This window comes from Chelonus insularis, unplaced genomic scaffold, assembly GCF_013357705.1.
Source record: "Chelonus insularis isolate UGA/USDA-ARS -01 unplaced genomic scaffold, ASM1335770v1 contig_331_pilon, whole genome shotgun sequence".
NCBI classification, from domain to species: Eukaryota; Metazoa; Arthropoda; class Insecta; order Hymenoptera; family Braconidae; genus Chelonus; species Chelonus insularis.
In genome coordinates this window covers 18478-306835 of record NW_023276500.1, presented here as the reverse complement: position 1 = coordinate 306835, position 288358 = coordinate 18478, and the positions used below count along the sequence as shown (strand labels likewise).

The 288358-nt window shown below is 27.8% G+C and overlaps 3 protein-coding genes across 15 annotated transcripts; 2 read left to right on the top strand and 1 right to left on the bottom strand.

Annotated features, from left to right (window-relative positions):
- The first annotated feature begins 4271 nt into the window (after positions 1 to 4271).
- Positions 4272 to 4970, top strand: LOC118066162 (adenylate kinase isoenzyme 1-like). The gene has a single exon (XM_035081989.1). The coding sequence runs from the start codon at positions 4272 to 4274 to the stop codon at positions 4968 to 4970; it is 699 nt and encodes a 232-aa protein (XP_034937880.1).
- Positions 4971 to 61181: 56211 nt separating this feature from the next.
- On the top strand, positions 61182 to 177853 carry dlg1 (discs large 1). Of its 13 annotated transcripts, none has more exons than XM_035081974.1 (22): positions 61182 to 61743; positions 70543 to 70679; positions 93247 to 93345; positions 96187 to 96357; positions 111855 to 111890; positions 125817 to 125852; positions 135161 to 135436; positions 137873 to 138079; positions 141355 to 141508; positions 142560 to 142692; positions 170429 to 170642; positions 170747 to 170904; positions 171613 to 171862; positions 172472 to 172574; positions 173045 to 173083; positions 173567 to 173608; positions 174107 to 174205; positions 174701 to 174850; positions 175014 to 175186; positions 175370 to 175479; positions 175569 to 175660; positions 175739 to 177853. In XM_035081974.1, exons 1-22 carry the CDS (start codon positions 61371 to 61373, stop codon positions 175846 to 175848), a joined length of 3162 nt encoding a protein of 1053 aa, XP_034937865.1. In that variant the 5' UTR covers positions 61182 to 61370; the 3' UTR covers positions 175849 to 177853. The 13 variants fall into 13 exon arrangements, with proteins under 13 accessions (XP_034937865.1, XP_034937864.1, XP_034937866.1 ...); XM_035081973.1 differs by having other exon boundaries at positions 174089 to 174205; XM_035081975.1 differs by lacking the exon at positions 125817 to 125852 and having other exon boundaries at positions 174089 to 174205.
- A 2500-nt stretch (positions 177854 to 180353) lies between these two features.
- Positions 180354 to 264064, bottom strand: LOC118066163 (protein piccolo). Its single transcript, XM_035081990.1, has 11 exons — positions 264024 to 264064; positions 249051 to 249166; positions 226976 to 227099; positions 189423 to 193251; positions 187848 to 188165; positions 187696 to 187765; positions 184488 to 187009; positions 184281 to 184400; positions 184009 to 184175; positions 183627 to 183841; positions 180354 to 182988 (listed from the first exon to the last, which is right to left on the bottom strand). Exons 4-11 carry the CDS (start codon positions 193230 to 193232, stop codon positions 182564 to 182566), a joined length of 7647 nt encoding a protein of 2548 aa, XP_034937881.1. The 5' UTR covers positions 193233 to 193251; positions 226976 to 227099; positions 249051 to 249166; positions 264024 to 264064; the 3' UTR covers positions 180354 to 182563.
- Between the last annotated feature and the right edge of the window lie 24294 nt (positions 264065 to 288358).

The following is a 288358-nucleotide window of genomic DNA, read 5'->3' as shown; positions in this document are numbered from 1 at the left end:
GTGGTCACGGCTTTTACTAAAATCGATATAAAAATATTTTTTAAAACCACAATGCAGTTTAAATAAAAAAAAATTTTTTAATTTTAATATCAAATGATTTCATAAGAAATATTTAGAAAATTTTATTCATTTATTAAATAATATTTTTTTAATATTTCTTTATCAAAAGCTCATAAAAAATTGAACTTGTATTTCGCGTGCAAACAATTTTGAATTGGAAAAAAAATTCACGTCACAAAAATTCTGTATCATTTGTATTCTTTTCAACAACTACAATTTTACTTCGAAAATTATTTCTCTTCTACAATGATCTTCTTTTTTAATCTCAAAAAAAAAACGTCTTGAAGTTTTCATTCCTGTGGTGTATTTTACAATTGTTAATGACTTCAATTGATTAAATTCACTTTTATAATACTCTTCTTCCAATGGAAAATAAATTCTTAGTATTTCAATCCTTCTTTCTATATAATTTTCAACGATAATTATTTTCAAAAATTCACTTCTATAATTCATTAAAAAAATATAAAATTGGAAAAAATCCATCAATGAAATCTCGATAGCTCACTCTCGATTCAATACTCCATTACTTTCCATGATTAAAAACTGAAACGCAGTCTGTAATTTAAATAATGCGATTAAAGAGCCATTAAAGCTCGCTGTAGGCTATAGTGATACAATTTAAGTTCCGTTTGCGATATCTGTGTCGTGGTTGCACCACAGCACGTTCATAGATTTGCAATTGGTAGTATAAAGACAAATATATGGCTGCATACAAGTCTATGATATTTGAAATGTCGAATTATCTTAATATATCTTGCCATGAAATGTGGCATCCTTTACGAAAATTATTCCAATTATCTTTGACATAAGCTGTATTGAATGATAGATATAATTATAATTAATTTACTTATCAGAATATACTCATTAATAGAACATATAAGTCTTTAATTATAAATTTTATCAACTTGTCTTAATATTGAACTATAAACAATTATCTAAGTGAATATCTTGAGATAATTATTAAACATCGTATATGTTTGGAGAAGATTTAGACGTATTTTCCGGTAACTCTAACGAGTACTCAAGTATATGTTGCGTTCACAAAACTAATTAGTTAATGAGACAACTCCTCTTTTATTATCTACAAAGAAGTTAATGACTGTGAGGCTACACTGTAGGTACTAGTTGGTTACTACCTGTCACCTCTAATTAGATTCTCCATGTCAAAGCATCTCTTCGTGTAGAATCTGCAAGAACGAGCAGAGAGAAATGAAATTCCTTGGGTAGTAAATATTTCAAGACATCGATGTACTATAAAATTTATAAATTAACTCTATAATTACATTTAGTAAACAACCCTACCTTTATAAACTGTATAAATAGTTGGAAGATTTATTTATCAATTGTAAAAAAATCGATTTGTTCCTCAGAGAGAATTTCATGAGTTTATTTATCTACATTTAATTGTAATAAATGTCTTGTTCAAGTTCATATAATGAAGATTATACATTTTAGTATTTTTACAGAGTAACTATTCATCCATATCATGTTTATTCATATGACAAATTCACACACAATTGAATAACACATGAATAATATTTAACTATTGTTTTTATCAAAAATACATTAAAATACTAATTTAAATGACAACATTTATCTCAAATCATGATTAATTTACTATTCAACAATGGACAAGTAAATATATACTGTTTGTAATTGTGAATATAGTCTTGATTTAAACAGTGATACTTTTATGATTCCCAAATGGTGATTATTGATTACCATTAATTTATTTTAAGACAGCAGTTTGACTCTGACCTGGGTCATCAAAGTGGAGTGCCCAGTGGTTTGGTTTAGATTAGAATCTTCTAAACAAAACTTAAGTTATCATTTTAGTCCTTACCAAGTTAGATAGTTAGAGAGACCATTTGCGAAGACAATAATCTAAAAAACACTGAAAAATACATACTTAATGTGATTTAGGTTTCATTTCAATATTTTAGCAAGAACAAAAAGTGGCTTTCAATTTTCATTCGACTCAGGAAAATTTATGTTACCTTTGTTTAACGTGGGAAAAAGAGAAGTCAATCTTTGTTTCTACTAGAATAGTACTGGATTAAGAGTAAATTATGTTAAGAATGTAAGGTATTGATAGAGTGTATCAAATTGGAAAAAAGAGTTTCGTAAGAAGAACAACTCGAGCGGAAAAATATTGAGTCTCCAACTAAGATTGAATCAAGGTGCATCCTGATTTACATGTCAACGCCTTAGAAAATTAAGCATTCCTTCATCAGCTTTCTACTTGGATAGATAATTAATAGGTCATAACAGATGTGAACATAATATTGAATTAATGAATTATGCTTATTAACAATTGATAGAGAAGCTCTGAATTTGATTAAAAATTGCTATATTTCTCGTGTTTAATATCTCCAAATACTGAAAACATTGTGGAGTCTTCTAAAATTCGATGTATTTAAAGTTAAATATTTGCGGTTGGAACATTCGAGTTGTATGCAACCATGGTTTTGAGTAAACTGTAAAAAAAAGTTGTATATTTTAGTGAAATTTGTGTTATACTATTTTGTGTAATAAAAGCTGATCACGTGGAGTGGTTCTGTTAAATTTCATTCATGAATATTTGTTCAAATAAACGTTATATAAATTGACTACAAAATGCAAAAACTCTTAAATGAAAGAAAATTGAAGCATCTTAAGAAATTAAGATAACATTTTTTATTTTTATATAGAGTAATGTTCAATTTAAAATCCGTGATTTATTAATATTGAAAACTTTTTCAAGTCAATTTTCTGCTGGATTAATTTACCAAGTTGAAAGTCTTAGAAGCCCATTTATATTAATGAGACTCTTTGCTCAATTTCATCAGCAGTACTGCTGTTAACTTTTTCATTTGTTAGCAAGTACAAATGTCCTATTCTCTTGTAGTAATTGACACGATTCTTTATACGACAGCTATCGTTTTTTTTTGTTTCTTCTTTATACTACTTAAGTTGATGATTTTTTTGTAAAACTTTAGAAGAAGTATTGAAAAGGTAACATAGCAGTGAATATAAAAAGTATTACTGAACTTTCAGTGAAATCAAATAATATAGATTTCTCTGTCTACGGTTTCTTTAATTTTGTTGTTAACAAAATGAAAAAGAATTCTTTCTATGTCATTTATTGATTCATTAAATTTAAAAACAATTTCCTAGAGACACTATTTATTTATCGAAATTACTGTCAATGTTTTTTTAACAATTACTTAAAATTCTAATTTTCAATTCCAACAGACTTCAGTTACCAATAGGTTAAAAGCTTTTCTGAGATTTTTTTTAATTAAGAGCAAAATAAATTATTTAAACATAAGTTAATATTAAATATGAAAGCATTTCCAATTTTGGTCCATCTTTTGATCTCAAATGTCTGACCATCGGTCTATTTATACTACTCAAATGCTTCTCATGAAAAATAAATTCTATTTAAAAAGAAAAAGCTCCATGAATTAATTATCTTAATTAATTATTCTAACCTATTTGCTGATTTTTTCAGTTTTAATTCATGCTTGTAAAAAATTAGTTAACATTTAAATAATATTAACAACCCCTTTTTTTTAATGATAATATATTTGAATAAAAGCTACCAGCTTTTTATAAGGAAGAACAAGTTTGAAAGAATGTTCTACTTATCACTGTGATAAACAAAACAACTTTGTTGAAAATGATTTAACTTTCCAACAAATGATATATTGATGTTTCAGAAAAATTTAAAGCACTCTATAGAGAAAAACTAAATTTTCTTTGCAAATGTATCTAGCATGAAATATGTACTTTAGTATATTATCGAATACATCGACTTATTTTATTAAAACACGTATACATAAATATAAGTAATTCGTAATTGCTTTCTCGCCGAAAGTACATAAATTTAGAAGTTTAATTAATGATCCAAGTGTGTACCATTTATTTGCGGTTCGGAATTCTCATAAATATGGATACACATTTATACCAAACTTATTATATAACTCACCATTGTAAATCGACTTACACAGAATTGCTGAATCTAATCATCTTATTGGAAAATAACATTCATTCTATTTATAACTCCATTAGCAACATTTTAGACAGTTAGCCATCTACATTTCTAAATAAATCGTAGCGATCTTCACGTTTTTATTATCTGTAATTGTTTTATAGTGACATTGATTATGAGGTTATTCAAAGATTTTTTTATTACATAAACAAGTATATTTTTAATAAAAGAACAAGTCATGGGTTGTTGTTCATCTTCAATAATTTCCTGTGAAAAATTAACGCAGTTCAATGATATCATTGATGATGATGATGATGATGATAATGATGAGGAAATCGACTCAAGAGCACTCACTCATTTGTCAGTACCAATAATTTCATTAATTGGTGGTCCTGGTGTTAATAAAACAATTTTGGGAAAGCGTTTAGCTGATGAATTTGGATTTTCTGAAATTATATCATCAGAATTAGTGCGAATGGAAGTGTCAAACGATACAGAACGTGGTAGACAGTTTAAGAGGATAATGTTGGAGGGTCATAATTTACCTGATCGAATAATCTTCAAGATAATTCAGAGAAAAATGTTATCCTTCGTAAATTCCCGTGGATTTATTATCGTTGGTTATCCACGAACAAAAATTCAAGCGAAACTTTTTAATTCACAAATCAGACAACCAGATTTGATGTTTTATGTTTGGGCTGGTAAACAATTTATTGAAGAAAGAATAAAAGGTCGTGCTATTGCTAATGAACGATTTGATGATACTGTGGATGCTATTAATATACGGGTAAAAACATTTTTTCGTAATATTGATGGTATTTTAAGAGTGAATAAAAATTGCGTTACGGTTATTGATGGACAGAGAGAGATAAATGAAATTTTTCATGCATGTCGTGATGCAGTTAATAGCATGCTAATTAAATATCAAACAAAATAGCAATTAAAATGATTTAAACAATAACAAAGTTTAATCAATAATAAATATATTAGTAATAACGTTTTTGTTACTTTAATTTTTGGAGTTAATTTGATTTATCAGAAAGTTGCGCAGAAGATTGCCGACAGAGAAAAATTTTCTCTAACATAATGATATCAATCTAACGGACAATGTAGGTGGATGGATGAAAGAAAAAAGAAAATCTTTGACGCGGAGCCAGCCGGAAGCTCAATTTGAACTATTGCAATTTATCGAATCTTTCATGGCGACGTTGAGTGGATACAAGTCTGAAAACGAATGTCTTTCAATTCTAATACTAGTCTTGTTGAATGTCAAATAATTGAAATGCCTATCTCTGAGAATTTTTGTGATCAAATCAAGTGTTATTGTCATTCTGATTCACAGTTTTTTTTTATTAAATATCTATAAAAAGATATCAATAAGATTCTTTACTTCAATTTACAACAAAAACATTTTCAAGTAGAAAATATTTCTGATAGATATTCATTTAAATTCAAATAGCTGAAAAATATGATATCAGTAATTTTTTTTTTATTATTTTTGCATTAATTAAAAGTTATTTATTTGAATATTAAATTCTATACTTTAATAAATATTTCACTGGAAAATATTAAATAATGAATCAAGGATTGAATGTACTTTTTTTCTATATTAATTAATAAATAAACTTGTGGTATACTGATGAAGAATCAATGTTATGTTTAAATATTCAATATCAAGAGAAAAAAATAAATTTTGAAACGGTTTTATTAATTTCTTTAATAAATACTGCTACAATTTTCTCATCAATTTAACTTCGTAAACATTTATATTTCTCTTCAATGAATTTGCAGCACGTAAAGTTATTTCCTGAGTTATAGAAGTAATATAGTAATGAAAAAAAAAAGAATACTTGATGTAATTATTATCTTGTTGGGAATGCTGGTGGTGTAGTTAATTGAATTTCTCGTATAACTTTTCATACATTACGTATTTAGAAGTGTTATATAATGATATTACAATATTAAAAGTTTGTAGGATAACTAAATTGTTGAGAATTTCGTGTATATTTAGATGATAACAATAAGGTTTGGATTCTAGAATATTCTAAAATGAAATTAGACGGTTGGATTATTTCGTAGGGTATCAGATAACTTGTAAAACTTGTCCAATCAGCCGTGTGATTGCATACGGTCTTTCGATATAATCCTTAATAGATACTTGCATTTGAGAATTAAATATTTTGCTTGTAGCAATTTATAGGTCACTTGATTTTTCAATATACTCGGGGAAATGAACTTGCATACTTCCTTGGAGAAAAAATGAGAGATGAGAACTATCTTTCGATTGATTTCATGCAGCCTCTTTAATTTCAATGCACAAATATTTTTGCTGTTGTATACTTGTTGATGCACATAATGCAAGATTCATCTCAAGCCATGTTTATAATTCTAAGGAATATACTTGTATGTCTTACTATCTGCTATTTCATCGTTCTATACAAACCGTATCTGATGTTACTATCAACAATGTACGAACTACATTTTAAAAGGCAATATTTTTCAAATTTTCTTCTTCCAGACAAGTATTTTCTTTAAGACTTGCAATATCAACTTGATAAAAATGCAAATAATGTTTAAGATTACCCTTTACTATTTTGTGATTCTGCCATTCTGAATTTTCATGTTGTACATACTTGTGTTAATATCATTTTTGAGATGTTATTATTGTGTTAACAGAAAAAAGATCTTTTTATCCAGAATTTTAAAATTTTTTTCGCTTTTAGATACTTGGATTTTTTTATTTTATTTCATTTTAATGATTGAGAGAAAGTTAATGGAGTAATACTTTGAATTGTTTTCACCCGCATCAAACAACTGAAATAAATTGCCTTGAATAGTTGCCACTTTGCTGAAAAAAATTAGCAGTTCTGTTTTAGAGTGGAGCTTTGTTTTTAGGTAATCACTAGAAACTTGAACAAAAGAGATCATTTTCAATCTATTAAAGAGTAAGTTACTTTAATATATTGAAAAATTAATTCATCATTTAATACAAATAAATATTACATAGTGGTAAATGAGGACTAAAATTATTAATTGTTGGTAAGTTGAATAGTTGATGATGAAAGAGTAAATTATATAATCCCTGGTTACATATTTTTTTTACAATTTATTCAACAGCATACAATGTAAAACTCATGTTCATACATGTTTTATTTAGTGTCCATAAAATATATGGTTTACATTATAATTTTAAATACAACGGGTCTTTCAGATCATTTTTATAATTTGATCATATTCACCACAGTTGATTAATTTTTTTAAAAATCTAACGAATTATTGATTATCTAAAATCGTCTCACTAGGTATAATAAAATTCAAATTCTCTTTAAACAAAATAAATAATAAAGTTGTTCTAACCTTTTGAAAAATTAATTGATTAACTTTAAAGTAAGAATAACTTATTCATATATTATATTACTATATGTCATTCAGTATTAATTATAAATTTTACAATAGTGAATTTTTATCAGGAAATGATTGGCTTTTATTACATATATAAATGTAGATTTAAAATAATACCATGATAGAAATAAGCTTATTTTAAGAGTATTTTTAATCTACCAAGTTCTACAAATGAAACAATCACCATTCAATTTTTATTTATCAATTAAAATCTAACTCACACTGAATCACTCTATTCAGTTAATTAATCTTAATAAACCACACCAGCTAGTAGCATGCTTTGATCATGAACACAATGGATCTAATGTTTCCATTGACGTAATCATTAATCCATTTCAATAAAACTAGCTTTATTATCAGTATCTTGTAGTAAATTCAGTGTTTAAAATATTATTATCTACAAATAGTCTCTCAGAGACGTAAATTCCCATTCAATAGATCTTCGTGAGGTCATTCAGATTAGACGGGGTATATAACAATGTTCGAATCTATCATTGGTCCACAATCGTTTACTATTGTACACATACATGTTCGTATAACAATGAATATAGAGTTCACATCATAGTTATTATCTCTGTCCTATAACTAACCCCCATCAATTTTACACTTTATATTCGTTTATATCTATATCTTGATTCTTGCACATTTATGTATTTCTACATGATCAGATTTTTCCTAGATAATATAGTTGGATCCATAAAATACATAAAAAAATTTTATCCTTATACTTTTATAAATTAATTCTCCAACATAAAGGCACTTTTTATATTTATCCATCAAATTTACTACTTGCTGAGTACACTAGTATTGACACACGTCCTTTAGTTTCTCGCATTATTTGAATTTATTTCATTCTAAAATTATAACAAAAAACTTTTCTTTGAAAACTAAAATACATGTGAAGGTAAAGCTTTGAAATACATTTTACGTCTTTTTAGTCATCTCCAGCAGTTTCCAACATTCACCTTCTTGTGCTGCCTGCATATATATCATTTCATTTCTAGACTTTACTATTCTCACTACTTGCAAGAAGAATAATATTCCTTTATACTTTTTTTTGGTTGTCACTAGATGGTTGAACATTCATCGTTGTTTTATAACATTACGTTTACAAGATATCTCCTTTCTTCATTATTATAATGAATTTTTTAGTCAATAAAAATTATTAAATTATGAATTTATTTGATAATGTAATAATTAAAAAAGAGATATTAAAGTGGTCATATGATTAAATTATAGACATTTTTGTATATTACTTGCTTCAAGTTTTTCAACTAAATATGGGAAATGGTCTATTTCTCAATTACCTCAAGTATCCTAGAAAGATTTTTTAGAGATAAAATTACTGTCATATTGCAGTAAAAGTTAAAAAAAAGTCAAAGAAATGGAAAAATTAGTCAACTTGAAAATAAATTACTCTACAAAAAATATTAATTAGTTGAAGTTAATTAAATTTAATGCTTTTTAAAGTAATGTTTATCTTCAATATGACAGAAATGTTTACGCGAAATACTTTTTAGCTTACTAAAAAATTTAACGTTAGTTTATTTTATTTTTTTAAATTTTCAATTTATGTTTTGATTATCTAAAATTTTTTCTGTTAATAATGATTATTTATTCAAAGCAATCGATTTCAAATAAATTACTGAACGTGTCGAAGGATGTAATCAACTTTTCAATACCCACTAGAAAATTACAAGATCAACAATAATAAAAAAAAAAAACGAACTTTTCATCAAAAACACAAAGTTTCTCGTACGTTTCCTTTTACGTTCGTTAGAGAACTTTCCCTTTTATCCTCTTCTGGTTTAGCACTAGCTAGTTTAGGTTGGGGTATGTATTGCAACTAAATCCGCCTGTGGCTTCAGTGAAAGACATGGATGTGCACATAGGGACCGTGAGAATAGCATAAGTAAATGAGGTAGGATGAGGAGAACTGTAGGTGTCGGTCTAAATTGCTCAAGGAAATTACACTATTTCGATACAATTATCCATTACTTAATCAAACAAATAACATGATACGATGTAACTATGTTGGTCAAAACAAGAATCTAATTAATAAAAAAATTAAAACATAAATCAGAAAGAATAATGTAATTTTCAAATAAATCATTAGATGTAAAAAAATAGGAGAACATGATGAGCATCAAAAGGTTATAGCAATCAAAACTACCTTATATGATTGAATTATTTGAATACGTTGTTGGGAATATGAATGAAATCTTGTGAGTTTTACTAAGATATGAAAGTCACGATCTGCAATTAATGAAAATCAATGCATTATTCAGTATCTTTTGAAAGATACTATTTTCGTGGGTTAGCTACAACCTGAGTAAAATTCTCTTCGGCACTTTACTGTGTCTAGACAGGTCGGTCTACATCTTTACGGACCACTTCATTCCTAAATAACTGCACCTCTACGGCTGTCTACGTGCACTTGGGTTATCCTCAAATGAAACGGCTCAGTAATGCTTCTAGAAGTTTAATGTAGTCATCTTGATTCGAAAGACGGTATTAAATGTATTATTTTTATTTTATGATGACCATTTGCCAAGCTTTTAAGAATCTCTGAATGCATACGATTAAATATATTAATATCTCATGTTTCTAACAGAGAAAGTAGATCAAATTTTTCAAAAACTACGGATAATTTTATTTTAATTTAATTTTTTTTTTTACAATCATTTAGGCACATTACACATTCAAGTGTTTAATAAAAATTTGTAGTGAAATTCTTTTCTTTGTAAAAAATAAGATTGGCAGAAAAAAATAGCTACATGAAGGATAAATTGAAAGTACTATGGTTGTTTTAATAATTATTGTTCATAAATGATAATTATCAGTTTTAAAGCTTCTTTAAAAGACTTTAAAAGTTAGTGTTATAATAAAAATGATTTGAAAGATGAGTTGTAAGAAGTTTTAAATTTGTTTTTAGTTAAATTTTAATGATATTAAAGATTTTTATGAGAGAATTAATTGGGTGTGAATATTACTAGATTTCATAGCTTTATAAACAGTGGTATTAAAATATGATAATTTGGAAAATGAGGATGTATAGTCAAGAGAGTTGCGGGTAGTAGGAGAGATGAGTAAAATGGAATAATAGTAAAAATATAGCAATTAAGCTGATCCTAAAATGGTATGATTGTTAATCAACTGTTGCTATTTGAACTTATTAGTGGCATAAATGAACAAATATTTAAGTATATCAAATTAGCTGAACATTTTTATGCTATCAATCATAATCAAAGAGGAAATTGATCGTGATAGTTTATTCATGTATATAAAATGTCTACCATTACAGAGAGAATTTTTTTTTAAATAAAATAATGAATTATTTTTTTCGTTTTCATTAAAATATTATGCATATTTTAATCTACTCATCAATAAAATAATTAGTATTCATTGTTTCAAAAATATTGATTGTATTTAATGAGTGCATACACAGTTTCTGTAATTAATTATTGTTAATAATACATTCAATATTTTTGCTGTTATTTAACCATAAATTGTATATTTCCATAATATTTTTATATTTTTACACATCACTTAATTTATTGGATGAATTTATCCAATAGATTCATTAGGTTTTATATTACAAAAACTAAACAGCAAAGAATTTACTGGAGACTAATTTTCTCCAACTTTCTAATTTAACCCTACTTAACCCTAATCTACCTGTTGGTCCCATTCTATTATTCTGTATTAATAAATAAATCCTGTGAATAGAATTCTGTAGAATATAAACAGCAATGATAAATTATTATCATTATTAAATGTACTTGTTTTTTTTTTTATTATTGTACCCTACAGCTACAGCAGATATTAATAGTAATTTTATCTTGTATAAAATTGTGACAAAAATTAATTTAACAGTTGGAGATAAAACAATAATTTATAACAAATGATTAAAAAAAATACAATGGAAAAAAATCCATCTATAACATGACAAATTCACATTTCCGTTCTTCTAATAAAAAATCCGAAGGAAGGTCTCGACATTTTCTACGTGATCCGAGTACGGTAGACAGTTTTGGTATTATGTTGCCATATCTTTTCAACTGAAACGAATACTGTAATATAAGCCTATATTGTGCTCTCTAATACATCCTAACTTTTTGGTGGTTGAAAGGTAGACTACCACGAGACTAAAATCTTCAAATAAGAGCTTTAAAGTCTTTCAGATATTTTAAATTTGATTTCGTCATAAGTGGGTACTACATCACAAGATAGACTTATTAAATAAACTTGAAAGACTATGCAAAAATGAGTATATTAAATTGTGAAAATACTGAAACTATTATGTAGTCATAACTAAACTTATATTTGTTCAGAACTCTTTATTAGGAATATTTAAATAAAATGGTCTTAATTTCTTATTGTTATATAGCAGCGGCGGTAGAGAAAAAGTCGTGAAACAAGGTCGAGAGTTGCCTAAGGCCTTCACATAAAGTCGTTTAGTTTGGTTCAAGTGTAAAGGCTTTTAAAGGTGGTATTCAATTATGGTGGAATATTCTGTATCTGAATGAGTTCTTTTTTGCAGTTGAATATATAAATTATTTATTTTTATGGTCAATGGGAAAGCTTCAATTACTAAAGTAATATACCAGCTTTCCAATGCTGGGAACACTGATTTTTTTAACTGAGTTTGGAAAAAAAAATTGTTTAAAGTAATATTGCAATGGTACATATTTATTCACATATTAAAAATAAATATCTTTGACTTTGAATATCAGATCTAAGAAATAAATAAATAATAAATAAAGTGAACTGTTGTTGATTCTAAAAACAATAATGTTATAGAAGCGTTTATGACGGATAAGTCAAATGAACTTTAAGTAAAAAATATCAGATATGATTAGTCTACTGTAAAAGCGTCTAATAATACCACGATGACGTTGGTAGATTATAAGAAACTCCGAGTATATTGGGGTTTATTTAATTATTTTCTACATTACATTCATGGATATATTTCATAAAAGGACATTATATGACTTTTCGAAATAGAAACGGAAAAACAAAAACTATCACTAAATAAATTGCTGAATTATGTTGAAGTCATCTTTTGAACACTTAATAAAAACAATTATGTCAATAGATTAAATTAAAACACTTTTCGTGCTCTTACGAAAACTCTCAGTAATGTTTTATCGTGAAACGAGATTAAATGCCGACGTAGCATGGGGTTACAGGTTATTCAACATTTCGTGCAAGGTACTAAACTTGTAATTGAAGGTCTCTTGACAGTTCAAGTAAGAGAATGAAAATATTTCAAATTTAAATAGGACTTTTCAACTTTTTTAAATTATAATTTTATCGTCTTTACTTATTTTATTATATATTAAAGAGTTTTTAGTGAACGTAGGTTAGTTTCTTCAAGTTTTATTCGTAAGGTATAAAAAATAATTCTGTTTTTCATAAAAAATAATTTATATCGATTCATTCCTTATATATTTTTTTTCATATAAGTCGTGGTCTATTATAGAACCAATTTTCATAAAAAAAAATAAACCATGAATTTTCCACAAATATGTATTTCAAAAATTGGGTGAAAAATTGGAAACGTTGGAAAAAGAATTAATAACTACGTGGTGCTTCCAATAGTGAATGTTAGCTGTAGAATTATAACAGTGAATAGAGTAATATTTTCAGTAAAAATATTTTTGGAATGAAATTAAAAAGAGAGAAAGGTAGTTAACTGAATTAATAATAATTGTAATGTCACTATTGTGAAAGCAATAAATAATATACTCTTTTTAACGAATTAGTGAATATTTACTAATTATCAATGTCTTTTACTGATCCAGTTTAAAAGAATAGATTTGAGTTTATTTAACAATAAAAATTCATTATGAAATTTAACAAATAGAGAAGAAGGTAGGATTATTAAATAGATCACGTTTTGTTTCTACTTAATTACATTTTATTCTGTTAAATTATACCTAATTGTCACTTTTCGAAGTTTCTGTTTGCCAAGAAGTTATTTTTAATATCTTTGCGAGTTAGCTGATGAAAGACACACCGTGCTCACAAAATAAACGGATGGACCATATTAAATACTGAACCATAATCCTAATTTTTCTTCGATTGAAAATATAGTGTTTTGAATTCAATTAATGAATTTCAATTGACTTCGAGTGTCAGTCCTGTTGGGTAAAGTTTTTACAAAAGTTGAATGATTTTTAAATGCTAGAATTGATTATGAAAATATTCAGTTAATATTCGCTGATGAATTCAAGAGAGTAAATTACTATCGTTAATAAATATTTGCACCTAAGGTATTAGTAATTGAATTGTTATTAATATTGAATGACTAGTATTTACAGTGGCTTATCAATCAAATAGGCTCATTTTATAATAAATATCTCCATCTTCATAAATAAGGTTTCAATTTTACTTAAAAATAATTACATTATATTCTATCATTCATTCACAAAAGAAATTCAATAATTCAGTATAATTCTAATTTTCAAAGTTGATCACTAGAAAGTTGGAGCTAAACGAATGAATCTTATCAAAAATTAAACCATTACCCTCATTACGAATTAATGTGAAAATTTGCTTAAAACTTCAGGTCTATGAAAAATTGATCAAGGTATAGATGAATAAATAATATAGACCAAGTATTTTTTAGAGGACAATAACTAAACTTATTCAGAGATACATGAATAAATAATAATAATGAATTAAGATAAAGAATGTTTAGACACAAAAAATGATGACGTATATGAAAAAATTATAAGACAGAAATGTTGAAAGTAGAAGACGCAAAGGTACGTAGGCGGAAAAGGAGAGAATACGAGAATCATAGCGTTTGCGCTGAAGGGTCGTGGACCGTTTGGGGGGTGGCACGCCTGGGGTGATGGTTGCGGCAAGGGGAAGGCATGGAATCAGTAAAGGCAGTCAGTAACTCGTCGCGCGCCACAAAGATTACTACTTTAATTATTTGAATGTTTAACTGCTTCAATTCAATAATAATAATATCTTATTTTTATTCAACCCCAACTCTTCAACTTTACAAGTGTTTAGTGTGTACATCATCATTCTTGTTTATAAACAATTTTGTGATTATCCACTTCAAGTATTTACTGTGAAAAACCGGTGAATTATTTGAAAATCATCTAAAAATGTGACACTCAAGAGCTTCATGTGCATTGTTGCTATTTTTAATTTACAAATGATTTGGAAGTGTGATAATTTTTTTTTTTATTTTATGGAACATGTTTTCCATAATTTTTTTATATGAAAAATAATTTTAACATTTATTTAAAAGTTCATCATGAGGTAAAAAATAGGTTAAATATCAATGGAATTAAATTTTTTACTCTTCGATACGGCTGACCAAATGCATTTTTAACTACTTGATAAATGCTCATGTGGCAGTGATTTGAATTTAGTTTATTTTGGGAGGGAATGAGATAAATATAAATTATTTCACTGATACCTGTCTTCCTAAAGTTTAATGATGAATGCGTCATCCCACGAATCATTAAGCAACCAATTACCAATGATCGATTAGGCCCATTTATTCTGATTAATTACGCGAAATATATGTTCATATGCTGATATCTATTTGAATGGATTATGAGATTCATTGTATCATTTAGAGCTTAGAATACATTCAGATACTTCTGTTTCTTCACTGTGTAGTGATAAAAAAAGTTAATACTTTAAGGAAGTTGAACAAAAAAATAAAAGTCAGAAGAGAAAAAGGAAATGGGTATTGAGATTTTTTTCTCTCTTAAGAAGATGTAAAGTTACATCGATACACTAAAGCGGCCATGAAAACAGATTTGTTCAAATCCCTAGAAGAAAAGATACTTTTTATATGTGATTAGTTTATTTTCCTCAACTTGGGTGCAATTTTTTTACCTTCAACACTACTGACTTTCGTTGCTCGTTGGATAGAAAGTAAATTTATATCTGCACGCTGCGGGAATTAAGGAAACTTTGGTACTTCAATGTAAAATACAAGTAATGCGATTGTACGTTGTAAGTTGTAGCAAATAACACAACGCTTGGTGTTTTCTTTTTCATCTTCTTGAAGGGAAGAGAAAAGAGAGAAGAAGCAAATAATAACCAACTATTCTGCATTTGAAAACTTCACAATGTAATGCTTTGCGGCAGTATGAGAAGGATAGAAATGCGTGCGACTTACACAACAACAACAAAAAAAAATAATATTATGATGGGATAAAAGAAATGAAGAAAAAGTAACAATGTTAACGACCTACACAAATGGCAACACTGCAAGAAAGAACAATCAAGTATTTTTGACATTGAAAATGACATAAATATATTTACACTGCAAATCCAAGTGTGTTATTCTTGTAGACACTTTTAACACGTTAAGCCTCTTCAACGTTAAATGCCGTAAACCGACTATAGACATTTAACGTTAAACACATTTAATGTGTGTTATTTTTGCACATTTGTAGAATCTTGGGATTTGCAGTGTAAATGAACAAAAATATGTTGATAATAAATAATTATTTACAACTTTTGAGTTTATATAAATTATTTTGTTGACAATCAACTTAACTGTTATCTAACTTAGAATAATGTTTTTATCTTAATTATCTAAAAAATTGAAATAGATTTTGAATATAAATAATATGTAATAATTCATATAAATAATTAACAAGTTTTTTAAAAATTATCTAACTACATATCTTTTTCTATAATTAATAATGATGATGACTGTTTTAAATACTGAGAAACAAATGGAGTGACAAAAAAGCTAAATGTATGAAAAAAGAATGAAGTGAATAGTGTAACAGAAACAAAGTTAAACAGGATCGATATATGTTAATCTCTGAAGTGGATTTATCTCGAGAATATTTGTTTCTTTCCTGTCAACGTATAATCAAAATGATTCACGATATTCAATAATACATCAAGAGATACTTGGTATCCACACTACTATTCAGTGTAGATACAAAGGTAGAAATCAAGGAGATATGACAGACGTCGTTAGAGTGTACCGACTGTGCGCATATTCTACACTGTGTGGATAATCCACTATGTTAGTGTAACACGCACGTTTGATTCCATTGGATTTTCTCGCTTTGCATATGAGAGTAAAATCGATCCGGATGCTTGTGTAGTACCTACTGCACAGTAAATTTTTGCGTATAAACTGATTCTAAGTATTTCGAAACTTTATTTAAAAATTTCTTCAACATAAATCGGTTTGAATATATACAGTTATTCAATTGTATTCTTTGTCCTATTTGTACACTATTCGACTTTTTATAATATTTTGCTTTTTTACTGAAAGTAGGGTCTGTATGTACTACTGTGAGTAGCTTGAGAGGCTATTGTGCTCCACAACTCTATCTATGCATATTTTTTAAACGGAAGGACGCGCGTCTTTCATCTAACTTTTTTTTCTTGCAGCACTTTTTTTCTCTCATATTTTTCCTCAGTCGCCATTTTTGTCACAGTTTGAATTTTTATGTACATCTGATGAATACTAGCAATACGTATAAAGTTATAGCATTGATATGCATAAAAATAATCTTTGATTATATATTTTATTCACTCAATTTGCCATCCTCTTGTCAGTATTCCGTCTTCTGAGTCACCGTCTTGATTCAAGAATAAGTCAATCACGAGCTGAGGCGTGATATTTAAAGGACAAATGAAATTTTCAATTGGATTTTAGAAGTGTCTCATTCTATTAAATGATTGAGATTCGATAATACAACGCTAAGATTTACTCATTCATTGTTTAAAGTTTTCAATGCTTTGTTGAAAAAGAAGATGGTGGAAATTACTTTGAATTGTAAAAAATTTGTTATTTTTAAAGAATATGTAAATTTACTTAATGTTTTATGTTGTGTATGACGAAAGCTTGGCTCTTCTACTTTATATATTCATGCTTTTAATCAGAGAACAATTTATTTTTTATTTATGTCAAATTTTTTGTGTTTCCTTGCTAATTAACACAAGTTTCATATCGAAGAAATGAAAAATGAAGTTATTAGTGATTATTCAAAAATATTTTTATGATGACTCAATTTTAGATGGTACAAAATTTGATACAAATTTAAATTAAAATTTTAAATATTGATACTGAGGAAAAAATTGAAAATTTTAATAAAAATTCGTTCATAAAATTCATTAAAAAATTATAGTCAATCATAATTATTTACAAGTCAATCATCGATGTTTGTCATCTATTATTTATTCAAATGTGATTTTGTCCAACAAGATATGAGCAAAACTGAATCAGTCATTTTAATTACTATTTAAAAAAAAATAAAATCTATTAAACCATCATATTTTAAAGAGTCATACTTGGATATTTTTTTAACAAATGCAGGACAAATTGTATCAAAATAACATCAAGTTTGATCAAACCGAGTTCATACAGTCTTTCAATACCCAATATTTTTATTCTATTAGGAATTCATGAATCGTAAACAGAACCCTGGCATTAAAAAAGATATTTCAGAATGAGATTTAAATGTTGGAAGGAATGCATTAGAGATTTTAAAAAAGTAGGTTAATGAACAGATGGCAAGTGTTCTAATTAGCAATTCGATAGAAGTCTAATCTTTATCAGGTCTTGTTTAAACAATTCAAAATGATTCATCGTGGAGGTATCTAATCCCTCGGGCGAGTTTTACTTATGTACTTCGGTCAAGCACCTCCATTGACACATGTACCTAAAATTGACCCCTTTTCTTATCCCATAATCAATAATTGAAATTGGGCTACTAAGAGGACTTTTAATTCCATTCTTTCTAATAGATGGTTTTATATATTAACGCACTATCATCCATCTTAGCATCATTTCTCTTCAATAACAATACTCTTTGGGTCAATGAAAAAAAATATTCTTTTTTGCTGATTTGGCAATTTTTTCATCTCCAATCTCTTTACGAAAATAACATAAATAATGTGTTTTCTATATTGAATCCATTTTTAATATTTTAAGATTTGGATTTAGTAGAAAAAATAATCTGGATCCAATTGGAGGATGCTCTTTGGTGAGGTGTATAATATTGGCAATGGATTTTAAAGCTCTTCAGACGTAAATCCTTGTATAAATGGTGTCGTGAGTCTTGAGTGCCTTGAAGTCTCGTGAGGATTTAAACATACACTAGAAACGAGTTAATGGATAAGCAGTTTGAGCTTAGATACTAAATGATGATAGTCGAATACCAACGAAATTCTCTCGTGGGAGTTTACCCTACAGGTTTAGCTATTTCGTTCGATAGCTAAACTTCTAAAGTTATTTGAGAAAATGACTTTTATTCTTAAAAATCATCTTACCAATTCTAAATTGCCTGGACAGAAATCGAATTGCTTTTCTAGAAATGATCATCATTCGTGGTACAAACCGTAATTTCTTTTGGTCGATATGCGACCACCCATATGTGATATCCATAAAAATAAATGGTAGTATAATATTAAGGAAAATTTGAAAAATTTCCAATCTAACGGTTTCAAATGGTTTTCATTTTGTTTTTTTATTTTAAAAAAAATGAATATGAATACTCGAGAAATCAATTTTTCCATAAGACTATTTATGAAAGACACTGTGGTGGAAAAAAAATGTTAAATCCATTTGCAGATAAAAAAAGGTTCAACATGAAATTATATCTGCGATTTTACCATAAATGGGTATGGTGATAAATTTTTGAAAATTCGAATATAAATTACCTGACGCACATGAGTTAAATGTATATTCTTAAAAATATAAAAGGAAAGGAAGCAAGGTATTTTTTATTTGAAAAGGTTAGTGAGGGATACCTTTAGATGTAGAAAATTGTTCGTAGTTTCAGGCTTATATTTCACTTGGGAAACAGTTGAAATGGCATCTACTTAAGTCCTAGTCGACCCACACAAATAAACCAACGAGGATATTTGGACCTCACCTACGTGACGATAAGATGCCATAGTTTCTTGTTGGCAATAAACCGTCTTTGAATTCCAGACAATAAATTCCAGCAGCTATACCTTTTGTTATAAAATGGATCACTTGAATTACGTCATTTGTCTATAATCATGAACACTCAAAGCAGTTTGTTGTGATTAAATGAACAAAAACACTTAAGATTTTTGAGCTTTTCAGTTTATTGAGTTTTTTTTTTAAAAATCAATTTATCTTTTTTTACACTAATTCTAGAGAATGTATGTGAGCTTTTTCTTTCTGGTGTATTTAACAAAATGCTTTGACACAATTATCAGCAGATAACTTGAAAGCTTTAATTTGGGTTAGATTTTGTTCGTGCTTTAAAATCTTCGAAAAAAGCTTTTGATTTAAATTGAGTAAAAAAAAAACAAATGAGTTCATTTAATTAAAGGGGTTTTTTTATATGCAGTCAGACAAACTGGGAAACATCAGTTTAGAGGATTTCCATTTTTTGTGCTTCTTAGAATCTTTAGAACAATTGATTTATTTTTAATATGAGAAAATAGCTTGTTAGAGTAAAGTTAAAATTTTCCCAGGCTAAAAATATAATTTTTCTAATTAAAAAAGTTTGAGAAACTCTATCAATATTTACAATAACATATTTAAAAAAAAATCGAATTAACTTTTGATCAAAATATTATTAATTTGAAAAAAAATAAAAATACAAAGTCTGCATCAATTAATTAATGAATTTAAGAGTGAGCCTTTGAATTTTTTCTGAACAATCTGTCTGAAAAAGCATGGAAGAAGTTCATTGAAATGGAATCATATCTACAAAATTCCAGATAAATTAAAGCAATTTAAATATCAATACTTGACTCAGATTAGAAAAAAAGCAAAATTTATTTCACCATCGTTAAATTCTATATCCATACCGAAAGAAAAAATTTTTCGCTTGTGATTTGAAAGTATAATTAATTAATTTAATATAATTTACTAACTTTCCTTCTACTTCTGCGTCCCTTGACTTATAAATAATCCGATTAAAGCTGTAACATCGCAATCCCAATTATTGAGACTTATTTTATTTTACACTTCTTCGTACTAGTATTATAATTAACACGAAAGAAACTAAAAATTTAAATCGGGATTTCTCCAAACATTTTTACTTGTTTGATGTGAAAATTGTCAGGAGAAATAAAATGTGAGAATGATACACATTGCATTTAAATAGGTTGACTAGCTTAGTTACTGTATTACTGGTAGAATGCTTGAGATATATTTGATATATTCTACGTATGCAAGCACGTATCATCCACAATCCTTGAAGCGATGAATATAGACATTTTCAAAAGAAGAAAACGTGGTAGATTCAAGAATTCGCAAAGATAATAATTATTTTGGATCTCTTGTATCACAATATTCACAATATACAAAGTAAAGAGTCAAATCACGTACATACATGGGAAATACTCTAATGCTGATGATCAGAAAATGTTGAAACGTGTTCAATTTATTTTTATTTCAAAAATAATCTCCAGAAATATTTTGTTCTCAATCTATAGCTTTTCTTAGCTTTTTTATTTTTTTCATTTTTTGAGATGAGAAAAAAAACTTCAATTTTAAAATTCATCTTTCATAATATCCTGTTTATATGATAAATGAATAAAATGAAAAATATAACGAAGGATAGATGTACTTTTTTTTAATAGTTGATAACGTAATTATTATTCTTTCAATGTTTCCAAGAATTGGATTTCAATTTCAGGCTGTAAAAATATTCAAATTAAATTGTCGAGTAGTCTAACCGATTGATTTTCGTGCACTGAATTATAAAACTTGATTTCAAGAAGTTTCTTATATATTGGACTGTTTATCTCTGGTATTATCAACATCCGTCAATACTTTACAACAAGATAAATAATTATATTAATTTTCAAAATCAAGGACCATAAATGTATCAAGTCATTATTGATTTATATTTCAATTGTTTTTTTTTATTAGCGATAAATGAAAATATGAAATTTTTATTCTTAAAAATAGAATAAGATTATTGGAAAAAGTGCGAAAGCATGCTACTAACAAAAGAAAGTATCGCCTTACTATAGTGTTGACACTATTCAATAATGGGATAAAAAGTTAACAAACTAAATTTTTTTTAAAAGCAATATCATGTTTTGAGTATTTGAACTAATGAAATTATTAATAAGTTTATATAAAAGAGTTTGAATTTTTAACTAATTTAATTTATATAGAAAAAAAATACAATTAGATAGTTAGCTAAAAGCTAAATTTTGTTATTTAAAAAAAAAATAATAATTTAATCAAAATTTATTTCGATGTTTCAAATTTTAGTTTACTTAAGTTGTTAAAATCATCAACTATAAAAGGACAAGATGAAATTTTTAAACAAAACCAATATTTATCGTAACATCTTCGATTCATTAATCATAAACTACAGTGAAAGCAAAGAGAGAATTTGATATTTTTCTTTTTTATACTCAATCAGTAAAACCACTTTTCTATTTTTAATAGTCACTTCAACATGTAAGAGAGCCCAAGAGCCAATTAAATGTTGAGAAAATCTACCATAAAATTTCAAATTTTTTCAAGTCGTCCCCTAAAAAATAAAATAAAATCTCAAATCCCTATATACTCTCACACACATTACTCATATTAAATCTATATAATATTTTATTGCTATTCCAAAGAGTCATTCTCAGTGGCACTATATAGGTATTGTACAGAGCGAATTTAGAAAACAATAAGCAACGTTGGAACGTCGTCTGAGCATCGAAAAATGTCCATAGCAGTCATGTCGTTTATATCGCTCTACGTTCGTAGATAATACATTTTCTTTATTGCATTGGCTGACTCGAATCCAAAATGTTGTTCGAAACCAACTCACAGAAGATGACATTATAAATATCAGAATATCCCGGACAATATAACTTCCGTAATCATATAATTCTCGTAGCTCGTATTAAGCCCTTTTCACTTCCTCTATCTTTCCATTTCTCTTTCTCTCGCATAGACTTTGTGCTGTACTTGGATGTACTAGACAATACATTGCTCTACCGGATATGCCCTGCGATTTTCATGCAACTCATTCGTTTCTTCACTACCACTTTTGCCTAAATCTCTTTTTATACTCTTGTTGTCTCTTTATCATTACTTCTCTGACCATTTATTATCTTTTTTTACACGTCAGTTACGACTCTTTGTCGTCATGTTCCCATAAATAACACAAAAAAATATTACATAGAGATGTTACAGTTACTTCTGAATATTTTATTTTATAGATTTAGGTAAACATTATATTTGATACTGGAACTCTGTCGTTTTCCAATGATTTAGATATACGATATTTGAAATCGTGTTTATCCCTCTATTGCCCAGGGTCAATTTAAAAGCTACACCGATCTCTTTGATCTATGGAGTTGATCGTTTTATTATTAAATTCACATGAGTTTTTAGCATCATTTTTATTGTTCTGTATGTTAGTATTTATAATTTTGCTACGTTAACATGTGTTTTACAAATGTCAATTTAGTAATTATTAATTAACAAATTTTAATGCTTTTCAGAGCATTGATAATCATTTTCGTTCAGTTTTATTTAATTAATAAAATATACGAGATTATTTAATGAGCTTTTGTAAAATATGCACATGAACAATTCAAATAAATGGAATTTTAATTAAATAAAATTATTTTTAGTTTTATTTATGATTATTCTGTTATTTAAGTTTATTTTTATATATTACGATATATTATCTCATTCGATATCAAGATGTTTGAAATTAAATTAAATTGAAAAATGTATTGTTTAAATTCGAAGAGCAGGAATTAATGTGCAGTGAGTTTGGGTTTTATTTTTATATTCATTTTGAAACGATTTACAAAAGAATGCACTTGATAGAATGATGGGGAAGAGAAGAGTGCGAAAATGAATCGAATTGACTGTCAAGACGGTGGTTCTCAGACTGACTTGAGTGAACAGACCAATCGATGAACACTTAAGACCTATAAATGAACAGTAGATCTGAGTACATTTCCTTGCTTTAGAATTTTTTAAATCGCACAATATATGTTATTGATTATATTTTAATATCATTTACACTCCAACATTTCTTAGAATAGAAACCATCCAAGAAAATTAACAGAATACCTTTATATAAATAATTAAAAACAGTTTATCTATCTCGTAAATTTCAACATTTAGGAAGTTTTGATTTATTAATTGATTTTCTACTTATTTACTAGTACTAGAACCCGGTATTTCATCTCAGGAAATTGAATGTTATAAAAATTTAAATTTACTTTTTAATGTTTATGCAAAGAGGGAAAAATTGCCAATTTGTTACATTAAATTGGAAAATATCAAAATAAAATATTAATTTCAGTACAAAATTTTTTTACAGTTCAGTTATTCACAGGTTAAAGTTATAATTACTTCGATAAATGTAATTATAACAAAAATGTAATCAGTAAAAGTAAGTAAATAAAAAGGTAATTTGTGATGAGTCAATTGAACATTGAAGTAAAATTGTTCAAAATTATATAAAAATTTTATCCATTAATCTGCAGTAATTGTCAAATATTTAAAACTATTCAAGCAATAAAGTCTATTACAAACATATGTTGGAAAAATATTTTCATACATACTTTGTACATAACTGGTCAAATTATAGGACTCTACAAAAAATTCCTACTGTCACTGGAATTCAACATTGATTTAGAGGATTTATTATGAATAAATATTTCATCCAATTATATTGATTAAACTAACAAATGAATTTTCAATGTGTGTAATATAGACATTGGCTATTGATAAATTATTGTTCAAATGAAATGATTCGAATTTTAAAATTCGAAACCATACAATTAAACGTGAAATGTGATTATTTTATTTCTAATTGGGCGCGAATCGACGAATCAGACATCACACACAGCATATAGTTGAAAATTTTATTAACATATTACATATGTGCTTTAGTTGCAGTATAACGAGTCAGTGTGCATACATGTGCATAGCAATTTAACCAGGTGGTCAATTTCACAAATGACCCTCGATGTTGTAGAGATAACTCGTGCTATATGTATATGTACTAAATTTGATAAATATAGTCTTGTCAAAATGTCAGTGTTAAAATGGGTAACGAACTGTATGATAAAAAATGCTATCTCTGTTTGAGATTTTGATTCACGCTAGGATTCTCGCAAATTATTACTTACTGTCTAGTGCGTCTTGTACTCATAAATCTTCAATTTCTATGAGTAAATTCAACAGGTAGTAGCTTCGACATTTCAACATTTATTCATTTTGTTCTTGTCTCATAAGTTTCTTTAATCTTAAAATATAAAATTTTTTAAATTCACACATTTCTTTCTTTACTTGTAATTTTTTTATATTTCTTTTTTAAAAATTATTCTGCCCGACAGATAGTGAAGTTTTTTTTGCTGTAGTTATGCTGGAAGCACAGTATAAAAATAATCTACATTTTTGATTGAAAAAAAAAGTATTCTTTGAAAGCAGAGAATTTTGAAAAATTCAATTTTTTTTCTATTCGTTTGAATTTATGATTCTTTCATTCTGTGAATTTTTTTTAACAAAGATCTCAATTACAAGTTAATAAGAAACGGTGTTTTATTATAACATATTAAAACTAATTATCAGAAAAAAAGAATAATGTAACATGAAAATTATCTTTATCTATCGTATAAAAAAATAATTGTAATTATAATACAATACCACATCTTGTTTGCAGGATATGTGTTAAACATGTCCTTTTTTATTGTAATCCACTTGATGGATTTTAGAGTGCTTTTATGAAAAAAATAAACAAATTAAACATACGAAGTGAAAAAGTTGAAGAAAAAGAAGAGAACAATATTTAAAATTCATTTAAATTAAAAAAAAATAATTAAAAAGTAACTTTATCTCTCTTTAATCAATCAAATATTCATCTGGTAGAATGTCAATTAATAATAAATTCAGTTTGTTAACGAACTTGAAGAATAAAGTAGCTACACTAGTGTCAGACATAATATATAACACCCTTGTTAAATTAGACCTTCCAAGTGTCACTTTTATGACATTCAAATAAAAGTAAAAGTTGTTTGGCACAAACTTTGTGTACATAAGAGAAAAAAGTGAAAAAAAGATTCATTACTACAATGATACAATATAATAAAGTAAATATCAAGCAATATTCGCAAAAAAAATACATGAGTGACATCACTTTTTCTTTAGCCTTGATAGTCAATTTCAGTATCTACGTAAAGTTGGTGACACTTTTTCAGTATTAAAATATAGGTTCATAAAAAAGTGTCCTTGAGGTACGACTTCATCGCATCACTTTACGTATTTTTTTTCTGCTCTTGAACTAAATGAATGAACTCACTGACATCGAAGCGGAGAAAATAAAAAAAGAACAGGTAAAAGAACAGAGAAAAAAAGAGAATAAATAAAAAGTTGCATCTGAATGAAAGGAAGAAAAGTGCAGACGTGGTACTCGAGTCAGTGCTATTTAAATTCTCGAATCGTTCTGACTAGACAAAAGTATACTCTATCTCATAGAAGTCATTAATTAGTGTCTGGTGCTTGTACTTGTATACTGTCCAGTAGTTTAGTACCTATAGCACATCCAGTGGACTTCCACAGAAGAGAACAAAGTACATAAAGTGGTAGGATATATTATTAATACAAATTGAAGGTTATACGAAGACTACTGGAGCTTGAAAGGACTAAATAAAATTTTCATATCCGTTCATGTCTAGGGTATTATGTTTTAGTAAAATGAAGGACACCTATGAGTTTACAGCATGGTTGAATCTAATATAGGCGAGCTTTTCCAGGAGGGTCCCTCATGTCGTCCTACTCCCATGATAAATTGTACGAGGCTTGCATAAGCACGCAATATACAGGATGCTTTCGTATTATTCTGTCTGCATATGCAACCATGCAAATGGTGCATACAGCATTGAATGGTTCATAAGTATTTCAGGAGAGAGACAGAGAATAGAGGAATACGGAAATCTGAATCCGTAAAATAGTTCAACCATCAACGAAACACTGCTTTGGGAATTGAAATTCTGTTTGACTTGATAATTATTCTTCGAAGTATCGTCGTTGGTCAACTAGAGATTTAACATATTTTCCTTCTGAATTATAAAGGCTTAGATAAGTTGAAAGACCTTCGTGGCTAACGTTGTGGTAGGACAAAGAAAATGTTGGGTTTGATAACAAAGGCTTTGGTAAAATACATTAAAGAACATTCCAGTCAAATTAAAATCCAAACAATTAAAGATTTCTAAATAGTTTATTGATTTATTTTTTGATATCAATTGCCTCTAATCTTCAAATTTTTCAACTGAGTCATTAATCAGACTGAATTATGATTTTGGTTTTTTTAAAATATATTTATTGTTAATGGGTGCAGTTCATCCTAATAAAAATAATTATCTAGAACTTATCGTAATTATTTGTTTCATAAAAATTTATTCTTTTAGTTTTCTGTCTGAGCGCAGTGTCAGTAAGTAGATAAGTCCCAAAACACTTTCCCCTATGTTGCTCGTTAAAGAGTCTTTAACTTTTGTCAAGCTCTTGCTTTTAATTTATTCTAACTTTCTTCAATAACTATAGAGAGGATTCTAAATGATGCTCTTTCTTCAAACTTTATATGTAAACTATTTATTTAATATTGTCATTTAAACAATGAAGTCTTATTTGCATATTATGCAAATAAATAATAAATTAACAATAAGAAATAAAAGTAAAACAACAACCATCAATTTTATTCTTCGAATAATTAATTAAAATACGAAAGTTAGTATTTATTTTTCAATTAAAATTTTCTGATAGCTTCTTCAGTCTATATTTAATATTCTACATAATTAAAAAAATTTTTTTAAAACTCAAGAACAATACTAAATTAATTATTGATAAATAACTTGATTAAGAGAAAGAGTTTTAATTGATTAATTTTATAACAAGTGCTGGTGAGTCGAAAAACCTTGGTAGAAACTTTTATAACAAATATTTGATAAATGACTATAATAGATTATAAAATAATCAAAAAGTAATAACGGCTTTGAAAGAAGATTTTACATAACGAAGGCAAGTTAGTAATCAAAGGAAGAGCGATGAGCAGATGGAGTTTCAAGAATGCACGTGTTACTGACAGTATATCAATACTTGTGAACAGACTCAAGAAGCTCACAGCACTTTGATATGAATTTTCGTATTGCTTTTCATTCTGTGGTATTGTGCTCAAGACTTGGTTCGATGAACCTCTAATATAACTACATAATAGTAGAAGCACAGATACATGATGGGAGCACTTGAAAATAGTTGATCCAAAAGAGAAAAATTTTCTGGCATTCTGTCAAAATATAAGGAGTTATACCAGCCGCACAGTGTGTACATCAATTCGTGCAACGACCCGATTATCGGACCGACAGAGTACAGTACTTGTTATTTTCTGTTGGAGTTGCGCCAATTTCCTAGTGTTCCTATCGAAGAATAAACCAACAAGATTTGTATACTTGTTAATTTTTTACACTAGAGATTATGCTGTGAACTTTATACTTTTTTTGACAATTATTGCAGATAATAGGGTTTAAAAAGGCTTTTTATCATCAATATATTCTTGCTAAGATTTACTGTAAATAATTAAATTTATATAATTTTTGACAAAGTCCAGAATTACAACATTTTTCTTAAAAAAACATAATTGAGATTGTTAAAAATATAATTACATTTAATTTATTAAAAAAGTGAATAATTTGCTAACTGAAACATAAACATGTTACAGAAAACACATTTTAAAGTATATAAGAAATGATCATAAAGTCTCTATTGGAAAGACTAGAGGAGAAAAGGTCATTAAAGATACATTTTTGTTTGACTTTTTTTTTTAATAAAATATATAAATGGTATTCTATTGCTCTTACATTTGCATTAAGCACACTTGGATTCACAATGTAAGGAAGGAGCATAAGAAAGTTCGCTAACTCATTACTCAGCACTAAAATGAAATAAAAATTTATTTATAATACTACATTTCAAAATAGAAGATAAATTAAAGTGAATCATTCAAATAATATTCTGTTGGTGTTGTTAAAAAAAGAATTATCCTGAATAAATTTAAAACATCAGGAAGAAAAGTCAGTTCGTATATAATAGAAAAGAGAGACATGTCGTACATATGGAGCTTTTTGTTGGTCGGTATTTTTAATAATATAATTATATGTAGTATTTATACGAGAAGCCAACAACGGAAGCTATTTAGTTGAAAAGAGCAGCCAGGATAGAATCTATACACTAGAGTTGAGAGCAAGTACTGCAATCTCTTGGTGAATATTCTAGCATCAAGCTATTGCTAGGATTAATACGGTCTAGTGGCTAGATTAGAAAGTGCCGTGTGCTACTTCCGTAGTCCAGCTGTGTTATTAACAGGATTTACTCAGCCAGGACCTCCTTTAAATTGTAAGTCTTCCGGAGCTATTATGATACGAACATGTATAGCTTACAATAAGTCAAATTTACACGATTACACTAATTTTACGAATCTAAGTACATGTAGCATTATCGAGCTTATTTTGTTGGGCATAACTTGGTAGTTAAGATGCAGCTTTAATAGAACTTTTGAAATTCATTTCTGTCCTTTACGTTATATTCTTACTTTATCCAATGTTAGTATATGAAATGCAATTAATATAATTAATAATTAATTAAATAAGAAGTCAAAGCATAAAATTTACTTATGAAATAGGAACATTTTATTAATTATAATTAGACTATTTGGGAAGAAAATTGAACAACTAAAATGGTCTCATTATAAATTAAAAAAGTGGAATTTTTATATAAATTGTAAAAACCAAGATTAAATGAAATTTAATAAACAAAAAAAAATACAATTTCCAACACTGTTTTGCCACAAATATATAAATTATCATTTGTTTGCAATATTTCAATTTCATGGAGTGTTTTGTTACGATAAAAGAAATCTTTTTATAAATTACAACAACCAGTGGCCGATTAAGCTCTTTTTTCGATTTCTGTATCCATTATTCAACCACTGATTCGTGGTATAAAATTATTTGGCTGCAAAAAAAAAATGGTTAAATAAATTTTTAGTATCATAACATTGATGGTTTCATTGAACAAATTTAAAATTCCTGATTGAACTCTCCCATTGATATTCTATTCTTTTTTTTTATTACAAAACACAATTGTTCATTCAAATAAACTATTGCGTTTTTTTTTTTGTTTCAATATAAAATCGTAAATAAATTTTTCTCTTTTAATATAAATAAAATATTCTCATGTAATATTTAACAAACGTATTGAGATTTTACACGAGTATGGTTAAAGTTAGAATCAAAGTAAACAAATAGTGAAAAAACAAAATTTCGACAATGATTTTTTTCCTCACCGTGAAATACAAAGATCAACAAAAATCCGTGTTGACATGAGCATAGATTTACGTACATTTGCAAATCAAGTAACTCAACTTGATTGGTTGCCCTGGGTCATTCATATATATTCATTGAAGATCCAATTCATTAGGAAACATCAAACGTCTGGTGAAAATAAACTACAAAAAGCTAGAGCTATTACACTGTATGATGTATAGAATTCGCTGTATAAAGTATTTTTTGATGTCAGTATCAAAATTGATCTTTATAAATGTTGGTTCTATATTGCTTGATGGATTTATTAAGCCACAAGAAATGACATACTCCCGTTAATTTTTTCATAGTGAATTTATTAATCACTGAGTGAAAGCCTCAGGATTGATTAAAAAGTGAAGACTACAGTCATAACAATAAAGAAATATGGATTCATAAATTATTATTTTCACAATAAAATCATCATCTACGATCTACTTTATTTGGAAAAAGAATTTTCTCAAAACAAATGAGTTTGTTTGAATTGTTTATTTCCATTCAATAATAAAAAAACTGATATTGATTTAATTAGAAGCAGTTTTTATGATTTTTTCTGTTAATAAATGATTGTTGCATTTTAAACATATCGTATTAAAAAGTTAAAAAAAAATTTTTTTTTTAAATATATTAATACCGTTTTTCATTGTTGAAAATTCTAATTGTTTGTCGAGAATAAAAGTAGAATTAAACTGGAGTGCAGTTAGTGAATTATAAATAAATTAAAATGCTAATCTACTTGATAAAAAAAAAATACAAAAATAAAATTTCTCTCTATTGACAACTAATTTTTATGTGTGACAGGTTTATAAATTTAGTCTATCTGCTAATTGGTTGTTAATATCTTCTTTGATTAATTTTTCAAAAGTTTAATTAAAATTCATATAATTCTCTTTTGATCTTTTGTTATTTCCAATTTCATAAAAATTCATTGTTAAATACTCTTTAATTCAGTCATATATATTTTTAATCTTTATGGAAACAACTCTATTGTGATATTTGTTATTTATAATTTCATACTCAATCTACCGTACATTGCAAACAGACTAAAAGAATGAATAATTTTAAAAATAATTATCAGTTAAAGTTGAGATAAAATGACATTGACAGAGTGTTTTATGGTGATCCACCAGATGGAACACCGACACTATTAATTCTGTAAGATAAATGTTAATCTCTCTTTCCTGTGTTCTTTTTTTATATTTCAAGTAGACATATCATGTACTCTAGCCATCCATATTCGCATTGAGGTCATTGAATGAATCATCTCAGTAGTTATCTATCATCTCGTTTTACTTCGAACCCACATTTTATTTTTGGCGAGTGAGGATGGAAGTTACCTTTGGGACGATATTTCTTCCACTTCAGTCATTTTCGCACACACTCAGCTTTCTTCAAGTTTTCATGCTCGATTATATTTATTGTTGGATCACTAACTGACCGTTTTCTACCATTTATTTATTTTTTTTTTTTTTATTTATGAATAATAGATCTACTGAATATTTTTTATTAGTTATTTATTTTTAGAGAGCATTTATTGAGTGTAAATATTTGAATGATGATTTTGTAAAGAGGCTGATGTATTTTATTCAGTTTGTTTAAACTATTAAGAGTAATCATCTTCAGTGAAGGAATTGTGAAGCTTACATTGTATGAAAAGTTTGGTTCAGAGGAATTTCTTTTAATAGAATCGTTCTTCTGATAACAGTTCTCTTCAATAGCATGCTTCTCATGTTTTGTCGTTGGTAATACACATGATAAATATTGACAGAGTAATTCAGTTCTCTGACAGTTTAAAATTACATAGAAAAAGATGTATTTGCACTTTGTAAAATTTATTTTTGGTACATTAGTTGTCTGTTGATATTTAGTAAATAAATAAACACTCAATTACTACTAAATACAGCTATATTTAAAAAAAAATAAAATATCGATTGAATGATTATTTTACACAATAATAGAAATTTAATAAAGAGCTTTAAAATTCTTTATTTTATTGTTCGTTAGATTCCATTTTGAAAATATTTCTTCAATGGAATTTTTTTTATATTTTCAATATTATTAAATTTCTCAGATATTTGAACACAAGATACTTATTCAAAATTAACTATTCGTTGTTTTAATTATTGAAAAAAAAAATACAAAGTCAATGAATGATACTGAAATAGTTTGATTATTGAATTTCAAGAAAACTTTATTCAATTTAAGATCAAGAATTTATCGAAGCTATTAAATGGCTACTATTGGTTCCAAAGAGCAATTGAAGTGTAATAAAAAAACACACACATACACAATCCTCTCTATCAATAACTTCATTAAGACATTGTGTTTCAAAAAATCACATAACAATCAATAGTTCAATTGAGTCAAAGAATTATTTCTCTGATAATTGGATAAATTCAGTGAACCTGAAAAATGGAAAGATTTTAGAAAACATTGTAAGTTGAAAATAAAAAAATTCTAAACAATAAAAAATGAAATAATTATAAAAATTTCCAGATTCTTTATTTTATTTTATAATTTCATTAATAGAAACTATCAAAATTATAGAAGTTGAAACCACATCGTTGTTCAGCTTACCTTGATTCTCTCGAGGATTCAAAGAAGTCTACGTAGACAAAGTCCGTTTGCTTCAATAAATCGAAATTGAGCCAAAATTTCAGTCTCTCGATTCGGAAATATGTTTAATTAGTTTTCAAATAAAATCCTCTTTCAAAATATCACAAATGGAGTTCTCATGAATATTTTCAACGCTTGAACAATTAAGAAGTTAATTTGTTATTTTACACAAAAATTAAAATAATATATTAATACCTTTATCTTTAACTCTTATAATTACTTCTAACTACTTCGAATCTGATTTAATTAACAAAATTATCCAATCTGCTATTTCACTGCTTTATTTAATAACCGGAGTTGTTGAAAATTTTATTCTCAAATAACTTGATCTTACTGTACGTTTAGTGAAACGTTTACCATATTTAATAGCCTTTGATATTCATCTGAAGTCAGTGTTTTGATTTGATGTAGTGAAATATATTGACTTTGCAGACATTATTGTTCATAATGATCTTTTCGACTTGTAATAGTGAATTAAAGAATGATTTCATTATGCTAAAAAAATTCAATAGGAGATATGGAATCATGTAGAGTCAGTGAGTGAGTAGGAACTGCGCAGAAATTACTTGTAGTTCAATTTTGATTTTTATTATTTACAGATACATAGAGGAGTGATGGAATAATACAGTTGTTTTCATTGATATGTATAACTTGATATTGAAATTTGGAAAAAACATTTGATATGATCAGTGACTCAATCAACAATTTTTACTTTTGAAATCCGATCATGGAACGTAATTATACTCTATAATTAGATAGAACTTTGACTTTGACTATCTTCTTTCTCGTTTATAGATATAATTGAGTGAAATGTCGTCCTATCCGAACAGTCTTCTTGGTAATTCTGCGAAAGACCATTGAGATTTTAATATTCTATTTTAGCTACCAACTGTCGCTCTGGCTTTGACTTGTTCATTTTCTTGTTCTTTTTCAATCTTTTCAAATCTTTTCTCATTTTCTCTTTATCTTAAGTAAGCTCAGAATATTCTCCAGACTATCATAGAAGTATAAATTAAACCCTTATGTAGGTCTAATATTTACCTTACATTTAAGATTTTTTCATTAATATTTCTGGTGAATGCAATTCCTTGGAAATTTTATGCTTTTTAATTATAGATTGAGAAGAATAGATTACATGATAGAAAATATTATATTGCATTGTTTTAGACTGATATCTTTTTCAATTTATTTATTAATACAAATAAAAAAAATAATTAAACGGTAATTAATATTGTATGCTGCATTACTGTTTAACAAGTTATTGTTCAATAACAGTTGTAATGAACCGTTTAGAAAACAAAAGTTTATTGTACACGATTTTAAGAAGCGAAGACTTCAAGGGTTGTTTAATAGAAAAGAGACCTGGGCAAAAGTAGCTCTCATACACTCACGAAAATTCTTGTACCGATAAGTAGCTATAGCTTCAAAGCTCAATTTAATTGTGTCAATAAAGTGGTTGTTCAGCTCTGACATGGAAATGAAGTTTATAACTAATAAACTTATAAAGACAGGTACCTACATTGAAAGATATTTTTAGTTGACATTAAATGGAAAAAGCTTTCATAAAAAAAATAATAAATAAAATATTAATTGATTATTGCTAGTCATTAATTAAAATCTAATGTCATTGAGAGTAAATAAAAATTTTTTGTACCATTTATTAGTGATTGGTTAGTATTCATTGTGTGATTTAATAAAAAATTAAAAATTTTTAAGTAACCAAATTGTGTTTAAATAATTGTTTATTATAAATAATATATAAAAAAGCATATAATCAATTACAATCATACATTTGATGCAATGAATTTCGAAATAATGATAATATTTTTCATAATAATGTATTGTGTAATTGATATTTAATGCACCCAATGCATTTTTAATAATAATTAAATCTATCTATATTGGTATATTTTCAAGTTATATAACAAATTAATTGAAATATCATTCATGAAAAAGAACTTTTGATTAATATTAATTAAATTTATCGAAAAATTAATTTAAACTTTATTAACACAATTAAATCATGATTCAATAAAATAAAAACAATTGTCTATTCAAGTAAATATATTGTTTCAATTGAATCATGAGATTAAACAAGGATATATGAAATTATTATTAGTAAAACTTTCTCAATTTAATTTAACTAATTTCAGATTAAAATGAATTGTAATATGTACTGGACATGAATCTTTTTATTCATAGATGCTCATTACAGTTCTTTTATCTGATTCATCTTTTTTGAAAATGATTAAATAATAAAATTGTGGAATGTTTTTCTGCCTTGAATGTTCTATAATTATTTTGAATCACTAATCCTTTAATTGCTTTTTTTTAAAAAATGGACGGGATATAAAATTTTTTCTATCCTATTTTATGACATTATTATTCTTATTATTTAAAAGTATGTTAAATGTGTGAAAAAAATTATTTAAAACTTCCCTTTAGGAAAGTCTATTCAAATAATCCCTATTGTTGATTCAGTGGCTTGACAGAAACTCAATTAAAAATGATTTGTGGTAAAAATAATTAAATTAAATCTGATGAATTGTTTTGAATATATATTTATCTATTCTGAAATAATTATAAAATTAAATCAATACATTTATAGATTTGTCAATTTATAAAGTAATGTTAACATATATTCATATGTTAAAAGCATCCAAGATGAATATAGCTTCAATAGCTACGTAATTTCATTAAATAAATTTTCATCAATAATTCAGTAATAATATTTCAAAGAGGACTCTTTTAGCTTTTTAATGACCTGTGGCTCATTAATATATGACGTTCTTTTCAGCTAAAGTTAGCAGACTTTAATGTAGAAAATTTATCTTTTTTGGTCCAATTCATAATCATTTTTTTCAGACTAACTGCATCAGTACAAAATGCATTTCTTTCAATAAATATATAACATTACTATCAACATAGTTTAGCGAGACTTAAAAAAATTTCTATCCTTGAAAATGTTTAAAGAATTCTAAAAATAAAATTATGATGAATCACAGGATTCATTAAATTTAAATTCACTTAGATATTATTGAGATAACTTGAAAGGATAAATTGGAATAAAAAATAATATTGATTTCAACTCATCTAATTTTTCTGCATGGATTTCATTTTTTTTTTTTTAATCTCTAAAGAAACATTCTTTTTCATTTCACTTCTTTCTTGACCATAAAAGTAGGGTATTATAACCGTTATGTTATTTTCGTAACTCACAAAACATCTCGTTTAGAAATTTATGAAAATAGTTTGTTGGTTAAACCTATGTGCAATAACACATAAATACCACCAAAGCGCACAAAATGCATATCCTCTTTTTATTGTACTGCTATTGGTCTACCTATAATCTTATTTCAAGATAGAATTACTCAGTAGCCTCATCCTACTCAAGAGCATAAATGTACTTGCTTATATTTTGCTCAGAGTTTCTGTCAAATAGAGCGAAAAAGCTTTGCCGTCGTACTAACGAATAAAAATGCCATCCGAAACATATCTGAAGATTCTCAAGAGAGCACAATTGACGATAGCTGTATGAGTGATCTTACATCTCCAACGTGCATGGATATGTAAACCCTAAATGGTTTCAGCATAACGTCGAATGCATGAACACGAGCTCAAGTTATTGTCTATTGATATGGACGTTGCTTTAATGCATGCAACATTCGATGCAGACACCGAAAATTTGCAAATTTAACAATATGCCTGGTACATTATTTCATATTGGGTAGTGCTTGCTCTTATCCATGTTCCAAGCATCATTTATGCTTAAATGACAGATATAGTTAAAATCTGTACCATTTCGCTCTCAATATTTAATCCTTAAAATTCTTATCATCATACAAAGAAATATTAGTGATAGTTGAAAAGCTGGATTCATTCTGAATAATTGGATTTTTCTGATGAAAGCTTATGTGAAGATTTTTTATTTTTAGTTTTGCAATCGCTTACTCTAGAGTTTTAACAGTTTTTATTCGGAAAAAAATCCAAAAAGAAACAAATTTACAGTTTTTTTTTTGTAGTTGAACAACGCCCTTTAGTGTGAACAAAATTTTACCGAAAAATTTAGAAATAGCTTTTGAAAGCTTAATCTTCTCTCTCAAATATTTCTTTTAGTCAAGATTTTATCATTTTTTCTACTAAAGTTATTAACCATTGAAGATGTTACCCTTTACTTTCAACAACTTCGATAATTCTTAATAAAACATTGGATAACAATGAATTGGATACCATTGGTAGGCTTAAATTGTTTTTTTTAAGTACTTGGATTGAGCTTACAAAAAAATCAATACCATGATTTCTATCACAAATTCAGGCTAAAAATAATTTATTTTATCTAAATAACTCGTTAGTTTTCTATTTAAAAAAAAAACGATTTAAAGCATAAACAAAAAAATGTCTTTCTTGTTTTCTAAAAAAAGAATCAGCATTATTTCTATGTTTTACATATGATCATATATTATATGGTACATACATGTACGTATGAATATTCCTGAACATAGATATTTTATAATGCACCACCGCAAATTTTTCATTCCCGACACGTTTAATCGGGTTTAATCCTCCTTCATTCTTCTTCAAATGGCGTCGAGATGGTAGTCACTACTAATCCGACTTCGAAATTCAACAGAGCTGAATTTTCTATACTGAGAAAAAAAAGTACATAGACGAGAAAAAAAGTAAAAAGGTGTGAATTCACTGCTACAGTAAACGAGCAAAAAAAGAATGTTCTCTAATTACAACAGTTGTGATGGTGGAAAATTAAACCGAAAAAACGGTATTTATTACTAAAAACATTTATTTGCATAATTTTAATGAACGTTCTTTGTCAACAATTGTTAAGTTTATTTAAGGCAAAAATTTAATAATCTAAATGGTCTCATGAGAGATTTATCATGAATAAATAATCAAATTATATGTAATAAAGAGAAAAAATTCAAGTTTTTAGTAATAAAAGCTATTGATCAGCAAATTAAAAAAATAGTTAATATGAATGATTAATAAATATGACTTAAGTAAATGTATTTATTCATTTACATGCTATGTGTTTTATACAGTATCATACAATGAATATGCATATTTCTATTCATTAAATGAACTTAATAGTCTTACTCAATGAAGAGTACTGATGAAAACGTAAAGGATATCTATTGTGATTACAGAGAATTCAAATTTAATGTACTAATATGCAAATATTGTAATTAATTTCTCTAGTGATCCACTTAGAGAGAATAAATTATTTTAACAATATTTTCAACGATATTATCTGCCAGAAAAAATTATTTAACATAAATTTTTATTTTTAAATAACCGAAAAAAAAATGAAATAAATAAAAGAGCAAGGGAGATTATAACATCAGATACTAAAAAACAGTTAAGCAGATTTGTTCAATAAATAATTTTTTATATTTAACGGATATTAAGAATGCAAAAACTTGTAGAAATAATATATAAAATGAGTAAAAAATGACATCAACATCTAAAATATGGAAACATGGATTACCTGAGTTTTTATACGCGTTTAAAGTTAAAGGGAGAAAACTCATGTGTGAAATTAAGAGAAGCGAGAAAATGAAATTTTACTGCATGTCTTGGTAAAACGAGTAAATTCTAGGTTGGTAGGTACATAGTTATGACGTATTTACAAAAGCTTATTGCACTGTAAAGAAAAAATATGTAAGCATAGAAACAATGAAGAAAAAAAGATTTCAGTTACAATAAAAGCTGCAAAATTGGGGACATAAAAAAATTAAAAAAAGAAATTTCCGACATTCCTTCAAGAGAGTAAAGTTCTATGTCGTTAGATTAGTTTGAAAATTGGTTTATCGAGTGAGAGTGTCTTTTACCAAATCCTCAGTCAGGGAAAAGATTAAATTTTTTTCTTAGTTCTTAATAAACTATGAAGGAGCACACAGGACTTGGATTATTAATAAGATAAAATTTCCAAGTTCCTTTTTTTTTACTGTGAAGAGTAAAAAAAAAGAATGATTAATGTTTTTTCACTGAAAATTACATTTGAAACTATGATAGTAATTCAATATTTAGTTATAGAAATAATCATCGACTTTTCTTATTTGATGAAATATTTGCAGAAGATAAACCCATTTGAATCTTGTTAATCGTTTCTATTGAGATTACACTGAATTAATATTGACATCTTGGAATAACTTTCCATTCTTTAAAATTATGTCAGTATCACTCTTGCCCCAAAGTAGGGAGATAGATGAGTATAATTATTTTAATTATAATTAATGAAGATAAAATCCATAGATTTCTATGATAAGTTTGTAAAAGGCTTTGATGTAGAGTAATTTTAATTTGAATAAAAAATTCCATTTATATATTTGCAAAGAGGATAAATTCGTATTACCTTTTTTATTTCGTTACTTATTACGTTGTTGTATATAGCGAAAAATCATTAACGTGCGGTTTTTAATACAAGAGATGTATCTGCGCCCTCGGGTGTTAATTATAAAAAAGAGTATTAATAACAGAAATTGGATCTAATCTACTAGATTAAAGTTAAAGAATATTTAATTTATTTAACTAAAGAATTCATTATTATATGAGATTATTCCGTTATTAACTTTCATAAATATCGTAATAAAGAACAATGTAATGTGATTCAACCGTTTCTATACTTTTATTGGTTATTATTATTTATCCATTTTTTTTCAGATATTTTTAACATCAAAGAGATCAATTATTTGAATGTTTTTAAGTTTTTTAAAGAGTTGAACAATGTTTATCAATGAAATTAATATTAATGTTGATCTATTTACCATTGTCATAAAATAATTTGTTATGAATCATTTATATTTTTAATTTTTCAATTCATCATCATAATTTATAATTTTATTTGTGTTAGCTTTGGATCGAAATAGGATGATTCATATCTTTCTGAAGACTTTAATATCGTTATTTTGTAATTCTTTACTAGTTCCATAAGTTCAACATAATATTACTTCCTTCATATTTTCTTTCTTCAAAATAATAACTAAAGTTAGCTAAGTATTTTTCATCTTAGAATATTAATTTAGAAAATCAATTTGCTTAAACTAATTTGTTTATTTTTTTTTACTGATTCTTAACTCTAGGAAGATATAAACAAAGTTCGAAAAGTATCATTCAAAAGTCTCAATTAACTTCCTTGTCCATAACTTTTCTATATGAATTTTTTTCAAACTTTACATTAAAAATCTTCTTAAATGAAAATAACCTGTTTTCTTTGTCCAAAAGTTTTATTAATTCTTGTTTTAATAAATACATTATAACACCTCAGAGAGAATACTTCAAAATTACGAGCATATATCATTCTATTCTCTTTACCACATGTTATAAATATTTTATGACTTCTTTTCTGTTTCTCAGTAAGCAAACTTTTTTTATTATTTTAATATAACATGCTCCTAAATTCTTTCTCTGTTCATTCTTATCACTATACTTGCATTAAGTAAGATTTATATAATTCCCAACGAAGTTGATGCAGCAAAAAAAAAGAGGATAAATTTGATATTATGAATATGTTGATACGAAGTAGAATATAAATGTAGTACTACACGATTGCCTATCCTATCGGCATTACGATTTCCCGGAGGTAGTATCATAAATATCCCAGTTGAGTCTGTCGTTTGCTACCTATCTGTACATATGCCATACATCGATAATCGATGTACAGCTTTTCAACACTAGTAAAATTACACGATAGTTACAAAATACCCAACCTGATGCATAACATCATCTTTCTGTACGCTCAAATAAATATTCGTTACTGTTGGCAGCATTGCATAAATACATCTAAAAATAGTGTGCTGGATACCACACCAGTTGTAGTATTAATTTTAAATATGACTGTCAATACACTCATCTACACATTGCTATTAGAGAATAAAAATAAATTTGGTAAGGTTATTTTTACTTTTGACGTCATGTTATAAAAGAAAATTCTTTAGTTTTTTAATTAAATTACGTAGGACTATATTTATCTTCAAAAAATATTTGAAATGCTTCTATATTAAAAATAAAATGTAATAAAGACTCTCGGTATTAACATCTTTCCTGATTTTCTCGAAAAAGAAGATTACGCTTCAGACTTGTTTCGTTTATTTATTTCGGCTTTTGAATTTCATTTTGTAGGAAACTAATTTTTTCTCTATATTTTACGGCTTTTTTCAGATGCTTAAATGAAAATTTCAACAAATTAATTTATTAATCAAAATATAAGAGACATTTTAAAATAATAAATGAAAATAATAATTTTGTTATCGCCTTTTATCAATAGATGTTGAATAGTTTAACAAAAGAATGATGAAATAGCACAAAGAAGAAAAGTTCATTTAGTTTCATCACTTCATGTACATAGTCTCGATAAGAAATTATAGACTGTTCGTATGAATTTTTTTTTATATTTCATTCATTGTCCTATTTGATGAGGCAGCCCCATTTTCTTCCATTCATAATGGCTATATAACTACATCAATACCATGCGCTTTTCTTTGAAAATATATATAGATATGAATGCTAGTTGCGGGTCAGACTCTATTACAAAAAAATGCTTTGGACAAATTTCTCTCCAAATTGAGAACGAAAGAAAAATGCAGATAATAGAAACTCGTTAAAGCTAAGCACTCGGCTCATCGTTCAGGCTTCCGTCATTAAAAAATTCTTATCAATACAAATAAAAAAAAAATTAACAAAACTTTTTTAATTATTCTTATTGAAATGGTAAATCAACCTTGAATTTATCAAAGATGACGTGAATATTAAGTTCATAAGGAGCTTCTTGCGGAAGACAGAAGTCTCGAACGAAAAAAAGTTAATTATAAAATACTTCATAAATAATATGAATGAAAAAAATGTAATTTACTGTTTTCCTTATTGAAATTCAGTATAAGTATTATTATTCAATGTAGAAACAACTATAGATCTCTAACAGGACATTGATTCATTCATTGTTTTATTTTATTAGGAGTGGCTGACTAAATTCTGTTTGCACTACTTTCTATATGTATATAAAGGAATTCTTTCATTCCCTTTCCTCTCTTTTGAAGACATTGATCTTTTATATTTACGCTCTTAAAATTATCAACAGGAAAATTTTATGAGTTTACTAAAATTATAAAGTATATTAGAGTAAAATTATAAGTTTAAAAATTAAATCACTAATTAATTAAACAAATTTATTTATTATTATTTTATAATAAGTATCTGACAAACTAAGATTGTTCTACTCAGAAAAATTAGTATTGTATAAATTAGTATAAAAAATATAGTATTTATTCATTAAGCTTGAAACTTTCCACAAAAAGATAAAATTCTTAAAACTAATTAATAAATAGCAAACTTCTGTAATAATCAAATCGGGATGTATAATTTCAAAAATATTTGCATAACTGCAAATAAACAGGAAAATGCTATTAAAGTAGCTGGTAATTGAAAGGAAAGGAATTCAGCTATCTAGAAATAAATGGAAATTATGAGCCAGCGAAGTAATGGGAGTTAAAAATTTTTAAGGGGATTTATTTCAACATTAGTTTTCTTCTGGCGATGACTCCACTCAGCAACTAATCCTCTTGATGTTGAAAGTTCGGGGGATCATTAAAGAGTACCTCTGAACTGGAGATTCCATTAGATCGATATATCAAGAAGGCGAAGAGACGCCAAGCTTTATTTATGATCTCAGCTGATTTATTTTGAGTAAGAATTGCAAGAGAAGAACGATTAAATTATCACTTTGTTCTTATGTATGTAGTTTCATCGTTAGTATTTCTTAAAACTGTATTCATTTTCTCAGGAATTATTCATCAACCTCTTATAATTCTTGTTATTACAATCATTAAAATGTATTTTTACATAAATATTAAATTCATTCTTATAATCCATAAATAATGACATGCAGTTCATTAAAAAGCGTTATTTAATAATAATAAAAATGATAAATAAATATTGGTATCAAAATAATATCTCTAATAAAATGAATAAATTAAAAAAAAAATGTCAAGTGTCATCAGGAATATTTTGTCGGAAATGATATTCTAGACATTTGTATAAACCTATCAATGTTGACATTTTTCGACAATTATTATTCTATTTAATTCATTGCTGTCAATTTTTTTCATTTAAAATTTTTATTCAATGAATTGTGTCTATAAAAAAAAGTGGTATAACTTTACATACGTATTACAGGAATCGATTTGTTGTTCGGTCCGTGGCACTTCAATTTTAACGCTACTTTGTTTTCCGTCAACATGCTAAAAATATCGTTCCCTATTCTGTCGCGTTCGTTTATTATTTTTTTCGCTTGAAATATTTCACATAAAAGTTGAACGTACACTTGGCTCCTCTGTGCAAGTTTTATTTTCAATGGGAATCACTACATATAAAAATGATAATACAATCTAGCTTGCAGATTTAATACAGATACACTTTGACAAAAGAAAAAAGGTACTATTATTGTTATCATTGTTATTATAACTATGATTATTGTTACGATTGACATTACAGTTGCTAATAATATTGAAAATTGAAGTGAAAACAGCTTTATTTAAAAGAGTGACTTTTTGTCCAGTAAATAAGCTATAGGAAAACAAAAACGAATAATGGTAGCTACGTCGTCATCGTGCGTCTTATTACAAATCGTCATCATTTCCAGAAATCATGTGGATTTATTAAAAGATATATTACAAACAGCTACAGCCATACTACCCTGTCTGCTGCAAATATATTCGAAACGATCACCAATCATGTTCAAAAATATCAATATGTATTTGAATTTCGTATTTATATTCAGCATTCTCGTATACATTCGAGACACTTTAGTATTATTAATTCCATATTCTGAGATTTCTGTCGTGAGAGATGATATATGTCAATGTTTTTATATGCAACCTTTGCAGATCTCATTGTAAAATACCAATAAAAAATATTCCTCTGTATACTTTTTTGAATAATAAACTTTTCAAAAACGTGTTCTCAATAAAAATTTTACTGAATAAAAAACAATGCTTTTCTACATCTTAGAGAATTAAATTTTATTAAAATTTGATAAGAATCTTGTCATCATTGTAGAATTCTTGAACTTTCTGAAACAATTGTTCCTTAAGGATTGCCTGGAAGGAACTGTTAAAGTTATTAATTACCAAGATCCAAGTTGCGATCACTTATAATTACATTCATGAGTTTAATTTGACTCACTGAAATATTTATATCAGTCGATATCGACTCAATCTAATTCTGCAGTAACTAATTAGGACAACTCTATTGATAGAAATATCCTCATTTAGCTTCCCAATAGTCAGTAATAGGATTTAGGTCACTAATTTGTATCTTCCCCTCTCCCAATATTGATACATAGTATTCTTTTAATGATAATTTAAAAAAATCCAACTTTAAACGTTGATAACTAAAAATCCGTTTTTAATAACCAATAATAGAAGACCCCTAGAACAAAGCGGTTGCCAGTAGAGCAAAAATAAAAATTATCCAATACAATTGCAACTATAAGGATCTTTAGCTATGCAATTTGCAGCAATTTTAACTCAAAGTCCAGTCGATGTTCATCAGATATATTTTTTTCCGTTTTCCGATAGTCCACAAATGATGATGTAACAGAGGAATAAGGGGCAGTTCCTCATTCACAAGGTATTGCTCCCGGTAGAAAATTGTAAATATCGAGTAGCGAGATCTCATGTGAACGTTCAAGTATCGAACTGGTCGGCTTACTGTACTGCAGTCAACATATCAATCCACCAAGTTCAATGTGATTCATCAAAGTTAAAAGCAATGCCAACCATGAGCTGAAAGTAAAGTAAAAAAGTAGACCAGGACATGTAACGATGGAAATGAAAAATGGTAAAGTAAGAGAAAATGCGAAATTAAAATGGAAAATCGAACTCAATTCGTTAAAAAATGCGAGAATTTAATCCATAAAAATGTATATCCAGTGATAAAATATCACTGAATAATATTTCATTGCTATTAGGGAAATGAAAAAAAAATAATTAATCAAAATGTGCTATAAATCGAATCGGAAAATTTGTAATGTACCGTATCATTCATTGGAGAGCTATCAAAAATTTGTTTTTCAATTAATCAAAAAATTCCATAACAATTAATAGCTCTTGTGTGTTAATTTTTTAGCAACAATTAAATCGAACATCAAGTACATAAATGCAAAGTGTAAACAGTGAAAGAATTTTATTTTAATCGAGAGAATTGATAAAATTCCAAAAAGTTAGGAAATATTAACTAATTTAATAAAAAAAAATTCCAACTTTTATTTTATTATTTTTTTCATCAAATTTATTAGAAGAAGATGAATAAATTACAAAAGTATTTTCATTAAACTAAGCAGATAGTAAAATAAAGAAGAAGTAAAAAGTTGATTACTTAGTTTATTTCGAGTGGATAAGAAGAGGGTTGAATACGTTGGCATTTAGCCTAAGCTATCTGCCATAAAAGCGAAGCTTTCGACTAAACTTTTATTCTCGTTTTATTGATGCCGCTCAGTTTTAGTTACGAACAAAAAAAAAATTCTACCGTTTTTACAGACGAGCTTTTATCATTTTTGAGGATAGTTTTAAATTGTAATCACTGTTATCATACGATGATAATACAGAAATGATAAACATGGTGTGAATATAGATCTTTCATTTTCGACAAGATCTCAAATAATAGATGATCGTTAAGATGTAGATTATATTTGAGTCGCACCAAGTCCTTCTGTCTTACTTTGCCAACAGATATCTTATATTGTACGCTGAAAAATGGTTCTCTTCCGATCAAGATACCGTGTGATTTAAAAAGTTATGTACTTTTATCGTTGGACTAAGCGCTACCGGATATTAACGATTAAGTGATTACCTCGAGCCAAGAAATCTTAAGCCAAATTTATTTTATTCGATATGCGTGTGAAAGTCTCTCAGAATCTTTTGTGAACTCTAAACCATTATTACTCTGTCAGAAAAATTTATAGCTATCATCATAATAATATTTAAAAAAAATTACCCTTCATTTTTTTATTTTTTGACATAATCATTTGCAATTTGAATAAAATTCAGGACTCTTTGATTTCCTTGAAAACTGATCAAAAGTTTTGGCCACTGATTTCATGTATCGGCTTCTTTGCTTGTATATATGTGAATATATAGCCTATTTAATCATTCCAAGTGCTTAGCTTCCTTATCAGATAATTTATTACCTGTGATACCTTGGTGTCTTGGAACTCACATCGGTCCAGCCGGAAGGTGGTTTTGTGAGAGGAAAATTAATTTTTTTCGGTCGAATTGATAACAGAATTGGTGCTTAATGGATTACCCAATACATGTTTTATTGAATCGCTTGAGCTTTAAATGAAAAAGTATCTAAAACATTTCGAACGAAATCGGTCAATAAAATACGACAAATATTTATTTTATTCAATTAAACCGTTGATTTATAAAATATTACAAAATTAAGATAAAAAAGTTTTATACTAATATTTATAACCATGAATAATTTATTCAATATTCGATAGTTAATATTATTTAATTTGATAATCAACAAAAGAAATCCATTCTTCTATTTTTATAATTACTCATCAGAATTTTTTTAAAATTTATTTTAAACGTCTTTACTAAACCAATCATTTCTCAACTTTTATATTATTGAACTCATCAGAAGTCATTTATTGATAACTGTCTACTTATTCGATTTTACTTTGACATTTATGGGAAATTAAGACTTGACAGTAACTGTAACGACTTTGATTTTTTTATAGTATGCGGTTTTATGATATTTTTAAGACAATATAAACATTATTTCTTAAAAAACAGTGAAATATAAAATTTATTGCAAAAGTAACTTAACGCAGCGTACAACTAATGTGCACAGTAAAAACATTACACATCACCGAGAAAAATATATATTCATGTCACAAGACATAAAGTTATGGCAATAAAATTGAAATTTATTGTAGTCGAACAATCGATATAACAGTTGTAACAATTCATTTGAAATTTTATTTGGTTCATATAAAACAAAAAAAAAACGCCCATAATGAATAATCCATTAATTTCTAACAAGAATAATCAATATCTACATTTTTCACAAAAATCAACGCTAATGGAATTACTCATGTTAATACATGCATAGTTTTAAGTTAATTCAATCGAAACAATGTAAAATCACCACACAAAAATATCGCATTTCTGAAATAACATATATATCCATTAGTCCTGAACATGCATTTATATGTCAAATCACTTTTTCGATGCAGTTTGTTTAAATCCTTAATTGAATCTCCCTACAATGTATAGAAAATCAATTTCAGTTATCTTTTTATTACATTCATGGAAACGAGTAAAAATTATATTTTAATTATCACATGATATATGTTTTATAATAATGTGTTGTAAAATTTAACATTCATCATTATATAATGTCTCTGAAACAGAAATGTTGTAATTATCACTGAAGTCATATAGAATTACACAATGGAATCTCGTATGATCATTTAGCTCTTCCAAGAATCAGTGAAGAGGAAATTATTCAATGAAATTGCTACGTAAATCTATGTATAGTACCTTCAAAAAATACTATCAAATATTATAATGAATGATATACAATTCTAAAAAATCATAACAAGTATCTAAAAATATCTCTTATTGATAATTTAAAAATGTTTTGATCTTTAAAAGACAATTAGTTGAATTAATAAAATTGAATGATTATTTTTTTTAGCATAGCTTGTGAATACTTAATAGGCATGTAACAGTTTATCAACATCCTTCATTGTCAAGTGTTGAATTAATAATAACAATGGTGTATCATTTATGCTAAATAAGCCTATTCTTCATTTTAAAGCCAGGATTGAATATTTGTTTATAATTCACGTCGTGTTGATCTCTGTGGATCCTTCCAGAATTATAGAATCTTTATGGACAAATAACCTTTCATGAACTGTTTGATTTATCAGATTACGTCGATTTGAATTGCGAATGAGTGAGTGGTTGTTGACAGTATGATGCTAGTGATATTTTGCTACTGACCTAATGACGAACTCAACAAATGTGTGGTTAAATCACACATGCTGAGCTAAGCTAAGCATTCATCATTAGGTAAACATGTTGTTATTACGTAATTGTTTGATGAATAGCATACCAATAGAGGGATTCTTGGTTTCCTTTTGGCTCATGCCGAAAATATAATATTGTAAAATATTTGTATGTCGCCATCTAATGACTATTAGACTAATGAAAGTTTGTTAAGTTAACGACGATTGCTTGACGATTAGGTTGTTTATAGCAACGAGGGGAGAGTTTGTTTATCTCCAGTTTTTGACTGAGACTTAAGTTGATCGCACGTATACTTTCATTTTAATTGATTGCTGTCATTCTTTAATAAACTTTTCCTTTATTAATTTATTTTCCAAAGTTGTTATTTGGTCTTATTTTACAATATTATTATACATATAATATTCAATACACATTATATCTAATCAATATGATATTCTGATGTAAAATTCTCTAGAACTATGTAATCTACAGAAGATTGAATAAGAAAAAAAAATCTTATAACTTTACTACGGAATTTTTCTTTTCGGCTTATTTTTTCGGTAGCAATGAAGAATTCTAGAATAGTTTGTAGACATTTTTTTGAAATTAACTTCTGCTTGGGTTAAATGTTATTTTCAACTTTACCCAGAGGCCTTATTGCGTTTAACTGTATGCCCTCCGGAAATAAGTTTTTTTTTCTAGGTTACTGCAAATTTATTCTGAATTTAAGTGCTTCGCTCTTTGCTGTCGGCAAGTTAGTTAAGTATCGGTCATTAAGAATTTTATCAGTGTCTGCAATTATGTTATTACTGTTCGGGAATTACTGTAAATACCTATTTCGTTTATGATGTTTTTTCTTCCATATTACTTCTTAATAATGTACATATTTTCCTAAATTGGCTTAACAAGTGGAAATATATACACTGGAATTTCTTTATTAATTTACCGATAAAATTATTTTATGATAATGAGTCGATAATTTATTTATCAGTTACATTATTCTATTTAAATAAATATACCCTCATTAACAATATCATTAGTATCTCTGACTCAGCAATGATGAGATCTGCGAATATTCATTATTATTTATCAGAAATATTTATTTAAAAATATTTTTAAAAATCAATTATCTGTCAGGAATGTAATTCAAATTTTTCAAAAAAATTCGGTATAATTTTTTTATGTTTTAAGTAATGAAAAATTATTTTATAACAATGCATGGTAATGGTTTAGATTGGAAATATCAGCATTAAAAATCGATTTACATGAAACCATTCCGCAGTAATTAAAAAAAAATTTATCTTTTTTATCTGGCTATAAAAAATTTATTCGTACAATGTTTATTCAATTAATGTTTTATTTGTTGAAGTGTCATTTGAATTACTTACACAAAATTGCATTTTATCGATAGACAAAATCGATTGGAAAAAAAAAAAAATGAGAAAAGGCTGTATCTTGGTATGAGTTAACTGATTTTTTGAAATTTAATATAGATAAAGTTACGTGAAGCTCGTGGTCTATCGAGATAGCAGCTGTTATCACGTCATGTGATAATGATGAATTAAACTCGATATATAAGTGAGAAGAGTGAAAACAAAAGAGACAAGCTTCGATTGAATCCTATTCACGTGTCACACTGTGATTACATTCACTGCAGGCTGTATTGTATTAAACTAGAATAAGGTAACTGGAGCAGCCTGGTATAAGCATTTACTTCTCTTTTACGTAAATGTCATAGACATAACGAGTCGTATACTATACACATAGAGAGTACGTCATTTAGTGAACTTTGAATTTATCATTTAAGAAATTTATTAAGTAAACGTTGAATATTATGTGATGAATTTCATCTATCCCTATTTCACTTTGATGAAATGTAAATATAAATTAGCATACATTATACCATACAAAATGATCAAATATAAAATATTAAAACTCATATATTAACATGTGTTGAAAGAAGTAACATGACTGAAAGTGTTGAATGGAGTTGTGTGTTTATTTTAAATTGTTTAAAAACTATTCTTTCATCGACTTCTGGTTCATAGATTAATTAATCTATTTTGGCATAGTTGCATTAAAGCCGCTTGATTAATTTTTTTTTAATACAGTACACCAGAGTTGTAGGTATTTCGATCGGAAAATGTTTTAGCATTTGTTTATCCTAATAAATCCGGGGAAGATAATATTTTGATTGAATTATTCAATAATAATTATAATAATAATGAATTGAAATATCTTTTAATATATTTTGTTGAAAAAGTTAAAATGTTTAATCAAAAAAAATTATAAAACTATTCAAAAAATTTTTAACTGTACGATTATCTAACTTTTTTTGTGCATTCTAATTTGAAACTTCGTTTGTAATAAACAAGATATGTCTTATCATTAGTTTTTATGTCATAGTCATAAAAAAACAGCTTTCTTCTTCATAAAAATAAAGAGAGGATATACATTTCCATGTAAATTTCATTGCATTTGGTTTCTTTCTTGATGACCATCCACTTTCTTATCTTTTTCGTTGATCCATTTTGAGCACTTCTGAGATACACAGTTGCTCCATGACTTAAAGCAAGTTCTATGTACTGAGTGTTGATTAAGAACAGATGAATATCACAATCAAAATGATCTAAGCAGTAATGAAGCATCTGAAGCATTTGCGAATTAGTCAGTTCATTAATAGTATCCCAAATATGCTGTAGTGACGAGATTTGTTAGAGGCAATTAGTTTCACAAACAAAAAAGCTCTATATTTACATGAAACTGAAACTCAAACTTAATTCTACTATATCACCAAAACTAAAAGGGAATGCTTGCAACGGCTAATTACTTCTTACTGCAATGAGTCTGTTAATTTCCTCGAATACTATCGTCTTTTCTCTTGAGATTTATGTTTAAATATTTCATGACATTTTTTTTAATGAGATGTATATTTTCACTTCAGTTAAAATATCTATTTTACATGTTTTTTCTTAATCTAAAATAATATCAACTTTTCTTTTTACAAAAACAACAACCATTTATCTAATCCACCAGTAAATTTTTAAAAATAAAATTTTATTTTTTAAAAAAGTCGAATTATATTTAATTTAAAAAAATGTGCAGTCTTTATTTATGTCTGTTTTGTGTTATGCATTTCTGTAGATTTTCTATTAAACTAAGGAATTTATTAGAAAAAACGATAGCAAGTCGTGACCATCACCATACTTTTGAGAATTTTAAGATAAAAAGAATCCTAGAATTGCTTAGAAGCGCGTAAAATGTTTGGAACGATTATTGAATGTTGAAGGAATTCCTGATGACAAGTTCAAAAGCATTCTACAGAGACATTGAACGAATATTGATTGAATAAAAAATGTTTTCAAGAATCTATTGGGATCCAATATCCTCTAGTTGATCTTAAAATAAATCATCACTATTATTATTACTTTTATTGTTATTGATATTATCATTGGAAGACATTTTCTTGGCTGAAGAACAGCTGATTATCGAAATCGTACCAACAATAAAGTTGATTTTTGCTTCGTATTGGTAATTCAGTTCGCAGATACTTTTCGAATCCATTGCATGGAAAGTTAAGATTTATATGTACTTTTGAAGTTTCAACATAATATGAGAAAATTTTTCATTTCATGATCAATATTTTTTATTAGTTGTCGTTTTTTTTTGTACTTTATTGATGAAATGCTTTATTTAAGAGTTTCTTTCTATCGATGACTCTTGTCTATAAAATATTGCTAAAGTTTTTCTAGTAGATCTTTCTGTTCACAAGGATAAGAAGAGCTTAAGTGTTACAGAAGTAATGTATGTAACATGTCAGATTCAGCGACCCAATACATTTCTAATCGAATTTTATTTCCAAAGCTGTTAAGCATGTAAATGTGAATTTTCTATTCAGTTTGTAACTGAATTATTCTAGACTGCCACAATAGAAAAATATGTTTTCCGACTTGCATCTTCTTATAAAACTGTGTTTTTTGAATAAACAAAAATTTACAAGCAGTCAAAACTGGTACGATTAACTTAATAGTAAAAACAAAGGTGTATAAGTTAGTGTAGCATTACTAGAAATGTTGTACATGTTACAAATGTTATAAAAACTTGACTCGAAAACTTTCCAGCTCATGACTGCACTCTTTCGTGATCTATAAAAATTTTATGCGACTAAATGGTTGGCAATACGACTTGATTGTCGAGTTTTTTTTTAAATATATTACTACTATTCATATCGCTAACTCTCTTACAAGTTTATACTTCAATTTTTGACTATTTTTAGGATTTTTGCAGTGTTAAATTACATTTCCACGTTATTTTTGGGATCAAAAATATTGTAGTTGTTTTTAACACTGCAGCAACTTTAGTTGAGCTTTATTTTTATAAAAAAAAAAAAATTCACTATTTCAATAGAATTGAAGGATTATTTGGACAATGGAAGAATTGTTTCGATATTTAGTACGCTGATATCTTCATGAGAAATACATTTATGGATAATAAGGTCTTTTGAAGCATATTTTTAATTCAAAATTATTTACGAAGTATTTTCTTATCAACTTCAACCAGTCTCTAAATTAAAAAAGATTAAACAAACAGTAAAAAGTAATTATAAAATGACTCACTTTTAATATATTTATTAAATTTTCAAGTAAATTCCTTTGTTTTTAACAAAAACGAATAAAAAATTTCAGAGAACACAAGAATTGAAAAATTAATATTCATCTAGAACATTTACTGAATAAAAACCTTTTTTATATTTTTTTTATTAATTATAATTCTTTTTATTCGAATTTTATTGATCAATATCATTTCAAGCTTTGTAATCGATTGGAAACCAATTAAAGTTGCATGTAATAAAAAATTTTTTATTTGTTTCTCTTCTTTTTTGTTAGGCCTGGTACACATGAATACGTTTAATGTATGGTATAAATTTTTTGTCTACCCTTGAACATACCAATTTTTTAATTCATCCTAACAGCATTCATCAATGGCAAATATGTATTTTTTTTTTTCATACGCTCATATTATTTCCATGAGTAATTTAATTGTCTTGATTTAATCCAATAAAAATAGATAATTAAATGCCTCCAAATAATTTCTGGAAAAAATATCGAATAGAAAACAGCTAAAAAAACGAAGTAATTGATAAAGTTGGATAGGTGACAAAATAGTATTGTCTAACGAATTGTACAATTTCAAGTATTGGTGAAGAGGTGGAATGTCAGTAGTGTGCACTTTTCTCAGCTGGCTAACGAAGGGTCTTTTACGTCAACGGAAATTGTTACTAGAGCTTTTCCTGGGCTGCCAAACTAATGTCATTTAATGTTGAACGACTCTCCTCAAGGTTCTTCTCTAGTAGAAAATATTTTACGGACAACGTGAAATCGATTGCAATTCAATGCATCAATTTTCAATCGCCAACTCAACATTTCTTTTATGTCAATTTAATTCAACATTTTCTTTACTTATAAAATTATATACTATTTTCTCCGAAATATATTGGTCTAAAATAAATGCTAAAAAACTTTCATATTACACACAGAAGACTCACAGGATTCGAATTTATTTGAAGTAGAAAATGAAGTCTGACTGTTTGATTCCTTAGAGAAATCTTGTCAGATTGAATTATTGCTTCTGTGTAGTATCTATATTTTGTAATTTTAATATATCTTTTGCCAAGATCACTTTTTTTATAGTCTAATTTAAAGCAAGTTTTGTAAAGGAGAAAAAGTTTTCGCATTTGAATATCGATATTATGAAAAAAATTTCATAGTTATTCAAGTTTTAGTTAGCCATCCTACCAACTTCTGTGAGGTTTAAGTAAACAAATAATCGTGGATAAATTTATATTCATAACTTATTTGAACTTTCATTATAAAAGTGAAGAATAAAAAGATTATCGAATGGTAACTAGCAATTTTTTGTTTCACCCTTCATCTCTCGGGGGTAAAAATAAGTTCATCCTATAAACTGAATGGCTAGAAGAGTTTGTCCGATCGTTGACGCGAATGCATTCGTTTCTACCCCTTCACGTTTCCAACTACTTTTCCAACTGCTTTCCTACCACAAACTTTTTTCTTTATTTTTTTTCATTTTCTTCACTCACTCGCTGTTTGCTCAAGGAAAAACTTTGTACGGCTTAGCTTCATCTCAAAAGCCAATAGATAGAATCCACTGAGTCTATATATCGAATTTAGCTAGATACGTTGTTAAAACCGCACAAATAATGAAATACTTCAAAACTACTGTGAATAAGAAATGTTTGCGAACGTTGGAGTGTATTTTTCAGTAGACTAATTTTTGTTCTATCATTTTTAAAATAATAAAGTTTTCATGTTAACAAAACAGAAAATTTAAAGTTTGCTTGAGAAAAACATTTTTTTTAATGGTTGATTATGCTGTTTATTCTTCCAACGTGTTATTTATGTCTTTACTTAACCAGTATTCATGTACATTTTTCAATAAGTTTTTATTACACGTTCGTAAAATACTGTGATTAAAGTTACAAATTAATTTACCTTTTACGACAAAAATTCATATAAATCAGAAAACTAAATTAAAAGAACAATGATTTTCAAGTGTTTTTTGTCAATAAAGATCTAAATTGCAATAATTTTTCGAAATTATTCTATATTAATTATAAAAATGAATTTTTGTTGATAAAAATGTTACCATAACTTTATATTATGATTTATTTATAAGTAGAATTTAAAAATCAAGTTTCTACAAGATGATTATTACGACGATTGATTTTATGTCCATTACACTCATTTTCATATCAACCAGAAGGCGAGAATTACTAGTTTCAATGACATTTAAAGTTTCTTTTATAAAGTTACGTGATTTCCTGTTATTCTGAAGAAAAAATTATAAAAGTATTACACAAAAAGAGTTATGAATGTCAATTTCATTAGTTAACTTGACATAAAACATTAAAAATTATCAGGTTTATAAAACATTTAGTATTCATATGATTATTATTAAGTTTTATTTAGACAGAAAATCATTTCCCTACCGTCTACAGATTATTACTATCGCTGCAACAGCTTTTTTCTTTGTTGTAATTACAAACTAAAATTGTAACACCAACAAATTTTTTTCGTTCAGGATACAAAAAAAAATCTGTAATAACTGTTAGTAAATAAACCAAAAATCTGTTGCTGTTATTTATAGATACTTTTTTCCGTGTGCGTTAACGAATATAGAACAAGTTATAATGTTTAAAAATACAATTAGTTATTTTTATTATTAAAAAGTTACAGTATTTTACTGCAAGCAATTTGTAAATTCATTTAAAAAAAAATCGAATGAAAAAAAAATTTTACCTTTTACAGAAACACTTTTCTACTTTTCTACTATTATATTCTGATAAAATAATGCACATAGAATATTCATGAAATAGAAGTAGTATAAAAATAGGATAGCTGAATAATTTTTGCAAGGTTTATTACAATTTTTTAAACTAAAAAATAATCTCATGATATTCAACTTCTACTACATGTATTCCTCCTGTTCTTACAACTTCTAAAGCTGCAAAAATACAGTGAAAAACCAACAGAATAAATTTTCTATCCTGACGTGAGATAGAAAGAGTTTATTTAAAGATCAAATGCTATTGATTGAATTAAATGAAATACGAAAATCAAATCAAGTATAATACAGCTATCAATTGCCACAAAAGTTCACTTTCTGTACTCTCAGTTGTCATCAGGTTAAAACTAAAACATAAAACATCTTTTATGGTACTTATTTCTTGGCATTTTTATCTTTTTGAAACTTCTTCATTTTATTGCACCTAAGTCATGCTTGCACACTTTTAAGAACCTTCACATCAATTCAATTTCATTTTTTCTCTTTCAATTATTTTCTCTACAATTCGAATCCTTTACCAACCATATCAAATTTTCCCTATGCATTCAGATAATAAATAATAAGTAAATTAGACTGAAATTGTCAATAGTAATAGATGAGGGATTTAATATCTGTGATGGTGATTTTTATTACCATGTGCTTCCATAATTCTTAAGGGAAATTGCTCTACCTATCTACAATTGGAGGAGAATTATAATCTCTAGTGTATTAAGCTGTACTTGTCTCATTTCAAAAGCATTTGATGTTGCCAGTGAATTGGACAGAATGTCTCAGGAGATCGGATGTTGAATTGACATAAAGATCATGATAGACTCAGCTATCATTTAATTGAAAAGTAGTTTTATTATGTGATAAAAAGCTTTTCATTTTTTGCTGATGCTCATCAATGTGTATTTCAAATATCTATTTGTTTTATTCTCATTCTGTGAAATCAATGTATTTTCTACACCATAATGAAAGTAATGTTTACTTTTAGAACTTAATATTTACCATACAAACAAAATAACCAGTTTAATACAATCGTATTTTTTTAGACGAAAAAATCATAAAATTTGTTTAATTACAGTTTTGATCAGTTGATTAGATTTCTATATTAATTTAATGAACTTAAACTGTTTTTTATTTATTTTAGTATCAAATATAAAAAATTCTTGACAGAATAACAGCTTTTAATGGGATTGAAATAAATGTTGAATTATTCGACAAAATTATATGATTTTTGTCTCAACATTTATGCTAAAGCTTAGAAATTTCTATTTAATAATCTTCAACGAATTTTAAACAAACCAAAAAGTAAGACTAAAAGTAAAGTTATGAAAAAAAAAATCTGCCTGAAATATTTGAAGTCATTTCCAAGATTTTTCCACATTTTATCATTTTATCTTCCAAACTCCTTCACATTTTATCACGTCATCTTCCAGACTTCTTTACTATGCCTCTATATTTTCTACGTTATCTTTAAGTCATTCTTTTTTTTTTATTAATATTAATGAAAAATTTCTCTTGTTAAATTCCCGATGCATCCATTTGTAACCATTTTAGTCGACACCTGATAGCCTTTGTTCTCAATCTGAATATTGCAATAAGCTGCTAACAATAGGAGAGTTTTGGTGAAAAGAACGATCATTAGTTGAATTCAGAGACATCTACGATAACTGGTATACAAGTTTAGTGTATGAGTTAGAAGCTATATCAAAATGAGATAATGTTCTTGCAAGAATTGGTCTGATTTCAATAAATTATCATCAACAACTATTGTAACAAATTTTAATCTTTCATTTTTTTTACCAATATCCATAAAAAAGAATTTCGATAAAAATAAACAATTAATTCGAATAAGTTAAATTATTGATCGTATGCATGAATCATGGATGAATGTCTATTTAAAACAGGATTAAATTAAAAATACTGCTTTTTCTGTTCATAATAGATGGATAAAAGTAAACTTGAATGAAGTACAACTTGGTATATCATTCCATGTTATTATTATTGATAGAGTATTAATAGAAAACCTGGAAATTCTCCTTGCTGACCCTAATATAGTCACTGATTTCCCAATAACTTTCTGCTCGACTGATTTCCCTATAAATTGATGAATCCTCAGGAGAACTGTCTTGCCCTGGTTTCCTCTATCTAAATAAATATCAACTACTCGATTGTACATCATTGTCTCTTATTAATTACCCATCTCTGTTATATAATTCCTTTGCTCTTCCTTTTTGTTCTTATTATTCTTTTATCGGGCTATGCAAAAATAATTAAATAACATTCATTGATAGAATAAAGACTTGAGAATAAGGAAGAAGAGTAGAATTAAATTCCCAAGCTATCAAGAACATTGATGGTATTTAAAATAAAATATTAAAATTGTTTAATTAAGATTCACTTCTGTAAAATATGCTTTTTATGTAAATTTGTTTTTGAACTAGTAAAGTGATTTTTTAATCCTCAAGAATTAATTACGAGTGTTTTCTTAACTGATAATGAATGCCCTGATAACCTAAATGATAAATTCACGAGAACAAAGTAGATAATATGCTAAAAGCAATTTTAGTTTTGTATTTGAAAGATTTAATTAACTCTAGATATCTTTTCATCATGATACAGCACATGTTTATGCCATGAGAGAATATTTATTCATTTAATTTGAAGGAGTTGATGTATAAAAGACACTACGATTACATGATGTTGAATATTTTAATTAAATAAAGTATTCAATTGTTTATAAACAATAATGAGATAATAATAAAATTATTTATAATTCTCAAAGAATAAAAAAATTCAAAATAAATTTTATTAATGGTTTTGATCGTTACATCAGTCAGGTAAAATGACTAAAAAATTACAAAGGCTACTCAAAAGGGAATATGTAAGCAATGTATTTGATAGGCACATTCGCTTTTAGCCATTGATGTAGCTATTCAAAGGGTTAAATTTGCTGACTGCAAACTACGTCTCTATTTAACGAGGATTATGTCATTGAAGGTCTACGCATAGCTTAGGCTCATATCAAAGCTTGTTTCAATATGATTCCTAAATTTTTCGTCTACCAAAAGCTACTTGATTGACATATTTATGTAGTATTCAAAATATTATGCTGAATGGAAGTCAGAGCTTCATAATGGGGAATGAATGAATCAGTGAATAGTCAAGTGAGCATGTCAGCTTCAGATTCAATGAAGTAATATTTGCAATAGCAGGCTTAATTATTTTGAAAATATTACAAATTATAAAGTATTGACAGATAACAGTTTTTAAAACATTTTATTAAATCTATCAAATGGAATTAAAAAATAGCACAAAGTGTAAATTGGAGTACAATAATTTATGGAACACATTTTTTTTTTTCCAAACAATGAGAGGTCACAAGAGTATAAGAGCTATTAGAAAAGAAACCACCAGAGTACCTACAAAAAAGTCTCTCCAGAAAAAGGCTACATGTAGCCTTTGTATGTTTTTTCTTTGTAACCTTTGTGACAACTTTCTAAGACTTACTTAGATTTGTTTTGTTTCTTTGTAATTTTTTTTCCAGATGCACAATTAATTAATTATACATCAATTAATATATTTTGAAGCATTATTGAACGTATAAAAATATAATTATTTAACATTGAGTTAACTATCTTAGTCATTGGGATAAAATTTAATCTATCTGTTGATGAATAAAACCGTGATAACATTGAATTTGCATCTAAGGATCCAGATTATACTGATCAACTGGCTTCTCAACTATTAAAAATATTTTCCTTTAAGATTACTAATTAAAATTCATCAGAGTAGACTCTTCAATTATATCCATTAGACTCTTTAAAAATTATTTAACAAATTAACTGAAGTGATAATATTATACAACAATGATACTTGTTACTTTTTTCATTGTATCTGATAAAATTAGCAACCAAGTTTTCAACAGTAATATTGCTAAATACTTTCTGTAACTATTCTGTAAAGCATTGCAACTTTTTAGAAAAATAATAACTATGAGCGAACAGGTTCGTTGGGGTGGAAATAATTAATTATAAAAGCCTTTTCTCATAAAATCATTTAAACTTTATCATTCACTTTTAAAAAAGAATCTAACAATATTTCTTTCAATTGTTATTACAGAAAAAACTTCAATACTGCTTGTAAAGTTTTTTATAAAAATTTTAAAAGAATATTCTTCCATTGTCAGTTGAATTCAAGATTGATTTATTATCAGAACACTTTGGGAAGTATTAATTGATTGAGCTTTAGTTTTTTAAAAATACTTTAATTGCTGTGACTATTCAGTAACTGAATATAAAATCATCAAGTACATATTTAATTCATAACCGTAATAAATAACATAAAATTGATCGCAAAACTGGTGATGACACTACCGTATGGTTGCATACATCAATTGTAAGTAATATAAAAACTCTATTGTTTGTCGAATAATTTTTTACATGATCATGGAAGCCCCTTTTTAGCATATTTATGATAGCTATTTACCATTCAGTGATTTAAAAGCTGTTTTATAATATTTTAATGATATCACATCAGCTCGATTAATATTTTATGACGATATATAAAAATATTTTATTCCAAATATCACAAAACTACTGAGGCGAACCAGTAAAAATATCTCAATCATAAAATTTAATACTTTTTCAATTGATTCGAAACTTGCTCTTGTCCTATCACGATGTTTGATTTTTCTAAAGCGCTTTGGTGGACGAAGAAAATATTTTACAACCAGCAGTTGATGGTATCGATTCGTTGAGTAAACCTGCTTCAAGGTAAACTCACGAGACGTGCACACATTGGAGCTTTCATGCACATTTAAGTTTCAATGATAATGTTGAAAAGGAATTTCAATAAAATACTAGTTCTTGTAAAGCTTTTAGAGAATTTGAATATTTTAAAATTTTGAGATAAATATACATTAAATCTGTTGGCTACAGAAATTTTAATTATTGCTGCTGTATCGAAGAGTTGAAAATGGTTGACTTTTATGAATATTTTTTAATATATCCTTTGATAAGGCAAAGAACTATACTTTTGTGTTGTGTATTATTTTCTCAAAGCTTCTTGATCAATATTCGTTACATAGGTCGACAATATTCTCCTTTGGAAACGATATTGTGCTTTACAATAACCGACTTTGATAGATATTTATATGTCGGCATTGTTATTTCATGTTAAACTACAGTTCAATGTACTTAAAAATATGTCATGACTAGTTTTTAAGGTTTTTTTTTTATAATTTAAAAAATTAAAAATAAAAATATTGATTTTTTCTTGTTTCTAAAAATGTTTGAAAACATTAAAATATAATTACTTTTGCAAATAATTGACGTATTGTGGATAAATGAAATTTTTTGAGCTTAAATAAATGATAATATAGAATGTATGGAAGCAGATAAACTTTTAATACGAGTTAAATGAATACAAAGTATGAGAAATATTTTAAAAAGATTTAATTACAATAGAAAAACATTAAAAAGCAGAATTTTTGTTCATAAACATTGCTATTATTACTATCAAACAAAAGTTGGAAAGTTATTTTTAAATGTTTTTTAAAAATAAATTTTTTTTTCCTATAGATATTGGATATCCTTTTTAATCAATAAGAATTTATAGTCATGTCACAGAACATTAAATACCATTGTAGAAGTCTTGGTCGAGGGAAATAATTTCTAATCTTCAAAAATAAATAGATACAGCATAATAATAAAAAGTTATTCTGGGCGTTGGAATATTAATAAAGAAAAAACAAGCTCTAAAGCCTAAAATATGAGATAACTATGGATTATTACTTCTTTTTTTTTGCTAAAAAAGAAAAAATGTTTCCATTGCAAAGCCAGACAATATTCAAAGGAAAGAATAAATTATTACTGACACAAAATATAGTTTTTTGAATGACAAACAATAACTTTTATTATTCAAGTTGTCTTATATAAAACTTTCAAAGAATATTCCAGACAAAAATGTGTCAACATATAGTCTAGATACTCTCAGGAAAATTACAAAAAATTTTTTTATTCAAAAATCTAACTTGATTTGCCTTTATTAAACCACTTTTACATAGCTTTCAACTTTCGTCGTTCTTTTGGTATTTTTTATTTCTGTCAAACCATAAAAGCATTACGATTTCAAGTGAATATCATGATTTTCATTGACATTCAGCTTAAGTGCACGTAAATGGAACTATCGAACTGAAAGTCAAACGACAGCCGAGAGTTGAATGAATTGAAATTTTCTTAAAGAACAATTTATTCACTTTTAATATTAGATATTCTACTTTTTGATATTATGAACAATTTTTATTAGAAGCAATTCGACAACTGCCAAGTAAACTACTGCCAAGATAGAAAAAAAAACATGTGAATAAAAAAAATATAATAAAAAATAAGTAAATAAATAAATGAATCGTTTCAGTGATAAACAAGTAAACAATAATAAATGTTTTATTATTTTTTGAAGTGCATTAAAAGTGGAAGGATGAAATATAGTGAAAGTCAATAATAAAAATAATTGAAAAACAAGTACTGTAGAGGCAGTGATCATAAAGAAAGTATATCATCCAGTGAAATAGAACTGAGTATCCAGGGAGTAGTTTTGGAGATTGATTGGTGATGTATCGCAACGACGCGATTGCCATCGATGACTGGGATTTAACGAGCATGAAGCATCCTTCGAGTGTGTTTATCTTGGAGGTTGCTATGGCACTGTTTGGTATGTTTTGGATGTCACGCGTACGTTCTGAGATACGTCGTTGTTCAAAATATCGACATGATGAAATGTCAAATAATCAACATCAGAGTCATCAACAATCTTATCAACAAGACAATCCATGTCGGAGACTATCTCAAGGTACAAGTTTACTTCATACACCAGATGATGGAATCACTATGTCTTCAGCAAACACTTTGTTTACTTTGGATACTCCTGGAACAACTGCACCCAGTGGTTATTGCGAAGTTCACGGATATATCGCCCCTAAAAAAGGTATAAAGTTTTTGCCTTTATGTATTTTATGCGTTGGAGTTGATCAACCTTGGTTGAGAAATAAAATTTATTTTACCAGAAATTGAAAATTTTCAAACACACTTTTTTCTTAAGTTTTGTTGATAACTTTGTTGAATTTGTTTTTGTTTACCTTTCTGTAGATGTTCTGATTTCACCATGAACGCATTGGGAATTTTATAGATTTCAGGAGTCAGATTTAAAACTTGTCATCCTAGATACTTTTCATGTTTTTCTTAGAAAGTCATAATAATATTATGAATGGATGTGACTTAAATTTTGCAACACGATATCGGGTATAGTGACTAGCAAAAGAGATTTTGATTTGAAATATTTTTTAACTTAACTGGAAATTGATTAGATTCTAAACTTGATATGTTAAACAGTTTAGAATTAAATTTAAGCGGACTTGGTATCAGAAATAAATCACAACTTTTAGTTGGAATCGAAATAAGGTAAAAAAAAGATTCATGTTCGATTGAAACAAGAATTTTCTAATTAAATTAAATAGCAAGATGTTTTGTTCAAGCTATGATAAGAGAAGTTGTTCTAAAGGTTGGAATTTAATATAAATATGGTAAAGCTGAAATAAAGAAATAATTTCCAAAAGGTCTACTAAATTTTCTTTCATTATAGCATATATTTACATATATATATTAAAAAAAAAAATTAATTTATAGAAAATTAATAACCATATTGAAACTATTCATACAATCATTCATAATTGAATTTACTAAATGTACAAAAAACTGATTAATTTTATTATAGCAATTTTCTTTGAAATAACGACTACTTTATGCTATTATCATTTCATCAAATTATTCTGTAAAATCATAAAACGTGGAATTTACATAATGTACTTTATTATTGTTTCAAATTATTTCCATGATTATATAAAATACATCAAAGTAGCTTTCGAAATGAAGAGTATTTGTACTAACAAATAAATAAATTACCTTCTAAATTTGATTTACAAAAGTCAAAGTATTCTGTTCTTCCTCATTATTAAAACAATTAACTTAAATAATAATCTACATTGAAATAATATTTTGATACTGAATGCAGAATAATTCAACAAATTTAAAAAGTCTTTACAGAATACAGTGAATCATAAGTTATGCTTGTTCTGGATAGAATTCAATACAATGATTGGCTATGTTGTTTGTATAAAAAAAATGAAATCCGACAGTTAATCGAGCTTAAAGTATATATAAAGTATATTGTGTTGAAAAATAATACCCGCTGTTTTTTCCAGAAAATCTAGAAAATACCATAAAAGTAAAATTGAAATGATTCATAAAAATTTATGACTTTCCGCAGAAACGTGAAGATCCAACTCACAAAATTGTTCAATGTTAAAAAGGTTAATTTCTTTAGTTTAATAAAGCTGATAACTGTCATATTTTTCACGAAGGTCCATTTGCTATGTCACAACATCAACAAGGATGGATAAAATTAGAGTACAGAGTGTTGAGAATAAATTTAGTAAAAACTTGGAATGTTAATACAGTCGGGAATGAACTTTTTTCTAAACTAAGTTGTAATGAGTACGAGATAAATTTATCTTTTTCGCATTATTAAAGAACTAATTTGTAGAGTCATTTATTAGCAACAAGACCCATTGGAATTCTTAGTAAAGGGATTAAATTATGTAGCAGTTTTATTGTACCTACCTTATGAAAGCAATATTTTTTATAACTTTATAAAGTCATAATAAGAATATTAATAATTACATCTTTTTGTCTAGTGAAATCATCTTTACAGTTTGTGTTGTCTGAAATATAAAACTTCTTCCTCACACCATTTAATATGCCATTAATTAGAGTTAAGTGAAAGTATCTACTCTATTCTATTCTCGAAATTTGAATATTTTAGTTGAAAAAAAAATTAGCAGTAATTGAGCCTCATCCTTACTTAAACTCATGTTAACATAAGCATTATTAAGAATAATTGCCAATTGTCTGCCGAGGAAAATGTCTAAAATATTTAAAGAAATATAAAACTCTGGCACAGTGCCAGATATGCTTTTAGGGTTGGATACTTGCCCTTAGATAATTAATCTTTAATAGAGCAGTAGTTCAATCAAGTTAATCTCCATTGTCTTTTAACAGCACTAATCTTTACTCGTTAAGTCGATAGTTTAGCTTTTGTGTTTTTGTTATCTCAATAAAAACTGTTGATATTTCTGAGTTTCAAAGTACCCAAAAAAGACAGTGCTTGAAAAAATTTTCAATAAGTTTCTAGATCAATTTTATTTAAAATTCAAAATATTTGAAAAATTGATTTTATTTTTAATTAAAATCTCTCTACACTGAGGTTAATATAATCCATTTACTTCTCAAATATTTTTCTAATAAACCGTTGGTGAATTTCATGAGTGTAAACAGCATAGATGTATTACACATGCCGGTATCGACACACTTTATCATACACTTAAAGAAGCATCTCCATATTTCCTCTTCAATAACATACGCTACAGCTGATGTGGTTTAACAAGATGTTGGCTTAACTTCCAAAACTTCAAGTTATTAAGCGAGTAAACAATAAATCTTTAATTAATACATAACGAAGCTTCTCACACAAAATTTAATCATCTATTTGGTTTATCATCACGTCTTTGTAACATCTGCAAATATGGATTACTAAAGTAATTATAAATATAATTCTATCCAATTATTTAGTTCATTCTTTTCTTAAAAACAAAAAACGTATTCTGCTGTTTAAATTTAGAGTGATAACAGAGACATTGAAGTTGTAATAAGTTTTTCAAGAAGCTTCCAAGAACAAAGTCATAATTTCATGTTAAAAGGATTATTTAGAACTGAACGTCTGACCTTGATTACCAACTTTCTCCCAAAACATAACTTGTAAGCTTGGTAATGATGGTTTTCTTCATTAACACAGTATTACAATGTGCATATTTCTAGTCTTACATGTACACAAATAATAAATACAGGTACATAAACACGTATATAGTTGACAAGTAAAATCAACTTTGGCCAACTTCCTTATTATTCCTAAGCAAAACTTGTCTGTTTCATTCCACTCACTTCCTTTCCTTTATAATAACTACACTTACTTTTCTCACTTGACTGTTTTGATTATATTATACACAGTAAATAGACAACGCACGATTGTCAAAGTTATATTTAGTTTGTTACATTTGTTACATGGAAAACAAAACACTATATGTGTTTATCCAATATTTTTGACGAGTTCACTTGACATCTTCTGCATGTGAATAATGTGCATATAATTTTAGTCCAACAATTCGGTGAGTCAAGCTAGGAACTTCAGTTGAAAGAATAACAATTCATTATTTTTTTTTTTCTTTAATTACAGTAAAAGAAAAATCAACAAATTAGATTATTACAGGCAGTCATGATGTTGAAATTAGTAGTATAACGTAAATATAGTCAGCCATGATTTATATTAGATCAAAGGGATGTCAACTTGATTAAAAATGTTGAACTAAAAAATCTTGACGAAGAAATATTATCAAAAGTTAAAGATACGACAATTACAAACGATTTAAATTTTATGTTTATTTGATAAAAAAATTTAATGTCGATACATGTAAATGTTCAATGTAATAAAACGATGAGTTTATTTAAAGAATATTTTTAAAATAAAATTAGTTTTTAATTTAACTTTATTACATGAAAAATATTTGTATCAAGTTGAAGGAAAAAGAAAGTCGCAAGATGGTAAATAGATACAAGTTTTGAGATAACAAAAAAGCAATGAGCTGAAAAATTTAATCATTAAAGAAAGTGAACAAATTTTAAGAAAAGACGTTTAGAAGTTAATATTGTATGCAAAAGCGAGAAAGCCACAAAAATTCACCGCACGCAGTGCTTTTCCGTATTCCAGTCGAAGACCCGGTGGTCACCTATGTGCCCGACCTAGTTGTAAAATAGTCTTTCTATACCCACCACAAGAAGCTAAAAGTAAACCTACAGTATCGTACTTTAAAGCTAAAAGCATGTTCATGTCGACTTGTTCTCGACGTTGTGACATTGCTCACGAGTTTATTACATACCACTAACTGTGGTGACCTGTTTTAGAACAAGAAAAGTCACCTTTGTCACTTACCAAATTTTTCCTTTGTTGTTTTCCTTGATTCCACTAGTTGTTTTATTATTCAAACTTGTGTAGCGTATAAATTTCAAATTACAATTTCTTTTTCTTTCGGTGATGTTTTTTTATTATTCGGAATTTTATTTATCAACATATCAATAAATAATTTTTCCAAAGTCATGAATTCTTAATAAATTTTTTTCACACATTTCCACAAAAGTTTCACAATAGAATCCAATCGATATACAAGTACACAATAAACAGCCTCATTAAAAGTAAATAATACGTTAATTGCAAGCTTTCAATAAATTTTTTTTTATTGATTATATATTCATTATTAAAACTGTAAAAAAAAAATACGATTTTTCGTAACTATTATTGAAAAATTGTGAATATTTTATAAAACAAAAACCAATAAATGAAAAAAAATGGAGGAATTATTCCTCATTGATATTATTTCAGTTAATAATTTCGTAGTAATCAAATCCTTCATTAATTAAAGAAACATTCAATTATTAAATAATCACAGAGCTTTGATCTTTACTAAAAAGAATAATGAATTAAGTGCTACATTATGATATATTTATCGATATTTAAATAATTTATAATTAAAACAAATTCTGACAACCATTCTATCAACTATTTATGAATTACAAAGTCCATGTTAATTTATTAAAACTCAAACATTTGTGAATTGCAAGTTACATTGATAAAAAAGATATTACACTATAAAAACATTATTCATACCCACACGGAAATCCAATGTATCCATAATGTATCTGGGAGATACATGAAATATATCCAAAATATATCCAAGATATATCCAGATACAAAAAAAATGTATGCGGGATATATTTGGGATATTATACTTTTGGTCGATTTTTATATATCCGGAATATATCCCGTTTATATTCCACTAATAAAAAAGACATATTTAAGATACTTACAGAATATAATTTATATATATCTATATAAATTTTCGAAATGAAAAAAAAAACTTTAAAAATTTGAAGAAAAGAAAAACTTGTTTTTATTAATTCAATTTATAAATGAAAACAAATATAAAATAATTTAAACAACAATAACGGCGCACAGAAGGTCTTATTGCTGGCTTCTTTTTGTTATAATAAAAAAAAAATTTGTTGTAATTTGTTTAAATTTTTTTTCAAATCTTCTTTCTTACATCATCTTTGGAGAACATTCGTCCAAAGTCGATCTTTTTATCTATTTTGGAAATTTTTTTTATGTCATCATTTAGGGGATAAAAAACACCGACTCCCCATAGGGAACCTCCCAAAATTTCGTTATTTTTGCTCTATTTCTTACCGTTTTCAAGACATAAACGATTTTAACAGTTGTATGATTTATTTCCTTATAGCAAGGCAAAAAGAATTGGAAGATTATATAAAAAAATTAACGTTGAAACCATCACCAAAATTTATTGTTTCAAACAAAAATGATTCTCATTCAAAACCCAAATCGAAACGAAGATCACGTTCTCGATCAAGATCTCATCATCACTCTAAACATAAAAGAGTTTCATCACCTTACAGTTCCTCAAGAAGCCATAAGAGGCATGAACACTTAAAATCACACTGTTATCAAACAGCCCGCCGTTCTCCACCGTCTCATAGAAATTCTATAGTGAGATAATGACTGACATACTATAGAATTTCTAATTTTTTATTGTAGAGACAGTCAATTAATCAGTGATGCAGTTAATATTTTTCAGTTTTTACATGTGATGTAAAAGAGTAGAAATAAATACTGGACGTTTGTTAATGAGAAACTTTGATGATAAATATGGAGCTCATGATAAATGGTTGGCATCATAACCTCAGTATACATAGACGACTCTCCAGCTATTTATCTTATTCTTGAAAATGTCAGTGGTTCAATTTGCAATTTTTAGTTCTCTTTGTTTATTATTTTCTGCAACAAAAAAAGACAATCTCAACTAATAATGTACATCTCAGTTCAGCAGTGTACAAAAAAAGAATGATAAGAATGGATGAAAAAGTTTTAGATTGATAAAAAAAAAAAGAATAGAAAAAACACAAATGCAAAATAAAATTTTAAAAAAGCTTTCATTAATTCCATTATTTAAATATACTAAAAATTCGTTATCATCAACTGCAGACTACATAACGAGCATACGTCCAATCTCATTCAAAAACGAATATTCGAAACGTACCTCACAGCATCGTCCTGTTTTTGTAGTAAAAATTAATTAAATTATACAACTAATAATGTCCGTTTAAAAGAGATAAAATAACGTGCATTGTTCAGATGAACGTAGATGTATACAAAAGGATTCTTTTTTAGCAGAATCACATAAACATTCAGTTAATTTTATTCCAGTTACTACTCAAAATTTTATTTTGAATACAATTGAGTTATTTGAATATTTGTATTTTTTTAAGAACTTTGGAAATCTAAAATAATATTATAATAGTTTTGACTTTATAATTAATATTTAAAATTAGTAATACATGTCCACTTTGATTTTAATTGATAATATTTTATTTTAATCGCTGAAATTTTTTTCAATTTGAAACATTTTAAATAATATATTGATCGTATAAATCATCAAGATTTGATTTCAACGAGAGAAAAATTAGAAGAGAAAAATCATCTTTTTGTAGAATTTATTTTTTATTTCATTAAGATAAAACGTCAAGAAAAGCTCAAAATAATTATAATATTTCAGCATTAGTATTATTCTTTGCTGTTATAAAAGTCAGAAACTTATTCGATATGACTTTTTAATTCATCGGAGTTATGTATGCGATAAGAATATTAACTGCCATAAACCCACGTTCTGCACAACTTTTCTGGGTAATTTTTAAACTACTACACTGGCACTGGGTTTTACATAGCACGTTGATGGTATATATGTACGTTTACATTCACACACTCATCGTATGAATGATAAAACTGCTAGCATGACCATATATACTTCCTATTCTAGTTTTTAATTCTCCAATGTGGAGACGGAGTTTAAATTTTATGAAGTCGTCAGAATTGATGCCTTTTAAAAGAAAGAACAAAAAGAAATCTGTTTACACCCGTTATTTAACACTTTATGAACTCTTAATTATTTCCTTTACGATGTCCGGTCATTTCATATTTAAAATTGAATATTTGATGCGTTATTTTCTTTTTTTTTATTTATACATTAAAGTAGATAGACTGAGAGTGGACGTTTTATTAACCGCTGCTAAGCAGTGGTAATATTAAGCTTTGCTTCATCCCTATCCTACAGGTATTCCTCTAAAACTCTCTTACTTTAAGCAGCGGACATAGGTGGAACCATAAGGAAATGGAGAAAGTTCTCTAGTGGAAGGTCCACTTCACTCAAATGCTACGAGAGTTCTAGAACACAATTCTTCACTTCATAATGATTGAGCAATAACTATGTTGGTTAGAAAATGTTTCATAGAACTCTTATACACGAAGAAAAATTTCATAGAAAAATTCTCATGCTCGTCACTATAAAACAAGTGCAACTGCCGAGAAATGAAAGTTTTCTAAAACAAATCAGGAAAAACTTTATTGACAAATAGTAATTTTTAATAGAAGCATTTGAATTTATATGAGAGAGCGTAGGACAAATTGTAAAAGAGCATAAGAGAAATTGTAACACAGCATAGGAAAAATTTCATAGCATCCTCGTTTGTAAGAGATTCTCAATATTTTTCTAATGGGATAGAATAAAAATTACTTGAAATCTAATATATTTTATAATGTGGCATTACATGGGAATTTTTCCTCTGCACTTTGGTAATTGGCCGCCACATGTATCAGATATGTGATCGGTCCTATGTAAATAAACACAAAAAAAAGAGCTGGACAACATTCGTGCATTTCTGCTATTTTTCGAGACGTGTTAGGACAGAAACAAATAAAATTTCGTTTAATAATAAAAGAGTAGCTACAAGTATAAACAACAAAAAACAAATTCATTTTATCAATAATTATATAAAAAACATCAATATAACTTTCTTTATATATTTTACATCATTGTTTATCTGACATTAGTAAATTATACAATAAAATATTAACCAAAAATACTTGAATAAACCGAGTTGTATGGAAATAATATTTCCTAAACCTAGTTTGCACAATACGGGATATATATAAGTATTTCATAGAAAATGTTAGTAAATAACTTAGAGTTTGAAACTGTATACACACATCCTTATTATGCACATAAGCTGCTCAAAGTTGCATACGTATGTATTACCATCTACTCAAAAGTTTAATGCAAATAAATTTTATCCTTTAACAGAAAGAGGACATACTTAAAACTCTTGAGAATCACCAACGTAAAAGGAATGTCATATAATTAAAAAAAATTTATTTACAAAAGAGTCATTGAGAGACCTCTTAAATCCCTGGATATTTATTTGGATCTTGAAGGAATGGCATAAACTGCTGTGTTTGCAGAATAGTTTCACTGGGAAAGAAATTACGATTTTCCATGACCCAGAGAGACCTGCAGTAGACACATCTTGGATGATATATGTTTTCCCTGCAATCCACACGTGGCTCACGTTTATGAGGATTACTTTAGTTCCAAAGTCAGTTTAAGCTGTTAAAAAATAATATATCCTCCTATTCATAATGAAAACATTTTTTAACCTTGCTCATAGTGACATTGTTCAAGTCTGATATCAAGAATTTATTTAACTGTTACAGATATCCAGGAGTTTTACGAGCTGACGCTGCTTGATGAATCAAAGTCAGTGCAGCAGAAAACAGTAGAAACAATGCGCATTGCTGATAAATGGGAAGCTAGTGATGGACCAATTACTCCAACATTTACATCAAACGACGTGAGTACAAACCTTTTTTTTTATTTATTTATTAGCAACAGTTACACAACAGCAAATAGATAAATTAAACTGCAGTTGAAGTGTTACGTAATAATATAAAACAGTTTACTGTGGATTTGGATAACTCTCTTAAATGACGTAACATATTTTGATACACCAAACGGCTGAGTCTGGACTAGTAAGAGCATGATACATAATTAGAGAGAATAATAACGTCACAAATGCTCTGATAATATTATCACATATGTGGAATCACTAAATATAGTCAGTTAATAATTTGTGATTCACTCTATTTAACTCATGTTCTCGACTGTACAATTTTCATGATCAATTAATTCACTTTGTCATTGTTAAAAGCAACCTGAAATTCGATCATCAATTAGAATAATTCAAGGATTAGGAAAAAAATAAACTTGTTTTATTTATTTTTGTTGATAAATTGATTTATGTGTATTTGATATATTTTATTTATTATAATTGAGTTTCAAATACTGGAGCTTTTAAAGCTATGTTTAATGATTATTGTCATTGAGTTGATTACTAGAGAATTGAATTGTTACATTTAATATTTTATAAAGTTGGGATATACTTAGAGATATTTTTGAAGATTAAAATTATGAATGAAGAAAGGAACATTCTCTTGATTATACTTAAAATACTCTAGTGTGATTGCAAAGGATGTAGTGATCACAGGAAATGCATCAACATTATTGTTAAAATTTCTTTTGATATTTATTCTCGATATTTATTTATGAAAAATTTGTAAAATTGTAGGTAAAAATAGAAATTATTTTGCAGCAGCAATCAATAATTTTAAAATGAATTTCTTGATTTACTGGCCAGTAAATGAATGATTTTTATCTCGCGTGTGATCATTGCATTGTTGAAAAAGATAAAAAGTATTTTCCAATAACTTTCATGTTATTTACAAAAAGAAAATTATGTATTAACTTTTTAAATTCTATAGATTTTTTGAATGATTAAAATATTTATGATTATGTCAGATAATATTTCATATTTATTTGAAAGTTGAATGCATTAATGAATTTAATGAATAATAGAGTGCACTGCAAGCACATTTATGCCATGCTAGTGTTATTTATTAACTCATTAACGCTCATGGCCATCTCAACGACAGAAGAATTGTTAGAGCTTTGTGGTTACTTTGCGTGTGGGACAAATAAAAATTCTCATGAAAGAAAATTATTTTTTTTATTAAAAAATTTAACTTTTTTAAGTGATGTAATTCAAAGTTAGCTCTTGGGTCATTTTTTAAAATTATTCTTTAAATTTACAAATGTAAAAAAAAATATATTTATGTTCTCTATAATATTTTATTAGAATTCCACAATGCATCAAAAGCTCCAATAAAAATTAATATCACTACTAAATCATGAAATTTATCATTTTTTCTTTACTGCAAGAATTTTGACAAAATTAAAATACATTACTTCAAATTATGAACAGATTCATTTCTCAGTACCATAGGATAAACTTTTGAGTTAACAATGAAATATAAAGCTTGTTTTTTGTTATTGTTAGGGGGACAATTATCAAAGTAAAACTGTATTTGTATTACAAAGTGTAGTGGTTGGCATGGCTATTATGAAACAGAAAAGGAAAACAAGAGTACAAGCTAAAACACGATGCTTTGGCAATGACGCACACTCAAGAGCGGGAGATGGTAATGTCGAGTTAAGAGCTCTTGTACTGCTTCTCGTGGTCAGAAAGATAACGCAGAGCGGCTGTTATGAAATGGCCGTATACATACGGTGCATATGTACTTTCTCTGAAGGGCAAAACCCTCAGAGCAAATACTCACGTTGCAATTCGTACCGTTGCACATCAGAGTAATGCGGGTATGATGTGGTTGTACCGACATTCTAGGCAAGTCTTTGATTAAACGAACGCGCGTTAGTGCTTCCGTTACGTAGGGTGCGGTTGAAATCTAAACCAGTGTGACATGAGCTATTCACTTATCTCACTGTCCTAAATATACATATATCTTTTGGTATTCACTTTTGAAGGAACATACTATGTTTAATATTGCACTATTAAATGGTTAGAAACATTTTCAAGAAGTAATGAAATTCCTCTGGTATTCGTGATATTAATTATTTAAGCACAATCTCTATAAAATTTTACAACTAAATAATCGTATTTAAAGTTCTATACTGGTTTATTGAAGTTTTATGAAGCTCTTGTTGCTTCTAATATTACTTTGATGAGTTGAAAAATAAAGAGACATTAATTATAAACGATTCGGTGATTTTTTTTCTCATCATTCTTCACTCATATTATTCAAAATTAAGGAACAAAGGAGTAAAATTTTTTTGCTTTTTTATTTTTTTTTTTTTAAGGAAAAAATAAATTTTAATGAGCAAGTGCAAAAAAGCTTTGTCTTTCATCTGGATATTTTTTTGGATGAAGTTAGCATTATTAATTTATATATGTTATTAAAATTTTATAAAATTAATTTAATATTGATAATTGCTGGGAAACGTTTTTTGTTTAGTAAAAATTGTATTTTTTAATCTTCATGATACCTTAATAGAGAAATTTATTTGAAAATAAAATATATCAAATAGCCAGTATAATTATTTTCGTGAATGTAATATTGTTGTACTCTGTTATTGTTCTATTGAAGTTAGAAATGAAAAGTCTGTACCGGAATATTATATTCCTTTATTTAAAAACTTTAAATGCCGGTTTCAATCAACATGATTTCATTTCTATTCTAGCATAGTGTATTACATTGAAGATAATATGCATTTCATCTATTATATTTATAATGATATTCAGAATTGTTGTGTAAAATCATATTCTGACAAATTTTGGGTGATTCACAAACAATATCTATATACTCTTTTTCTGTTCAAGTGTTTTTATATACATCAGAAATCATACAAGTATTTCATCAGATTTTGAAAATTTGATCCTCTTTCGTAAACTTTATCTTCCAACAATCATTTCATCTTTTAGGTTAAACTATTTTTTTCTCTGCTAGCTTATTTCGAATGTTCGCTATCAAATAATTTCGAAATTCAAAGAGGTAACATGAGAGAATCCTTGACGAATTTCTGTACGAAATAATACTCAATAACTTTTTTTTAGACCTGAGTTTAAATTATCTCTTGAGTCTCAAGTAAATTTGACAAATCATTTTTTTATTTTTGTGTGTGTTTAATATGGAATTGTAATAAACTAACTAGAGAATTATACATTTCAAGAAGAATTAAATATTACTAGAGAAGAAGACAGGATTATGGTCCAATCAATAATATAGTTCATTCGTTTATTTTGCGAGCACATTGCTTCTTCCATCAGCTAACCTTCAAATATATTGGAAAAAAACTTATTCGTAGTAAACAGAAAATATGAGAAGTGATGATTGGTCATAATTTAATTGTCCGTATAAAAAAAGTTCGTTTCCTAAAGGTTCCTCGACGTTTCCTTCGTGGGACTATGGGGAAACTCTCATAGTTTCTGAGTTATGAGCGTTTAAAGGTTTTTTTATATTTTGCTGCAGCACAACTTAGTTTTCTGCTAATAACTCAAGATCTATGAGGCCTATATAGACAATGAACATATTAATGGATTTGTGAGAACGAGATCTTTTTATTGCACTAGTTAAAATCATAATTGGAACATAATTTATGCTAAAATTAAAGCAAGTTTCCGTTTTACCCCATTTTTAAAGTGAAATAATTGATTATTAAGAGTGAAATGAATTTTTTAAACGTTTTTCATGGATATGTATGTTTAGCTTAGATTCTAAAGTTTCCAAATACCTTCTTACAATCATCGTCCGATCATTTTTCCACGAATGGAGATGCGAAGTCGAAAAGTAGATGATTTTCCGACCCTTACATCGACTTTGGACCTACGTAACACTTATACAAGTAATCTAATAATGATTGTATGAGTAAAATATGATTTAGTAAAAACAAAATGTGATCCATGATCCTAGCTTTTTCACTGATATTACTACCTCTTTACTACATTTATAAAGGAGTTAATTAAAGTCGAAAAGAGAAAATAGTACTAGAGCCATTTAGTAATTATTTATGTAATAAGTACTCTATGGTAGTAATTTCGTAATAACATTTCGGTACATCATAAAAAAGGTTCATTTATAATATGGCTATATTTCATTCCTATTCGGGTATGCGAGTCTATTTGTCTCAAATGATTTAGTATAGGCACATTTTATTCTAGTAAATAAAAACCACACGTCTGAAAACTTCATTTTCGATTATTCTCATTATTATGATAAAACATTACTTGAACAACAAATATATTCTTATCAGGAAAGTAATGAAAATGTAATGTCCTCATATTTTTATTTTATGTATCGTTTATGTGATATTTCTATGACTGAAGATTCATACATCTATCTATAATACTATAAATATGACATTAATACGAGTAAGCATTTCGAAAAGATATATTCTGCAAAAGACTCATGTAATTTAATAGACATATCCATGAATTATTACAGAGAGGAGGACAAAAATAATCCTTCGATTCTCCAGTGAATTGAATTTCTATCCAAATGAATCAAAGATAACCCAGACAATTCTTCGTCCGCTTTATCAGTATTCGCAATAATTTAACACAACGAATCAATTCTTAAGTCAGTTGATAAGAAAGGAATAAATTTGTATAGATAACAGTATGTAATCAGGAATAATCTATTTATCTACAACTAAGATAAGGAAATTACCATTTCATTTCCATTTTAATCATTGAAAGCAAAAAAAAAATTTTATAAATTTATTTTCATTTATTTTATAAACAATTTGGATAAATAATGGTCCAAAAATGATCCATTTTATTTGGTAAAAAATGAGTTTCATATTTTCAAAATCTTATTTAAATGTTAGTAAATATTAATAACACAATCATTCATTGTTGAAAATTGAGAATGACTCATTCCAGGTTTAATTTTGAGTCAATTACTAGATGTACCTTTTATTAGAAAATAATTAAAAATCTGCATCTATTTTTTTCATTAATTATTTAATTTCGTGAAAATAAAAAGTGTTCTATTATGCTTGTCTTATGATTCAACATCCATTTATCTTATCTTATTGTAGTAGAAGTTAAATTAGTTGATTAACTAAACAACTGATTAGTATTAATCTTCAAAGCCCACATCGCTACATAGATAAATCGAGCTTGCATAAAGTTAAACTGGCCGTAGGCTATTCTGGCTTTGTTAAACCACAGAAGTGATGATATTTGTTTAAGATATTTCTAAAATGATGTTTTAAAATTAAAACACGTTATTGAACAATATTTATGACGGATATATATTTTATATCCTTTTTTTTTCATCTATAGAATCTAAAGTGAATTAAATATTCTTAGATCGAGCAGAAAATTTACTTAAATAAAACTAAAAAGAAAAATAACCACAAACTGTTATTAAATTGTGGTCAAGCATTATTGAGGCAAGCCTCGATATTTTCAAGATCCCTTTAAATTTACCTGATCGAAGCTTAATTGCGATTTTAATTGCATTTTAATAAAGTGTCCTATTTATTTTTAGTACTTTATTGACTAAAAAAAAATTTCCTTTTCCAGGAAATATCAAATTCTCTTCAGTTTCCTTCAACAATAATCATTATTATTCAATAAAGATCAGTAATTATATTTGATATTTATTCATTTATAAGTTTCTTAATGAATTCCAATAAAATATTTACCTAGAACCTTCATTAGAGTGAATTCGAAATAATTTTCTATGGCTTATTTGAGTTCTATAATCTCAAAAGACTAGGCGACTGGATGATGACGTCATATTCATCAAGCAAAATCGTGTAATTCACCTGAGGGTATGCGGACCGAGAACTAATATCGCTGTTCTCCCCTCCTATTCTACTTGCGTGTGATTACCTTTATAGCTGAGGGATTCTAGTCTGCTATTACAGAATATCAGCATTTATTCAGACTAAAATCGACGAGTTCATTACACATTATTTATTCTCTTGTATCATTGTCTGAAAAGAAGAAATACTTTGGATATTTCAATCATTATTTTTAAATTGTCCATTCTTACATTGAGTTTGTTTCATCTATTCCCTTTTAATGATTAAAAAAAATTCAAAACCTATTTTCCAATTCAATAGTCTTCTTAATTGTACCTTCAATCTATTTTTCACATCTAGAAGAAAGATCTTATTTTTAGAAATTGAAAAAAAAAATAATATTTAACTACTAGGCTTTCAAAATACAAAAGTTTGCAATAAAAATATTTAATTATAATTATCTTCGTTAATTTTTAATGAACTTTTGCTTCTATCTATGTCTTAGTGTTAATAAATTGTAAATGATTCAGCTGAAAAGAAGAAGCTGATACATTGAAATTGTTCAACTGATATTTCAAGAGAATAGTTTGAATTTTCTAAGAGTAGAGAAGCTAAGGATCAATGTTTGATATCATGGTGGAGATTGGATCGAAATCGACTTAGAAGTTTCTGAAGGGAGCTTTAGTAAACAGATAAACATTGGAACTGAAAGTCCAAGAGATAGTATAATTGATGAAATGCCAAGGCGAATATTAGAGGTATTATAAGGATAACGTCTATCTTCAAACAGTTTTTAATTATTTCCATTTTTCATACAACATAAGAGAATACCTTTGTATGAGAATGAAGATATTCTTTTTGTGAATCATGTTATATTTATGAAAAGTCATTGAATATGTACAAAGAAGGATCTTAATTTTTCAGACTTAAATTCAAGTTTTTTATCGTCCTTAAACTTCTTTCCGACCCACCGCTTTGTGTAAAAAATTAGGCTTCACTAAACAGAAAGAAACTGAGGAAAAAAGTCTTGGGAATTTTCGTTATTTACTGGGTAATTTATTATTGTCAAGTTTTGACACTTCTGATCTCACTTTTATCTTAATCATTAATATAAATTATTTTTAAATTTCAATAATAACATAGAATTACTATAAATTGACTCTCACATCAATTTCAACACAAATTTCATATATATAAAGTATTTGTTAAATTTTTAAATGTTTTCTAATTTATTTGCATTCACCAGTTGGTTACAGAAACATAATAACTCAATATTTGTTGGATAAATCAGTCTCTTCATAGTCGCACATTTAGGTAATTTGAAGTTGACATAGCTTAACATATGCAAAAAGTGGCTAATTCAATCATATTATTATTTACTCAATGGATAGCAAACAAGGTGTTGGTAGCATTTTACAGTGTTTAAACACTTGTAAAAGCCTTAGGTATGTCGTAGGTAAACATAGAAGATTTGTTATGTGGCGATTAATTAGTTAGCTTTACAGCCGTGTGTTTGTCCTGACCCTCGTGCTAAATGCAAGTTGCTAGTGCAATTTATGTCTGGAACCGCGTGCGGAATTGTGCTGTATGACGGAGCCAGACTCTGATCAACAGAGCATGTAAAGCCTGTGGCTATGGTCAATGAACAGCTGTTTGTTTCATTCTTTTATAAATGAATTCTGACAAATAGATGATCCCATTGAATGTTGGTGCTTTAATATGACCTCAAAGTATACCATAAAACTAATAAAACAATTTGTTGATGAAAAATAAATGATTCGTTAAATAATAGTCAGAATTAAGTTGAGCATAACACCATTGACAGATTGATTTCGTGATGTAAATAAAAGGCCAAAAATAAACATAACTACATATGCTAGATAACGCTTCTGAAATTTATATAAATTGAAGATCGTAACGTTCTATTTACTTGAAAATTGCTATGTTCACATCAGGTTCACTCTAGGTTAAAACAATTTGTTAGTCATGACTTGCAATGTATTTTATCTTGTAGTGTCTTGGCTTTTCCTTCAACACTGTTACCACCTAGTGAATATGTTACCGGCCCAGAAGACACAGTTTCATCTGAGTTGATGGATGTAGCAAATATAAAGGGAGCACCTTGTGAATACTTAGAAATACACCAGACTTCAGCATTTCTGAGATAAATATATGGTACGTTGACGTTACCGTCACCTACAAACTCTTGGTAAATACAACAAATGACGTGACTTCTAACTTTAACACGAATCAACGCACTCTTTATTGATCCCATTTCCGATTTTTTCACTACTCTAGTCGACAGAAAAGTGAACATTTCATTTCTCATTTTTTTGTTTGTTTAAGTTTGATGTATTATTGAGTTATCTGAAGTTGATTGAAAGGAAGAATTGTGAGGTCAATTAATCTGCTAGGTTTCCCAAGACTAAATTTCAGTTGTATTTTAAACAACATATAGATAATGAAAATACAGATACACTACAAGTCAAATATATTAATGCTATGTTTAGAGTTTTGGGTTTGATTTCTACCTGCAGATGTCTGACCAGATTTAGAGGTTGGATTTAAAGTCAAAAACGCACGTTTAAACTTCCGTCTGCTGCTTCAGCAGTCCTAAGATCGAGTTCGTGGTCTAATTGTAAGCGGTAAATAAAACATCAAAGAAATAGCAAGTTTAGCGAATGAAATTGGAACTGAGATTTCAACTGGAGAATTCAGAGAGAATTATTTTTATTTTTAGCTGATTAGATATTGACAAATAGTCGACCATAGCAACGTTCAATTCCGATAATAGAGGCTTGTACATTGATGTACATGGATTGTGTGTCTAGTACAATGTTATTCAAACTGTAATTCCTCTCTTAATATTGATACACCAAAATCTCGACCAAATTTCCTTGTTTATGTTGTAGTTTTTAGATGATGTTGTTAACCAACTTGAGTTGGAAATCTTCTTTTTTCAATTAAATATACAAATCGAAACTTCACTAAGAATACTTTAATTTGTAATGTAATTCATAAATTATTTTGATAGAATGTTAATGAAGTACAGATATTTATATGTTCATAACTTTTTCAACAATTTACAGGTATAAAAAACTCATGTATTACTTAATAAATTGTGTCACTACAGTGACTTCATGAACTTTGATAATTTATTTAGAGAAGTTTGAGTCCCTTGGTCCTTTAAAATTGTGACCAACGAATCGTGTTACTTATTTTAAAATTCAATTTATAATTGAATTAAACAACTTCAAAATAATTCCAATAACAAAATTGATCAAGAAATCTTAAATCTTTTATTTTGCTTTAAGTATTCTAGTGTATTTTTTTTCAATATTAAAAATAAACTATGAAAATTTTTTTTAATGTTTATTTCTTTTTTTTTTTAAACGTCTATGATTTGAAACTTTTTTTTTTTTTGAAAATAATGTTTATTTTATGAAAAATTTATTTTTTATAAAAATTATATAAAAAAATTAGTCATTCATTAATGTGCTGACATTCTTTTATCTGGAATATCAATTGAAAAAAAACTGAAATGCAAAAGTTTTTTATTCAAATAAATGAATCTTATTTTATAATAAATATGAAAACGAGATTTCATGTTACAATTTAATCCAACTTAAACTAGATTTTTTATTAGTATTCATGTCAGCACATTGAAGAATCATTTTACTTATTTTTATATCCTGATTAAAATTATGCAGCTAGTTTATTTGTAACATTATTACCGTTTACGAGATAAAAAGCATGATAAGTGAGGATTTTCTATTTAAAATTCATTTAAAGTAATACCAGGTTTAATAGAATTTAAATTAATGTGCATTAAGATATTTTTTTATAGTACTTTCGTACGTGTATACGGCAGTTGTAGACTGTATAAACTATACAGAAATTCAAGATTGTTCTCTATTCGACCAAGTCTAACGCAACTTGACGTTTTTCCAACTTTTCTGTTGAGTCTAACTTTTATATAAAGTAAAAACTAAAGTTAAATTTATGGTCTTGCTATTTCTGATCAGACTTTGAAATTTAGTCAAATCTATCTATTTTGTTTTTTGCCCCTAAGAATAACGAGAAAATACTCATATTTTGTTGTTCCATGAATATTTGATGCTCACATTGAGATCACATTTCTTTCATTCTTAATTCTTTATTCATTCACTTCTTAGAACTTTTATTATTCAATTAAAAAAAAAAAAAAAGCTCATTCAATTTTAGATTTTTCCTCAACCACATAATAAACAAAACTATTTAATATCTCACAAATGCTAGTTTAATATCATTTAAATTCATTTTAATACCACTCAGACAAAATTTTTTGTTTGTCTGCCTAATCATTGATGTATACTACTGCCTTTGAAGATGAGTACAAAATTACCTTCAAGAAGGAAAAAAAATCTGTTATTCAATGAACTATTAAGAATTCCAATAATGAGACACAAATATCTTCTTTAGTCTATATTCTGTAATAATTAGCTTGTCCTGCCTTAGAATAACCAATACAATGAATATCAGATACTCCTTGCTACCAATCACTTTCAATGGTGGTCAAACTCTCAATCTATTTGTTCACTTAATCTACGTCAAACAACGTCGTCTTTTGTCCAATCTCCGTCTTTATCATTAATGTCATCTCACTTACACCTAAATCCAGGCTATAGATCTACTATTACACTAGGTTACGAAATTTCGTAGCTAGTAAATTAGCCTTCTATTACAATCACAACATATACATATATATCTTATACATTTGTCAGTCTATTCACACGTAACCGAAATTGCATACACAACCGGAATTATCTAATTACATAGACACCTTAATAATTGATAAATAGCTATTTATCAATTATTAAATAATCTTCACTTAGTTTACATTCTTTTTTTGGCTAAATCTTTTTGTTTCAAGTAGGAATCAACATTTATTACTATTAATATGTGTATTATTCAGGATCCATATTTATTTTGTAAGGGTTTGATTCGCCAAAATTCTATAATAGAATGTTATAATAGAATTAAGCAATAAAAATGAAAACATTTGAAATCCGATTAAATTTCTAAAAAAATTTCGAGAGATATAAAAAGAACTACCAGTTCTCAACAATTTTCTCGCTCTAATGAATCTAAAAGTGAAGATTCGAGTGATTGCCGATAAGGCAAAGTTTACCGTAAAAACAATTTCCTCCTCTGCTTGATTCGCCATCGGCGACAAGAGGCTGAGGTAAAGCGAGAAGTGAGGAAGTAAACTAGAGTAAGGCAGACGAGTTCCTCTCGTTTCGCACCTTAGTCTCATTTATTTCTCTTCGTACTCGTACTCACGAACTTAATCTACAATTCGATTTATTTCGATTAGGATCTATGCTACCAAGCATGCCGATGTGAACAACTAGACGATATTTTTCTTACTTACGAATTAATTTTCTATTGAATTAAAACTATAAGTATACTTTCTGCTAATTTTACATCCAATTTTATAAATACAATCTTTTACGTAAACTGCTATTAAATTCTGTTGAATCATCCATTTAAAACTCAATTCAATTAGAGGAGTTGGATTAAAATTAACTCAGTTCTCATAAACTTGCATTTATTTTTCATTTCTCGTTAGATACAGTCTAGCTTTTTTTTTTAATAATTTTACTTTTTTTAATCTTTCTTTTAGATTTCATTCTTTCATATTTTCAGTTATTTTTTATGTAAATAATACCGAACAAAAAGCATGCAATTTTTTGGCTCATGTTATATTCTAGAAAATTTGTGAAGCAGTTTATCCATATCAAAGTATTTTTTTTTTGTAACTCTAGATTTGTTTCTAATTATCAAAACACACGAGGATACTTTTTTTATTAAGATTTAATATATAAGTTGTTAAATAATTATTGAAAAAGTCTTTTTCTGCACAAAAAATGTACATCAATTAATTGCAAGCGACTTTTTAATTTTCTAAATAATACTGAAGTACATCAGAGCTTTATTGGTTTGTTAATGAAAGCATTTATTCTTTCGCCATTTCCATGCAGCGGTTTTCCTCTAATTAATATTATTTTTTATTATTTAATTAATGTTTTTTAGCTTTTCTGCAATATTTTTTTTTATTTTAATTCTATTTTGTAATTAAAACTTCTTTAATTTATAGAGGAAATGAAATTATTAATTACTACCTATTAGTTGCATTGAAAAGAAGTGTAGCCACAGACTAAATTTATTAGATTTCTTATATTTTTTTGAAAACGTAAAAGTTAATTCTTTCATAGGATCACATTTTTAATTAACTGCTGGAAAAAATAATATTTTTTTCGATTTAGACATGGTAAATAAATATGAGATGCTTTTTCTTTAACAATCTCTTAAGTTTCAACTCATTAGGATAAGTTTCACGCTCATGTTCAAGCACTTTCAGCATAAAGACACAGCAATGATCTCGAAGATTTTATCCCAGTAGAGTGATATCATCTCAACGATGCCATTCTCAAGTCACTAACATAGTTTTACGTTAACATTAATAGGGACGTTTGAGGAGTTGATATTGTCTACAATTACTAAAATAGTTGGCTCCCTTATCGATCTATCAGTAATTAATAGCATGATGCCCTAGGGGCTTATTTAAGCTCATGTTCAAGCTGCTGTCAGTCTGTTAGATGACCTACCATGAAAGTTCTTACTATGTATTCGCTTAACGTGCTAATTCTGGAAGGGTTGCTATAAGGTCCTTCCAATCCATCTCCTTCGCAAGCCAATGCCATTGACCCATTTCAACAAACAAGATGGCATCCACTATTCATCATCAACACTTGACACCAATGTTACTGACAAATCTACTTACGTTACATCTATATGTATGATATATGATATAAATATATATCCTCTCACTTACACTTGTTTCAAAAAATTGTCACAGACAATTTCAGAAGATTACAGAAGCGAAAATTCCCTTAATCAAGTATTGATTTGGAAAAAAGAAAAAAGTAATCCAATTCACCAAATGTGAATACTCAGACAAAAAGACCCAATAAAACTACAGTTATTTCAATTTATTGGAGAGAAAATCAAGTTATTACTGATATTAGGATTATATCGGGTTTTTCATAAAAGGGTTATTTCAAATATTTGATTTTTGTCAAATATTTTTAGAGAAGAGTCGATTTATTTTGTGATATATTATTGGAAATTTTATTGGGAATATTTGCGTAGGTTCGATGGATTTAAGGATCTTTTCTTTAATGAGGAAAATTCAAGGAAAGATGGCCTCTTCAAAAAAGATTTTAATTCTCTAGTTTAAAACACATCCAATAATCTAGAATACAACGGCGGAGTTACTGAATTATTGATGATATGAAGAATATTATAAAATATGTATAATGAATGTGAAAAAGCTCACAATGGTAAAATATATGGAATAAGGTATTAAAGTAAGTAAGTAAGAGCAGTAATGATGATATCAAGTAGGAATTGATTTTCAAATACTAATATATTTTGATTTATATACAGAGCTAAGCCACTATCGTGATTGTTTATAAGATTTATTAATTTTAATGTGATTTCTGTGATGAAAAAGAGAAGAACGTTTTAGTTTGATTTTTTCCATCTAGATATTTAAAAGCGGATAACATTATTTATAATAAAACGAAAAGTTTGTTTTCGGTTGAAAAATATTCTACTCTAATCACTGAACATCCTATCAGATTGATTGATCCGATATTTTGCAAAGATTTTTATAGCAATCTGTTTAGATAGAAGACTTCTCTATCGACAACTTTAAAAAATTAAAAAATTTCCAATATCACTTGAAATTTACTGATATAATATTTTATACATACTGATTCTAAAGTTTCAACTTTTTAACACAAATCAAAAAACTATTTTTCAACCTAGATTTTTATCAAATCTTAAAAGCATAATTGTGATAAAAAGCTCTAAAATTAATGACTTCAAATAATCCATTACAATCTTCAACTCTACTTCATCATTTGATTTCTATTATTATATTTTATATTAAAAAATAATTGTAAAAAATAGGACGTATGTCAATCGATTTTTTAGAATGAAACTTTTTCTTAATAGCCATACTGTTAATTTTCATCACCAGTCAAATAGCGATCTGTTGAGTTAATTCATCTAGTGTTTCATGTTCGGGGTCATCGAGAATCAATCCTATCAAAATTCTATTCACTGTATGACTGGTTCAATTATTTTTTCACATTCACTTTCTATATACCTACCTTCAAAGTACATTTTACTTCGATTAACGATACTATCGAGTTTTTTTCCATTTAAATTTTCCTCAGTCCCAATCCACTATTAAAATATTTCATCTCTATTGTCGTCAGCATAAAAAAAAATTAATTACAGCGTGATAATACAAACAATAAAACAAGAAAAAAATGTATCCACACATGTGAATGTACAAGAAAGAGTTTTGAAATAATGAGAGTGGACTCTAACAGTGTGATGAATAAATGAGCAAGTGAATTACCATGATATAAGACTGAGGTATATTAAAAAAGAAAAAAAAAAAGGATGAGAAAAATATAAAGCTTCTACGTGCTTGAGAATAACATAATGGAAAGCCTTTTTTTCGCGTATGAACCGCAGACTCACATTACCGTATAGTATTACACAGTGAAGTACAGTGAAGTAGAGTCATATAGGGAAATAGCTTGAATCTACGAGCGGTTTAATCTACTTGGACGTAACTTGAATTCTCGAAGGACCTCAATCCTCTTGGGACAAAATACAGTTTAATATGAAAACTATAAAGTCGAGATGCCAACTCAACCAGCTATTTATTGATGAAAACCACATTAAGATAATTGAAAATAATTTCAGCATAACACTAATTGTACAATGAAATAACATACGTAGATTTTTTTCTAGAGACGCAGATTATTCTCATCGTATAATGATATTAACACTGAAAATTAATTACTACGACAGCTGATTTAACCCCACATCTCTTGTTCCATATTACAGTGAATAAATCCAATTATCTTGCATGACTACTTAACACTGGAATAATGCAATACAAGTATTTGTGAATTAAATGATCGACTATTTAGATATTGATTTGCTATTAGTGACAATGTTATTACTTATCATTTATACGATGTGGTTAAATGTCCTACACTTGAGTTAAATTAATATAATCATTGAGGAGATATGTACAGAACTACTTTGTTTTTAGAGAATTTTAAAGAAAAAAAATGAAGTCTACAGAATAATATTTTACATAGTTTTCATGATGATCGTTATAGGATCATTACTTCAGAAATTATGGATGCTTAAAATCTAAAAGGAATTTTGGTTTTGAAACATCATAACTTGATGAAAAATAGTCCTAGAATAATTTTAAAAAGGGTATTTTAAAGGTGAGAAGATAAACTTACAAATAGCTGATTTGAATTTTTAGAAAAAAAATTTGCTTCAGTGTACAAAAAATCTAAATAGTTTTTTACAAAACTTTAAACAGTATTTTTTATACTTGTCACTTTTTTTATTTGATTATTCATTCAATCATTTATGATGTAAATTGAATTAATAATTCTTCTCAATTATTTTATAAAACAAGTTAAATAATCTATCAATTATCAGGGCAGCAATACAATATGGCCATAGATAGGCCTGATTACGTTTTGTTCTGATAAATTAGTGTCAATAAGTGTATTTTATAGATATGATTAATCAGACTTTCATTACTGAAACCATTCTAAATTTTCGTTAATATTTTCTAATTAACTGAAGAATGTAAATAATTTAAATTTAATAAAAAAATAGTATCTGTTACCTACCAAGTTCCATTATCATATGGAAATTATGAGATAGAGTTAGGCTTTGAAAACATGGTTCATTAAAGCGAGGATAAATATTGGCATCTAATACCGTGCTTGTTAGCAGCTGCTGGTTGATAATGAGCTCGTTATTCTCTCATTTACATATATATTATATCTATATATACGTGTAAAGTATACCTCAGTGGTGCTGTTAAGTAATTGCTACTGCAGCAGAATAACTAATGATTGTATTGAAACAAATGGAGAGTTGAAACTTTTCAGGGGGAAATTTATATGCACAAGTAACTTGTGTCAACTACTAAGAATTCTTTGGAACTTTGATCTTTCCAAGTTATCTCTTGGATTATATTGATTAATTGATTCTACTTGTAGCAATTAATTTTATTACTTTAGAACAATATTGAATAGTAACAATCATATTGAAAACTAATTTATACCAGCTGTTTCTTTACTTTTTTTTTTTTTATCTTATTCACCAAAACTCTTGTTATTTTATAGACAAGTTCGTCTGCTTCATTAAGATAATTATTTTTATAACTTTACATACAATTTTCTTTGGTAAAGTTTTTATTTTAGTTATAAAAAATATTTGTAAACGTCTTTATGATTAATCTTAATGTTAAAAGAAAGAATGTTGGATATTAAAAAAATTTTCAAAGTCTTTATTCACTTTTAAAAATTTTGAAGACCTTGATAAAACCTTTTTTTGTCACGTCTAAAATTCCAACTCTTGAAACCACCTCACGATTTTCCTAACTCTCCGAATTATCTGGTTCAGAGGAAAAACCTCGTTTAAATCCTTCCACGTCGCCATACCTATTCCTCTAGTGACATGATTAACCTTGTGTTTATAAGAAAAAATAAAGTAGTAATCCTTCTTAAAAAACGACTGAAATTTTCCTTGGTATTGAAAAGAGTTATTAAAAAGTCTTTTGAAATATTTTAAAGATTTAAAGAATGAAGAAAAAAATGTAGAGTATGATAAACAGATGCTTATTACATACAGTATTTTCTTTTGTTCGTAGTAGAAAGAATAAAGGAACAAAAATCCCAATGTAAATTTTTCTATATTTAAATTTTATATCGCAGATTACTAACTGTATAGAAATTCTTCGTTATTTGATAGATTTATTTTAACGCTCGAGGCATCTTAAATTGTCAGAAAAATAGAGGCAAACGTCATTCAAAAAAATCATAACTTTTTCTAAACTTTGTTCATAAAATGACATTCAACAGAATACACTTCAGGACTTATTGATTTTTTATACACCTGTTCTACATCAATAGTTATGATTAAATGCCATTCATTCTATTCTACCCAGGTATTTCACTCGCCTTACTTTCTTCTAAAAACACGATAAAAATTTAAATTTCGATTTTCTGAATAATTAGAACTCCACTTACTTACATAATTACATGTATTCTTACTTACACATAAGCTCTTGAGTTTCCCATCAACATCTTAAAATCGAGAACGTGGATTTTTTGTCATCACTGAGAAATTGAATTTTTAATGGAAAAAAAAGAGAAGTAAAGTTGAAATTCTTAGAAAAAGTGCGAAAGCTTTATTTAATTAATTAGTTGAGCTACTTTTCATATAGCTCTCATTACAACTCATTCACAATTGTTTCATAAAAATATAAGAGTCAGTCTCTCTACGTACTTACTTATTAACTGTTGTTAAGTCAAGCATCGTTATCTCCCTTTGTCGCTCACTAGACGCTTTTATGTGGGTACTAATTTTCCAGTACTTTACAAAAATACTTTTTTAATATTTTCACAATATATTCATGAAATAAAATCATAATGCAATAGATAAAAACAAATAGTATTCTATGATCCAGAACTGACAGAATAATTTTCAGCAGTTTGGTTATTTTTCGAGCGTGAACGGAAAATCATTTCAAAAAACATTTTTCAATTATCGATGATGTATACTCTCTGTCTATTGATATCAATCTTTCTGGAATAATTGTTCATCCATTCCAAGTGATTATTATTTTAACTGTGATACGTATTCTACTGTTATTGTCGATTTATTTTTTGAAATTTAAGTAAAGAAATCTTTGATTTATTTACAACAAAAGGAGTTGAGCAGGATCCTAAAAGAGTTTGTTTGATTGGTTTTTTCAAAGATGGTAAAAATAAATATTTAGAGAAGAATGTTTCTTTATAAATTGAGTATCATTCGAGTTTTTATTAACTTTTATTATATCAAGTGATATAATTTTAATGGACCATAATATAATTGCTATGGAGTCGTTGATAACCTGAGCAATTAAAAAGTAACCCTGAATAAAATTAAAATGGAAAGTACAGTCCACTGTACAGACATCATACCCCCACTATTTACATGTATAATTTTATGAAAATGTGTATTTAAGAGATTTGAAAGGATTAGGAAAATTGAGGAAAATATCTCGCCAATTACTTTATGCCAATATTTAATCAAAATTTGATAAACTATCAAATATTTCCATTTATTGGATAGAAAGTTTAAATGAAATCAAAAATACTTTCGGTTTGTTAAGTTTTATTCTTTATTGTTTCAAAAATAAATTTTATCATCGTATTTTTATTTCTGTTCTACAAACAACTAATTTTTTTTACAACTTATAAAATATTTCTTAAAAACTTGGACTATTCTTTAATAAAAAAAATTATTTAGCTCCTTTACAAGGAATAAAATGTTTGTTCTCAAAAGCAATCTATTGAATTTATTTGTATTTTTACTGATATTAAAGTAGTAAATTGAAGGAAAAATTACTTCTCTCTGTGGTGTATTTCAAAACTTTACTTCTCATAAAAATAAAATCCCTCACATTTTCAAAACGTTGATTCAATTGTTGTAAGTGATCCTAAAGTAATAGAATACAAATACTTGAAAATTTGAACGTAAACGATAAAAATCGGTGAAAATCACTCAGTGTTACAACGTGTCCTACATCCGGATTTTCAATAAAATCGTTTTTGAATAAAATTGAATTAAAAGAGGAAAAAAAGCATATGAATGTGAAGCGTTTTAATAGTTGAAAATAACTCATTTCAAACTCAACTATTCTCTTTCAGCAGATCGAATGACCGTTTTGGTCTTCAATAGTTGATGTAAATAGAGTAACAATCGACTCATGTGACAGAATTTCAACACGATAAATCATTAGGAGAAATAATAAAGGTAACTGATGAAAATCCATTTGTCATTTCCACTGAGGAAAGAAGTAAAGTTTCATATATCTGATGCTTGTCGATACGGTGGAACTAAAATACAGGTGATGCCACATTGGTCGTTCGGCAAACTAATCTCGACAATTGCACGACTTTAACACAACTTTGCTCCAGTACCTATTGCAAAGTTAGAGCACAAAAACAGCTATGCGCGAACGTACAAGTAAAAAAATATAAAAGAAAAATACTTTATACTTTGCTCTAGAGAATGCTTGGGTTGTGGAGCTACGTAATATCTTTGTTAGTTTACATTACTTTTTGCCCTCCAATGTTTATCTGTGACCAATGAAATTGCATTACTAAGTAACTGAAAAATTTCACATCAATTACAGTATACATTTTCAATGTCTGTGATATTATAGTGCGACAAGTCTGAAAGTCATGTCTATCGATCTTGCTACATATATTTCTTCATTTGAAAGACAAACAAACATACGTCGCTTCGAATTTACCATTCATCAATAAGACTCAATTGTCATAGACAAATATTTTCTCGGAAACTGAATGTCGGTTGAACTGTTCAAAATAATATCCAGCGTTTTTGGTTGATTGTGTTTTAAAGGGGACAAATAATAATTAGAAATATAAATGGAAACGTAGTTTTAATTATTGTTCGAGTATTAATATCATTTCGAGAAAAGTTTTTGTTGAATAAAATACAGAGTAAGCCCCGATCCATTTTTTTTATTTATTGATTTATTTAAGATAATAATAATTGTTTTTGTGTTTAAAACAAGATTCATAACAAAATCGAATAAACTTGATGAATAGCTGAATAATCTAGTCTATTTTTAAATATTTGTTAATTAATATTTTTCATATTGAAATTTTTGAAAATTTCCCTTAGAGAAGGCATTCTTTTAGAATATTGTTTATCCATGCTATTATGGTAATTTAATGACAATTGAAATTAAATTAGATTTTCTGAAAATGAAATCAATCACAATAGATTGATTATTTTTTTTTACATTTGATAAATATAATTTCAAAAAAATTTAGCTTTTATAATAAATTGTTTATAAGAATCAATTGAATCAATATGTAAAAATTTATTTTTACAAATTATATTAATTTGCTAAATGATTATTAATTATCAAATCGACTCAACTCTGTTTTATATTTTTATGAAGAAATACATGACGGTCGTTTATTATCAAGTCATTTAAACCTATACAAATACTTATAAAGAGCTAAAACCAAAAAATAAACAAAAGTATTTTTTACTTAACGAATGTTTCAAGCTGAGGACTTCTTATGAGCTCTGTAGCATATTTCATCTTCTCGTTTGGTTAAAATTCGTGCTTAGTTGGGCTCATTTTTCACTTCTATTCCACAGTCATGAATTCTCTACAAATTTTCTTAAACTAAAAATAAATTCAAAACTAATCGTGCACGAAACAAAATAGAGTTTCATGGGTGCTCAAATACTCATTTTTGCGGTTGAATCAGTATTCTCAATTGAACAGAAATCACATGAGGGCGAAGAACTGAGAATAAATGCGTGTATTTCCACAATGTGGGAAGAGAAATAGAGAGGTATAGAAAAAAGGGAAAAAAATGAAAAAGGGAAAAGCAACTGCAGATAACAATCCGAAGTGTGCTTGCTTGTTATCGAGAGTGAACCCATTTCTCTTACCCCGTCGTGTTGTCTCTCGTCTTTTCTATTCCTCGGGTTTTTTTCTCTTTACTATCCACCTTCACCACAGTGTTCGACTGCGGTCGAATTTCGCACGCTCGTTTCGATTTTCGTGATGTGCATCCGACATGCTATACACAACATCACCACTCTACTCCACAGCATCTCTATAAAAAAATAAAATAGAAACACAAAAGTCGGAAAAGAAAAAAAAAGTGCAGAGTAAAAACATTTCGTGTACCTATTTCAATTTCTATAATTCTTTCGAATAGTGCGAATACTTAGAGGAAAATGTAGTACAAAAATTTACAGCATCAGCCTTTGAAATAATGGAACAGCTAGGATAATAGGCGAAAGTTGATGACACAGTAGGTAGTACAGTTGAGGGGATGAGTGTGATGCCTACAAAAGGTATATGTTCATACAAAAGTGAATGTTACCAGAAAAAAGAATGTAGAAGCGTCCATGTACCGCTTCTATTCTACATTTCCTGATCGACCGTTGTAAAAACTTTTTCGCCAAATTTATGCTTTCTTTGTTCATTAAACGGTTTGCTGCTGTAACGAAATTTTACGCATTTTTTGACATTTTATTTCTTTATTTCTGTTTCTCGGTCAATTGATCTATTGTTTCTGGTTGAATACTGCTGTTAAAAATTCACATATTACTTTTTAAAAACATATAACCACGAATCTTCAATACATTGAACTTTTACAAAAATCATTTCTACCTGATTTTAAATTAAAAATTTTCCCTGGCCTGGAGGTCAAATAAATCAGGTGATGATTCAACTCATATTATTATTATTTTCATAATTATCTTCAATAAAATAATATGAATGGATAAAATTGTAAAAAAATATTATCTTATTCTCTCTTAAACCAACATTTAAAATTAAAATTGAATAACACTTTACTCTATTTTGAACCCTAAAGATTGACATATCTCTTTTAATATTGACTATTTTTATCTCAACCCACTCACATATTATAATCAGCATAAAATTATCATCAACCTTGCAATTTTACCAACGAAACATTTATTTTTATGTAAACCATTATTAACAATCAAAAACTCCTCTTCCTCAGTACATTCATTGATTCATGATGACCGTAAACATACTCATGCAGATAAATGTAAATTATCAACAATTCTGTGATATACACATCAGGCCAGTGTATCAACTCTTGTCAATAACGATATATTTCAATATCTCTTCAACGCGCAAGAAATATTTGCTGATTAGAATTGATATAATTCATGTGATTTATGAATTTGCATTTCTCATTACAACAGATATTATTGATGAAAATAAATAAAGAATCTCTTTCAGTCCATTCATTATCGTTATTAATAAATCAACAGCCATTATTTTGGGATTCGTGTCAATGTTATCATTGATAACAACAATAATTAACTCACTATGCATGCAAACGCGGCTTTTCTGTGAAAAATAAAATTATAAAGAAAATGGAAATGATATTCGGTCGCGTTATGATAGTTATAATTTATTATTTATCATTAATTACGTTGAAAATGTTTCCCAGACACGATTTTATTTTATTTTTTTATCCCTGATACCACTCACAGTGTCAGCTTTAGGCAGTAAAATAAATTTTGATCAAAATGGTAGTTACTGTGGCCAGTAAACAGTCACTAATGAAAACCTACACAACATAATACTGCATATGAATCATTGAAAGTTTTATTAAAATTTTTTTATTTATCGAAATAATGAAATTAAATGTTCTATGCTGTTAAGAAAATAATCCACCTGGTAAAATTCATCCAGAATATTGCATAAAATGTAGACTTTTAAGGGTTGCTTGAATAACAGTTACTATCTCCAGACAACTCATGTTCCGTTATTTCACTTAAAAATAATACTCAAGTAACTGACGTTTATCTTTATAAATTTTAAACTCAAGAGAGATGAAGTTACATACCTAGGGAATTAACAAAATAAAAAAGTAAACACTCGTTGTCACGTATGATGGACATAAACTCACGAACACACAAACTTATCACCTGATGGACACAAACTTTTATCAACTTTTCACTCTGTTCATTTTCATACTTCATTTTATGAATGGTACTTTCAGGGTGGTCCGACTTCCGCTTTTCCATTGACCCAGACTCTATTGAACATTTACGACTATAGGTCTGCCAGCCCTGATGCTCAAACGCTTGACCAAAACCAGGTTCGTAACTTATCCATTTTTTTCATTATCTCATTCACGTTATCATAATTATTGTTAAGTTTTATTTATTTTTTCTACTGAAAGTTTTAAATCTTTCAAATCTTTTTTTTTTTGCTGTCGATCGATTCGATATTCTCAACTCCCCAAATTTCCAGCATTCTTATCAGCATAGTTTTACATAATTTGCATTCATTCTGTTCATTGTCAACTTCACATTGAAAAAATCGGATATACATTGTATTAAACTAAACATTTATTTTTAAGGAGAATAAGTCTATTTTAATACTTTTGGAGATAATTTAAACAAATGTGAAGATAAATAAATAAATTTTATAAACGATTTTGATAAAGCTCTTGAGCACACATATTAATAGGTAGACATTTTTAACACAAGGAAGATTTATATGCATTTAGAGAAAACAAAAACTTGCTTGCTTATATAAAATCATTCTGTATAAGAAAAGAAACAAATATTGACATCTTATTGTTAATTGATTAAATTTTCAATTTTAACGTAAAAAATTTAAAAATCGATTATTTATTTGTTCTTCTAAAATTAAAAACCATCCGATTATTTCTACTTTAATTACAAGAATTCTAATAATATATATCACTGAATATTATAAATAATTAAAACTCAATGAATCAAATGAATTCGTTAAAAAAAAATAGATATGCTCATTTGTCGTTAACATTGAAACTTTGATGAAACAATCATTGTTTGAAGCTACATAGTACCATTTATTAAATTTCTCTCATTCTTCTTTCAATAATAGAGCAATTTAAATAACAAATTCATCTGTTAGCTCATATTGATTTCCACAGCCGGTTCTATACATTTTCGTGCTTACCGACATACGTGAGGTTTTGTGTAATCCTCCTTCCTCAGCGATAGCAAATAGAGAGGAATATCATCCTCAAGAAGTTTGGTGTAATGCAACCTTTGTCGGTAACTTATCATAGATCGAAGAATTTACCTTTAACTTTTTGATTGATATCTAAATTAAATAACAAATGTATCAAAAACCCTCTTATATTATTGTTGTAGGATTCTTAAAAGCTTTTTATTGAGGGTTTTCTTGTGTGATAGATCATTTTTCTTTTGTATTTTTTCTCTCTAGCCATTGATAAATGGACTATTTTATTACAATTATTCGAATGGGTAGACAATGTAGTCTCTATTGTGAATAATTAGAAAACAATTAATGTCATTTTTACACTTCTAATTTAGGATAATTGAATTAATTGAGCAGTCGTTAAATTTCCAAATAATCACCTACATATGTTATTAACTCCCTAGAGGTTAATGTATTATCTATTGGGCTTTCAATTGAATTGCTATAATTCAAAGACTTTAATATAGTTAACTGAATAGGTTTGGTTAATTACAAGAGGGTATTGTGTTTAATCCAAATTTATTGTGGCCGAATTTTTTGTTTCATGCCTTTTAATCAAGCTATCTTTTGAATAATTTTATGTCTGTTTAAAAAAAAAAAGTAGATTACATGAGATAGCAAAAAATTTTTTTTAACGAAAAAAACTTGATGGCCTCATTTTTTATTAATAAGTAAATGCAAAGAAATATCTAATAGTCTACCAAAGGCTGTAATACCTAGAGTATAAGTTTTTTACTACAAAATAATCATGAATTTCTTTGTAATTATGGTTTTTTTTTAAAGCTTATCATATTTTTTATGATAGGTTTATCACAAGCATCATTCCACAAAGATGTACTTTGAACAAATTATATACCACAAAAGAGTTTCTTATTCAAAGAAAAAAATTCATCTTCACTTAAACTTTCAGCTGACTCAGCAACTCTGACAATAGCCTCTTCCGGGGAAATTCTGTCAGAAATGCGGTCATAAGCTCGAACTACTGCAGTCATTATTCCCGTGTGCATCCTCACAAATCCACGTTCGTTGCCAAAGTGTGAAAATAAATCCATCTTCCATGTTTTAAATCGTGGAATTTTTTTGATAATTATTATTACCATGATTGATTGGGTGTCAATAGTACGTCATTCACGACGTAGGTTTAGTAACTGTGTATATGCAGTACCAATGATTATTCGAAAACGTAGGAGAACTAGACGATTGCCCATTAAATCGTCATCAGTTCATGATGATAGCAATGATGATGATAATAATAGTAATCTCTTATGTGGATGTTGGAGTGTGAGTTGAAGATGATTATTTACCTCAATTTACACAGTCACGTGGTTCTATTTTTACTAAATGATATTAATTTGTAAACATTTATGATGAGTTACCTGTCAATTAACAATTAATTTTCATTTGAAATATACACTAAATTTTTAAGCAAAAAAGAAATGAAGATGTTGACCTATAATTTATTTCTTTTTATAGATCACTTGATTCTTAAACCAAGTACTTCTTTCCAAGTGATTTTAATTATTCTATATTAATATTCGAAACTTTGAATTTCTTAACAGTATCTAGAACAAAATTTTATTCTTTTTTTAACATTCACAGATTCAAATCAAAAGAAAAACTGTTATCTTTTGCGCATATTTTTTGTAATATTAATGATTAATATCAATTATTTTTTATTTATTTAAAGTGTATATACGGGATCAATACTTGCATTCTTCAATGAAAAACAAAACATATGCACTGGATTACGGGATTTAAAGAACTGTTGGAAGAGTATTTTAATAATTAAAAGTAAAATGAAGAAAGTCAAGAGATAAAATTTTTATGCTAGTTATTAATTAATTTCATTAATAGGAAAAAAATGCAAACAATGTTGAGTCTATTATGAAGCAGTTATCCACAGAGATGCATTTAATTAACGGAATAATTATTTTCTTTATTCCAGAAAACAAGATATACCACGATAAACGTAGAAGAACCATTACCACCACCTCCTTCACCACCACAAATCAAAGAAGCCATACAATTAGATGGAATTTCAAGACCAAATTCTGTGGAACGCACTATACATCCTGATGTTTCGCAGTATATTGTTTCAAATCATGATACAATTAAAGTAAGTCATATTAATATCTATATTAATTAGTTTTAATAATTAAAAGTTTAGAGGAAAATATGATGAAAAATTGTATTGAAAGATATTTTTGAGTGTAGCGCATGTGCAGTTTAACTGCTAACTACGCCATCTACACTTAGCTTAAGGTATTAAAGAAAGCTTGCAATGCTGGAATCAATAAAAAGCTGATGACGAAGTTTCCGAGAAATTTTTCCTCGAAAGCTCTGTTGGTGTTAACTGTGAATTCTGCTTTATCGATAGACTACAGATAAAATAAAATCTACTTTTTTATAGACATTTTTCTGAAAGAATTCTAGTTAAACAAATAACTCTTTTCATTTCTTCTGAATTCTCATGAATTTCTTCTCTAAGGGTTTTTTTTTCTCTACCAATTAATTTAGTTCTTCAGGAATTCCATTGCAAGTTTATTTGTTTTTAAAACAACATTTTTCTTCAATTTTTTGTCTATTTAGTTATTAAAATTCGATCGAGTTCATTCGATTGTTGTTAAAATACACTCAGTATATTTTCTTCAAAAAGAAAAAAAAATTTAACAAGTGATTAATCACTTAATAAATTAATAAACAAACGATATAATCAATTGAAAAATATCGTAGCATAAATTTAATCAATTTTTATATCGATAAAAATAATAGAAAAATAATACAATAGTAAATGGATAACTGCGTCATCGGTCGAGCGTCGCGAATGCGTCACGTGCATCAGTCCTATCTGCATCGTCGCACATTGCACTTCCATTTGATCACTCGTCGCCTTTTCCTTTTATTATTATTCGATATAGATATACATAAATCATTAAACAACTTGACCATCTTGCAAACTTATTAAGTATAGTGTTTACACAGTTATATCCATTTGTGTTCCCTTACTAAATATCATCACACAAATTAAATTACATGTTGTTAGTGATTATTATAAAATAATTACTCATTAATAACAACTAAATCTAGTATATTACCGGGAACTGGATAATGATCATGTAGTAGAATTGTATCATTTACTTGAAAAACACAACTGATTTTTACTTCTCCTAAGCCACGTTATGTGAAAAGAGTTCAAGTGGATAAACTCAATGTGTGTTCAGACAGTGTGTAATTTCCAACGCGTAGTATTAGATACATTATTTTAGGATTCTGTTGTTCATAAGGCATTTCAATGTTTGCAAATACAGCGTTATTAATGAATTCCACCATTACACGTTTTTAAATATAAAATTAATTATTCTAAAAATACTCGAAAGTTCAATATATAACAAGAAAATATTGTTCATTTTTTTCAATAAGCCTGAAGCATTTTTAATTAAAATTCGCTTCTAGTATCTTGTTCATCGAATAGTTTTAATATGAAAAAAGTCAATTGAAGAATAAAATAAACAAATCAATATCATGAAGAGAATTTGAGTCTTTCTTTTATTCATATACTGATAGACTTGATTCATCTGAATGACTTTGCAGGAGTCTATTATCTCTTTTGATAATCTCAATTTTTTAGTAAAAAAAAAAATCTCAGAAATTGTAGTCTTTTATAAGTTTTTTGAACGAAGATTGTCGTTTCATATGACTGGTTCTTTTTACATTTATTTTTACATCACTTGTTTTTTTTTTTGTTACTCAAAAGCAAAAGCTCAAACTCGCATTTACTGTTGTGTATCTAACACACAGTAGTTAGGGACTATGAGTTCAGTGAGCATAAAGTGAGTGACATAGGTTCCATCTCGATATTAAGTTGAAATTTCTACTTTTTGAAAGAAACGTGTCTCAGGTCTACTTTTAATATCAAATGGATGATCCGTATTTCAGAATACCTCAGGTTGGTAAATATTTTCCTTGTGATAGAGCATAATATTTTCTTATTAAACTTGAGAATAATCAAACCCCAACGACAAATAACTATCTCTCATTATTTTATTATTATTGATAAAAGCCATTGAACACTACTGTTGTAATAAAGTAATTTTTACTTTATTTCTAAATATTCATATTTTTATTAGAATTTTAATTACTTCTCTTAATAAAGATCTTATTGACTAAATGTACAGGCAAATAAATGAATAGCAGTACGTGAATGGTTTCATGAATATGGTATCGATATCGAGTAGTATGATATTGAGATGGAATTGCTTATGGGCGTTCATTTACTAATAAAGTGCTCACTTGTTGACAGTTTAATCCTAATTATGGTTATAAATCTATTCATCTGGATATCTTTTTGTTTTTTGTTACTGGAAAAAAACGCAATTAAATTTTTTTGAAACAACAGTTTAAATAAATTTTTAATCATTATACTTTTAAATGTTTTATCGTAACAGAAATTTGTCAAACATGACATTATCCATAATATGATGCAAATGCAAAATTAGATATAATAATGTTAAATTATATTATGTTATTTTAATTCTCTTATAAACTTCAGAATACATTCATACATTATTGCGTGTAGGATATAAAACTACTGATAAACATTACGTGACATTGTGCAATATTCCAGTACAATTCTTACATTAAATATTTACATATTTTTTTATAAAGATTTTTTAAAACATATCTATATGTATATAAATATCATTGTTTAAATTTTAGTTATGGCTCCGGTCAATTTTTTTGCCAATTTCATCAGATGTACCCTTTGTTCACAAGTTAAAAAACCTCGAAAACCAAAAAAGAATGTGCATTTTGAAATTCCGGTCGACACATTATCCATTTCAGAGTCAAATAGATCACGCAGGGTGAGTATTTCATTTATCTTATATGTAATAAAATAAATTTTTGATAAAAGTTAATTCAAATATTTAAATATTGAGGTCAACATTGTCATCGTTTTACTTTGATCACTCTACCGTATTATATGTTTTATAAAAAAAAATATTCCTTTGAAATCAAATTAAAATAAATTTTTTATTAGTCTTTGATCATTTTTTTTTACACCTAGAGTTTTAAATTAAGTATCAACAGTTTGGCTTTGGAAGAAAAACAACTTCACCTTACCAAATACCTTGTAAAAAAGTAAACGATCAGAAAAAAAATTTATTAAAAAAAAAGATAAAATGAACCTTTTAAGAAATATTGTGAATAATAAAACATTTTTTTACATTATTCTAACGAATTGCAATTTTTATATGTAATGTTAAAAATTTTGTGTAACATTCATAGTAATTTTTAATAAAATAGAATTATTTTCGGATTCACTAAGGTAACACAAAAGTCATCCTAAAAATTAAAATAAAATAATTTACTAATTTAACACAACAAAAAGAACAAATAAATGCAAAATAAAAACTCGACAAGTGGAACATGAAAAGAGCGTTGGTGGAGAAATGATTCGTGGGGGTGACATCGCTTAGGAAGGGGTAGATCTTGCGCTGTTCACTCAACCTAACAGCATCCCTCTACCGAGACTAAAATCACCAAGTAAAACGGCAGTCACTCGCGTGAATCGCGACCTACGAGATCTTCCATTCATATTATATTTCATCTAAATTATCCGCACTGCGAAATTATTCATACACTCATTCTGCTAATATGCATTACAAGCATCGAATATTACTACTGATTTACAACAACTGCTCAATTAAACCAGCAATAAATCGCAACAAAAAAAATCCATTTTTATAAAAGTGCTTAACAAAAAAACTGAAAACATTTCTTTTTATTCAAACAATTCGATAGAAGTTTTTTATCTGAAATTTTAAAAGAAAATTTATTAAGTTGTTTGGTCAGAGAAAATTCATAAAATTAATGGATCAAATACATAAGCACGTGTCTGTGAATAATGTTGAGTAATAATCAGTTGGTTGTCAGCAGAAAAGTCACGTGGAATGTGGTATCCTTAGTGTATTAGAATAACGATAATACTGTAAACTCTATAAACTCAAACATAATCTCAGGAGAATCCGTGTTATCAAACTGGAGTATCAATGCGACTCACGTGTAGCGCCCGCCTATGTAGGGATGGGTTTCAACGATAAAAAGCTGCGAAGATTGCGAAGATTGCGGCTGTTTGGCCGCGCCAAAGTTTATCTTACAATTCGATGGCCTCAGTTGGTATGCTTCTTTTATAACGAAATATTCATTGTACATTTTATGTCCTACACTCCATCATAAACTGAGTTATCATATAAATACCTATAAATACCCAAGTATCTCTATGGTATTTATTTATGACTAATAAAAAATAAAGTTTCAGAATACACTACTACACTTTGGCAACGACATCTTTATCTATCTGTCCTTCAATTCAAAATTTTATATTTTTTGTAGATTTATTTTTGCTTATTTTATTGAATGTTTTGATTTTTTAATCATAATTATTTTTATTGGATAAATATTTTTCGGACTTTTTTTTTTTATTGAAATATTTTAATTAATATAAATATTTTATTTAACATAGTTTTGTATTAGGTTGGAGAGTAAAGTAGAAAATATACACCATGAGATTTTTAAATTAATTAATGGAATTTTGTATTCAATATGATCAAATATCCGCTTCATATTTTTTTAGATTTAATACATTTTGAATCATTTCAATTTGAGTGAATAACTTTATATTTTTAATACACTCCAATTATCACTTTGTCAGTAAATTAAAATAATTGTTATGTTGAGAACTTTATACGAAAATACAGAAAAAATTCGAAATTTATTTTAAATGAATAAACAATCCTTGACATCGTCGAAATTATTTATGCATATAACTGTTTTGATTAACTCTATTTTGTTGATTAAAAACAATTAAAATTGTTTGAAACATATTTGAATTATTCATTTGAAAAGTATTTAGTAATATTATTTTCACAGAATGTATGATGTTCTCAGGAGATCTCTTCTAACTTAATCTTGTAACTTCCTGAATTCTACTCTATTTCCCGAAACTTAATCTAGCGATATTAAATGAACTTTATCTTTTTTTACAATCATAAATTTATTAATTTCGAGGATAATAATCAGCACAAAATTATTCTATAACATAGTATTATGTGGCATTAATTTGAAAATTATATATTTGATTACATGAAACATCAAGGATATGTTTCAGCAATTATAAACATTCAACGATATCAACTGGGAAAAATAAAATAAAATACACAATAACACCGATAATAGACTTTAACAAGTATTTAAATCATTAGCCATTTTTGTATTAGCCATATTATATATAAACACCATTTAAAAAAAATTTATTAGGTATAATTAAATAGAATTTAATTACCAACTATTTTCTAGTGGAAAAGTTTTCCTAGAGTATTTGATTTTTTTCTACCTTTCTAATAGCTTTCAATTGTCCACTATTACTGTTTGCTGTTTTCAAAGTTTGACCTACTTCTCATCTAATTGATCGCACAAGGTGTCACAAATTTTATAAGCTATTGATTTTTATCTCTCTATGGACCTATGATAGCCCACCACATTGTTGTGTGTTAATTAACGTTGTTTTAATAACTTCTCCAACACACAGGAAGTTTTAATATCAAAAGAATCCAAATCTGTGGTTAGAGTTACTTATAAAAGGCAACTTCAAGTATCCTAAATAAAATTTAAGCTTATATAAATAAAATGCTTTTATGTTGAGAGTATTTAACGGAAAGTACTCCACAAAGAGTGAAGGTTGTATAAATCTAAAGGCATGCGTGGCTCCGACATTGCTTGGTTTAAAAAGAAGAATAGAAGATGGAAAAAGGAAAGGAAAAATAGGGACTATAGAAGCAACGTAAGCGGATGTCTCCCATGAGAAAACTCACGTCGTTATAATGGATCTCATTACTTTTATCGTCTAGGCATACATCTAACCTGACTTAAAATTGCCACCCTCAGGGCTCTCAACTTGTACAAAAATGCTAGATGAAGAATCCCAGACCTGCTCATACAATTTTTCTCAGCTCAAGTAATTTTCCTCTTTTCTTAAAATGTACTCTAATAGTTTCCTAACTTCACTCCCAATTATATATTTTTTTCTTGCAATTTACCATTCGGTAAAAATATTCCAACTTTTAAATAAGTTTTATCTTCCAGGATTATAATTTTATGTACTAAACTTGATGAAGCATCAACTATTTTTTACTTCAAATTATTGGATTTACTCTTTTCTTTTTTATTACTTTTCCACTTGATTCAAGTATCGAATATTCGTATTTCACCATTACTGCTAATTAAAATTTTTTAATAAAACACAATTGAAAAAAATATTCAAATTACTTCAATAAGGATTATTGCTACTTTTAATATCTCTTAAAATGCATTTTGTTGTCAAGAAAATATTTGAATAAATAGATAATTTTTAAATGAATACGAAATAAGAATAAAATGATTGAACGTAGTTATAACAATGATAATAAAATAAAATTATCGGTAATTTATTGTAAGATAAGAATGAGGTAACGTTACCATCTTCTCTAGCATAACACCACATACACTTTACTATCTATGACAAAGCTTGGTATTTTTGTGACAGCTGTAAGTTTTCTATTCATAAAAAAATTTTAGTATTATCATTGCACTTATAGTAACATTTATAGAAAATATAAAATATAAATATATATATTCATATCGTCCTTATTGAACCTAGATAATATAAATATTTGAAATAATTTTTTTACTGTTGAAATAAAAAATATTATATAACATCAGTGACCTTTTTTTTAGTTTACACTCTAAAATTTATCTGTTAAAACGAGAGATAAATGCAAAAAAACAGATATAAATTCTAGTATTACTATGATACATTTTTAATGTAATATTCAGATTGACAGCTTACAAAACATTATTGTTATTTTTTCAATATTACTATGTAACATTTTCAATTTTTTAATAATCACTATTGATTTTGTTCGAACAATGAAAGTTCATTAATTTTTTGTTGACATAAATATGTTATATATTTTTATCATAAATATTTTAATAAACTCTATCTATCGTATTTTAAATATTTTATAACTTTTACAAGACTCTTTCTATCTTAGAAAATAATAAATTTCCTGTTCCATATAGCCCAGTCAAATTTAGTTCATTGAATAGTGGGAATTAGGTCAAGGTAATTATCTTCAGGATATAGACTTTAGATTTGGGAGTATTCATCAAATGATTAATTGTTCCGAAACTCTACTTCAGATCTTTATTTTTCAATTTAAATAATTAATATTCGATGCAAACAATTCACATTTGGAGAAGTAAACAAATTGAAATTTGAATTCAATGATACGGAGGTATTGAAGTTTCTTGAGGACGATTCCGAAAAACCATCTTGTCCTAGTTTCCTGATATTACTTTTTTTACTACTCGACATGGTTCTTGTTTCAGTCGACTTTTCAATCATCTTGTCTGACGATAGTACTAAAACATATGGGCTTTCTTTGAGACACAATTGTAAATAAAAATTGACTTCATTATCTAGAGTATTGATAAAAAGATCCACAAGATTTGTTTGGCTATTATCAACAAAGTAAACTGAACTGTAACATCACGATTATAAAAAAAATATCGATTGAGTATTTGTATTGAAACACAATAGAAAGAACCAATAGGAACCAAAAAGTAATTTAGGAATGTTCTTGAACAGAGTATAAACATTGCAACCTTGGCCATTGAGAATATATTTAGAAGCTTAAAGTTTGATCGATATTTCTTGAAATAAATATCATGCAACAATCTGGCCGACGACATGTTGTAATAATTCATCTATTGTTAAGCTTTTAACATTTATTTTCGGCAATCAATTTTTAAGATTAATATTCGGTCTGGAAAAGGTGATAATATTAATAACTAGGTCATGTTGCAAAATAAATAATGATAGTACAACACTGCAATTACCCCTAAGCTCTCAAGAAAATTTGTCTATATTCTTCTTACTCGACACTAAAAGAATATTTAATTGGCCTTCACAGTACACCGGCTGTGTTGATGAGGTAAATTATCCAAAAAATTTCAACAACACTTCTGTTTCAAGTGACTTATATTTTCCGTGAATACAAACGAGTGTCAAAATGTCACAAGAGTTACAATTTTAGCCTAACAACTTTTGATACAAAAAAAAAAAAAAATGGAAAATGCATTTCAAAGTAATTTTCACCTTTTCCGTGAACATGATAAAAAAAGTGTTAATAATACTCCAATTCACACGTATAATACTGGCAAAATTCCAAGCGTGTTTGAAACAAAATAAAATCGGAAGATTTCACTCGTTTTCCTGGCATTGCAGGATAGGAGTATATTCTGAATTGGCTCAATAGTCTGAAATGCCGACATATCAGCGAATCTGTTAGAAATTTACGGAATGCAGATATGCGGCAATAATCAAAAGTCGTTATGCATTTATTAAATTCAATATATTCATAAATAACATCCCCTCGACAAATGCGATTGAGAACTTACCCACGGAAGTTGTTGGTATCGACAGAAAAATGAGTAATTTTCAGTCTTTGAAGTTACGTCGAGTGAAAAGTAGAGATGTCATGAAGAATCAGAATGTTTATGGGTATTCAAATTACTCAATACTTCGTGAAGCCATGTTATAATTGAATAAACATCTTTTCTTGAGAGAAATTTAATAATTTTTCTTCTTTAAATTCCATTTATAGAGTTTACTCATGCTGATAGGAAATAGAAAATTTTTTTCTAGACTTCTCTCATAGTAGGGTATACCATTTTGAAACTGATATTTCTTTTGATCATCACAGTATCATTTCTCATATCTTCTGAATAATATTTGACATGTCTGTAATATCTTTTATGAACTTGTTTATTCTTCTACATAATTTTTTTCCAATTTTCCACGATTTCGAACATACACTGTAACTTATTGACACAAGTTTTGGAAACATATTTTTTAAACTATTCAACTTCCAGACCTTTTAATGCTTTATCCTTAATCTGATGTTTAAAAGTAATATTGAAACAGTTCATCAATTACTAGCATCATGAATTAATATTTTCTATAGATTTTTGGCTGGAAGCAAGACTGGTCCATTTCTAACCCAACTGTGCCTATCTAAATCAATCATGGCTTGTTGTTGGACTAGAAATGGACCTATTCTGTTTCTTGTTAGAGATTTGAAAGAAATAACCAATCGAGTAGAGTCATAAAATAAAAAGACAATTATTACTCAATTATTCATGAGAATAGTAATTTTAATTTAAACTATAACTTTAGATCCTATAAGGAGGAATAATATTCTGATTCTTACTTGCGATTAATCACTAGATTTAATTAGGTTTCAGAAATTCATCTAGTGGACGTTTCAGTGTCCAGTGGAATTCTAAATTAATTGTAATTGATACGTATAAAGTATTTACATAAAAGCACAGAATCAATTAAATAAATTCCATGAAGATTATTTGAACATATCAATTATAATTACTTTTATGCATTTATATACATACGGAAAAGAGTGCTGCTGCTGATTAAAAGATAATTCATGCAATGATCTGAACGAAAATGAACTTGCGATAGAACATAGCTATAACTATAGACCATGCAGACAAAAATAGATAGATACTTTGTTACTACTACAGATCGTTGGAGTAATACAGTAGATGTAACTTTTGAGACTCTGACAGTCAAGGTTTGTTGATATTACTTTTATAAAATAGATGGTTAGAATTGCCTAGTAGACAAAACTAGTGAGAATTGGGTGGTTATGCATGATTCTTTGGTTGACGTGGATTCTAAAAATCAGCTGATCAACTGTTTTTTATATAGACATGATTTTTGCTGAAATAAAGTTTGGTCTTTTCTGACACCAAAGCTTTTTTCCTATTTACTTTCTATGAATATTGACTTTGCAAAAAATGTCTTCACTTTTTAGTTTAACTTTTATAAAATTTTCTGATTTAATATTTTATCTAAGTGGAGTTAAATGAAATTTTATCAACGAAAATATAAATTAATGGTAATTTTTTATTATTAAAAAGATATACTCTGTTAGAGAGCATATTTTTTGTCCCTCACATATCGTAAATCATGCCACATTATGTGACATTTATAGATTATATGGTAATCTATCATTATCGGATTTCGATCATTCAACTAGGGATATATTTACATTGAACAAATCGCTATTTCTTAAGCTGAGCTATTCATTAACTATTATTTCCCACCATGTGGAATATATATTTCTCTTTCGTTTTCTGAATTCCAAGGTTAACCACTGTAGAGTTAATTTCACTTTTTTTATCAGATGATTTTTATGCTCTTATTCTCTTCATATGCTATGTAGTTAAAAAAAAAAAGATTAAATTCTCTATTTTATAAATATAAAATTATGACAGCAATTATTTGTAATACTACTCCTATTATGCATTATCATTTCGATAATTTTCTATATTATCTTCTCTTTAATAAAAAAAAATTATAGTCAATGTTTAAAAGCACTCGTATATTTGTATGATAGTACACAGAGATATCTCTTCGAGCCATTATTTAACAAGAGTGAAGCAAAAAATACAGAACAAATGTTTTCTTTAATGTAGAAAAAGAAAAATGTTAGCTTAAAAGAAGGTGTAAGTCTATAGAGTAAAGTGCTGAGTGCATGATAAAAATTAGTAGCGATTTCTAGAGTGAGTTACTTCAGATTGAGAGGATAGTAAGAGTCATTTCACTAGAGGGTTCATTTATTCATGAGATTGTCTCTATAAGTTTTACTTTCACAAATCGCTTGTTCGACATCTCGTGATAAGAAAGAAAAAAATATTTCCAATACTTTGATTACATTTTTCTCATTAATATTAATAAGAATATATTTTTCTATTCATTGGTACCAGTGCAGAAAAACTTAAATTTAAACAGTTTAATCTCTTTTTACAGTTCAATGATTGGACAACAATAAACCTGACCAAGTGAAAATAATAATTCATTTTAGTGTCACAAGCATAATATGAAGGAGCTTTTTAGTTATTAAATAGAAATTTTAATAAACAACATTAATTTTAAAATTATAATTTTATTATGATTTAAAAAATGATTAAATACATAAAATAAATATATCGAATTAGGCATTTATTGCAAATTGTTTAACTATAAATATAATTATTTTTGATACAAGCTCCATTCTTATTTGTTATTATTTTAAAGAGTATATCAATTCAAACTCAAAAAAAAAAGAAATTATCATATTTTTAAATAACAATTAAATGGCACTTTGTATTATTGTGCTGTAAAATAACTGCATTTCCGGTAATCCTGCAGTCATATTTATTCTACTTTTTCCTAGTTAATTAGTTCATAATATGCAACTTTATGACATTTAATTTATCAAATGAATATATATTCAGCAAACATTAACTTGTGATACTGCATTTGAATTAAAAAATGAAAATGTTTAGTTGAGGACTAAAAAATTCAAGCTATGAATTTCCTTGAACACACATCTTAAGCTCATCTGAATTAATTTCACTTTTTGAAATGAAAATTCTCGAACTTTTTACATTCAAGTTATTTAATTATTTTTTTAATTAATTTAATTACTTTCTTAGAATTTTTTCATTATTTGTTGATATAATATTAACTAACATGATATAATCAAATTTATCGAGTATAAATCCAACATTGGATATCCAACTCAAACAAGATAGTAAAGTAGTTTTCGTTCTATAAATGTTCATGGTACCTGATAAAAAGTATATTTATTATAGTAATTACAGTATATAAGTTTTATTACGACACCAAAAAAAAGAGAAATATAGAATTTCAACAAACCAACAGTTAACTAAAAATATCAACACTTTCTATGAGTTCAATTTCATCAAGATTTTTTAACTATTTCAATTTTTTTCTTTTGTTACCGAAACTTTTGATCCAAAAATTTAATTTACCGTGTTTTGGAAGTTATTATTTATTTATTTATTTTTTTGTAAACTGGTTAATTTATGTGTCATACAATAAAATTTATTTGACATAAATTCAATTTATACCAATAGGTAAAATAGAAAAAGTAGAGTAACTATATTTTTATAGAGATAGATTTAAAAAGAGTATAGTGGTGGTCTATGTCATAAATCCTTCTACTCGATTCCCTCACACATCTAAGGCAGAAAGGTTGAGCATCACGACAGTGTTTTATCGACCAAATGGTTTCTTTTTAATCGAAAAGATCGACCCTTGGTCTGGACCTTTTGTTAAGTATCATTTAGAAGCTTTTTCAAGTGTCATGAAGAGTAACAAATACCTTTTTAATGAAAAAGACAAATAGTTTTTTATTGTTGCTGTTGTTTTGACATATATTCAATTAAATATGTTATACCAAACATTTGAAGACTATTAATTACGTATAATAATTTGACATAAAATAATAGGAATCTAATGTAACACTAATAATACATAAGAGTAATTTTAACATACTTGTATAATAAATTAAAGTTTCAAGAGGTGTGTCATGACAAACAGGGTAGCAAATTATTGCTGAAAGCTTCACTGCGATGTCTCTCTAAGTATCCTGTGAAAACAAATAGGTAGCTTCTTAATTATAAGAAGATATCTCTTGATAATTAGTATGCGTCGAGAGGAGAGAAGCATAGTTTGCATTTTCTATTCATTTTACGGTTGCATGGGGAATCCACTCTTTAGAAAATTTCGTTTAATTAGGGAAAATGAAATAATAAACTTTATCAATTTCTATTCATAACTGTTACTTTTTTTTTATAGAAATAAAAAGTTGATTACAGCAATGGTATATATTATTATTATTATTTCACATATGTGGGCATCCTTTTTTTGTCTAATTAAAAATATTTATTGGAATTTCTTTCTTAACCAGTGAACAGGAAATCTTTTTTACTTATTGATTGATTCCAATTAAAACAATTTTTGATTGATAAATAATTTACATATTGGAATAATGAATTGTTCGTTCAGAAAGAATATATAACTGGTTACAAAGGCAATTGAATGGTTACATTTTTATAATTTTAAACAAACAAGTTTTTCAAATAATAGATTGGTTTAAGTTCATTGTACTCAGTGGGTGGAGGTGTTTTGTTCATTGGATATACAGTAAGTTCTCCGCAGCGATTTAACAATTTTTTTTTCAACTAAAAAATTTTTTATCGGATTCCCTGTGTGAAAGAGATTATATTAATTTCTATAGAAAGTTTATGCAAGTCTACCAAAAAATATTCAATTTCTAATATTCATGAACGGATGATAAAATTAATTATATTGCAAATTAAAGGTCTTTGAAACACTCATGTATTTATTTTAAACCGTACATGGTACAGTTAGGAAGATATCTCTCGTAGGAGCAAAGGTTTCACACTGAAAAAATGGTTGAGTAAGAATTACCATAAAAGCTTGAGTGAACCAAGGGCGAATAATGAGTTGTGATAAAAACAACCTAAATGCTTTGGTAAAAACTATTTTAGTCTCGATTAGTTTTTGCCATAGCTTATAACTTGTCTTGGTTTTACTCAAAGTGCAACGATACTTTCAACTCAAAAATTTGTCAGTCTGGACCATTTCTAATCTAATATGAGTCAACCTTGATCCAATTTTGGGCTAGAAATGGACCAATCCTTGTTCCTGGAGGGATGTAATGGTATAAGATTTTAAAGTCAAAAATTTTTATCTTTCATTTTAAAAGTTTTTGAGGTTTTTTTTTTTATTATTGTGAACAGTAAAGTAATTTGTTAATATTTTTTTTGAAAGCATTATTGATCAAGAAACTAGAAAGAGTAGGCGAAAGAACTGCTAAATCACAGCAAATATTTAGAGAAATCAATCATCACTCATGATTCAATCGATTTCGATAAAATATAACGATTACAAGAAATAAGTGAAAAGTAATAAACTTTCGAATGAAGTACATTTCAACGTAGTCGGAGTTCGTTTATAATTGTCGCCATAAATCTAACAATGCGGTTTAACATTAATCCACCACGACTGACCAGTATACACTTCCGACGGCACGCGATTGCCTCGATTCCATATATCCAGGTATGGATATCGATAAACCACGCCAACCAGTTCGTTCATATACTCTAGATATTATTTATCCTAATTTGATATATCACCTTCAATATCCGTTCGATCTCTATTTTCGAGCTTTTTTTAAATGTTTATTGTGATTCAAAGTACATGAAAAATTCAAACAATCAATTATTGTTAAAAAGTATCAAAGTGGTAGATTATAAATACGGTTTTTTTTAATTAAAAATTTATTTTTGGTGTAAATAACGCGTTGTTGAGTAAAGTGGAATTTATTTTTGATAAAAAAAGCTTTTATTCATTCTCTCGAGCTTACTCAAACGTTAAATTTATTGATATTATTTCATAAATACAATATTTTCAAGAATTAAAATTAATTTGACCGTTTATTTTTGAAGATATATAAAATTTAGCGAAATAATAATGAAAAATTTAAATTCATCAATTTGAATGGATCATTGAATCATTCGCACTTTAAATCTTTTTCTTTACTAAATAGAGTCTACTAAATTTTCTTTAGATTTAATTATTTAAAAAATTAAATATTTAGATTGAATATTCGGTTTCCAAAAGCAAAAAAAAAAATAATTTAAAATATTTTAAAACTGTGAAATAAGTATTCTGTTAACACCGTGTTCAATTAAAGGATTTACGAGATTTAAACACGGGAGTAGTTTCTTAGAGAGTATTAAGACTTGTTAAAGCTCCTGCAAGTTTTATAAGACGACTCATCAAACTTGAAATTGAAGAATTATAACATAAAAAATCAATTTTACAAATACACTTTGACTCTAAAAATATACATTCAATTTATTCATCTTAGTTTTGTTGAGTAATCGAATTACTTACATACAACGAATACGTTAATTATATCCGTTCAGATGTCTCCTTTTATTGTCCTATGTCTTCATTTATGAAGTAAGGTTCGTTAAGCATAAATTTAATTACCAAAATTTCAGTTCTATCTCGTGTTTATGAATTTTCTGTGATTTAAACAATACTACACTCACAGAAAAATTGAGTAAAAATTCCCTTACGATTCATGAGAAGCATGATACACAAATAGGGTCAAATTAACGTTTTAAAATAGTAAAATTGGCCCTTTTATTTTGTAAAAATTCTTCTCTTGCAAGGTAAATTCTAGTTGGTCTGTGCAGTGTACCATAGTCACTCTAAACTCTATGCATAGTCGTATTAACTCAGTCCTTCTCTCCATTTACGAGTGAAAGAAAGATGTTAAAAAATAATTATATAGAAAAAGAGTTGAATAAAAAATATATATATGCAAATCAATGTAATTTATAAATTTTTGCAACCACTGATGTGAAAAATTGTCATTTCTCATGACATGAATATCTAAAATGAATCTATTTTCGTGTGATAACAGATTGCTTTCGAGCACTTTCGAAAAATACCATCTGATTGGTATGATTTGAAACGAAAATTCACAACGCATTGAAATATCATATTGCTTATTATTTTTTTTGTAATAAATATCATTGATATTCGTATTTGAAATACATATTTATGAAGTTAACACATTTTATCGTTATCTCTTTATTTTTTTCCAGAGCCATGACAGCTGGCAAGGACATGATGGCGATCAGGTAAGCTAAGAGCATTTATATATGTCAATGTAAATGATTTTTATTCCTATATTGCATGAAGCTTCAATTTATGCAAAGTATAATTGTGCTATACATGCTTCTTCAATAACACTTCGATTTCATTTAATCTCTTTTAGCTTTGGGTAACTTATTGTAACATTGCTTTCAATATTCTGAGTTTTAAAGTTAAATAAAGTTTAAAATATTTGTTTAGATGATGAAATGAACGGAATATTTTTACTTATCATCCAGAAAATTCTTCACATAAAATTATTGACTTTTTTTACTTGGTTTGCCATCAATTATATTCTATCTCTTTAATGAAAAGAGTATTGTTCATTTCAAATTAATTTTTTTTTTTAATATTTTTATTATACATACAATTAATATTAAATAACAATAGTCTATGCCAATGGCATAAAATGATAATAATTAATGCTAAAGAACATTTAATTATGTGAACTAATTATTTAACCATTTCTATTTTTTCAAGTGAATAAAAAATAAGTTAAAATAATCAAATAATTATTCAGACCGTAAATGAGTGATCTATATTTTTATTGTTAAAAGGGTAGTAGTGGTTTAAAAATTTATCACAGATTCAAAGGAATTCGGAACGATTTTTAACTGTATTAATAATTATTTTTTAATGCTATAATGATCATTACAAAAAATAAATGAATAATAATTGAAACAAATATTATTACCACAATTGAGATAGAAATTGATTGAAATCCGACTAGACAAGTAATAAATGTTGATATCGTTTTTACACCCTCACAGATATATCTTGAATATTTAGTTGCAAGAAAAGTTCAAAACTATTTACAAGATATTCAATGTTGGATGATTCCTAAATCACAAAGTTTCTTAACCAATTTTGGCGTAAACTGTTGATCCAATCCAACTTAAAACGATTTTGACATATCCGAAAACTAAAATTTAAAATTCAAACAAGATCTGCCTGAGGGATATCACTTGAAATCTTTTCAGACGATAGAATCGTGAAGAGGAGAAACTTTTATCAGTTTTCTTTAGTGATACTCAGAGATCGTTGTATATAGCGAAAAGAACATATGTCTTATAACCAATGTTTCTCTTTTCGATTGCATAAAAATAAAATTTCTCATATTCTCAATATTTCTTTAAACGCATCACCCTCAAGTGACTCTAAACCTTAAGCATCTTTTTATCAGACTATACCACTTTGTTATAACATCTTCAATATTAGATATACCAATAGTTTAGTGCTACACAAAGAATATAACTCGAAATTTTGTATTATTTAAGTCAAAAATTAAAAATAAATTCCAAAAGAAAGAATTACAAATAAAAAAAAAAATAAGAATATTCATCTTTATTATCTTCCTCTTCTAGAGCTTTGAATTTAAGAAGGAAACTTTCTTTACATCTTTTGGTATATTAATCTAATTCATCATTGTCTGGGGGAAATATTCTTCAAGCTTTGCTAACAGTAATGAGTAAATTGGTTCTCTTCAAAAATTAAAAAAACCTGCTAGTTATTTTATTTATTTAAGATTATTTAAATTACCAGGATCATGTGGAATATAAAACTGATGGAGAACACATAAGATTGAAATCAGCATCGAAAACTAGATTAAAATTGTATCGACAACATCATCATCAAATTGGACCACCTGAAAAACGAAAGAGCTGAATACTAAACTACATTCACGAAACAAACAAGTGCAATTAATTTTGGCATATTAATAAAACTTCAGCATTATCAACTTTTGTTATAATGATTTCACGTTTTCTAACCCTATCGGTGTTCCTTCAATCCACTTGCATAAATTGATTTATAGGGTAGACCGTTGACAAGCAAATTTATCAAACGATTGAGTACATGTCGAAACATTGAATGCACATGAAAGAATGAGAGTACTGGTGAAGAGAATACAATTTATTGAAAAACTAGTGTATTCAATATATTGTGTCCCATAAAAAAAAAATTGTTAAAAACTTTCTGGTGAAATTTTACGTACTTCAAAGAAAATAATTTTTCACCAGAAACGAGGTCTTCGTTATTTCAGGAAAAAAATATTCATAGTTCAATTGAAGAATATTTATGTCACATCATGTGAATGTAATTTTTTAACTTTTTTACAACATCAAAGTATTATGAAAACCATTGTATTCAAATATTTTTTAAAAAAATTTCGAGTATACATTAAAAATAGAAAACCAAATAATGAGCAAAATAATGAATCTTCATTTCGTTTCATAAAAATTGAAGTAAAACAGTTAATATCATTTTTATATTTAATCGTATCGTATAAATGACTTAATAACTTTGTTATCTATCCTAGCACATCAGTGTCAATATTATTAACTTCTTTTTATGTCATTACAAATAATTGTTATCGATTCGAAAAAAAAAATTTTTTTCTATTTGCTTCAAAAAGTTGAGGTCACCACATTTATTCAGCAATGACATTTTTTTATGACTAAAATTGAAGTTAAATAATAAAAAGAAAAGATGTTTTATATAAACCTGTTCTCCTTAACATCTAATTATAAAATTCAGCAAAAGTGAGAATACAACAAAAGTGATATGAGAAGAATTGTTTGTTTCTAAGAAGACGAGCACATATAAAGAACTGCATATGAATAGTACACTTATGAATATTCATATTCATCGTACGTAAATCTTTTGTTATTTCATCCTCTTTTCATTCACATTTGTCAGTTTATATCATATTTTTTTTTTACGTTTTACGTAATAAATAAAATTTTTAGGTCATAACTCCAATCTAATCTAAATGAAAACATGAGTAAAATCATAGAAAATTTTATAACATACATCAACATTTTACAAGCACACATAATAAAGATAACATATCCGTATAATCCATTGAAAAGAAAAGAAAAAAAAAACACTTAAAAATACATTAAACCAAAAAAATTTGATGTTCCACAAAACAAAAAAATATTTCAGAAAATATTATTTTGTAACATGGGAAAAAATGCAACTATTCAATCAGAAATAAAATGCCAATTAAATTCAATTTAATATGAGAATTCCAATTAAAAGCAACATAAAAATATGAAACTAAAAACTCATATCAATAGGACATACAGTACTTCTAGAACTCGTTTAGTTTTAATATAAGTCTTTCTCACAGTCATAAGCCAGCCACCTTTTCCCTGACAGGTTAAACGCGTTTCTTGCACCTGACTAATATTTGTAGGTAAGTTAGTATTATTTCGAGATTACCAACATGATCGTAACACTTCGGTAGATGTCGACAATGTTCGCTAAGTTTGCCGTGCGGTCAGGCTAAACGTGCCTGCCGGCTTGTTGGTGACGTCAACGGTGACAGCGTCCAGAGTCGCGACCTGTAAGAAAGTCAGGCAATACCATAGTTGAATTAAACTTTATTCTCTGCCGCATAATTCACCAATTAATAGCACTGAGAATAATTGTTAATCAATTGGCGTGTGTTAATGTCACTGAGTTGAATAAAAACCAAACATTTTGACATTTATAGAAAGATAAGAGTGAAGTTAATGAACCGGCTCGTAGTATTCCGTGGATTTAGACAAATATTTCCAACTGTCTCAAGTGCTCCGTGATTCCAGTTATGGCGTCTTTGGTATTCCAAGTTTCGGAGTAGGGATTAATATGAGTGAACGAGTAAGGAAGAGAATTGTGTGCAACCTGTTTACGCGAGACGCCGTGAACCGTGTCCTCGTATATTTTAGCCGACTAAATATCACACTAAATTCCATAGATTTATCAACAAAAAACTGTCGAAGTAGTCAAAAATAACTACTCAGAAATAACGCAAGACGTTAAGTAGTACGCCTCGGGTATATGGTAGATGCAACAGGCTGTATGGAATGCAATATCTGAATGGTTGACAGTGATTTTCGTCGTTCAAATCCAGTGTCATTGAACGTCCAGCTCAAGGTTTTAATAAGAAAAATCTAACTCAAGCAATTATGCACTGTATTGTGTTCATTAATAAAATAAGAACCCAAGTGAAAAAAATTCAACGTTGATTAATAGTTGAAATAATTAGTAAAAATTAACTGAAATAAATGACTAGAGAATTTTAATTATTATTGAGTGAAATAAAAGATTTTTAAATCAATTTTTAAGTGGCATTTTTATGAGTATTTTTATCAGACTTTTAAATCTAAATAAAGTGAAAAAGTGCATTAGTTAAATTTTTTTATATCTATAACTGTTGATGAAAAGTGATTTTTACGTATACACCTGTGGTATAAATTGATATTAAAGCGATTGATATTGAAGGTTGAACGAAAAAAAAAATATATAAATTGACTACATAGTATTTACCGCCCGCCCTGACCCTCGGTTACGGTGCTTGATTTTCCAGCAGTCCCCTCTTTCAAACTCGTCCTTCCGATTCTCGTTCTCATTCTTTCTCTCTTCCGTTTTTACCTCTTGCTTTTGCTCTTTTATCTCTGTCTCATAATAACGTCGACGTGTAGTGAGAGTAACACCCACCTGCAAACTGATGCACCAGGGACATTAGGACAACGACTACCGAGACGACATGTACATTAAGTGGGAATTTTTTATAATGTATTATGTATATTTTGGGTTACAAAAGTCATCTTATTGAAACTAAGACTCTTTCTCATTCACACTTTTACTTTTATTCATACTCGAATGGTATAATCGTATATACTTGGAATTCCATTGAATCACCATTTTTGATGTGTTAGAAAGTATTCCATCATTTTTGGGGGAAACAAAAATAAACCAACACCTATTTTTATTTCAATATTCAATAGCTTACTAAAAAAGTTGAATTATTTATTCCCACAGTGGCTAAAAAGTGATAGAATATATAAAAGTGGAATATTGTAGTGAAATATTCTTTAAAATGTGCTTCAATGCCGTTTAAATATTACTCTGGATTATAACTTACACTTGGATTATTCTTATTGGAATTGCAAAACTCACAAGAAAAGAAATGGCAACGAAAAAGAAGAAGAAGCAACAAGACGGGTTTCTGAAGAAAGTTTCTAGCCTGTTCAGTCTCGATACGGTGAGTCATCACATCACTTGATATAGTTTCTTTTCAAAACTTTATTACATGAGTTAAAAAATCTAAATTTTCATCGAAAACTCAGAGGTGAATTATTTTTTCAAGTGAGAAGAAATTTATAAAAATACGGCGGAATTCTATTGAAGAATTTTTTCTAGGAATTTTACCAACGAATTTCCTAACACAAAACATGTTATCTCAAGATACCAAAATAAAATATAAATAACTTCTTAAGATCTATTGATACTTATAACAATAATCAACAGTCCAATTTTTTTATCAACAAATAATTATTAATATGCTTATTGTTAATTATATATTATAATAAGACTACACACGAAATTTTTATCTATTTTTTTTTGAATCAAACAAAATATGAATTCAATCATTGTTATTTTATTAATTGATATTCATATAAAACCACATAATTAAATCATTTCAAAAATTTTGTATTGTTGATATTAGTTGTTCTTTATGTTATAAATATTCATTAAAAATATGAATTCATTTCTATAAATAAATGAAATACATAAATAATTGGTAGATCATTTATTCAATAAAAATCTTTGGCATTTTTATTGAATTATTTTCTCAACAAATATGTCACAATTCAGAAATTTTGTCTAACGTTACAAAAATCAATCCTTCAAGCCTGAATCAACCTGCAAAGTAATATCAATTTCATAACATCTAATTGTGAAAAAATGAATATAAAATAAGTCAGGTGTTAGTAACGACATTGATAATAATTAATACTGATTACTCGTTGAAAATATTAATTAACAGAAAGAATAAATTTTTTTTTATTACAATGTCGTTGATTATTTATTGTTATTAATTGGCACATTTTTTATATTAAAACTTTTAAGTGATAAATCAATTTTTTCACTAAGGAAACGATGTTAAAACGAACTATGCTTTTGATGAGAACGCGTGATGCAATGATATGCCACAACCACATGTGTGCTGATATAAAATACGTATAGAATGATTCAAAGGATATACGCAATAAATGCAATTGGATATCTCTACACACGACCTTCGTGCCAATTGTGACTGATATCGCTCACCCAGTGATTGCAATCTTGATACACGCACCAACATCAAACTATTTTTGTGTGCAAATTAATTGTTATTGTGACGTTTTTTTTTGCGTTGTTTAACTTTTCGATGTAATTGAAAAAAATAATAACAAATATTTTTCATTCTCATCATGATAAAACGAGTACTCCTATACTCCTAACACCAATATTGTTATATTAATAATTACAATTGACAATTTGACTAACAGTTATATTCTAAATTTGATTTTCAATTTAATATAACTCAATACGCCAATAATGATTAAGTATTAATCGGCTTATTTTCACGTCAATATATTTATATTTTATTTGATGAGGATTCTAAAAAAGTGCATTTTAACAATAAACAAAAAGTTGCTGCTTAATTTGATTTTGATAATTAAAATTTTCCATTTCATATACGAATAAATTAAATTATTATTTAATAATTTAATTATTAAGTTTTGAGTTCGATTATCAGCTACTAACTAACTGAACTAAAAAAAAAAACTTTTCCTGTTAAAGGAAGTTTTTTTTATTTTAAAAACAAATAAATTTAATATTCCTAGCTAATATTTACTGATATATTATTTTGAATATGTTGATGCATCATGTAAAACCTTCATTTTTAAAAGAAAAATTAAGGAATTTTTTCGATAAATTGAAATGGTTTTATGATTATTAGTATTTGGTCTTAGAAATTTTTTATAAATTGGTTCATTATTTTCTTTCAGCTTTAAATGTGATTTTTAAATAAACCCAGTTTTTTCTAAATGAAAGTATATTATATTTAAAATATACGTCAATGAAATAATTCAGTTTAAGTTGTATTGATAACTGAAGTCAATGCACTTATTTACGTAAATTCTTGAATGTTCATAAACGCAAAGCTGCAGTAGAAAAGGGCATGAAATTATATAGTGGTTAGACATGCATACTTATCATGCATGTCTGACCACTACTGATTTAGAAATAACATTTCAGTGCTCTCAACCTTGTTATAAACAAAATCGACATTTTTTACTATTAAAAATTTGTTATAAATAATTATTCAGATTAATTTTACTTATAAAGAATTCGTTCTTAATTGCATTTGTATGGTTGGTGAAAATTATTAAAAAAGAATAATTAACGTTTTGAAAACAATAGTTGATGAGCTCTAAATTCCATTAATACTCTTGATCCGATGAATAATAGTATTAAAATATAAACTTTAACAATAATATTGAGAAGTAAAGAGATTTACTTTGTTGTAACTTTCTGTTCAAGGCCTTTGTTCTTGTATTAAGTAACTAAATCGCTTTCAAACGCGATAGAAAGATCTGTAGTGAAGTGTTGAAAGTTTATAAAATTGATCAGCAATGTTTTATTATTTAATTATTATTATTATTCAAACACTGAGTAAATAATGAACTAAAAATACATTATTTTAAAAATATTCGATAAATTTTTCTGGAAAATGTGATTATCTGATTTAAATAATTTATTTGAAATTGAGTTAGTTTTTATTAACAGCTTATATTATTAGATTTTATAATCCTCTTCAAAAATCATATAAATTTAATACTCGATGAGTTAATTACAAGCTAATCGCGATAATTAAATAACGTCCTTTTTTGCAATTAGTTTCGATGAGTCAATAAATTACATAAACTCGACTTCAAACATGTTCTATAAATAAATGTCATAAACATGTTTTTATTTGTTTAAAAAATTTTATTTACAAAGAAGCAATAAACTTAAAATAATATTGTTAAATACAGGAAATAGATTTTACCTGTACACATATGTAATGCAATTAAACTTTTCTGCATGTATAAATGTATAACAACTAGTGCATACGTACAAATGATTATGACTTACAACGGTGCAACTAGTTCAATTATCAACTACTTATTATGATTTCGTAATTTATGCGATAAACTAATCGCTTGTGCTAGAGTTAAGGATATAGGTATGTGTACTTTATGTATAGATACATACAAATAAACTACGCGATCAATCTTTAATGCTGGCTAAACTGTCCGTGACGACCTCGTAACCGTTATCATTGATGTAAATACGTTCACGGTTGATCGGAAAGAAATGCGCAAGATCCTATATTTCTATACAAGGACCAAGTTCAAGGTTTTTTACGCTACAAAAAATAATAATAAACATGCCAGATTAGTGTAATTAATTTTTTTTTTCATTTCCTACAAAAGAGTTTTTGTTCTCTTTTGAAAATAATTTTACGTCATTTTTCTTTTGCTTATGTATTGACGATTAAATTAACAATAAATTATCTTAATAGATAACAAGATAAAAGATCTCAAAAAGAGAGAAAATTGTTTTTTTTTCACATATTATCATTTGAATTATTTTACAACAAAGCTTTTGTATTTTTTAAAAAATCAGAAAGAAGAATAAAAATTATTTTCAAAGAGCACTTCATAATGTTTTATTTACTTTTGATGTTAGACGGAAATATGAAATATTTATTAACTAACAAATCACAGAAAAACATTAAAATGGATTGACTAATTTCTTTGTTCGCAGTATTGAAATCTCAGAGCAAGTTATAGAGATTCATTAAAATGCATCTTAAGTCAAGTACGGAATAATAGTTGAATGGAGTATAGGTTTCACGGTTGACTGCAGTCATATATAGCTATCATACTAGACGATTAGAGTATTTCTGTTCCTGACAGGATTGCTGAAAGCAACGATCATGAGAATATAGCTTAGTTGCTTTTTCTGCATTTTCGAATGCCAATTTTATTATATGATTTTTGACATACATTCTTTTCTTTCAATCCAAGTCGACATATTCAAATTTTTGACAATCAATACTGAAATTTCTTTGAATTTAAATGCTTCAAATAACAGAAAAAAATCATGCTGTGTCAGGATATTGCATCATGAGATTAAACGTAGAATATATTATAATATGTCGAAAGATGCAGCAAGTTATAGAGAACTTAACATGCTGACTCTTTAAATCTTAAGAGTCCAGTCCAGTCTGTAATTCTTATTTTTTTTTACAAAAAATTCTTCTTTTGCCGTGAACTTATCAGTCTCATCTAATCGTAAAGATTATCAATTTGATGAATATTCATATTATTTTATTAAAAAAACATATTCATAAGAATTGAACACAATTTTTATATTTAATCAAAGCTAAGCAATTTTTCTTTACATTCTTTGATCCATTTTTCTGATACAATTTCTGTGTCAGTTATTTATGAATTTATTTCCTGTTGAATTATTAATTTCTAGGATTGGTAAAGTTTTTTCAATTATATAGAAGGATATTATAAACCTTATAAAGAAAAATGCATTTTATTTTATATCAAGTTCATTTTTTAATTATTCATTCCTATATTTTACAATAGCATAGTTTGTTTTTTAATTTATAATCATTATTTGTTTTAAACAATACTAGAATGCATTGTTAAAAATATTATTATTTAAGAAATACCCAACTCTTCCATCTTTAAATGTTAAAATTGAAGTATTTCAGTGTACATCCTTCTTCCTGACACATTGAAAACTTTGCAATTGTCCTAATTTTAAAGTTTTGTTGTATTTACAGACTTCCATTAATTAGCTCAACAAATATATACTCTAGCCAAGATGTTTGTGACTTAAAATTACAATGAATTCGAGCAGAAATATTATTTCCGTAGGAAGTTATTATTACTATCATAGAATTTTTAAAAATTAAATCAAATTATTTCTAGAGCTTTTGAATTTTTTGTTCATGCTGACAATGTATTTTCTTCTTCTCTGCTAAATATTTAGAGAAAAATAGTTTTTAGTTAATAGTGTATTTGGTTAAATACAACTTGAAGGTGAAAAATAGAATAATTTATTTCACAACAAGGAAGCTTAAAGAGAAAAGCATCAGCCGCCACATGTTGAGTGACACCAAATGAATGAATTCTCATTTGTATTTGTAAATTTACTTCACTTGTGGTCAATTTCTAAATTCCCTAGTAAATTACTGTGTGTAATTCCATTGTAGTTAGTTCTATTGTATTTATCGAATTGATAGTCAACTTGTTCCGTCACAAGTTCATTTTAGTGTGTATATGCATTACAAGTATCAACGTAAGTGAAAATTTGTCATTGTAATAAACACACTTTGATTGTTTATTCATGTCAATCTGGTTTAGACAACAACTTCTCGGTATTTGCTCAATCATCGGTGTTAAGCAAATTTAATTTATTAAGTGGAGCTTGTTGGAAACTAAACTCTCAAACGTAACTAATAGTTTATTTGGTATAAAATTTGCACATCATGCTTTTCACACAAATCACAATTTTTTATTCAAATCAATTGCATTTTTTATCGTTTTTTCAGTAATAAATTTCCTATAAAAATATATGCTTATCTTTCGTGGGGTACATCAGAGCAGATGTTGAACAGACTGCAGAACTTCACTGACATTTACTGAGATAAATGAAAAATGGTAAAGTTCAATTGAGAGATATTTTTTAGTGAAATAAAAATTTTTTAATCTCAAAGTACTACAATTTTATTCTGACAACTTCACTTTACTGTAAAATACCTGTGCGTTTACTCAAAAATATTAAATTGTGAAACATCTGGAAATCGATATTCCATAAATGTGTAAATTTGAACGAATCATATTGATTAAAAAAGAAAAAGAAAATATTCTGATATTGAATTGCTGTACAATTCGATATATTATATATTACACACCATGTATATACGTGAAAATTATTTTTATACTTCTAAGAAAATGATTACATTGGCATGGTCGTAAAATAACTTTACTCCTAAGCTACTTTTTACCTTCAATTATTCGTTGAAGTTTCTAACACACGATCAGTAGTAGAAATATTACATGAAAAATATTACTTATAGAATATATCTAGAATATCAAATGAGAAAAAACCTCTTCTTTATTGCCAATATCTTCGTAGTAAATATAAGCGAGATAATTGAATTTTCTATTTTCTTGTCAATGCAAATTAAATCGTCACTTTCTCAAGATGATTAGTTGAATTAATTAACGCCTTACTAACCAATCTGTCAGCACTTAACGACAAAGAAAACATTGAGGGTGATTGTGAACTCGAAAATTCATTTAGGAGTAGAATCGAGAGTCTTCCTCGACTAATATTAGTTTAACGACACATAAATCTATTTTTAATTATTAAATTAAATTTTTTTTTCAACTTACTTATTATTAAATTTAATTCAAAGTTTCCGGTTTTTATAACAAGAAAATTGGTCTCCTGAATCTTTTAACTATTAATAATATTACAAATTTATTTAAGCTCAATATAATTTTTTATTGAATTTATCATTTAAATATGTTAACGGTTGAATTTTTTTATAGTACATCAAAGTCAATACTCTTTAAATTTCCAATCATTTTCATCTAACCTGAATAATATTTAACTGGAATGTAATTACTCTGCAATCAAAATATCTATCAATATTCATAGAAAAACTTTTAAAAAAAAATAAACAAAATCATCTCATCAGAAGTTTTTTCAATTACCCTGAACTTATATTCATGACTTAACAAAAAAGAAAATAGACACAATAAAAAATAATTATTCAAAATAACATCAGTTTACACTTGATAACAAATGTATTTTTTAGCAATGAATATAAATGTATTCCTAATATAAGCACAATGTTGGGAAATTTCTTTAAAAATTCTTTCTATTTCGTGCATTGAGTTCCGTACAAATAAACGAACGAAAATTCAACAACAGCCAGTAGCTGGCAGAAGCGATGAAACTATATTTTCACGATGTTGTCGAAAATGCTTGCAAGTGTACAGAAGAAATCGAATTTCTATTCAACTACCTTTGCAATCGGTTGCCGGATGCATTTTCTCTGTCACAATAAAGCTGAAATAATTCTGGTATTTGTAAGAATCATAAAATTATATGAATCGTTTTTATGTATTCAAATTTTAAATTCCTATTATTTAGAATTTTCACCACTAAATTAATTTCTGAGGCATCGATATTTCCAAGTAATGTTGAACATGGATACATAATTCAAAGAATACATTCTTCTATCTTTATCCCATCCATTCAATCCAAGATGGAATTCTTCTTTTCTAATCAAGTTAGGAAGCATTATAAAATTTTCCACATCAATCATAATCAAATTAGATACAGTGAAAGGACTAATTCTGTGAAAGCGTTTAATTGTTTTATAACATCTGTTCACGTTGTTTATTTGTATGATTTCTTTAATGCCATAGGAAATTGTCGAATTCACAATTCTATTTCGTTGAATGCTCAGCAAATGTAATAGAAACCTGACTATGGTTATCTCTATATATCTACTAAAAGCTTAACATCAATCTTCTTTAAATTTTCCCTCCAAACATTAATTAATTTTAAAAAACCAAAAGAAAATACTGTCCACTGATTATTTTCTCAATATGAGTACTTTTGTTGATGGAAAAATTAATGATATCCTAGATTGCAATTTTGTGTTAATTTTTTTTTTAAATAAAATCATTAATTATATTACTCTATAGAGTCATGTTTTAATTTAACAAAATTAATTGTCGATAAACATTGCTGATATTAAAAAAAAATCATGATTTGTAACATTTTAAATCTGTATTATTTTAATTCATGTAGAAATGAATTTTTTACATTATTCAAGGGAAAGAATAAATAGTTTAAAATTATATAGATCACAGTGTCTTTTGGCTGTATGAAAAAATTTGCATAGCATTTAAAAAAATTTTAGCTCTGCTTATCATAATACTTTTACGGTGAAGTGCCACATTGAGTGTCAAGTTGATCACATTACACGCATTCTCATTTACACTATGTGAGAGAGTTACCTGTAACCTAAACTACTACCCATATACTTACTTTATCATGAGCAAAACGGAAACTCTATCATGGGTCATTGGTACGGTGACCCATACGACACTCGACGTGTTAATATTCTAATAGCAGTAGTATAGTTATGCTGATCTAATTTTAAGTTTCTAAATTTATTCTCGATTAGCAGCACCTAAAAACAAACTAAAACAAAACCAGAGTTAAAAATGTTTTTTTTTTTTTTTCTCTTTTAATATGTATCCATTTTTTAATGTCCATCCTTCATTTCTGTACAGTGTTATAAATTTATACATTATTGTTAGAACACACATTACATAATTTTTTATGTTAACTATGAAAACTTGATGTGAATAAATTTATGATGACAAAATATTTACTATTACTACGTGTAATATGACTAGAATATTTTTTAAAAGCAACAAAGCAAAATATATATTGCATATATTTTTTTATGATTATAATTTTTTTTTTATTAAAGTGCTAATGTTTCTGTAAAATATTCAGTTGAAATGCACTTTTCTCTATTTAAAATTGACTGAACTCTAACGTGAAAAAAATAAAGTAAAGAATAATTATATAGCAATTAATTATCTATAAAATTATATGAGCAGAATCACTACAATAATTATATTATTCTTTAACGCTTAAAAGAAATTGTACCTCATAAAGTTATTGAGCGTAACAATATTGTAACAAGAATCATATGAATATTGATTGCAATAATTGCATGAGAAATACATATCCCTTAGAAAATATACTGCATGACTATACACATTACAATTTATGTGACTTTGTTATAATGACTTTGGTAATGAAATATATTGATATGGACTTTAGTGAGCCTGATCGATACAACAAGCAGCCTAGAAACAATGCCAAGAACCGCATGCAGCAAACTGCCTCTGTTTAGCACGAATATCTAAATTTCATGTATTTTTCGAATGTGACTCGAGTCTTAATCTCTTAAATCGGCCTTGTTGCAGGCACATACGCCACTTCTTGCAGCGGATCCGAGACATGTGAGTAAACCGCGAAACTAATCTTTTTTGTACCAACTACTCAGAGTAATTTCAATTTTTAATTATATTTTATTCGTTTATTTATCATGTTTTTATTTTATGTTACCTTTAAAAATTTTTGGATTTAAATATTCCTTTTCCTAGTTACATATTAAACATAATCTGATTTCAACTCGCGAATTTTTATTCACTCCTTTTATCACGCTAATCTCATTCAATCTTTCCAACTTTGAGATTTATTATTCTTCTGCGTTACTAAGTTGATTATATCACACTTGGAAAAATATTTTCATTAGGAATTTAAGTTATAAATTATAAAAGTTATATTCATAACTATTAACTATATCTAATAATTATATCAACATAATTAAAATTTATTATTATTATCATTGCTAATGAAGAAAAAAAAAATATTAAATGATAATAATTATATCGGATAATTATTTCCTATGAGCCGATATTAATTACGATTTGCTTTAATATCTTTCATTCATTATGTTTTGTGGTTTTATTTTTCATTATTCTAAATTTCTATCATTTTTTCATTATAAATTTCCGCCAATTTTTTATAATTATCGATTTTTGTTTCTTCAAATTCTCAAAGATTAACAATAAATGAAGTCGTATATTGAAAAAATATTCAATACTTTTAATTATTCGGAATATGAATATTCTCAAATGTTTTATTATCAATAAGAAAAATTAAAAGCCAATTGTGAATTCTTTCATTTAAATCTCATCTTGTTTACAATGCTGATAAGTAATTGGAATTACTCAGATCCAATTAGAATTTTTTTTTTATTATTATTATTATTGATTGCAAATAATTGATAGTAATTGTATGTTTTGTTAAGAATCACCTCCCCTGTGTCTCTTGATGATAAAAAATATTTCCTCTTGTTTACATTGATTACAAATATGTTAACATTGAGAATATATCTTCCAGTGAATACATATTTGAACTACTTATTTCCAATTGTGTATCCAATTCGAAATTTCCATTAATTATAATAATTAATCCACTCTTTTAATTTAATTTGATGTTAACTCATAGAATTCATATTATTGATGATTTATAGTAGGTAAAATAATAATATCGTTTAGATAGATTTGTTCTGAGTAATAACTCATATTGTCTTCATTGTTGTTTGTAGAAAGATTGAAAATCTGTCGATAAAAAGGATAACTAATTTTTTTATTGCTTGTACAATTGAACTAACGTTTTGTAAAGTGACCTAATCGGTTCTTGAACATTACAAGTCATTCACAATGTAATTATATCGTTCACTTGTGGTTTTATGATGTCATGATGGCTGTCAATTTCCTAATAATCCGGGCAGGACGTGTACCTAGTCTTGCATGTATATCATTTTGGTTGGCAAACACATACTTCCGTCGGTTCTCCCGTATCCCTACGAATTGGTAGGATTAGTTTGCTGACAGCTCCATACTCTAAATGCCATTGCTGTGAGGTATACAACGGATGTTGACAATTTCATCGGCTTAAATTGACTAGAATTGACAATCAATGCCATTTTAAAGAGGAAATATTACTTTTGTATTCTGATTCATGAAAAGAGAATTCAATTTTTTTTTTCTTCAACTCTCGTCATTTGTTTTTATATTATTCAAAAGTTATGTTTCAAGTAGAGTAAACATGAATTGCAATTTTGTAACTCACTGATAGATGCTAAAAACACTTGTGTTGAGTTCTAAAGTAAATAATTCTTTTTTTTTATTTCATTGGATCACCAACGACTTAAGTTTTTCAATCTATCGTAAAAAAGGAATTTCTATGCAAAATATTCTATCTAAAGTAATGAAATATACATCAAAGAACTATTGTTTTTTTTAGAGAGTCATGACAATCAAACTTGCAACAATAATCGTCAATATTTCATGACATTATCTGTTTTTGTTATCATCAAGTCCTAATTTATTTATCTCATTAAAATCCAGGTAAATTTTTTGTTAATTATTAATATTATTTATCTTCAAATATTTATTATTATTATTCAGGATAATTTTTCATTTAAATTGAAGTTTTAATTATTCACGTATATTTTTGGTCACAAATTTATCCTCATTATTAGAGATAAAATATCCTGCCAAATCAACAAAAAAATAAGGAAATTTAGACTTTTTAATGAATTGAAATAAATGAGAAAAGTTCAATTATTAATTCGACTGAAAAAATATTTTAACCAACTTTATTTGTATTATATTATATAATATTTATCCTTTATGATAACGCTTAAAATTAGCTGATGAAGACTTTTGATTTGTAATGTAATTGGTTAAAAACAAAATCAATTTTATTTAGATGATTTAGTTTAACAAGACGCACTTAAAATGTATATAAAACAACTACAAGATTTCTATAATTTGTTTATGGTAGTCACATTTCAATTTACAGTGTAGTCAAATAAGAAATCAATATTTTAAATAAATTATTTTCCTCCGAAATTGGACTATTTAAAAATTAGTTTGCTGATATGTTATTTAGATCGTTTCTCAATTAATTAAATTGTCCAAAGATAGTTTTTGGTATATTGAAAATTCATGTAAACGAAAACTAAGATGCGAACTATACTTCCTCGCACGTGCGCCAAATGAATTTCAATCAAGTGCATCGATCCGTGACAAATCGTAGCCACTGAGAATAAGTAGTCATTTTATCTTCTATAAACCATATAATTTACGAATGAAATTGGAGTAAATCAAAATTGGATAAACTATAATATTTCTATGAAGGAAATACAGGTGTACCATGTCATGACTTGTAGCAAATGTAATAGATATTTTGGTTAATGAAATTTGTGTTAAAGTACACTTATAAAACTTCTAAGAAAAAGCAGTAAACTTTTGGTTTATCGTTTCAGCAACTATTTTCTGGCTTTCGTTGAATTCTTTATTGGTGTAATTGACTAAAAGGATAAAGTAAGTGAATATAACATGAGGGTTAGCATGTGCCTCAATAAATTTCCAGATAAAACCAATTTATTTTGTCGTTCGTATTTGAAATGGTAATAGGAAAAAAAAAATTAATAACTAAATTCATATGATTTGTATGCGGCATTCGTTTTTAGAGAAAAAATAATCAAAAAACGCGTAAATTGAAGTTGTAGTCACGTACAGTCAATCGTTTCGATGCGAACAATTGTATCACCTTGTGTCGAGGCGTTTATCTCATTTCTCTCAACATTCTCAAAGAAAAAAATTCTAAAAAATCCGCGTCGAATAGAACAGAATTAATCCGACTCTTAAAGCACCGTAAATTTATTCTGATCCTGTATTCCACGTTGGTGTACACTTGCTCTTTTTATGCTTTTTTATTATTATTTTTTTTTTATTCGCTACGTTTAAAAAAGAGTGAAGTTGCAAGTGGAGACATACAAAGAAAACTTACCGTTATCCTGGTCACGTCTGTCTAGTTTTCTTTTAGTATTTTTTACAGCTTATTCTTCCACTTTCATCCACCACTATTTTAAGTTAAGATTAAAAAAAACAACTCTTTCACTTAGGATAAAGCAATATCGTCTTATTATAATCATACACGGAGAAAAAATTCCAATAAAAATTACCGTGCTCAGCACAACAATCCACGCGCAAATGTCAATTCCCTAAAAAATTAAGACAACCTTCAAAGAAAAATTAGTAATCCTTTTAAAATTTTTATTATAGATTCAATATTTATTAAGAAGAGTAAAAGTAAAAATTCTTATGCAGCACGGTAATATTCGATAAATATTAATTTTTATTCAAACTTTAAACAAAAATTAGTAAGTGACTAGAAAAAAATGAGAATCTGTATATAATTTATTATGATCCGTGTGGTAGGAAAAATTCGGGTGCTCTCCTATAATTTTTTCTATTCTCGAGAGTTTCCGTGCTGGGTCGGGAATCTTCGAATTATCGGTCCAACACAATCTTTCTTTGTATTGTAAGACCGTTCACACAATCAAAAACATAAGCCGTAAAACGTACAATTTAAGACGTACGCGTGCATACTAACATCATAATAAGTTAAAAATTGGTTTGTACGCATGCGTACATCTTACGGCTTTTGTTTTTGATTGTGTGAACACCCTCAGTGCTATAGTTACTTTTTCCATATTGTAAACAAAGATGACATTCATATTTTTCGTTACGATTCAATATTGGCGGCAACACGTTATATCTTAACAATTTATGATAAGCTTAAACGGATTGACGCGGTGGACTCATGGGTAAGCGTCAGCTTGACACACGGATGGGTCGCGGGTTCGAGTCCCGGCCGAGACAAAAGTCATTTATATGATTTTTCTCGGGCCACCGTGAGCGGGAGAGGAAGATCTCTTCGGAGAGCCGGGTGGTTGTATCGACGACACAGGTTTTCTGCGTAAGATCCCGATCGTAGGGATAGGGGGGGGGGCAGTATTGTAAAACGTGTGCCGTATTTCATTCCAACGAATTAATTAGTTAAGAAAGTTAATTATCAATGAACCTAATTTATTTATTTATTTGTTTATATAACCAAAAAAATTATCACTAAACTTAAATAAAATTGTTTGTCGGTTACGTAGTTATCACAGCTAACGTTACTAAATTTTCAGGTGCTGTGGAACACTAAATTTTCTGGTGCTGCCAAAGTAATTTTCAAAAAACTGAATGATACATTTTCTTATGTAACTTATAATTTTTGTATGTTGATCATTACTTTTTACTTTTCAGTAAGTTTGAACTCACATTCTTGAGCAGCACGGTAATTTTTGTATGGATTTTTAAATAAAAATTAACGGAATTTTTTCTCCGTGTAGCCATTTATTATCTCCGTAAATATCAACTTTTAATAATCAGACATCTGTGGTCGAATCCTTTTACTCAATTAAACCATTTTTTACAATAAAATTACCAATTTTGTTTAGCTTTTTTTTTTTTTTAATTATTTAGTTGGAATATTTTAAGTACAGTAATACCTCGACTTACGCGAATTCGGAGTTACGCGATCTAAAATTAGATACTAATTATTTCCTAAATTATTGTTTTATTTATTCTCCAGTCCCAATTAAACATACTTTGTATGTCTTTATATGCAAAATTGTACCCCGACTTACGCGGATAGCGCTCAGTCCCACCTATTGCGTAAGTCCGGGGTATTACTGTAATTCTTTAAGTTTAGAGTAATTTTTCATATGTGGGTAAAGATAGTAGACCATAGATAAGTATGTTCTGTTAAATACAAAGAGTGTCAGATGATAAGAAACAAGTTAAATTTTGATACAATGCATATGTAGTTCTGTTAAAGTGGCTTTTAATATGAAGATAACTAGAGAATAATCTCTTTCATCAAGCTTTAAAAAAAAGTCAAACGTTCTCTGTTTGACTATTTCCACTGTTTGATAGTTTTTGAATATTATTCAAGAAGTTAAGATAAATAAATTTGTTATACAAAAATTTTACTGGTTATTGAACCATCTTGTGGAGATAAAATTTTGATTCTTATCTACAGAATGTCAGATACTCTTAAAATCACTACATTCCACTCATTGCAAGAATGTTTGTTACTCTTCTTTCATCATGAATTTATTTTTTTTGTGATAAAAAATAATTTTTCTTTGTCATGATTCACACTTCAAATTCATTTCAAAAAATCAAAAATAGTTTTTATCAACCAAAGAACGTTTTAAATTAACCCATCTATACATTTTCTATCAATTTTTCTTATTTTAAAAAATCAATTAGAATGTCAATTTCTCCGAAATTTTTAAAAATAACAAAATTTATGCCTCTCTCTCTCTCTCTCTCTATTTGAAAGATTTTTCATTTTGTTACATTTTTTTATATCTTCTGAACGGATTTAAACAAAAGTCCAAAATATCTTATTGTTAATCCGTTACTTATTTCTTCCAATAAAAAGTATCAACACAAATCGATTATTTTTATACCATTTTCGGTTCAGATAAAAATAAATCTTCAAAAAAAAATATACTAGAAACAGGAAAGATGAAGTCCTTGATAAGAATGGAATTATAGAAAAGGAATTGTCTCCCTATCTTTTCTTATGAATACTCATTAGCAATCAATTTCAATGTTATATCGCACCAATTTATTTAAGATATAATACGACTAGAATTACGTAATCTCTAATTTTCTGAACTTGTTGTTCTGGAATACATAAATAAGTAATGTTGAATAACACAATAAGGGACTCGACATGCTCTAAATATCTTTTCCAGTTTCATTTGTTGGTATTACATATACAACATCCCGAGACATATACATCGTAAATGCAGCGAAATCTCTTAACTACGTTATTTCTTTAGAATATCGTCAAGAAAATGTACGACAATTAAAATGTAATCTCAGCTAGAAATGTATCTCTATTTTTGTTTATTATTTCTCATCATTCCGAAGCTAAGAATAATGACATAAAATTGACTAAATCTTTCATTTTATTTTTAATTTACAAACGTATTACTTTGGCTTTATATTGCATTGTTTTAAAAATAAATGACACTCGTAAATAATTGAGTATTCCAACTAAACTAGCCATTTTTAATCTAATTATCGTATATATCTTTCGTATTTATTGTGCAAATATTCATGAATTTTTCTTGATTGCAATGAGTATAAAATAAAGTTAAAACCAATATAGATGAAAATTCTACTATATAAAGAGTATAAAAACTTATTAAGTAGTAATAGAAAAATAAATCATAAACAAACGTCAATTAACTACCAATGAAACAGTATACATTTCAATATAACTGATAAGGTTTTATTTGGATAATGAATCCAATGTGTACTCGAATTCATCAATTATGTCTAATAAGATATTCATATATGAAACCATACATTTGGCATATATCACCATCGTATATATTCAGTATCAATTTATTCGATTGGCCAAATAAATTTACCAAAATAGATTTACTCAAGCAAACTATTGCTACACTTAAATTCTCTGCCAATGTAGAGCATTATTACAAATACGGACGATTTAGGAAAATTATGGTCTATTCCAATGAACACAACTAAGTTGGTTAAACATATTGACTATAAATTTTTTCTATGGCTCACAAACATTTTTTTCTTACGCAATTCTAAGTTGTTATAAAAATTCATTTGATTTCTAAAATAATAAAAAATTTTTAAAATTATTCATCAATATGAAGTTTTCAAATAGTTAACAAGTATGTATTAGTGAAAAATAAGTTTATTTGTTATCAATTGTATCCCTTTTCAACAGTATTTAAATATAGGAGAATTATTTTTAACAAAAGTAAATAATAATTTATCCATCCATCTATCTAATTATAAATAGATTTATTAGATACACTAATAATAAAATGACCATTTATTTTTGATAATAAACTATTTAAAGCACCCATTATGTATAAACATCTAAATTATCAAAAACCATTTAATTGAAAAAATTAAATGTTGATTATAACAATTTTTGAAGCTTTTTAAATGAACTATTTGCTTAAGCTACTCAAATTCAAACCAAAAAACAATTATCTATTTGGCGACAATACCGTCCATTTACCTCCTCGATTATTTAAAACGCCCGCATTGACGCTCACTTTACATAAAACAACCTACAAAGTAAAATAACCTTCCGCAAACAGTCAAAAATAAACCACGTTCCCAGGATGATGTAGCGACATTCGTGCTATGTATTCTGATAAGAACCACTACAAACTCTCCACGTATCTAGAAGAATAAAGAATTAGATCAAAAAGGCGAAAAGCCAAAATTCGCACGGGAATCGTTTAACGTGTGACAACTGCGTGCATATGACCGCAAAAGTTATTTCGGATACCACGTCGATGTGACAAGCAGTCGGTGACTACTATCCCCCTCGAGTATATTTTCATAGTCAGTTGAAAATAGTCAGTCCAACATATTCAGTCAACGTATCCACGCGTCGAGTCTTTCTCACTCCACAGATATATATACTAGTGTACTACAGTGATTTTAACTAAAACTTGTTTCACGTTTATTATTCAGAACAACAATATCTCTACTTTGGGTGACAACGAGTTTATAAAATTAAACACAGTTATACGAAAGTTTCATTTTACACAGTGTTCTTATTGCCTTGACAATGAACACAAATGTTCCAAGGAAATATTCTTTTCGTAGTGTTGTTGAGAAAGCAGTATCACAAAAATGGGTAAGGTCAAAGCTTTGATAAAATGATGGATAAAATAGAAATCCAAATTAAATCTAGTAGAGATATTATTTTGAAAAGAAAAAAATTAAATTTTTCAAAACTTGTTTTGGCTTAATTTTTAGAATTTAGCAATTATTGTTAACATTTACATAAAAAGGAAGAAATTTTAGATAATATTTTTATCGAAGCTTTGAACTTATCAGCGAGTAAACACCCTTTAGAGTTTTCCTCGTGCCTGATTTCGTGGCGTGTTGTGTAATGTGTAATATTTTATTTGATATTTATACTACATCTGTAATAAGCAGCATGAATACCATGTCATGGGATGTTGCGTGTGCTTATTTCAAATAGAACATACACATAGAAGCATTGTATGTTAGAGAGATGATGCTACTTCATTGACGATGATTGTTACAATCTGGACGTAGCACGAACCCAACTCAGGCAATGGTACATCATCTATATATATATATATACATTTACAACTAATAATTTTCAACTTGCTTCCCTCGCGGATGAAATTATTGTCGCAATTAATCGATAATCAGATGGTATGCAATTGCGTGTTATAAAAGTACCAACTATACTTCCGTCACATAATACATCCTTCAACTTACGTAGGAAAATCTTTTTAAATTATTAAGATAAAAAGTAATGTTCTTTTGTTGTTGCGATAAATTATTTTTGCAATTAACTGTTATTTAGTTAAATAAGCCAACGATTCTGAATATCACGATTGCAAAAATGTATTTAAACAATGTCAGAGATTCTATTAGTGTGATGAATATTAAAAGTGGAAAATTTCCAAGTGTTTTTATTTATTTTTAATTTTCCATATTATTTTATTCATCTTCTTTAAAAAATTTTTATTCATTGTAAAACGAATAGCTGCATTGAATAATTTTATTTACACTCACTACTAATTATACGGATAAATATCAGTTTTGTTGGTTAGAATTAATTTAGTAACTCTGAATAATTGTAGTATTCCACCGAATATTTAGAATAAAAATATTTTACTTGTCTTAAAAATACCTAGAAATATTCTATCAAGAGTTTTTTTTTTTATAATTATGTAATAATAATAAAATAATAAAGTGAGAATTATAATGCAAACAAATGTTAATAACGATTTAATGAATTTTAGGCAAATGGCGATGACGAATGGGAGTACGAGGAGATTATCCTTGAACGAGGAAGTGCCGGTTTGGGTTTCAGTATTGCTGGAGGAACAGATAATCCACACAGTGGTCACGACACAGCGATTTATATTACAAAACTCATACCAGGTGGAGCAGCTTCAACAGACGGTCGTTTAGGCGTTAATGATACGATACTTCAGGTGAACGATGTAACTGTTGTGGATGTACCTCATGCAACAGCAGTTGATGCTCTCAAGAAAGCAGGCAATACTGTCAAACTGGTAAGATTTTATATCCATATTAAATGTTTTATTCCTTTTACCTGCCTACGACCTTTTAATGTTTTTTCCCTTATCCTTTGCCACATTTTTCACTTTTTTGATTCGTGTGCTCATGGCTCCACATTAATATCTCTCTCAAAGAAAAGTTTCCCGACTTACGGAAGACTTCTCCTATCTGACATGAAATGAATGATGATGTCGTTTCACAAGTTTTTCTAAGACAAAAAATATTCTCAATGCTGGAATTATATATGATTTTTTTCATCCATTATGTTTTTAAGATTAATTAAGAAGTGTCGTTTATGTTCGCTATAATTAATGTTTAACGGTATTTTCCTCATTTTTTGGCCCTATTATTACTTCAACATGAATCATATCATCATCAACCCTAAATCTCTAGAATTGTCTAGAAGAATTTCTCATGTTCGAATTAATATAAAATGCATTTAAATTCAGAGATTATGAATTAAATGAACTGAAAAGTAATCAGGAAAAGTAAATAATGAATCTTTTTTCTTTCAACTGCTTTAGTATGAGATTAAGGATTTATCTGAAATTTCAGAAAATAAAGAACCGACTTTGTCCTAAAATCCTTGTAAAATATCTGAAAAGTAAGATAATAAGATTTTTCATCAAACTTTCCACTATAATTACAACGACTTTCAAATAGTCACATATTCGTTGGACTATATCCGGTTTCATTGAAGTTCAAGTCCTTCTCTGGTTTCTGCCTTTTTCTCATGCTTTTATTTGGGTTAGATCTTTTTCTCTTCCTCTCCCGGGAAAACGCGGCGTCTACTTCAAGCAACTCCTTTATCCTGGAGTTGTAAGTTTTTCTTCAGCTCTAAGAGTAACATTTCTGCTTGTCATGATGTTTAAAAGGAATGGCTGACGTAGCTATGAGTCGATACTTGGATTTTTGTGAATTAACTCATGTACAATATATCCTCACTTTTTGTGCAAAATTCAATTTTCTATCTTTCAATGTCTTCTAACATATTGCTCCAACTATTTCATTAATCCATTACTATAAACACGATATTGCTTTTCTATCAATTACGTATTGTATTCATTTTCTTCACTGGTATTTGTGGATAAATTACTTGTATTTTTTTTTAATTCAATAAAGTCATTTATCCTTCTATTTACTGATTCTTCAATTCTATTTAATTTATCGTTCATGATTAACTAGAAATTCGGTTTATAATTTAGTTACGTTAATTTATTATTGTCAATCAATCATAATTAAAATGATTAATTAAAATAATTTATTAGTTGAAAATTCTCTATCGATCATTGATTATTGATAGGATTAAATAATGTAATTTGTTTGAATATCATTTAATTAATCATTTGAATTTATCATGAATCTCAAAAAGATTCTTCAATCATTGCATCAGTAATAAATTAATTTTGTTATGAAAAATTAATGAAATATCGATTCACTAAAAAATCAATATCGAATAATATTGAATTCAGTAATAGCTTAATTAAAAATTTCTTTAATTTTTTATACCTTTCTAATTGTGTTTTAAATAGAATTTTATTATCTCAATAAAATTTTCAGCAAAGGATATCATTAAAAAAGATGATAATTATGTCTTATAAAAATATTAAATTGATCGCTTTTGTATAAACAAGAATAATTTTTCTATTATAAGCAAAGATGTAAACTTGATGTAAAATTAATCTCATTGTCATTGAAAATCTTGGTTTAAAATAACTTGCTTCCCTTATTAACTGTCTGATTGAGCAGATAATCAATTAAATTTTTCTACCTCAGTGTGCTCAAGGAAAAATATTTCAATATTCTATTTTTTTTCCTACTCTTTAATTTTTGCTTCTGAAATATTACAATGTCAATAATTAGCTCTTAGGTAAAAAAAGTTTATCCTCAAAAAAGATTCCTCCTTTATCAAGAACTGATAATATAATTCTTTATACGAATATTTAAGTCTACAAAATACCCAATTCTTCTCCATAATATCTATATTTTCATAATAATTTTTCTTTCTATCCACACAAAAGTTAATTTTTTTTATTAGCAAATTTTTACAACAGCTTTTATCTCATCTCATTATCTCTTTACAAAATCACTTAATTTGAAATAAAAAATGACAAATCTCTCAAGTTCACTTAAATCCAACATAAACTTAACTTCTTTGAAATTTAATCCTTGAAGATTTTTATTTTCATTCCTTATTTACTTCACTTTAAATATAACTTGGTTGCAAGAGCGGAATAAAGTACCTTAAGAAATAAGATTTACAAATGAATTAACTTTGACTTCACTTCTTCTTTCAACTCAAAAACTCAACATTTTTCATTTTAACTCATTTCTTTGTCAAACATTCAAAGAAATGTCTAGTGTGTTACTATGTAAATATCTTTTGTTTCAAATCACAAGTATATTAATTTTTTTATTTGTAATTGTAGTACGTTCGAAGACGACGACACTTGATTGAAATCGAGCTAGTAAAGGGGAATAAGAGTCTTGGATTCAGTATTGCTGGTGGAATTGGTAATCAACATATACCTGGTGACAATGGAATATACGTCACGAAAATTATGGATGGTGGAGCTGCACAACTTGATGGACGTTTAGCTGTTGGCGACAAATTAGTATCCGTCAAGAATAGCATGGTGAGATATTTGACCTTATCTTGTATGATTTTCATCACGTTATTATTATAGCAATTGAGATTTGGTATAACCTCGTTCTCAATCATAGATTTAAATGAATTTAAATAGTCTTGCCATAAATGCTGACCAAAGAATTTTATTGCTCTATGGTACTGAATGAAAATGACAATTAATACGATATCTAATCTTTTTAATTGCATAGTTAATATTTTATAGCTCAAAAAACAATGAATCAAATACACGTATACATTGACTTTTTTTATAATGAATATTATTTCATAGAAAAAAGTGTCGTAATATTGAATGAGTTTAACAAGTTTAAAGTTTTTGTATTGTATTGTTTAAAACAATTACTGTAAAAATAAATATTTTAATAGATTTTTAAGTAGTAATAAACGTCAAATCATAAATTGCATTATAAAATATGTTTTAGGTTCAAGTTATTGTTTTATTTTTATTTAAATTTGAAGTTTGAATGTTTTAAATAATTATTCCTGACATATTAGGAGTCACCAAATACCCAAGTGATGAAAATAAATACTAATATTATTTAACATTAAATAAATTTGTTAAAGAATAGTGGAAAAAAATAGTTTTATTTCAATTTTTCAATAGCTAAATTTTTTATTTTTTAAAATGATCATTGTTGATGATTGTCGTTAGTAAAAATTACGAAAAAATATTTAAAAGACATAAATATTAAGTTGAGATAAAGAGCGTGCTGTTACAAACTATCTCATCACATCGTACGAACTTTGAAACGTATTTTACTCTGTACATAGTCTTTTAAGTGACCGCAACAAATGGTTGGTTAAGTGTGGATGAGAAAAATAGATTAGGTTGAAGAGTTGAGGGTTTTTCAAATAATTTATAGCTTTACTTGTCTGCCGTATACAACATCTACACTACTTGAAAGCCTTTTCGCGATTTTCTACTTTGACGATTTCCTCACGTATTTCAGTTTGCGCAATAGAACTATTTGTCTTGGTCATCCCTTTGGGGATCTAAAAAGAAATGAAGAAATGAAAGTACGAATATCCCCGTGAAATGATGGTGAAAAAATCCATTATTTTGGCTTTATATATGTATGCTAGACGAACTCTTAAATAAATATTCCGTTAAGTTTCTTTCAATTTAAATTGATTTAGAAAGATAAATTTGATAGAAAATTCTGTCGATAATTTTACTTTGAATAAATAACATTTATCCTATTTTTCTATTGTTTTAAATTCTCAACAGGACAAAAAGAACGGAAAAGAAAAAAAGGATAATTAACTTTAAAAGTTTTTGAAAAAGGTTTCTGCATCGTTGAGTTTATAGTTACACATTTATGTCGAACAAAAAACAACAACTTATGCTTCTTTTTTTTTTCTTAATATTATAGCTATACTAACGACATCACAATAATGACCGTTAGTATACGTTGGTGTTTTCAGTGCTTGCCAAAACCAACTTCCTACTTCAACACTGAAGCTATAAGAAAAGCCATTATCTACCCTTCCTGTTTCTTACAACTTAAACTATATAGCTCAGACGATATTGTCCAAACAATTCTTATGGCTTACAAAATAATTGGCTATGCTAATTAGTTTTGAATAACTTGGAGGCAAGAATAATCTCAGTTATTAATTCACTTCATTTTTTTTTTCTTTCTTGCCGGAAAAACAATTACTTTAGGGGGGAAAAAGTTCCATTTATGTGCAATAACTTTTCATATTTTTCCAATATTTTTTTCTTCAGTAACCCTCTAACGATATGTAATGAAATAAATTATAATTAATTAAAATAATGAAGCAAAAATTATTCTTATGCTATTAAATGATTTCAATTTAGTTAATTTTTTTTATTAGTATTCTTTAATGGAATTCATGGTTTTAGTTGTGATATGAACTTTTCAAAAATCTCCGTGAAAACAGCTTTTAAAATATTCAAATAGAAGAATTGACCCATGACTTCTTGTAGTAAAAAAATGTTTGTCTGAAGATTCTTCTCAAGATCTTTTATTTGCCGTGTGTTTCACATGTTTCCTATCGAATCAGTTTGTTTGCAAAAAAATGCTGATGGTGCATTCATGACATACGGTGGTAAACGTGTTAAACGAGATTTATTAGATTAAAACAAATGATATTAACTGTAAACATACTAAATTTTCACATGCATACAATGTAAGCTAAACAAGATATTTTGGCGATAAATATACCAAATCTCACATTAACTTGATCTAGATACATTACACCACATAAATACTTTCATTCTTATTCTAATAACAACATTTAATATTCCTTGACAGTAAATTTAATCTTCTCTAATGTGTTCACACATTCATTTTAACCATCAACTTTTATGTTTTTTTTTTCTATTATCCTCTATTTATTTTCATCGTTATTTTCAATTACTATCATTATGAATAATATGTGAAATTATCGTGAAAACGACTTATTGTTTCACTTAAAATGTAAATATTCCGTGTAAGATGAAAAAATAAATTCCCAGAGGTTTCATCAACAATGTATCTACCTCTAGTCAGTATTTAGAACATCCATCATGATTTAACCAGAAGTGTTATCAATGCATTATGTTGTTGCATAATTTCTGTCATGTTTCGTGTACCCGTCTTGCTTATCTCGCGACAGAAATTATGCAAGAATAATTATAAACGTGAGAGACGTATCTTCAAACCATTTAAAAATTGGACAATCTTCATAATATCTAAATAAGTTTTTTCCTGAAGTCATTGGCAACAATCATTTATTCCATATCTTTTCTTAAAAATATTCTATCAAAATCGGAATACATTTTTTAATTTATAATTCATCATTTCTTGAATATAGAAGACATTATATTTATTTTTCTCATACATAATCTGCGACTGATTATTTTGTTATAGGTATGGATTGACTTTATTATATTTAAGAATTTTTATTAACAGAAATTAAAACCGTTGTCTAAAACTATTATTTTGAACAGAATTATAATACAATAAATTTTGTTTGAAAAGTTTGATCATCAATCAAAGTATTTAGATATAATTTGATGAAAAGAATGTTTTTTCTTCAATATCAGAGATTTTATTCTTAGTATCAACTAATTTATCAAAATACATAAAATATTGTTTGAGTTTTGACTGCTTAGTCAGCATATAAATTAATTTCTGTACCAAAGTAATTTATCAGACCCTAAACTTTTCTAAGATCAGGCCAAATATTGTATTTTTAAAAATAGTTTGTGAATAAGAATAATAAATTAAACTGTTTTTTCTTTCTTTTCTTCCAAAGGGTAACTGGAAAAAGCTGGAGAATGTAACGCATGAGGATGCAGTGGCCACTCTAAAAGCGACGCAGGATAGGGTAGTTTTGTTGGTCGCCAGACCGGAAGGTATTCTGCCACCTCTGCCACCAGTTTCAGACCATTCACTCTCACCACAACCTCGTAAGTGGTCGTTAGGTCTTTGCTTTGGCTATCATACAACCCAATATGATACCACAGTACAATCTATACACGTTTTAAAAATTTTTATGCTCATGTTCAAAACTAACAACCTTCGTCTTCCGTTCAATAAAATCCTTGTGGTAGATCTGACGTAAGAGAAAGACCTTGGCACAAGTACCAATTCTCTTTTGTTAGTAATTCCAAGCGTAAGAGACGGAAATCCTTCCTATCCTTATATTTTCATGAAAGATGATAGTTTCTGACTTACCAAATAACATTTTTCATTAAACATGAATTAAAGAAGATGAATTCAACCTAATAAAATAATCAATAATAAATAATATACTATAAATTTTTTTCTTTAAATAGCTAAAAGCTTATATTGATTGAGAATATGATTTTTAGTGATGTAATTCTCTCACAGAATGTAATTTCTTTATTTATTTTATTACAGTTTTTTTATCATATATAAAATGTTTTTCTATTAATGAAAAATATTTTAAATATCCATCTACTATCATGTTCATGTGCATTTCAATTACTCAGTTTACGACCTGCATTTTTTTATTCATTTTGAGCGATCCTATTATTACCTCAAGTAAATATTAATATTCAATTGTGTGAGAGAACTTTTACAACTTGGACATTCAATTATATCTTCTTTATTCGTTTTTTATCATTGCATTGTACAGAATAAATAAAACCACCAATTAAGTGCTTAAAAGTCACGATTCCATTTACAAAATGGAGTGTTAATCCTCATCCCTATTAATAATACAGTCTTGGTTTATGATATCATTTATTTTTCAGTAAATATAGAAAGTTAAGGATTAATGTTCAGAAAAAAATTGCTCCTAACACTCTGAGCTATTATTTCATTTCTACAAACATAGAAATTATTATTAAGAAAAAAAAACTTTTCTGCTTACTTTGCCCATGACTGAGCTAAAGTGACTTTGGCACTATAATTGACAATTATTTTAATGGAAATATTTTTTATTTGTCTAAATATATACTTTTTTTTTGACTAAAATAGTATTTAATTTAACAGGCAAACAAAATGGCTCGGTCTCAGCACTAGAAAACAATTCCATACCGTATTCACAAGAGTCACGACATGCTTCTTCGTTGGCACTTCACGGCACAGCAACACCTCGAGCAGTGTCACAGGAAGATATTTCACGGTAAGTAGAGAAATAAAATTAAGTCGTTAAATAATTCTAAGCTGCTTTATTTTATTTAAAAAAGGATTTTATATTAAATCTGTCATAAAAAATACGTATCTTCAAATCGCACAAATTTCAACAGTATTTTCTCTTTTATTGACTTATTTGATTCCATTAAATTATTTATATAGCAAATAAACTCAAGGTACTCTATTTACATTCTGAATTTAAATACTATATCATACAATAATAAGTTTAGTCAGTTGAGTAGTTAATTCTCTAGTAGACAGACGTGCATCACTAGCAAGATAGACTGGACATGAGAAGGGTAGGTTGGAATTATACTAGCTACTGCTCGAGCTAATTGCCAATGGATTAAGGGGTTTATCGAATAGAACAGGCATTGGATCGGATACAATGTACATTGAATGATCATCAACCAGACTGTACTCTCTAACTGACCTATTCTTCGATATTTAACCATGTTTGAATAATATTCGATTAGAATTTTTACAATTCAATAATTCAGAAAGAAAATCAACTAAATGCACAAAATATTATGAGTAATTCTATTTTTTTTTCGGTTGAACTTGCGTGTTACTCATGTCGTGGATATTTGAACATATGAAAATGCACTATTGACCAGCATTGGAAAAAATTTGCATTATTGTAAAGAGAAAACAATTGTCATTCGTGTTTGATATAAATTTGTTTTTTATATTACATTTTTATTTGTTAAATAATGCAAATATTTCATTTATGCTAAATGTTAAGTATTTTTGTTCAAAGAAATATTTATTATATTATTTACAAAAAATTTTATTATTTTAGTATTAATGAGCAGTTTTTAATATAACTCCTATATGAAGCATTGAATTTTATTCAAGAGAAAATCTTAGTGGGATTTTTGTTTGGTAGCAACGTAATGCAAAACTCTAATTTTTACAATGCTTTTTAGCTCAGAAATTAATGTTAATTTTTTTCAGTAATTTAGTGTAACCATTTTGTAAAGAATACTTTTAGCTTTTAAATAGTTTCTCAGGGATTATTTAGTGATCATTTTTTTGGAAGTAAAAAACATTCAAAGCCCAAAGTGAGCTTTTTACTGTTAAAGCTTATATCTCAAGAGAAAATAATCGCAAAAGACATATTTTGAAAAAAATTCTTTTTTTCAAAGAAACAAAAAAGCCTTCGAATATATTATTTAGATTTTAAGAAAATTTTCAAGTTAACATTAACGTTTCAACTTAAAGAATAAGTTGTAACCTATGCTAAGCTTGTATTATTTTCATTTTGTACTTTGAACCTTTTCCAATTTTCCAATTGCTATTTTTTAATCACTTTTGCTTTTAGTATGCTTTGAAAGCATTAAAAAATCTTCATCAATAGAAAATAATATTTGAAATATCAGTTCAGATAGGGTATCTATATGTTTATCACTGAATGAATGAGATCAATAGGAGATTTCAGGTCAATATTTTTATTTAGAAAACTAAATATATTAGAGGTTTTTCGACTCATTAGAGTTGAATAATTCTTTTCAATAAAATATCATTATTGAAAGAAATTCATGAAAACTTTTTTCTCTTCTATTTGTTGTAAAAACTTTCGTAAGTTACGAATTATCTAAAGAATCTATCACATTCTTCCAATCATTAACTATGATTTTCTTGACATTTTGATAACTTTTTCCAATAGAAAATAACCAAAAAAATTACAACAGTCTTTCTCTAGAATATTGGATAATTAACCATCTAAATTCAGTCTTAAATCTGGAAAGAGTAGGTAAAGATGGTAAAAGTAGAGAAAATTACAACAGAATAATAGTTGAGGAGAGTAAGAGTAGTTTAGGTGGAGTAGAAATTAAAGTTTTTTGCATGCTTTTATACCGTGATGACCGTGCGAGTGCAGCTATAACTCTTGTCGAGTTGTCGTGCCACTAGCAGACTATAGGGTACGTCGAAAATTATTCGTCTTAGTGACTCTTTTTGCACAAGTTTCTTTCTTATATTCATGCTAAAAGGCTTGAATATAAAATTTTCTTCTGAAAAATTTTTATCGAGGTAATAAGAAACGGAAAGAATAAAGTCTTCTAAGTGAGCGTGAAATTGGTAGAAAAAATTTCACTTGTACTTTTGAGCATTGTAAAAATTATTATACGGAAATTTTTTTTTACATCTTATTCATTTTTTCTATGTAAAAATATTTTTTTCATCATTAAAAATCACTTAAAAAACACCTTTTCATCTATTCACATCACTTTTAAACATAAAGTGAAAATAATAAAAAATTAACATTTGCATTCCACGTTTAATTAAAGTAAAATATTCTCGAGTCACGAGAAAATTCATTTAAAACAATTTTTCTACTAAATTTACTTTGATGCACATTTTACAACAACTGAAATTTAAGTAATAAAAATATTCTTGAAAAAGTCTTAGCATTATATATTTTACGAGTAAGACTTATAATAATGAATTATGTAAACTATAAAAATTCTTCATAAGGTCATTGGCATACATTATGTATGTTTCATCTCTTTTATGTTTTTCTAAATATTAAAGATTAAATGAAAAGTTGAGTTCCCTTAACGTAAACGTTTTAATTATAAGCAGTGAATCTATCAGCAGGTACCACAGACATTTCATATGCTATTAGAACCATCGTAAATCTTACCAGCATACCACCTACGTTTAATAGCAGAAGGCAACCAGGTATTCGTATATCATCTGAAGTGCGGACAAGCCGTTTAAAATGAAGTTTCTAACCATCCACAAATATATTACTCTATCACTTTTACCAATTAATGACATTCTCATGAAACTATACAATTCTACGATAATTACTTTAATTTAATCAATATTTTATACTTAATTTAAGCTCACTCTTTTAAGACTTTTCTTATTCTTTATTCATTTTTACCAATTTACTCTAGACACTTTATTTGACATGCTTATTTTCAAAAACTAAAGCTATCATTTCTCAAAGTTTAATGTAAAAAATGTTTTATCTTCGAAAAGTCAATGTGTGCTTAAAAAATTCAAATAATATTTGTTTTTAAAATACCTTTAATTTTTTATGCATACTTTATACTGAAAATTCCACCCAATGATTATACATTAAATAGAATTGTGTGCAAATTTTGTTGAACTGTATCAAGTCTAGCTGAAGCTATTCGCATTTTGTGGGACGCCCTTTTCAAATAATACTTCACGATGACCACTCCTCTATTCTTAACTGTTTCATCTCAGATCCATGTAGCAAAAAACTGTCTTCACTTCAACACTCTATAATGTTCTTGTCATCCAAGTACTTTAAATACAAAAAATATTTTTTAACAAACCAAGGGCATTTAAAACTTTATCTATTGATTTGGAAAATATAGCTTTTCTAACTTGATCATGAAAACAAGTACAAGATGGATATTGAAACCTTGAAATAAGCAGAAGTTTCTCGTGTAGGAGACAATAGATAAATTTTATCTAAATGGATCCACTAAATTTGATTCAAAAATTTTTCCAATAAATTATGATATTGTTATTTGTTCCATCTTTTCTTTTTTAGAAAAAGTTGACCTACTTTTGATTTCTCACAGAAACGAATTTTCAAAATTGAAAAATAAATGAACTACCTAATTCGTTAGTTCTATATAAAATGATTATAGATATTTACAATCAAAAAATAGGCAATCGCTTTATTATTATTCATAATAGTTGGAAAAAAAAAAAATTCAAGGACCAGACATCTGTAAATTTAGATGATTAAATTTTTATCAATGAAAATTATGAGAGCTCAATGGTTACTTGAAGTTGTAAATTGTTCCAATAAAGATATTTCAACTTTACTTGCTCTTAGTTTTAGCATGTGGATATATGTACAAAAGTTTTATATATACATAAGTCATCCTAGATGCGAAAATTCTTGGCACTGCAGTAGAAGTTCATTCGACTATATAATGTAACTTTCAAATACAGGCCAGGGTCAGACTGCATGTATGAATGTCATAAAAAAGGAAAAAATAACAAAAACAATGCATTTAATTATATAACTAATTTAACTGGATGACAATAGTTACACAATAAATTATCAATTATTACTGTTCATAACACTATGTAAATTCATTGTTTGCCATAAGAAATAAATTTACTATTATTATTATTTCTTTTGTCTTATATGAAAAATAAAAAGAACTTTAGGTGATTTATAAATGTAAAAAATTTCATTTTACGTTGAAAGAGAGTATTATCCAAACGTTTTCAGATATAAAAAAATTCTCACAGATAGTGAGGTCACAAAAGACAATAAAACATATCCACATGAAATGATTTATAGAATTTCTAATTCCTCACCCTTTATCTAATCACATTGTATGTCATTTACCCATGAATAAAGAACGTTATTTTTTTTTTTCACGGTGAGGAAATTTTCTTTGCTTCTAAAACTTATGGCGCTACTGTACGTAGTTGAGCAACACTTTTAGATTTTCAAGAAAAATATTTAATTTTTTTTTTAATTTTTATTTTAGCTTCATTCTTATAAAACTCTTACTAGTAGGCTAAATTTTAAGATTTCTTATCCAGAGTTTTTTATAGGATTCTTATCTTTAAAAATTTTTCTACATTTTCTAATTTTAGTTATAAAAAGTTCATCAAAAAAAAAAAATTATCAATAATGTTAATATAAATTTTTCTTGATGAATCGTTTTTATTGATTTACAAAACTTTATTTTCAAAGTTAATCAAAGTTTAGTTTTATGTATTCACTCACACGTTCCTATAAAATGATCAACTACGTGATGAAGAAAATAGCTAACCTTTGAATTTCAAAGTTTGCAACCTAATCGAAGAATAAAAGTTTGTTACTCTTGGAAGTAAGCTCTCGTTCAGGTATTTTCCATAGATTTACATATATTTACACAAGACATTACTTGATGTTGACGCAGTAACACTGTGAATATGAATGATTTGATGGGAAAAATATTTACAGTTTAATGATAGGAAGTAGTCAATGAATACTATTAATGATTACGTCTGAGGAAAAGTATGATGAAATCAATTTTCTTAATGACTATATATAAACGTGTTGTCCTTGGTGATTGATACACGTACTACTATACGTTACGAATAATGGAATACATTATGTTAATCACTATCGGTGATTAAACGACGAAACAGGAAGTTGATGACTCGTTTGTTTTATAGAGCAATGAAAAGTCTATTTACCCTACTTTCGCCCTATATTTCGTGTAATCGAATTCATCAATCTTATGCAAATTAATTTTTTACCGCTTTGTGAAGTTCTTTTTTGGCAATATAATCAAATTCCTCCAGTATTCTACAAGTGCAAGTAATGAATAATAGACTTTATTGCGAAATAAAAAAAATCTCGAGAAAGAGTAATGTGATATTTTTTATTGGTGTGTAAAAATGTTCTATGTATAATCAGATTTTCATGAATACGTGCTAGAAAAATTTTTTCATTCGTTACAAATGTAAATATTTAGCAATGTTAGCATCAATTTATATTCCTTTGCATATTTACCCTTATTTTGATTTATAAAAAACAATATTTTTTTATTTAATCCTAGAATGTTTTTAACAAATGCGTTTTTGTTTACTTTTGTATATCAATAATGACACAAAAAAAAATTCCATCTAAACTTTAAGCGAATTTTTTTGTTTTATAGCAAAAACTGATATGATTCAAAATCCCAATATTTTTTATATAATTTTAAGAATTTTTTTTGCAATTTTTTATCGAAGAAACAAACCTTTCTCTGTTTAATCATGGAATTGTTATGTTTTTATTGTAAAATTATTCATTAAAAAAAAACTCTCCTGAAGTTTTTCATGAACGCAATTTTTCAAATATTTCTTAAGAATAGATCTCTCAAGAACTCAATGATGTTAAGAGAAATTTTTTATTCTTTATTTCTCTTAATTAATCCAATAGTTTTCATTATTTCTCATCTTCAACAACGAACAATACTCAATATTTTAAAAAAAATATCAATCTATAGAATGATCATGTCATTACTTTACCATTTATATCCAATAAAAACTCTCTACTACTTGCAATTTAGAACAGCTTTAGTAAATGTGAAATACTCGAGCCCGAGTACTTGATTCAATACGTGTTGTAGTTGAAATATACTTCAAGTACTTTATAAACTATCCTGAATCTACGCTACCATAATAATGTAAAGTGGGTAAAACATCGACATTAAGAACACTTGTTTTTCTCGATATCATAATAAATATAAACAACCTCATGACTTTAGTTTCATGATGAGACTTTGATGTAAGTTACTGAGATAAGAGTAAAGTATCAAGACATATTGTACTCTTTCTTTCTATATCAGTAAACTTTAAAATGATTCACTGCTTGATTAAAACTTCAGGCTGTTCCAATTACAAAAAATTTCTTGTAAAATTCCTTCATTTACTTTTTATATTACGCTAGAAAATCAATAACAAAGTTAACTTACGAATGCATTGCTTGGATAATTTATTGCAATGTAATTTATTAGTACCCACGTCTGTGTTTTATTAGGACTTCTCGACACAAGTCTATCATAAAATATGTAAAATATACACAGTAGTATTTTATGAATAGTAACACTGTAAATCTAAAGTGTGTTCCAGTAAGCATACCTACACGTGTTCCATGTTAAACTCCGTAAACAAACTGTAGATTTCAACACACCTTAAAGTGTATTAAAAATAACTACAAGGTTCTATAGTTTATGCATAGCAAATAAAACATTGAACACTCGAGGCGTGTTATTTCAACACACTTTGAATTTACAGTAAAAATTTAATACTTAAAAGACTTTCATTTATTATACCACACTCAAATGGAAAATGATCACTTCATTAATTAGCAAAAAACGTACTAATACTTATTTTAAATGAAAAACGAATTAAAAGAAGATTTATCTTTTCATTAAAAAAAAACTTTAATTAAAATCTTTTGCTGATATTTTATTTTTCAAATAACTGATAACAGACGCTAATTTAAATAAGTTCTTTGAGTTAGTACTTTCTTTTTAATTGCTTATTAGTAACATGTGAGATGCATGTTACCATTCAAGCCTTCATATATACAATTTTATTAAAACTTTTAGCAATTAATTAGGTTGCAATTAAAGAACGTTTTTATAAAATATAATTTTATACATATGGCATATTTTTTTCATCGTAAAAATAGAAATAACCACATACAAAAAATCTAGATTACCTCACGCCCTGAATAAAATTTTTTCAATATTCAATTTGTAAAAAAAAGTAATTAATTTATTTAAAAATAAATTATGTAATTTGTGTTTACTAAATTTTTTCGTCATTTTTATAAATTGCCACATCAATTAATGAGGTTTTAATTAATAGACTTAACTATGAATGGATCCAAAAGTCAATAAAGCATTTTATCTTACTGTTTTTTCCTTATCTAAAATATATAGTAGCTTGTCAGACAACATTTTTGTGTAAATTTATCAAGCACAAATTCTTTCAAAGTATTGTGAAAAGTGTAACGACAATTTTAGTATTCCTTATGTGTCTAAACAAGTAAAGACTTTCGCATTTGTAATCACATGACGCGTCCGACTACGTTGTGTCACGAATGACTCAGAATACTTGATGGGAAGGGTTTCCATTACTTCTATCCGATTCTCGTGATTCAAGTTTTAGTATTCGATAGGTCAACAATCACGTAGCAGTGTTCCAAGAGTCTTTATTATTACCATAGAAAGTGTGGATTCTTCAATTTTGAATCTTCAATATTAAATTTCGTGTCTACAATAAGTTTCTAATCATCAATCACATTTTAATAAGGTGTCTTGATAATATAGAATTTGGTTGCTAGCAATTGTTTTATTTAATTTGGTGGAAAAGAGTGGATAAAAAATTAATTAAACGTGAAAGGAGTGATGAAAAAAATATTTTTACTCTTGAAACTATAAAATATATTAAGTTGGAACAAAGTGAATTAAATAAGGGTGAAAAAGAGTGACTATTAGAAATACTCATTCAAGTTAAACTTATTATACAAGTGAGATTAGAAAAAAAGGTTTAAAAATCACGTATTTTTCCAACTGAGTAATCTGGCTTGGAAGTTTAAAAATCATCACAATTTTAGAAGGTAAATTGTTACCAAGATGCTTGATTAAGCCTTGAAAACGATGTGTATTAACATGGAGAGTTGTTAACTCTTACTTAGACCGTAAAAAAATATCGATAATCATTGTCTAATGAATATTACAAGACAAAATCTAATTTTTACAACTGCAAATAATCAAGCAGAAAGAATTATTAATCACTGAAAATCTTTCTATTTTATTTATGATTCTATAATGTATAAATTTCAGTAGGTCAGACTACAATGTCAATAACATTATTTTATCAACATCAATATACTTTACGATTTCATGACATTTATAAATCCAACATTTTGACAACAATACATATAGAACAAAATTTTTATCATCAAGATAACCTTAAAAAAATAACAATTGTTCACTAGTGATTCACTTATTATGAATACATAAACAGAAGGCATTGAATTGTTTTTTTTTTAAATAGTGCAGGAACACACACTAATAAATTATTAAACCGGATGCTTAGATAATAAAGTATAAAGCAGTCGTTGGAGACACCTGCAGAATAGCTGTGTATGTCAAAGATGTACGAATAAACTACATAGAAGTGAATAAATTACACTAGAGTCAAGTATTGTAGTTTCGTTGAAGAAAAGAGAAGCTAGTTTCATCGCCCTTCTATGCCACAGAAAAATAAAGAAAATCATGTGGAAAAATGAAAAGTACATAAAGTCTCAGTGTATCCATACTTTATGTAGGTTTATCCACACACTAAAGTAGCGAATGTACACGCGACCACAGCTGTTGTAGTCTCTTCCTGATATTTTTCTCTCTCTTTTAACATTGGCATTGTTAGTAGGACGAGAGTAGACCGTTGAGAAAATCCACAGCTATGGTGTACACGTGCGGCCAGATTTATACGTTTTATTTCGAGTTTCTACTATGCTGGTGGTCTCAACGATTTCGTATACATACAGTTAAAATAAGAAATAGATAGTAAAATGAAAAAAATTAAAAATCAAGAGCTCTAAAAAGATACCATACGCTTTGTAGACTACTATAATCGCATCACAGTATTAACGTCAATTTTACTAATTGTGAAAGATATTCAATTAAGTTAAAACTCTCTTTGTTTACATAGAAAACATTTTATGGAATATTTTTATTTGAGTGATGGTATTAAATGCAAATAAATTTCATTTTTCTTCCATTAAAAATATCATAGATAAATGTTTTGTGTCTAATGCTCTCAGTTGAATAAAATACACAAAATATCGAATAAGATTTTGAATCAACATAAATATTTTTGGCAAAGTATTTATCGATAATATTAAAGAGATTGTCATCAAGCCCTTGCATGGTCTACCTCTTTCATTACATGAATATTGAATTTTGCATAGTATATTACACATCAAGAGAGGTTAGAAATTGTAACCCATGTGCAAAATTACTTTCCAGACCAGAGATGAGGGTAGTAAACATGTGAGTTAACCCTTAAATTACATATGAGATGTAATTCACCTCTATCGATTTACGTAAATTTATGCATTGTCTTGCTCTTCACATTCTTTAAATGTATTTTTTTATCTTTGGAATGATTCTGAGACTAAAAATGCTCAATGTGAATTCTATTCCACATTAAAAGCTCTAAAAATGGAGAGTAACAATAATATTATTTTTTAATTTTTATAAAGAATGAAAATATAAATTTTTAATAAAAATGCGACGAAATAAAATAAATAAACCTTCTCACCTTTATAATTGGATGATAAAAAATTAACCTCCATATTATCAAGAACATTCCTGGGAGGGTCATCTAAGGTTACACCTATATACACTCTACTTTTGCTGAGTATCATGTAAACCACATAACCACACCTTATTTTATAACAGTTTTTTTTTCAAAATTCTCTTTATATAAATAAACATAAACTTCAAAAATTATCTTCTTTAAATTCCCTAAACTTTCTTTAATTTTAAAATCTCCTAAAGAGAAAGCCAAAATATTTAAGAACTCAATGATTGATAATTTATTAATATTCATCGAATACTCGTTTCTATTCGAATCAAAGCCTCAAATAAAAACACCTGTTCCACTAAACTTCTTTTTTTCCACTAATCTCTATAAAATATGTTTGAACAAGATGTAATATTATATACGTTATTTAAATAGTTATTCATATTTTCTGCATATATTACATTTAAATTAAATTCAACAAAAAGTATATCTTATACTGAACATAATTCCGTTATCATTTGAAAGATCATTAACATAAATACTAAATAAATCTTATCGAAGCTTAAATGAGTCATAAATCGTCTATTTAATCATTCAATTAGCAGTTAATAAAATTTAAAAAGAAGATTAATAAGATCATTATCGTATATGAAGACTTATGGATGATTGAAGATAGGGCTGATTTTTACTTCAAAGAAAATCATTATAGTTCACTACATGATTAAAGAAAAAGTATTATGGCTCCAATAATTATTTTATTGTTAATGATTTAAATTCAATTTTTTGTCAAATTTAACAATTACTATTAAATTAATATCTCAATAGTTTAAACTTATACATCATTAACTTGGTTTATAATTATGTATTTAACTGCAATTACGTATAACATATCTCTCTTATTATCTATGATCACTAATGACCTTACACTTGATAAAACCTTGAATGAGTCTAGCCAACAGTAAAAAGAAAGGAATCAGCTATTCACTATCGATTCAAATTAGTAGCAGAGTATATTTCAAACTATGTTAAAATGAATCAAATCAAAGCTTTTAATGTAATTGTTATTTCAATGTGCACACAAATTCAGAAATATTTGTCCTATTGCCTATCTGCATTCCGAAAATGATCGTTGACCAGATGATCATTTGTAAGTTTAATCTACATAAGTCACGTGCCAGACTAGTGAAGCTTCAGATACCATAGATTCCCTAAGATCAAGCTTACGTGTTATGGTAGCTTATTGGAATAGTCTAAATAAAACAGATGCTTAATGAAACCAAATCTTCACCTGTTTCCAGTAACTACACAGGGAATGAAGTGTATACATGGGGAATATTGTCGTGTTATTCGTTTGAATATACAACAATGTGTTTACAGTGTACTACACATTTATTAGTGGAACTAACGATACCACAGATTTAACGTTAACGAGGAATGAGTATTTATTTTACGATACTTGCAGTGTTAAACAAGGAAATATATTCCAACAAAAGTCACTGAATTACAAATATATGTATTGTATATTAACAGTGTAAAAATATATCCATTTTCTACTTTATTTTTATTTTTAATTAATTAATTAAAAGTTTATGTTAAAAATGATAAATTTCTCATCAGATATTGTTTGTTATTGTTCAGATATTCACTTGTTATTGTTTTTAGCCTACTATATTATAGAGTATTTTAAAGTATATACATATTTTTTATGAGATTAATATTAATTTTCATGGAGAGTTACTTTTCTAGTGACATTGAGCAGTAAAATAGAATCAGTTTAATAAAATATCCATTTTGATGTATAAAATTCAATATAGACATAACTTTTAATATTTTATAAACTTTTCTTGCCTGCCAACTGAAAGAAGTTTATTTGATTTTATTTCAATATATTTTATTAAAAAAAAAAATTCAAATAACATATTTCAAGTCACAACTTTTTTATAGTTAAAAAAAAATTGTATTTACATCCATCCTATTTAGTAAAATATTACAACTTTGTATCAAAAAGTTTCTAACTTTTCATGTTTCTGAAATCATAAGCACAACCATCAACAAACAATTTTTAAATAATTTTTCCTCTCTCCAATAATATTAGTTTTTTTTTTTCAAATAAAATATAATTTTTTTAAAAATTTCTTTAACATTACTTATTATTTATGATAATGATCATTTTTTATTATTCAATGTTTCACCATTATTATATGAAAAATCTCATCATAAACATAGTAGAAACTAGAGAAATGTTAAAGGGTTAATAGATGTCAGTTATAAAGCTTTCTCAATCACCAGAAGTCAAAATATCCAATGAAAAAGGCAATAAATCATTCAACATAAAAATGGAAAGAAATGATTTACTTAGGTAAATTCGTCGTGGCATTTTCCAACTCTTGGAGGTAATTCAACCTCAAGAATTTATCTATTGAAGCGATGCAATTCCCATTTCCTATACACGAAACCAACATTGTAGTTAGAAGCTAAGATAGGCAAATCGATATTCGTATCAAGGCATATCGATTATCTATACTGTATATACGGAATACAGTATACATACATATATTACGCAATCTCAAAGAATTTCTCTTCTGTGTATACGAGAAGCCTATTAAACGATAATAGCTTGGTGTACGATAATGACTTGAGATACTATAGAGTGAACGAGTAAGTTGGGTGAATGAACAACTCGACAGTTTTTCAATAAACTCACTCGAGTTGTGTTGAAATGTATTCATGGAAATGTAGCACATGTCCTTGTCCCGGATATATATTTTCCACTTCTGGTAATATATATGCTCAAGTACATGAATGAGTGAAAGATAAATCCCGGCTCATTTTCAACGAGATTTGACCACTGGGTGTCGTAGTGAACATAAAGATACATGCTCATAGGAATGAGAACATGTTAAGACTTGTATCACATGTAAAGCTTGAGGCTTAGACGAATATAGAGCCTGGCTGTGCTAGACGAGAAATTTTACTGTGCTCTGAAACTCTTTGTTAGTATGTAGAGAGCAACAATTCAAGCAACTTGCGAAAATACAGAAATCCCTGTGCGAATATCAAACCAGAAGCTTTTGCTAGTCATGTAAATAATCTGACCTTAAAACTAAATTTTTGTTCAGACGTCACTAAATTTCAAAGACGAAATTTTATTGTTTATTTTTCTCAACTTTCAAAATTAATATTTGTTAATTTTACACAAGGCTTTTTATTTCTGGTTATAATTTACTATTTTCTAAAAATCACCATCGTTAGTTTATATCTGTTCTTTTATCATTGACAAATCATTGTTAAGATTTATTTTAGTAAATATCTATCTATTTTTATGCTTCATTTATATTTAGATAGATTACTTGTAAGATTTGTTTTTTATACGTTAATTAATTATTGCAAACGTTTAACTATTTTTACATGATCTTGAAGTTATATTTATTAAAAAATCGTAGGCTTTTTCAAAATATAAATTCATTTTAATTGACAAATTAAATCAAACAACTCATTCATCATTCTATGTTCTTGAAATTATTATAATTTTTGTGACATGTAGAAATTGAGTGCTATTTGAAGTTACGTAAAATTATTATTATTAATAAAAAAAAAAATATTGAAATGGCAAGTTAATGTATGTATATTTTTTGGAGTCTTTTCTTATTCATTTTATCGGAAAAGTTTTCTATCAGAGAGACAATTTTCAATCCTTTCAAAAATTATCAATAGTAAAATCAAGCCATTCTTAAAGTTTTTCAATGCCATATATTCTGATCAGATATTTTTCAATATATCGAAATAACAAATAATAATAACAAAATATTAAAAACAGCAAAATGTCATTCTTTTTTATTGTTATTCTAAAATAATGCATTTTTGTTGTTAATACAATTTTCATTGGTTTACTATAAACATACTACATCCATATAATCCAATTTATCAGTAAGAAAATATGACGAATAAATAATTTTCTCATTAACCAGCACCAATAAAATATTATATTGCTGTTAAATGAAACCAATGTTAATTAACAAATGAAAAATATGAGTACAAACATACTATATTTTGAATTTTTAAAATCTAAGCTTCTAATATTATCAATTAATGCATCCAATCCGTATACAAACAATATTTTTGTAGATATGACGTCAATATGACACAATTCAAACAATAGGCCTTTTAATAGAGAATCTATTTTTTAAATTCATCTGTGGCACCTCTTATTAGCAAGACGAAATAAACATCAATTCAATTGCAACATTATTGGCAACTATTGTTTTGTTTTTATTATTATCATCATCATTGTTGAATAGTTATAAAAAAAATAATAATGCTACATAATTAATATCTACTGCTTTTCTTATCTTTATAAAATTAAATAATAATTGTTTTTTTTTTTTTCAGGTAAGTTTCCGCAATTTTCAAGAAATGATATCATATAAGGTACGAGGTAAATTGCAAATTCTCTGAGGACGATAATTCCTCTTACAATATAATACTCGGAGAAGTGAGGTAACTATACCTATACAATATTAATAAGATTTACATGTGATTCATACTAAGAATAGGTGGTAACGCCCAGAGGGAAAATTCCTACTTCTTTAACGTGTGAATACTTTCACGTTCAATTAAACGATAAATGACATGGTTTATTTTCCGGCAGCTAAAACATTAGGATACACTACGAAGACCAGGATAATTAAATTCAATTTGATAGTCGATTTGATAAAGTAAACTATAATGTTATGAAGCACGGCTCGTGGTAATTTACCAAGCTATCTAACGATATTTCACAGCTTCCTCCTACTTGTAATTAGTTGGAAATGACATTTAATGTTGTGTAGCATTATCAATGCTTGTCTTATATCCGTCATTTTACTGTGACACCACGATTGAGTTATTACTACGAAAGTTTTATTTGAGTTTATCCATGTTGTCACTCCACTATGATTAATATAAATGATTAATTTCAACAGTTAGAGTGGTATTTCATCATTTTTCTGAGATTTTGAGGTGTGATACCACAACTAATTATGACTCAAGGAAAAACTATTTTTCCATCATCGATTAATTAATATTTTATTTTGATTAAAAATCCATTTTTTCTAAATGATGTCAACATTTTCAAATTTTTGATGATAACTAACTTAAACAACTTTTCAAAAAATAACTCTCTAATTAAATGAATTTCTTCATCATTGATGATTTATTACCTTCAAATAGGGAAAGTTTATTGCAGAAGATTATTTTGTTCTGCTTTGAATAATTGCAGAGAATGTTGGTGAAATAATGATATGAAGAGTAGTCGAGTTTGTTTAGTAATAATATGTTTTAATTAAATAATAAATTATTCTCTTGATAACCAGTATGTTAATTACGACGTTATCAATCTTGAGAATTGCTAAAATTTATAATAGATGGCTATTATTAGAAAGCAAGTTTCCATTGAATTTATTGAGTTTGAAAATCTTGTTCAATATAAGGCTTGATCCTCTTTCTACTTCATTCAACTCATTTTTCTTTCTTAATAATCAGTTCAGCAGCAATGTTTGTTAATAAATAATATTTTTAATGATTAATTTTAAAAGATAATCAAATAAAATTTAATGAATCCTGTCAAAAGCATTAAAAACTTAATCAGAGAGACGAACCGGATGAGTTCAAATATCTTTTTCATTCATCTCAATGTATATTCATGAATTGATGATAACACCAAGATGATAGGATCTCTTCTAACGGATTATACACTTCTCTTTTTCTGTTAAGAATGTATCTCACTAAGAAACAACCTCACTGTTAATCCGCTAAACGACTCTAACGTGTCGTCGTTTTGTTCTTATATCGAGGTTGTTTCATGAAAGCTCTTATCAATTTAATAAAGCCACAGTGTGGGAACTGTCTTCTGAGATGATACATTTTTCTTTGTTCGTTCAATTGACGGTTTAATGATATGTCTGTGGTGGATAAAGAGGAAGAAGGATATTCTTCAATTATTGAGATCAATAATAATAATAAAGACAACAATAATGAGGAAATAACTTGTATGAATTTAAAATTAATTATTTCAGGGAGATGTGAATATACATTCTATCAATGACTTAAGGAATTCCCATGATATTATTCAGTTACCACAAACATTTAATGAATTTCACAGATTTAGGATAAAATATATAGAATTACCTCACACTGAAACAAGCAGTTCTAAAGTGGTACAGAAATAGTTTGTAATGAAATTCAAATAAGGAAGACAGGATTTTCTCCTTTCTTTTCCTTCTGAACTTGTACGTATAACTTTAGCCTTGAGGACATAATTACTAGAGTTTCTACTTTTCGATTCTCATTCATATAAATTTTTCTTCTTTTTCTTATTTTTGTTTTATAACTAAACTCTCTGGTTTTGAAAGTTTGAATCAGCTCTACAAATTACTCCTGACCATAAATATTAAGTACTAATTAATTTGTCTCGTAAATATTTGTAATTATTATTTCTTAAGAAGAAGCTGAGTTTCTAGTATTTAATAGATTTCTCATTACTCTCACTTATAAATTTCTATATTCGATAACTTTATATCGCTTATAATTTAGCAATACGTGATCATCAGTTGATTTTTATGCATAAGCAATTACAAATTATTAAATTTATGGTTATTCGCAGTAATTATCATGAATAATTTTTCAAAAATGATATAAGATCTTTTAGATGATCCTGAGTTAAAGTAAACAATTTCTTATTTGTTTTATACAATTTCCGTTTCTAAATTTAAATTTACAATTCAAGGATATCAATATGTAATATTTTTTTGTTATAGTAAACAATATTGTTTTTTATTTATTCTAATAAAGGAATGGTTAAGTTGAAAAAACAACGTAGTTTAAGGATGTGTTTGAAGATAAAAAAATACAACTATCAGAATTAACGAAATTAAATGGAAATTAAATACAAATCCATTTCATAATCTATTATAATGGAAATTATAAAATGACTCTAGCGGTTAAGAGACAAGAATCACCCTAAAGAAAATTTGAGAACTTCAATACAGGCATTTATTTGCATAACGTAATTTGCATTGTAAATTGGTCCAAGTGTAATACTGATATATACATGAGCTGTTTTCTTCTTCAGTGATTCATTCTAAAGGATTTTCCACTTTGATAATCCTTCCTCATGTGTCTAGAGTTAAATGATTGCCGCAAGAGACTTGGTAATGTTCGAAAACCAGTTATGCAACTTTGTTAAACTGTCATACTGCATTACAATGTCTTGTATAAGTAAGTAATATAAGGAAAATATAGAATTTCTGTGCATAGATCACTTCTATCATTCATATTGATATAACATACATATCGAAGTCAGATATTTCGAGTCTATTGAAATAATTTTATGAGAAAATATTATGTTCAAGTGTCAACTCATCTAAATTCATCATACATTACTCAATACTAGTCAGTCAGACAATTGTAAACCTACTGTGTAGTATCAATCTACATCTATTTAGTGGTGAGGACAATTATTCAAATCAATGTCAAATTTGCATTAATTCTAGTTGAAAAATTACTTTGGTATCTAAACATGAATTCATTCGCTATCTGTATTTTTAATCATCTGTTCAAAGATTTATTTCCATCAAAGATTAAAAATCAAATATGAAATATGCTTGCTGTCTAACAAAAAAATATTTATAAAAAATGAATTTAAATCAATTCTCTATGTAATTTCGAAACTTTTGGGATATTAGTTTATTTTTTAATTTCATTCTTGTTGCTGTTATTGTGATTAATGACTACAAGATAATTAATTATGATTTATGTTATACATTTAGATATTTTGAGTGGAAATGAATGAATCTTCAATGACTTACATTTATTTTAATTGATAAATTACTAATTGTATTTTATGGTTGATGACCCTAAAAATATTTTGCTGACTTTCCGTGAATCAATATCAACTAAACTAGAAGAGTAGTAAGAATAAAACTATATGTAAACTCGGATTTTAATTAAAACGATTTCTAAAAAGTTAAAAATAGCACAAAACTGTTGAAAATCCTGATTAACTAGTAAAATTGACTGAGATGAACAGAATTTTTTCAATTTTTTCAGTAGTTTACAAAAAACACACACCGAAAAAATACTGCTTAAGGAAATTCTACTTGATAAAAACCCTTTTAACTTTTTTTCCTTTCTACTCAAACACGAGAATTATTTTCACGTAAAATAATTTACATTTAAATTTACAAATTTTTTTATAAAGATTATATTATCATTCACAAGATTTTATTTTAAATCAAATAAATGATATTTTATCAAAAGTTTAAAAATAATAATAATATTGATTTCCAATATTACTCTTTCATTATAAATATATTTAACATCATCTGAAATTTATTTAAGAAAAATCAAATAGCCAAGACTGATTCACTCTATTAAAATAGCCAGGTATGAATGAAACGAAATCGGTTAAAATCCGTTGGGTGTGTATCGCACTGTAAGTCGAAGGGATCGCATATACACACAATAGCAAAAGGAATAGTTGAAGCATAAAAGAGAGAAGCCTGGTGGGTTGTGTGGCACCCTCCTCGCCATGGTAGCCGGGTGGTGCGTATGTCTATATTTTTCAACCTAAGTACGTTAGTACCAGTTGGTGAGGCAATGTAAGAGGTTCTCTTATATTACTTTTTATTCGTATTTTTTGCAATCACCAAACTAAATAACTTAGAAACGTGGAAAATTCGACGAATTAAGTGTATAAAAAATTTCCAATTATCTTTAATTTATATTAAAGAAAAAAAAATAAATTTTTTAACTTATTTACCGTGACTAATCCTATTTAAAGAATGTTAATAATTAAAATAAAAAATAAAAAAACTATAAAAAAAGTGTAGTGATAATTACATTTCTCATGAAAAATTCATTAATTAAAAAAATTTTTGTCATTTTAATTTATCAAAATGTGTGTATTTGTGTGATTCTATCTAATAAATTTAACAAAAATTCATTAAATAATAAATTAATAAAAATTTACTAATGATACCAAGATAATTGTAATATAAATATTTTCGCATAATCGCGATACATCAAAAAAATATTCGCAAAGAAATGGCTAACAATGAAATAATTGTAACTAATTGATGAATAAAGCTTTCACCAGAGACATAAAATCGATGAAATCTCGTCGTGATTGTGAATATTTTATCGTTCAAGTAATTTGAAGCTAATAAAAAAGAATAAGGTCTTGGTTATAATCAGTTCCTGGCATCATTTGTGAGTTCTAACTCGTGACAGCTCTGAGCACGATAAAAGTGCGCACTTTCACGCTGCAAATACGCAACGGTATTTCTCTCTCCACCCACCGTCGACACGATCTAGACAAACGAGCCGACAACGTCAAACGGGTCGAAGGGCGTTTGTATATGTATATTCACAACCGTAGTCAAGTCAAGACCGTGCGACGATAATCTTCCACTGGGTGAGAGCTTTGCTAAATCGCCCACGAGCCTTCCAGCTAGAAAGTCCCCAATACCAACAGTCAGCGTATTCTCTCTATTTTCTTATTCATTTCCTGCTAGAGACTAATCGGATCCGTGTTAAATACATTTTTTGTTTAAAACAATTCATTTATTTAAATCTATTTTTTTTGACACATGTACGGCTTCTTGCGCTTTCTTTCTACCCTTTTTTCTCTATTATGACAATTATAAGATTGGTGAAACCTTTCGGATACTTCTATATTGATCGTAGCATAAATAATATTTACTTATATTGTTTTATGATTTTTATAATGAAAACTAATCTATTAAACTTAAACTACAATTTGCAAAGTTATCAATTTTAATCATAAACTTTTTTATTCAATTACATAGGACATTTAATTAATATTAATAGATATGATAAACCGGATTAATTTTAATAAAAAATAGTTATTTTACACGAGCTCTTAGGATTTTTTTACATAATACACTAAAATATTAAAGAGTTCTTGTAATATTTATCCAGCGAATTATTTTTGTCCTTGATTATCATAAATTATTTATAAAAATCTAGTTTTTTAGCGAATTCTCGAGTAAATGTATATCCTAATTTTCAATCTTATATTTCGGAATTATTAAACTCATTTTCACCATCTCATTTCCAAGAAAAAGTAAATATTCTGGTACTATTTCTGAGCATTAATGTTATTAAAAAAATTACGAAATACGAAAATAGACTTATCATCATTGAAATAATTTATTTTGAAAGTAGATTTAAAAATTAATAATAAATATTTTTAGCAATGGTCTAATAAAAGATTTCATTCTTAAAACAAATATTTTTCAGTATGAATGACTATTATTTATTAATTTTTCGTTAACTTCAAAGAACTAAATTTCTTCAATCTCTTAATCGTAGTCGAATTTTTAGGGATGACGGCTTTACATGCGTCACGGTGTTTAACCAGAATAAAGAAATAATATTTTATTAGTGATTCATCATATAGTAAATGGTACAGAAGCTAAGATTCAGTAGCTAAAAATAATAATGTTATTCTTTTTTTGTCATTAATAGCTCGAACTTACTTTTAATCGAAATGTTCAGTGTTGGTTACGTGGGTGGAGATCAGTAGATGACGCAGAGAATAGTAAATGCTCCTCGTGGCTTAGACAGTAGACAGCCGGCAGTCACCAACGCACGACAAGTCGACGTTCTCTGATTTCAAATCAATTGACTCATCGTATAATAATGCTTAATATACAGTTTGTTTCTTGTTTAAATATTTAGTTGCAATAGAATGTTTATTCATCCTAAACGGAGTCATTTTTTTTTCAATTAAAATTTACATTAACTTCTTTAACGACTAATTTAACGAGTTAATCATTAATGAGTGCACTTTTTACATCATTCGTATTTAAAGCAGCTCCAAGAAGCATCTTATCACTCGATCCAGTGTTTTGTGAAGAATAAAAAATACTCATCAACTACAAAACATTTTTAGTGTTTTTTTGTTTGTTAAAGTCTGCAGTGAATTTTATAAAAATTTACATTATTTGAAAAATTGACAAAATAAGTTTAACTTGTGATTGGTGAAAAATTTACAAAAGATAAAAATTAAAAAATTGAATAAAAATAAAATGACACGAAACAGACAACAGATTTTCCCAATCGGTCCTTTTGCAACTTTGGGACGTAGACTCCTGAGGGATAAACTTGTCAGAAGGTAAGGTTTATCTTTTCGCGACAAAAAAAAATAATCTTGAAGGATTGAAATGTAAATTTATCACATCCATATAAATTGCATTGCAAACGTATCGAAAACCCTATATCGTAATGCAACGATTTATCGTCATTCTCCAAAGAACGATTTGACCTGAATTTGAAACTCTACTGTCAAGAAATATTTTTTTTTTCCTTCTTTTTATACTTCTGGTAAAATTTGTTCAATTCAGTTAAATATAGAAATAAGATAAATAATTTAATTTATTCATAAATTATTTCCGTGAAGAATTTTCTTTCAATTTTGTTTTTATGGTGAAGATAAAAAATATTATTTCAAAAATCATTTTTACAGTAAGATTATTCTGTAGTAAGATAGAAAAAGAAGTTATTATACTTTTAAATTTTTGAACAAAAGCAAAAATTATCCTACCATCAGTGACTAGGTCAAGCATGGGAATTTACAAAGAAATCTCGTCCTTTCAACCGTTATGCTTCCCGACCTAGGTTATATGCTTCCCCTCTCTTTTAACTATGCCCCAAGGTACAAATCAATGAATCAAAGTAGCTTTCTCAACATTTATTTCATTCAATAGATAAAAAATTTTCCTTTGTAATAATTTGTATTCAACATAATGACGTTTTTTACATAAAACAATTGAATTTATTCCTGTGCTGAGAGAATTATTCTATATCAGTTGATAGTCAGCATATAGTCAGTAATAATGTCTACCAATATAGCATTCTTCACCATAATACAATACATCTTAGAAAATAACATCTCATAACTAAGATAAATATTTATAAATAATTTGATTTTTATTCATAATAATTAAAGTAACTTTATAAGGATTTTTCTAACAATTATGCTGGAAATTAATTTTTTTTTTTATTCATGAGAGCATATTTTTTAATAAATTAAGTAATAATATGTTTATAATGAGATATAAATAATCTTTTAATGACGTGAGATAGTCTATGAAAAAAGCTTTGATCAGAATCTTAACTTGGAATATTAATTTTATTAAGTGTATTTTTTGGTGTCAACGTCATAATATTTAAATTTTATAAATGGTATTTTGATGATGATTCAATAAAAACAAGTTATCTTCTGTCTAAATGTAGAAAATCTTATGAGTTTGAAAGTTAATTAAATACTAATATCTTATTATTGAATAAGTATGTTTAATAACATTATCAAAACAACAAAAGCCTTAATTTCATTACTATCAAATACATTCATTAATAATTAACATACTTTCCAATTTTTTCATCAAAAATCTATTGACTGTAATCGAAATTTTCTCCTAATATCTAAATCGATAAATAAAAAATTTAGAAAGGAATACTGATTGTTTTTCATAGTAACAATTTTTTTATTTATGTAAATATTATTTAAACATTGTGATTTATTTTATTGCTTCAAATTTTAACGATAAATTTCTCTGTTGAAAAAAATCCACTAAAAAACGGTTGAAAAAAGGAAAAAAAAAGTATCTCCTAAAAGATATTTACAATAATTGAAAGTGACACTCGAGTATTTTCTCAACTGGAAAACCGAGAAACGATCGAGCATCCAGTGAGAAGTTCCTTGGGGACCAAGAGGATGTGTCTAATCCTATTAAAGTCGCAAAACTTCTCTGAAAAGGTTTACCAAGGATTTTAGGCTTCCCATCTAGTTCAACCTGTTCCACTATACTTTTGTATACTTCTCGCATAAATTTACCGTGTAATCTTTCAATCGAAATCTCAAATCTCACCTCACGATTTAAACTCGATACGATCTCTAAACGTATCATCAAAACATATGCCAACAATAAATATTAAATAATCCCTCAAGCAATATACTAACATACAATATAAAAGCTAATTTGAACAAAAATAAGAAATTTAAAAAAATTTGCTCGACTTTTAGCTCTTGATCTTTTTAGGAAATTCATAAAATTTTTAAGGGAACTATTTTATTTCCTCGTAGCCGTGACAAATAAATTCTTACCATTTTATCTCAAACGTATGAAAAAAAAAACAGTTGCGAAAAATCTTACAGCGGAAATAACATCAAAAGAAGTCTACTGTGTTCTACAGTGTAAGAATGAAGACTAGCTAGAACTTGATCAGTTCATAAGAGCCTTCAAGTGGGTTCGATAGCTCACGTCGGCGAGTTTGAAGACTATTCTTTTTGTATTGGAAAAGTGTCGTCGACCCTCCACTGACGTTGCATTGAAGAACGTCAACTTGTTCGCGAAAAAAAAGTCAAGTATAGACTCTTAAGTTGATGTTGAAGATAAGCTATAGTATTTTTTTTCGTCAAGTTTTTTACCTTCAGTATATATATGCTCATATACACTAAGGTATAACTTTGCCCCTTATGTACACCTACATACTATTTTTTTCTACATACATATATTACATATAACTAAGCTTATGTTGAGTAGCATAAAGTATATTATTTTATTTATGGGAGAGATAAAACCACATACATGAACCTCAGTAAGTGGAAATATCTCAGATCCCATACATTCTTATTCTCTTCAGGCTTGGAATGCTCAGAATTAGAAATTATAAAAGTATTGTTTTAATACTAGAAATACTTTATGAAGACTTTGCACTAAGAGAGGTCAAGTTAAGTGAACTTTGTACAGGAAGTCAGTTTAAGGCTCAGAAATCATTTTTCCCCCCTTCATTTATAATTATTTATCAAGAAATTCATTTATAGAAAAACTATTGAGAGAGAAATCATTTCGAATATCAATTCCAATGTATTTTCCTCAAGTTTTCCTAAAAAATAATAAAGTTTTACATGCCATATATTTAATAAAATGTTGAAAAAATATTATACTATTTTCTTTCTTCTCTTTCTAATGATGTTTGATCTCAGAACATAAATGTTTTATGTTCAGAAGAAAATAACTATTTATTTATAGCTAATAAAAAAATATTTTTTCAATGATTTTAGAAAATTTCTTTTTTTTATTTACTACTGACAATATATCACTACTTGTTTATGATTGACAATATCCACTTTATTAAATAAAAAATATCACCCTTCATAAAAAAACCCCTATCGATTTTAAATCATTATTTTCAATTTCTCCCTTAAATTGGAACATGTTCTGCTATTGATACTTTTATCTCACTATAAATCGAAGTTACTTTGCGGTTTGTGAAATAAAAATCAACAGCTTAGGTGAAAAATTTATTTAACTTCCTTAAAGTAAGAAATAAAATAACTCAAAAGTGCTATTCGACATAATAATAATAAAATACACGAAAATATGATACACAAAATTTTTTTTATCTCATATTCTACTCAATACTAAAAAAGTATTCACAGAGGTATCTAAGGTAGTATCAAATATTATTGATTTACAAGGTATGTAGTTTGACTTGTATGAAGATAGAATGTATGTCGTCGCAATATTTGCCAATATCACTAACAGACAAGCCACAGTAGAAGATTTTCATGATGTGGAAAATCCATTGAGTTTATATCATCTATATTTACTACAAAGTTATCTGAAAATTCAATTATTAGATCTTTTAATTGAATCAAAACTCAACTAGTAACACTTGTTTGTCAATGATTTAATATTTTTATATCTTTTGACTATATCATATCAACAATAGTTTAAAATCAAAAAAAGTATTTTACTAAAAAAATGATAACAATTCATCATCAATCTGATCAAATTTATGTAAAATCTTATCATGTGATACTAAATCAGATATTGAAAGATGGGCTATTTTCATCAACCCCAAAGGTCAGTTCAACCCTCATCAAGTCAATGATTTTTTTTTATTGACTCCTAAATATTTCTAATAAATAAAATTTCCAAAACCTCACCATAAAAGGCGGGAAAGTTTGAAAATATGTTAGATCTAACTGAAAAGACTTATGTCCTTATCGATCTGAGTATGATAGTTCTGTTACCTCTACAACCAAGTGAAATCGAGCCGCGCATGGCTATCACGTCGGCTTTTAATTCCGTCATGACGCCCTCATCGTCAGCACGAAACAGGGAAAACCCTTCGTACAGCTACCTAGTGCCGCCGCGATAACACAGTGCTCTTTATTTTTTTCCTGCTATTCATTTCCCCAATGTACAATTTTATTTTTAATTTAAATTTAAACTTCCCAGTCAAAATTTTATTTTCAATTACGTGAATAAAATCTAAGTACATTTTTCAAATGGCAATGACGTCAAGTGGTTACGAAAATTAATTGCGTAGCTACAAGTAACAAGTATAAGTGTAAATCAGTGGATGACTGCAGCTAGTTTCCATCAAAAACAATTAAGAGAAACTCTGACCTACATTATTATTATATTGGGTTTTAGTGCCACGCCCAGAAGTTATTTGGATTTTCTCACCCGTATGTAATAAAAATTTTATTACAAAAAAAATTCATTATTGAATTGGTAGTTTGAACGTCAAATTCATGAGTGACGAATCGCTTACAGGTGGTATTACCACAACGAAAATAGCCATATCCACACATACACACACCGTTTACACACGATCGTCTGCACCAACCTCAGTATTGCATGCAGTCATGCGCGAACGAATAGAGATTCATGCAAATTATACTCCCTTTTATTTTGTATATACTTTTGTTGAGTTTTTCCTTATTTCAAAAATAACTCTACAAAAGCAAGTGATTACACATAAATACTATTATGAGAAAAATTAGCACAAAAAAACTCGTTATAAATTTCTATTAAATGCCATTTATTTCTTTTAAAATTATTCAATTTTCTTTTTAATTGTTCGCACTGTTGATCAAAGCAGTTTACGTTTGATTATTATCATGAAGATTGAATAGAAAAAAAAGGAAAAGAAATGAGATGTTCATTATGTGATGAGAATGATTAAATATACCGATTTGATCTATATTTATTTAATAATAGTAATATAAAAATGTTTTAATTATAAAAATGGTTGTGATAGTTAATTATATTTTCCACCAAATTATTCATCAAGTACTACTCAAATAATATGAATACATCAAATGTCAATTATTTTAGAAGAATGTCTAGCTAAATCTTCAAAGAATCTGCTTATCAATTATGTACCCTCAGGTTCTTGCCTTCACTGTTACTCTACAAACATTTTTTATTGATTTTCATGAATTTCCATTTTTTGCTGTATTTATTTATAAAAAAAGTCGATATCTAGTTTAATAATAATATTATCATAAACATCATCAAAATTGGTTATTCATAAACTTCTTAGCTGGTCTATTATTCATACTATCTGTAGAAATCTGAGAAACTTGTCAATATCAAGTTTTATCAACATCTTTTTGTGCTATAAATAACTGCTTATCATTGAATTTTTGAAAATCTTCTACTGGGTCAAGGTCAAGTGAATAAGTTCAATAATATATAGAAAAAAAATGTAGCCAAGAATACAAATCGAGTTACTTGATAGTAGATATTAAATTTAAAACAAAAGATGTTTTTTAATGGAGAAAAAAAATTTAATAAAAATATTTCAAAGTAAATATTTTCATGTTATTCTTGAACTTTATTCAATAGAAAGAGGAACAAAAAGTCTGATGATTAATAAGATGAAGTAATTATGTTCCATTTGTTGATTAAGTTTATGTCTATACTTGATGTAATGTCACGCTAGATGAATTATTACTATCTAATTTATCTTGTTTTAAGATAAGTAATTACATTTAACAACAAAAACGGCCATTAATAGCAGTATAATCACATTAATGACTTACTTGAAGTAAACTAACTAAAAATAGACGTTTAGAAAAAGCAAGTTAATTTGTCGTAGATTAAATTTTCGTTTTATCAGCATATAGTGCTATTAGCACTACACCTATGTGTTCAGAATTGTATTGGTCCTATTTTCCCACATGTAATGAAATGTTATCAAATGGATTCGCATGCAGGCAGACAACCCCTTACCTCACGTTGTGTCACATAACATCGTTTAACGTAACGTTAATGAAGTTTCGTTCATTTATGTGAGTAGGTAAATGACCTATGCTCGTAACGCTCGATTTAGCAACTAATTTAGAGAGTCTCTTTGACCCGAAATATTGGAGCATTATATAGTATACTCACTAAATAGTATTTGATACTAAATGAGAGAAAACAACCTGAACTGATATACAGCTAATTATAACTCAATAAATTATTATCATTTTTCTATCTCTACTGTATTGGTTTTCGTTTAGCTTTTCACAGCTTTTTTAGATATTACGTCAATTATCTCTTTTAGCAAGTTTTTTTCCTTTTCATTCACTTGCAATAGATAAACTTTACTCAAAGTTATATCAATCACTAATTATGAGTATTGCCTACATATAGAAATGATATCACAAATTATTCAAAAATATTATAAATATTCTAATACCTTCTTTTTTCTATCTATTTTTCAATCATTTCTACCATTGATTACAGATTCTCTATTTATTAAACATAATATTCCATGTGAAGTATTTTATGATGTATTTTTAAAAAATGTATTCATCATTGAAATTCGCTTTTAAATTTGACATTTTAATTAAAGTATGATCTTGTATTTAAAAAAATACATTTATATGAATGTTAATATTCTGATTAACTAAATACAAGTAATATAAGAGAAAATAATTGCTATGGCTGATGTAGCTGTGGGAACAACCTGTTGCATATAGAAATGAAATGGATATTGTTTTACAGCTGTTAAAAGATTTTTTTGTTTTACTTCGAGATAGTAATATTTTTCCTCTCTTATTATTACAGAGAAGTACGCACAGTGATACTCAACAAAGGATCATCGGGATTAGGATTCAATATTGTTGGAGGAGAAGATGGGGAAGGAATCTTCATTTCCTTTATTTTAGCTGGAGGGCCTGCTGATCTAAGTGGAGAACTTCGTCGAGGGGATCAGATTCTTAGTGTCAATGGGATTAATCTTAGAACTGCCACCCATGAGGAGGCTGCGGCCGCACTCAAGGTAATAATTATCTAACTATTTATCCTTTATTCAATCATTTATTGATAATAATTAAAATATATCATAAAATATCCATTATTTTATCATTTAAATTATTTTTCTAGGGTACTGGACAAACTGTCACCATTGTAGTACAATATAAACCTGAAGATTACAACAGGTTTGAAGCTAAGATCCATGATCTTAAACAACAAATGTCTCAACAGAATTTAACAACAGGTACACTAATGAGGACTTCACAAAAGAAATCTCTGTATGTCAGGTACGATGTCATGAATTAATTTCATTTTATGGTACAAGAATGTAAAACTAATTTCAGGTTTATAGGGGTGCATACATCTGGGTGCTGCTGAAGCATCAAAAAATATTCTTTACAAATTAAAGACCTACACCCTAGACCTATTTTTAGTGAAAAACTGATGACCTAAGTGATATTTTTCAGACGTAGAATGACTTGAAATCTAAAAAAGACAAACTCTATAACTAGGTCAATATTCATATTGATCAATAAAACTGATGGTTATCATATATTATGACCTAAAAATAACAACAATTAATTACAAGTTTTTCATGTAATATTCTGTTTCTTCAATTAATAATTGATGATGTTGAATTACAGTAAACTTGAATGAGTCGTAATAGTAATTATGACTACTCATTCGATCATTAATTTCTATTTAGTAACTTCTCCCATTTTATTTTTAATTTCTAATATCAATCATATTTTTCTTAAATTATGCTAAAGTCAATTTATATAATTATTATTCTCCCAAAAAGTTAATGAAAAAAACTGTCAGCTCTTTTCCTAGCCAACCCTCTTTTGACTATCCTGCTTTAAAAGCACTTCTTTATTCAAATCAATTATTCTTTACTCCCTAGATGTATGCATCCCCTCAGAAATCAAAGGCATAATCACAAGCTTGAAATGGAAACCACAAAAGAAAACTCATGCGAAATTTTTTTTGAACAGAGCTTTGTTCGAGTACGACCCCAATAAAGATGACGGTTTGCCTAGTCGTGGTCTTGCTTTTCGTTATGGAGACATACTTCACGTAACGAATGCCAGCGATGATGAATGGTGGCAAGCAAGAAGAGTCACCCCTCAAGGTGAAGAAGAGGGGTTAGGAATAATTCCTTCACGTAGACGTTGGGAACGGAAACAACGTGCTCGTGATCGTTCAGTTAAATTCCAAGGCCACATGCCGGTCATATTAGATAAGGTAATTAATTATATTCAAAATTACTGTGATATTTTGTTCGATAACTGCTGCTTTGCTAGACTATAAGGAGTGTCATCTTTTATCCTTACATTAAATAACTAATTAATTGTGATGAATAATTAAACCCTAGCTGTTTCTCGGTCAATGACTAATCATTTGATGAAATATTAATTGCCATGCTTAAAATAACTCAATATTTTATGCTATACTTAGTTCTTATTTACAATCAAGACTTCCTAGTGATTTACCTTCAGGGCTTGGTAATAATTCATAGCAAGAAACTATCATAATCATTCGTTAATAATATTAATAATAAAAATGATCTGTAAATAATTTTTATTATCAGTATTTAGTTTTAATTTTTTAAATATTTAAAATTGTTATTAATACTGCTATTTTTAATACATTTCTTTTCTTATTCTTTCGTTAAAGCTATCGAATAATTTAAATGCAATATTGGATAATGAGGTAGATTTATTAAAAAAAATGTTCAAATACTTTTTGAATGAATTTTTTTATAAAATTTTTCATAATATATTCTATTCTTTCTATTCTATTATTCTTTCATATTTTGATCAGTATTGAAAAATGATTCATTTATTTTTCCAGCAATCAACACTCGATAGAAAGAAGAAAAACTTTTCATTTAGTAGAAAATTTCCATTTATGAAGAGTAAAGATGATAAATCTGAAGATGGTTCAGATCAAGAACGTAAGTATTTTATATTCTACTTAATTATTGATGGATAAAAATTAAAATTAAAGTAAAATAAATATGAGCCTTGCACGTACGGTTCCTGCACGTTCGGTTTAATCCATATGTGTATTTGTTTCACGATGTAATTACACCACTTAATGGTTTTTAATATAAATCTAGATATTTTCAATATTGCATATTAAAAAGAATATTTTAAAAGTATAATTTTTCTACAAAACAAAAAAAAATTCCCCTATAAATTTTTAAAATATTGTAACATGTTATATGTAATATCTTGTACTTCATATTATGATAGAAATTAAATATTTATTTTTATTTATATTAAATAATAACTTGATATTGTATTGAACAAATGGCAAGAACCGCTGTGACAATATATGCCAACGTATATGACCTCCCGAATGAGCTTATTTGTGTTTTACTTGTGATACGTGACATGTCTTTTGTTTTGCCTGCTTGTGTAGGGTCGCCCACAACACCTGAGAATGAAAACGATCCTACTCGTAAGTATTTTATGTACACCATTTCATCCATATGCTCTCTTTCCCATCAGCTTAATCATTTTGCATCATTCAAACGCCTTTGTATCCTCATCAACTTACTTTCTATTTTTTACTCGACTACTTTCTAATATTTTTCAATGTTGTGATATTAAATTAACAATGTTTTCAATAATTAACCGAATTAAAAACGAATAAAATAATCAATTTGATTGTTATTTAAAAATATTTTTTAAATTATGTAATTTTTTGAATAATTAATACGTTTGAGTTTGAATTAACTGTTTTTCTCTAAATTTAAATTGATTTATAATAATGGTAGTATTATTCAGAGAAATTAATTAATGGCTATCATTCAATTTTTATTTCTTTTCGATAAATCATATTTATTCTGTGTAGACAGATAAATTCAATAATATAAATAATTGATTATATCTTGAGATGACAATAGATATTATACTGAATTGCCAATGTACTGTGTTCTAGCATTCATGCTGTGCTATACCCAGGACGACACTAATACCGAAGGTAATCACATCTCTCATCAATTGCATTCTGCTACAATATTTTTAAACAGATTAAAGTCCTAAATCTTTTTTCAACTCACTCTCAGATAGAAAAAAATTCTCTAACATGAATTAAGAGTTTACTCTAAAATTAATAATCTATCGAAAGAAAGCATTCATTTTTTAACAAAAAAATTTTTTCAATCCATCACAGTAATTTTTCTTTAGGAAATTGATTTTTCTTAAAGATGACTGTTTATTTTTAAAAAAAAAATTTAATTGGAAGTAATATAAAATTCCTTTGATTTTCTTATTTCGTAAAACAATCTACCGAGCAATATCTCACATAGCTAAAATGCTTCTGTAATTGTCTAATTTAAAGTGAAATTATTTTTTTATCTATATACTGTGTTATGTTTTTTTTTGTTTATCAATTGATATTTTTATTTTTATACGTTAATTTAATCGCACTAGCTCTATTTTCTCATCTAATTTAATTAAGATTTATCATCCGCCGCAGGGAGTAGAGAAATTTTATATCGCGTTGAACTGCCCTATATGGAAGAACTGACCTTAGTTTATCTGGAAAAGGAGGGTGATGAAAATGTTGATGAACTTAGTAAGTTTAATGTGTGACAAATCAAGTGTGACAAATCGATTTCAACAAATAAAAACTAATACCAAATGAAAATATAATGCTTATAATATCATCATAATACCGAAATTTATCAAACTGAATTTAAAAAAAAAAAACATGTTCATTAGATAGTTATATCATTGAACAAATTGAGACACACCGCCCATATGAGACAAATGCGGCGTGCATGCCACGAGTGATTTTTTTTTAGAAAATATTAAAAGTAGTTTAAAAACCAAGTGAAATTAAACTGCGTTAATATAGAGCATAGTTAACTTTTACATTGCAAAACCTCCTTATTACAATCTGTAGAAATTAAAGTTAAATTAATAAAATAATTTATTAATCTTATAGTCCTCCAACAAAAAGAAACAATCATCAGCTAAAAGTGTATAAAAAATGATCATGTGTGCTAACAATTTTTTTGTAATTTTTATCAAAAAACATTTAAATAAGAGTGTTCGTTTATTTTTTTAGGTAGCGAAGAAACTGTCCTGTCTTATGAACCCGTTCAACAATTAACTATTCAGTATACACGCCCAGTAATTATTTTGGGACCGCTTAAAGACCGTATTAATGATGATCTGATTTCTGAATTCCCTGATAAATTCGGAAGCTGCGTACCACGTAAGTTTTTTCAACTTCTATTACTGAAATTGTTATCAAGAATGCTATGTACTTGGATCAAAAATCTTTTCTATGTTTTTATAGTTATTAATTATTTTGAACGATATTCTATCGATAGATTGCTATCGATAAATCGATTAATTATTTAAATTCATTACTAAAGATACGACAAGGAGTAAACGAGAATACGAAGTCGACGGACGAGATTACCACTTTGTGGCATCGAGAGAACAAATGGAACGAGACATTCAAAATCATTTATTCATTGAAGCTGGCCAATACAATGACAATCTTTATGGTACTTCTGTAGCTTCTGTTCGGGAAGTCGCTGAAAAGGTAAACTATCGATCGCATAATATATTTTCCTACTTCATTTACATTTTTTTGACATATTCTTACATATCATTGCATATTACTGCACAATATTACATATACTGCTGCATACCATAACATCTTCATTCATATAGTCTTCATATTAGGTTCATTTTATTCATTTATTAATGTTTTTGTTCATCACAGGGTAAACATTGCATACTTGATGTTAGTGGTAATGCCATTAAGAGGTTACAAGTCGCTCAACTTTATCCAATTGCCATTTTTATCAAACCGAAATCAGTAGAATCTGTAATGTAAGTATTATTCTATTCATTTATAACAAATAAAAATAACTTCATTATCAAAAATAATTATTATTCTATTTGAATAAATATTTTTACAGGGAAATGAACAAACGAACGACTGAAGAACAAGCTAAGAAAACGTACGAACGAGCATTAAAAATGGAACAAGAATTCGGCGAATATTTCACTGGTAAATCTATTTTCTAACTAAATTTATGATGGTTTAAAAAAAACAAATAAGTATGTGTAATTTTCATCTTTTTTATAGCTATTGTGCAAGGAGACACCCCCGAAGATATTTATGTTAAAGTTAAAGAAGTTATTGCCGAACAATCAGGTCCAAACATTTGGGTACCATCACGGGATCAACAACTGTGACGTCCTGCCCCCCACGCTCATCAGAATTCAAATGCTTGGACACTTCCTCCAAGGCGTACTGAATAATTACGCAGCTCATTGAAATAAGACATCTTTTTCCATGTTCAAGTAGTATAAGTCAATAGAGATGCGTCTATCAGTACTACGGTTAAATAGCGCGATTGAAGAAAATTCAAGAAATAAAAAAATTAAGTTATGATTATTGAATGGTTTCTCTTTGCGTAAAATTTTATAATCATAAATAAATTCATATATGACATTTTTAATTAATTTACATTGAAATTTGTAATGAAAGTGAGTTTTATTTCTACAATGCATGAAGTATGAACAATCCGAATAAGGAATAATAAATTTTCATCATCAATATAGATTCCATAATTGTAAATTACGATCGATGTAATTCGTAATTAGTTTGGTATTTTAATTTTTAATTAACTAAAAAAAATCAATCATGTCTCGAATAAATTTTATACATAATTATTAAATTGAATATATATATATAATAAATAATTTTTAAATGACGACAGATAAAATTTATGTTTGATTAAATGAAGCAAGTTTTATATTTGTTATGATCTTTTATGATTGAGTGAAGTGTTACGTTTAATCTTCATCAATGTACTTAACTGCTTATTGTTAAAGATATAGAGATAAAAAGTATGTTTTGCATTATGAAACGTATATTATCCAAAAAAAAAACATTGCGAAATGTATGAAAAAGTAGAAAAAGAAAAATGCCTGAGACAAAATAAAAAGTTATATCTATATACAAAACGGATTGAAAAATAGAAAAATGTGATGATGAGATAATTAATCGTACAATAAATAAAAAAATGAAAATAAATATATAGTATTGCAATTAAAACGCGCAATTTTATGATCCATCTGACTTTACAGGACAAATCGTTAGTATTAGAATAGTGATATATAATGTTTTGTACAGCTAGATAACTAAGCCAGTAATGGGTTACGTGCAACATTATATAGAACATAAAATAATATTGTAATTTAAATACCACTACTAATTTATTATATAAATAGTAGTATGAATTATTGTAAATACCTACGCCTGTATCGGAGTGAAAAGAAAATGGAGAAAGTATAAGGTCTGAATGTTAATCATAGTAGGCAGTATTTCTAAAATTTAACATTAATGCTATCTGCAAAATAAATTACCTTAATTGTTAAGTCTTAATTTGATTAAAATTGTTGAGAACGTTACAAACGTCAAGCGAATTCGAAATTATTCGATCATTTCAAGGAGATTTTCCTTAATGGATTTCCCTTGATTTGATTATTAGTTGCCTTTGCAAGATTGGATTATTGATTAAACTTAGTAAAAAATGAAAGGATAAAAAAGAGAATTCGATAAATCAATTAATTAAGTACACGATTGACAATGTGTTTTGCAAAAACAAAAACTGTACTTATGTTAAACGGATGTTTCTGTATTCAACAATTAACAAAGAAAAGAAACAGAACTAAAAACTGATGATAAAATAGGTTTTTAGAAAGTTTAAAAACAAAAATAATAACAGGCATGATATTATGGCAATTGTTTGTCAATTTAATTGTAAAATAATGAGATAAAATATAACTATAACTAAACAGTTATTTAGTTTAATTAAATAATCTGCGCAGTTATATGATATAATTTTCAATCATCTTAAATTAATTTGTTAATGCAACAAAAAACATTATTTCCTTCAATTTAAATTTCTATTTCCATTAAATAATCTTAACTTCATTAATAAACTTTTGTAAATGAATAACTTATATTTGTCATAAACATACTAATTTTATTGACTAAGTATTAATTAACAGATAACTGCAGCAGATTTTATGAGAATAAATATAACAATAAACTCAATAAAAATCGAGCACCACCGTGTTGACCTACAGGTTGTGCCTGGTAATGTAGGACGTCGTGATTAAATAATTAAGGCATCTATTTCAATGTAAAAGAACATATAAAGAGAAAATAATTACGGACACTTATTATACATCTCTATAGTCTATTTAATAATATTACTTATTGAATTATCAATCTCATGTTCACCTTGTTTCATCGTTTTTAAATAGTTAATAAACGTTTTACCAATTTTAAATACAATATTTACTATTTTTTTCATCCATTATTATTTAACCTTTAAAATAAAAATAAGTATGCCGTAGATTGAATCATTCAAGTAACTTAAATTAAATTTTACATAAATGTTTCTTTTTACAATAACAAAATTAATGTCAGGGTAAAAAATTATTAATCTTTCTTCCGACAATATAATAATTTATTACAAAATAATCAGAACAAAAAAAAGTGAGTTAAAATTGAAAATATTCAAGATAAGAAGTCCTAAATTTCGAAAATAAAATTAATCTTCCGATTAAAAACAATTTGATTTAAATACCAAAATAATTGGGGGAGACTACGGTTTCCGTGGCGCCGCGATTTTTTTTTGCCTCGCAAAATTGTTGTAACTTGGTACAATGTACTTGCAGGGTGATTTTTTTTCATTAAACGGTGCGGCCGAAGGCCGCCACCGGAGAGAACCCTCTAATTCTGTAGTCCAAAATTATGCCTATGTATAAGCCCATATAAACCCAAAATTTAAAGTATCAATATCTCGAAAACTAAGTGAGATATGAAAAAATTTTATTCTTCATTTTCGTCTTATTTTGGACTGTTCTATCGAAATTCATTATCATTTCGTGGCGCCACGGAAACCGTAGTCGTGCCAATAATTGTACCAATACTACTTCATGTTAAAAGGAATTACTCCGAATATCACATCGTTCTGTATCAAACAATTTCCAAGAATTATTTAAGGTCACGTTAGGTTAGAAAATGTTTTGATTTAATAACAAAGAATCATCGCATTTAATACCTTCCAATTCAAAACATTGCCGTATTTGATTCAATACAATGGAATTTTGCTAATCCGTAAAACCAAAACATTATGACGTCACGCTTACCAGTTATCGCGTCCTATTCGATGTACATATATTTTCCTACTAAAATTTAGAATAAAATTTGTACTCACCAATGACGACATTAACCCTTATGATCTGCTACAATGATTCTAATATGAGACAAAATTCTATAATGACGTCACGTGATAACACTCACAATAACTTTACACATTTAATCGTTATTACTGCACGTATTAACATTCTACAAAGGGCACCGCCATTTTTTCATTTAAATAAATCGCGTACAATTCAATAAATTTTACACAAATCTATTTATCGATTATAAAGGAATCATAAGAATGATTAAATTGCACAAAAAAGAATGCTACAACGAATAGTTTTAATTCATTGTAAAAAACGGAGTAGTTTCAAATTCATATTTACCTCACTACCCACCTGTTGAATAAATTCACAAAAACCTTTATATTCGTTAACAAATGCACTAAAATGAGACAAATAATAAATCAAATAATTTAAGAATGTAAATACACACGAAAAATGACTTGTAGAAACTTATTTTCAATACAAAATCTATATTGTTAAGAACATCATAAGACGCGTCTAAATACTGCGAATTCTCGAATGAAACTGAAAGTAGTCAACAAACAAATGCAAGCGAACGTGTTTCCCCCACTCTTTCCCGCCTCTTCTCGGAATTGCGTAATAAATTGCGCAGTAGCAAATAATTCGCAAAAATGTCTAAAAATAATTAAAAATTCATTTCTTAATATGAAATGTAATAATATTTTTGTTCTATTGAACCACAAAAATTACATTCAAAATGGACTCTCGTAAAAATATAAAAAATAATAACTGAACATCAACGCCAAAGCATCATGTCGATAGATTGCCTTCAACTGGAAAGCATAATATTCATAAATTATTTTACTAATTTATTTATAACATTATAGAGAAAAATGATAAATAGACTAATCATTAGTAAATGATAAATTATTTCATTATTACGAGTAAATTAAAGAAAATAATAAAAATGGAGTAATTTTTTTGGAGTTTATAAAACTAGTGTATAGATGTCGTTAAAATATTTTTTGAATACTAGTGGTTATTTATTTTGAAATAAATAAACAAAATGTTGTTTAATTAATTTCATTTTATTTATTTTGTATTTTTATAATTATAAATTTTTTAAATTTTAAATTAAAAGAATAAAAAACTTTGAAAAGTCTAAATTATCCTGCTACGAGAGTCAATCAAATCATAGAACGAATTGTTAATTTATTTAATATTTTTTATTATAAAAAACGTCAATATGACGATGCATTAGACATTCATTCAAAATGAAAAAGAGATTGACACTCTATAAATCGTTAAAACAATGCAAAGGATAATGAAAACAGAGTATATATATATATATATATAGTTTTATTTTTTTTTATACGTTTTTTTCTTTTTTTACAAATCACAGAGAATCTCTAATTTGTAATTTTCTCTCGTCGATACATTATTTGAACAAAATTTTTGAAATAAAATATATATAGAATATATATACATATATTTCCATTTCCATCTACATTTTCAATTATTTATTTTTTATTTAATGAAGCAATAGCATTAACACACAATTTATTTATTATCTGAATCTATAAATATCAGCAGAAATATCATTAATATCTAAGAAAAATTTACATCAATTGTATCTATGGATAATTATAGTACATTAAAAAAGCGAATAATGATCGCGTGATAGTTTTTTAATTTAAATTATGTATATACACGAGCAATTCATCCTATCCACGCGAATTTTGTTCAGCAAATCACATTTATCTACGTAACATTAATACAATCCTACGTACACGAGAGCAAGTAACTGATACATAAACAGGAATTCATAACACTTATCTCATTGTTTGACATTAGATACATACATTACATACAATTTGTCATAAGAATTACTAAAATTATTTCAATGGAACGTTTTTTAATTTTTTCCTTCTTTAATCTGTATATTATGTTTCTTCCTTTGTGTAACTTCACAAAATAGTTGGTATTTACAACTGCCAATACAATCAGTAAATTATATAAACCTCGTGTGCACTATATAATAGTCTTCTAACCATGGAAGATAATCGTATTTGCTATACAGTGATACATGATACATACATACATAATTAAACATTTGTCACGTTTATTATATGTTTCATAAAGTTAGTCCTATTAATTAATCATATCAATTAATTTATGTATAGCTATCGAGTTTACATATAGATTTCCCTGAGACTGATTATAACAATTTAAATTTCCTCTTTCTTCTAGATGAAATGATGATTATTATTTTAATCGTATTTTTTGCTACAGCGAAGCAATAATGATAATTACAATAGTTTTTATTTTCGTTATAATTACAAGCTTGCGAAATAATTACATTTCAACTAGAGCTTTTTTGCAGTCATTAAATGAAATTTTTAATTGACATTGAAGTAAAGTCTATAAGTACATGAGAAAAATTGATAAAAAATTTTTTTTCGATAAAATTATTAATAAATTTATTGTATAATACAAGGGTCTTACTGTCATTAAACATAAGTCGTAACAACACGCGACCAATAATAAAATTCCTGCGCAAACACTTTCAATAAAAGCTGTTAACTTTATTGCACAATAAATATTTTACGGATCAATAAAAACATTATGAATTAATCAATAATTGAATTAATTGGTTTAAAATCAACAGTTTTTTTCAATAAAAAGTATTAAATGTAAAATATTTAAACTGTCGAATTGCACTTCCCAATTTATAAATGCCGCGTTGCACCGAAATTAACATATAAAACACTTGATTAGTCGTTATTAAAATATCTAATAATAATTGCATTATTTACTCAATTATTTAAGAAATACAATTTCAACCTATTATAAATAATAATTGTTGGGTAACATTGGTTATAGTAGTGGTTTTATTTACCCCTTATCTTTCTGATCCTTCACGAAATAACAACCCACGGTCGCTGTTATGATAAAAAGATTTATCATTGTCCTTTTATGATTACAATTAACATTTTATTTTATTTATAGTTATCTGTATTTATATATCCATATTTATATTGCCACAATTACCCAATAAATTTGTCAATCTTTCTTCATTTATCAATAAAATTTATTTATTTATCACCAAAGGAGTTTCTAGCAAATCTTTTTATAATAACATTTACGTGAGTTCTATTGTCATAGCGGCAGTTTTTCTCTAATGAAAGCGTTAGATTAAAATTCTTAATTAATCAGCCGCCGAGGCATATAATGTTAGATCATTATTATAATATTAAAAATTACAATTTTTCCAATAAATATTCTCGAACAATTTCAAGTCGCTGTTGTTGATACTTAACTATTTATTAATTACCAACTATTCATTCATTATTTGACACTCGGAGTAATTACATTGCACCTTCTTATTGTTTCCTAATTTCTTTTGCACCATTTACTCTAAATCATTACAGAAAATTATATAAATAAAATAAAATAAATATCAATTTACATAATAAAAACATAACTAAAAGACATTTGAATGTCGCATTATTGAAAGTTCTTAATTAATCACTATCGCAGTTTATTACTATAATTAATTGAATTATTTTAAAAGTAATCCTATGAGCTATTTTTTTTTCAACTTGTCACGCTTCAATGTTTCTTTAAATAGAGCTTTATTCACGGATTTAACTTTAGATTTTCCCGAAATCGATGTCGAAGGCGTACTTTGAAGAGATGAACTCTCCAATGACGCCTCCTGTCACCTCAAATTGATCACAACCTTTTCGACGTTTAACAGTGACCTAACTTTATCGTTGTATTGAATAAAACTTATTTTGGAGCTCCGTACATTTATTTTTTGACCAGCATTTGCTACATGACAGCATTTTACAAATTCGAAAAATTCTTCGAGTGTAAATTCCTTATAGATACTATGATGTACAATTCCGGGGGGCCCCATTGGTGCTTTTGGATTCAATTGTTTCAATAAAGCATCACGACTCTTTATTTTTAAAGCAGCCATCAAATCTTGGGTAAGCACCCACTTTTCGTCGGAGAAGCAAATATGATAGAGAACAGGAAGATTAGTTTCGCTTACTTCTATCTCTATTTCATCAAGTTCTGATTCTGGGCTGTCAGGTGAAGGAGCATCATCCAAAGGATTAAATCCATTCTCCTTGGGATCTATTAAATAAGAAACGAAAAGAAGATTATTAATACTATGAAAACATTTATACTCTTCATTAATTGATACAAATCTTATATGAGATATTTTTTACATTATAATTGATAAAACTGTTGAAGTTGGTGTATAAAAAATGATAATTATTTCATTATCTTTATAAAACTATTACTTAATCACGGGTAATTGTAATTCACAAGATAGAGAAAAATCATTAATCATCTTAATTAAAAAATTCAAAGACTTCAATACAATGTAACACACCTTTTCAACACCAACAATCTCAGGGAAATACATAAAATTCTGTTGAACTTTTTTTATAATTACTTGCTAATTGCAACAATAAATATAATAGTCACTTAAAATTACTGTCATGAAATGTGTGCGATCTTTTATTCAATTATTTTTTTAACATAAATGAATACTACATCTTTGGTCTGTTTAATAATGCTTCAAAATATGCGGAAACGTGCTTAAGAAAAGGAATATCACATAAATTACTTGGAATGTATGTAGGTTAAAAGTAATAAATGACTTTCAGACTCTAATTTACATTAAAATGCTTCTACCCAAAAAAGGAAAATATTTTTGTTCTCAGAAAAAATAGGGAGCAGGGGAATTAAGTGAGTGATTAACTTACCAAATATGGAAGAAGGGCCGCCGAAACTCCAAGGAACACTTGAACGGCCTTGAATGTCATCCAAATGCTGCTTGAGAAGTAGATGAGCATCTGTATCCACGGCCAACAATAATGGTGTTTGACCGGCATAAGTTGCTAATAATGGATCAGCACCATATGAAAGTAGAAGTCTTACAAGTTCAGTAGCACCATTTTCTGCGGCTTCATGAAGAGGTCTGCAAAATATAATATTGATTATTTGGTCATTTTCAAACTTTTATCTTCACGTCTTAAATCACTTTTATTGATTTTAAGTAAATGAAATGAAAATTTAATTAATAAAGTTAAAAATAGAAAAGTTAAATTTTGTACTCAGTTAGAATCTAAAATATTCTAAAATTACCTTATTCCACCATTTGCGCTTTCACTAACATTAGCTCCATATGCAAGTAAAAGTTTAGCAATTTCTAAGTGTCCTTTAGCGCAAGCTTCATGAAGTGGAGTATATCCGGCATTATCTTTGGGACTTGGAGGACTGTTTAACTTTTCTAAACAGTATGCAGTAACATCCTGTCATAAAATGAGAGAAAAAAAAATAAATTCATGATATTTTAATTAACTTAAATAATTGAAAATAGAAATTATCTTAGCGAAGATAATGAGTAAAATGCTTACAGCATAACCAAGTCTTGCAGCACGGTGTAGAATAGTTTCTCCAACTCCTTTCTTAATAACCCAAGTTCTGATTTCTGACTGGATATCTGCAACGCACTCAGCATTCGGTCGTGTGATCGTCTGTTGGAGTTAGAAAATTATTTAATTAAATTTTGAGAATAACAACAAATTCTGGAATGTAAATAAAAACATAAAAAAGCAAATTACCTTTTTCCGTTCTTTTAATGTTGTTTCATCCTTTTTTAACGGTTTTTTCTTCTTACGAATGTAATCAAATCCGGAGCGAAATTTCCGACGTCCAGTGCGCAATTTAAGTTTCTTTTTACTCGATATCTCCGTTCCATCGTTATTATTATCGACATTAGGTTCATTCACTTCCGTTTCATCTTCATCTTGTTCGTCATCCTCCTCATCTTGCGCAACTTCTTCTTCCTCAACTTCCGGTTCTTTCTTTAAATTCTGTAATTTCTTCTCCGTCAGTGATTTCAATAAATATTTCCGTCTTTGAGCAGTTAAAAAATGTCGTTTAGAATTAAGAATAGCCTTATTACTTCTCAAAATACCGACATTTCTTAATCGATTAACAACCTTCTGTTTTAATGTCTTAGTTCTACCTAATATAATGTCTTTAGTTTCCGTTTGAGAATCATCATCTTGCGAGGTATCACCAGCATGATTTTGCATAGGAGGAGCTGATGCTGGACGATCTTCACCGAATACTTCTCTTATAGTAGCTTCTTTCTTCATCACCCTTGTCTCTGTTCTTGTTCTACTTTTGAGAACGTACGTTGAAAATTCATTAGGCAGTGCGTAATTATTTTTAAATGTATCTCTAAAATTATTAACAGTCTCTTTACGGAAATAGCCTAGCAGATAAGAATCTGGTGCATTAATTAGCTTGGATGATTTATTATTTTTCATCGGTATTCTTCCCTTAGCCTTAGATGGACTATCATTTTTTAAAAGTGGAGTAAAACTCGGAGTTGGCAACAGTTCCGGTTCATTACTACCCTTCGGCAATACTTTATTGCCACTTTTTTCAAACTTATCTTTCACTTTTTTCTTACCATCTTTTTTGCTGTTACCTCCGACTTTTCGAGCTAGCAGATCAACAATAGAGTTCGACTCAGATCTTGTTTGTCTTGAACTTGTCGTTTTGGGAGGACATGATATGGTAGTAGATGAAGTGGCTTCTTCATCATCGATTTTACTACCTAATCCACTTCCAACAATACTGAAACTGTAATTAGAGTCGAGATCACTATCAGCAGTACGTTTTCGCAGACAAACATCTGAACTATCCATCGACACAGAAAGTGCCGGGGAGTCGGGATCTAAATCTGGTAGAGACGTTGATAATCGGTGGAATCTAGATGGCTTTGAGACGCTTATTAAACGTGGAGGCATTCTTAATGATTTTTTATATACATATACTTCTTCTTCCCAACCCGGTCTAAAATCACTTCCATCACCAAACAATGGCTTAGGTTTCGGTTTTTGAGATGAATTATTTTTTGCCGGAGTTTTTGGAGTCTTTTCCTCTTTTGTCTTGACTCCTGTGTCTCTTGAACGTAATTTCATACCTTCATTCTCTCCAGCTCCTCCAATACCAGATCGTTTTCGAGCCCGTAATCTATGAGCTACTGAAGATCCTTTAGGAATTTCTACACTACCATCACTATCATCCCCACTAGAAGATTCACTTGCACTTGATGATTCTAATTTAATTCTACTTCCTCTTCGAATCTGTCGTTTTTTAACTATTATTTCTTCATCTATATCACTATCATCTTTCTTTCCTTTCTTTTTATTTACACGTTTTACAGGATTAAATTCTTCAGATTCATCATCAGAATTATTGCCATTTCTTTCATCATCTTCTACCTCTTCATCCTCTTTTTCGTCTTCTTCCTCTTCCTCTTCCACCTCCGCTTCCTTCTCATGTTTCTCTTCCTCTATTTCTTCCTCTTCTTCTACCTCTTGTTTTGGTTTCACATCTGTGTTTGATTTTGTTGCATCACCCAAATCATTTTTACTAGTCTTTGTCTCATCAACAGGTTCCTTAACATTTTTATTAACTATCTCATCATCATTTATTCCTTTTTTAATTTCTTCAGTTTTAATTATTATATCTGAAAGCCGAGAATTACTGTCTTTACTTTCATCGTCAACATCATCAGACTTTAAATTATCACCCATTTTTCTTTTACGCCCACGTTTCTTTACAGCATCACCACTTCTCAATTGTTCCATAAATTTATCACAGGTTGCTGACCACAAAGGATCCACTTCAGTAATATTGTCATTCTCCTTAAGCTCTATTTTAACGAGATCATTGCACGATGTCATTCCTATACACATAGCATCATCAAGAGGTACAGGCGGTTGAACTTTCGACAATTGTTTCCGGTCTCTTCGCATCTCTTCGAGTGTTTGCCGTTCAAGGACCGGCATTTCTCCTTCGGAGTCACTATCACGAAAATCGAACACTGAGGTTTCTGAGGAACTACGGAAGCCACTTGTTCTTGCAGCTATTACAGATGCTACTACAGGGATTGGAGCTGCTGCTGGCGTTGTTGCGGCGACAGGCATATTTTCTTCTTCACACCGCGAAAATAATCTACGTCGAGGAGGTAAACATGCGGCTTTCTCGCAAGTTAATTTTGGCGGACTGCCTGCTGATGAAGCTATCGACTGTGGAGTAGACGTTGAAGCCACGCGTTCAAAGTCTGCAATAGAAATTTTTACAATAATTAATTAAGTACTTTATAATTTAATTTACTTCTACAAAATTGGTTAATTAATACCGTCAAAAACTTTTCTTTTTAACTGATAAACAGTTAATTATTTAATTTATTACAGGAAATAATTTCAAATGAAAAATAGTTTATCCAATAAATATTTTAACTGTATTGTTGACATTAAATATAAATTATGTCTTTATTAATAATCTATTTAGCATGATAATACTAATTATTAATTCATTAATTTTACAATGAATTTAAATTTGATCTAGCTGGAACTAAATTTAAACAGCCTTATAATGTTTAACGTTACAAACATAATTTCATTAATCAATACTTTAAAGATCACATTAAAAACAAATGCATTTATGTTATCAATACTATGCATAATATTATATTAATATAAATATTTATAATTTATTTATCAATTATAAAAGAATAAAATTCATAATTGAATGCATTTATTGATTAATGGAATAAATTAAACAAACCAAACATTGAATATCCTTGTGACAAAGGACAATATAATAAAGGTAATTCAATTAATTAACATTTTAATGATAACATTAAGAGACTTATGATATTTTCTATTATCAATAATGCATATAATATCATGCTAATAATAATCATTAATTTATTCATCATATGAAATGCACATCACAAACTCTTACCGCTTGGCGTTGCGGATATATCTTGTGAAGATAGTGACACCGGTTTCGAAGTAAACTGACCAGTTCCAACCTGTATAAAAACAAAAGAAAAATGTCAGTTAAAACGAATAAAAATCCAAGATAGTAATGAATACCAGAAAGTCAATAAATACCTGTTTCAACTCGGCCTTAGTGCGAATCTTGGCTGCTAGAATGGCTGCAAGGCTATCATCCTTATCACGATGAATTTGATTCTCAAGTTCTCGTGGAGCCAGCAGTGCCTCCTTGCCTGCTGGTAGCGTAGCAGATGAGTTTACTCTTGAGGCATACAAGCTACGGGGGGTTTCTTGAGTGATAGAGTCTACCGCCCTCGGCACATGGAACTTGTAATGCGGTGGAGTATTGCTGTTACGCTCTAACAAACTTGCTGCAGTAAACGGCGAGAGATTGTGTCTACCAATGTTAGTCTTTGGCTCTACTGGCGCTACGACCTAAAATACATATTAACAATTAGCATTTAAAATAATTATTTACATTTTAAATTGTTGTTAGATTTATTGTTTGAGATGAGGTTGAAATGATTTTACTTTAATCAATTTAATGATGAGAAAATGATTTTAAATACATTCAAAACATAAATAAGAATCGAGTATCAAGTGAAGTTTAGATGTTAAAACCTTTTTCTGGGTTTTAATCATGGAATATTTGAACTAATCATTTATTGATAAAAACTTTTTCCAATGGAAGAAAGTTTTGATCTGATAAGGTAATAATAAAAGTCATTAACACAGCTAAGTAAATATTGATGTTAAAATAGTGAGATTATCAGATTTATAAAATGTTTAAATGTTGTTTTATACTTTTTATTTTATAATTGTCGTGAGAATAAGTACTCTAAAAACACGACGATCTTAATGATATAAATGTAGGTAATTAAATACAGCAAACTAGGATAAAAGGGTTAGAAATATAATTAAAGATTTTTTACTTAAAAAGAAATGGTTTCATGTCAGTAATTCTTTCAAGAGATATTGAAATTACTTTGATCAATATTTTCAATTTAAACTCTACGTTCTAATTATCTTACAGCATTAAGTTATTGGATCAAATATTTTATTGGTAATAATAATTTGCTTCTTTAAATAATACCTAACAAAGCTATTCGCAATCTGAAGCAATCTATTAGTAATTATAGTTCTTGTAAATATCAATTCAAGATACGTTTCAAAAATATTTTTTATCTTTAGGCTATATAATCTTAAAGATTAATTGTTTTATGCTCGTTAATTAACATCGTTGACTATTACATCTAATAAATGACACTACTTTTTATGATTTGAGAAAAAACTACTGAAATTATTTTATAAGTCAACACAAAATTTTTAAAGAAGTATTTTATACATGAATTTAAACGAGGTCTTTATCATCATGCATCCCCTTTAAATTTTAACTCGCTGCTAATTCTACATTAAGTCAATTAACAAAGTGATTATTTATTTTGTTTTTCTTTTTGTTCATTAAAGTGGATGTATTTATTACCAGATAAGTATCATCAAAACCATAATAACAAGTTTTTTATGGATACAAACCAAGTAATAGGTCAGATGAGATAAAATTTTATATTTTCGAATTTAAAGGAAAGAATATTGATTATTTTAAGAGCAAACAGATAAAGTATCGAAATTCATCGGGTGATAAGTAAATGTATTTAGAAGAAGAAAGTTTAGGGAATGTTATGTTGAACTTACTTTATTTTGGAAGCTTTGCTGGCTGTGATTAACCAAAATAGGTTGCTGACTGTTAAGTTGTTCTTCTCTTTGCTGTTTATTTTCTAAACTATTTCTGAGTAAACTAAGAACTCTTTTATCAGCACCAGTATTACTTGGTTGATCTAACGGTTGAGTACTATAAGGTGATCTCGGAGGTTGTCGGTAGCCAGGAGGATAAGCCACTTGACTAGTTGTCGGTTGTCCTGTCGACAGTGAAGCACCAGTTGACTTTTCATTCGAATGAATGTAGGATCCAGAGTCTAGAGAGATCTTGGACTCCGGGTAAGTCCGTTTATCACAGAAAGCTGGATGTCTTTTAGGAGTTGGAGAGCAAGGATTGTCCCTCTGGTTAAACGAAGACGGTGAAACCAATGTTCCATTTGGCATTGCCCGTGGCAAGGTCATCTCATGCCTCTTTTGTTGTTCATGAAGCACACGAGCTGCTTCAAGTTTTTGTTGGATTTCTTTGTCAATGGCTAGCTTCCAATTATCTACACGTGGTTGTTTGCTTGGTTCACTACCACCAGCCATATAAATGGGCTCGCTTGGACGCTTTAATGCAACACGATCTCTCGCTTGTGGAATCGAATGTTTACCTCTACTATCCAAATAATACTTATTAATGTCAGATGGATACTCATGCACTGGCAGTGTTGGTCTAGCTGGATCCATTGATGAGTATCGCGATGTTGGACGTATGTTGGTCATTTCACTTGCTGACGGATACGACATTTTATTATTATACAATGGAGTGTTAGGCAGTGAAGATTTTTTGAATGTCGACATGTGAGGTAATGGCATTGAATTCGAATTCTGCAGTGTTGGCGTCGATGGGACATAAAGTTTTTGTGAACTACTACGTCTAAGAGGATTTTCGACATGATTTGGCTGGCTTGGCGGATGATGTCGAACTGGTGTCGAGTTGAAATTGGGAAGAAAGTCAACTTTAGGTGCACAAACTGGCATTTGTGGAGTCGACGGTCGTAAATTCGCAGCCATTGGATTTCTCACATTATTCCTCGAGTCGTACGTGACGTAAGGAACATCGGCTGGTTGAACAGGTGGTGGGGGCATACTCCTACTGATTCTTGAATTGCCTACACTTGAGCTGACTTGCTTATCCGCAGATCCATTATCCAAGTCGTCACGAGCGGTAGAGTCAGCTGAAGTCTTGATTGTTTTGACTGACAAGTCCAGTGGTGACTCTCGTTTTCTCAAAGGTAATCCATTGACCTGAGGAGGCGTTGGAGAAACTCTCGAAACAGGTTGGCTCGGTTGACTTATTACCGATGAAGAATTTGAGTATAAATAATCCTTATATCCCGGATTATGGTTATTATTAGGAGGCTGTGATGATGGATATGATCGATTATTTGAATCGGAAGACGTTCGTGCATGAACTGTGACGGCAGTTGATGCAGCAGGTCGACTGTCTGAGTTAATCGATGTAACGGTTGTAGTACTAGAAGAATTACTGTGATGACTGGGAGCTACAGTTGTTGCATAATTCCGATGGCTCATTTGCGCACTGTAACCGGAAGTCGTGGTAGCTGTCGAGTGATTACCATACGAAGTATTAAGCGTATAATCTGGAGCTCTGCTAGTATGAACAGACATAGTAGAGTGCGATACACCTGACGAACTTCTAGGTACGATAATCGATGGTGTTCGATGTCTCAATAGTGACTGTGTTTTACCTACTGCTTCACGCGAACTTTTGTTGGAATGATAGGATGACACCGCAGTAATTGGTAAATTGTGCGTATTAGAATTCCTTTGAACTGCTGATGGCATTCTATATGAATTATAGGAGTTGATTTGGTTTGTAGAAAAGCTGCTTCTCTTCGGATCAGCGCCATTGTGTACAGTAGGCTTAGTCGGTGGCGGAAGATAAGAGATCCCATTGATGTGATTACTAGCGTTCGATGGTGGCAGCGGTGGAGGTGGTGGCAATGGCGGTGGTATTGATGACGGTACTGGAGATTGCCCGTATTGTGATCTAGATGCTTGTGGATAAACTCCACTTTGCATACTCTTCTGGTACGAATGGTATGAAGACTGATGTGGTGGATACACATTTGGATAACTAGCTGCAGGTCGATGATGCTGAGCTACTGCTGTAATGCCATACGGATGCGCTGATGGCCGAGTAGGGAGAGGGGGAGGAGGATATGTGGGAGAGTGGGGTTGAAAGTTAGCAGTTGTATGTGGGGAAGGATTGTGATGAGGTGAAGGTGTATGATGAGGTGAGGGTGTGTGATGGGGCGAGGGAGTATGATGAGGGGAAATAGCATGTGGATTGTGCACAATTGGAACGTGCGGTGATTGTCTCTGTGGTGATGGACTTGCATGATGATTCAATTCGTGAGGTGAAGCTGTTGGATGATAATTTGACGATGATGACTGTGGTGGTGGCATTTGTTGTTGACTCATCGCTGAATTATGAGAAGAGTGAGAACTAGGGTACGGGTTCGTCACTCGACTCGAATAAGAAGTCATTTCATGAGAGGATGTATTTATCCGATTAGAATGTTGTTGAATCGGATGTTGCTGAGGTGCATGATGTTGCTGTTGAGAAGATGGTGGTGGTTGTTGTTGATATTGCTGTTGTTGTTGTTGTTGTTGTGGAGGTGGTGGTTGAGCTAAAGGTTGCTGTTGATGGTGCTGATGTGATGGTGGATGTTCTTGCTGTTGAGGTACTGCATGAATTGAAGATAGCGATGATGGAGGTGGTACAGAAGCTACCGGTAAATGTGGCGACGTAATATGTCCAGGATGGTTGTGGGGAGACTGAATATAACTCTGACCAGTGTGTCGAGGACTGCAAGGATTATTCGATGATGCTGGAACAGAATGGACACTCGTGCCATCAGCTGGATGACGCAATTGTTGCATTTGAGTTTGAGAATTTGAAAATCCACTTGGACGGCTCGGTTGCTCATGATTATTTATGGCTGGATACACCGGATAAACATTTGCAGTTTGTGACTGTGGCTGTTGATCTTGTTGATTTGTTGATCGATGTGATAAAGCGACAGAATTATCTTGCTCTGGAGGATTAGTTCGAGTCGCGACAGGTTGATGTGGAGTGGTTGACGATGATGTTGACGTCGTTGGCTGTGGTGTTTGATAAACAGAATTTTGCGAAAAGGGCGCTGGAGCACTCTTTGTAATATCCGGATGATGATATCTAGGATAATACTGAGTTCTCTGAGTAATAGGAGATGAAGTGGGACGTTCATTTGGCTGATAAGTCGAGTGTGAATTGAGCATGTCAGATGCTCGATAAGCTGAAGATCTTGGTACGTTATTTAATTGTTGATAGACTGGAGGAGAATGTGGTTTCAGTGGCGGTTCCATTTGGTGTATCACTGGAGACGGATTAATGACAGAATTGACATTCTGCTGGTCCTGTCTCTGAGATTGGGGCCTACTTGGTGGTTGCATCTCTGTCAAACTAATCCCAGGACTGCCGTTATGCTCGGGTCTATCGTCAGGCCTGGTGTCTGGTACTTCGACTCGCGTCGGTTGCGGAGGATATGGCTCGATTGTACGTAGCTCATTTGAACCGCTTGAGTTCCAATACGAGTCATTAAGGTGACTGTTATCTCTGTTATCAGATTTATTCTCATCATACCTTGTGTCATTGGTAGCCGGCGTTGCGGCTTTTGTCTGGCTATTATAGCCATCGTTTTCAGTCGAACCAGACCCAACGTTCACACTTGGCGCGGGCAGTCCCTGAAAATACTGGCGAGCCCCCTCCAATACGTTCGTAAAACTTACATCCATGTCACGCCAACTCACGAATCTGTAACATCAAAGAAAGAGAAATGATTTCAGTTAGTTGGTTTAATAAATGAAAAATCAATTATTTGATAAATTATTTGAATAAATATAGGATAATTATCAATTAAACATCATGAATATGTAAGTCAGATCGTACAAGTTGTAAATTTAGGATAAAGTAAGTGGAACAAGTGGAAAATAGACACGAGCATATACATAATGAAATCGATTGAGCTGGAATCACTGGGGTCAGCTATATAGTAGATGCTCACGAGGTGCTGCCGAAAGATAGTTTCTCACGAGACAGATAACGGTGCCACGATCGCGTCAGGCAACATTAATCTTCATCCTCTTGTATTTGTCTTGTCGTGTTCACGCAAGCTCTTTCCTTCACTCAGATATGTCTTTCTCATTCTCCCTTTACTTCTCACTTGATTTGCTCCCCTTTAGTACTTGGGTCAGAATTTTGTTTTATTAATCTCCTCGCTACTGGATCAAAAATTACATCGTCTTTCAAATTACCAACGTTTAAATAGTCAAACCATAAAGTCGTAAAATGAAAAATAGCATCCCATGAACTGCTCAACTTGAACGTTCATAAAAGGAATTTAATTTCAGTTTGAAGGCGAGCTTGAATACTTTTGAAAAGATTTTAATCTTTCCATTTTAATACACAATCTGCTTAATGTCTTTCAAAACTCAAAAGCTTAATAATATCACTGAATGCATGTTCAGTATAAACAAATTACTTTGTAATCAAGTTATGAAAAATACTCTTAACTACTCAAGCTTTTTCCTTTCATGTAATTAAAAATTTTCCACTGTGTAAAGTACTTTCATTTTGTGTATTTTACCAAGTATATTTTGCATACTTTCGTTTCTTTCTTTTCTATTTTCTCTTTGTTGTAAATACATACAAGGTAATTCCACTACAAACTATAGTGTCACGACTTGCTAAACATTCACTTTGACCTTAACATACTGAACTTATGATTGCTTTATACGGTATTTAATCAGTTTATTTTATCCATGTATTTTATACATTTATACCCAATACAATACTGACGACAGTTTATAAAACGGGTTTTATAACTGATACCTATGAATGCAATATCTTTTATGGCTATAAACATGGTAAATTAATTAATTACTAATATTAATGGTTGAAATGAAAGAAATGAGGAGGAATGTGAATTAATGGAATAATCAGTTTTATCAAAACTGAAGTGAATCCAAGTTCTGATGCTCTTGAATTTAATTTACCATAAACTGATGTAAAATAATTGCAACAATTTAGCAGAAGATTTTTTATTATTAACAAAAGATTATGAATAAATTTAATACATCCATTTTAATCGACTTTTAATCTGAACATAAAATTTAGTTCATATTTGTTGATTGTCGACAGCTGTGTCTTTATGGGGAGTAATCAAATTTTGATGAATGATAGCTCATGTTGAAGCTTGTCATATTCACTTTAAAAATTTGTCATTAAGAAAGATTTTAATACCACTTAGTTTCAAAGCAAAAAATGAGGAAGAGAAGATAGTTATTGTTAGTGTATAGATACTTTTATAAATTAGTTCACTAGTATTTTATCTTACAATATTTTTTATTTAATTATTGTTTCGAGTTTATTGAAAAAAATCGTTGAATTTTCTTAAAGCTCTATTTATTCTACAAACTTTTTAAATCACAAAACTTGTAAAAAATAGTTCTTAAACACGATATCGATTACACCTAAATATAAGCATTTTTTCAAAACTAACTTCTCTAAAGTAAAACAAATGATTCACTAGAAGAACGAAATAGTAAAAAAAAAATTTCGACAGCTCGATTTTTCTTACGTTTCAATAACGGTGTATCAAGCTGCCAATCGTGTTGCGGTTTATTGAGACGTAAAGTCAGTCCGCAACGAGTAAAGAAATATCCCGTTCATATCAAAAAGAATAATAAGTGATAAAAAAGTGAAACCAAAGAATATAAAAAAAATGAAAAGTTACGATAAAGGGTGTAGAGAATATAAAAATACGCTTGCAAAAAGTCAATATGATTCTGGAGAAAAATTCTCAGAGGTACTCTTCGAAGCAATAGAAATTTGATAAGAATAACGAAATTTAAATACGAAAATATATAGAATATTGTAAGAAATTTCAATGCTTGGTTCAAACAATTACCGGAAATTACTAAGAATTTCCAATTATTTGAAAAGTCTCATGATGATGGAAAATACTAGAGAACAATTTCAACAACTCAATAGTATAACGAGCATCGACAGTTTGGACTGTCTGACTTGGTATAAAAATAAAGGAATAACCTAAGAGAGAAGATCTCTCTCTCAATTTGGCACAGAAATATCAAGCTCCGGTCTACGGGGAAATCAACGAAAAAAATACAAAAATTATTGGAAAAACACAATGAACAAGACTATATATTTAATTTGCAACTACTGATTGACACTTTTGCAATTGTTGTTTAAATAGTGTTTGATAATGATAGATCACCTGTTATAAAAAATTTTTTATCAACATGACCGATAATTATTTGATAATAGTGATAATGAATGAATCAATCAATTTAATATTATTGATATTTAATTTTATTTAAAATTTCACAACATTTTGTTATAATATTAACAGTCAAAAAGATCAAATATCTCCATATTTCGATCCTAAATTGGTTCGTTTGAATGATAAATCAAGTTTTCATTTATTTGAAGTGATCCAATAGAGTTTAATTTTCTCTCTGTAAACTTTAGAAATATAAAAGTGAAGCAGCTTGAAAAAAATCATATCAATTTGCTGATAATTGAAGAACTTTAATTTATCAAAAATTAAAAATAGTTACGAGATTTCATGTTGGTATGAAAGATAGATAATAGTCATGTAGATTTATTTATAATTTTTTTGGCTAATTATTATTTGTGGCTATAGGAAATTTGTTTTAGTTTAATTAACAAAATTGGTTAAGTGAGAAAATGTTAGCTTTTTTATAGCTGTGAATCATAACATCGAGTTTTAAATTGACGTAGAGAAAGTCTCAATAGAAGAACTAAAATACAAGTTTATGACAGTTTGAATGCAGTTTTTTACAGTATCGCGTGACAAGTTTTATTTTTCTCTAAACATCAATCTTTGACATTGCTTTTTCAATCAATGAATCATAGCTTTTATTTACATTTCTAATTAGAAAAAAAAATTTTTTTGATTGCTTTAAGGTTTAATTTTTTTCGTTTGAACTTTTTTAAAATATCAAAAGTCAATTTAGAAAACAAGTTTACCAAAAAATTATTTTTGTGTTTCGTTAATAACTTTTCATTTTTTTATGTTTTGCTTTTCATCAATAAAGTTTATTGCCTTTTTGACGTGACTTTTTGTTTAACAGAATTTCTTTAACAAAAATTAAAAATAAAAAATCTATTGTTAGTGCATTGCTAATCTTAGTGCTTTATTTTAATGCACTTCATGTATTTTAATATGATTTCATTTATTTAATTAGCATTATAGTTACTTTTTAAACACGTTCAAGTGCATTAATAGTAACTACAATGTTAATCAAATGGTTGACGTCATCTTAAAACACTTTTAATGTATTAAAATTAAACACTTCCAAATTTGACATTTGTAGTGAGTGCAAACATTTGACGCTAATTATAACGATAAGTAGATCATAACTCTAAACGAAATTCATTTATATAACCACCATGAACTTAGAGATTGAACGATTGTTAGTTAGAACAATGGTAAAAATGAGTTGGTCCAGACAACTTTGAATGTATACTCAAGTATCGCAATAAGACTAATGGAAATGGAAGATGTCCACAAACTCTAGTAAACTTTCTCTGACCCACTCTAGCTAGCATCAAGTTGTAGCTGCAGTTTCTAGACATCATAATCAACATGGAGAATTAACTGAAATCATCCAACAACTACTTCAGTCACATAAATACGATAAATGTAAATACATTAATGCAAACTTTAGAATTAAAGTATTCCTTCTATAAAACTCTTATTGCAAATCTCAAATGTAAAACAATGAATGCCGTTTATTTATTCCATAAATATATTCCACTTGACAACAGACTAGTTATGCAAAGTCTGCTACAGTGTTAAGTTAATCATAAAGCTTGATTTTATATATACCTCTTAAACCTCTTGTTGTCCGTATATAGAATAACGACCCTCTTGAGACTAAACGTGCCCTACGTGGCAATAGGGTTACGAAAGTAAAATTTAAGAAAACTGTCAAAAAAATTAAATAAAAAACAAAATTCAAGAAAATTATGGAATATTATTCACAAAATTTTTCATCAGAAAAAAAATTAAAATTCAAGGGCTGAAAAAGAGGTCTTTTTCATGAAATTAATTCTCTTTGTTTCTTTACTAATTTCATTTCGACAAAAATCCTCTCTAATTTTTTTTATTATTCAATAAACAAATTATTCTAATCTAAACTCACTTTTAAAACCAACAAACTCACACCTTCATTAATGATATCTTTTTTTTCTAGTGATACACAAACGTGTGTACTGTAATAAAAAAGAGAGAAAAAAGATAACTACTAGAGTCCATTATCCATCTATTTACTCATCCTTGTTATTTATTTCCATTCATTTACTGGAAAGCCTTGAAACACATTCTCCACACAACTGCCTCTAAACTACTGTTGAAACATTGAAAAGCCACTCAAGGTCTCATTGAGCAATTTTGCATGCATTTATTTCGAATAAATATCACCATGCGTTTAAATGATTTTTTTTTTAGAATGCAAGAATGATAATTTTTAAAATCTTTATTGCAAACGTTAGCCTTTTATGTATCTTATAATTTATTCACGAAATCTCTTTTTCAAGTTGTTTACGTCAGTGCCATAAATATTAAGGAATAGATTAACTCGGAATGAAGAAGAAAAAGATATATCAGTATCGCGAAAACAATATTGTTGATCGAGTGTGGAAAATAAATATATGGATCCAATAGTTGTATCTGTATATTTATTGGCTTTTCACACTGCAACACGATGGCTCGTTGCATGTTCTCATTGTCCAACGATCGATGCTCGAGTTCACCACGTGGGTGAAATATTCGTTCATTTAATTTCCTGCCTGCGTGCCCAAGACACCCACACTTATGCGGTGAACCTCGGCGAATTGAGCCTCGACGTTTTCATCAGAATAATTAGAATCAAGGCCACTACGGGACATTGACTTACCTCTATATAGTATTGCCATAAATATACTGACGAAGGTATTTTATTGTGGCTAAATACTATATATCAACTGATACAGATCCTATCTTTTTTCTATTTTACAGTTAGCTATTTCGGAGAAAATTGACATAAATATTTCATGGCGAAACTACTTGGGATTTATCTTTAATTCGTCTGAATCGTTTTATTTTACTATTTTATTTATTCAGACAATATTTTATTGTGATATGAGAAAAAAAAATGAATTTTTGTTAAAAAACAAAATGAAATATCGGTGTTAATGTCAATGACACACTTTTGATGAATTAATAACTCTTTTGTCAATTTTTTAATATTTACTCTATTGTGCAAAAAAAATGTTAAGAATGAATATTTAAAAAATTAAAAAGTGTCTAAATAATTAATTGAACGCCGTTGAAAAATTTTGTGTTGTTAGTAAAGTTAAGTAATAAGACAAGAGAAATTACATTTAAACAAAAGTATCAGCTGAGATAACTCCAAAAAGTTTAGTTTATTTTTCACAGTATTTATCTCAATAATTACATTATATTCTTAAGTAAACTGCTCAGTCAGTGTTTACACCAGATTTGTATTAATATATCTTTTACGCTTCAAAAATCATATAGTAAATGTTTTTGTAACAAATAATACTACTTTTTATGCTCTTTATCACTTTACGCTTGGTTAATTAAACTTACTGTGCGAGTAATTAACTCAATAATGAAAATATGAATTATGTAAGAATGCGAGTATTTTTGCACCTTTATTTACTTCATTTTAACAATGAATACTTTAATAATTTTTTTAGTCAATGAATCATCCAAAGTTCAAGCTTTCACAACAAAAAAAAAATGAAGGTGACGGGAAGTAAACTACTTTTTCCTCAGATGTGAAATGAAATGTGTTTACAAAAAATGTTTTGATCTAATTTTTGTTCTTGATTAATTAAAAATTAATGACGAATCAATTTAGCTTAATCTTTAATTGCTTTGAGATTCTTAACTTAATTTTTCATGAGACATCCATCTATCATATTTAATTTACTTTGGAGTAACCTTAACAGCTGAATAGATCGACACTTTATGAAGATAAATCATTTGAATAATAACAAAAAAAGGATTCCTATAAAACAACTCCTATATTTATCTTAAAAAAAATTTTTTTTTTATTTATTAATTTTAATTGCTGAGCCATCAATAGTTTTGATTAAATGAAGTCTAAATTCAATGTAATTCTGTTATGTCTCTAATCACTGGACTTGAATAATTTTCGAATATTTCGCTTGATAAAGTGTTTTCCAATAATACCTGTCTAATACAATAAGTACTGACTGAGACACTTGCAATATTTGATATGGATGTGAAGATTTTTTTCCAGAAAATTTTAATAATTCAAAAGATTGCTGACATATCAAGTTGAAGGTACGATACGAAACAATCCCAAGTTCGTAAAAGATAAAAATAAAAAAGGAAGAAAAGTGCAATAAATTTTTCTGTTCTCCGTGATTTGCGAGCTGCCGCTCTTAAAGTATACCCGAGGCGTTACGAGCACGTATAAACGCGAGCGAAACAGGGATACGCGGGATTCGATCATGCAAATCGTCGACAAATATGCACAGGTAGATAAAGAGAAGAAAAATGGAAAAGAAAGGAAGAGGGAATATGGGAAAAAGTGAGTACGGTTATATATTGGAAAGAAAGGGAAAGAAAAAGAAAAGATTGTAGACAGTAATAGAGGGCAAGATAGAGAACGAGAAAGCTCGCGGCGTTCGATAAAGAGAGTCGTCGACTTCTTACCAACGACTTTCCTGCTTCTCTTGCTGCTGTCTGCAGTATGGTTTTATTGCACGTCCGTTCCATGGAACTCGGTCGAACGTGAGAAGCAGTAGAAGTCGTCGAGATGCAGTTATGACGTCGACGTTCATGTTCATGTGATCGAAAAACTTGAACTCAAAATTGCCAACACTTTTTTTTTCAATGAATTGATAAAATAAAATGATAAATCTATTTGTCGAATTAAAAACTCGTCCTCATAGTTTCCATATCAAAACAAATCTTTTCCAATATCCAGTTTTAAATATTTATGACCGTTTAACTCTTGGCATCGTGTATATCACATCGTCCTTTTACTACATTTTTTTCAAATATTCCGGGAAATTTTTTATCCTTAATATTATTCAAGTTTATACACAAAAAGGCAGTTTCAACCGGAATGATTTTTTTTAATAATTAAAAACTGTGTTTCAATTAAATTATTATGTCAAAATATAACATTTAAATATTATCACATTCCAAAAAAAGTAATTTAAAAAAAATTTTAATTAATTTTCTAAAACGAATTGTAAACTTTTGATTTATTTTCAAGTACGACAAAAATGCTTTGTTAATTACTTTATGCTTTATAAGTATAGCTATAGTAATGACGAATAAAAAATTTCATAGATCGAGAAACAAAAAGTTGAATTGTACTGGTGAACTCTAAAAAGCTTCAACTGAAATCATATTTTTCGTAACATTGAAACAAAAATGTTTCCTGTATTAATATTGTATTCCAGTCATAAACAAATTTGCTATTGTTGAATTAAATTCAGTATTGATAAATTGTAGTAATTAAAGAGTTTATGTAATGAATGGCAATAACAAAATAACTCAATAATAATATGTTTCTTAATTCATTGATCAATATCGGTAAATAATATCAATAATAAACATACTGATGTAATTGAATAATTAACCAAGTATTTAATGATAATTAGTATTTATACCACAATTATTCGAATACCTTGTGAAACATTGAATGTTTTGTAGGATATCATCATTTAAAATGATCAGTTGAAGGAACAGCATAAATTAGTTAATTTCTCTGGAATAATGTACGATCCAAAAGTCATGAATCTTTATCAATTTAACGGATTATTTATGACTTTATAATAAAATATATTATCGTAAAATTTGCGTGAGCGAAATGTGTAGGTAAAAAAGTTTTGATATTTTATTCTTGTTGGCTTATTGCCAACTACGTGGTTACACACGCTCTGATGTGAAACTTTAGTTTACTTGTTTTTTACTTTAATCTCAGAGGGTATTTATTTTAGAATGCTCTCGCTCTGTTCTTTTAATTTTATAGCTGTAACCACAACTTTGTTTTACTTTGCATTGTTTAAAATGCTATTTTGGCACAGTTTGTGACAACTTCATTCTAGTTGGAATTTAATAGCATGGATGTTAAATTATTGATTTTATAATAAAATATTTTATTATGATATGTTATCAACACATTTGTCATCTTTTAGTGGTATTATGAAGAATTGAAAAATAGAAGGATTATTGTATTAGGTATGAATATTGGAGAATGAATTTTTATCGAATCTTTTAGAGAAATGGGAAACACTGGAATTTCTGTTTTTAATCTTTTTTTATATTTCTACTAATGTAAAAAAAAAAATAACTGGTTATGTAAATTTTGTTTCATTTTTCATAAATAGTATAAAATTTGTATAAACATCAGAATAAAATGAGAAGTAATGTTAAATACAGAATGCAATTAATTTGCAGATGTTGATTATGAAGAATATGATTACAAAGATTTACTTACATTTCATACTTGTTATAGAACAAGATTATAATTCACATTTTTTAAAATTTTATTCGTTTATTCAATTTATGAAAAGCTTCTTTGATAAGTTTTTTATAGAAAAAAAGTTATTTTTACCATTATTTAAACATTTTAAATGATGTTTGAATTTTTTTCATTTATCAAATAAGTAATGAAACTTCAAAAAGATTCTCCCAAAAAGTTTTAAAAAGATTTTTTATAAGCTTTATTCAAAGGAAGTTTTGCTAAATCTCACCAGAAGTGCACCGTTTACAAAACTTTTTAAAACGTTTGGTTGGGGTTATTTTTCTTTCCTCTCAGATTTCAAATCCAAACCTTTTCAACCATTTTTGAAATATCATCAGACGAATTTTTTCCAAATACCTCTGTCGCTTTTTTTTGAAATTTCATAACAATAAAAAGCAGAATCAAAGTGAAAATTATTTCAGCAAATTCAATTTCCACAAATGAAAAAATCAACATTTATATTTTTTTACTTTTACAAAATAAAATCATGATAAAATTTTTTAAGCAAAAGTCAATGAATAAGATAACTCGATTGATATCGAGAGTTTCATCAGCGATACATTATGAGTAAATGATTATAAACTTAATCCCTTTTGAAGACAGAAGCTTTTCTATCAAGTAAATCTGGATTACCATAATATGCTCTTTCCCCTTCGACTATTTTCCTTATATTCTTATTTGTTTTCAAGAATCCAAGTTACTTATCTTTGTGTAAGTTTCTCAGGAAATCTCAACAATTTAGTTTCTGGCTATTCGTTGACTTTCAAGAAAGATTTCATGAAATTTATGTCATGATAAACATGAACCGCGATTCCAATTCAACCTTTTGATATAGTACATAAAACCGATGGGCACGCTCACGACGTCATCGGATTAATGGCATTTCGATCGAATCGAAGCGATTATCCGGATTTGCGAGGTCACCAACATGAGTCGATTCGTCTGTACTATTAGTACCGAATAACAAAAAACTTGGATCCAAGTTGAGAAAGAAGTTCATTTGATAGACAATTTTCAAAACTAATACAGCATCTAATCAGCTCTTATTAATCACCCAATTGAAATTTATTTCACTTTCCTCTCTAATTCTATTAATAAATGTCCACGTGATGGACTCTTTGAAGGGTAAAATTAGTCCTTAAATATGAAAATAGATGGTCATAACCGAGTGAAGATATTATTAGAACGTTATAATCAATTCATTGTGTTAATTCGAACAATTGATGGAATTCTATACAGGTAAATAATTATCTATTTATAGTATAATGAATGAACAAGACAAGTCTGTAAAAATAATTGAATATTTTACTGAAATTTAGCGTATTTTTTTTTTACTCTATGAATTTATTAACTCTTTATTTTGATTCGAATTAAAATTTAATAAGAGAAATTCCTGTTTAAACTATGAACTATATTAAATAATTATCGTAATTTGAATTATGAATAAAAGATGATGAATAAACAATGTTTAATCAATGATAAATAAATATCAAATAAAATCTAGTGGTAAATGAATTTTTTGTTTCACACTGAAAGTTAATTGACTGAAAAATGAGCTTAAAAAAGCTGGGGAGAATGAAGTAATAAACAGAAATGCAAGGTAATTACGAATACGTCAATGAACGAAAAGGGGGTGATATAAACTTTGATCAAAATAATCACATAAAGAAGAATAAAAAAAATCTGGAATTAAATTTACTATGAAAGTCAAGATTTTATTTATTTCCTCTCTCTCTCTCTCTCTCTCTCTCTCTCTCTCTCTCTCTCCGAAGGATCAAAAGAAATTCAATATACCTAATAAATAATCATTATGTCTAATAGGTGTAATTTATAGACACATAAAAATTGAGTAATAAATGGTATCAATACTACTAAACAAAAAACAGTTAAAAAGATTAACTCAATGATTAAATTAAGCTAAATTGAATTTAGACTGTAGTTAAAGATTACCTCACTTCTATTGCAAAGTAATTATTAACTCCAAAAATCTCGTTTCTCTGTTAAAGTACATTTTGTTTTGGACTTTTACCAAAGTTGACAATAGCTATTTGTAGCTGATAAGCTCGACTACACGGAAGAATAGAGCATAGGGTACATAGACTGATAAATTACAGGATTTATTCTGTCACTAGCAAAGAAATGGTGAATTATTTTGAATGGCACTTGATCTATTGCTTGATCGTTTTATTAACAAAATCAAAGCTCAACTGAATCCTATGTCAGCATAAATTAATTTTATACTTCACGTTAAAATAAAGCTCTTTAAAGAACACAGAAAATAAAAGCTCAACATTATTCAAATTTAGCATAAATTATTCTTATTTTCTGAATAAATAGCATCCATCAATCTTTGATTTATTCTGTTTATATTCAATAAAATAACTTGATAACAAAAAATTTATTTATTTTGGGTAAACAGTTAGTACAAATAAATAAATTAAGCATTTGTTTTCTCACAGTTTAATTGGATTCTTTTTTAATTATTTATAAGGATTCTCATTGAATCCTAGACTCGATAAGCTGAAGGCTGTGAAGGGTATACCTATAAAATCTGGGAAAAATAATTACGATAAAAACAAAAAAAACTAGCATTAACTTTTATCACGTTTCAGAGATATTTCTATTTAGTCATTAACTGAAACAAACAACTTTAAAATATTCTGAGGACTTTTTTTATTGAAAACGCAGATATTCACATCCAATATATGCGTAATGGCCCGTTGAAATCCCCGTTGGTGCACCCAAGCGTATGATCAATACATTCTATTCGTACGTGATGTCGGTGAGGGTGGACGTGCAGACGAGGACGTTGGTAGTTGCGCGTATGTCACATCTTTGAGAACGAATATAGTACATATAGAGGAAAGAACAAGAAGATAAAAATCAAGAGAATGGCAAGAATTGGATAGAGATCGGATACGAATCGCGAAGCAATGTACTGAAAGAAAAACGACTGGATAAAAACAGACGAAATCGAAACGTGGTTATGGGTTATTTCTATAAATCTACATTCAATTGAACGTTGCCATTTGATAAAAATATCGATACATACATAATATTTTATATGTTATGTCATAATAAATAAAATGAATTTTACTAAAATCATTTTTTTATTATAAACATTTCGGTTATGATAAAAAAACAAATAATTTTAAAAAAGTTGATAGGTGGTTCCATGTGTAATAAAAGTCACATGATACACTTGTTTATTTGATATTCTATATAAACTCGAAAACCAATCCAATCGTGTGCGAACATAGAGAAAGATTATAAAGAAACGTTTTTCCCATATTGTGCTTAATCCTCACATGCACTCTCTTTATTCAATCCCCCCTTATTGCATTCCTCATGATCGGGTGAATATATATGATGCTATTGTTACCAACATGATTCGATACGCACTATGTCTTTTGGTCTTTTTTAAACTGAAAATTGTTACAAATCCTCGATACTGCAATATTTTATCGGAAGATTCAATTTGAGTTATAAAAAATGTCATTTATTCATTCTGCATTTCAATCATTTATTTTCTATATCATTTATGATTTATTATTAAAATGGTTATTAAACATGAAAAGCTCGAAATATTATTTATAAGTGATTTTAAATGAGCTAGTAATTAAACTCAATGAATTATTTATGTTTTTATTTTTATAAAAAATATTAAGATAATTAATTGTATTGTTGGTGATAAATATAAATGATAAATTAAAATGAGTTAAAATAAAAAAATGAAATTGATAATAGTAGAATATTTTCATTTTTACAAATTTACTAAAGATAATTTTGAAGTTACAAAATAAAATTTGTTAAAAATCATGTTGAAAGGAATGAAATTTATAGTAAAGTAATTATTTATAAATACTCTACATAATTATTATCTTCAGTGAAGTGTAATAAACTTTATTAGCTTTATCAAACTTCAGATTATGTAGCAAAATTACTTGGAGAGTTGATGGTTCATCGAAAAGGTTAATGAATGTCAAATATCATCCTGATGATTAAGGGTCAGTCGTCCCAATTTCCTGAACTGAACCGTAATTTTTCTTTGAACTAGACATGATCAATTACACCAATTACAATATCCAACAATAAAAGTGAATGAAAAACGAAAAAACCAAATACATTAAAAAATGATGTAAACATAAAAAACAATGAATAATAATTAAAAGGATTAGTTTAATGAGCTCTAAAATACATTATCATGTAGACAATTGTAAAAAACAATTTCCAAAGCTCATATAGATACCAGTAAACTAATCGAAAGAAAATTCATTAAGTCCATTGAATATAATAATAATTGGATAAATCACAAAGAGCAATAATAATCGTATAGTGATAGAAGAGAGTTAACCGGAAACAAGGCAACCATGTTGCAATTCACAACTAGTTATTATTCTAGTACTGCTCATTACGTAAACTAGGTATGAAGGAATTCATTGATATTATAATATATATACTAAAGTATGATGTTTATCTTGAATAAAACATTTCGGAAATAGGTAACTAGGTAAATACTCTATAATCCAACAAATTTGCATGAGTGAAACGAATCGATACGAGTAAAGGTCGATAGGTCGACAAATGACGATATGACAACACAAACAAAGATAATACGAAGCGTATCTGGAGGCCTTATTCACACCATCGCCCTTACTTGCACTTTATATGTATGTCTAGTCAGGGCTTTACCGTACGGCTTCGTTGCATGTACCTTCCACCTACCTTCCATACGAGCCTACAGAGCATGACTGCAACAATGAGACAACTACGATAAACCTCGCGTTTCTCTACTGCTTCGATATAATGCTCAAGAGATTGTCAATTGCCTATCTTGTCTATTCTAATGCAGGTAGTCCATAGATATATTACGCGAAGGACATTTGACCCATATCTATTCACTGCTCACCCTTATGTTCAATTCATAGACATTTTTACTCTAATCCCATTCATTAGAATTACAATACCGGTCAATTAGCTTCCATTATTAATGTTAGAAAATTTTTTTTTCTGTTTCTTTTTTTAATAATTATTCAATTACAAGTCTTTTTAAAAAAATTTGGAATAGATTTTTTCTAGTTCTTTGATCAACCTGTTAGTCAGACAAAAAAAAACGAAATTCATTTAATTAATTGATGTTTTAATGGAACAATACATCGAAACTGATCATGGAATGTTTCTCAATAAGCTTCTGCGGATGATAAATAAACGAGAGCGTTAATAGGTATTTGATGACTATTTTATCTGATAACTCTAATTTTGTGTTTTGCCCGGTAAATTAGTTCGTTATTCTAATAATGATCAATCTTTTATGAATAAAAAACAACAAACAAAAGTGATTTTTATTGATAAATCATTCGCTTTTGAAATTAGTAAAGCGAGTAAGCTAATTTATTTTATCATCAACAATTGAGTTTGAGTGGGAATTTTTTTGTAATTTTACAGCTGAATTTTATTTTTTCCTATAGAGGGAAACAATAGTCTTCATATTATAGTAACTAGACGATTATATTGAAACACAAAAAACAAAATGGTTTATACATCAAGCAGTATTTAATTGTTGGTATGTGTCAAGTCCCAATTAAATTGACTTGTCCAACATATTTTTATAATATCAATATCAGTTTTAATTAAAATTTTCATTCTGTTGGGATTTTTACTAAAGGCCAATTTTCAAACAAAAAAATGAAACAACGAATTTTCTGACAGTCGATATCCATAATTTTTTCGGTATAACGAAGAATTACGTAGCTTTATCAGGAAAATATTAAATTTTATTTAAACTAGTAATTCTCATTTTCCAGTGGATATGAAAGTGAGTATTACGGACAAAAAAATGAATACAAATATTTTTGGGATATTGTGAATAATTTTTACATACATAATTTTAAGAGAGTCTGGAAGCAAAATAATAGAAAAATTCTGACTCGAGATTATTTCAAACTCTTATATGATAATATTTATAGTTAAGCATTAAAATTATTTATTTCAGTATATACAAAAAAATACTATTTTTAATATTTGAATAAATAAAAAGTCGTAGAATTAAAATTATGAATTGCGATGAATTCATTAGAGCAATAATTTTATTTTGTTCAATAATTTATAATGAAATCGATAATTTTAATAATACTTGAATCAGTTTTCGTATTTAGCTACTTCATCAGCTGAACTCTAATTGATAATAATAATTAATTCATAATTATAAATTTTTTACAATTCAACTGTAGAGAAAATTTCGATGTACATATATATATTAAATATTACATATTTATTTTTGTATTCGATAAAAAAGTCAAATAAAGAACATAATAATCACACGTAAATATCATTTCCAGGCATGTCTTTTGAAAAGATTTATTGATAACCAGAAAATAAAATTTATTTCAACGGAATAAATAAAATTTTGATGAAAGATTCTATATTTATGTATAGTACGAAAATGAAATAACTCTAAACAACTTTTCATCAAACTATTTGAATTTATCTCAGTAAATATAGACTCGGGTTTCTATAAATATGAAGAGCTAAATTGAGTAGATAATTTATTGAAGTCATGTTAATTGCATTTGATATGAATAATAAATATGATAAAGAATTTGCTCTCTCAAACTTTTTTTCCACGCCAAATTCTGTCAGTTCAAAATTTTCATATCGTTAAGTGCAATTAGTAATAATTTTATCAAGTAATCTCACATACAATATTATTTTATTTCGGGTACATTTCTTTTTTTAATTAATAAATTAGTGAAGTGTAATCTGTAATGACAGAATATTTGGATACAGTACCGTTAAAATTAAAAACCCAAACGAACTGTTATTTTATTAAGTAGTAGTTAAGACAACCGATTTATCATCTGTCAAGGATGACGATTGTGTGATGGATAAAAATTGCAGCCTTGGCAGCACACACACATAAAAATTAATGTGCGTGTCTAAGGATGAGAAACGAAAAATGTTGAATATATAAAAAAAATCTGACCGTTAAAATAAAAATAATTTCCAAGAAGGTCTTTGAGCGAGGGCAATTATTAAAAAAATTAAACAAAAAATCAAGGATTATGAATAAATCTGCAGGTAGAAAAAAGAATAATTATATGAATGAGAAATTATTTTTCATCTTTCCTAAAATATCATTCAATCATTTTAGTGATAATATTTAATCTGCACAAGAGAAAGAAAATATCAATAAGTCAATATTACGCGAGATAAAATTTTTCTGATACAAATAATAAGTATAACAAACCACTAATTCACCATGACCGTGGAATAACTGTATCATAAAATCGTGAGAGAACTTATATACTATACGGTGAATAACAATCTCGTCTCTCTTCACTTTACCTTACCTTCTCTATTATCCTTTTCCACCTTCCGTTCTCTTTCCATACTGTAGTGTACATGGAGCAACGTGTGAGATAGTGAAAAAGAACAAGCCGTGATTTATATTCACGTGGTGTTTACGAGTTGCTTGTTATAAAAGAGAATTTCAGCACTGCCATATTCGCGAAAAAGAAAACTGAATAAACTTAAGTGTATGCTGATTAATTGAATTTCAAATCGAATTTGACTGTAAAACTTGTTTAGAAATTTTAGAAATTATTTTTTGATAAAATAGTTTTTTAGTACATTCACTTGTCAAATTTGTGATAAAAATTTTCCAGCAACTGCTGTATTTGTTTTTTTTTTGTTTCACATGTTGCCAGTGAACGTCTTCGTTCCATATATATATATATATATAATTTTCCTAATTAAAGTAATTGAAAAGGTGTTAAAAAGTGTATTGCTATGATGAAAGTGTTTTTTAACACAGTTATGTTATTAAATAATATTGTTTGTTCGTAAAAATAATTATAATTAAATTTAATTGATTTTTCATAGAGGTTTTTATTACTGATTAAAAGAAGTAGATAAGAATAATCATTTCAATTATATTGTTGCAGGAATTGATATAATGTTACTGTAAAGCCTTCCTAATTTTCCTTGCACAGGTCACGCAACTCTTAGAAAAGACATATTACAGAAGAGTCGCTTGGTTTCATTTGTAGAGTTGTAGTAAAACAGAGATGGAAATAAAGACTGCAGAGATAAGATTAAAATAGAGAAAAGAGAAATTATGAAGACACTTCTGGTAAAAAAATCGCATTTCCAGGAATACTATAGTTCTAATTCCAAGTTCTACTTAAATACATTAAAAGGATGATGATAATAATTTTTAAAAAAATTAAGATTATTTATCAGAGCTGACAACTACTTCAATTAATACATTTTAACACGACAGCCTTTTTTAAAAACTAACGAATAATTAATTTTATTTTTAGTAGTAAGTTACTTTCAAATGACAAAAATTGTCGTTGATGTTTTTATTAAAATAATTTATCAGATCTATTTAATTATTACGACATATTTAGATTTATGATTTATAAAATAGCAAACAATAAGAACAAATTTCTAACGATGCTGTTAGAACTAAAAATAGATTTACAACAGTAACAGAATCTCACGTTCATCAATAATCGAATCAAATGTTTAGCCGAGTATAAATCTTCACGAATTGACTTTATTTCACTTTCATCGAGCTTTAGATAACTGTGTTTTCTCAAAACTTTGTAACAAAGCATCAAAAGCTACAAAACTCTCGTAACTATCACCAGTCGACTGAAACTCCAACTCTCGACCTTGGATAATTCGGATCTGTGACAGCGATAACTGAATCACAAATAACATCTATTTACGAAACATGTAGGTAACCGAAGGAACTATTTATATCTCTCGAAATCAAACAGATCTTGGAGGGTCAATGTACCAATGTTAAAGTCATATCGGACACGACAATGGCAAGTCTATGAAAGATTTTTTTTCGCAAGTTCAAAGTATTGAAAAGGTAGGATGTCGAGACGTTATTGAAGTAGGTACTTTAAGCGGTCGTGCTTGCGGTTCGCGTGAAGCTGTATAATTAGATCAGGGACCGAGAGCATCGGCGTGTCATGCATATTCCATGAGATAGGTGCCTGTCTGACGATGAAAATAGCGAGCAAGTTACAGTAGTTGTTGTAAAAATGACTTGCCAATAAAAACCCATTGCTTCTTAACGCAAATATAAATACACTTATTATTGTAATCGATTGCAGAAACAGACTAGCAACCTCCTTTAACCCTTTAGGGTTAAACTCTCATTTCCTGAATTCAATTATTTTCACGTTACTTTTTCATGAAACTTGAGAACAAATTTGTGCAAACTGTTTTTGCAGTCAGTGACACTAATAATATTCCGGGTATCCTGGGGAACAAATTTAGGTCATCTAGAGTAAGATGGCCACCCCGAGGTTTTTATTACTTTATATGAAAGTTTAGTACTGAAATGGGTAAGTAAATAATTCAATTCGTGAAAACTGACAATTTTGGATGAATAGAGAAATATTTATATTTATACTACAAGTCGAGAGGTGGTAAAATAAATTATTTGTTTGATAACAGTTTTTTAATTTAAAAATCAAGAAAAAATAGAAAATCTTTTTCAAGCAACGAATTTTTGATTCGACGTGAAAAATCGAAGAGTTTAGTATATAATTTAGGATAAAAATTACATTTTTTGTGCTGTTATTACAGTTTACAGTGATAAAGAATGTAAAAGTAATTGTTGTTATTCTAGAAATAACTCTTTATCAAAGTAATTATTCACGAAAAAAAAAAAATTCTAATGACAAAGTACTCTTCAAGATCTACACAACAATTTAACAAAAAAGATTTTATAGCGTCTTTTAAAACGCGTCGACGCGATCCAGGCGAATATAAGCTGCGACGAAACTACGTCTGTCGCCTGCAGGAACATATATTATAACTTTATCTCTCTTTTTTCTTTCATACTTTTTTATATTTTCACTTTCTTTCCAAGCTCTCTGCTTCAGTCAGTAAGAATACATATACACGACTTTCAACAAATCTGTTATAAATACATTTATCGAAACTATATTACAGAGCTAAAGTTTGAGTTCTGAAAAACTTTTGTCATATTTTTATAACTGCATTACATGGCGAAAATTAGGATAGAAAGTTGAGAAAGTAACGGCAATGTTAAGGATAACTTTGGAAAATGAATATCAGATTGAATAATTCTATTAGCATAATGACTAAAATTTCTTATTTTCCTTTGAACTAAGTACTTTATTAATTATGAATAATTAATTCAATTTATCTGATAGATAATTTATTAATAGTCATATAAATATTTTGTTGTAATAAGTTTATATTATCTTCAATTGCTTATTAATATTTATCAAGAAATTTCTCTTATATATTTATAGTAACCTGTATCAGTATTTACAAGACACTCCAACCTTTGACCTATAGATCAGAGTCCTGGAAGATTTGAGTGAACCATTACCATAAACAACAGTTGTCTAGGTCGGATACGAAAGTGAATGTATGGAATGAATCTTTTAAGAAGTACTAAGATGATAAAAATATTTTAGTAAGGGCGAAAAAAGCCTTTTGTAAAAATAAAAAGCCAACAAATTATAAATATTTGAAATTAGTCATTTTTATTACCATTATTGTTGATGATCGGTAAAAAGAAATTATTATTTCAAAGTGAAAAACAAGAATTTAATTACTTTCTGAAAAAGTGGAAAAATATTTGCTGAATAAATTCGATGTATAATAAAATTTCGTAAGGATTAAAATTATAACCGGTTATTACAATGAATTATTTTTTTTTTTTCTTTCAGATAAAGAAAATTGTTGAGCTATTTGTAAACTAGAAAATCAAATTTTTTGGAAATAATTTTTTTATCACACTCATATTTCGTATGCTTTTAGTCCATTCAATGAACAAACTTTACTGATTTTATAATTAAAAAAAAAAATGATGAGCTTTAAATGATCTTCAATGTTATTTTAGCAGATTTTGTTGAATAAAGAGAAATTCAATAGCTTTAATGGAGTCAAAAAATGATCAATTGTGTAGCATAATTTCATAATTACCACATCCGAAAGATCTATAGTTAGAGCAAATTGGGACGATACAATGACAAGTACAATCGATCGTAGAAGTAACCAACCGCAAGCCACCACAGTACCACTGATGCTACCACCTTCGGGGACACATCGGTAAGCAACCGGTTGTCGCATGGCTAATTAATTTGCCGCGTAACGTAATTACTTGGGTACTCCTCTCTATGCGTCACAACTGAGAGTCTCTAGAGACTTTATGGGAATCTCTCCAACTCCCCTTCTTGTCTCAGATTTAACTGGATAGGTATTCCTCCATTCACATGGGAGAGATTTACTCACAATACTTAAATTTTCTCATAAGCATGAATAAATATCATCACATATATTATGTAACAAAAATCCCCTAGTGAATTGACTTGAGGAAAAAAGGTTGAATAAATTTGTTCTAACGGAATCTAGCGTAACACTTGAAACTATCAATTGATTGACGTTGTAGTGATATCAAAATCGTACGTTAATGAGCATAGAAATAGAGGAATGAATTATAGAAAACAATGTAATCGCATTTAATCTAAATGCATTAGTTTCTCTCTACTGTGTTGTCTACACTAGAATCACAGAGAACTCGAGTCCGTATATTTGTGGTATGGGATTCACCACCATGATGCAGATATATTCGAGATCGTTGATAACCTGATATCTCGCAATACTGCAGCCACTATCCATTCTCTCCAATTCGAATGACCGAATCTAATAGACTCTTATTCTATTTCCTATGTATTTCACCACATGAAAGCTCAAAAAAAATCCTTTCACTGATATGAACATTTAAAATAAAACCCAAAATAAATAAAAATGTTACAAAGTTTTTTTTATCGATTTTCAACACACTGTTTTCTCTTTTTTTATACTCTTTTCGATAACAAAGTGTAATTAATAACCGTTAAAAATAGATAGAACATTTCATTTAGTTGTTATATTAATATTTATTCAAATCTTTTGTTTTAATTCAATGAAAATATTTTTTTTTTTGAGAATAAAAGTAATTTTAGAATTAAACGTGAATAAATTAGCTCAAAGTAAAGAATTAAAACGGTTGAATTAATTATTAAAAAATAAGTCTATGTGTCAATAAATATCAATGAGTTTTATTAATTTGAAATGTATTTTTCAAATATTATCTTTCGAATAACATTCTACTGTATTTAATGTGAATGCATGCACGCTTTTTCATTAAATATTTTTAGATAGAGTGTAGGAGTATAGGTCAGAGTGTGATATGAATGAAGAACCAATGACCTTAATAATACTTTGAAAAATAAACAAAAGTCTGGAGAAATATTTTTGGATTTTTTCATTTTATAATTTAATGCATAATGTTAAATAAAAATGTCCATCATAAAAAAAAATGTATTATAGTGTCTTAGAGCAAATGAAAATAAATATTAATAAAATTAAATTATCTTGATATTTTGTTTTTTTTTCACTTTTATTATTTTTTTCTGTCCTCAACAATAACTCTTCTCCACTCTAACTTGTTTGCTCTATTTTCTTTTTAATCAACGTGGCTTAAAAAGAAAGAAGTTTCCTTTAAAGTTGATATATCTACCCGTGCAAGTTATTCTTTCGTAAACTAAACATTAATTTATTTAACAAATCATTTATCAAGTTTATTAGTGTTTTTTTTAAAATGTTTTTTATAAAATGTTAAAGATAAAAGTAACATTATTATCTTAATAATTACAATTATTTTATTATCGTAATTGTAATCGAGTGTAAATTGTAGCTACACAACTAAAGTAAATGTACATAACAATAAGGGAAGCCACAGAATGTAGAAATTTAGCTCGTGATGATAATAAAATTATATTGACTAAATCCCGCTGCCTCAAGCAAGGGCAAATCCGCTAATCAAACGAGACCCTTCATAGTCACTACTATAGCAGAAGAGATAAATCCCGTAAACTTTAACTCGAACTATCTGTCGCTATGTACACATCGTTAAATCAATCATCTTGTTTACCTCAATTACACGCTATGCATAAACCTCCAATATGTCATTTAAGTTAAATATTCCTTGCATATTGTCATGGTAACGATAAATTATTATTCATTTTTTTTCTTTTATTATTTATTGTGACTTTGATGATTCTTTTTTATTATATTTTATGATGGATCGTCATCATTTATATGTAGAGTAATGAAAATAATTTTTCATCAGGATTTACTTATTAAACTTGTAAAGTTAATAATAAGCTCAACCGAATTGAATTTCGCCAGAATTTATATTAAAAAGCTTCATTCTTCTATTATATTTGAAATTTTTTATATAAATTCGTGTTTAGTTTGTATTTTTCATCGAAAAATAAATGCAAATATGCTTGAAATATCAGTATGTTAATAAACAAGAGTGACCTTGTTAATAGCATATGCTGTTGAGTCTCTAGAGTGATATAAAAGCATATTGTATAGAAAAATTAATTTATTGATTCTCTTTGCAAATGTATAGCTTTTGTTGAAAATGATAGTCTTTGCTTTGAAAAGAATTTTATTTATTCTTTGTTCTACAAGAATATAAAAAAAATTTTGCAAACAATATGGACAATAATTTTACTGATTTTTCTGTTAATTAAAAACAAAAAAAAAATATTTTTATATTCAAATTCACATGAATTTTTTTTCCAAAACTTTTTTAATAACTTGACATTTTCCACTCATAATGCGACTAATTTATTAATTTCGCAAGAATTTCAACTATGAACTACTACATTAGCGAATTTATTTCCAAATAACTTTTGTTATTCATTTATATTCATCTATGCTAAATGTGATGCAAATACTAAGAATACTTTGGCCGAGTAATTGAACTGAAAATTCTTATGGAGTCATTTCATTAAAACACAAAAAATGATGATTTATTTTTCAATCTCTATGTTCAGCATTAAAAATCCAACAATTACGTTAAGACAGCAATAATACAAATTTATGAATAAATCTCAAATAAAATAGAGAAAAAAAAGAACGAATTGAAGAAATGAAGGAACTAGTCTAGACGTAAGTTTCAGTAAATAATCCAACTTTTGTTGAAAGTTTCTCTGGAACATTGACTGGGTCGATATGAGACTGGATTGTGCGAAGGAGATTATGGGAGGGGATTGAAGTAAAAGATGCGAGAAAACAAAACGGAAAAAAATGGAAATAAGACCAATCTGAGAGATGGGTGGAAGTAATTTTACTGGTCCAATACACCCAGTGAATGGAGAAGAGAAGATGCTCTAAGCAAAGTTAGATACTTTACCAACTATCTAAAGCCCTAAAGGTCCATCAATAATTTTCACTTGACTTATGACAGAGTATTTTTGCATTATTAACAACAAGAAAACAACAACATTTTCTCCAAATCCCTCTACCTTGAATATTAACTGCAGTTAATATCAAATACCATTACTTCATATTTTAATGAATATGTGGTTCAAGAGCAGAGAGAGAAAAGTGTGGAGAATAATCATGAAAAATAGCATTGAATAATCCACGACTGACTGTGAAATAAATTCATAGAGAATAGGGACTTAATTAAAATAATAACCAGGGCATCTGCACCCTCGTGTCTAAAATATAAGGGCAGAAGTTGTGCAGCCAATAGTCGTTAGGTCATGGACATATATCTATACACAATCACATTAACATGGTCGAATGGTCGACGTACGAACGTGCTGCATCCTGTAAATGTAATTAAAATTCTTTCACGGCAACTCTTGTTCCTTCAACAGGATCTCTATCCATCAACTACGACAAATGACTTTTCTGCAGAATATAAAGGAGGAGAAGAAAACTTGACTAAGAGAAATTTCCAAGAAAATTTGACTTGCAAGCTTGGGTCATAGATAATAATGATGATCTAGGGACTGATATCATCTTTTGCATCTGTAATTGATTCGAAGAATTGGTTTTTTAATAAAATAGTATGAGAATAAATGTCGTAATCATTTCTATTGAAAGGGAAATTGTTGTGATTAGTATTGAAGTTGTTTAATGTTGATAGAAGTATCATGAAAGCTGATTCTGAAGAGATTGATGTCATTAGATAAATATTTGAAAAATCCTTGAGTAATTATTCTGGTAGATAAAAATTTTGATTGACGAATAAATCAATGAGTGATACCAACTTAACTTGACATAATCATTTCGAAAATTTCTTAAGAGTTGAGCATTTAAGTATAATTACAATAAAGGTCATTTAGAGGAAAAATATTACTTTTTATGAACCAAGAGTTTTTAACTTACGACAAAATTTTTTTTAATGAATTTTAAATGAATACAATTAACTTGGTTTAACGAATAAAATTTACATTGTAGAAGATACTTAATGAATGTTTAGTAAAATAGACTTTATGACAAATAAAATGGAATTCTTGTTGATATGAATAATTAAAATAAAGCCCAATAAAAACTGATTTAACGTCTGACCTATGACATTTCAAATTAATTTGATGAGCTCATAAAAATTTTTATAGTTTTTCTTAATAAAAACATCTGTTTGCTGTATTCGTATCAAACAAATTTTATAATTAAATATTTTAATTAATATTAATTGTGACAATTATTATATTATTATGAAACATTTAATGATATGTAATCGAACAATAAATAACTGAAATTCTATTGTCTTTTAAAAGTTCTTTTTTACCAAGTTTACATTCCATTTGTTTATTCCTTTGTAGTTTCTCCTTAAAGGACATAGAATAAATAATTACTTAAGCTTTTATAAAAATAAATTTACCCTCCAAAGTGCAAAGAACAATGTCAGAGATAAAACTTTAATTAAAGTTATTCGACTAGAGGTCAATGATCCATTTTTATTCTCAACTTTTTTTTTAACATGTCACTGAGTTAAAAAATCTCGAGATTTTCATTCTCATGCACAAGTCTCCTTTAACAATCTTTCATGTCAATCTATCTTATGCGAATTATTTACGTTTAATTAGTTTAGTATCAAGATATATCTTTAGTTAATAAAATAGCTGATAAAAATAACTTTACTATTTTTTATAGTATTTTAAAAAGTAGATTTTACTGGGAATAAAATATTATAGAGCTGTAATTAATGCGGATGATGTAGTATATATGCAAAAATAAATGAAAGGTTAAAATGATAATGAAATGTTCCACTTCAGATAACAAAGTAGATATTAATTATTCGAATAAATAATATTTGGGATTTTGTAAAGTTTGCGAAATAAAAGTTTGTGGTCTCGTAGATTCTACAGCCTGCTGCAGTCGACGTTTACTCATCCAAATTACACATATGCAAGGATACGAGTAAAACTAACTCACGTTGGTTAATTGTGAATAAAGCGGCTTCACAAACTTTGTGGCCGGTTTGATAAAGTGCTCCGAAATATCCAAGAAAGAGAACGACAGGTGAAGGTTCGGAGAAAATAAGATGAAAGATGAAAGAAAACAATCATTTTTACGAAAATTCGTAAATTTGAAAAATGCAAAGCTTATGGTACATTTTCCAAAGTAAGAAGAGTATTAATAATAAAATTAAAAATATTGGAAAAATATTTTAGACATAAATTGTAAGCACATTAATTTCACAGTTCTCGGGAATATTATTGTTCAATTTTTTACATTTAACCTTCTTTTATTTGTCTTTTTTTTTAAATTTTTTTCTCTGGTCATATTCCGTTGGGGTAGTAATGAGAAAAAATATCTTTTGTTAAATATTTAATTGAGAATTTTTATAGTCGTGTAAATTTATTGAAAAGACAATTGTATGCAAAAGGTGAAAGAAGTTATTCCTAGAGCTTGAGGTTCGAGATAAAAAAAAGTTGATAAAATTTAAAAACGTAATATTTTCAATTTTTATAGCAATTACTAATAAATAAAACCCAATAAATATAGATAGAAGAAGCATAAAAAGTATTTGCAAAATGTAAAAAATGATATTCAATCGACAATCGTAAAATTATGAAGGTACAATTTACCAAAAAAAGAATAGGTAAAGTATCACTTTTCACTCTCGATAAATTTTTTATCACTGAATAAAAATAAAAATTTATAAACCAATTTCAAATCTAATAAAAAATAATATCTGCTCATATCAATTTTTACATTACAAACAAACACAGAAATATAAGCCATAACTATTCTTTGTTCAAGTAGTCAACTTTAATTATATTAAATGTATTTGACACACAAATCTGCATGGCGCTGATGTAAACAGATGTAGCGACAATGAGTAATAGTTTAAAATCAATTTCACAATACATGTAAATATTATTCTTGGTCTGGCAAAATAATATATATATTCATACACATAGTATTAGAACTCTAGTCAAAAGAAAGCAAATAGAATTTAATTTACAGTTTCACATGACAGCAGTCCCAAATTCAGTTATCGATGTTACATATTAAACAACTAAACCTAACTAACTATCCTAATTCTATGATATCACCGTCAGCACATTAAAAAATAATTCATTTCATTAAATAACTGATACGAATAATGTAAAATTATTAGTTGCTTTACCGTAGAATTTTCAAATTAACTTACAAACCACAGCTTCTAACACCATACATAAATGCATTTGGTTGCATACGTGTCGGTTATTTTCCCACTTATGTATGTACATGTACAAGGATACAAATATCTACAAAATGCTCGCGGGACTTTGAAATTGCATTATTTCATCGTAACCAGTGATGTATATAACCAACACAACCAGCATCTTTCTCTTAACCTCTAGAGATATAGATATTAAATTTCCCTGCAGTGTACATAACATTCTCTCAATATGAATACACGTGCTTATCGTATCCTTTCTAAACGTATTTTCTGTGCGTTCGGTACGTCTCCAGTGTAGTCAAGTCCGAGTGCATTACAATTTGACTTTACAAAAATTCTTGCGAAGTTGAATTTTTTTATTAATGCTGATAATGGAGTTTTTTATTTCAATAAATAAAAATAAAATCTAGGTAAAGAATAATAAATATTTGATAAATGTTAATTATAATTTGCTGAGTGCATTAAGCATAAAACTGCAATTAACATTAGTGACATTATTTGATTAATTGTTTATTGTTAATTAATTCCAAATTTATCATTATTTGAATCATTGGCTTGCAATAATTTTAAAGAGTACATAAATTGTTATAACAATTGTGATGATTATTATTTAATATAGAGACAATTATAAAGCATTCACATAAAATAACACTCTTATCAAATAATATTTGTACAAAATTACTAAATTATTTATTATATTTACTTTATAAAAAACTCAATTCGTTATTTATTATTTAAAATCCAAGTTTGTTTTTGAAAAATATGTTGTAACAAGATAATTATTCATTCAGTAGTTTTCAGATAATGAATCACATTAATTAAAATGGAGTTTGAAGGCTGTATTGATTCTCAGTATTGAATATTAATGATCTAGTTTGAGATACAGAAGTTAATTCAATATTGATAAATTAATTAATGTAATGCGAGTAATTACAAGATTTTATGCACTTTGCAAACAATTGCACTAAAACTTCTGCTGAAAAACCTTTTCACTCCATTTCTCTTGAATTATTCATTAATTATTAAGAAATTTAATTTGATTAAAATAATTTCTCTTATCAACAAAAACTTGATGAAATTGATGGACTTATTTTCAATTGTATTTACTCAAATTATAATGCGCACATGTTTCAATAGAATTCATTAATATAACTTCTTATAATGAAAAGTCTGTATTAAAAGACGATGAACTAGAAATGCTGGGTCGACATCATAAGAGCTTGTAGTAAGATTTGAGTGATGAATAGAACTACGACGGAGCTATATATTGGATACATAAAGCACCAACGCTACACATGTTATTTAAAGAAACAAGGTAGTTATTATTGATTCAACGTGTATTTTATTTACTTTATAGTCATTTATTGAGTAGAGAAAGTTAACATGAGGTCAATGAGAAAATTTATTGTGCTTCATTATTAAATTATCAAATAATTGCCAGGTAAATTTTTAATATATCGTTTAAAAATTGCACTGTAGACATCTAGAAGTTTTTATCTTTTTTTCCATACTCATCCACCTGCTTTCTCTCTCATTCCTACAACATGTGGAAACGACACAATTTGCCTGAGCTTAATTACGCTTCGAGTATCAAGCGAGCAACGAGCTTGATCATTTTACGAGATGTACTGTGAACATTTGTTCAGCCAACCTGTTTTGATCGAACTAAAATCAGCACTTTGTTACACACCATTTCAAAATATTGATTAAAAAACAGTCAATACGGAACTTAATTATAATATTCACGACGTTTGAAAGATTAATAAAATTGCAAGGTAAAATAATTTAATTAAAGTGGAATTCGAGTTATTTGAAAATGTTTTTTCATGAATACTGATCAGGTTCTGATGAACCAGGAAGTATTTTAAAGGTAACTTTCTCAAGTTTTTGAAACATCAAGTGGATTTTTATTTGACTTTTTATTGTGAAGTCAAAAATCAGAAAAAAATCAAGTTAGTTAAAGTTTTGAGAGAGGCTATAAGCAGCAAAAAAACCTTCGGATGAATTTAATGCAGTTACTTTGAAGTTCGTAGTTTTCCCTTTAATTTCCTTTTTATTTCATCTCTATTTTTTTTTGTCCGAGTTATTGGATGCTAAAACAAAAAACTCATTCTCTACTTCGAATACTCGTAACTCGTGAACAAATGATCGTATAACAATCACTTGGGTATCATGAAAAAAGAAAAATTTTCTCTGGAAAAGTTTTTGCAGCGGATTTTAATGAAAAATTTTCATTTTACACTAGCTACTTTTCAAAGCGTATATCAACACTGCTATTCACGATAAAATGACGCAAAATTTATCAAACTTAATGAACAATGTATTCTCAACCATCATTGAGTAATTATTACATAATTTTACTTAATTAAAATCAGTAACTTGGTTGAATATTGAAAATGAAGTGCTGTTAGATTAACTTCATTAAAAAATAATTAAAAAATTCAATTTACACTAAAAATGTCTTCAAAATATTTTTTTAACCTCTCATGAAGTATATTATATTTTTTTTTTCTCAAAACTTATCATCATTAATTATGATTTACATTTATAAATTGTAATCCAATTGATTTATCATTTAATAATGACTATTAATATGACTTTTGTTATAGAATTTTGTATTCCTTATCTCTAGATTGTTTTCTTAAGAGAAAAACAATATTTATCAACAATAAAGTTAATCTGATATAACTCAAGTATGTGCTTTCAAATATGAAATCATTACTCACATGCTGTTATGTATATGTTACGTATGCTAACTGTCAAGGGTAGACACTGATAATAAATGTCCTGCGGATGAATTCACACGCCTGCCTTAGAATCGACCTCATCTCCTATATCTATCTGTCACTCTTGAAGTATTACCAGTAATCATATATATGTGTGTATATATAAATTATTTTTAAGGAGCAGTAGAGGATTAATGTTTATAAATAACCGTTACCGTTCGAATAAAACAAACAATAAATATTTGAAGTGTTAAATTTGTTATTCAAGTATCCTTTTAAATTAGAAACTACTTTTAATATCTTATGAAAAATGTGTCGAAGAATAAAAACACAATGAAGGGAATAGAGCTTTGACTTTTAAAGTAGAATATCAAAGAGAATCAATATAAGCTGCATATATATTTTCAACCGTACCTTTTTTCTACACTATAAGTTGCTGATATCCAATTCCTAAATCACATCACGAATCTTTCATAAGAAAAAAACGATATTACATATATTTGTATCTATATAACATATACGTACATAAGTAACTCAGAAATTTAATGGAATATTATATAACCATAAAAGTTTTATTGAATTTTATAATTACAACTTCAAGGATGTAATTGAAAAGAAAGTTCTACGTCAAACTGCAGCTGAGCATAATTTTTATGTCATTTTTTTTCTAAACAAATTATAACTCAAACTATTTACTAGTTTTATAAGGAATTCAATTTCCAAGTCGTTTTGAATTTTTAAATCTATGTTAAGTTTGATTCAAGTATACTACTTTTGTTACAAATTATTCATGACTAAATTTTATCTCATTTTTGGAAATTATTCGCTGTGAGTAATATATTCTTTCTCGTAAATTCAAGCTGATAAGAGTATCGTTAAATGGAGAATAAGAAACAATGTAAAGAAATTAATAGAGATTTAATCATAAAATTATGTCATTTGCGCACTTTAACAAAAAGTAACGAAGGAAAAATGGTAATAATTTAAATGATGTAAAAAGGAGTAATTATATTTTTAAACTCTTTACGTCAGTTGAACTGTCATTATATTAAGTGAGTAATAGAAAAATTGGCTAATAAGTGTTAAAGTTCTAGTATATTTATAATCCGGAAATGCCTTCTGGCCTACTTTAAAAAAATCGTTTAAACAACAAAAAAGTTTCCATTATTTTCCATGCATCATTCTTTTCTTTGTTCAATAATTACATCTAATTACATCATTAAATATTATACTATTTTTATTATTTAGATTTAAATAAGATGATTTGAATAAAATAATGAGATAAAATAAATCAAGTGTATTTATTTCAGAAGCAAAAGAAAAAGTATCGAGCCCTTGAGAATGATTAAGTATCATTGTTAAACTGTATTTAAGCAAATAAAAAAGTTAAAATAATTCCACCAATAAGGTAAAGTACATTTTAAAAAAAACTTGTGTTGTTATATGAACATTTAAAAAGTGTAAAACAATAAAAACATACTGATCAATGTATCTCGTAAGACATGAAACAAAGCGCTCGGAGTACTCCCTATTCCGGTATTGATTTCGCATCGAGGGTCATGCCCGGATAATACCTCGTCTCTCCGTCCCTCCTTTTAACTCACCCTCGCTCAGTGTTCCTCACCCTAGAAGTCCCGACAATTGACGTGACGCTACGAAGCGTGCGTAATTTGCATCTCTCTCTCTATTCTGCTACGTAAATGATCGATCACTCTCAATCCAACTATGCGTGGATCCACGAGTCACACGCCAAATTTTAGTCAATTACAATTCATCATACAGTTCACTGTGAAGCTCGATAGATTAAAAAATGTCACCAGATGTAGGTAATAAAATCATTCAATTATTACAATTCAGAACTATATGGAGACATATACTGACATTTTATCCTTTTTTTTACTATTTGATAATTTAATTGCTGTGCAATTATTTTCGATTTGAATTAACATATTACTTGAGCGCTGCTAATAAAAGCACTGTTGACTCAGTCTGTGATATTTTTGGATGCCTATTAAAGCAACGCTACTCGGTTGTCTTATCTCATTATTATTCTGTCTTCTTTTAGCAACCTAAACTAATTCAATTTCACACTCAATCTTTTTTAAGAATTATTTTATATTAATTTGTAAAATTCATACAAATGAGTTTATAAAAATTGAAAGGTATAGAAATATAATTGAATGTCTTCTTCTCTACTGAGTATTCTACAGCTCAATGCAGCTTTTAAATAGGACAAAGTGAATAATGTTATTATACTGAAGAGTGCATTCATGATAAAAAAAAAAGAAACTTTTTTTATTTATAAAAATATCATTTTGTTACTTAGGTTTCTTTTTTAAGAGTAAAATTGTTAGATAAGAGTTCAAATAATTATATCGAGTTAAAGAAGAGTCATGCTCGTGATATAAATAATGCATGGTAAATATCAATTATGGACGACATAGGCCTTGAGAAAAGGTCAGTTTCATTCATCACTTGGTTTACTGTCTTTGTAGCGATATTTATTACACTTGCGAAAATTATTTCGTTATCTTTCCTTTCGTATGGCCAAACAATTGTAAAAAAAAATATCTTTTTATCCTTAACAAACATTTGATTTCCATAATAATAATAATTCCTACCAACAAAAAAAGCTTTAGAAAAATTGTGTAGTGTTAAAATAAAAATATTCTCATTATCAAAAGAAAAACATATTTAACTATTTAAAAAAAATTATTTTTAATAAATTATAATTATGTTCTTAATGCCCTTTGCCATGTAATTAGGGGAAGGGAGAATAAAGTAAAATGTGGAGGCAAAGTGAAATGCTCGAGAAAATGGTAAAAATTATTAACATTTTTTAATATAATGGATAATTTGTTGATTTACGTTTTTTCTTGGTATTCCACTTTACCCCATCTTTCTCTATAATAAAAAATATTTAAACATACTTCTATAATTTTGATCCGATTAAAACCATTACACAAAATGTATTCTCCTCTAATAGTCCTCTCCTTTATTATTTTCATTTCATTTTACATTTTCTCTATTCCTAAAGAATTACATTTTACCAAGTATACTTAAATTCACTCAAAATTAGCCCTCATGAAGATAAAAAATATGCAAATGAATTCGAAAAAATGCACAGCAGAAATAAATTATGCAAATAAATGTCTCAAGAGTGGCAGAAGCTTATTTATCAGAGTCTGATATAATAAACTCATCCATAAGTGAGTAGAAATAAGTAAGGAATTATAAAGAGAAGAAAGTAAAGTAGATACTTGTTGAAACTTGCGGACTATATGGAACTTGCGCGTGTGGCCACGAGTAATTAACTTCAAGTGGTTAATTAATATCAGCACCCGAGTGCTTTTCGCTCGTTGAAACCTTCCCCTTGGCCTGTTTCTTCATTCCTTCAGTTACTCTACCACAAGTTAATGTGTTACCCGATCACTTCCGTATGTATATCTATATACATACATAATGCTATCATTTGAGAATAAAAAAACTCGATAAGGATAATAATACAATAATTTATGTCTCTTGTGTATAATATCCCAAGTGCTCGACTCATGTTGCATTGATTTGTGAGTATGATGTGTAAACAGCTATTACAACGCCTGCGGCCTTATTCATAAACTAATGAGCCTAACGATCGATAACCAATATCCTGTATCGTTGTATATTTCCATAACTTAGAGATGTGTTAAAATTAATCAATTAAAAATTTTCTTTAGCATACAGATAAGAAAATAGGAAGTATGCCCCCAAGATAATAATATGCATTGAAATTGCTAATAAGACGCGGAGTAAAATTATTGAAGTACTAAATATAAGCATTCATAACATAAAGCATATTTGCTATCGTTTGCAATTTATTACCTAGCAGTCAATTTTCCTATCGATAAATACTTCCCTCGAGCATCTCACGGCTTTTTAACCATTTATAACATGTGTGTCTTATATACGCAAGTGAAAGTGATTGATTTCGAAGATAATAACACAATACTATCGGCTAAATATTATTTTTTTATTTTTAAATAAAAATTATCTAATAAGAATGGAGTATTTTAATCAATTCTGTAGTTATTGTTTGATTCTTTTATGAGAAATAATTTTTTTGATCATTTTTTATGGTTTAATAAATAACTACATAAGCTTTTATTTTGTTGTGAATTATTTATTAAAATAATTTATAATGAAATATATTGTATCAGATTATTTGTTTAATTGAACAAAACAAAAATGAAAAAACGTTTTTAATCCATGAAAATGAATTAATCTATGGACTTTGAATTTTGTTAACAGTATTTTTATGTCAATTTAAAAATGACAAATATTCTAAAATTATTATTTTAGTCAAAATGATTTTAATATTATTATTCATTCGTAGTATTATTTTTTTCAATACCCCAAGAGGCTTTAAATAGATTGTAATAATACCAAGCCTCGACATATTGATATTTCTTCTACCTACCCGATGTGTAATCTAGCACTCGCATAATGGAATAAAATACTTCTTACAGCAGTGTCCAAGGTTATTGCTAAGAAAAATGGTAATTTATATTTCATTGTCTCATAGACATATTTAGAATGAAGAAGGCATTTACATTATAGGAGTCATTTTTTTAACTTTTCTTCAAGAAACATGATATGAGAGAAGAATGGTATGAGAACTAACGACTCACCTGGTGTCTGGCTGTGGGATGTCGGGGGCAGGCTTGGGCTATGCTGGTCTATTAGCCAGCCGTGCTTATGGGCTGCATTTGCGCAACCTCCACTTCCGAACTGCTTCGGCTGTGTCCCTGCATTCTGTAAAATAAAATAATATTTTTCTTATTATTTTTTCATTCATCATAAAAATAGAATAACAAGTACAAAAATATATTTCTCTCAATTTCGTACAGACTATAAGTTGACAAGTTGAAAAAAACTTGGGAAAGTTAATTCATAAATTGTATTATTCTTTTATAGCAGTAAATGTCAAAGAAAAGTATTGTAAAATAATTCTCAAAATATTGAACATTTGATCATTCTGTATGTGTACAACAACAATGTACATTGGTATGCGAGTGGTGTGTCTGATTAAACGTCGATATGCACCCCTCCATTCCGCCATGACTACCCAAGGTATAGATGTTGAAAACTTGAACGTCTTAACCCACCCCTGTTCTTCATTTCTCTGCTCTTACAATACAGCCGAAGCAAGGGAAAAGTTTATATTGGATTTCATATTTAATGCAATACATCGCAGCTCGCGCTGCTGCTGGATAAATTATTTATGTCCAAGGACTCGTGCAGTCGTTGCAGCTTTTTTTTGCCGATGTAGAATATCTTGTGTTCTCAAATCTCGTCCATTATAAACAATAAGATGTTTGTAAATCATAATTAATGTTCATAAATTTAACTTCTCAGGGAATTTATGGTAGTAACTTGGTAATAATGCGAAATAAGTTGAATTGATTTAAAACAGATAGTGAATAACAAGAGGACGATTATTGAGTGGCTTCTTTATTCATTCTGTCATCAAATCGGATTGAGGTCATTAAAAAAAAACAACCTGATTTAATGTAATCAGTGTTTTTCGAACTAAATGGTAAGTGAAGCAATTAGACTGACATGGATTTAGTGACTTTTTCTGATTATATAAATTTGATAAGGTTTTTAATGAAATTAATGTAATTGTAAAAAAATAATTACAAGAGATTGAGAAATAAAATACTTTTTAATTTATTTTAAAAATAACTTTGCTAAATATTATCGATAGGTTTGTAATTCACGAGTAATCAATTGTACTAAGCTACTCTAACTTTTTAAATTTTATCAACAATCTATTTAGTGTTAAAAAAATTTCTACCATGTTTTTCTTTAATATAATACGATAAAACACTCGTAAAATATTTATAGAGTGAATCACAGAATTTTTTACTTTTTTTTGCAAGCAAATGAATACTTATTTTGTAACTTACTATTTATTAATTAAAAAAAAGAATCAATTGAAACTAAATAAATATTTATTGTCAATTATTTTTTATTTTATTGAAAACGATTAAAAATTTATCATAGTTAAAAATTTTATTACTCATTAATTGTTGGTAGCTCAATAGACATTACTGTTTCTAATAAGTTAAACAAAAAATCATTGACAAGGCAATATTGTATAGAAGCTTTTACTATACACAATTTGTGAAAAATTGAAAAACTGTCAACATTGAAGTTTTTTAATTAATATAAAAACAATTGATGAAAAGATTGATGACAACGTACTTTTTAAGCTTCTTTATACGCATGTGATTCTTCAAAGATGACCCAATTAATATTATAAATGGATTCTCAACTTAATAACAAAAATGCTATAATCAGACTACAACTATGCTGCACATTCAATTTTTAATCATTTGAAAAATTTACAAGATATTTCGGAACTCATTCTTAAATTAAATTCTCCGAATTTATGAGTATGCTTTTAACTTAAATTTAGAAAAATTGAAAAAATATCACATCTACATTCTAACAGTTTTGACATTAAAAAAAAAAATAAATTAACGAGTTAACTTTTTTCGGTTATTCTGTCGTATTACTTTATAAAAATATTTTAGCTGAATATCATCAAGAAATTTTAAGTTTGATGATAAATATGAAGATAAGATTAAAACTTTAAAAGTTCTATCCACAACGAATTTAAAACTTCGAAATTTTCCAAATTATTCTATGATTATATAAGCTTTAAATAAACTTGAACAAAAAATTAATAAATTATTACCCTCAAATTCTATGTCAGTTATTTTGACATTCTAGAAGTAATAAATAGAAAGAGGTTTGATTTTGGAATATTTTTTAGTTGCTTTGACCAACTGACTAAAACAAAAATAACTTCCATTAATGTCATCAATAAATATTTCAAGCTTAATAATAAACTTAACTATCAACTAAGCTCATAAAAGCTCTTGAAATCAATGGAGATTTTCTTAAAAGCGGATGAATCACATTCAATAAAAGAATAACAACATGAGAATTGTCTATAAAATGATTCAATTTAAATGTCAACATTTTGAAAACAATAAATAAAAAGAGGTCAATTATGAAGTGCTTCTTCAGCCATTCCATTTTCAGATCGTATTAAGGTCATTTTACAAAGACAGCCTGGCCTTAAACATAAGGGATACATCTAAGACAGGTTTAAACATCGACTGAAAGATACCGGTACTTGGACGAGCGTCTGGGAAAGTCGTTTGTGACCTCCTGTTCTTGCTGATGTGCCAAGAACATTAAGAGTGAGTGAGGCAAGGTATTAAAAGACTGTAAAGTAGCATAAAGAACAAGGTATATGGACGAAGAAGAATTTCGGAAAATGGGTCAAAGAGCAAGAGCGTTTTTTTTTTCCTTTTAAATTTCATTGAAATGGAAAACTCTAATTATCAAATATTTCATACTTTTGAAAATCAAAGAAGTTTAGATTTCAGGTTAATGCAGTTATTTCCGGGTTGATACGAAAGATGTAGATGTTAAATAACAGATAAAAATATTTTATCGTTGAGTCTTATCATAACGGTTTAACATAATAAGTGTTTTTATGATAGCTTTTCTTCGTTTGAATAAGTTAGACTTGAAGTTAAATTACTTTTGTCGAGGAAAGCAGTGCAAATTAGTAGATTTTCACACATTCTTAGTGCCAAGTGTGTCAATGTTGTAAATTTGATGCATACTTGACACTGATTTTGAATAATTTCACTTTTATTAAATTTAGAATGTGATTTAAACTCCATTCACAACAATTGATAAGTACAAAATATATCTAGGATGATTGGAATAATTCAATACTTTTATTTTAGAGTAAGAAACTGATTTTTGCTGAATGTAGTAATTAATAAAAACATAACTACTTAATTCCTTTTAGTCATTGATGATAGACCACTGAAGATATCAACTAAATTCAAAATTTGATCAACACTTTTTTCATTTGATTCAACTTATTAATAGTTGTAAAATAAATAATTTCTAACTCTACAAAAAATGGTCTCTGGTTTGAATAATACTCATTAATTGCAAGAAAGTTCTATGAAGTAAAAGTAATATTTTATTATGACTGAAAAATGAAGCAACATCACAATGAAATAGCAAATCTTTAATTTCGATTTTCTCAGCATGTCGTTTTCCACAGACAATAATAAGCCGCACATATGTACGCCATGAACATTAATCTTTCAAGTGAAATTGTTGACGAATTGACGGTACATTAAGTGAACACATAATATCCTCGTAGAGAATCGGAAAGGAGAAGGTAGAGAATAAGGGAAAATTGTAGAGTGAATTCGCACTGATAATGAACCACCGGTGGTTCGACGAGCTTACGTACTAGTCCGTGCTAATTGCCATGCCTCCGCACTCTCCTCTTTTCTCTCCTCATTGAATCCGAACCAGGAGTTACAGACGAGTTATATAGCCCAGAAAACAAATTGCTAACATTCAAAAATAAGTTTCCCTAAAAGTACTTCCAATTCACTTTTTACTTTTCTTTTTAAAGAATTGTTTTTCTTTTTCTTCTATTTTTTTTTTCTTGTTTTATTTATGGAATATTTATGAGCAATTGTTTTCTTTATGTGTGTTGCCTGTAGACTCTTCAATAAAATATACGTGTGGTACACTAAACTGAATACCGATGACGCGATCATTCAAACCGGTTTTACAACACGCACACCAGGTAATGCGATTATATAGCGGAATTAATATGGGCAATTGTCCGCTCTGAGAAGATACGAAATTGTTTCTCACATGCCCTTTGTTCCTTTTCTGAGTCATATCAACCAAAAATAATCCAAGAGATTGGAATCTACATAAATACATACACGGATTTATCATTTTTTTTTTCTATTTAATGTCTAAATGCTTTATCATTTGATCAACTTTTTTTACCCAAATTTATGACCATAAATTAACTATTTGAGAATATGATCTTTTTTACAGCGATAAACTTTGAGAGACTGGTCAGAGAAAAAAAATGATTAAAAGATTCTCAATGGAAATTAGATGCTGCAATTATTTACATATAAAAAAATTTTAAAGATGTTTTGGAGCACATTATTTTATACATCATAGATTTTTGAATGCAATATTTGGTCAAATATAACAATTTAATTATTTATTAATATAATTAGTATCATAGAGTGAATGAACTGATGTATTGTTTTTCGCAACACTATTAACTTTTCTGACAAAATAAAACCTGAAAGGTAGAGTTGAATAATAGATAAAAAGTTAATGCGTATTTAAAACGTATTATTGGTTATCATGTTATGAATGTACTCGAGATAATTTTGCGATTTTGATAAAAGGTTACAAAATGAATTTATAAAAATATACCATCATGAATAAAAATAATGTTAAAAAATCTGTAATCATTTTTAAAATATATCTTTTGCTTTGAAATTTTTTTTTTGATTATTCATAAAACTTCAATAAAAATAATAAAAAAACATTCAACCGTTATAGAACTTTAAATCTATGTGCACGAATGGTGAATTATTTACGAATTCATGATCGACTAAATTCCTTTAACTGCAAATTTAAAAAAAAATAATACTAGACACTTTTTTTTCTATGAATAAATAATGTATGTGTAAACATGTACTAAAAGTAATGATATTAAATTATATTAAAGTTGATATGATGATAAGTAATATTAAAAAGTTTTTAAAAAAGATGATAAAATTTTTATTCTTATTCGGCAAAGTATCGAATAAACAAATTTTTCTTTACCCGGAATAAAATTATAGTATCATTCGAAAGTAGTATAAATGTCAAACCAGATTGTTTTTGCTATATACATATATCTATATATATATATATATATAAGAATATTGCGGAAACTACTCCGATTATTGGAAAAAACGTCATCCATGTATCAATGTCTTTTACCTCATAAAGAAACGAAAAGAAAAATAAACATAATAAAAGTTCAACTAAAAGCTAACATCTTTTCTATGTAAATAAATAAAAAAAAATGATTAGTTATCTTTGTGATACCAATTTAAAAAATAATCATGAATTGCTCCAAAAGAAATGATGATCTTTTTCACCCTTGACCTTTATATTACTTTTCAGTGATAATTAACACTCGATCTCATTATATGGTTTCACGAGTTCTTGATCTGTCTTGCAATAAAGCAAACTTTCGCTTCTAAAATCGATAAGTCATGATGCATCATCAAAGGAGACAACTGGATTAACGTAAACCCTTGAAGTAACGTAATAAATCTTCACGAAGAGTATGAATTTACGAGCAAGTATATATCTCAATACTCGTGACTAAGAGCATCGATATTATCCCATAATCGTCTTCTGATTTTCCAATAATACCTCACTTCAACTTGGTATAGTTAAACCATGTTATCATAAACGTTATACAGGTATCTGAACTATGCGTGCATAAACTTTAAATTATATATTGAACTAAAATTCTGTAATTACGTTAAAAATGTTTACACGCGAATACCAATCCGTTGAAAGAGGTAATTAATATTTTCTTTTAATAATATGATTAATAGGAGTTGGTCAAACATCCTGTGCCTCTTACTCCAAAATTTTTTTTTATTATTATACATCAACTTCAATCTTTGTAAACATAGTTGTTAAATAAAATATACTTGTATCGAAAAATATTTATTAGTAACAAAGAAATACTTGTTTGGAGTAGATTTACTCCTGTACCTTCACTATCTTACATATTTTTCTAACTACATTTATTTAAATTTATTCTCATATTGAATATTTCCTATTTTAAAGTACACAATACATATTATTCAATTTTTTTTTATATTGTATAACAGTATTTGCACACTCTTTCGGTTTCTCTCTGTGAGCATTACAGCGTACGGAAAATAAATCCCTATTGTTGGTGAACAAATAAATCATAATAGCAATAAAATTAAAATAATAACAGCAATTGTAAATAACGGAAAAATTCATAGATAATTGATAATAAATAAAACTAATCTCAGTCTAATTAGTTTATCCTAGTGGGAGAAAAGTGGTTGTTAAAAATAGTTAATGCCTTACTACATAGTTGTCAATTTGACATCAGTAACCCAATTGTGAGAGTTTTTTGCTTTTTTTTTTCTTTTTTAAAAATAAAGCAACATTTGAAAAAATTATTGAGGTTAAATAAATAAAGATCAGGTTTGTTCTTTAATGGTGATCGAGGAGACAGATTGCATCTATATGTTGTAAAAAATTAAATTGAAGCATGTAAAACGATATTGTCATTAGGGACAAAGTTTAAAATTAATATTTATGTAGATAAATAGTTTATGAGTGTAATTAATGGTTATTACTAACGTAACAATAACTAATATTGTAATTAACTCTCTCACTCATTAGCTGCAACTCGTTAATTGAATAATTAAACCACTGTGGTCGTTCGATAGAGGGTATACAGATGAGGGACAATTTACTTTACATCAAGTACAAGGTAGATTTTTAAATAGCAATAGGATAAAATTAGTTACAAGTTATCGGACTTTAGGGAAGCCTTCTATGCCTAGAGCTTACAATCTTTTTTTATCTTTAAAAAAAAATTGAGAACAAAAATAAAAAGATCAGTTACAAAACTGTATTCAATGATATTTTTCAAAGTATTAATGAATTTAAAAGTAGAATTAAATCCAAATGATAATCGGAAATTCAAGAATTGATTATTTCTGAAGAAGACTTCATTAAAGTAAAGAAAAAGGAATCAAAATTTGAAATGTTTTCGAAAGCAATGTAGAGAAGCAGGAAGCTAGTAGTAACAGAAGTAAGTAGTAACAGCTTAATTACTCAGCAAGTTTCAGATGTTTTGTTTTCAATTTACACTTAATCTATTCTTTATGACCTAAGTACAGCCGATGAGATTTTTATAGAAGATGTTTTTTATGTAGATTTACAATAAATATCTAAAAATCATGCAAATATTTTTCACTACTTCCCTCACGCCAGTTATAAATTGTCCCAAGAACGGGGTAATAAGTTGTGACATGTCACTACTTTCCCAGAAAGTTATTTATACAAGCATTTGTTATCAATTTAAGCTCAATTATCATTCACATTAATACCTAAATAAGAGTCCTCTCATTTCAAAGTCCTTCATTATGAAAATACTTCTCCATATTTTAACTTCCCCATTAAAAAAAACTAAAAATTTTTACAACTAACCTCCCACTTCCCTTCATTGATTTCTGAAATTTATTCAACATTTGAATATTGACACTAATTAAAAGTTTGTTAAACTTCAATTTTTAACTTCAGAAATGAATCACGTCTTCATGTATTTACGATCATAATCTCAAGAGTTGTTTCGATTAAAAGATGCAATAAAAAACGAGTCAGAATAAATTTTCTAAAAAAAATGAATAACTAATGCTTTTATGTGAGACGTAAATTCTAGAATAATAATAAGAAAATTATGATAACATTTTTAAAATGATAATTATGAAATAATGTATATCCTAGATGTTTTTTTTTTACATTTTTATAAATAAAACATTTTAGATGACTTACGTAAGTGTTTATTCAACATTAATGCTTTTAAAATAATTAGTTTAAGCTATTTAATCTAACAATCCCAATGTTTTCAAGAATGTAACTACAAAAAAATGTGTACTATAATGGAGAGAAAAAGACATTACCCCATTCAGAACGATTTAAAATGATTGTATACATATCAAACCATCCCGATTAAATAAAAATTCAATTTTCGATTTCCACACCTATTACAACAACTCTTCTCACTTTTTTTAATGGCGAGACATCCAGAAAAAAAAAACCAATAAATGGTAAAAAAAATTCATACCGCAATTTTTAAGCTTCTATTTAAATTTTATTCACTATAACAATCTGTGTATGAAGGTAAAAAAGAATTTTTAAAATAAAAATTGTCTCATATCAAAAACTTTTATAACTATCATAATGAATTCTCTACATTTACATTTCAATTTTGTTAGAAGCACGCGGACCAATGAAAATCTTAGAGAGCTACGACGGTAACTAAGAAAGTAGCGAATTAAAAGTTAAAGAAAAAAAAAAGGTAAAGTAATTTTATATTTTCAGAGTAATTTAATGTAAGAAAAGAAGAAAAATATTTATAATAATCTGACACACAGTTGTTGATGAATTATTATCATGACATATCATTTTAAAAAACTCGACGATAAAAGTATTAAATTAATGTGTTTATTAGTTAGAGCTTTTTTATTTGAAAAAACCATCAGGTGCAAAAGCTCATATTTACCACGAACATGTCATAAATTGAACTCTTTCGCGCATTTATATTATACTTACTAGTACACATTCTGAGTTGAAAGAAGAGAGTATGCTGCAATACATATATACATCGACGTCGAGACGGTTCCCCGGACGGCTCACGATATTTATGTCAGCAAGCACATGGTCGTTCGCGTGTTTCAGTTGGTTATTTACTAGAGATGCAATGTTCCGTGATAGCAGGAAATCGATCCTGATCCATCGGGTATTAAAAAAGTACAATGAACAACAACCTGCCTCGGAAGATATAAAACAAGATACTGTTGACTTTTTTAACGACCAATAAATTATTAATTTGTTCAATTAAAATCATTAACTCTTCTTGTCAATTTCCAACAGGTGTCATTTTCCATCTACTAAAAATTTAATCAACTTTCGAAAAAAAAGTCAACAAATTATCTTATTTGATTTCATGTTTTTTTTATTGTTAGAAAGAACAATAGATACGTTGATATGTTTGATATTGAAATAAATGAATTGATAAAAATGTGCTCAGCAATTACAGGTTTTGAGTAGGAATACATTGAAGAGAATTCATTTCATTTCGAAAAGTTAAAGGATTAAAAAAATAAATAAATAAAAAACAAACTGCCATAGGGAAATTCAACAACTCTTTACAATTTGTTTTCCGCAATTAAATTCATGAGCCGTTCGACTCAATTGAAATTTTTCCATGTTAAAAAATCGTTGAGTTTTTATTTATATGATGAAACATCTAAATATTTCTGATAAAAAATTCTATTGACCTTTATTACTTACAGAATTATTTTAACATAAATTGTTGATTGAAAAAAAGTTCTTTTTTATCGATTTTTATCGAAAGAATCATTTTTTTAATAGAAAAATCATTAGACACGAGGTTAGGGTGTCCCTAAATGAATCAGAATAGAAGGGAAAGAAGTCATATGTGAAATAACCTGCCACGTTCCCCTTTTGGAGTAACCGATTGATATATACTTTCTCCATGTAACTTTTATAGAATAACTTTCAGCAAACCGAAATTAGGGCCATTCACCCTTTATATATAGATAGAAAATTCTGATTGAAAAAGTTTTATATCGAATATTATTTGCTACGAAATTAAGGGTTTTTAGAGATTTTTATTTATGATTCCAGTGTGTGAATTAAGAAAACATAAACTTAATCAGAAAACACTTTTCAAAAAAAATAATCGCATTGTATTTTAATTTTATAGCCGATATTTTAAAATATTAATAATATAATTTATTAATGTATTATTGCTTTCTATTAATCAATTTATTAGTTGACATTAATGTGTATTGAAACGAAAAAAAAGCTTCATTGTGAAAATTCTCTTTCATTGAGAAAAAAGATATTGTAAAGCACCAAAAAAAAAAAGTAATATATAGAGATAGTTACAATATTATTCAGCAGTTAAACAAATGGAGAAAATGTTGCCTGGATTTGGGCCAATATATACAAAATGTGATTTTCTATTGTACTAAAATATTTCAGCTCATTCCATTTCAGCTACGTATAAAAGAAGAAAAAGTTGGATGAATCGGGCGCCCTCATCTCGTCTTTCAAAACGTTTCTCTTTCTTCCGTGCCCAGCAAACTGAGGGGAAATATAGATTCTCCAAGGGATGGTGCGAAATGAGCCCTGGCACGTGGTGAGAATAATATTAATCTCGTCTTTCCTAGCAAATGCCAGACATCTAAAGGTCTGGTACCCCCTACTTGAAGCTTTTCTCTTCAGTACCCTCTTTCCTCAAATAACGACCAAGCTAACCGTGTGATCGTTCACTGTCTCTTACGTGAGTTTAGTTGATAAGTCGACGCATCGTACCGCCAAAATCATCAGGAAAGTTATTAGAGATATCTAGAAATTCCTTTCAACTATTGACGGGAAAAGATTGCCAATATTTCTATGAAAAGTTATCGTGCCAGCTTACGATGGATCATTGGCTAAATAAATAACATCATTTGGCCAAAATGTTTGTGAGTGAATCTCTGCTACACTCCAAAATTATCATTAAAAATCCATTCGTATGATTTACTCATCTCTCTAATCTCTTAAACAGTCTTTCTACTTTTGTACTTGTTAAACAATTTTTTTTATTTATTTAATAATTTATAAATAGTGATTGAGAATTAATCTTTCTATGTTTTTGGATTGAGGTGAGATTTATTATTATTATTATTTATTTTTAGTGCTTTCCTTGATTTAGTAATTTTTATTTTTTGCTGAATTTGATAAAAGATATAAATAATAGTTATTTTAATCAGTAAACTTAAATTTTATTTCCGAGTCACGGAATTCAAGGACAAATCGCTTTTCCTAAATTGAACCTGCTTCTCAACTACCACCTCTACCACTGCTGCCACTCCTTTATTCGCACTTGAATAGATATCGAGATCTAATCGAGGACAAATTCAGTGGAACATCCGCCACTTGCTTTTCTTGTGAGAAAAAATGTTCCAGCTACAATGAGATGATCAAAATTGAAAAAAATTTGAAAAGTTAAAGTTTTTTATCCAATTTTTTACCTCCTCACTTTTCTAGTTTTTTTTTCTATTGATCGATACTTTTCTTTCTTTTTTCTTCAATTCTTTCTTATTCTTCCTCAAACAGTTCTAATACTTATGCTGTTCCATTTTCGAAAAGACATTTAACATTATTGAGCTACTAATACATTAGTGGGACATCTGAACAATCAAATTTGTTATCTAGAAGAAAGTTGGATAAATTTGTGAGAATAAATTGCAAATTCAAACACGGTAGAGAATTAGGACATCGAAGAAGCTTTTGCAAAAGTACCTGACTTGACAGTTAGACTGTCAGAGCTTTCAAGGGACTCCTGCGGGAGCGACCAATTACGCGCGGTGCATCCCCGGACGATCTCATGTTCCGGCAGCTGTATCCGTCCTCTCTAGTGTTTCATCCTCCTCCGTCTTTCTCTTCCTACGCTCACACTAACGCAAGCATGACGTCAGCAAGTAGTAGTAGGTCGTCCTATTTTCCTTTCTATCCGTACATAAACTTCTCATATAAAACATGTGTTTGACGTAGGAAAAACAACTAATCATCCGCATTAATAATAATTATACTTCACTTGATTGCACATAAGGGAAAGTTACTAATGCTCATCGATTCGTCTAAATCACTCTGAGAATCTATGCAGTTGAACTTGACGATGCTCGTGAAAAGTTAATAATCACTCATTTACTTTATTATTATTCAGATATGATCATACATAATAAAAGTTCATTATTATTATTATTCTCATAAGAATTTAATATTTAATAACCAGAATTATCTATAATAAATTTCTATCCTTTCACTTTTATTTTTTTGTACTTCTATTTTTACTTTATTTATTAAATATTTATAACGAAATTTATTTTTATTATTATAAAAATAGTATTGTAGTGAATATTTTTATTTCTGAAAATAAATTTTTTATAAAAAATTCATAAAGGAATATTTTTATTTTTGAACCTTGAATGTTGGTTATAATGACGATATCAAATATTGATTGAAACAAAAATGAAAATGATAATCATTATCATATAAAAATAATGAAAAATAAATTATTTTAGTGTTTGAATATCTATTACACCAGTAGTTATTTAGCCTAATCGATAAGCTAATCTTCAAAATACAACAGAAAAATATCGAATGTCGTAATATTATTTTCATTCAACTAAAAAATATTACTGTTATTATTGCGTCATTATTATATTTATTGAAACTCCTGAATGTAAACAAATCAATCAAACAATAACAAAATATTCTCTTATTTTAATTTTCGTGATTCAATGTTGAAATTTATTTTCAAAATCATTTTCAAACAAACTATATTTTAGTAAACATAAAAAACAATTATAGAAAGTATAGATTGTATTGTATTTACATAACAATTAAACGCCTTTATTAATTTTTCAAATTAAATCTAATCAATGTCCTGAATTACCCCACGCACTGTGAAGTAATTGTTAGCACGAAGGTTCTCATTTTCCTACTAGATTTAGATGATTTAAACTGAAATTTCATCTACATTCACTGTGGTCATGTGTCATGGATGGCTTTCATAATAAAAGAACCTGGGGCAAAACGGCTTCTTACATTTCTAATACATGTAATAATGTAATTGAAACTAAGGAAATATTTCCGTTTAAATGCATCTTTTTTTGACAGCTTAATAGGATCCGTCTTGCTCCTGGATCCCCTAGATTCAAATAATAGACATATCTCTAATTTATTTATAAGGCAATTCGAATTCATGCTAAAATATTCATAATTACTGCTTGCTTCTCTATTAATTTAGTATCTCAAATTTAACAAACAGCTTTGATAAACAATTGAGTAAAATATGATAAAAATTGGTCAATTTTTCCCTTTTGTAATTTTGTGAAACAAATGGACACGGACATTTAGAAGTGAAGCCTTGTGGTATTACACTACATACAATACAATTTCCAGTGGATGATGTATCACATTAACGCTTACGAATTGTGGCTATATTGTGCCACATTTTCCCGTCATTCGCTTGCTAGGCTTCCATAAACGGAGAAAGAGAATGAAAAAGGAAGAGCAAATGCTGTGAATTGGCGGTCAAACGAACCAACTGTGATCATTTTCGACGGCGCAGAAAATTTATCTGGGTTTCTCCCCTTCTCACTCATGTTTTCTCTGTCTTTCTCTACTCTATTACTCTTGTTTCTAACAGTTCAAAACACATCGCAAAGTTTCAGAGAATTGGGCTGCAACACCGAGCGATCAAGAACAGAGATTACATTGCGGATCTCTCTCTCTCTTCTTGATTAACATCTAACTTATTGTACTAAGAAAATTATCAAAGTATACAGAATTTTAAAGATTTAACTGTATAACAAATTACACTTGCATTTATTGTTAATTAATTATTTCTATTCACCAAAATAGAGTCATTGAACAGCAAAAAATTAATAATATTTGTTTTTGTAATTTTTAATAAAGAAAAAATTTATAAAAAATGAGTTGGATTATTAACAAGATTGTATTTTAAAGCTCGAAGTTTATTCTCTTAAATTCTATCAGTGACTTCAGTGACTATTAACTGATTTTCAGTGCCAATTAGGCTACTGATTTCTTCAGTGACCTAATTGGTTGAATTCAAGAGAGTAAAATGATAATTGCAATCTCTATTCTAAAAATATATTGCTAAACAAAATTCGTTTTTCATTTTACAAAAATTATTCCAACTATTAACTATTGCTTACAAATAAATACAAATAGTTTTAACGTATTTACTGTCAAAAATAAATTGATAGTTGTAAAATCTTTTAAACTCATTACAAGCAATTAATTAAAAAATCAATCATCAAAATGAACAGTTAGCACTGAAATGAATCACGGATGAGTTAAATCTATTAATAGAAATGAAAAAATGTTTTAACTACTTTATTGACTGGTGTATAAAAGGGAACATGAATAATATGTACTATTGATATTCATGTAAAATATTCGGCTTCACAAAGAAACACGCCTACGCGCGCGATCGGCCAGAACAATCGGGCTGTTAGGGTTGTACATGGGAATACCTATGTAATACAGATATACAAGTATACTTATACACGTAGAGATATTTTACACGAAAGAGAGTGGAACGTTCGTATAACATAACCAATCGTTTGTAAGTCTGGTGAGAAGCCTACGGCAAAATACGCTTTAGTATATAGTCTTGAAAGTAGAAAGACGAATCGATCGACAACGTGCATGACTTTGCATAACCGAAACTATAATAACTGGAGTCATGGTAACGTCATTGTATAACTTGAGCAGAATAACAATTTTCAGAATATCGCTTTATTCGGAAATTCAAGTTTCTCTAACCAATAAATTTCAATCTACCAAATGTAAAAACAGCTCGGGGACTACATTTCTGGGTGAGTTATCATCAGAAATATATCGAAAAAATGAAGACACAAAAAAATTAATAGAAGAAAAATTATTAAGCAAAACCTGCATGGCTTCTATTGATACTGGTCCATATATTCAGAAGAAGTTTCAATGTTTTTAGATATTTAATTATCGACTTTTCTTTTTTTTTCTTTTTATGACTATTGATTTTAACAGGTTTCAATTAATTTCAACATTATTTATGGAAAACCAGTAAAGTGAAATAAATATATTTTTTGAATTATTAATTATCGTGGAAATGTTGATTAATTGGACTCATGTTATGTGTTACTAATCAAATACTGCTTTATTAATTATTTTCAAATCGATTAAAAATATCGACAATATTAATGTTAATATTAACTACGATAAAATGGAGATGAACTCCAAAACGAATTGTAAATTCAATTGTTAATTATGCTAATTTCGGGTCATTATGAATAATGATTTTAAGGCTGGAAACACCTACTTTTGACCAATTCTTTTTTTATAGCAATAATAAAAATAAAAAATAATTATTGACCATCAGCATAAATATATTTTCAATCACTTAAACGTTAAAAATTAATTGATTGAAAGGAATGAAAAATTAACAACTTAAAAAATCAATAAGAAATGGTATTATTCTTTTATACAACATCAATGGAGTTATAATTGGAAAAATATTTAAAATAGTTGGAAGAAAAAAAATATAATAGATGGGGAATAATTCATTTTTTTCGTCACTTGATGTCTCTTAGGTTGTCTACAAAATGTTGAATGAAGAAAAAATGGGGAAAATTCACGATATAAGAGGAGCTGTATAAACCCACACGACATTTACCAGTGGCATATAGTTGCTGGCACATGAATAAACCGGTAAACAATAATGGTAGACGACGCCCCGCGTGTGTGGTGCAGTAATCGACGCGGAATATTCATGAGGATACCACTGATGGTAGAAGTCGTGAACTGAAGAGAGTGACTAGAACGAGAGAGAAAGCAAAGACTAGAGAGCTCTGGTAGATGGCAGAGACTTTGACCATGATGTTAACGTGCAAAATACAACAGACAACTCAACCATTCAGCTGATTTGCTTTTGTGATCGCATTGTCATGCTTATCCTTGATCATCATCATGAATAAATTGGCTGTGGAAAAATTGAGATATTTATTTCATTCATGTTTTAAGTAATAAAAATCATTTCAATGCTTACAAATATGTGTTCAAGAAATGAAAGCAAGTTTAATACAAAAAAAAAACCAAGTTAAAACAGTTTCTTCAGAAATTTTTATCATTTATCAAGATTAGAGTTAAATAAAAATCTGTTGATGAATAATTAAATATATTTTACGGTTTAAACGTGTAAAAGTCATAAATATAAAAGATTTATAGAAAAAGTTGAATTTATAAGTAAGAAGTAATGACCTAAAAGCAACAATGATGAACAACAGCCCTAGACAGTAGACATCTTTAAGGACAAAGACTCGAGAGGTCAGATCGATTGATGCTCTCTCGTTGAATGAACCTCATTGACTCCTAGTAGCTACACAATTCAATTAATTATTCAACTATTATTAGATGTTGTAACAAATAATTCAGCTATTCTGGTAACTGTCAATCTTGTTTATCCATTACTAAATGCTGTAATTTTAATCAATAATTATATCAAATAGATTCGAAACACTTGATTTATACAAGGTAAATTATCATCAACTATAACAAAAATTCTGTTTTACTGAATAAATTAGAATGAAAATTTCTGTGGAAAATTCTAGAACTTTTGTTAATTATTCAATTGTTTTTGTTTATTTTAAATAATAAGCAAATAACAAGTATTGTTGTTTATTGAAACAATTGATCTTTGGATAAAAAAAAGTAATTAAAAGTAAAATTAGCTAAGCAATCTGAAGAATTAAAATTTTGAATATAAAATAAATAACTAAATTCTTGTTAATTAAGAATTTATAAAGTACTGCACAAAGAATAGTAAAGTTGTAATCAATGTAATTTCAATGAATGTAAAGTGCAGAAGAACGCAAAAGATTTTAATTGCTACAGTTATTTTAGTAAATAATAAAAGTAGTCATTATGATAACAGTAATTTTTAAAAATTTAAGAATTTCACCTTTGAATTTATAATATGATGAAAATTGTTATATTAATATTTTTATTGAAACACATTTACAGAATAGAATGCAAAGAATGTAAGACACATTTATAGAATAGAATTTCAATCCATGTTATTCTTATTATTTTCTTTCTGACTCAATTTTTTTTCGTATTATACATAATAAAAACCAACAAATCATTTAACTATGATTTTTTTAATGCATATTTAAAACTTTTCATGTCGATTTTAATTATATTAATCAATTATATCTACTTTCCAAGCAATTTCCCGATTAAATTACCATTAAAAATGATTTAATTATAATACTTTTATCAGAAAGAGGAATTCAATGGAGTTATTTAGCATAGAAAATTACTACAAAAATTTCATTTTAAATAAAAATGAAATTTTTGACCCATTTTAACATAATACTTTCTCAAATAAACGACAAGTCTTTTATCCTATGAAATTCTATGAAATGAGCTTTCCAAAATAAAAATCCAAGTATTAATATAATTCTTGATTCACGTATTATTTAATTAGGTAAAAAAATCATCATGATAATAAAAAATTTAATCATAAAAACAATTTTTCAGTAAAAATTAAATGAAAATTATGATTTCATTGAGAGCAAATTTGTTTCAAGTCTGAGACATAGTAATAACCATTTAACTTGGAATAAAAATCAATCCAAGGAAAATAGAAAAATGTTTACTCCAAGTTAGACAGTTTTTATTACACTGTTTGACTCGTTCCAATTTCACCCTTAATATGACGTTAACTTTGGCCTTTAAATTTTTCAACAATAAACACAATCTAAAATCTTTCGACATAAATTAACGTCGTCCTTCGGAGGATAATTGGACCCTTTATCCAGCGTGAACATAATTATGTAGCACTTATATACATAGAAAAAAAAAGAATACGTATAATCTAAGTAAAATTTAAGGTTCTAAGACTGATAGGTTATTTGAAGTATAAAGGAAACGAGTACGAGGAACGACGCTAATTGTTTCGCTCCCGGCATAATGGCCTGCACTTGTAATTAGTGCCGTAAAGTAGGAACTTGCTAGAACAGACTATAAGAGATCTTGAGAGGCGCGACGAAACGAAAATAAGAGGCGTACAACAAGAGAAGGAAGCTAGGAGTAGTAAGGAAAAACGTAAGATGCAGCAAGAGAGCCATCATCTTACTCCTTCTTATCTACCATTTCCTATCTCATCTCTCTGTACGTTTTAACATTATATAGAGCGCCTCAAAGTAGTTTGCAAGCAGCTTGAGACATGCTAGCATCCTCCTTCACACTAGCTAGTATACAATTCTCTCGTGAACGTAAGTCGTAGCGAACTTTGAAGAGGCAAACGAGATTAATTAGATGGGCGATGACAAAGGGGACAAGACCTAGCGGGACGTAGGCAAGTAAGAGACGACAGTTATACCACAGGTTTATCTTCGCTACAAAATGTTGGCGAACCGCCAGACACCAAGTCTTTTTCTTATTCACTTTCGTTCAAGTCGTTTCAATCTTGTGTATATCCAATTATTTTTTATTCATAAGCTTCGCATCTTTTTATTCTTCTTGGATTTCTTTTTTTTTCGTGAAAGTATCATTTCTCTAATGTGAATGTTTACCAGAGTTATTACAAGTATTTTACATTGATAAAAATAGTTGATATAAGTTAAGTAAATTGTTAAATGCATTGGTACCTGTTATTTATTTTAATCAAATGAACTGTTCTGGTGTTGGTAAAAGGTGTAGAGGGACCACTTTAAATTCTAGTCCAAGTAACATCACGTGGAGTTGAATTAAATATATTAAAATTGCCGTGAATAGAACTAGAATTAAAGTCAATTATACTTGACTTAGTGAAGTTGTTTCTATTTTTATTTTACAACCAGGAATAGTTACTAGAATATATGAACGTATTGATGTAAAGCTGTGATCATAGTAGGACAGTCAACTTCAAGTTATTTAATCAAAGGTTATTTTGATCAACAAACTGAATTAATTGAAGAAATTATTTATAAATGACTGAAATGTCAGTAAATTTAGCTTTGAATGATAAATGTATCATTCCTAATTCGTTTACTTTCACTGATCAGTACTAAGCATAGATTTGTCTGAATCCCAAGGCAAAGTTAAATCTCCAAGTCTAACATGTCTTTCAAATGAAGATAAATCAGAAAAATTATTGTTGCTCAACAAGTTATTCATCACTGGTTCGCGATAATGCTTATTAATTGATTTCAGAAGAGGATATTCGTTTGGATTGATTTTAACTTATTTATATTCAAATTTAATATTCTGATCAATAAGTTCAATGTAAATCTAATCTTTTAACTCGAGAGTAGTAAAAAAATTCGTTTGTAATCGATTTTCATCTGTAGGTCAAATGGATAAATGCTGCTGATTCAAGCTTTTTCTAATAAAAAGAAAATATACTTGATTAAGGTAGAAGATACTCCACCAATTAGTCCTGAATCATCACTTTCACACTTGAAAACTGTCCATGAACTAACTAGTCTTGGTCACATCGATAAAAAGCAAATTTTTATTTTACAAAAAGTTCATTAATAAGTTGAACTTATAATTACATTCTCATAAAGCATCATTTAGATGTAAATTTAAACTTGACTTCACATAATATTATTGATTAATTCAATCATTGAAGAGAAAGAAAAAATATTTGACTGACAAATGAAGTTATGCTATATGATCTCCATGAACTTCAACATGTGGAGCTTTGCTTATCCACCTGACCATGATGACGATTAACGTCTCAATCTATTTTAGGTTAGAGGATTTATCAACTTCATTAAATTTTACTACTTCCATATGTCGAGGTTGGTGGAATTAGCCAACTGCTCGCGTGCTATTGAATATTGTTCTGGGTGATACAGTGTTAATCAATGTTTGTGTTATTTAACCAAACCGGAATCAGAGATATGTATTATAAATTCATTTAGTATTTTAATAATGAGTAGTCAAATCAACTAGAATTGTGTTTTATCAAATAGAAGTTGGAATAATCATTAAATAAATGCCTCAATACAAGTGATATTGCTTTAATAATATTTTTATGGATTTTTTCATCATATTTAGAATAGCCATTGTTGTCAATTGTTTAATAATTAATTAACTATTAATCGGCTTAGAATGGGTTGGAAAAAAATTTTTTATCAATAAAATGGAATTTGATTATTTTTTGCAATAAATTTCATATAATGTAAAACATTGATCGAATGAATGTTTTACGTTAAACAAACATGTATTACATTCTTTATCTTTTATTATCTATTCAACAATTTATTAACATTCTTTTTCTATAAAAAAGTGCTTATCTAATATTTGAATTGTAGAATTCATGTAAATGTTTGTTTAATAACGTACGCTACTGCAATACTTCCATCTTCTACTCGTCTATTTCAAACTTTATGAAGTCAAACTACTGAAGTCAACTATTACCTAATAACAAGTTCGTTGATTCCTCAACTTTAAATACTGCTGACTCCTAATATAGCACTTGGATAATTCAGATGTCTCAATAATAACTAATGACTTATGCATTTGCTCATAATAATTTTGCAATTAAAATTCTCAGCGTTGAAACTTTTCCAAAGGAAAAGTTCATTCAAAAAATCTGTTAAATAAAATGTACTTTTAAAAATAAAAGAAATTTTAAATAAAATTTTTTAACAATTACTATCAATTAAATAAAATAGTAATACTCAATTTAAAGACTTTATTTATTTACATGAATTGTAGAGTTTGCACTAAAATATTTAAAAGCCAAAAAAATGCAAATGTCGATGATTAATTTTCGAGGAAGCCCAATAAATCATGTTGAAAATAACAATCTAAAGTTTTATAGCAAGTAACGCCCAGGAACCGTAAAAAAGTGGAAGAAAACGTCAAGATCGATCAATCACTTCGACAAGTAAATGAAATAAGTGCATAAATGATTTATCATTGTATCATTTATTGTATCAAGCTTATCGCAATTCAAAGTATAAATATCCCTGCTCATATACACATGAATATATATATCTATAACTCTCAACGTACTTGTCAAGTTGCATAACGAATTGTGTTTGCACGAGCACCTTTTCTTTCTTGTACTTATTCCATATCTTACAATCAACACAGTGACCTTGCTGGAATGTATATATTCAAAGACGTCTCTGTTACGTGTACATACAATATCCAACAGATATATATATAATACTTTCCGTATTCTCTTGAGACGTAAAGAACATTGCGCACGCGTTCTGTTCTTAACTGATAGCAATAACAATCCTGTCTGACTCTATCAGACGTCGCGAAACCTAACCCTGATCTGAATAGCACCGCAAGGTCGCCAACAAGTTTGAGATCACAACATCATTTAATGTCAATCAAGTCTACGCGTATACAACTAGGCTAAGCTCTTTCATCTGGACTTGCTAACTCTCAAGGCCTCTTGCGTGAGTATTCAATTATACTAATCAATATTTCTATCAAAATTTGATGAGTAGCACATAAAGAAAATGATGACAGCAGACTATTTAGAACCCATATGTGTCTATATAAATCGACACTTCCGCATCAGACCGAGAACGATGAAACGAGCCGACACGCAAAGAGAAAGCGAAAGCAGAAACGTGACTGACACGTAACAGAATCAAACCCACACGAGCCTCATTCGTAAGTGGGAGTGAAGAAGTAAAAACTCTCGCGCGCGGTCTTTGCACTTGTTTCCGAGATCGCATGGATTGCTACTAAATTTCTTAAATTATCTTGCATTCAGTGAAATACAGAAATAACATGTTTTGTATGTTTTTTAATGCTGAAAAAAAATTTTGTAAACAGTTTTTTTTGTAATTAAAAATTATTATGTATTTAATGAAGAATTTTAACGTTAATTGATAATGAAAAAATTGGTGTTTTTTTATTCGTTAAATTAAATTTGTTTTGTTTTAGAGCTTAGTGGATAAAAAAATAAAAAACACTTGTTATTTGCGTTTCAAATATTTCGTAAACAGAGTTAAATATTTTTTTAATTTAGTTTTTAAAAACTTTTTGACACGAAATGGGTTTTCAGCTGTGTTATGTCATAAAAGAATTGTTCTATTTTTTTAAAAATCAAATAGTAGTCCAATTGTTTATAAAACTCGATTACTTTTTTCATGAAAAAAAAATATTTTTTTTCGACATTCAATGTATCTATATATGATTATCTGTGTGCTTGTTTGACATAAAGTTTCTTGTCTCTAATTAAATTAAATACACTAAAACTACGTGTGTAACAAAAAGTTAGTGAAATAAACTAGAGAGATAGTAGTAATAGTTAGTCTTCAATGAGAAAATGGAACTGAATACCCAACTAAAAGAGCTACACGATGTTGTTATAAATTTCGTACGCCGTTTAATCGACACTAAGTGGTCGTTAAAAATTCAAGAAACTTTGGTTACTGAACTTAAGTGAATTACCTGTCTCTTGTGTCGCCAAATTCGGTCAAGCCAAAAAAATCAACTGTAAAAAATTCACCAAGCAATTGACTTTCATTTCTCCTTTCATACGTGTGGCTTAATTTCTTCGACCTTTCCTGCAAAAAAAAAGAAACAAATCTTTCATTATTTATCAACTCATTAACAAACAATTGTATTGATAAAATAAATACACGAACTTGATTGTGCATTTTTTGTCAGATAATTATTACTTGCACCGTCTTTTTTTTTAGAATGTAATTATCGAAAATTATTGTATTCTGTGTGACGAATAAAAGAACAAATGGCTGTGAATCAGAGGCTAAAAGACAAGTAAATTATATGTGGGGTATATATAGAAGTGAACGATAAGAAAAAACTAAAAGAAAGATTGGATAAGCGGGTGCGAAAGTGTAGATTAATCAAACACGAAATGCGATGATAGGGTAGATGCAAACGGCTTCTAGTTAATTTCAGTTGAATCGATATAGTAAAGTGTGGTCGCTCTGAGAACTTTTCTAACCGAATAGCCATTATTGGGGTCGGGTCAAACTTTTACTTTTTCCAATTGACCAATCGATCCAAAACCCCTCTTTACTTTTATATATATGTATCTATATGTAACACCACAGCTTAATAATTCTTCATTTTCTCTTTATATTTTATCTCTGATCTCGTTTTTGTCGTTCTTTTTTATCTACTCAGTAGTCATACTACGTGTTGGGTTGTTTTTTTGTAAAAAAAGAATACGAGGAAATTATTTTTAGGGAGTAATGCATATATCGAAAAAATGAAAGTTTAAAGTATGCTTTTACGTTACTATTGGCGATATTTTGAGACAAAAAAATTAATTATTAAAGATAAACTGATGGAATAACAACGAAGTATTAATGAAATGTTCTTTTACTTTATTTTTTTGTTGAATAAATAAAAAACACTTTGTGTGGAGTAGAATGATTTCTTGTGTTAATTGATTAAATTTTATCTGAAAAAAATGAATTTTTTATTAAAGAATTATTTATTTGATAAATAGAGTAGATTATTTAAGTAAAATTATTATTACATTGGATTTTACTTAAGTATTAAAAAGCATATATTTAATCATCTTATCAATGTTTTTTTTTGATAAATAAATCAGCAAAAAAATTATTAAGAATTACTGTTACAATGTATTATAATTGAATTAATGTTTTGATTTGTTGAAAAGTAAGATTAAAAAATGTATTGAATTTATTTTATTCTGTGTACAAAAGAGGAAAAAACATTGTAATAATTTTTGTGAAGAGTACAAATTCTTAAACTCTATTGTATGCATTGTCAGACAAAACATTAAATTCTTCAAAAATTCCACAATTTGTTTTTATTATTTGAATTTTGAATTTTTCTACAACATAGTTGAGCTTTTTTTTCTTCTGTTAAAAATTCTATTTAAAAAACAAAATGTAATAAACAGTGAGAAATTTAATATTGCAATATATTTTCCTATTTTTTTTTGACATCCTCAATATAAATAACTAAAACTTTGATCAAATAAAAATTCAGCTAAAACAAAAACCTCTTCACAACTCTCCAACATGCACGAAAAAAAATTTATTCCTTTACAAATTTACAGAAAAAAAAATTTTCATCGGACGAAATACTATTCCGCATGATAAATTTCGTAAAAAGTTTATTTTAAAAAAGTCACTCCCAGATAGAGACAAAAAAATAATAAGCAATTTTTGAAAACACTTTAATAATAAAGAAAGAAAAAATTAATGTCTATTATGATTAAAATATATGCATGCAAAATTGATATGAACATGAGACTGAAATTAAAATGTCAAGAATATTAACACAAAAGTGTTAATCTTTTCAATTCACTTAAATTGGCTTCTGTTGTAACGTTCTTGCTCCGCTTTCCATATGTCGTTTGCGAGAAGACGTCTCTCTGAACAGGAAACTCGACAATTTATCTTGCTATTTAGGTCGCGTGCAAAGAAATAAATTTCCAGGACAATGGGCAAACAAATTGGAAGTCCTTTTTAAAAAGACGACGGAAACGATGAAAAGTGAAACATTCTTGGAATGTCAGCAAACCCTTTGTTCGTTAGAAAGGAAAAAAAGTTTTATTATCTCTATCCTCTTATATCATCATCCTTATTATGATTTTTTTTTTACTTTTTCTCATTCAATAACATGATCATTGGTATGATGATTATTCAATACCTTTTTCCAAACTCATTGAGAACCAACGAAAAGTGGAATGAGTCGATGACACCGATCGATGGAGATTTAATCACCGGACGAGAGTTTTCGCGCGCTTCAATGCTTCGAGCTACGTCCTCAACTTAGCAATCGATTAGCGCGTTCGCTTCCTCTTCTATTAGAACATGGCTAGCATCAAGCGATGCTTCACCCCCATGTCGCTTCAACTATTCGGTGACACAGGAAACTCACCAAGCATTCAACGACCGTATTTTGCTCGACATAATGAACACTGATATACATAAACATGATGCTAAATAAGTTATTACTTCATATCATTGTTTAATGGTCATCTTTACTGCTATTTTTCAACTCCAAAATTACCCAAGATATTATTTTCTATCAAAAATAGCAGCAGAATCCCAACGATGTAAAATAAAGTATTTAATTCAATGAAAACTTGAAAAAAAGAAATTATTTAAAATGTTGTAGATTTTAAAGTTTTTAAAAATAGATTGATTACTTGGTAAAGAGTAGATGAGTTAAAAATAGACAAGTGAAATAGTTCTATCGATAAATGAGACTTTAATTACTGGAACATTTTGCTGTCAATATTTTTTAAGCAAGTCTTAACTGCTCTCGTTTTATCCTCAATGTGTTTGGGTTGAATTAAATCCCAGCAGTATTTTTACACGTGTTTTTTAGACGTGTTTGCTCTCATTTCAGCTTATTCCTCTTCAGTGTATTACGATGTCAATTTGTCCTAATAATTTATCGATAATGATGAGCATTAAATTGATATTATTTAACTCTTATTGTTTATATCTCGAAATAAATTTATTCACCAATTATAACTATTGATCTCGTATATTATTGATTATTTAATAAAATTTTTATGCTTATCTGTGCAGTTTTCAAAAAAAGTTATTCACAAATATTTATGAATAGATTTAATCTTATATTACAAAAAATAGAGATAAACTTATTCCCTTAAAACATGATAAACCAATTTTGTTTTGTCATGATGCAAATTCAGCAGTAAAAATAAATTTTCCATAAAAACATAAATAAATAATATGTACTAATGATATGATCTATAAAGAGATGAGCAAATGAATGACTCAAAGAAACTAGAAAAAATATATCTAGGGAAAACAGTAAATTGGAGGTCTTGCCACATAGTAAAAGTCCATAAATGTCAGTCCAAGAATATATGTCACACCACAAATCGGAGAAGCCTTGAATGTGCCTTCTGAGTATTGCGTCATTGGTTGTTGCAAAAATTGGGTCAGTTAAAGCTGACTAAAGTTAAAAAAAAAAAAAAAAAGGATAATATAATTTTCCATTAATTTTCATTATCGCTTTTGTTTACGATGAAAAAGTTTGATAAAATATTTTAGTGTTCAGTTAATTAAGATTGTTAGAATTCTAATTAGTAGTATAAGACTTCGGTAAGAAGTAAAGATTGAAAGTAAAGTCGAGCATAAGTAATAAAGAATTGTCGAGCTAAAATAATATCAAGTATTATTCACTAGAATAATAACGACGCTGAGGATCGATGTCGGCTTCACTTTCACAATCAACGGATTGCACGGTACTTGAGTCTCTCTTTCTATTCCCATCTTTTTTTACTTCCATCTTTCTGCTAAAGCGGAGGTGAGTGCGTTCACCCTGAACATTTCCGAGTTTCCATTCAGAAGGATAAGATTGCTATAGAATTGTCAAGTTATTTTCAAAATTTTTTCTAGTATTATTTTATTTTTGCTTTTATCAAATAATCTTTATTTGTGATGAATATTTTGAATTGATCATTTATACTAACTATCATTAAAGTTATGTTAAACAAACATTTTTAATCTATGTTGTGAATAGCGGAAGAGATAACAAGATTTCATGTCACTGCTCGACCATATCTTTACTGTGATACAACAAAGTGGCCAATATCGACGCTGCTTGTAAACGTCAGTAAAAAAATATTTATGAGGAAATATAAGACATGATATTTTATATAAAAAAAAAAAATTCTTATCATACTATTATTTGAGGTAAACAACAAGACAAAACGTTTGATAAAAACATGTACAATGTTTGTAAATAAATTGTTTATTTATTTTAAAAAAATAAATATTAACCATAATTAGTGTAAATGAAAACTTTATTCAGAAAACTTGCTAATTAAATCAAATAATTATTTCTGAATAAAAGTATTTTATATCCCAAAAAATTGAAACGAAAATATTTTTCGTAGTTTCACGGTTCAGTTTTCAAAAGTTTTTGATAACTGCAGAGTAATACGAAGCTTTAGTTTGTTATTGGTTAGTAAGTTAACTCAATTCACTAAGTTATCATTTAGTTTTCTAATTACTCCTCTCTAATAAACTAAAATATATAATTGTTAACTTTTCCATATGTCTGAATTAAAACTATGGCATTAATATAAAAACTCTTATCTTCAGAGAGATAGATTTTTTATTCTCTTTACTATCATTTAGATCTTTACTTAACTACAATTATCTATTAAGCAGGTAACTGTGTTGATACAAATATATTGATTTAAATCGTTTTATACTTTGTTGAAGTATTTACGTTTAACTCTATTTACATTAGAACTTTAACCTTTTATCGATTGGAACTTCAATTAACTGTGTAACGATTTAACAGTAAATGGTAACAACAACATAAGAATAAATAAATCTTAAAAAAAACATTAACTTTTTCAAATTTAATCAGGATAACAGCTGGTCATGAATGAATAAAAAAATGATGTCGTGAAAGAAAAACAATTGGTTCTGATTATCAATCAGATGCATGATTATTTATTGTTCGATTCTTTGCAAGATATCTTCTAAATATATTATTTATATTAGTCTATTTGCGACAGTAATTAGCATAGATTAAAATTCAGGGTTTCTCTACTATTGTCATGATTATCCATGAATTATTCAATGCTGTTTTTTTTTGTCTAAAAATATTTGACCCAATAAATAAAAAGAGAAATAATTAAATAATGATTTCTTACTTCAATTTTTATTAATTGTGACTTTTTAAAGATGATGTTATTCTTTGTTGCAATTTAAAAGACTTAGAAGGTAAGCTACTCAGGAATGGAACTCATGAAATCGAATATTACTTCACGAATATATATTATCTTAGACTTAAATAAATCTTATTCAACGAATGATTTATCAATAAACATGTTTTCAAAAGTAATCTTACATAAATCATTCTTTTTTTAATTTTTCATAAACCAACTTGTTTTATTCACATATTTTAATATTTTACTTTTATCTGCTTTGTGTTCTATTTTCATGACAAAAGAAAAATTGTTACATAAATTTAACATTTTATTTATGTTTAATTAAAAATAATTTCTAGGTCTAAAAATGAAACATTAATTAATTTTATAGGTTTCTTGTTATTATTTTGCCGTAAAAATGGGTTGTAATGATAATATTTTTCAATCAATACCACTATTGTGTATCGTCTTGAAACAATTAAAACCTCCACGAAAATACATTTAATAGACAATAAAACGAAAAAAGGTTGTAGTCAATTTATTATAAAAGTCTCCAAAAATAAAATAACATCTTTTTATGCGTCGCATGAGACCGGGCGTGGGGTCGGAGCATAAAAATAAATCGCGTACGTACACACATTTATATCCTAGTGCATGTATAGAGTGAGGTGGTAGGCAACTCTTATGAGAGAACAACGACTTTAATCATGCTCTCCATCGGCGTCGTGGGGATTCATTCGCGATATACAGAAGAATAGACGCCGGCGCGTGCGATCAAACAAGGGAGTCGACTGACCTTACACACGAATTACATATACATATAAGCATTTATGCAGATATACACATTTAAACTCTCTTTTTCCTTTCTTCTCTTCCTTTTCTTCTCGTTCCTATGTACTTTCTCAACGTACGTATAGTAGCAAGCACTCGAATGTCGACGTTTTATTCGCGTCAGCAACACCGAGCAAATATTAGCACGCGAACGATGCTCCACATGCAGAAATATGTATTTTTTTCATGCAAAAAATTGGTGATAATATTTTTATAACTATTTTGAAAAAAACTTTTTTTTTTCTAAGTAGTTTATTTTTAGAAATAAAATATTTTTTTCATCGTCATTCTGGCTTTTATACTTATCTCGAGTGCATCATCTGCCGGCATCATTCTAAACCTCAATAAAATTCAACATTTAATTTACATCTGAGTATGTACGTGAGTTATTTTATTTCATTTTTGCATTTTAATGGATTTTTTAATTTTTTTCTCGAAAATAAACAAAGAAATTTTTGACATACGCAAAAATCTAAATCATTGGTTTTTCGAAGTCATTTATATTATTATAATTAACATGAAATTCTTCAATAAAATATTTATTGCAATATCATTTATGTTCATACTGATACAAAATATCACCATGAAAATAGATATTTAATTTTTCACTGTTATGGAAATATTTAAATTTACATAGAAAATAATATCATGTAAAAAGCTATTAATTTTGGTACTCAGTAAATTCACTCAATATATACGGTCAAAGGGATACATATTTTTGCATGTTGAATAAATTTGATAACATTTTCACAGTCATTCCTAAATTTCAATTGTATGTTTTTTTTGGAAACATATGAAATAGTATGAATTAAAACAAATTAAGTAGATTGGTTATAAAAAGCTATGAATAAACAACATAAATTTTACAGCCAATATTAATACATATTTAAATGGTTATAAATCGATTACAAATTCCCCATAGTTTATTTATGAGATTGTACATTGCATACATTTATTTTATGTTCAATTTTAGCCCATCAAAGTCCCAAAGGATTATTGTTAATAAAAACGTGGAACTTTTAGAAATATTTTTTTGAATAAAAATCGATACAAACAAACAATTTATATTTGAATAATTTTGTAAATATTTAAAATCGAAATACAAATCTAGGTATTTACATAAATAAATTGGTTTGTTTAAAAAAAAAAAAAGGTATAGATTTTATACATTACATTTTTTTAAAACTCAATATTTAAAAACGTATCAGTGAACATTAGTCAATCTCATCACTTTTTAGAGCATTTAACTATTCTATTTTTCAAAAATGTGATATTAAACATAAGTGTCTGAGTAGGAATTAATTTCAACTAAGTATTTACGGCAAAGTTGCTCTGTATTTACTAAATTATTTCTTAATATATCTGAGCGAACTATTGGATCATATTAAACACCATCAATGCGTCATCTCATTTACAAATTATCAGTAATTTAATGCGACACTAAATGATGGGATCGAAGTTGATTAAAAGAAAAATTCCAATTTCATATACAAAAATTAAAGGACGTGTCGTACGATTACGTAAATCATTTAGAAAGTTATGATCAAAGTTTTATTTAACAAATCTTTACATCCAGATTTACATTATTACATCTGTAAATTTGTTGTAAATTTTTGGTAAATCCAATGATTCAAATGATCTAATTTCGTACAAAGCATGTATGACGTTGTAACACGTCCTTTTCAACTATGGCTGCCTAATAAGTTTAAGTGCAATGACATTTTTTCGTTTGTAAGCAAACTATAAATTAGTTGCATATAACCAGTGCTGGCTAATACTTGGGTTAAGCTAATGTTTATTATTAAATACATGTATTGTTTATTTGACGCTGTTTAGTTTAATATATATGCGATTATAGCTATATGCTATTTACGTTAATCTTTCAAATCTATAATAGCATTAACTAAATGTTTTACTTTAAGGGTAACATAATGGATCTGCTTCCTTAATATGTTAAATTTATTCTTGTAACCCATGTGTCCGTCTTTATGATAGATCTCAGTTCAAAAAGGAAAATCTCATAATTATTGTAATTGAAGCTAGACGATCTCAACATTTACGTAAATAAAAGAAAATTCTTTATTACAATGATCATTGTGCAGCAACCAACTAGATCTCATAATCCATAACATGCCAATACAGCTAACATTCACACTAATGAAAATTTTTGTAACTTAATGATCATGATGAGGGATTATTCGAAAAGGATATGACAGAAGTCCTTCGATCCTACAGCAAAGTGCTCGGAAATGTCCGAAGACCCGTAAAGAAAGAAGGAGTTCTTTCCCGCTAACAAACAAACATCGCACCGATTATTCAGAAATGCTGACAGTGAATGACTACTTTTGGTTTATAAACTATACTTATATATACTTTTTTTTATTATTAATTATTAAGTGATATGAGTTTTTAACCTTACAGTTTTGAAAATTCTTTTCTTTATTTTTTGAATATATTTAGTTACATAATAATCAATGTTAGTTTTTAAAAAAATATCATGATCAAGAAACTTGAATAATAATTATTTTAATACATTCTAGTACTTTGAAGTTTTTTTTTTTTTTTTTTTTTTTTTTACTTTACATTGTATTTGACCAACTGGTTAAAGTGCGATTTATTACATATTTCATATAGTCAAAATAGTAAAATGATTTTTTTCTTAATTTAGGGAATATTTTATATCGTTATTATAATGATTCTTCCGCGCACCATGATTTATATGTCTTTGCAATTATAATGATTACAAATTTGTAATTCTAAATTTATTTAGTAAAAATTTTTAAATATGTACAAAATTTATTCAATGTACTTTCAAAACATTTTTACTATATAGATGTACAATTAATAAATTTTTATCAATTATTATTAATTTTCAATTTTATTCCTAAATCTCAATTTTCTATCATCATATTATTAATTACAGTTTACATAAATATGACAACAAATATTGCCGATTTTAATGTTGTAAATTTCAACTTCATATGTTCCTCATGCGTTTCCTACATTTCAATCTTTTCAATAATACGTCTTATTTACGTATATGATGAAAGTAAATGAATTTACAAAGAATTGTCTTTTATCCTAATATTCATTTAACTTCATATAATGATGTGAATATGATTCAAATATTTTCGTTCACAAGCCAAACAACCTTTACGCATATGATGATGATACGAATCATCAACTTGAAGTAAATGTGATGTAAATGTGGCTATCGGGGAAGTGTCTGAGTAGGAATTAATTTCAACTAACCGTACTTTCAGTAAAGCTGCACGATAAATTTTGTATGAACAGTCACGTCTGTCTCGATAAAGAGGGCGTAATTTTCGTTAAATTTTTTTTTTTTTCAGTGTACTTAAATTAAAAATATGAATACTACCCAAAGAAGTCTAATTAAAAAACCTTTCCACTTATCTCCGAAAATGCTGAATAACTGAAAAAAATTTAAACTTAATGAGATGCTGCAACCAAATTGAGTTCTATGATTCTTATTATTTATTTACTGCACATGCATCAAAGTCATTACTTTACAATATTGATTTTCTCATTTTTAAGAATGCTCTTAAAGCTATCTGCACAAAGTATATTCTGCTAAATAAATTAATATTCTTAAAATTGAAATATTCATTAAAGACCGAAAAGACCGCTGTAATTTCTTTCGGAGCCAAAATACTACAATTTAATGCTTTTTATACCATAATAACCCCAAGTGCCGAACCCACTTGACAGAAAAAAAGGATCGAGTAATAAAATTAGTAGTAATTCATTCAACATTTTTTTCTCAATCATTATAAGTAGTTAATAAACATTTTCATAAACTTATTTAATAGTAAAACTTACTGAAAGAACATAAATACGTATGTTGAAGATAACTGAGAAGCAACCTCGACCGAAAACAAGGTCAACTATAACGAGATTGTATGCATGGTAGTTAAATGTTCACCTCGTGTTTATTATCGCGCGATAATTAGTCTTTCTTCGTCAAGATGTCAAGCCATACGTTAGTTATAAGCGCTTGCTAGTGTATACGAGACGAGATTATTAATGGTCGTCGATATATGACATTCAAGGTTGAACAGCACGTAATAGACACCGGCTAAATCAATTTTATACCTCCTTTGTCTTTAGAGGGTAACTATCCTTCAATGAATTTCCCAATAAATATTTTTTATTCATTTAAATCATTATTCTCTCATCGATTGAAATTTTGTCAACTATTCATGAAATATTATCTTTCTAATTCCAAGCATCAATAAACATTAAATAAAAACAATATTTTAACAGTTAATCAGTGAAATAATACTCTCATTTCTGAATTATATTATTTCACTTGGTTGTTAAATGAAAAAAAAAGCTTTTAATGCTTTATGAATATTCAGCAAAATTTCAAAATATGAAGTATGATTGTAGTGCACTAATGATTGTGTAACAAATTTAATTATCATGATAATCATTAAAATATTTGAATAATGAGAAATTCATTTAATTTTATCCACTGTCAATTCAACAGCTGTTAGTCAATTAAAGTGTATTATTATTAAGAGTTATAATTTATTAATTATTAAAAATCCGAGCACAAGTTTAATTATATTCAAAAAAATTCAATTAATTATTTACTAATTTAATGTCAAATGGAATGAAAAACAACATAACTAAGAAATAAAATATTTTTTGTTTAGCTTTTTTATAGAAATAAATAATGATTTTACTTAATAACTTTCTCTGAAGAAAATCTAAAAGCATTACATAGAATTACCGAATTATTGAACTCCATTGTGAGATTTTAGGTCAGTAATATTTTTAATTAATATTAAGCTTTTCATCTAACATTCATTCTTAATCTATTTTAAATCAACCTCCATCAAGAGATAAAGTTTTGATAAATACTTCTACTTTAATTTTCAATAACTCTTTGATGTGGCTCATAAAAGTAGACTAATTTAAAAAAGAGAGATAAAATATGAAAAAGAATAAATCAACAATTGTGAAAAATAAAAAGTAATTGGATAAAAAGTATTTTTAAGATATGATAAAAGTATGAAAATGGACTAATATCTCAATATAGATGCATAGAACATTGAATGTGACCGACATTCTATTATAGTGATTAAAGGGTAAAGATGCGCGTGGGCTTTCTCAAGAGACTTTTCATGTATGCCTCTTATAAAGCAGTAGCAGTAGCAGCAGTTCTCCTTCTGGCGCACGAGATCAACAAGTCAATGGGTCGAGAGACGCGGCTGAATAGCGAACGAGATCTATTTGCATATCTTCACGTCCATAAACGGCGCTTTCCTCTTCTTACTCTTCACATCATTATTTCTCTCTTTCTCTTCTCCTATCTTCTTTTCGCATTTTTTTCATATATTCCCTCTGCATAATTCATACTCTCTCTCACTCTCACGCCATATCTCTCTATCCGTTATTTTCATCTTTCATCGGTCTCCTGCTGTGCGTTCAACTCCTCTGTGTCCCTTTAAACCTGCAAACGCACTTGGGTATAAAATTTTTTTCCACTGCTACTCCTGCTCGGATTTCATTCTTTTTGCCATCACGAGAGTCTACCCACGCACGCTTTTGACAGCTTTATAAAACTTTTGAGATACTTTTTTACATGTGTAAGTTGATTTTTTAACACTGAAAATATTACTTTAACCATTTATGAATGGTTTCATTGAATTCTTACGATTTTTTATTTCATTGTTTATTTCTTTAGATTGATTTTTTCATGTTTGAGTTTAAAACCAATCATTTCAGTATAAAATTCTTTTTGCTGACATTGAGAGTTGATTTTATGCATTTCACTGAGTATTGTGGGGTTTGGGAAGTTTAAAAAGATAATATAAATTATAAAAAAGTAATAACATTATTTAACAGTAAAAAAAGCTTTTTCCAGTGTAATACGTAACTGAAAGACAAACTTTCTAATAGGAAGAAAAAGTTGTGATTTACATTAAATTTAGAATGTCCTAAACATAAACTATTTTTATTCAATTTTTATCTAAACAAATAGATGTAAATAACCACAATTTTTAGTTAATTCAAATTGACTTTAAAATAATTACATAAAGATGAATGCAGTTGTTATTTCTTTTCATAATTAGATAGTATTAATCTAAATTTAAATCAATCAAATATTTAAATTAGCATAAAATATGCATTCAGAGCTGCACTCAATTAAATCATTGTACAAAATTAATAAGTCAGAATTTTAGTGGGTACTTTCTGTTATTAATCATAACTTTTTTATAAATACTAAAATCTTTTTTACTCTCACTTACAAAGACTCAACATGCCTTTTATGATTACAATAAAGCACAAACTGAGAAAGAATGAGATTTAGTTTAATGCTCGTAATCTAAATTAGAAAACCATCCTCTTAGGAGGATTGATCATCAGAAAAAAAGAATGTCTATATATGCTGAATTGGTGGAATTTTAATTCATCGCTAGTAAGTAAATTAAATGAAGATTGGTATTTACGACAGAACGATTTCACGGGATATTTACAGCTACGATACGCCTGAGGGAGATTCACTTGGCGAGAATTATATTACACCCTGGGTCTGCTTTGCTTGCTTGCGATCGGGAAGGTTTATGTAACGAGCTCGATAGAGAGGAAGCAGGCGTACTAAATGCTGCAGGGGAAAGTGAGCCGAGAAGAGACAAAAAAGACAAATAGATGTGTGTGTAAAAGAGTAGAAGAAAAAATACACCAACTGTTTCAACGATTAAATCATTTACGAAGCATATAAAGATTCATATCAGTTCTCATTATTTTTCAATTAATTTGATGTATTAACGGATTATTAATTATTTTTATAACTACTTACAAATAAATAACGTCCGTATCAGATTTAAATTCTGGACAACCTCTAAAAAAATTCTTTAAAACCATTACAGTGTAGTGACTCGATCAAACAATTGTTTACAAGACTTTGTTTGAATAAAAGCAAAAAAAAAAATTTTTGTCAGTTGGATTTTTTTGTTGGTTTTTGATTTCAAAATTAAAAAGTCTCAATTTTTTTTTTAGAATTCACAGTTTTCGAACTATGAATATTTAAAATTTTTGAAATGCATAAATCAAAAATCTTTCAATGGATTGCAGAATTAAACGTTGTTAAATTCCCAATAAATTGTAATTTTTTTTTAAATACTTCCAATTAATTTGGATGAAATTATTCAAGTTTCAGTCACGTTTTCAACACTTGTTTAAAACATCAAAAGCTTTTTTTTATTATTAATAGAAATTTCAATAATTTATTTTAACAAGCTGTCAAAAATTTGTCATAATAATTTTCATAATAATTGAAGTAACTTCATCATTAAATAATTGAATAAAAAATGTAAAAAAGCATAATGAAATGAACTTTTTTACAATTCCTCCTGTGTACCAAGGAATTTTATTATTAGAGATTATAAAAAGTATAATGAAATAATAGTGAAAATAAAATTAATTGAAATGAAAATTGATATTATATCTTTTTATGATCTTTAATAATTTATTATGAGTACTTAATTGATAAAAATATTTCAATAAATAACGTTTTTTATTCATCTAAACTATTGTTTAATAAATAACGTCATTAAAATAAAATTTGCTTATCAGCTTGGAATCACAAGCACACAAACATTACGAACTTCCCGAATAAAAAAAAATAAATGTAGCAGGTAAAGAGGAACATTTTAACAAGATAATCTTGGTACGTAGGTAAAAACACTCGTTTGGAAATAAAAATTGATGTGAAAAAGGGTTATAATTTATTCAGAACTAAGTGGGAATTGAATATGATGTCGCGAAAAGCAGGATAATTTAAATTCAATGTGCCTAGTGCAAGCTTTAACTCGACGTTCTATAGCAAGAGAGTATAACCGCGCGCTACGTCACGCACGATACTCTTTTACCCACATGTATATATCTTTACATGTAGATACATGTACACACATATATATGTCTATCATTTATTCATTCAACCTCGGCGATCAACGCACCGAGATTGTCGGTGTTGCTTCGCGTCTAGTCTACTCGTTTTCTTTTCTTTCTTTCTCTTTCACTCTGCCTCTCACTTGTTTTGGCTTTTTGCTGCTTGTACTGATATAGCCATAAACAAATGCAAAATAAACAAAAAGGCAAAAAAAAAAGAAAATAATAAAAAGAAAAAAGTTGAGCGCTTTTATCAGTCAAATGCACTTTGGCTATTTTTAAAAAGAGTAGCTGAAACTGTATCTTTCATTGAATATCGAATTTTGTCTCGCACATTACGTGATTCGCTCTTTATCAATTTCAACAACTTTTCGATTGTGTACCTTTCTACTACACCATTCTACACACTCTTTCTCTCACTCACTATCATCTATTTTTAACAGTTCGATAAAAAAATATTTTTATTTATTCTATCATTGCCGTTCTTTCGCAAGTCTATTACCTCTGTAACTCATGTTATACATCGATTCTTCCTTGGCCCTTGTTGCCTTTCTCAAGCTGCATGGAACCACCTATCGTTGGAACGTACGATAAAGTTTCTATCTCTCCCCCGCAATGTTATTTATTCTCAAGTACTTCATGACGCGCCCACGCATTTTACGTTGATATATACTACTACAATATCACACGAATACAACACTAATTGCATCAAACACTTTACAAAAATTTTTCCTTTCATGATGATATACAAGACATGACTTTAACAGCTTTATTGAATGTTCTAGAGTTCAAAAGTCCATTTTAATTAATAAATTCAAAGTTTTATTTTTCTATTGACATTTTTATTATTTAGTTTTTATTTTTGCAATAAAATTGTCTATAGACTTTTTTTTTCATTTTAATCGAATCTAAATTTTTTGTTATAAACGGAGAATAGTGTTAGCGGTAGAATTATTGTTATTAACAATGAAAACCAATAAAACACGATGTTGAAAACTTGGAAAAATATTATATGAACTTACAGAAATATTTATCTTCATAAAACTCCAATATTCAAAATAGCTCACCTGTAACAAAAAGAATAAGATAAAATAAAAATATTGAAATAAAAACCATCAAAAAGTGTTTTCATGTTATCAAGATGTTACTTTATAATAAATATATTACAACTACTATATCAAATACTTCTATGGGAACAATCGAAAAATTGTTTTATTTTTAAAAATCGATTTTTCCCAGTACCTATTATTGCCTCACACATTCATTGTCAGGTGAATTATCTAATTCACTCCATTTTTCTTCCATCTAATAAATTTATTAGATCAAATAAAATATATATCCCGCGCTATATAAAGGACAATAAATTATGTACAAACGTACATATAAAAGTGAAAGCAATATAAAATCATGTACCATTAATAAATGTGTCGAGACTTTGCATTTGATTTAAATAAAGGAATTATCAAAGGTAAATATGAAATTAAAATCATTATATTTTCTTTAGTTTTTTTTGGACAGACCGTGGTATAAAGATTATGCATTAGTTAAATATAGTTGGCGGTTCACTATCACTTGGTTTTTATCAGAGTTTTTGCTTTTTATCATGTCCATATCTAATTTTTTTTTTTCATTATACTCTGCTTTCTCCACACGCTACAAAATATTTTGTTCCTTTTGTTTTTTTACTTCTTGCGTAAATAGTAGATAGAGGCGAATTATTGATGCCGTGAACACTCTGGTAGACTGCTGCTATCGAGCCAAAGTAGAAATTGCAAAACTCCACGAAGCTATGTGTGAGGATGTGTAGATTACATATGTATGTTATACTATACGATCTAAGAGTATATATACACTTTGAAATGATACTCATTTCTTTCCGGAAGTCTTCGATTCATTCGTTGAATTTTCATGTACTTCTTCAGAGTCTTTCTTAAAAATTTTTATTCGTATCGCAGATCTATATACTACACACAATGCTCGAGAATTGAAATGGTAATAATTTTACATTTGCATAAGAAAAATATTTCATTTTAGTCATGTAAATATTTGTCGAAATTGTTTTTCTTTTCAACTACAAATGTAGAATTGATTATTAATAATATCTTGAACATTATTCAATTGAGATTAAGTACTACTTGGGTAAAATTCAAATCATTTGACACAGTTATTCTTGAAAGTGATTAATGCTGACACTTTGATAAATTCATTGATTATCTACTAATAACCTCGCATCCATCAATGATTCAGTGATCATACGGTTTCGAGTGGCAATGAAATATGGTCATATATGCTCCTAATTATGTTTCCCTATGGTATACCGTAATGTTACTACCTCTTTACTACTCTTTACCTACTCTATTACTACCATAAAACTACCCATTACATAAATAATTACTAAATGGTTCCGGTTTTAATAAGTGCCATATCATACGAAGTATCTCAAAAATTAAAGGAGCCAGGTTCAGGACTTTAGAATAGGGTCGAATTTAAACTGCTACTTGGAATATTTAACTGGAATAACTAAGAGTTGGCATGCCTTCCTTAATAGAAAACCAGACTGGTTTATTGTTAGTTTAACATTGAGTCACAGTTGAACATACTAATCCAATCTTGAGTCAATCATGCACCAATCTTGCTTCCTAGTAGGGTTGTTGGACATGAAGTGGGCCTAAATATAATCAATTTAGATTTGAGCTAAGCCTATGCTGTGAATGACCTTTGCTAAAATTGATGATAAAAAATGTCTACTCATGATAATAATAAAACTGTTCTTCAGTTTTTTTTACAATTCAAAGAACAAATCTTCTAACGATCATATATAATTGATTCGTTAGCTCGCATGTGCTTACAGCAGTAGAGAGAATCCAGGAAACTTGACCTTACAGGGAAGTTGAGCCATTTGCGTGTTAGGATATCGGAACTGGTTCAACTCTCCCATCGGGTCAAGTCTATTGAACTCCCTCTTCTTGAAAAAAAAAAAGAAAAAAACTATCACGAAATATATTCTGATAATATCCTTCAACCTATCCATTTGTTTTAAATCTTTTCAAATTAATGTTTCATGTTCATTCATCAATAATTAATACTATCAATATAAAATATTAATTAAAACACCAACACATTTGCTTTTACATGAATAATGAGTAAATTGCATTTCAAATATTCGTTTCCTTTTGAACTGGATTTTTTTTTCACGAAAAAAAATGCAAAACTACTCGTGCACAGCAAATCATACTAAATAACATGACATTTATAGGTGATGGTAATCTATCATGATGGAACCTCGATCATTCACCAAGGGTTTATTTTCTATATTAATAAATCTTCATATGTAAAACCAATATTCTTATTCAGATAAACCCAACTAATAATGAATGAACAAATGTATTGAATTGAAATAAACATTACTTTCTTGCTAACATAAATTAATTAAAGTTAATGAATTAATTATTCATTGATCAACACTCCATTATACTAAATTACCATAAGTTATAAATTCACTGTTATTCAATTTGATTAACAACACAAAGTGAATTAACATTTTTATATTGACGTAAAAATAAAATTTTTATCACTATCAATTAACTATAAATTCCTGTTTGAAGTCAACTGTTTTCTATTTAAACAGAATTGATTACTTATGAAAGTGTACTTTTCAAGTATTTATATATTCAAACAAACGATTCATTGAATATTAATAAACCGTATTAAACCTACACATATTTTTTGTCAGAATAAAATAATGAGTATTACAATAACACAGTTACTCTTCACAAGATAATTTGATTACAATAAAATTAATGAAGTGTGTTATCAATATTAATATTGTAATTATAATTATTATTATTATGTTATAAATAATAACAAATGGTTATCGATAAATTATGATTTTCTATTGATCAATTATGCTTCAGATTACTACAAATTTTATTCGCAATAATAATGACTAGATAATTAATCAAACCCAACGATTCAATTGCATTATAAACCAATAGTATATTCGATTAAATTTGTTGCTGTAACATTTGGTAAAAATCATAGATGACCGGTTGATTGTTTGTAATTGATTGTCATTTCATTTAATTATACATCATTGATGATAAAGTTATGACAATTTAATTATTCTAGATAATACTAAACGAATAAATGTCTATTTTCTTTCATTTCTTTAATAATAAAAATCATGATTTATATTTTTTATAAAAATGACTGATTTGACAGTTTGTTACGTCTGTCAACAGATGAAAATATTTCTGTTATAGATTCCATTATTCTCTTATGGCTTAAGGAAAAATATATTCATTTGTTGTCTATAAATACCAATAGAAAGGATGATAAGAATATTTGTAATATATCCTTTCGTTCTCTGAATCGAGAATAGAAACCACTGGACATAACGTCATTTGTGAAATTGAGAGAAGACATCTAACGGAAGATTTAAGCTCAGATTTAAATCGGAATGCTGAAGAGCTCAGCTCTTGTTATTTGGGATTCTTTTATGTAATAAATTTTTATCCAGTAAATCCTCCAGAGAACCGTAACAATAAAATCTTGAAAACAAAAATATATATAATTTTTTACTCAGAAATATTTGAAACAGAAACAAATCTATGTTATAATAATTTATTCAAATTGAAGGGAAAGTTAAAATTGAAATAAAATGAATAATTTTTTAACTTTCTAATGATAAGAAAAAAAATTCTTAAACAAATTCTTTTTATTATATAAAATTTATGAGTTTTTTAATCAATCTCATTGTAGAATATTTAAAAAGTTAATTTATAATGAGTCAAGAGAGATGATTGATAGAAAATATTATTATAAAATTAAAAAAGAGAAATCAATGATCCTAGTAATCTCAACTGACCTATGGTAAAAAAAAATTTCATAATATTAATTTTACAACAAATAAATTTCATTTGATATAAACGAGGTATGTTCATTATGATGAACAGATTTTATTTATGATAAATAAAATGTATAAATATTAAAATAATTATTTATTCAAAGTAACATGGTTATACCATAAATACTATTCATCATTTATTATAATTATTTCTGGAAAATGATTACTTAACGTAGTAAAAAAGTATGTGCACACTATAAAAAGATTATCTTATATCAAAAAGTTATCAAAGCTATTATAAAGGGTAAAATCAACTATTTTTAATGATGTAAAATTATCAGTTCAAAGCATTTAAACTCTTGTTGAACTGTTTGATCAAACATAGATCATTCATTTCACTATTCCCATTTAATGATGGAACCTTGGAGATAATTTTACTAAAATGTCCTCGTGCCACGATTTAATTAAAAATTTATTTCTTTGAATAAAAATGAGCTTTTTAAATCAACCGATTACGGAACAAAGCTGATTGAAAAATGGTCAAAAGTGAAAAGTGATATGATTACGTATGTAAGTAATGCAAATATTTACATTTATACAGAAGTTGCGTCAATTTTGCAAGTGCAATGAATTATTAAAAATGCTAACGAATCGTTACTTAATGATTCCTATCTACTATGGCCATTACTGCGAATGAACTACTAGCATTGTTGGAATGTGTATACAAAGCAACAAAGTTATGTCTACCAAGTATTATCCATACGTAAATGAAATTATTTCTTGGAGAAGAAGGGCAGCCAACTGTATAATTTCAAGCTTCTCTACATCCACGATTATTTTTACTTGAATCGTTGCATTCCCTGGAACTCGACGACCAAATTCGAGTGAGCAATCTTGAGATGCTTACCTTTCTCTTCTGTTGACCCAACTATATCAGATTTAAATCCCTTGAGAAACATTTTACTTTTGAGTATAACAGCTCTAGAGTAAATTGAATGAATTCCGTCTTTGTTTCCAGATTGTCAATAGATTAAACCAAAGAGAGATTTATTCCTGAGTATCGAGTAACACGAAAACTTTAGTATCAATCCAAGCTTAATTGTCTTCGAGTTTAAGGGTATAACGACTGATTACTTTGGAAATTTCCTAACAACACGATTCTGTCTACATCTTCTCTATACTTTGCTTCATGAATTTTCATAGTAGAATAATAAATCTCTTTAAAAGGAAAAATTAGACAAACTTCCATTTCAACTTATACAATTCGATGGCTTTCGAATTAATTATAAATTATACCAATCTCAATTTTATCAAGTTAAAATAGTTTCCTTATAATCTTGGCTTGTATTCATTGAATTAAAATAGAGAAAATTGTACTTCAGTTAATATTCTATGTTATTAAACAGTATTTAGAAAAAAACTTCAAAGCCTTGATCTTTTTTAACAACTTTTATAAAGGAATTTTGTTTTCATAAAATTTAATATCAATATCTCTTGAAAAATATTACAAATTTTAAATAAACCCTTGATCATACTGCAAAAATATTTTTTTAAATTAAAAACACTCGATATTAAAAGGAAGTTGTTGATGTTTATAAAACGAAAACAAAAATTTTTTTAAAAAAAGATTTAAATTAATACAATATATATCGAATTTGTAACTTCAAGTTGTTACAACGTAGTAAGAGAAAAATGTTGAATAATCATGTCTTAAAATATAAAAGTTAAGCTACGAAGTTGATTGAATTTCAATATTTTCCATGAAAAAAAGAAGCATAAATTAACTAAAGCAGCACAATCATTACTGAGTATTTCATTTTAAGAAAATTAATTTTTAAAATAATAATAATAAATTATTTAATGACAAATCATTAAAGAAGTTCTTTTTCAATCAAAATTCATCATCTATTTCAAGTCAACGTGAGTCTGATAATGTCTCTAGAGATATGACAAGTGTTAAAATAAAAAGATAAAACAGGAAACCCGAGTACGTGACAGGTGAAATATTAAAATAGGAATGATAGGAAGTTGATATACTCTCAAATCAATTACACTTTCCATCTATTATTCATACATTTTAAACTAATTACATCTCTCAGCTATGTCAAAATCCATCGTTTAATTTAGATGTAAAATTGATTTATAAGAAATGAGGTATAAAATTAAATAAAGCTATCTTCCATGACCCAAAGAAGAAAATGTATGTTTGCAGGAACTTTACGAGTAGTACAATGAACACATCACGCTCGACTACACGATGATTTATCTAACAATGCCCAATAATTATAATTAATAATAATTTCTATTGGTAACGTAAATACATAAGTGAACATCTAATTCTAAGGCATCTATGCTGATAATGCATTAATATTATCATGTAGATACATATAACTCATTTCGTTTGATAATTAATCTGATGAGCATGCGATTATAAGCTTTAATTTAATTGAATTAAATACTCTATGAATAAAGTGAATATGATAGTGATGATCAATAGTGTATAATACATCACAAATAGCTTTGAGAGAAGAGTGGAAATACCGTGAATTTTGAACTCGGTTCTTTCTCGTCTCTCGACAGAGCAAAGTGCCGAGTAGAAAGCGACCTACTTGCGGCTCCAGTAATTATAAGCCTTGAACCAAGTAAACTACGACTGGTGGGAAAATAATTCAAGACTTGAGTTTACAAAGAATTAAAACTTTTATCTTGACTTTATTTAATACTCGAAAGTTTGAAATAAAAACATTTTCCTTTTATTCTCTTTGTCTATTCCCGTGCTCTTTCTCATTTCATTTTCATTTGAAAATTTTGCAAGCTTAATAAAAACATTGAGAATAATTGACACGATTGATTGGCCTTGGCGAATATAGCGAGTTTAGTTTGGATTTGCAAAGCATGTGCATACGGACTGTTTGGAATTCGTTTGTGCGCGCCAGAAGTCGGGACGTTTTCACATTGGGGTTGAATGCTAGTTGAATCGTTGGGGTTGCTGCATTGATCGTTAAAGGGTTAGAGGATACCAAACCATATACAGAGAAAGCTTTTCTCGCTCCTTCTATTTCCTATCCCTCTTCGACATTGGCTCCAATCGAAATCAAGTATTGCACGCATGTGTACTTTGTAATATGTGTTTTGTTTAATAGGGATTATGCATCTGCTTCAACTGATTGATGTTTTTTCAGTCATTGATATTATCAGAAATATTCAGTATTGATTAAATGTTACATTTTATCGTCCTTAAAATATATTTTATTTTTTTGATTGGATTAATTATGAGAAAATAATTAGAAAGCTGGTCGAGATTTCTTTTTCAATGAAATGATGATTACAGTTAAATGTAAACAACAGTAATGTTTAATAAGGTGTTTTGTTTGTTAATTAAAGCTCTGCAATTCCTTGAGTATAGGATTAAAGAGATACCGTTATTGATTTGATATTCATGAATGGCAATTATTGAGGTTGTTTATTATTTACAGAAATACTTTTGTGTTTAATTCTAATATTTGTACTTCATCTAAAAAATATATTGACTTTGATGAATAAAAATATCAATAGATTCAATTTCCATCGCTATTTTACTAATAAAATGAATTTTTTTTTTATTGATAAAAAAGCATTCTTAGTGAATGATTTTTTAATTGACCAAAAATTGAGTGAAAATTGATATGTTTTTTATCATTCAGTTGGAAACTTGTTTTCAATAAAATGTACAAACTATTCACATTTTTTAACAACTTATTATCAGATTGAATTTTTTATTCAATTACTCACAATCGATTTATTTGAAAAAGTTTTTGATTATTTTCTATTTATTTAAAACATGATCCAGTCATTTTTATTTATTTAAAAATATTCTGTACCTTGAGATAAACATTTTTTCAATAAATTAATATATTCATTCAAAGCAATTTTTTTTCCTTTCTTTCAACGAATTTTTTTTGTTCCATGAACATAACAGAAGCCAAAACACATAAGAACTTCTGATTAAAAATTTAAAACAATATATATTTCAGCAAAAAGATTCGATACGAGACAGTGCAGAACTAAAGACCACACGTACCTCACGTGTGTCGACTGTCATCCGTTGTCACGTGACTACTTGTCTGTCTCCTTATATGTCATCATATAGTTTCTCTCTACGTGGTTTGATTTAAACTTACTTTAAAATTGAAGATTACTGAAACCATAATTGCATGATAAAAATAAATGAATTGTTGATGGTACTTTTCTGTGTTGTTCATTTTTGTTTTATTCTTCTCAACTGCCTCTTTCTTTGTTTCTCGTTTGTTTCTTCCAATAAGTATGATTTTTGTTGCACTCGTTTATTCATATTCTTATTACCTTCAACAACTTCAGCTTATTTTCAAATCTAAAGGATTCTTGCATTCCCTAGTCGTTTAGCATTACTCTAGCCCACTAATATAACTTGGTATAATACTCTTTTATATTATCTTTTCCTTTTCTTGATATCCAATTCCCCTTGGGTCAAAAATGTGTGTTTCATCGCATTCTTTCTAGCTCAAGATCAGTCTTATGTGTATTTTGCAATGCAAACGTGCATAAAATATATTGAAGCAGGTGGTAATAAAATAAATCCCTTGCTGTTTAATATTTATTTAAACTTTATAGTATAAAGTTTATATAGAGTAGAAAGAAAAATAGAGATAAGATTATTTACTTTTATTTTATAATTTTATAATAATTTATAAATTACTGTCAATAAATGTAACAACTGTGTAAGATCCTTATGAAGCTTTTTAAACTCTATTTTAAACTAAAAGTAAAAAAATTAATTTAATATATTTTACTTTCTTTTAATCAACTTCACTTCATTGCATAAAATAAATAATTTAATTATTCTACAACGAAATAACTTTTTTAATTTAAAAAAAGTTTATCAATAGTTGACATTGATAACTGACATTTTTGTTTACTGAAGCTCCTATTTTGTTATTAATTTTTCGGAATACAAAATTCGTATGAATTTATTCGAGAATATTTAGAAGAATCAATTACTCAATATACATTCCCTGAATCACAACTGATTTGGCTTTTCATATTCATCGTGAAAATTTAAACTCTTTCACAGAAATTTCTCAGTGGTAAAACTCAAATCTGTTAGATTGGATTTACTACTTTCGTCAGTTTTGGCTAAAATCCAGAGCAAGGGATTTACCAGTAAAGAGTTAAAATCGATCATTATTCCACGATTTACCTCAAGTATTTTCTCGAGTTCAGCATAACACAGTTGCAGAAGATGAGTCAAAAAAAACACTTGAAATATACATTTAAACCTTGACCGAATTTTTAAAAGTTAATTAATTTCAATTAATAAATTATCAGTCAATCTTGCTAAAAGTGTTCGGTTACATGGAACTTTGTTTTATCAATAATTTACAATAATTGCTAGATATCAAGAAAATATAGTTGATTATTATTTCATCCAAGTTTATTTCTGTCAATCTGAACTCAAAACCATTATTTAATCTGTTCTATTTAATTAATAATAATCATTTATCATTTTTTGAATAATCATTTTAAAATAAACTTTAAACGATTTATTGATACTTCGAACATTGAAATTTTTGTTACTGATGCTTCGTTAGAGAAGAACGTTTGTCGTAGGAGGAATCTCTAGAGTATCAATGTTACGAAATAATTGTGGTGTGAATTTATGAACGAGTAAGAAGTTAGTACGAAACAAATAAAACAGAAAACTAACACAAGACGGTGACGTTGGACATAGCAGCGGTCGTTGTTTATTTGATAAATAGTTAGTAAAACAGAGCTTGACCACAAGCGAGTGTAAATAGTTGACTAAGATACTTGAAATAAATCAATTCAACTTCTCTATAAACTTTTGAATTACTTTACTCCTACTTTGACAAGATTCTTATCACCATTGTCGACCCTTTTCACCATAAAACCCAACTATTAACACACATAGAATACATTTTTAATTAATTTAATAAATCATAGAAAAATATTTTCCTAAAGATTGGGAGACTTTTAATTGCATTCTGAATTCATGATGAAATAATAAATAAGTATAATAGGTATTTAAAATGCACAGGGTCGGAAAAAATAAACGAAAAAAGGGTAAAAAGGCAAAGGTAACTGTGAATACTTGGTATAGCCAGGTACTTACATTTATTAACGTAATTTAAAGTACTTTCATGCTTTACGTGAAGGTATTTATGACCAACGCGTAGTCAAGTGTATGTGTATATTTGAAGAAAAGTCTCGCGTGTCTACATTCAACGAACCATACCGTATCTCTTGCAAACGTTCATATATATACATATATTTCTCTTACGAGTCTCGTATATGCAAACGGAATGGCACGATATCTCGTTTCTTCTCGCGACTACAGCAGTCTCTCGTGCAACAGCTTCAACTCTACATGTAAATGTATACGGCCTTGACATCGTCATTTTAACAGTGTCACTTAAATTATAAAAGTGATTTTTATTTTTTCCAATGCAACAACATACCACGATCTTCAGAGTCTTATTATTGAAAATTCCAACAAGAGTAATAATGTTTTATGTATCTCGTCAATACTTGCTGACTATTTTTACGAATTCAATCATTAAAGCCGATGGGTGAAATTACAGTAAATATTACCGCAAGCAATGAATTTATTTTTATCCATGCAAAATATTTGGAATTAAACAAAACTGAACGTGGGCGAACAAGAATTCTTCAAGACCTTGGGTAGTTATGATTGAATTCTACTGGTTGACCCACTCTTGCATCTGCTACTTCCAGAAAAGAAGCATCAAATAAAAATATCCTTCGATATTTTTTTCTCTACTTTAATAAAATATTTAATCCTACATCAGATAGCTATCAAAACTTCTTCAATATTGAATAAACCTGAAGAAAGAAAAAAAAAATGATCGAGTTATTTTGTATATACATTTCTGACCTTCTATTTTTTATGTTTCAATTTCACTTTGATGTTTTTCTATTTATTTTTTGTGCTTTATTAATAGTGAAAATGAATTTAAAAAAATTGAGTATAAAAAAGAAATAATAATGAAAATTTTCTAATTATACAAAGATGGTAAAAGTTAAAACAATCTTATTTCCTTTTCCAGAATCCCTCGTCACCTCTCCAAAGTTTCGCGTACCGTTTGGAAGCAGTTAGATCTATATATTTAGCGACATTTGTGGAGCGGATGCTACGGGTTGGCGTGAGTCCAGTGAGTTCAGGATTACACACCATCGCTTAGCTTATAGCCTTTCTCATTCTAACTTACAGTGTCTCCAAGTGCACTCTACAGACTTTTCTCCCACCAGTCTTTACAAGGAAGTACAACCGTTATACACGTGCACTATTTTTCTCTTTTCTCCGCTCGTTTACCTTCTCTTTCTTACTCCTTGACAAATAAAAACCTACAGTTCGAGGTATTTAAAAAATCTTCGTTAAAATAGCAGGAAATAAAACGGAATTGTCCTCATTTTTTAAGATAAAATTATCTATTAAAGAAACTAAATTTGTCTCTTCTTCTAAAATAAAACAAAAAAAAAAACACTTCAAAACTATCAATTACTGTATAACTTTCTTCAAAAGATAGTTCTTTTACGTTGGTTCTTCACAAGACAAATTGTTAATGAATTATTTTTCTTTCAATTAAGTTTCCACTCGAATTAACAATAAATATGATTTTTTTTTTAAATTACTGTTACTCTCATTTAATTATGTTATATTATTTCATTCACACTAACTATTTACTTCAAATTGAATTATTTATAAATCAGATTTAATTTTGCAGTATTATTAGAAATATTTTTTTCAGTTTCATGCTTGTTTTGAAAAATTATTTATTGTTGCCAATTCCTGACACCATCTGTTAAATTTATCATAACAAAATATTTGTTTACAGATAAAAAAAGTAACAATTGAGATATTTTCATTCATCATTTCATTTTTGTCAAGCCACTAGATTTATTAGTGTCATTTATAATTTAAATTAGAACCAACGACTTTAATAATTATTTTAACCACCTGTACAAAATAAATTCCTATTTATTTACTAATTCATCTCAACAGTGCTCAATTAATAAGAAAAAAGATCACTAATTATCCCATAAAAATATTTTCCATATCAAACTTTCCGCTAGTCGGTAATAAAAAAAAACTACTCATTGTTTACAACCTCCTTCACTCATTTCTTATCAAGTACAATGAATAAAGTTAAAGAGAAAAAAAGATCCTCCAAGAAATTCCATTCAATTTCACATAATTCACCCGTTCTAGCATTTCTTAGCTCCAAAAATTAGCATAAAAGAAATAATATGTACTCCACAAATCCTTAAGTATACCGGAGTCCAGTGCCAAATTTTTTTCTGTTCACTTAGGAAAACTAAACGACCTCTGTATTAAATGAAATTATATCCACATTACAACTGCACATAAAATTCCAAAAGATCCAAAAGTACGTTCGCACGTTCATTGAATGGTCAGTGATCCTGATGTCTAACAGAATTTTAACGAATTCTTTGTAATTACAATTGAAGATAGATTTGGGCGCGCGCAACGATAGTAAAGTCGTGCTCCAATTCCAACCATGAATAAGCTATTAATATCACAGACCGTCGCAAATCAAGCCGGACGTAAAGTATGCTTGGAATGGCTGCTTCTCTTTACCCCGCAAGACCTCTCAACCCGTCTCATCGCACTGGCGAGCCCACTTTATCTCTTTTCCCCGCGCTTCAACTTGCTCGTTTCCCGCAATCTCCCCACTACAATTTTCGTTCGTCTCTCTTTTCAAACACGTCTCAGCCTACTCGGCCGTTCGACCGGTCTGTTTAGTTCTCCTGTTGTGCTTTTACTTCTCTTGCCACTGCTCAGGTTCTTTTACGATTTGTTGTTATGAGCTAGTGGAACTCACAGTCTCACACAAATGCTTTTTGTAGCTATTCCGCTGAGATTCTCGATGGTTAACGTCACGAATGCTACACAATATGCGACCGTTTCCGCCTTTTCATTCTTTCACTAAATGTGTACAAGCTTGCCTCAAACACGCATTTAAGATTGTTACATCTTTACCGCAGTAGTACATTTATGTACATATAGGAATCATAGTACTTTTGAGATATTAATATTGAGTCTTATTCTTTTTTGTTCTATTGAATGAGGTATTCTTGGAAAATTATTGCCCATGGAAATTTTTAATTTAATGTATATTATCTATGTTCGATAAATCGCTTTTTTTAGCAATTAATTTTCACAAATAGGTCATGCATTTTTATTTGATGAAAAAAATGAGTTTAATCCGGACAAAAAATGCTCTATAAACGTTTAGAGGAAATTACAGACAACAACTTACGTTATCAACTGCAATTTTCAATTCAGTTTTTTGCTTTTAAATTAAATTGATTTATTTTTTATGCATGAAAGATTCAATGTTTTTTTTTTAAACTGATAGATGGAAAAACAAATTGATTGTTTGTAAAAAAATTAATAATTGATTACAAAAATGATGAGATTGAAGAAAATAAGGAAGAACGAACAAAATTTAAAATACATGATGTTCATTGATTACATGTAATTTCATCCTTTTTCCCATTGACAATAAAGCACTGGAAGTTTTCCAACAATAACTCTGAAATAATTTGATTGAAACATTGATGGTGTAATATCAATACTAATTAAACAATCCACGTTCAATGAATATCGTATTTATGAGCCATTAAATGAATTGTCAGTAATGAATAAATAAATAAACGTATGCAGATTATTAATGGATATTAAAGCACAGAAAGAAGTATAATTGCCACCAAAGAACTCATCTTTTAAATGGTTTAATAATTTTTATATTGATATGATACAATATTTTATCAATCTTTATTAATTTTTTATTGAATCATGTATGATCATATGGACCGTTAATATTGAGAAATGAAAAAAATATAAATAAAAATCGATTAACTTTGGATAATCAAAAGTTGATTAAAATTGTTTGAATTGATTGGAATTTATCAATATTTATTGAAAATTGATAAACACTGTGATACTAAAAAGCTGATAAAATGGTGGTCACTAAAATTTTTAATTACTTTTGTGAATTAAATCAACGAAATTTCAAGAAATTAACTTTTTTTGGCATCACATATAAATTAAAAAATCACTAATATGTTTGTTGTTTTATTCAATATTTTTTTTAAATAGAAAAATATCTTTTACTGTAAAAATGGATGAATAAAATATGTAAATGATCAAAGCATTAGTTTTTCACACTGTATGATATGGAAATCGTAATAATTGCTCCATTGAATACTAAAAAGAAATATTTGAAGATATCTATAAATATTCACTTCAAGTCCATGTCATTTAAACCCGAAAAAAAAATTGTACATCAAATTTTCAACTAAGCATTTTTACTAATAGAGAGGGAAAGTCAGAAGAGAAAGAGATGACGTGACTTGACGTGAGTTGAATATAGATACTCTTGATAGACTTACGATTGCACTCTTCACAATAAAACTCGAACATGTACTCCAAAACATAAAAAAGCTTACCTGTAACAGACAAGAACAAAAATATTATTAGATAAATATCAATAAGAAATGATGAATATCTGTGAATAATAGATCAAAAGAATGACAATAAAAAATAATAACAAATATTTGAAACAAGATAATTCTTTGGGGAGAAAATTTGGAAAAAGAGGAATAAAAAAGAAATATTTGCATCTAGTAATTGGATAGATATTCAGCGATGTGTGTGGAAAGAGAATATACAGCAAATGGGAAGCCGCAAATGGATGCGTTATGCCATGCGAAGAGAACGAGGAAACGAGAGCACGCAGTCAGGAAGTATAAGAGTAAGAAGGTGTTATCTATCTCTTTTACTTGTTCGTCCTCGGGAGGCCCTTGTCATGGAAACATCTTCTATCTTACTTCTGCTTTTACCAAGTACCGTGAGACATCCCGTGCACCGACTTGCTAATTATAGAGTAGCGATTACAACACTGCTGTTGTGAGCGACCAACTTCCGTTTCGGCCGTTCATTCGCCTCATGAGCTTTTATGTCTAATCATGATGAGTACAAATGCACGACAACTCTCTTGACTTTTATTCTTTTTTACATTTTTTTTTTCTCCATTTATTTTGTGTTTATTTTTAACCACCAGATAAGTAGTTGTGTATATAATTAATAAAATATTCACATTTTTTGCGGTTAATAAATAAATGTTATGAACATTTATAACGTAAAAGTTTGTGCAACACCAGACATGAATAATTTTTTCTTTTCAAATAAATCTCGTTTTCTTCAAGGTCTATGCACTTGGTTTCTTTTAATGCACGGTAACGATTGACTTTGATGTGTTTCTTTTCAACTTCACATCATTATTTCATTCAGTTTGCCTCGAGTCGATAGCACTTTAAAATATAGGGAAAAGTTTTCAACTGTACTCAAAAGAACCTTGACCTATCGCATTACTTCCAAGGAAGCTTTTTGAGTTTTATTGACGGTAAAAATACTTAGGGACGATTTTCCAATTCTTAGAAAATTTATTCTTCATAAAATCAATTATGTAGATGAATTAATTTTAGATTAATTATTTTAATTAAACTTTAATTGATGCTACATAATTGATTAAAAGTGAAACTTTATTTTTATTAAAAATTAACGTCATTTAAAAATCTTCTAATTTACATAAGAATAAAAATTTTGTAATCTCTTAAATAGTTCTAAGTTAATTAGTTTTCAAGTGCAATTAATTTTTACTGTCATTCGTTGTAATTTGTACAATTTAATGTTTTTTTTTTAACAATAAATTTTACAATAAAAAGTTGACCTTACAATAAAATCAAATAAGTATTTTATCCTTGAAAATATTTTTAGATTGAAAAAATGGCAACAGTAGCAATGATGTCCTTTTGTAAATGTCTTATTTATTTATCTAAAACAATAAAAAAATTTACAATGAAAATATTTTTACTTTTCAATATAAAAATATTCAATAACACCAACAAACAATAAGTTGAAATGTAAAAAATCAACAACTGCTTAACAGTTAATTGTTTTACGTCAAACTAACACGAAAAAAAAGTCAAAAGACAACGAAATTGAATGGAAAGTACATAGAAAAAAATAAAAAATAGATCAAAGAAATAGCAATATACAATTCTCAGAGTTTTAAAAGGCACTCTTCAAAGCTCCTGATCAAATACGTAGGTATAGGTTTTATTACGTTTATTGAAGACATTCAAAGACATCTCTCTCGTTCCTGTCACTTAGTTCGATGACAGGATATGAAAAATAAATATCTCATATAAAGTGGAACTATAGAACAGAAAGAAAAGATAAAAATGAGAGAAAGTTTCTGGCATTGTCAGAACGAGAAAAAATATTTTTCTAGTAGAGTTTCACTTCAAGCTGACGATGGTGGTTCTTTGCCGGCAGAATCTATATATATATACATATATTTCTTGGTTAGAGAGAGTATATATATATGCACGACACGGCGTTCCGTAAGTTCCATTCCCAACTATCAAGAAAACACACATATGTACACTAGAGCAAGGATGGCTGCCACCCAGACCGCGTATCGCTTTCACGCTGCATAATTCACCTGATCAAACCCTAAGATCGAAGGTGGAGAAGCCAACCAATAAGTATCCAATGACCAATATTGATTATTGGCTTTCAACATACCAAGAAGTCTAGATCAAATCTTTTTTCTAAAATCTCTAAACATTGCAGCCATAATCTATATCATGTGAGCTTTTATAATACATATATTCATCATTCTACTATCTAGAGTATCAATTTATTTTCAAGTACATATTTTATTGCATCTTGTGAATAAAATACCCTACTTATCTCTTCTATGTTGTCGGATTATAGAATCGATTTCTATAACGTTAATACGAACACAAATCATTCTTTGACTTTTTTCACTTAAAAAAATTAAAAAAAAAAAAAACTTCCTTATTTTTTGTACTCTGTAGTTTTTACGTTCCTGCCATCAGTTCATTCAATTGTAAAATTAACTCGAAAAAACTCGTAATGCATCAGTTAGACCAATTCAGTTTTTTTTATCTTTTTTATTATCTAATCATTGGTTTTTTGACTGTGGTATTTTTATAAAGAGTTGGAAAAAAGAGTAAAGTACTAAACTGATAACAAGAAAACTCAGATTAGAAGAATTATGAAGAGTTTTATTGTGAGCTTTGATTTTAGCAATTATTGAATATACCGTAATGTGGTAGCATTGCTTAGGAGTATTATTAATAGTAGGACTAATAGCATATTGAACTTATTCACACAAAGAGCTTTCAAATACAATGAATAAGTTAGAAATGCATATTAATTTCTCACTATAATATTATCGTAAAATTCATCTTTTCAACACTATAATGAATATATTATTATAATTATTATCAATTTTTATAATAAATCTTTCCTTATAGCAGTAGTTGAGTTGAATAATTTCTCTTAAAATACGATGAATAATTCAGTTTTGTGTTAGCTGATTATTTTTTCACCTGATAAGCTCATAAGTCAACCACTAATAGTTCTATAAACATTTGTAAAGCAAGTTTGAAATGAGAGAAATGAGCTTTTGAATACTTGGTTCGTCTTTTTGTTACATTTTATAGTTTTAAAAAAACTTTCATTTAGAAAGAAAAATCATAAATCATTTTTAAACCAGTTAATTAATTTTTTTTTTAAATTTATTATAGAGTAATCAATTTTGTCATTTATTTTCTAAAGTAGCATAAAACAAGCTTTTCATTAGCCTCTAGTTTAACAAAATTAACTGATTTTTAACAAAACTGCAACTGAAACTTGAAAAATATTCCAATTTTCGAAACAGTTTTTTTTCTGTCAATTAAATAAAATTATATTTTTAGAGTCGATAAAAAAATCATCAATTATGTAATGAAATATTAAACTGGTTATTTATAAAACAAACCATGTCTCTGCTTTATTTCTATCAAAGTCAACAAAAAATCTTGCTGTTAATAACCTCAACAGAATAAATCACACTTTTATCAGTTTAGAATTTTTTTCCAAACGATAATTCTTCTTATCTAGTTAGAAGCACGCAGAGTACATAAAAATGACATATTAGAAAATTGATAAAAATGTTCAATGATAACGAAATTAAGTTACAATAAAGAACTTAATGGGTGATAATGCAAACGATCATCGTCATTATTATTGATATTAAAATGAATTTTCAATGTAATATAATAAATATCCTTTGATGCAAATAAATGGTTGTTTAATTAATAACTAACCATAACTACTTATGTGTAAATAAATTGTCTCTATAATCCATTGAATGTTAAACATTAAATGATTGATGTATTACAATGAATTCAAATAAAAGCTTTGTTAAATGTCAGAGAAAAAGCAAAGAGGAAATGAAAATAATAATCGATAAAAAAATATTTGAAAAGCCATCGTGTCAACTTAAATTAATACTTTTTATCCATCCGAATTTATGATGAAGACGAATAGATGAAACTTTCAGCAGAACGATTTTCTTCGTGCAAGATGGTGCATGTCAGCACTTTCAACGATCCACAACATTAATCATAAAAGTTTCGGACTTGGTGTTGCAGACAGAGCGAAAAGTGGGGAGTTACTGAAGCAACAAGAAGTTATTCAAAAAAAAAAAAAATTCTGTTTATTATCATCAACTCTTATGTAGGGATATTTTATTACAGCTTCATATTTTTCCTAAAGGCAAATAAGTACCTATAAATAACAAGACTAGGTAAAAATAAAGTTTTCTAATCACGTGAAAAATATTGATTATGAAAGAGAAGAAATAAATAAAAATGTAGAAGAAAAGCTCATTAAAGTGATGGTCAGGAGAAAATGGAGAAGTAAATTTGCGTTAACCACGAATAGAAAGAGAAACAGAATTACGTTTAAAGGAACATACATATACATGTATGTACGTATATATGTATAGGTTAGCAAGTATTATCGATCCTCAGTATATCGTCGGTATGCCAGACACTATCGCATGCTTGCGGTGCACGTGTGCGCGTCCTCTCTTCACTCCGCGTGCACTCTATATATTGGTACGCGCAAGCGTTTCGCACACGGTAAAACGCATATGCGCCGCACGTAATCTCAAACGCCCCAGGATGTATTTCAGCAATGTCCTGAGCGTAAGAGTGTTTCCCGATATACGTTTATACTAATACCAAAGCTTTAGTGACTGTCCAACATCTAGTCCTATAACGCCTATAATACCATTGATCAATTGATCATCTTTTCTATTCTTCCGGATTTTTTTTTCTTCAACACTGTTTCTCTTTTTCTAGGGATTTTGTATGGAATCTCTTTTCCGTATCGATCCTATTACCGATTCTTCACCGCACTTTCTCACGATCGGATCATTCATTACGTCATCGAAGAAAAATCTCGACATCGCCTGGGAATCATTTGAAGATCATCTAGATCGTAAAATAGAGTTGTAAAATTGGTTTTATCTTGACTCAGTATTGCTAATAAATATCGTAATTGTGATCATACGAATCGTGCTTCTTTTTTATGTTGTTCAGTAAGTAGTGATCTTATAATAAATCTTTAATTGATACTTAAATGTTTTCTTAAAAAGTTTGAATTGTTAAAATAGATATTTTTAGATTTAATAAATCTCATGATAGACGAATTAATGTCAATTATAATTAGTTAATGAACTTAAGGTTATTTAATAAATTCTTTCATAACGAAACAAAAAATAAAATAAAAAGTTAAATGTTAAAAACAGAAAAAATTTTTTAATTAACGTTAAATTACAATTTTGGTTTTTATGAAAAATAATTCAATCCAATTCTATTCAACATTGAATATTATTTATTTATTCGTGAACAACTAATTGATTTCAGAGTCGACATATTGCTCGCTATTATTAACATCTTTGGGCCAAATTTTGAATGAAATTGTTTGTACGTTTTAAAGGTAATAAAATTTTTTCCAAAAACAATTTTTTCAGTTTAACAAAATTGAAATTTATTATTCAAACTAAAAAAATTAATGTTGAACATCAAATGAAAATTTGATTTTAATCATAACTGTTATGTTATGTTTCTAAATGAAAAATAAAAATTAATTAACAGAATTCAAAATTGTTTTGAAAAAAAAAAAATACAAACGTATTCTAAACGAGTGAAATGATCACATTAAACTTATAAACATCACAACTAAACATGACACAATCTACGTTACATTGTTAATGGTTTAGCTGTCTAGTGAATCATTGATTTATTAATTATCTCATTACTAAAGCACGAAAAAAACTCTGTTGAAGAATGTTCCCTTAGTAATAAAGTTACATTACTAAAAAACAAAAAATTAAAATCAATACTCAACTGTTAATGATATATTATTTTCAAAAATAATAGAAATATAAAGTAAACATAAGTATCTATATTTAAAATAGTTATGGACACTGGTAATCTTCAATTACGGAATAAATCATCGTTAAATTCAATTTTAATCATAATATTTAACAATCGTAGCCAAGAGCTGACGAGTTATTAAGCGAAAATATTTCCAAGAAAAAACTATTTTAAAAATGTATTTATTCAAGCGCGTTTTAAAGTTCATTGCCTAGTTTAATGAAGTAAATTAACATTGGCTTGATAACATATAATGCATAAAAAAATAAAATCATGTGATGAATGTTTATATGTCGGAATATCTACATTTTTTGTTAAGTAAAAATTTCAAAATCTCATCAGAATAAATTATAATAAATATAAAACTTTATCCGATGATAAACATGTATTTTTCATCTACCAATAAATTATTCTCATCATAAAATATTTCGAAAAAATACTTTTACTCGAGAAAAAGAGGGTTTAGGAGTTTTCAAGTGAAATTGTTTTAATGATCTCTTTTAAATTAAATTCTGACAGATTATTAAAATTTAACACTCTAGGATGTTGAAGATAAGTGTCATTCACCAATTGAATTTTTCTTCTGATCGATTTACAATTTTATTTTTCATTGTAGATAAAAATAGCATTATTATACACATTTGAGCATCTATTCTTTATCATCTGGTATGATAATATAGTCGATAAGTGAAGTAACACAATTTTTACTCAAGCAATAGATTATGTATTTTCCTGATACATTGTTAGCTTACGGCTGTATGTAAAGTCAATAATATTATTAGCTTAATAGTCACTGATCAATGACTGCTCCACCTTCATATCCCCAAGTCCTCAACTATAGCATACAGAGCATCAATTTGACTAGCAATCGTTGTGGATGCCTCACAGCTTATTCGTTAAAGAAACAGGTCGTGGACTTTAGTTGGATCATGCAACGACCCGTGGGTGGATCGAGGTCACTACTCAAATACTACACTCTCTCGATATCGATCGAAAGTCTCTTTCTTGGACGAAAAATATATTTATCTTAGTCTTAACACTTTTTAAAACCATTTTTCAATATAAAATATGCACAACAATCATTATTCTTATTAATAAATAATAACAATGAAATTCTTTGAGTAAATATAAATTTAAAAAAATTATTTCGAACGTAAATTTTTAAATATTAAAATTGTTCCACTGATATTTCAGAGAGTTTATTTACGGTCAATAATTTTGCAACTTCTTGGCCACTCTGAAGACTATCAATATTTTTTCACAACTGTTTAAAATAAAAAATCAATATTTACTAATAAATATCCATCAACGAATGATAAATTAATAAGTGAATCTTTTTTTAAATCTTGACTAAGCTTAGAAGGATCGTCTGGCTTAAGTCCAAGAATTTTGGGATTACAGAAGACACAATTTATTAACACTGATCTTTATAACTTTTATCAAATGTATTTCAGCCAATTTTATTCCCTCTTGTGTATTCCAAAAAATGTTAAAATTTTATTTACCAGTAATTTCTTAAATAAAACATTAGAAAAACTCAAAAATAAGATAAAATGTGAATTTAATGATTGTGCAGATGTTGGAGTTTTTCGTTTTACTTTCATGAAGAGAATTTTATCTCTGTGATGAAGAAGATTGGATTCCCTGGTGATTTTGCGGTGTGGGCCCTAGAGGCAATAGCACTTCTTGCTCGCGTTTGCTACGATACTTGGAGAGTATAGAACTACTGAACAGATCGATCGTAAAATCCAGAAGTATCGATACATCAAGTTGAGAGTAAAAAACTGCTGTAACTTGCAGCAGTTAACGATTATCAATGTCCCATAGGTATCCATTGAAATGTTCGATTAATGTCTTCCGTAATGTATCAATAACATGATCTAGATAGGTTTAGGAAGAATTCTTTATCAATCAAAAACGATACAAAATTATCTGTTATTTCTTATTTCCGTCGCTCATTTACCTTTTCTTAATGTATTCACATTCTTTACAACCAACGAAACAGTAGTTCCTATTACACCACATTCTTTTTCAATTACTCAACAAAATGTAAATAAAATTCATTCAATTTGTAGAAAAGAAAAATATTTCAGTAGTTCATTTATTAAATTTTGACTAATTACATTTACGATTTTATTGCTTTCAAGTGGAATTTTTGAAAAATTTTAATTATTACTTAGTAAATAAGAAAAATGTCACCAGAAAAAGTGTTAACGATTTTAAAAACATTGTAATCGTAATAAAAATGTAAAGTAAATAAGATTGTATGTGACAGCTCGATTCAGAGATAGAAACAAAAATGAAAAATGTGTGGTTATGTTTTAATATCCAAGTTATATAATCAAACGAATTCGGACAAGTGTTGGAAATGCTAAATTATATAACTACAGAAAGTAATAATAAATGAGTAACGGGAATATGCACCTTTATACATTTACACTTCTACCTCATGGAAAATTGCAAACACTCTCTCGCAAGATGCAAATCACTTCAATTCCAGTGAAACTATCGCATATTCTGTTGGTTGTCCTACTCAATTTACACGTGACAATTTTATCATTTTATCTTACACGAGAAGTAATCTTAACTGTTTATAATATACCCAATATATCTACTTAGATATTTAATTCATGATGTATACGTAACATATGTAAAATATATTGATCTTTATTAATCTATTAATCTTTTATCGAATAAGACAGTCGATGACAACGTGAATATGTTTGTTATGCCACACCGACAAACAATTTATCCAATAACGATAATTATTCCGAGCACGCGCGTGCCGATTAGCTCGACGATGACGATCAACTGGAGGCCGGAGAATCCAGAAGAATTCATTTGAGATTTATGTACCTTGTCGTCCTAGCTGATTCGTCGAAAATGAAGCAAAAAGGTAAATAGTATAGCACATCTTAAGAGCAAATTAAATTCTATTTATTTCTTCTAGGAGTCGGATTGAATTTTTTCGACATGTCGCTGTCAAACTTTTAACAGAAAACGTATAATTAATCGATCTATTACATTGACCACTTTTTCTTTTTTTTCAGACATTAATTACTGACATGTGTTTTAAGCATTAATTACGACACAGGGGGGTATCTATTAAGGAAGTATTACAGTGACATTTAATAGATTTACAACGCAACATTGACTTTTAAAAATCATTAAATAATATTTATTTAATAACAGGATCAATTATATTTCTTTCAAATATTTAAAATTTTTGCGTCGAAATGACCACAACTACCTGTGGATTGTTAATGGTATTTTATGATATTTTCTATTTTTATAAATAGTTCAAATAGTACATATTTTTCGAATAGATAAAATTACATAATATTATTTTAACTATCACTTTATATTTATTCATTTCTCGTAATAATAATAATTATTTTCTATTTCATTTCAGTACGAAGATATCTCTATAGTAAAATTTGATAAAATTAATTGTAATATAATAATTAATTTCTATCTATTTCCTGTATAAATTACTGAATTTTAATATCCTTAGGAAATTTAATACCATTCTTTTATCACCGTTCTTTTGACCATTCCTTTTAACTGAATCCAATTACCTGATTTATATTTTAAATAACCGTAGTCTCTATAATTATCAAAGTTAATCAAGTCTCAATAAATTAAAACTGTAAAAAAATATTGAAGAACTTGCAATGATTAAAAAAACAAAATGATGGAAATATTCATTACTCAAATAAAATATCCTTCATCTACATAAGAATTAAATCATTCAAGTATATGCACCCGCAATAAACAATAAATACAATTTTCGTAAAAGTACAAATAACTAATCTTTTAAAAGCTTTTTTCTGTGAATAAAATCCAAGTGAAAAGTATTTTAATAATCTCTAGATTTACAGTAACGTATTGGAGTAGACAAAGAAATATTAGTTGCTGGAAGAAGATGGTTTCACGATGGTATTCTCCGGACAACGAGGACGACCACGAACGTAAAACCGCGCCTTATCCTTGTCTAAAGTCAATGCCCTTACTGCTGAGTAGTTACGTGTCAACGAATGGTGTATTAATATGTGACTCCAAACGACCAATAAGTATATATATTAAATTTAATATTAAGTAAAGGAGTAATTAAATAACAAGAAT

Excerpts from the sequence above, each read along its gene's own strand:
- LOC118066162 (XM_035081989.1), top strand. The coding sequence starts at position 4,272 with ATGGGTTGTTGTTCATCTTCAATAATTTCCTGTGAAAAATTAACGCAG.
- dlg1 (XM_035081973.1), top strand. The coding sequence starts at position 61,371 with ATGTATCGCAACGACGCGATTGCCATCGATGACTGGGATTTAACGAGC. Across the intron at positions 138,080-141,354 it reads TATCCGTCAAGAATAGCATG|GGTAACTGGAAAAAGCTGGA; the intron begins GTGAGATATTTG and ends TTTCTTCCAAAG. Across the intron at positions 173,084-173,566 it reads GAATGAAAACGATCCTACTC|CATTCATGCTGTGCTATACC; the intron begins GTAAGTATTTTA and ends ACTGTGTTCTAG.
- LOC118066163 (XM_035081990.1), bottom strand. The coding sequence starts at position 193,232 with ATGGATGTAAGTTTTACGAACGTATTGGAGGGGGCTCGCCAGTATTTT. Across the intron at positions 188,166-189,422 it reads AGCAAAGCTTCCAAAATAAA|GTCGTAGCGCCAGTAGAGCC; the intron begins GTAAGTTCAACA and ends TATGTATTTTAG. Across the intron at positions 183,842-184,008 it reads AGCGCAAATGGTGGAATAAG|ACCTCTTCATGAAGCCGCAG; the intron begins GTAATTTTAGAA and ends TATATTTTGCAG.